The sequence below is a fragment of the Equus przewalskii genome, chromosome 10 (assembly GCF_037783145.1).
Source record: "Equus przewalskii isolate Varuska chromosome 10, EquPr2, whole genome shotgun sequence".
In the NCBI taxonomy this organism is placed as follows: Eukaryota; Metazoa; Chordata; class Mammalia; order Perissodactyla; family Equidae; genus Equus; species Equus przewalskii.
In genome coordinates, this window is record NC_091840.1 from 47,357,020 (window position 1) to 47,595,854 (window position 238,835).

A 238,835-nucleotide genomic window follows, 5' to 3' on the forward strand; every position below is an offset into this window, starting at 1 on the left:
CCAAACCCCTGAAGCCATGGTCGTGGTGCTCTGCCCTATGAGGAGAAAGGCCTCCAGAGCACAGATGGAGGTCCTTGAGCCGCCTGCCCTCTCGCAAGGTGTTAATGGACCCAGTTGGAGACGGATTGCTGCCTGTGGAGCTGTGGGGAAGGAGGCCGGGGCTCCTTCCCTCGCCCTAGAGATGGTGGAATAGTAGAACCCAGGGCACCTGACCTGGAAAGGGTTCTGAGTCATCTCCTCCCCCTCGCACAGGTGGGACACCGAGCCCGGAGAGGCCAAGGGCTTTCCTAAGGTGAAACAGCGAGGCCTCGCAGGGAGGAAAGGAAGAGACAGCGAAGGTCGTCAGCAAGAAGATAAATGGGGGCAAATGGAAGCAATGCACATTTGCGTGATGCTGTCTTCTGCCACAAATGCCGAGAGAACCGCCACAAGGGAACCACACGGGGTGGGGCGCCCGGGCGGCAGCCACACACTCTTACTCATATATTGGCAGTGTTGGGACTTGGCACCAGCTGGACGGGCGCCCGTGGTGGAGGGACAGCCTGTGCCCCAGATGCCCACGAGCAGGTCGTTGCTGGGGACAGTAGAGATTCTCCCTTGCGATAAAAGAAATGTCAACGTATCCAGCCTGGAGGGCCTTACGTGCCTATTAAACTAACAAAAATTAGCCGAGAATAATGCAACCCCGTCCTGTCAGGGCTGCAAGGAGACAGGAGCCCTGGCAGGCTCTTGGATGTGGTCATTAAAACCTGTTCTTGTCCTTCTAGAAAGCGATCTAGCCCTGTGCGACGTGGTCTATACCCTTCCATCTGGTCTTTCTAACCTGAGAAAATGTAAACTCTCCCCCTCCCCCTTCCCCCATCGCCCTCAACTCCCCCCACCTCCGCCCGCCCTGTGCTGCCCAGGAGATGCTTGAACGATTTTCCCAGCCGCGATCCCAGGCTGCGTGTGGCTCCTTTGGCCTCTGGAGCTGAGTCTGCTCTGGATCTTTCCATCTGAGCCAGGGCTCAGCTCAGATCCCAGTAGATTTGCATCATGAAGCCCCAGTGTCAGCCCCAGGGTTGAACAGTAAGGTGCCAGCCTCGGGCCAAGTCAGGACACCATGGGCCCCGCCCGGCCAGTCCAGCCCATGGGCACAGCATGAGGAACCACATCCCGGGGACATGGGCCCCTCGGGATGGGGCAACCCTTGAGGCCTGGAGAGCTGCCAGGTGCGCCTGCTGCCCCTTCAGTAAACTCGGCCATCACGAAACCCAGAGGAGTGCCCAAGCAGACATCCCTGCCTGGGAACTTCTTGTCCTGCCCCCTCCGCTTTGGAGAGAAGGGCCAGTCAGCCCTTCGGAAGGGGAGTCCCCTGCAGACTGCAGGGATGGAGTGTCGCTTCTTGTGGACATGGCCCGGCTGGGATGGGCAGGTGACCGGTTGGGGAAGCCTCTGCCAGTTGCTGGAGAATGTACCCGGCCTTCCCAGGGGCAAACTGTAGTTGTGGCCCTAATCAGGGGCAGGGGCGCCCTTGCCCTAAGCTGACAGTGACATAACCTGCCAGTGTCACGTGTCTGTGTCAGAGCCTTACGTTGGCTTCCTCCTTTGGAGTGAAACCCCCTCCCCCAGGAGAGGTTAAACAAAGTCCCCCCAGGGAACCCAGAAGGACAGGATGAGGGGAAGAGCTGTGGGGGAAGGGAGGAAGCTGGGAAGGGGGACAGACGCCCCCACACCGCTGCCGTCACCTTGACCGAGTTGCTGGGGCTCCCTCAACCACAGCTGCAGGGGCCAGCGGCTCAGGTCTCAGCCCAGCTTCCCATTTGCTGTGTGACCTTTGGCAAGTCCTGCCCGTCTTTGGGCTGCCTTCTTTTCTGAGGCGTCTCCTTCTCCAAGAGGACTGGGAGCATTTGTTACAGAATGCTTGGATCCCTGCCCAACCCAGAGAAAGACACGCAGACACGCGATCAGACCGACAGCCGGCCCTGGCCCACCCTCGGAGCCCCTCCCCCACATGTCCCCAGATGCCTGCCCTTTCCCCCAGGCCTCGGGAGTGGACACTGGCCCTCCTGAGGCAAAGCCTGGCCTGGGAGCCAGGGGACCCCTGTTTTGGTCTGTACCTTGGACCACACCTGCCGTGCAAATTCTGGCAGGTCCCAGCCCCGCTCTGGACCTCAGTTTCCCCTCTGGCTGGGGGGTAGGGATGTATAGATGGGACCAGGTGGACTCCCTCCAGATCCAGGTCCAGGTCCCTGGTGTTGTCACACTCTTTTAGGCAGCACCTTTTGCTCAAAGCCCAAAGAGGCTCGGCGAGCTGCTCTGGCTGAGTCGGCTGCGCTGGGGGGTAGGGACAGCCTCACTTGCTCCCCTGCAATCCCTGAGTGGACAGAGCCCTGCCCGGCTGCGGGGCCCTGCCCAGCCCCTGCCCCTCTGGCCTCGGTCACCTGTCAGCACTGCAGGGGCCGCACAGGATGGTCTCACCAGCCCTTTGAGTCTCACTCACTTCAGGGCCTCACAAAACCTCCCCAGCTGTGCCCTGGGCCTCCTCATGGCCCCTGGGACCAAGGCTGGCCCCCTGCCCCAACCCCCATGCCTCCACCAGCCCTCTCCTGGCTTGCCTCCTCCCGCTCTGGCTCGGCCTCCTCGGTCCCCTCGGCCCCCGAGTGTGTGTGCCTGGAGTGGAGGTCTAAGTGAGGAGAGAGTGACGGAGGCGAGCAGGAAGCCAGCCACATCCCTGGGATCTACCAGAGGAAAGCAAAGGGGCATCCGGAAAGTCCCCACAGGTCCAGCAGCGTCCGAGCTGGACAAGTCAAGTCTTTTTCAATTGCAAGGGAGAGGAGCCCAATTTAAATGGGCTGGAGCACAAATGGGAAATTACTGACTCATTTCACTGAAAAGTCCAGGGGACAAGATGGCTCCAGAAATGGCTGAATCAAGGATTCCTAATTATGCCTTTAGGAGTTTGTCTCTCTGCTTCCAGGCTCTGTTTCCTGGGTGGTGGCTCCATTTTCAGGAGAGTTCTCTCCTCATGGTGGTAAAATGGCTGCCAGCAGCGCCACCGAACATCCCACCTGGGTGGCCACCCCAGAGGAAGAAGATTCTGTTTGCCAACAATTTCATCAAAAGCCCCTGATTTGAGTCTCATAGTAGGCTCCCATGGGACAGGAGTCCTGTGCCCATTTCTGAACCAATTCTTATAATGCTCCAGTTGGCCACCAGGAGTCACACGCTCTGAACAGGGCCGGGGTGAGGTGTGTGGGAGGAGGGGGGAGAAGTCAACATAGGGACTGAGGGGGGGGTCCCCAAAGGACAGTCAAGGTGCTGAAGCTGGAAGAAGGGATGCTGAGCAGGCAGGAACATGGGAGGACACCACCGCTAGCTGGGAGCATGCCAGATGAGGACATCCTCCCACGGGTGCCAACAGGGGCCCAGCTTTGTATGAGCTGCTGTGACAGTCCCAGAGAGGAGAGGAGGAGGCCACAGGCCAGCCCCTGGCTCCAAGGAGCCTCAGCAGCTGCATACTGCCTTGGGAGAAGGCATAAGGGCATAAGGCCAGTGCCGAGCACAGAACAGCCCAGAGCCGCAGCCTCACGGGATGACGGGGGGCTGGGTGAGGGCCTGTGGCCTCGGTGGAGAAGTCCCTCTCCCGGGAGGCCAGGAGACTCTTGAGGGAAATGCCATTTGATCCTTATTCCTAGAAGCAGGAAGTGGTAGCTTCCCGAGAGCAAACTGACCTCATGCCCTGAGATGGCTCGGGGTGCAGCTGCTTCCAAAGGCGCGTGGAAGCATGATTAGTAATCCACAGCTTACCTCTCTTCCCACTTCTATTCTCAAAGTGGCTCACCCTCCATTTAAATAGAGGTGCCCTTGCTTAATTAGGCCCTTAATAAGGGAGCATTGGTAGTGAGTCATAAGTTTTATCCACCCCACTGAGTCTTTCTGATTCTGATACCTCCCGTCTGCTGATACCTCCCATGTGCTAATATCTCCCATGTGTTGATACCTCCCATATGCTAATTCCTCCCATGGGCTCATACCTCCATGCACTCATACATTCTGTGTGCCAATGTCTTCAGGTAGTAACATCTTCCTGGGGATTGTGAAGGGCTTTAACTAAACAGCACAGAGTAGAACTTGGAACTACTCAGTTTCACCTGGGCACTGATGGCCCCATGTCTGGGCGTCAGTGAAGGTCAGGGTCTGGAGGATGAAGGATGAGGGCTGTCCCCACAGCCTCCTCAAAATGACAGCTCAAAGAGAAATTCCTGCTGTTTCTCTGCCCGCCTTCTGGCTGGGAGAGCAGGGAGCAGAGGGGCCAGAGCCGAGAGGCCTGGGAGCTGCCCTTGGCCCTGGCCCTGGCTCGCTGGGTGACCTCGGGGAGCTCCTTGGGCTGCAGACCTCCTCAGGCGACCCCTTAGGCCCTCCAGATCCGTGTGAGCAGATTCCTGGCTCCGAGGGGAGCCTGGGCCTAGCCCCAGCCTCCCTCCACCGGTCTCCACTGCCCCCTCCACCCAGCGGTTCCCATGACGGCGGCCCCGGTCCTCTGTTTACTCGCCTCTCTGTGTGCAATTTTTCCACAACCGGCCGCTGAGAACACAATGCCAGCTTCCCCCCAAGGAGGTGCGGCAGACCCACACCCGCGGCCAAACAGCGGATGTGACTCTCCAGGCCGGGGCAGACCCTGACACCTGGCATCTTGCACTCCTGTGGGCCCTGGGCCTAGGCCTAGGCCTTCGGAGAGGGGTGCAGACAGCCCGGGGCCATATGGGGTTCCACGCCCAGGAACACGCGTGAAACCCTGACCCAGTCGCCTCCCCTCCGAGATGACTCCTGGGCTGGAAAATGGCTCACAGACAGGGCTGGGGGCAGCCACGAGGCTCCAGGAGCCTGTACCTGCCAAGGGTCTGCTCGTGCCTTCAGAGAGGCGGCTGGCTGCCCCTGCCCCCCAGCCCCAGACACACAGAGTCGGGACTCCCGGCAGCAAATGCTTCCTGCAGCAGCCGGCTCGGAGCCAAGCACAGCCGGCCACGCTCAGGTCAAACCAATAGCATGGCCTCTGCCCTCGGCCTCCTGTCCCCAGCTGGGACCAAGACTGGTTCAAACACCAAGACAAAAATCCTAAACTACATTGGGTTTTGTGCTCATAATTGTATACATCCTCGTTACAAAAAACTTGAATAAGGGAACAATTATAAAATAAGTGTCATTAAGCATCTTGGGTACTGGTTCCTAGGTCTTCCTAGGCAGAAGGTATGAACAGATCCTTGGCGTGCAGTATGTACTGGGGACGTTCCAAGCATTTTGCATGACTTCACTCACTTCATCCCTGCTGAGGTTTCCCTCCTTTGATGATTTATCCAGGGCTCAGAGGCTCAGCGAGATTAAGTGACTTGCCCAAGGTCACACAACTTGTTTGTGGGAGATCCAGGAGCTGAACTCTGACAGAGAGGTCCCTGAATTCGTGAGCATGCCCAGTGCACGATGTTGCCTGGAAACACTGCCATCCATTGTTCTGAGGTGAGGGGTGGGACCAATTATTTTTCCAGGAGCTGAGAACAGGCAGCCAGGCACTCTAAACTTATCACCCTCTGAGGATTCTTATCCTCAGGGCCATCCAGGTGGGGCGGGGGAGCCCTCGGCTCCAGGCCTCCTGTTGTCTCCTGTCTCAGCCTCACACCAACCCCAGCCGCTGGGCCCTCGGCTCAGCCGACTTGTCCCCGTTTGATCAGCGGTGGGCTCCCCCTCCTCCCCAGCCAGCCTGCCTATCCTGGTCTCCTCATTTCAGTGCCCTCCCAGCCCCCCAGCTTATTTCCCTTCTTGCTTTGTCTTCTTGTCCTGTTTTTCTCACGATGTTCCTTTCTCCTGGTCTGTTCTTCCCCATCCTCCCAGACTCAAATCATCCTGGCCTGAACTGGGTCTGGCATTGAGTAGATCTGTCCTTTCCAAAATGGTGTGAGTGTGCCCTCTCTTCAAGGTTCTCAGGGGACCTGGGGGATGTCCCCTTGCCCCGGGGTCTGTGTAGCTGGGACATCTGGACATCCACGTGCAAAAGAATAAAGCTGGACCCTTGCCTCACACCAGATACACAAATTAACTCAAAATGGGGCCCCATGGCCTAGTGGTTAAGTTTGGCATGCTCTGCTTCGGCGGCCCAGGTTCAGTTCCTGGGCACAGACCTACACCACTTGTTGGCAGCTGTGCTGTGGTGGTGACCCACATACAAAACAGAGGAAGATTGGCACAGATATTAGCTCAGGGCAAATCTTCCTCAGCAAAAAAAGAAAAAAATTAACTCAAAATGAATCAAACAGCTAAAACTATAAAATTCTTAGAAGAAAACATATGCGTAAATCTTCATAACCTTGAATTTGGCAATGGTTTCTTAGAAATGACACTAAAAGCAGAAACAACAGAGGAAAAAATAGATAAACCGGACTTCACCAAAATTAAAAACTTTCGTGCATCAAAGGAACTATTAAGAGAGCGAAAGGACAGCTTGCAGAATGGGAGGAAATCTTTGCAAGTCATCCATCTAGTCACGCTCTAGTTTCCCAAAGTCACAGGAGAAACAGGCTCTATCTGATTTTACTCAAAATTTTTTGGAGAAAACATTCTTTAAATGTTAAGACCTAATAGTAGACAATGTAAAATTTACACTGCTCTTCTTCCAGTGAGGGGCTTGGGTGGGAGAGCTTCCAAAACCTGCAGGGCCCTGTGTTTCAGAGGACCAAGAGGGTGGCTCGCCGGGCACGCTGGTGGGGAGACCACAGGCGAAGGCAGCCACCAGGAGGAAGCCTGGACCTGACTGGGCTGTAGGCCCTGGGAGGCAGAGACAGGGTCTGCCTGTCATGCCCATGTCCCTGGGTCTAGCACAGTGCCTGGCTCCTCGCTCACTGGATTAGGTCTAAGGATAGAAACCCATCTCACAGGGGTGGTGCAAAATGGCAAACTCTTGGCTTATGCAACTGAAAAGTTCAGGGTAGCTGGCCTGAGTTTGGCTGTACCAGGGACAAAACATCAGCAGACTTTCTCCTTAGGCTCTCAATGGGGCTGCAGAAGGGCCACCAGCAGCTCCAGGGTGCTGTTTGCTTCTCCCAGCAACCCAGTGGGGAGAGAAGTTCTTTCTTCACAGGGGTGGCAAGAGTCCTGGGACAGGGTTTCACTGGACTGGGTTGGGTCACATGCCCAACCCTGGACCAATCACGGTACAAGGGCACAGAAGGCTCTGATTGGCCAGGCCTGGGTCACATGCCTCCTCCTGCTGGGTTCACCACAGGGAGAGAAAATCTATGAGAGGAGGGGAAATGGCAAGAGCAGAGGCTCCCGTTACAGTGCTCACTACACAAGGGTAGAATTAAATATCTAGGCCTGGATGCTTTGCTCGGTGTGGAGGGGGCTTGAGGCCCAGCCGGGCAGCAGGGCGTGCATGGGGGGCTCGGTGTCCAGGGCAGTGTGGTAACCCAGGCCCGAGGGGCTGCCCAGGCTCAGGGCTCCGTGAGAAACGGGCAGCTCCTGTTTGTTTCAAACTCCCAGTGCCTCTCAGGCAACCTGGAAAAACACAATTCCCCAAGCAGGAAACCCGCCGCATATTCCAGCCCGGAGCCCAGAAAGCCAAACCCTGTGACAAATTTCAAAACAAAACTTGAAAAAGCAAACTCTCACAATAGAACGTTTAAAAAAAAAAAAAAAACAACCCTTTATTTTCCGTTTTTATTACATAAGTACTACACATTTATTGTAGAAAAAAATTTCAAAAGAGATAAGCAAGAAGAGAGAAAATTCCCCATAATCTCACCACCAGTGATGACCAATGTGAATATTTTACTGTAAATTTTGTCAGATTCTTCTCTATCGGTAAAAAATATTTTTTCTTACATAATGGAATTGTTGACATTATTGATAACTTGTTTTTTCACTTAGTAATGTGTTGTGAACATTTTTACATGCCAATAAATATACATGTACAATGTTACTTAAAACACCTGCATAGTATTTAATGGCATTTAATAAATTCCCTGATGGGAATGTTTTCAGGGCCTCCTGTGCCTAAAAGATGCATCTCAGTGTGTCGGCCAATTATTCCACGGGCGAATGTTTAGAAAGGGAACAGCAGGTCCAAAGGGCTCGCTCCTTCAAGGCTCTGAGCACATGGCCAAGGCCACTCGGGGCAGTGGACAGGGAGACTCAGGCTGGCTCTCCACCAGCACAGCAGTGCCTGGGGGTCCACACCCACTGCGAGCAGCTTTACCCATCTTTTTAATCCTGCCAATCAGGTAGGTGAATGTTTGTATCTTGTTTGTCTGTCTTTTTTTTTTTTTTTTCCCATTTCTTTGCTTACTGGTACAGATTAACATTTATCATTTGCTTTTTAGGCGTTTGTATTTTTTCTTTGGGGAATAGTAGTTCCTGGCTCTTGCCCATTTTTCTGTTGGCGGGTTGATCTGTGTCTTATTGATTTGTAAGGGTTCCTATGGATTATGGAAAACAACCCTGTATTGTATATGTTGTGGCTATTTTTCCAGTTTTTCATTGATCTATACATCTATCTTTATCCCAGTATCAGGCTGTCTTGAAATTCTGTTGCCTTGTAGTAAATTTCAAAATGCAGAGTGTGACTTCTCTGCTGTTGTTCTTTTTCAAGATGGTTTTGGCTATTTAGGGTCCCTTGTAATTTCATATGAGTTTTAGAATCAGCTTGACAATTCTTCAAAGAAGTAACATGGGAATCTGACAGGGACTGCACTGAATCTATCGATCAGTTTGGGGACTGTTGACATCTTAATAGCAATAGGTCTTCTGATCTATAAATACAGGGTATTTTTCAGTTTATTTAGGTCTTTAATTTATTTCAACATTTTGTCGTTTTCACACTATAAATTTTGCCTCCTTTTAAAAAAATTTACTCCTAAGTATTTTATTACTTTTGATGCTATTGCTACTGGAGTTGTTTTCTTAGTTTCATTTTTGGATCGTTCACTGAAAGTGTATAGAAACACAATTGATTTATACATATATTGATCTTGTATCCTGCAACCTTGCTGAATTATTAGTTCCAGTAATTTTTTAGTAGATTGCTTAGGATTTTTCATATACAAGATCATATGATCTGCACATAGAGAGAGAGTTTTACTTCTTCCTTTCCAATCTGGGAGCTTTTTATTTCCTTTTCTTGCCTAATTGCCCTGGCTAGAACCTCCAGTACCACGTTGAGTAGAAGTGGCAAGAGTGGACATCGTCGTGCTGTTCCTGACCTTAGGAGGAGAGCATCCAGTCTTTCACCAGTAAGTATGATGTTAGTGGGTTTTTCATAGATGCCTTTATCAGGTTGAGGAAGTTCTCTTTTATTCCTAGTTTGTTGAGTGTTTTTATAATGAAAGGGTGTTGGATTTTTTTCAAATGTTTTTTCTGTGTCTTTTGAGATGATTCTGTGGTTTTTGTTGTTTATTCTTTTGATATGGTGTATAACATTAATTGATTTTTGGGTGTTAAACCATCCTTGCATTCTTGCGATAAATTCACTTGCTCATGTGTATAATTCTTGTTATATGATGTGGATTTGGTTTGCTAGCATTTTGTTTAGGATTTCTGTATCCATATTCATAAGAAATTTTGGCCTATAGTTTTCTTGTGATGTCTTCACTGGTTTTGGTGTTGGGTAATACTGGACTCATAGAACGAGTTGGGAAATGTTCCCTCCTCTTCTATTTTTGGAAGAGTTTGTGAAGAACTCTTCAGTATTAATCATTCTTTAAATTTTAGTAGAATTCCCCAGGGGAGCCATCTGGTCCTGGTCCTGTCTTTGTGAGTAGTGTTTTGATTACTTCAATCTCTTTACTTGTTACAAATTTTCTATTTCTTCTTGAGTCAGTTTTGGTAGTTTGTATCTTTATAGGAATTTGTTCATTTCATCTACATTATCTAATTTATTGGCATACAATTGTTCATAGTATTCTTTTATAATTCTTTTTATTTCTGTAAGGTTCGTAGCAATGTTACCTCTTTCATTTCTGATTCTAGTAATTTGAGTAGTCTCTGTTTTTTATTTTCTTGGTCAATCCAGCTAAACGTCTGTCAATTTGGTTGATCTTTTCAAAGAACCAGCATTTGGTTTCATTGATTTTCTCTGTTTTTCACTTATTTTCACTCTAATCTTTATTCTGCTTTCTTGAGTCTTAGTTTGCTCTTATTTTATCATTGTCTTAAGGTGGAAGTTTAGGTTATTGATTTGAGATCCTTCTTCTTTTCATGTAGGTATTTACAGCTTAAAATTCCCTCTAAACACCACTTTAGCTGCTCTTTGATATTTTGTTTCATTTCCATTTATTTTAATTTTCTAACTTTTTTCCCAATTTCATTTCATGATAGTTGGAGAATATATTTTGTATTACTTCTATCCTTTTAAATTTATTGAGGCTTGTTTTATGGCCTAGCATATGGTCTGTTCTGGAGATTGTTCCATGTGCACTTCAGAAAATGTATATCCTGCTGTTGTTGGGTGGAATATTCTATAAATGTTGAGTCAGGTTGGTTTATAATGTTGTTCAAGTCTTCAGTTTCCTTTTTGAACTTCTGCCTGGTTTTTCTATCCATTATTGAAAATGGAGTCAAAGTCTCCAACAATTATTGTTGAATTATCTATTTTTCCCTTCACTTTTGTCAGTTTTTGCTTTACGTATTTCAGTTTTCTATTATAGGTGCATATATGTTTATAATTGTTATATCTTCCTGATGAATTGAGCTTTTAGCATTATAAAATGTCCCTCTTTATCTCTAGTAGCATTTTTTGTTTTAAAGTTCATATTGTCTGATATTAGTATAGCCGCTCCAGCCTTCTTGTGGTTGCTCTTTGCATGATGTATCTTCTTCAATCCCTTTACTATCAATCCATTAGTATCTTTAAATCTAAAATGTTTTTCCTATAGACAGCATATGGTTGGATCTTGTTTTTTATCCAGTCTGACAATCTCTCTTTTGATTGCATTGCTTGATCTGTTCACATTTAATGTTACTATTGATCTAGTTGGATTTATGTCTGCCATTTTACTTTTTGTTTTCCATACGTCTCATGTCTTCTTTGTTCCACTGTTACTCCTTCATTGTTTTCTTTTTCATTAAGTGAATATTTTTTAATAGCATTTAAATTTCTGTAATGATTTTTCACTATATATTGTTTGCATTATTTCCTTAGTTGTTGCTCTAGGCCTCACTACATATATCTTAACTTAGAATGAGTTTCAGATTTATACCAATTTTAATGCCAGTGAAATGTAGGAATATTACTCCTGTATGGCTGTATTCCCTTTCCCCTCTTTTTTTGTGGCATTGTTGTTATACATATTACATCTATAAATGTAACAGATTGTTATAATTATTATTTTACATGATTTTATGACTTTCAAGGAAGCTGGAAGAAGAAAGGAGAGCAAGTATATATTTATGGCTTTTGTTACATTAATCTTTTATTTATAATTTCTGGTTCTCTTCATTAGTTCCTGTGGATTTGAGTTACCATCTGAAGTCATTTCCTAAGCCCAGTACGACTTTGCTCCCACCCACCTCCTTTTCCTGTTACTGGCAATTACATTTCTATATGTCATAGGCTCCACAGTACATTATTACATATTGTTTTATACAATTGATTTTTAAATCAGTTAAGGAGAAAAAAATATTCATTTATATTGTCTTTTGTAATCGCATAGTTACGTTTACCAGTACTCTTTGTCTTTTCATTCAGATTACTGTCTGGGGTCGTTTGCTTTCAGTCTGAAGAACTTCCTTTAGTAAGTTCTTGTAAGGCAGGTCTGCTAGCAACAAAATTCTCTCAATTTTTATTCATCTGGGAATGTCTTTATTTTTGCCTTTATTTTTGCAAACCAGCTTTGTTGTATATAGGATTCTTGGCTGACAGTGTTTTATTCTAGTGCTTTGCATATGTTATCCCACTGCTGTCTGGTCTCTATTGTTTCTGATGAGCAGTCAGCCATTAATCTTCTTGGGGTTACCTTGTAAGTGATGCATCATGTTTCTCTGCTGCTTTCAAGATTCTCTCCCTGTCTTTGACCTTCAGCACTTTTTCTGTGATGTGTCTGTTGTGGATCTCTTTGGGTTCATACTACTTGGACCTCACTGAGCTTCCTGGATGTGCAGATTGTTCTTCAATAAATTTGGGAAGTTTTCAGCCATTCTTTCGTTGAATATTTTTTCTGCCCCTTTCTCTCTCCTCTCCTTCTGGTACTCCCATCTCACGTATTTTAGTGCACTTCATGGTGTCCCACATTTCTCTAAGTCTCTGTTCATTTCCCTTTATTCTTTTTTCTCTCTGTTCTTCAAACTGCATAATCTCTATCAATCTATCTTCAAGTCCACTAATTCTTTCTTCTGCCAGGTCAAATCTGCTGTTCAGCCCTTCAAGTGAATTTTTCCTTTCAGCTCTTGTACTTATCAATTCCAGAATTTCTACTTGGTTCTTTTAAAATAATTTATATTTACTTACTTATTTGAGGAAGAGCAGCCCTGAGCTAACATCTGCTGCCAATCCTCCTCTTTTTTGCTGAGGAAGACTGGCCCAGAGCTAACATCCATCCCCATCTTCCTCTACTTTATATGTGGGATGCCTACCACAGCATGGCTTGATGAGCGGTGCCATGCCCACACCTGGGATCCGAATCGGCAAACCCTGGGCCGCCAAAGCAGAATGTGCACACTTAACTGCTGCACCACCGGGCCGGCCCCTATCTATTTATGGATATTCTCTATCTTTCACTGTTTTAACTGAATTTTAGTAGATTTTCTTGAATAAATGTTTCTGTATTTGCTATATATCCTTAGGATCTTTTCTACTGAGTTAAAATTTTTTTTTAATGATTTTTACCACTTTCACTGGGGAGTGGCTCCGTGGAGCTCCTCATTCTGTCATAACAGGAGAACTCTCCATAGGTATTTATCCGATCCTCCACTGAGGACATTTTTGTCTTTTTGGGTTTTGCCCTCACAAACAAGCTTCAGTGAACATTTTGAGACATATTTTGCGCATGTGCTAAGGCTCCTGGAGGATAAATTCCCGCGTGTGAAACTGCTGGGTTATGGGTGAATGCACACGACATTCGAATGGATCCCGCCAAACAGTCCCCCAGAAAGGTTGCACCAGTTTGCACGCCCACCAGCAATGTGTGAGAGATCTGAGTATGGTAGAATTTTCTAGTTTTTGCCAATCTCATGGATAAAACAATTGTATTGACTTACATTTCAATTACAAATGAGATTGCACACCTTTTCACATGTTTATTGGCCAGTTATATTTCTTTCTCTGGAATTTAGATTGATGCAAAGTGTGAAGTGGGAATCAAACTTTATTGTTTTTCAAACACAATCCAACACGTTTACAAGCTTTCCTCCCCTTTGCCATAGTTCTAACTTGTACTGTCAATGTTGTCCATCTCTCTTTTATGGCTCCTAGTTTTGCTATCATGCTAATTGTCATTGTCCCTGCTGGGCAGAGCTCCTTATGGCTGGCTATCCATGGGCCTCCCTTGGTCAGTTCTTATCAGAGATTGCCCTTGTTTAAGGAGCAGCACAGGGCCAGCTCCCTCAGCAGAGAGACAGGGATGGAATGGCTATTTACAGGGAGGACGGTGAACCTGTCAGTATTGTGACTGACATGTCTAGGATCCACATTTATCCACTTTGCTTTTTCTTTTTTCTAATTCATTGCTTTATTTTTACTTATGTATTTTTTTGGTGAGGGACATTGGCCCTGAGCTAACATTTGTTGCCAATCTTCCTCTTTTTGCTCGAGGAAGACTGGCCCTGAGCTAACATCCGTGCCCATCTTCCTCTTATATGTGGGATGCCTACCACAGCATGGCTTGCCAAGCAGTGCCATGTCCACACCCAAGATCCAAACCAGCAAACCCTGTGTCGCTGAAGCAGAACGTGTGCACTTAACCACTGCGCTACTGGGCCAGCCCCTTGCGTAGGTTTATTTTCATTTCTGACTTCTTGACATGAATATTTAGTTCATTAATTTTGCTTTCTCTATATTAATAAAAATGCACCTATGATTTTCCTTGAATAAAACTTTGACCATCCCCCTACACACAATTTTTATATTTTTTCACTGTAATTAACTTCAAAATAGTGTCTCATTGCAGTTTTGATTCTCTTTTTCACCAAAGAATGACCTAGGATAGTTCCCTTCCCTTCCCTTTCCTTGTTCTGGTGGTTAGATTTCTAAACCTCTTGTTAATAACATCTGGTTTTATGGCATATAATTTCTGCTTAAATTTTTTATCGATTTCATATAACATAAAATTCATCATTTAAAAGTGAAACACAATTCAGTAGTTTTTGGTATATTCACCATATTGTGCAACCATCCCCACTATCTAATTTTAAAATATTTCCATCATTCAATTTCTGTTTCTAAAATATTTATTGAGAAATCCACTCCCATTAAGTCAAGTAAAAAGGGGGACTCTCCCAGAAATGAAGTGAAGAACAATGGCTGGACTTCAAAGGAAAAAGAAAGTACCAGGAAGCGACTCTGGGGTTGTGAATCTCTTACTGTACCTCTCTCTTCTCATCTACTCCCATACCTACTCTCTAGACAGCTTCCTTTCCTTTGCTTGAACATGGCTTAACGTGACCACTAGCCCCAATTTTATATAACTCCGGGGTTTGCCACAGTCTTTGTGTCATAAAATCCAAATCTCCAAAAGGATCTGATTGCTCTAGCTTGGGTCAGGTGTTCACTCCTGGTCCAGTCACCTGGGTGGCCATAAGGGATGGTTACTTGCTCACTCCTCCAGCTGGGCTAGGAACAGAGTCAGGGGCCCTTAAAAAGATTATATGGGGGGCTGGCCCAGTGGTGTAGTAGTTAAGGTTTGTGCCCTCCACTTTCGCAGCCCAGGGTTCACAGGTTTGGATCCCAGGTGCAGACCTAGCACCACTCATCAAGCCAAGTTGTGGAAGCATCTCACAAAAAATAGAGGAAGATTGGCACAGATGTCAGCTCAGCAACAATCTTCCTCAAGCAAATAGAGGGAGATTGGCAACAGATGTTAGTTCAGGGCCAGTCTTACTCACCAAAAAAAAAAAAAAAAAAAAAAGATTATATGGGGAGAAATGCAATGTCCAGTATATCTGATACAATGGCCTGACATAGGATCCATTTTTAGGACTCTTCCACAGGCACTGGAAAAGAAGGCCTTCCTTGTGGGTACAAAGTATGCACATACACTCACAAGCACAGATAATACACCCACACTTGCTTAAGAACAGATTAGATCAGCGTTATTAACTGCTGTAATTATCCCTTGTCGGGATAGATCGTGGGTGATTGTGTCGTGGTTCAGCCAGTCTGTGAGCGCCTGGAGTAGAGTTGTGTGGAGAGCGTCCCTGTAGGAACTGGCCACTCCCACTGCCCATCAGTCTGAGAAGAACTGGACCTGCGAGAGAAGGTGGGGCCTTGAAGCAGCGGCTGATGTGAAGTGCTGTGGATGGTGGGAAAGGCAATTCCTCCCCCTGTGAATCCTGGAGGGCATGCGGGAGCTGGAGGGCACTCCCGCCCAGTGGGCAGTCCCTGGACTGATGACAAGAGCCAGTCAGTCACCTGCGGCAGATTCAGCTGTGCTGTGACTCCTGCCTGTTCTGCCTCGGCCATCTGACAAGCCTTGATGAGCGTCCCAGCCCGGCGGCGGCTGTGTTGCAGGGAGTAAGGGAGAGGTCTACGTCCACACTCAGCTTGAAGGGCAAAGGGAGCACGGGGCCGCCCAGCCAGCGTGACACGGCTGCAGGGACTCCCGAGGTATCCCCACCAGAAGAGGACCCTGAGGGACAGGAGGCGGGCCTGTGAGGGTCCACTGCCCCTCTTCCCAGGAGATTCTCCCTCCACGGCGGGTCTCAGAGAAGAGGAGCTTTGTCCTGAAGGCTTCCTTACAACGCTGCTGTTTGTTTTCTCAAATAACCTGTCGTCACTGAGAAAGATGTCACCTCCCATTACTATTGAGTTTGCCCAATTCTCCACATATTTCTAGCAATTTTTGCTTTATGTAATTTCTTGCGAGATTTGGTACAGAAAGGTATTATCTTTTTAAATTGCAAATTACACCCTTTATCCACAGAAAATGTCGATACATAAAACGACTTTTGGTCCAGTTTAATTTGGTCTTGAATGACATTGCCTAACACGGAATGACCCTGATTTTCTGTTGCATCTGCTTGGTATGCTTGTGCTCATTTTATCCCATTTAACCTTTGTGCTTTTCAATTGCTTGTTTCTGGTGTTTCTCTCCACTTTCGTATGGCAAATTTCTACGCTCGCTAATGGCCAAGCTGCCGGCCACCGTCTGGGGCACCTGGCCTGGCAGGGCAGTGGAGTGGTCGAGTGGAGGTGACTCACAGCAGTGCGTGGGGACCTCCCAGGCACATCTTCCGCCCCGTTGTCACGGACGTTGTGTTGCCCAGCAGTTCTGGGATGTCCACCTGCCGACTCATGGGTCTCCCAAGTAGCTTTTCAAACATTCAGCTAAATCACGGCTGGAAAACATCCGTTAACCACCTGGGAAACTGTCACAGGATGTCACAGTGAGGGGCTCTCTCCACCGGGGAGTCAGCGGTGGCCAGCAGTGGGGGTGAAAAGGAGAAGAGAGCGGTCACCTGGTTCTTCACCTTCACCTTCGAGAAAGCCCGGGAGGGCGGGGGAGGACTGGGGATGGTGGATGGGGACAGACAGACAGACTGACCTGACATCTTGAGCCCCTGGAATCCAGCTTTGCCTGGAGCCACATGCAACTCTTGGGCCTTTCGGGTTTGCACGTCAGTAAACTCTCGTTTTACATTGTTAGTTTGCAGTGGGTTTAACCTGCCTCTGAAGAACGGCGGTGAAGCCGGGGCCGCCCCGTCAAAGTCAGTCTGAAACGTCACGGAGCGCAGGCAAAGCTCGGAAGGCGACAATCCCTGCAAAGAAGGACAACTGGTAATGGCTGCAGCTTCACGCCATCTGCGGCTTGCCTGGACACTGTCGGGGACCTTTTGTATTTATTCCAGGAATTTTTACATATTTACTGTTTCATATTAATGGGAGGAGACGAAGATTTTTCTCAACCTATTGGAGCGAAATTGTTGCCGAAATCTGGGTCAGCAATGCTTTCAGCCGTACGAGGCCACCCAACGACAAACGCATTCTCTCTCGCACACAAATACGCCTGCAGGGTGGTCAGCGCTGGCTGGCTCAGCGCGCTAACGACGCCACTAAGGAGGCGGGCGGCCCTGGGCGCCCACAGCCTCGTGTGTCCCCGACGCTGGCCGGGCGCGCCCTCCGCGCACAGGGCACGAGCAGGGCCGCGAAACCCCTCCCCGGGCCTCCCGGAACGGCGTCCCACGGGCCCCCTGGCCGCAGGAGCGGCGGGCAAAGAGGGCATTCGGCGCGTAGAAGGGACGCGACCGAGAGGTCATGCCCTTCCTCAGCAGGTGGTGGGAGGTCCGACCTTTCTTGACGTGAAAGCATCTCCAGTCCCATCGGCGAGAACTGGGCTCTGCGAGCAGGGAAGGAGCGGGAGGAAGCGGCCGTGGGGAGCGAGCACGTGCCGCGGAGGGCGCCCCGGGCCGGGCCGGCGACGGGAGAGCGGGCCGCCCAGCCCTGCCGCCGCGGCCTGTGCGCGCCCCGCCGGCCCCTCGCGGCCCCTCGCTCCTCAGCAGGCGAGGCGGCTGGGCTGGCGCTCGGCCCCGGCGGGCGCGTGGCGACTCCCGGCAGGCGACCTTCGCCGCTCCGCTCGCGCCTTCGAGCCCGGCGGCCTGTGTGCGCAGGCGCCGCGGGGAAGCGGGGCGGGGGGGCCCGAGGGGGACTTGGGGGCCGCGGGGGCCCTGGGGCCCCGGTGCTGCGGGCCTCACGCTGAAGCGGCCTCTGCCCCGGGTCGTCGGAGGGCAGGCTGGGCGCTCGGGAGGGCGTGTCGGGTGCCGCCAGGCGGGACGCGCGGGCCTGGAAGGCTGGAGGAGCCGGCGCACAGGAGGCAGCCCTCGGCGCCAGGGCCGAGCGGGACGGGCGAACGGAGCCGCGGGCGAGGAGCCGCGAGGAGGAGGCCGACGGCAGGGACAGGCGGGCGTCAGCCCTTCGTTCCGTCGGGAGCAGGGCCCAGAGCAGCAAGGAGGACGCCGGGCCCTGGACGGGGCCCCTGCCGGCCTCCGCCCGCCGGCTGCACGCAGTGTCACCAGAGGCGAAGGCTGGGCGGCGCGGCCGGGGGAGCCGACCCGGGGACAGCAGGGCTGTGTGCGGGCGTCTGAGGGGCTGCGCGGAAGGGACGGGCCGGGGGAGCCCCGAGGCCCGGGGACGGCGGCCAGGGCGCCCCTGCAGGGCCGCAGTGCGGGGCTGGGGCGAGCGGGGGCGCTGGGAACCCTCCTCATTCCTTTCGGCCTAAGGCCTCGAGCTTCTAGAAATCCCAACAGTTGGGGCCTGGTAGAGACTCCAAGTTTAATCCTCACAAGAGAGACAGAAGGAGGGGAAGGAGGGGGAAAAAAGGACACACACAATTGTACTTTTTTATATAGAATTTGTACAATATATTTCTCTTCATTTGCATATTTTACCCACAACTTAACATCCTTTTTACAGGCTGAACTCACTCAGCTAATATAATCAAAATTCTTTCTTTCAACCAAATAAGAAAAAGTCAAAATCGTAAACCCGTAAGAAAACAAATTAAAAACGATGATGAAAATAAGTCACTCCTCTCATTAGGAACAGTGTCTGTCTGTACAATATATATGATTTGAACAGAATTTCTTTAGAGATTAGGCACATGTTTCCACGACACCTTTATTCCGCCAGTTTTATCTCGCTCCAGGCAGTCCTGCCTCCTAGGAAGGAAGAAGCGTGTTGGTCTTGATGGAATCGCTCCTTCGCTGCCGCCGCCCAGCTGGGCACGGGGAGCGCGGCGGCCACCGGCCCGGGAAGGGCTCGGCAGCGCCCCCGGTGGCTGGAAGCAGAGGCGGCGGGAGGCAGGGCCGCCCCGCGCGTGAGGGGAGACTTAGGCTCGTTCTATGCAAACGGAAGTACGGAGAGCCCGGCAGAGCAAGGGCGGCGGGAGAGAAAAGCTATGAGGAGTCCAGCGTTTATTTACAGTTTATCTTCTGATGGGAGCACGGGGAGCAGAGCGGGCGGCGACCGCCGTGAAGGGGCGAGACCTGCTTTACTCAGTCAGCCCGAGGGACGGAGGGTGTGGGTGGCACGTGAGCTGAGCAGTCAGCTGCACCGTCTCGTCTGTCTTCCAGGCAGACGGTGAGAGTCGGAGCCCCGGGTGGGGACTTCTCGAAAACACTGACACGTTCTCTGGTTTCCCTCCTCACTGCCAGACCTGCTTGGTCTGCGTGGTACAGAACACCGGGCCTCCTCTAGGGATGCAGGCAGAGCAAGACATGAGACGGGCTGTCTGCCAAGCCGGCAGCGCAGTTTACTTGCATCCCACACCATGGGAGGCCAGGCCAGGCCCTGGCCTTGCTGACCACGTCGGGGCGATGGGCCTTAGGTCACCCAGTTTCAGGCCCTGCCCCATTTGTTTGCCGCCCTTGAATTCTCCCTTCCATGATGGCTCCACACGCAGCTTGTGGCTTGGCTGAGAGTCTAAATCTAGGGCTGCAGAAGGTCGGAGGGCAAAGTGCTCCAGCAGTCAGATCCTCCTGGGACCTGCAGTCCTGGCCCTTTCAAATCGGACCCCTGCAGACCCCGCAGAGGGGCTTCAAAGGCCATGGCAGTGCTGACCTGCTCAGCTTGGCCTTGACTGTGACTATGAGCCTCCCTCGGGTCTGGCCTTGTGTGGTGGTACATGCTCGGCCAACACCACCCTTCAATGGCAGTGGCCTCAGGCGTTCTTCATGCTGATCAGTCACGCTGAGGTGTGTACACAGCCCAGAGGCCAACCCAGCTTCTCATTCCAAAGCGTGGCTTTGGAAAGAGAATGAGTCAGCACTTCAAGGCAAGACTACAACCAGAAAAAGAAAAATGGAAAACAGCATTGATTACAATGAATGTAGTTATTGCCAGACAAGTGACATTCAGATAGCCAGGCAGAGGTGGATGGGATGGATTACCATGACCATGGAGCAAAAATAAAATCCTCATGTGTTTCTCTGTTTTGTTTTTTTACTCCTCTGATAACACTTCCGGGCCTTAGGTACAGAAGCTAGAGTACTCTTCAGGTTCTGCTACTTTCACACAAACCGGTTTGTCCCCCCGAATCACTGTTCCACTGGTCATTCCTCTCATGGAAGTCAGCGTGGTTGTTCTAAAAATGTGAGGGGGAAACTGAAATATGTTAAAACAACACTAACTAGAAAAACGCGGACGTGCTGGGGTCAGTGCATGCGCAGACACTCCCGGGAGGCCTGCTGGCTGTTCCCAAGGGCACTTGTTCTCATCAGGATTTCTCTGGGACAGCGGTGGCTGTGCAGGGAGCCAGCGCACCACCTGGTCCTATACTGAACGCTTGGGGACCAGGTGGCGGCCAGGAGGGGCTCTCCCCGGTTTTGGTTTGGATTGCCCAGTCTCAAGAAGCAGAAGCGGAAGAGGCGCGCCCAGGCCAGGCTGCTGCTGGAGGTCTCGCTGAGGACGGCAGCTCTGGGCAGACTGTCTTCACCTGAGGGCAAGTGCGGGCGGCTCCAGCTCAACCAAGATGGCACCCTTTCCAGAGAGGCTGCTTCAGGTCTTCCTGGGGCTGTGGCTTCCGCAGGGACAGACCCTGGAGACGGCTGGTCTCTGGACAACCTTCTCAGGCCTCCTGCCTGCCCTTTCTGAATGGGTCTGCACTGCTCTGCTTATTCTCACATGCTCAGTATGTGGGGTCTAGCCTGTGACACAGAAGTTCTTGGAGACATGGCTGCTTGGCATTTTAATTGGAGTGGAAATGGGAGCTCAAGGAGAGCTGGGCACTGACGCCACAGGAATTTTCCAGAATGAGTTTAAATATCTGCCCTAAAATCCCTGTGGGCAGAGTAGCTAGTTCCATGCACGCCATACCAAGGACTAACACTCCACATTCCAGAGGCGGGTTGCCTTGTTTGGGTAGTTGATGGCCAGGCTGATAGCAGCAATGTTCTGCAGAGCCTGTGGAGGAAGAAAGAGTCATTGCTAATGTCAAGAACCGTTCACTTGCTTGTTCATTAAGTGCTGACTCAACGAGACCCTCAGCTGAGCACCTGAAGGGGGCAGGCGGGAGGCAGACATGAGCCAGATGTGGCTCCCCTCACCTGGAGCACCACAGTCTAGAGCGACAGACAAAAGCTGGAGACCACAGGAAAACTCCAAACGGGAGGGAGAAATCATCACCACCCTGAGAGAGGGGTGGGTGCAATGCTGGGGGGCTCTGTGGACGCAGGACACCACTGCCGGGGGTCTGGGAGAGCTCTTCAAGGAAAGGGAACAGCACAAAGGTGCAGAAGGAAAAAACCAGCAGTGCTGGGGAGCCAGGGAGCAATGCTGGGGAGGAGCTGGGAAGGCGGAGGCCCTGAAAGTGGGCTGAGGCTGGCCTTCAAGCTAAGGGCAGGAGGAATGGAGGGCGGCTGGGGAAGTGGTAGGCAGGGAGAAGAGGCAGAGCCCAGGTCCAACAAACTGGACGGGCTGTGGGGAGGCTCAGAATGAGGGTGAGGAGACTGGACACGGGGACGGGCAAGAGGGAGGAGCCCACAGGAATATGTACTGTTGAGCTTTTGGTGCCAAAATGGTCAAATCTCAAAATTCTATTGTTGTCATGAAACCAGGGGTGGTGGACTGCAGTGCTGGTAGCTATCTGTTAGGAGGGGAGGAGTTTTTACTCTGCCTCCAGGTCTTGGGAGAATTCACACAAATCTGCGGCAGCTGAAGGGGGGACTCCCGCCTCTAAGCAGGCACTCCGACCTTTTCTTGCAGGGAGGCTGTATGTTCACTGAGAAAACTTGCCAGGAACAGAGTGCGAGGCTCTGGCTGGGGGTCCCAGCTCGATGCCCACTCGACTGTGACCCTGGGCAAACCTCTTCCTTCTCTGAGCCTCAGGGTCCCCATCTGTCCACTGTGGGGTTGGACCACATGCTCTGTGATATCCAAGGAGCCTGTGAGTCTGAGGTTCTCACAATGTAGTCTGGGGCCTGGGGGCTCCCGAGACCCTTTCAGGGACTCTGCAAGATAACAACTACTTTCACAATGATACTAAGACATTCTTTTGCCCTTTTCACTTTCATCCTCTCTCGAGTGCACAGTGGAGTTTTCCAGAGGCTAATGTATGATAATATAACAACGGAATGCAGAAGCAGACATGCGAATCCAGCTGTCTTCCATTAAGGCAGACAGTAAAGAGATCTGCACAAACAGAACACAACGCCACCCTTCTCAATAATTATTTCATTTTGAAAAATACAGTTGTTTGTCACAAAACATGTTATTGATGTTAACACAGAATGGGTTTATTTTTTAAAATGAATTGAAAAGTAAATGTTTAAAATTTTTGTTTTAATTTCTAAATTTGACATCTAATTTCTAATGGTACATATCACTCTATATAAGGCACATAAACAAAAGCTTTTTGGGATCCTCAGTAATTTAAAAGTATAAAGACAGGTCCTGAGACCAAACAGCTGTCATAAGATGAGTTCTCCTACCAGGGAAGCAAGTTACATCCAAAAATATCTGAAACCTAACTCTGTGGAAACTTCAGGGATCAGCCAAACTGTAAATTTAAGGCATTGGTTGTTTTGGTTTAAAACACACAAATTCTTGCTAGTGTCTTCTGACCCCACAGTTTAATATGAATGACACTGACAAATGGGGCTTGATGGCTCTCAGACACCAGAAGGAAGTGGCTGAATTGGAACAGAGCTCTGTGTAAACCCCGGGTGGATTCTGTACAGAGGCTCTTTGTCCTGGCCACAGTGATGGGGACAGCCAGCCGGCGGGGGGCAGCCGCAGCGGCCAGTTCCTTGGGGGAGAGAGTACCTGTGCTGTGCAGCGGAGAAGGTGGTCGTCGGTGGTCAGGGCCAGCAGGTAGTCCTGCAGCAGGCCGAGCTCCTGTGGGGAGAGTAGTGGCATGCTTTAACAGACCACCAGCCCGAGGACAGTCACCCGCAGCCACAGAAGCCTCCAGGGGCAGTCGGTGCTCGCTCCCCGGAGCACCTCACAGCACCACCTCACCCGAGAGCCATGAAAGGAGCTCTAGGGGGGCTCTGCCCCGACTTACCCACCACGTCAGCAGGCAGGGGACCCCCTCCTTGAGTCAGTTTCCTCACAAACCAAATAAGGGAGATAAACTAAAGAACTCTGAAAGGCCCTTTCATCTCTCCCACTCAATGAGTCTATTGTGCTGAGGGGAGGGAAAAAAGAGGAGGAAGAAGAAAGAACCTACCTGTTTCATTTTCCAAAACTCACTGTGGTCAAGGGCTGACCCAAGGCAGTGTTTTTCCCCCTTTAGCTTTAGGCCTAAATTAGCTATCCCGGTGCTGACCCGAGGGCTTCCCGGGGCTGGGGGACTGAGGACCTCAGACCTGAGGCCGCACCTGCCTCGCTGTGCAGGTCTGCTGAGACCCAACGACACTCCAGCGCTCAGGCTGGGCTGTGGTCTGACCCTGACCTTTGGCCTGTGCCTCCTGCCCGCAACCCCGGGGCGAGGCAGGCAGGGCCCTCACCTGGGCTCGGTTCTCGGTGACGAAGAAGAGCTCGGTAAGGGCACGGTGCAAGGGGAGCAGGATGACAGGCTGCGTCACGTCCTCGGAGAGGCTGTACTCCATGTGGGTGAAGAGCTGCCACAGGGGCTTCAACAGCGCAAGGTCACAGAGGTCGCTGCGGAGGAGGGGCAGGGGTCATTTACTGAGGACCACGCCACTCAGATTGTGAGAAGCCGGCTGATGGGACCTGCCACTCTGACTCTCCCTCCACTATACCTAGTAAAGTCATTACAAGATATCCCACTCACCCGCCCCCAAAGCAGCCCAAATATTCACCAACCGAAAATAAGGAAAGGGGCAGAACCTAAACTTCACCACAGGACTCCGAGGAAACAGGAGATCCAGAAGCATATCCACATAAATCAACTGTGCATCTTTAAAGATGGTTGTTATGAAGAACTTCCGATGACAGCGGAAAAATCTCAAGATAAATGTTAAGTGGAAAAAAGCAAGATATCAAACTGCATATACAAAATAAAATTTAAACGTTAAAAAAACCTGCATATGCAGTATTGTGTAACCATATTAAAAACAACAGTAAACAGGGGCTGGCCCTGTGGCCAAGTGGTTAAGTCCGCGCGCTCTGCTGCAGGCAGCTCAGTGTTTCCTCAGTTCGAATCCTGGGCGCGGACATGGCACCACTCATCAAGCCATGCTGAGGCAGCATCCCACATGCCACAACTAGAAGGACCCACAACTAAGAATATACAACTATGTACTGGGGGGCTTTGGGGAGAAAAAGGAAAAAATTAAAAAATTAAAAAAAAAAAAAAACAACAACAGTAAACAAACATATCAAAAAATGTTTATCAGTAGTTATCCCTGTCAGTTTTCTAGATTTTCTACAATGTTCATTGCTTTAATAATCAGGAAAAAAAAAAGATTTAACAGACAATGATGACAACCATTATTATGATCTTACACTCATAAAACACAAGAAATATGCTTTTATGGTTGCTTAGGCCAGAAATCTTTCTAAGTAAAGCAGAATCCTTTCCAATTAAACAGACCCCTGTTGATTGCACTGAGTTTTTCTTTTCTTTTCTTTTTTTTGTTGAGGAAGATTAGCCCTGAGCTAACACCTGTGCCAATCTTCCTCCACTTTATATGTGGGTCACCACTACCGTATGGCTGATGAGTGGTGCAGGTCCGAGCCCAGAATCTGAACTCGCAAGCCCTGGCCACTGAAGTGGCGTGTGCCAAACTTGACTACTATGCCATGAGGCTGGCCCCAATACTGATGTTTTTTTACTTAGAGGGAGGTTGTGTTTTAATTCCAGTTCAAAATCCTTCAGAGAAAAATTATGAAATAAATAATATTCTGGGATAAATACATGGTTTTTATATATTTATAAACTTAAATTTTGTTTTTTCTCTTTAATATGACCTTAAATCTTGGAGCTAATCACTTTCTCCCAGAGGACTAAGTCTTCATGAAGTAAACCAGTGGGAAAATTTGGTTTGATTTAGAGGCAGCTTCACAGCTGAGTTTCAGGAAAGCACTTAAGAGTGTGGAGTAAAATGCACCTGCATGGCTGGTGCCTGTGGCACTTCTCCCACCTGCCACCCTTCCCCTGGGGCTTGCTTTTCCCCTCTGCTCCCTCCAGTCTGGCCTCTGGGTGAAGTCCACCAACTCGGCACTCTCCAGGCTCTCCACGGTAAGGAAGTGTGGAACAGCCAGAGGCAAGGAATGCTGGGAGCTTCTTCCAGGCTCGGGGACCAAAGGGGTGCAGGAGTGTCCCCACTGGAAGGAAGGCTAGAGATGGCCAGCAGATGGCAGGAGCGCATTCACTTTGCAGCCAGGAAGGGCATTCCAGCCTGAAGACAGCAGAGATGTGACATGTTTCATACACATCACTCAACCAGAAAGTGCTCCCTGGAGGCCACTCTCACAAGAACAGAGCTAAGCCCCGTGGGCTAAGTGATCCCTGATGTTTGTGTATGAGGAGAGGGTAGTAAGAGCAATCACACCCACCTTTCCCTCTCTCTCTCCCTTCCGCCAGCCCATGGACTGACTACACAAACCATCATTTCTTTTCCCTGACTTGGAAAGTCCTTTATTTTTTAAATAACCGCTCCATATTATATGGGAAGACAACCTGTTACTGTACTTTGAATATCATCACTCCACTCTGATGAGCATTCTGTGTGTCAGTGTGCCTTAAAAATGCCAAAAAGAAGGGCAATGACCTCCTAACAGGTGGGGGGGTCTAAGCAAGGAAGGTGGGATGAGCGTATGGATGATTAGTGTGGCACAATCACCAACCATTTCCTTCTGAGATGGGAATAAGACAATTATGTGTGCAATCCCCACATCTATTCAACACTCTATTGGAGGTCCTGGCTAGTGCAAAAAGGCACTAACAGTTTCTAAGGATTGAGAGGAAGAAATGAAAGATTATTTGTAGATGACATGACTGTGTGCTGAATAATCTACAAATATACTTTTAGAACTAACAAATTTAGCAAGGTCACTGGATATAAGCGTAATATACAAAAGCTAATTATATATCAGCAAAAACAATTAAAAATAAAAGTTTTAAAATACCAATTACAGTAGCATCAAAACATTAAATGCCTAGGAATAAATCTAACAAAATGTTGTGTAAGTCCTCCATGTAGAAAACTATAAAACATTACTAAGATCTAAATAATGGGGGATTATGGATTAGAGGAGTCAATATATAACAGTTGTGGATTAGAGGATTCAATGTTCAAAGGACCATGATTCTTCTCAAATTGATCTAAAGAGTCAATAAAAATCTCATCAGGTGAGAGGGGTGTGTGTGTGCACGTGTGTATAGAAATAAACAAACTAACCAGACACAAGATAAGGATGTCCACTCTTGCCACTTCTATTTAACACAGTACTGGAAGTCCTAGCCAGAGCAATCAGGCAAGAAAAAGAAATAAAAGGCAGCTAAACTGGAAAGGAAGAAGTAAATCTGTCTCTGTTTGCAGATGACATGATATTATACATAGAAACTCTAAAGACTCCACCAAAAACTATTAGAATAGAATTCAGCAAAGGGACAGGATACAAAATCAATACAGAAAAATCAGTTGCATTTCTATACACTAATAATCAACTACTGAAAAGAGAAATTAAGAAAACAATTCCATTTATGATAGGATCAAAAAGAATAAAATAGGAATAACTTTAGCAAAGGAGGTGAAAGATCTGTACATTGAAAACTATAAAACACTGAAAAAGAAATTGAAGAAGACACAAATAAATGGAATGATATTCCATGTTCATAGATTGGAAGAATTAATATTGTCAAAATGTTCATACTACCCACAGTGATCTACAGATTCAACGTCATCCCTATCAAAATTCCGATGGCATTCTCCACAGAAATGGAAAAGACAATCCTAAAATTCATATGGAACTACAAAAGACCCTGAATAGCCAAAGCAATCTAGAGAAAGAAGAACAAAGCTGAAGGCAACACACTTCCTGATTTTAAACTACATTACAAAGCTGCAGTAATCAAACAGGACGGCATTGGCATAAAAACGGACATGTAGATCAATGGAACAGAAAAGAGAGCCCAGAAATAAACCCACACATATATAGCCAATTAATTTTCCACAAAGTCTCTAAGAATGTGCAATGAGAAAAGGATAGTCTCTTTAATAAATGGTGCTGGGAAAACTGGATATCCACATGCAAAAGAATGAAACTGAAACCCTAACTTACAGCACTCACAAAAAACCACCTCAAAACGGATGAAAGACTTAAATATAAGACCTGGAACTGTCAAACTCCTAGAAGAAAACATAGAGGGTAAGTTCCTTGACACTGGTCTTGGTAAGGATTCTTTGGATTTGACACCAAAAGCAAAAATAAACAAGTGGGATGACAAACCAAAAAGCTTCTGCACAGCAAAGGAAATCATCAACAAAATGAAAGGGCAACCTGTGGAATGGCAGAAAATATTTGCAACCATATATCTGATAAGAGTTAATATCCAAAACATACAAGAAACTCATAAAACTCAATAGCAAAAAAATAAGCCAATTAAAAAATAGGCAAGCATAAAAAAAGACAAAATCATCCTATTCACAACATGGATGGACCTTGAGGGTATTATGTTAAGTGAAATAAGCCAGACAGAGAAAGACAAACACCGTATGATTTCACTCGTATGTGGAAGGTAAACTATTACATGGACAAAGAGAATAGATTAATGGTTACCAGAGGAGAAGGAGGTTGGGGGGTGGGCATAGGGGTGAAGGCGCACATTTATGTGGTGGCTGACAAATAATAACCTACAGCTGAAATTCCACGATGTTATAAATTATTAGGGCTCAATAAAATAAAATAAAATAAAATGGGCAAAGGACCTGAACAGATATTTTTCCAAAGAAGACATACAAATGGCCAACAGGTATATGAAAAGGTGGTCAACATCGCTAATCATTAGGGAACTGCAAATCAAAACCACAATGAGATATCACCTCACATCTGTTAGGATGGCTATTATCAAAAAGATGAGAAACAACAAATATAGATGGACCTGGGGGTATTATGTCAAGCGAAGTAAGCCAGACTGAGAAAGACAAACACCATATGACTTCACTCATATGTGGAAGATAAACACATGGACAAAGAGAACAGCTCAGTGGTTACCAGGGGAAAGGGGGGTGGGGGGTGGGCACAGGGGGTGAAGGGGAGCACTTATATGGGTACAGACAAGAAATAATGTACAACTAAAACTTCACAATGATGTAAACTATTATGAACTCAACTAAAAAAAAAAGCTTGAAGATAAAAAAAAGACAAGAGATAACAAATGCTGGCAAGGATGTGGAGAAAGGAGAACCCTTGTGCACTGCTGGTGGGAATGTAAATTGGTGCAGCCACTATGGAAAACAGTATGGAAGTTCCTCAAGAAATTAAAAATAGAACTACCATATGACCCAGCTATCTCACTTCTGGGTCTATGTCCAAAAGGAAACTAAATCACTATCTCAAAGAGATATCTGCATTCCCATGTTCATTGCAGGCAAGAAACAGAAACAACCTAAGTGTCAGTCATATACAATGGAATATTATTCAGTCACGAGAAAGAAGGAAATCTTGCCATTTCTGACAACGTGGATGAACCTGGAGGGCATTATGCCAAGTGAAATATGCTAGGAAGAGAAAGACAAATACAGTACGGTATCACTTATATGTGGAATCTAAAAAAACAGTCAAACTCATAGAAATAGAGAGTTGAATGGTGGTTGCCAGGGGCCGGGGAATAGGGGAAATGGGGAGAGGTTGGTAAAGGGTACAAACTTTCATTTATAAGATGAATAAGGTCTGAGGATCTAATACAGAACATGGCGACTACAGCTGATAATACTTCATTGTATAACTGAAATTTGCTTCGAGAGTAGAACTTAAGTGTTGTCATACATGCATAAAAAGTATGTGAGGTAATGGATGTGTTAATTAACTAGATTGTGGGAATCTTCACAATGTATACATTTATCAAATCATCACATTCTACACTTTATGTTACAGTTTTATTTGTCAATCATATCTCAATAAAGCTGGAAAAAATAAACAAATCAATTCTAAAATTTATATGGACAAGCAAAGTCAAAAATAGCCAAGATAACCTTGAAGATAAAGAATTAAGCTGAAGGATTGGTATTAGTAGATATATAAAGCTACAATATTTAAGACAGTGTGGTACTAGTACAAGAATAACCAAAAAGATCAATAGGACAAAAGAGACCAGAAAGAGATCCACGCTTATATACACGGACACCTTCTTTGTGACAAAGACAGCACTGGAGTGTGCTCAACGAAAAAGGGGCCTTTAGAGTCAAGTGGAGACTCGTGTGGCAAGAAACTAATCTTAACCCCTACACTTCCTATCATGCACTAAAATTCGTCCCATGTGGACTGTAGACGTAAATGTGAAAGAAAAAACAATTAAGCTTCTAGCAGATAACAGAGGAAATATCCTCATGACCTCAAAGGCAAGTAAGGCAAAAACTTCCTAAACAGGACAAGAAAAGCACTACCACAAAGGAAATGACCGATGACCTGGCAGACACCAAAATTAGAAACTTCTTTTCATCAAAGACACCACTAAGAGAGTGAAAAGGCAAGCCACAGAGTTGGGGAAGACATTCGCGATACAAATACCCAGCAAAAGACTCGCGTCCAGAAGGCAGCTTACCTGTGGGTGCAGCACCGCACCATCCGCAGAAGCAGGTGGATGGCTTTTAACCGCTGATGACCTGTCTGGCGACAGGCTACGCCTACCAGCCATTCCCAAATTTTGGCCAACGGGAGGTGTGGCACAACTCTTTCTTCTGACAGCATCTGCTTCAAAATCTCGAATCCTGGCCAATCCCCACAAAACACAGATATCTTAAAAATATAATCTGCTCAAGTTTTAATAAATAGGATGAAACAACTGTGATCATTTACATTTTGCCTGAAATTATGCCTTTTGTAAAAGCAACATATGAACATTTTCAGTTCCTCCTTTCTGCAAAATGCCCCAGCAAATTCTAAGAGACAGCATCTTTTTTGGATCCTGACAGATGGCTCTTCTATCTGGCTGTTCAAGTTTACAACTAGCCAACGACAGCATATTTAAGAGTGACATGTGTGGGGTTTGTGAGACAAATTTGTGGAAGTCTTAAAGAAAGTATCAGCTTTGATTTTAACAAAGGTCAGTGACGTAATGGCACCTCCACCCACAGAGTACCCCTGGCAGGGAGGTCATGCGAACGGCAAGACCAGGGCGCGCACCTGTCTGGAAGCGCCCCAGGTGTCCGGCCGTCACAGTGAATCTGTAGCCCCACTCGGTGTTGCTCATGTCGGAGGTGAATCGGTAATACAGAGTGTCTCCTGGGTCACACAAGAATCAGAAACAGGTCAGGACATTGCAGCGAGAGGGAATGGCAAGTTGAGGTGCTTCTGATGAAATACATTAAACCCGGTTTTAAATCCTCCAACGATGTCCCTTCTCAGTATTAGAGTCTACATAACCAAGTACTTATTTGCTACCTGGAAGCTCAAAATCTTTCCATTTCTGCTGAGACCCACTGAAATTGTGCCGATCCTGCTGGAAGTCGCTGCTGCTGGACATGGCTAATTCGTCACAGCCTTCCTCTGTATTGCACTGCGAATCGAATTTGATTGAGAGGTAGATTGCACCCGGAATGTGAACTTTATCCTAGGGAGGGAAGCAGAGGACACTTCTCTCGTTACTGTTCACCGGGTAGTGGCTGAGGGCTTGCCTCACGCCTAGTCCTGCAGTTGAGACTGGGGATGTGAGAACAAGTAAGTGATGGCCCTGACCCCCAGGATCTCCCCCTCCAGCAGGGACGGGGAGCACGCAGACGGGCTGCAAACACGTAGGAAAGACACTGCAGACGGGCACAGTGGGGCAGGCTTCACTTGAGCAGGAGGGGAGGGCGGGAGATTCCCAGTAAAGGGATGCTCAGGTCATTGTGAAGAAAGACAAGGACGGAGCAGCCTGTCAGGGAGGAAGGAACGGTCAGAGGCAAGGTGAGAGGGGCATGGGAGTCATGCAGGGTGCGTTTCAGGTAAAGGGAACAGTAGTGGAAAGTCTGCCACGCTCAGGGAATGGTAAGGAGCTTGATGTGTCTGTGGTAAAGGTGTGCACATATGCTAGGGAGGTGGGGACAGGGGTGATATGTGACCCTGGAGAGGCTGTCAGGGACAGATAGTGAATGCCTCATGTGCTAAAATGAGGTGTTTAGACTTTGGACAGCAGGGGGAGCCCTGGAAAAGCTGTAAGCAGGAGAAAGCCTTGGTTCAGTTTGTGCTGTGCAAGGATCACTCGGACAGCTGGCGGCAGGAGGCCAGGGCTGGGGCAAGGCCAGCAGTGGGGACTAGAAAGGAGCAGCTAGAGGAACCCAGAGAAAGACAGGAGAGTCTGGCGGTGGTGGAGAAGACGAGGTGACCTCCTTTGAGGTAGAACTGGAAGCTCACTAGATGTGTCTATGTGGGGACAGGGGAGTGGCGACAGAGCCCAGGAACATGAGACAAGAGGCTTCACAACAAAATCGCAGCTGAGCAACAACCAAGTTCTAGATTAGTTTCTCTGCCGTCCACCACTGTTGCTGTAGGGTGCTGTCCACTCATAAGCTTATGCCTTGCCAGCTCCAACATTTTGAAAAGGGCTAAAGACATGCAGGTGGCATTAAGTCAGTGAGAATAACTGAGGTCACTGCACTCCTGCCTCATCCAAACTCCTACCTCTCTCTGTCCAGGTACAAAGTTAAGGAGGGAAAAGATGAGGCTTTTCAGTTCTGGGTAATTAAACAAAGGGGCTGGCATCTCCAAGGTGTGGCCAGGTCATTAGGAGATAGAGTGAGGGTTGAACCCAGACCCACACTCAGACTCACTGCTGGAGGATGCCAAGGATTCACTCCAAGGAGCCTGCTGAAGGAAAAGTACACTCTCCTCCAGGGCCAAGCGGCCCACTGCTTTCTATGAAAACCAGGTCAGGAGAAGAGAAGACGTGGTGATACAGAATCCCTGGCTCAGGGAGGCAGACCGGAAGCACGTTCTTGACCAGGGCTGTCCAGAGGGGAAGAGCTGCTGAAGGAGCTGCTGAACTTCTTGCTACTCAGTAACCCCTGAGGGTTCTGCCAGCCATAGACCCTGAGGCTGGGCAAGTCCGGCTGACGCTGGTCTTACCTCAAAGTTGGTGTTGTTATTATATGGGTGTTTCGACTCCCTCACTTGCACCTCCATTCCTGGCTCCTCCATGAACTGGCAGGCAGCCAGGGCCATGGTCCCCAGCATGTTCTCTCGGCAGCCTTGGAGCACTTTCTGCAGGATCTGGTGGGACACAAGGCAGGGAACGTCAGGGGCTGCCAGTGGCAGGGCCATGGAGCTGATCCATCAGGAAGAAGGGAGGGTCTATTTCAACCCAAGACCCACCCAAAGGAGCTGGCATCATCCTGGACACTGACCCCAGCCCCTAAAGCCAACCCTACCAGCCACCTCTCCCTGGAAGGGGCCCTTGCTGTAAACCACAGTCCTTTCAGAAGAATACCACTTCGAGGAGGTCTGAAAGACCAAGAGAACCAATCAGAGACGGTCATGGCCCCTGGAGAGTTCTGAGCCGAGCAGGGGGGTGGAAGTGCAGATCAACAATTACAGCACAATGGGATAAAAGCCCAGAGTGAGTGCAGAATTAGGAGCTCCATGGGGCAAGAAGGGAGGAAGGACATATTCCAGAGAGGGACCAGCAGGGGCAAAAAATGCTCCCTTCTGCCACCTTCAAATGAGAAATATAGCTCTGGCAAATGCGTAGAAATAAGGCTACAGCATCTCCAAGCCTGCGAGGGCTGGGAAATGACCTAGGGTACTTAGAAACTGGTGGTGTTCTTCTACGGGAAAATTAAGTATTAGAGGACAAATTCACTTCCTAACGAACCCTCAGGTGCTGCAGGTTGTATTAAGTGGGTGAGGGTTAGATGGTGTGTGGGGTGATAAGGTTGAGAGGGATGAAAAAGAAGACAGCAAATGTCCTCAAGATTTCTGCACTTGGAAACTGGGAAGATGGTGACAAAACTTTCTGGTTCGGATGGAGAGAGTGCCCAGGGCTTGAGTTCTAGACCAGGACATTTTCTGCCACGTGGGCTCTCCAGTCCTACGCAGCAGGAAATGGAAGAGATGGAAGGTTTGCTCACCAGCACTGCTTTAAAAGACCAAGTTGAAGATTTGATTTGAAAACACAACACAAAATAGCCTCCAACTATCAAACTGAAACTTAAAATTTGAGAATTGGACTTAAGAGAATGCACAGACACTGGTGAGACCCCAAGTTAGCCACCCAGAAGCTAGGAGCCTTAGACAAGCCTCCCAGGCTCGATTTCTTCACCAATAAAACTCTCCCAGGGTCACAACACATCACAAGTGTAAATGCTGGCAGAGTGTCTGACCTGGGGTAGACATTCTAGAAACACTGACTTAAAACAGAAGACACACCTTCCTGGAAGGCCTCCTATATTACGAGAACAGAGTTGTAATTAACCCCGTCCCCTGAATTTTACATTATGTGAGACCGTAGGGGACATGAGAAGGGACAGGCTAGCCAGGAGAGTTAACTTATACGTGTGAAACCAAAAGGAAAATCTTTACAGAGGCAGGTTTCACTGGATCATTATTTCAAACACTCTAAGTACCAAGTGTGTCCTAGGCCATAAGTTTGGCTCCAGGAGGGTCCTAGAGTTCAACATGATCCTACTCAGCCTTTGTTGCATCCACATCTGTCACAGAGGTAAGCTCACTCCAGGAAGGCGCTCACTAGAGGAAGCCTGTTCCAATCCTGGAGCAGGGGGAAGGGACAGAGGAGAACAGTGAGTGCCCAGCTTGGCCTGCTTAATTACCTTCTCCCACTGGTGCTTTTCTTCCAGCTGCATGAACATATCCAAAATGTAGGTCATATGGGCAGGGCCACTTAGCTCCAGGATATCCTCGCTCACTGGCACATGCCCAGGCCACTCAGCAAGCAAGGATGCGAGCACGTGGCGGGCATACAGGACAGCTGTGGCCTCATTCACGCGGAAGAGGTAGTCTCGGACAGCCCTCTTGCTCTTGCAGTTCAGCTCCTTGTGCAGGAGGGCGGCGCTCTTGCTACGCCGCTGCTTGGCATAGCTCTGCTGCAGTTCACTCTCGGTGCTGGAGATGAGCTTCTGGGTAACAGGGTTTGATTCAGCAGTGGCCTGGTCACAGCGTGTGGGCCGGGACTGCAAACCCAAAGACCACCATTACAGAGGCCTGGCTTTCTCACAATGGGGTGGAGGGGGGCAGACATTTTGTTTCCAAGGTGGAGGCAACATACCAGGCATGGTAAGATAATCATGTCTGTATCCACAGCTTTGGCGCTCTGCTCATCCATTCTCAGACTCCTGCTGGGCTGCCACCTCTGAGCCAGGGTCCGTATCCTTTCATCCGTGGTGAGCTCATCTCCATCAAACCTGAAGAGGAGCACAAAGTTGGGTACACATGCAAGAGTTTAACCTGCAATGAAACTTGTCGGAAACATTAATCAGAGTTATTTTCCTGCACTTTGCAATTACATTATTACTTCCCATATTTTGCAAACTAGAAGGTGTTCATTTATTCATGCATGCAGTTGTACACATATGCCCTTGTGGCAGAGAAGGCAAGTTGTCCCTCAGGACCATTCTCCCTTTCTATCTTTTATTTTTATTTACTTATTTTTATTTTATTTATTCTTACTGAGCAAGATTTGCCCTGAGCTAAGATCTGTGCCAATCTTCCTCTATTTTGTACGTGGGTCACTACCACAGCATGGCCGACAAGTGATGTAAGTCCACGCCCAAGAACTGAACCTGGGCCGCCGAAGTAAAATGTGCCAAACTTATCCACTAGGACACAGAGCTGGCCTCCCTTTCTATCTTTTAGAAGTTCCATGAAGTTTTAACAAGAGACACAATCACTCAGCTAGAGACACGGTTCCCAGCTCTCCTTGCAGCTAGATGTAGTGATGCAACAAGGCTCCCGCCGAGGAGAATTGGGTGAGGTAATGTGTGCCACTTCCAGAGCCTACCCTCAAATGACTGGCTTAAGGATATGCTCCTTCCTCCTTTCCTCTAGGCTGGAACAGAGAGGTGAGGTGGGTGAGCCAGCTTTGACTCCACAGATGAGAACAAGACTCTTGGGGCTGCGGGGTCACTTTGTAGAGGAGAGCTGCCCTCTCACCCGGCATGGCTGCCTAGCTCTGCGCTGTTCCATGAGAGAAAAAAAATTCCATCTGCCTCGACTCATGATATTTCTAAATTTCTTAGTTACAACAGCTTAGACTGTCCCCTAACTGATGCAACCCTGCTTCATCTCACAAAGGATTTAAGTCAATATATAAGGAATACATATGGGAAAACAGAAATACGGAGTAAAAAAATAAAGAAAAATTAAGGTGGAATTGGATATAAATTGGAATAGGAAGTCAAAACTAGGATATGGGGGACAGACGAGGAGATTAGTTGAAGATAGGTAAATTTAATGTGGCTCAAGAACTAGCTCAAACTTCCTGGCCACGAGAAAGGGAAGACTGTTAATTTTATAATAATCCTTGAGGAAAAAACATGAAAACAATGTACAGTGGTGAAAAAAACAAAAAAACCAACGCTTTTGACCAGAAAGTCGTGCTCTGCACTGTGTGCTCCCTTGGTGTCTGCCTCACTTTCTGCAGCCACAAGAAGTGGACTCTAAGAGGCAGACTGCAAATGTGAAGTTTCCAAAAGGAACACACAACCCGACTCAAAGACGATCCACGCGGTGTTGCACTGTCAGCCTCCCGATCACTTCATGAAGAACAACCAGTTCCACGTCTGCTTCCTGGTTTTTCAGGAGTTTTTATCCAGATCTCATTGGCAGGAGGCAAACACTGGCCTGCCTTCACTTGTCCTGTCACTCACCACACTTGAGCCACATCTAACTGCCCCTTACCTCTTCTGAACCTCCAGGAAGAAGGAATCGGTCCTTTTCATCTGCAGTTCGTATATGGCCCGGAGAATGTGCAGAGGGGCATTGAGGGCATCGTGGGCCATCTGAAGGTCACAGGGAAGAAGCAAAAGAGGGACAATTTAAAGTGTTTCAACACATTATTGACAATTTGAACTCAAAAGCGATAAAACGATTTTTTCTAAAGTTACCACAGGTTACAATTTAAGAACATCATACGGGTACTTAAAAATTTTAAGCACATAAAATTATAAGCCCTAAAACATGGATTGTAAAATCTGCATTACTGTTATAAATTCAAAGGAAAATATACAACACAGAAACACCGGAAGAAATATCATGCCAAAAAAATGCAATGCTAACAGTCAATAATTGTCCCCCACATTGTATTCACTGCTAGCTTCTCTGCGGCTGCCTTGCACTCAAGTTTGACAACTGGACATAAATGTAAGTATTGTAATTTCTTTTGACTTTTTAAAAACTGTACTGGCTTTCCCGACATCCACCCCATAATCTCTGTTTACTCTTCATATGGTTAGGCCCTTTGAAGTCCAAGCCTTTGCCCATTTTCATATCATTCTGAGGAAGAGTGGATTATTCAGGGAAAGCCAGAGAGCATGTCTGAGAAACTGTGTGGAGGGCCTAACACTTGGGGTTTATTGACGGGCCTGGAAATTACATGCCAACTTTTACACGCATACCTGAATGTGCATTTTATGGGAGAAATGATCTGAAGCTTTTGGGTCCATGACCCCTAAATGTTGAGAACTACTGCTAAAAGGGCTTTTCCATCCTTCTGGATCAATTCTGCACAATACAGACTGAGCCTTCAGGAACTGAATTCTCAGGACATCAGACTGAAGCATTTTCACATGGAGGCTCACACATGGTCTAAGCCGTTCCTTAGAGTCCCTTTCTCAATCCACACCATGATCCAAGAACGTACCAAGAAACATATTCTGGTGGGCTCATCCAGGCTTTCGAGAGGGTCTAGCTTCTTCTGCTCTGGTTCACTGGGGCTGCTGACTGACTGTTCCACCTCCTCTTCTTGGCCCCCTCGCTCATCCAGCTCCAGGTCTCCGTGCTCGGCCAAAGTGCTGATCTCCTTTTTTGAGGAGTACAGCATGATGGACAAAATCTATACAGAAAGAAAATCAGGCCGGGCAGGACTGTGAGTGGTTATGGGTGAGAAGACGACACAGATCTTTACCCCTCAAAGTACAGAAAATATTGACCGAATTTTTCAAAAGACATCAGAATTCACAAAAAGAATGTAAAATTAGAAAAGAAACAGGAAAACATGTTCAATTGTATTTGTAATCATGGAAATGCACTAAAACTATGAGGGACCTTAGTGTTTATTAACTTTGCCAATGATAGTAGAAATTGATATTATCCTTTTAGAATGCATTTTGGTGAAATGCAAAAGCTACAAAAATGTTCATACTCTTTGACCCAGTAACTCATCTTTCAGGAGTAATGTAAAATACATAAAAAGTTGTATCACGATATGGTCAGTGAAGCAATAATAATGGCAAAAAACTGAAGATCACCTTCATGTATCATACACAGCCATTAAAAATGGTGATTGTGAAAACTACATGGCAACAAAAATGGTCACCACATGATCTCAGTTTATTTGATTCAACCATGCTTACTGTGATAAATCTAAATCTATATATGTAATACAGATACAGAGGAAAAAATTAGAGTAAGGAAATACATAAAATGCTGATGGTAGTAGTCGTGCATAGGGGGTGAAATTTGGAGTTTTTCTTTCTTTTCTACTTATCAAATTCTTTGCAATGTGGTTCTATTATTTAAATAATAAAAAAATTTTAATTTAAAATATTTCCTAAGAGCTCAATGCTCTCCAGGTTATCCATTAATATGTTTCAGTATATTTTCCTTAAACCTAACCAAATCCTCTTGGGGCAACTAAGAGCTACTTCTCTGAGCTCAGCCTGCGTGACTGAGAACAGTCGACTCACCCCCCAACTCCCACAGAGCAGCCTTTCCTGGACCTGAATCTGGCGCTTGGCACAGAAGCTCCACAGGGAACCACAGTACTTCCACTAAGAAAAACCCAAGGCCTATGGGGAATAGCAATAAACTGAAAATGATCGAGTAAAATCCCACATAAAATAAACGTAAGTGAGGACAAATTTAGAAACTGATTTTAGCTCACAGGAACTTTAAAGGGAAATAATAATTCAGGGGCACACTTTATTACCATGATATAATGATAAAGAATGTGATCCACAAAATACTTCTCTTCTAATGTTCTGTAAACAAACATCAAATTCATTTTCCCTGGCAGAGGAGGACAGGTGTCATAATCCCTATTTCCAAATGAGAAGACAGATATAAGACACAGATCTGAAAACTGCACACACGGGAGTGTGCAGGGCAGAACGAGTTGTATCTTACTAACTGAGGAGTCTAACTCCCAGGCCAGTAAATCTGCACCGGAAGCAGTAGCAGGAACCACCCTCATCCCTTACTTCCAGGTCCCGGAGCAGCCACGTTTTACTGAAGCCAGTCCCTTTGCTGCACTTTTTCACCAGAAGCTTCAACAAATCAGTCTGAAGGAAGGTAGCATGGGTCTCTTCAAAACTGTGAGCCTGCCAAACAGAAAAAGAATGATTTGCAACTGCCTTAGCGGGAAGAAGGGTCACTCAGGGAGAAGCAAGCCTCTCTCAGAGCCCAGTCTCAGCTGGTGGCTCAAGTGCACCTTCTGGTGAAAATTCCAGAGTCAGCAGGAAGGATAAAACTCTGAACTTTCGCCATAATCCAAGTCTGTTCATTCACTCTTTAATTCATTCACTCAACAAATATTTCCAAAGCCTAGCATATTCTATCTGCTAAGTCCCACGCTAAGAATAAAGGTTTTACGTCCCTCTCCTGCTCTTTACCTTTCAAAAGCTTCCCACTGCTCTTCAGACTAAAATCCAAGTGCCCCATCACAGCTGACAAGGTCCTGCAGGCTCCCGGCCTGCTTCTCATCTCCCTCTTCCACGCTATCCTGAAGCCCTGGAGGTCTCCTTCTGCTCCCGGACAACCATGCCTGCTCCTCGCTCTGGAGCTGGCTACTCTCCCCGCATGCAACGCTCTACCCAGACTCCTCATCTACCACCTCAAATCCGACCTTCTCAGAAAGGCTTTTTCTGACTCAGGGTGGTTTTCCTTGCAGGCTCTCTGTTGTCTCTCTTGTAATTTAGACTGTAAGCTCTATGAGAACAGGGACCTTCTTTTTAGTTCAATACTACCTACTCAGTTCCATGTGGCACCTGGTGCTCAACAGATATGTACCAAACGAAAGATTCAAAGACAGAAATGGCCTCTGCCCTCAGAGAATTTATTTTCTCTTTCTCACTGTAATGCAAACAACTAAAACAAAAGCAGATTGTGATACATGCCATGAAATCAAGAAACAGCCTATGTATGGTCTCAATTCTAAAGCTACAAACTCTCAGGGCAGGCAGAACTGAAATGCCATCTAGTCCAGTCTCCCTGTGGTGCTTAAGTCCCTCCATGGTCTCCTTGCCAGTGTTGCCAAAGTCAAGGAACAAGCAAACTTTTCTTTCTTCTTCTTTTTTTTTTAAAAGATTGGCACCTGGGCTAACAACTGTTGCCAATCTTCTTCTTTTTTTTTTTTAAGGATTGGCACCTGGGCTAACAACTGATGCCAATCTTTTTTTTTTTTTTCTGCTTTATCTCCCCAAACCCCCGCTGTACACAGTTGTATATCTTAGTTGCAGGTCCTCCTAGTTGTGGGATGTGGGACGCCACCTCAATGTGGCCTGACGAGCGGTGCCATGTTCGCACCCAGGATCCGAACCCTGGGCCACCGCAGCAGAGCACGCGAACTTAACCACTCGGCCACGGAGCCGGCCCCGCAAACTTTTCAAATTAATCCTTCTTTCATGGCTAGTTCTGTTGGGAAGATCATCCTAAAAGTGATCCGTTCCTCCCCATCAATGCTCCTCAGGTAGCAGAGGAATCATGTTCCTCGCAAGTTAAGGCTTCTCACCTCCACACCAACAATCACTCAGCTCTTTAACTCGTCTGCCTCCTCCCACCTCAACTGCCAAACCTATTGCTCACATATCCCATGGGATGCTAGCCCCTTTTATTGTTCTCTTCATCTTATCCTATGAAGAAGCAGAAGGAGCTGTGGTTCAGAGGGAAGCGAGAAACTGTTCAGTCCATTTTTCTTCTCATCTTCCAAGGTTACGAGCCCATTAGATAGTAGTACCTGGTTCCAGGAAGCAGTACTGATAAAATACAGAGTACCAACTATTGGGAAAATTCAATGTTTCTTCCTTAAAGTTATCCTTGGCAACGCCCCAACCATTTCTAAAAATAATCAAGATCCCATGGTCAACCATCCATCGAACTCAGATGGCATTTCCTCCAAGTTAATTCTCTGCAGATGTTAAAACACAGCCAGGTTCATTAGGAAATGGAAGAAGGTCACCATTACCTTTAGTGTTTTATATAACCCTTTGAGGGCCAGGGACAGCACCCAAGTTGCTTCCACTGCCTCGGAACAATGGCTGTCCATGCTGGTTTGCAGAAGGTGACTGGCGATAAAGGCAAAGTGCTGTGAGTATTGGCTCAGCTGGGTCTGAGAGCTGCCACATTCCTGTCCTCCTCCTTTCTGGACCAGTTGGTAGTCCTTCACTGAAGGGTGATGTCAGGCAGGAAGAGAAAGGCACAAAAAGTATAGTTAATGCTTCTTGCAGCTAAGTTTCTTCCCCAGAAATGTGCCTTACTGAAGCAAGAACTGCAGACGCCAAAAGACAAATCTCCCTGGTTTCAATCTTAGCCATTAGATGTAAGGCCAGTTTCTCTGTGAGCACAAAAATGATACTGGGCCACCTATCTACCAAGCAACTGAGGGAGGCAATTCCCATTCCTACTAATGTGCACAAGCAGGCTGTCTCTAAAGGTGTTAAAGGAAGTTCTTAGATACAGTGCACAAGAGACTTCCACTTCCAAACAACACTGAGTAAGAGGGATTGGCTTTACTCTCCTACCATAAACAACCACAACACCAAAAAAATACATGAAACCATGATTTGGAGGCATTGAGCAATAGGTAGAACAGGACTAAGATTCCTGAGAGAAAGGACGTAAACCAGGTGAGCCCTCCAATAGCCTTGGCTATCTGGAGATAATTTCCAGGCTGCAGAGCAGGGACTGGAAATCCAAGCAGAGTCCAGCAGTCTCGATGAATTGAGGAGAGAGAGCTCAGAGTTCAAGGGAAGCAAAGGCAGCTAGAGTTTATGGCGCAGACTATCACATACAAGGGAGACGCACAAAGAGAGAGAGGGTATGGGAGACCTCTCTAGATAGTCACAGAGGGTTCCTCATGAGTCTTTGGCTGAGTATTGATCTGCACAAATATGAAAGGAAACTATCTAGACATTAAACTATCTAGTTCTAGGAAATAAATACCAAAAAGCAGGGGACAGAACAGTTCTTGGAGCTCACACAGAGCTGGAACTATTTTGTCTTCCAACCAGTGAGAGTAGAAGTGTCTGGTGGGGGGCAAAATGACTATTTGAAGATGTAACAGTTGAAATTTTTTCCAAATTTGATGAAAACTATAAATCCACATATACAAGGAACTCAATAAACCTCCACGCGGAAGGAACATAAAGAAAACTATGCCAAGGCACATCATAATCAAAATGCTAAAAACCAGTGATTAAGAGAAAAATCTTAAAAGCAGCCAGAAAAAAAAGACACATTATGAAGAGTAACAAAGAATGACAGTAGAGTTTATGGCAGAAACTATGCAAGCCAGAAGAAAACGAATCAATATCTTTAAAGTATTCAAAGAAAAACTCCTCAGCCTAGAATTTTTCTACCCAGCAAAATTATCTCTCAAAAAATGAAATAAAAATAAATATTTCTTCAGTGTGATAGGACAAGCCAAAACAAAGATTTTGTAGCAGCAGAACTACACTACAAGAAATGTTAAGTGAAGTTTTTTTCAGGTCAAATAAAAATGATACCAGATGGAAATCTGAACCTGCACAAGGAATGAAGAGCACCAGAAATGGTAAATATAAAATAGTTTCCTATACTGTGAGGTTTATATGATGTAAAAGTAAAACGTGTGACAACAGCACAAAGGATCAGGGATAGAAATAGAAAATCTACAATGTTTCGTCCCTATATGTGAAGTAGTATAGTATTATTTGAAGACAGACTATGATGAGTAAAGGTGTATATTATAAACCATAAAGCAACCCATAAAAAATTATTTGAAAGTAGACTACTGTAAACCATAGAGCAACCACTAAAAAAATAGATACAGTTAAAAAGCCAATAGTGGAGTTAAAATAGAATCATTAAAAAAATAAAAAATAAAAACTCAATCCAAAAGAAGTCAGGAGAAGAGGGAAAAAGGAACAAACAATAGATGAGACAAACAGGAAACAAGCAAGAAGATAGTAGATTTAAATTCAACCATCTTGCTAAGTGCATTAAATGTAAATGGTTTAAACAACTCAATGAAAAGACAGGGATTTTCAGACTGGATTGAAAAAGAAGACTCCACTATGTGTTACCTACAAGAAATCCACTTTAAATGTAAAGGCACAGGCAGGTTAACGTGAAAAGGACGGAAAAAGATGTATGATGCAAATGTTAGTAATAAAAAAAAAGCTAGAGAGAATACATAAATATTAAAGTAGATTTCAGAACAAGGAACATTATCATGGATAAAATAGGACATTTCATAAGGAAATGAGAAATAAACACATGCACAGTTACAGTTGGAGACCTCAATACTCCTCTCTCAGTAATTGTTAGAAGTAGAGAGAAAATCAGTAAGAGCACAGAAGACTTGAACAACACTATCAACTGACTTGACCTAAACGACATCTATAGGAAACTCCACTAAACAACATAGTATATGCATTCTCTTCAAGCATACACAGAACCTTCATCAAAACAGACCACATTTGGATCATAAAAATAAGTCTCAATAACCTTAATATGATTGAAATAATTCAAAGTATGTTCTCTGACCACAAGAAAATTAAACATGAAATCAATAACAGAAAGATATCTGGAATATCCTCCAAATATTTGGCTACTAAAAAACAAACTTTTGGGGCTGGCCCCGTGGCCGAGCGGTTAAGTTCACACGCTCCGCTGCAGGCGGCCCAGTGCTTCGTTGGTTTGAATCCTGGGTGCGGACATGGCACTGTTCATCAAGCCACGCTCAGGGAGCGTCCCACATGCCACAACTAGAAGGACCCACAACGAAGAATATACAACTATGTACTGGGGAGCTTTGGGGAGAAAAAGGAAAAAAATAAATCTTTAAAAAAAAAAAAACCAAACTTTTAAGAATACACAGAGCAAAGAAGAAATCACAAGATAAAGTAGAAAATATTCTGATGAATGAAAATGATAATACAACATATCAAAAATTATGGATGCAGCTAAAGCCATACCTAGGGGGAAATTCATAGCATTAACATACCACCATTAGCAAAGAAGAAAGTTCTCAAATCAGTAATTTAGACTTCCACCTTAAGGAATCAGAAAAAGAAAAGAGTAAATTAAATAAAAAGCAAGAAGAAATAAGGAAATTAATAATGATAAAGGTAGAAGTCAATGAAACAGAAAACAGAGAAATACAAAGAAAAATCAATGAAAACAAAAGCTGGTCCTTTGAAGAGACAAATAAATTGATAAATCTCTGGCTAGACAGTCTAGGAAACAAAAAAGAGAAGGCACAAATTACCAAAATCAAGAATGAGAGAAGGCAGCTGATACCCAATGCCAAATTGAGAGGAATTAAAGACAAATTTTAGAAGAACTAAATTTATTCCCTAAATAAATGAAGAGATATGCCATACTCATGGGTCAAAAGACTCAATATTGTAAAGCTGTCAGTTCTCCCCAAATGGATCTACAGCTTCAATGCAATCCCAATCAAAATCTCAGCAGGTTCCTTAATAGATACTGACAAGCTGATTCAAAATTTTATACCTTTCTGCAAAGGAAACAGAATAGCCAAAACAATTCTGAAAAACAATAACAAAGCTTAAGGACCTGATTTTAAGATTTAGTATAAATCTATAACAGTTAAGACAGTGTAGTATTTGAGTAAGGACAGATATATAGATTAATGGAACATAACAGAATCCATAAATGGAAACACACATATGTGGGTCAATTTTCAACAAAGGTGCCAAGATAATTCAATGGAGAAAGAATAGTCTGTTCAATAAGTGGTCCTACAACAAGTGGATATTCATATACACATGTAAAAAAAGAACCTTGATCTTTACCAAGCACCACACACAAAAACAGCACAGACAGTGTCTAATGCTGAAGCTGAATGAGAAAGCAGATTGGTTCAGAAGCAGAACGGCGCAAATAACGGTTAGATACTCCTGATTGTTTGGGGTTTGGCAAATTAAGCCAAAAGGGCATTTACAATGTACTTTCACTGTTTTATTAATGAAACAAAATGGAAGGTGACATGAATGCCAACACAATTATTTGAAGTTATTTTACATTCATGTAGCCACCTGACTCCATATGTTTAAATTATCCATTAGAAAACAAATGAAACCAGCAAATGCAGAAATTAAATGTTCAGAACCTAAACATCTGGCCAACCAAAAAATCATATACACAACCATATACAGAACCACACACACAAAATAAAAGCATGGCAAGAGTCTTCAGAATTATCCCAATTCAACCACATCAATTCAGAGATGAGGAAAAAGAAGCTCAGGGAGCTATAAGTTGCTTTTAAAAAAATTATACACAGAGGCAAGAACCAAGGTATCTTCATTGATTTTAGGGTATGCAGAGATTAGGGACCTTTCTTCCATTCTTAGAAAAAACAATTATGCTTGAGACCTGTTTTCCTTTTCCGGGTTTTGACATCGACGACCACAGCCCTGTTCTTCTCAGTGAAGTGCTTCAGGATGATCACATTATGTGGTTCATTGGCATTATCCATATAAACACAGCGGGTCCCCACACAGAGGACCTAGAGCATGACACAGACAGACAGAAAAGGTAAGTCAATAGCACAACGAGACAGGAAAGAGCACCTAATTAGACACAAGCCCCGTCCCTTCTGCTTGTGCCCCAGACTGCAACAAGCACTCAAGGATAGGGTTCTTCTCATCTCTAAGTCCAGGGCCTGGCACGGGCCTGGCACAGACTGGTTTAGGTGCTTGCTAAAGGATGAAGCCATGTTTTCACAGTCCTCCTTGTCCCAATCAGTTGAAAGGCATGGAGATTAGAAACGAGATCAAGATGAATGTCAAAGTGAAAAAGAATTGTACTGTGAAGGTCTTCGTAATTTATTGCAGTTACATATTATTCAAAGCCAACTACCAGCTAATAAAGTAAATTACATGGCTAAACTGTTGAAAATGCAAGTTGAGGGGCCAGCCTGGTGGCATAGTGGTTAAGTTCGTGTGCTCCACTTTGGTGGCCAGGGGTTCACAGGTTCAGATCCCAGGCGCGGACCTACGTACCACTCATCAAGCCATGCTGTGGTGGCATCCCACATACAAGACAGAGGAAGATTGACATAGATGTTAGCTCAGTGACAATCTTCCTCAAGCAAAAGAGAAAGATTGGCAACAGACGTTAGCTCAGGGCCAATCTTCCTCACCAAATTAAAAAAAAAAGCAAGTTGAAGAAACCATCTCATAATCTTGAAAATATATCAATACTGTAAAAGCCAATTATCTAAGTGAAGAAAATAAACTTCCAAAGATATATGCTATAGAGGCTTTCATGTGTGTGAGGAAGATCAGAGGGGGAGGTCAGGCCTTCAGATTGATGTACCTGGGGGAAGCCGACCAGCACCAGCAGGGTGAAGATGTTGGTATGCTTCAGCTGGAAAGGCAGCTGCTTGATGCAGTGGTCTGTGAAGGTGGCAATGACATCACGCCACAGTGGGGCACCGTTGAGTGACCGCAGGATCTCCGCCATGGAGCATGCCCAGTCCAAGCCCACCCGGCTGGAAGGCAAGAGCTCCATTAGGTGGCTGTGCACAGGCTCCAAACTCAACTCATCAGAGCTCGCTACACTCCAAGGCAGACCCAGAGGCATGCCAAAGAGCCGTGCGTTAATTAGCTTAAAAACACTGGAATGAGGCTTTTCATATAACGGTAAGTGGAAAAAAAATCAAGATGTTACTTATATACTCAGTCTACAACTATGTCTTTAAAAATATATACATTTTTAAAATGTTGGTTGACAGCATTTCTAATATAACTAATTCTATTCTCACAAAAAATTCCCTGACAGCAGCACTGAAATCAGTCAATAGTCAGACCTCTGACTTGCAGAAATGAACACCAAGGTGGGGTAGAGTGGGGTGGCTACCTGTCCAGACACACAGCTCCCAGGCTAAAAAGCAGGTGGGTGGTCTTCCAGCCATCTGGCATGATGGAACTGTCCCCTGCCGCAAACAGGTTATGTTTGGCTGAGAGGACCTTGATCACCGCGGCATCCACCTCTGCTGGTGAAAGGCGGATGATTAACTGGCCGAGAAGACCCAGGGTGAGGTGGTAGGTTTCATTCAGGTGGCCTGCGTTTGAGATGACAACCTGAAACATGAGTGGGAGGACGTGCTCCAGGTCTATCAGGGGGACTGTGGGACCCTGCAAGGGAAGGAGAGAAATCTGCTCAATACAAAGTCCATGTGACCACACCAGCTAAAGACTCCACCCCTTCACGTCTAGTTTACAACTAGCCTAGTGCCAGAAGAATTGTGCAGCAGCTTTCATGAAGGGCTTGTGTACAATCAATTGTAAAATAAATATTCTCAGCTATGACCTTACAAGCCTACTTCTAATTTTCCTTCACCATGAGAAATAAACTCAGTTTTTTGTCCTGACATGTCATGGTAAAAGAATTCAACTAATCTGGAAATATACAAGAGTTAAGGCTCCCCGTAATCTACTTCCCCTCAAGACCAGGAGATAACAATTGTGAACAGTTTGATGAACAGTCTTTCAACTTTTTTCTATGCATATTGACATATATGTAAAATAAATTTAAAATTAAACATTTTTGTTTCTTTAAATGCTGTCCTGCAACTTACTTTTTTCTATTAATATGCCATTTCTCAAACCAATAAAAACAGAGCTCCTCAATCATCCAAATGGTTGCACACTATTGCATTTTATAGTTAAGACATAACTGACTTCATGGCTCCCCTATTGCTGGACACTTCCTTTGTTTCTAATTCTTCATTATTATAAACACCTTTTAGATAAACAGCCTGGTACATTCATCTCTATACATTTATACCACTTGTTATTTTCCATAAGCAAGAAATGCCCAAATCTGGAGAGAATATTTAAAAACTTTGTAGTTATCTCAGTGTGATTCCAGAGGTCACTAAATCTATAATACAAAAACAAAGCAATTAAAGAAAAAAAGTTTTTGAAAATAGGGGCTGGCCCCGTGGCCGAGTGGTTAAGTTCGCGCGCTCCGCTGCAGGCGGCCCAGTGTTTCGTTGGTTCGAATCCTGGGTGTGGACATGGCACTGCTCATCAAACCACGCTGAGGCAGCGTCCCACATACCACAACTAGAAGAACCCACAACGAGAAATATACAACTACGTACTGGGGGGCTTTGGGGAGAAAAAGGAAAAAATAAAATCTTTAAAAAAAAAAAAAGTTTTTGAAAATAAAAAATGATTCTCAAGAATGCATCCTCCTGGAGGCGCAGCCTAATGTGGGGTGTCAGAGTCCAAGAAAAATGAGGAGGCTGTCCATGCAGGGGGCTGGTCCTGTGTGGGGTGTGGGAACCCGAGCAGGATGAGAAGTGTTTCCATGGACGGGTGGCCTGGCAGGGGTGTCAGCATGAGTGGGGCAAGGAAGGCATCCATGCAGGGGAATGGTCAGCCATGGGACTCAAGCTTGAGCTCTCAGAGGGGTGAGGAGGGCATCTATAAGGAAGGGCAGCCTGATGTGGGGTGTTGGAGCCGAGGCGGTGAGGTGAGGGCGTCCAGGTAGGGAGTTCAGCCTGGCACAGGGAATCACACAGAGTTCTAGCAGCACAAGGAGATTGCTGCCACAGAGTAGCAGCCTGCAGTGGGTGAGGGTGACTCAAGGCAAGGGGGCAACCTGATACAGGAAGAAACACACAAGTGTAGTGAGGAGGCATCCAAGTTGGGGGAGGCCCAGCAAACAGTGTCAAGAGTCCAAGCAGGGAGAGGAGGTCACCCACAGAAGAAAAAGAAAGGTGGCAGAAATGCAAGATTGATCAAATAAGTATATTAAGGATAATGGGATCCAGGTTTCTCACTGTTAAAGACAGGAGTTATAAATATAAAAAAGGAGAAAACTAGAATAAGCCTGTGGTTCTAGATGGGAATTGGAGGGATTGGTATGAACTCATGATTCACTCACTTTTTCACTCTTTCTAAATCAGGGTTTCTCAACCTCAGCACTACTGACATTTGGTTCTGATAATTCTTGTGTGAGTGTTGTGGTGGGGGGAGTCACATGGGGGCGGTACCTGAGCATTAAAGATGTTTAATGGCATCCTTGGCTTATACACACTAGATGCCAGTAGTATACCCCCAACTGCGACAACTAAAAATGTCTCCAGACATTGCCAAATGTCCCCCTGAGGGGAGGGGAGAGAGCCTCCAGTTTGAGAACCACTGTTCTAAATATTCAAATAAATAGGAAGATGAAGCGTGCACACACAGACAGACACACATACACACACACACCCTAGCTCTGTCCACTGAGAGAGCCTGGTTGGGGGGATACCCTGTTAGTAATGAGCCTATCTAGTGCCCAAACCTCAGTTTCTACTAAAAGGAACAAGTTCAGCTTAGAGAAATGACTGATTCCAGGCCTAGGGAAGGGAGAATGTGAGGAGAGCATGAAATATTTTGTGTCAGAAAAGAGAAAATGTTCAAAAAAACTATGGGAGTATGTCAAAAGGACATAGAAGACAGCCTGAATGGGCTCCCATTGGCCAAATCCAGGTCAACTTAAGCATCAAAATAAGAAGAATAATGGGCTATAAATGATGAATTAAACAGGAAGTCGTGTACCCATAATGATATAACTAAATGAATAAATTGCCAGTTTGATGAAAATTTGCATAGCTTCAAAGACTCTCCCCACTAAATAATTACTAATAACAAAGGGGAAAGATCAACTTTACAGTGGAGAAGGCTAGCTGACACCACTTAATCAAGTGATCAAAGTGAACATGATCAGTAATGAAACAAATCAAAATTGGGTTCCACCTGATAGGCTGCAATGTGAATCTGTGACACTCCTGCAAAAGATACAAAACCTGAATCTACTCCTGAGGATACACCCACCAAACCCAAAGAGGACATTCCACAAAACAGCTGGCCTGTAACCTTCAAAAGTGTCAAGGTCATGAAAGTTAAGAAAGTGCTGATAAACTGCTTAAGACTGGAGGAGAGTAAAGAGACATGATAACAAAACGCTTCATATTAATTCCAATCCTCTTGCTATAAAACATTTTTGGAGCACTCTGGGAATGTAAATTGGTATAATTTTTGTGGAAAAATTGTTTGGCAGGCCAAGCTTGGCTTCATTCATGTGTTTACTTGAAAACAGGTACAAGCATGATCGTGGTACTACTACGACGTGGAATAGCTCCAAACTGGAAATTTCCCAAAGGCCCAATAATCGTAAAATGAATTTTAAAATTAGGCTATATTCACACAATAGAATTCTAGATAACAATGAGAATGAATAAGCAAAACTATTCACAGCAACATGATGCATCTCACAAACACAATGTTGAGTGAAAGCAGCTAGACACAAAAGGAGTACACAGTGACTTACTCCATCTATGAAAAGTTTAAAAACAGGCAAAACTAATCTATGGTGATAGAGGTCTTTTTATTATTGGGTTGTCAGAGTTGTTTATATATTCCAGATACAAGTCAATCTAGGTACTTCTTACACTAAAATAAATCTAATAACTTGCCTTCCAAAGAGTGTTAAAAAAGAAAAGATTGTCAGGGGTCAAACCTCAATAGAGAGAGCAAGAACAGAAGAGACACTGCTAAAAATCAAAGAGGTGATTCAAAAAACTACTTAAGGAATTCTCTCCGAACAAAAGACAAAGATGAAAAGTATGACCAAACTGAAGAGAAGACGGAGGGTATATCTAGGAGAGTCACTATGCACTCCAGAAAATGAAAATGGGGTGGGAAGAAGCAAACAAACAAGAGAAGAGCAATGCCTCAGCTGAAGTAAAAATTGAGTTTTTATCAAAAAAGCAAACAGGATGCAGGGAAGGAACACAGAAAGGGAATTCTATTTTGACATGGTCTGATGAATGTCTGAATTCTAAGGATAAAGGGAAAACTTTTAGATAAAAAAAATCATTCTTAACATTGGACTTTTTCTTTTCTCTCTTTGATTTATTTTTGTGAGAAAGATTGGCCCTGAGCTAACATCTGTTACCAATCTTCCTCCTTTTGCTTGAGGAAGATTGTTGCTGAGCTGACACCTGTGCCAATTTTCCTCTATTTTATGTGGGACGCCATCACAGCATGGCTTGAGGAGCAGCGCTAGGTCCATGCCCAGGATCTGAACCTGTGAACCCCGAGCTGCTGAAGCAGAGCACGTGAACTTAACCACTACACCACGGGGCCGGCCCAATACTGGACTTTTTATCAGTAACTCTAGGTTGCAGAAGCTCATTAAGCAACATTTACAGAGTTCTGAAGGAAAAAGACTGTGTTACTATAATTGTGCTCCCAAAATATCTCCATGGGTGAAAGGAAAAGACAGACATGCAGCCTTTCTTAATATCTGAAGAAGTATTCTAGCACAACAAAAAATGAATTAGAATAAGCAATTCAAGAGGAAAACAGTAATCAACAGACAATAATGTGCAATCAAAACAGTAGCCATCAACAATTAATTACAACGTGGTTCTGACATTCTAAAGAAAGTAATTTTAAGAGAGGTAAAATCTAAACACAATAAAAAAATGCTAAACCAACCAGCCAACCAAACCATCTGGAGCTGAAATTACAGATAATTTGAACACTTGGGATACGCTGAGGGAAAAAGAAGTGTGAGAAAGGTCTCATCTTGTTTGGAAGAAAAAGCAAAGGTTAAATTGTTAGTTGACAGAGAAATACAGATTGAAATAAGTGGACAAAATTTAACTACAACCACAACTATGATCAGACTTAGTAAACCATTAAAAAAAAAAGGAAAAGAACTTGGGAAGGGGGCAGGAAAAAATGTGTACTGGAGCTGGGCTGGGGTGGGGCATGGGGAGAACCACGGTTGACTGGCACAAAGCAATTAATTAGCTCATCTCATAAGAAGTAAGCTAACTGACTACAACACAAATGCTTACAACACAGTGACACCAAGTTAGGAAAAGGTCACTCTTACAGAGAAACTGGTAAAATCAACACAAAAAAGATGAGAGTAGCCAACTGCAGAAGGGCCCCAACTTAAGAGATGGTTTCTCAATGTGCTGCCCAGTAAGATGTGGAAAAGATTAGTGTTGGGGAGGGAAGGCAAAGGCCAAATGGTGACTGCTCTGTGCAAGCCCGCGGGTGCTGATTTCAGAGGCACAATAACAGCTACCCAGACAGACCTGTTGCTGCGTGAGGCCAATTCATCCAGCTTCATGGAAACGCATCTTCGCAATATCCTATTCTCCTAGTTCCAGTTCCACACGCATCAGACAACCTCCTGAACTACAATGTGGTCTTCAGGATGGATTTACACACCAAAAGGGAATACATATTCATTTTCCTGCCAGACACAAACCTCTGCGAGTTGTGACCGATTTATAAATCAGTCCAGAGTCCTATGCAAGAGGTGATTCCCCTGAGACTATGCATCTGTGGTCAAACTGCTAAAAAAAGTCCTTGGATCCAGAGACCTGAGGACCAAATGCTGGGTTCTGGGGACACTTCTCCTTCCCCACAGCCCTGCCAAGTTGGGAAGTCCTGTTTCAGCAGCTGTCTTTGATTACTTTCTGATTGCTCTCTGTTTACTGAAAAAAACAGGAGACTATCAGAAAGATGTCGGCTACTTCTAAATTAATATATAAATTCAACACCAGCCCAGTGAAAATACTGACAACATCTCTTTAACTTGATAAAAACGATTCTCAAGTTTATGTGGAAAAATAAGCATGCAAGAACAGTGCAGGAAATTATAAAAAAGAATAAAGAAGACATAGCCAAACTGTCTAGGGTCTTTAAAAATGTCAATGTTATGAAAGTTAAAAAGAAAAAAAAAGGCAAGGAAAGTAGATTAAAGGAGACTAAAACAGTATGACATCTAAATGCAATGCAACTCTTAAGTGGATCCTGATTTTAAAAACAGAAGCTGAAAAGGACATTTGGGGGATAAATTAGGGAAATTTGTATGTAGGCTATATAGAAGATAAAAGCATTCCATCAAAGTTAAAAATTTTAAGTGTGATGATGACACTGTAGTTATATAGAAGAACACGTTTTAGGAGACAAATGCTGAAATATTGAGGGTGAAGTGTAAATGAGATGGTTTCAATTTATTTTCAAAAGTTCTGCAAAAAAATAGATATACATATGTAAAGAGACAGATAAACCAAAATATTAACTGGTGAATCGAGGTAAAGATAATTGTTCATTGTTCTTTTCTTTCAAGTTTTCTGTAAGCTTAAATATTTTCATTATGAAAAGATAGAAATGCCATTTGTCTCTTACCGACTTTAAGGGAGGTAACATGGCTGCAAGCAATCCCAAAATCCTCTTCTGTGAACATTCAGCAAACACCTGCTCAGGGCTTGGAGTAACCGCCTTTTCCTCAACGGGCTTCTCAGATGATGCCTCTGAATTTTCAGCATCTGAGTTGTAAAACACCAAACTTTCAGATTTTGCCAGGGTCTATATATGTCCGAAGAGGTAAGTAAACCATGCACTGTCCCTGCGCCACTACTAGAATAAAGCTGGGACTTTAAAAATCTACTGCTGGACTCGTCTTGCTCAAGGAGGCCTATGCTCATCACTCCATTTATTTTTATTTTTTAATTTTTTTTAAGATTGGCCCTGAGCTAACATCTGTTCCCAATCTTTTTTTTTTCTCTTCTTCTCCCCAAAGACCTCCAGTATATAGCTGTTTATTCCAGTTGTAGGTCCTTCTGGTTGTGCTATGTGGGACGTGGCCTCAGTGTGGCCTGATGAGCGGTGCCATGTCCGTGCCTGGGATCTGAACCAGTGAAACTCTGGGCCACTGAAGCGGAGCACATGAACCTAACCACTCGGCCACAGGGCCGGCCCCTGATCATTCCATTTAAATGTGGAGCCTTCCCTCCCATCGCTCCCAACCCCTCTGCACTTCCCATTCCCAACCCTGCCCTTCTGTGCTCAGAGCATTTAACCACCTTTTAACAGACTGTATCACTGATATTTATTGTGTTTGTCTGTCTTTCCTTCTAGATTTTTGCTTTTTTTCAGTGAGCTATCTCAAGCACCTAGAAATGCTCCTGGAGCATAGCAGGTACCCAGTAAAAAATTTGATGAATTAATAAACTGCATGTGAACCAGGATGCTAATCCTCAAGGGAATGAACCTAGAGTGGATTTTGATGACCTGGACTGACGTGGAGCAACACTGTTTTCTGGAATGCAGAATTATACGCACTGCAGAGATGACCATCAACCCCTTCCAAGAGCTGGCCCCACCGAGAGGGCAGGATGCCAGGTGTTCACTCTTGTCTCCATCACAGAGTGGGCACATGGGAAAGCTCCTGCCTTCCTGGGCTGCCATAAAGAGGGGGCTCAGGTTTGCTGCCAGTCTCTAGCCCACAGTACTGCGATCTCTGCTCATCAGTCTTCCTAAAACACAGCTCTGACCTTGCCACTGCTATCCCCAGGCAGCAAAGTGCCACAGCGCCCTCCAGTTTCACATTCCAGTGCTCCACTCCATCCCTACACACCTGCCCAAGGGACTAACCCCTGTATTCTGGGGTTTCCCACTCTGAGGCCTTTGCTCATGTGGTTCTTTCTGCCCTGAATGCCCTTCCTCACAGCAGACCCTAGCACATTCAAGGTCCCTGTAGCCCTTCCCTTATCAGGCTTTATGTGGATGCCAATCACTGTCAACACTCACCTACACTTCTCTCTGGACAGAATCATATTCCACCTCAAATTACGGTTATCTGCTCCTTTGTCTTAAATCCTCCCAGACTGTAAGCTCCATGAGTTTACAGGGCAGGAGCTATCTGTCTATCTGTCTCACGTGGTCCCTATTTCAACCCCAGGGTAATCCCTAGCACAGTACTTGGCACATAGAAGGCACCCAGTAAATTAGGGAATAAAAAAGGTAGGAAAGGAGGCAAAGTGGAGGAAAGATGACTCTCAAAGTGTTATCAGCATCATCTGATACAGAACTGAAAAATCATGCACCCTTGGTTGCTAGCCAATTTTAAATTGTGTGCAATAAACAGATCAGCGCTGGGTATGTGTGCATTTTAAGATGAAAGAGGTCAAGGTCATGGTCAAATAGTCTTTACCTGGAAGTCCTGTAGGTGTGCTAGCATCTGCAGGTGAGTCTGAAATTTGAGTCTGGCATGAAGGATCCTTCATTAACAATACACCTTCATCTGCCTTACTTCTCTGCTTGAAATCTAAAGGAACAACTGCCTTATGAACATCTCTCTTTCCCTAAAAACAAAATAGTGAGCGCAAAAGAATTCAGCTTTCTTATAACAAAAGTTTACTCATTAATATTATAATACAATTTTTTAAATCATTGGCAAATTAGTCTTCACAGACTAAAATACTTTTGAATTCCACTAGAAAATGTCCCTCATTTCTGATAAATCTATATTCTAATTAAGACAGTAATCACTGCATCACATCCCCCCAAAAATCTTCCAAATGTCAGAGCCTGCATCACATAAGCAATGGCTCTATTACAAATCTCTAACACATTCTATTTAGCTTTTAGAAGCCAAGTATGGAAAGTTCTTCTCTTGGGAAAAAGGGAAAAAACAAACTTGGGGTTTCTTTCTGGTATACTAAATTGACTTACACTTTTAAGAATTCCATTTTGGCAAGGAGACTTGTTAAGGGGGCCCTCACTGGAGCTGAGAGGGTTTTCTGGGCTCAGGAGGCTGGCGGAGAGCTGCCCAGGCTGGTGGGGTGACAGTCCTCAGCCTGAATTTCCTCAGGAGTGACTCAGAGTCACCCAAAAATCACCTGCACTCCTTAGGCCCTCAGGGTGCTTTTCCCTGTCATCACACAGGCTTATACGTGCAATCTAGGCCACTCAGGATGTCCTCTGTGCATGGTGTCGGCAGCCTAACTCCAAGAAGTCTGGGAAGCCCAGGATGCTTTGGAGCCAAAGATGGAGCGCTGCTCAACACCACCCACTCCCGAGAAGATCCTGACATCTTCCAGTGCAGCAAACTTATCCTCCCCTCTCTGGAAACTGTGACCCTGACATCGCTCCCACCCTCAATCCCCTCAAAAGAAACAAGGGTTTATAAGACTGTACTAGGAAGGGACCAAGACTGAGAGAGTTACTTGCCTTGTTAAAAATGTACCCTCTGAAAAGACTTTCAACACCATACTCTCTGTACCATGTGGCACTTTGTGAGGACAATATAATTCCAACGTTCTGGCTAATAACTTTAGCTTGATCTTCTTTCCTGGTTTAACAGGGCTCCAAAGAGCTACTGCTGTTGCACCACGTGACACCCAGGGGCCTCAGTGCTGGCCTGAGGCTGTTGTACACAGAATCCCCTAGATGATGCCCCTGGCTAAGGTTGGTTTCTCAGTTGTATAAAATGAAAAGTGTCTCTACTCACTGGAGGGAGAGAGGGCAGTTACCCTTAATAGGGCCTGGGATTGCTAGAAGCACGTGAGTTCAAAAACAAGCAATTTGTATTCAGGGCCCAAATGGGATGTGGTCCTTAGGGCCATCATAGTGGGGACAGTGCTGGAAACTGCAGCTTTGCTAGAAGACCAAGAGACTGAGCCAGAGGCAGGATACCCTGGGAGCACCCAGCTGCTGATGACAAGGGGACCCAAAAGGTGGGGACACTTCAGAAATAAAAATAATGCCCTGGGCGCTACTGGAAAAAGGCCAATTCCAGTCCCTAGGCAGGAAAAGCCCAAGACAAGCCTGAAACATCTTTTTGTATCAAAAATTAAGGAAGTACTCAAAGAATAATGGAGACATATCAAAGGACACAAAAGCCACCTGGAAGGAGCTCCCATTGGCCAAACATGGGATGATTTGAGCACCTAAATAAATACTGAAAAGTAATAGATTTTAATCCATTGAACAAAAAAAATCTGAGTCCATTCTGATAAATATAAATGAATAAGTACATAAAAGGGGAGGACAGTGCTTACAGGCAGCATGTTAAAGATTCTAGGAGCTCACGAGAAGATACGAATATTCCTAGGCTCAAAGGTGAAGATTACTGACTTATCCTGTCTCTGCTGATAAGGTTCTCTCTGCCCCACAGAATCCACGGGTGGTTAAAGTGCTGCCTGGAGAAGGGGTCCTGTGATCAACAATGTTGACACCTCAGAGACAGGCTTGAAGATTGCTATGCCACCTGTCTTGTGCTGACTCTGCCTGAATGAAGCTAGTAGAATTTTCAAGTTTTCGCTAGCCATCTTTGCTTTTGTCTTCCTCTAAACGACAGCAGGATCCCGGTGAGCTAGAATCACCAAATAGGGGATCCTTGAACTAGTTAACATGATGGAGATAAAGGACAGAAACACTAGCAGCTCCTGAGGCAGTCAGGGGCACTGACAGTATAAACTCAAGCTTTGGAGGCAGCATCACAGAAGCGATGCTGTGCTCTGCCACAAGACAGTCTTTAATGTCACTATCATGGGGTATGACTGGATCCAGACAGGCTCTTCTACTTATACAAATATATGTTGAGGGGGAGCAGAATACATGACCCCAAAATGTGCCAGTTTGGCACGCAGATTATTTCAAGCTGAAGGTTATCAGGACTCAGCAGACTCAAGACAAACTTCTACCTTTCCCTCAACTGCCTAAAAGAATTTAGATCGGCAGCCTGACCCAGACAGAGCGCTATTACCAGAGACAAGCTCTTATCTGCAAACCCTGTCTGCATGGCAGGACAAACAGCTGATTACCTAACATCTGCTCCTCTGATCACCCTGTGAACTGCCCTCCTCCCCTTGGAAGCCCCAGGCCCCTGTCCCATTCCTCGGCTCAGGCTGGCATGTAAGCCTCAACTGTCTGGCTTATCCTTGGGTCTCATATTTTTATGGGGCTAACCTACTTACATAATTAAATTTGTTTTTCTCATGTTAATCTGTTTTACATTGATTTGATTATTAGATCAGCCAAAGAACCTAGAAGGGTAAAAGGAAAATTCCTCCTCCCCAACAATGTGAACTACTACGTGTACTTGGTAAATAGTAAGCACTTAGTATCACGTATTTGTTGGCTGAATATAACAGCTACTCAGATAGTGTTCACCATGGGCCAGGAACTAATCTCTTCAGGTGCATAATCCTGTTCAATCCTTATAAAAACCACCAGGAGGCAGGTAAAAGGAGTAGTTAACACAGATATGGAACTTGCGACATACAATGTTTTAAGCACTTTACATACATTAATTCAATGTGTGTAATATATGTAACTCCTCACAACAACCCTATGGAACAGGTATTATTATTATCACCCCTATCTTACAGATGAGAAAACTGAAGTGAAGAGACTGTAGTAACACGCCCAAGGCCTGACAGAGCAGGGATGTGAACCCAGGCAACCTGGGTCAAGAGTCTGTGCCCTTAACCTCTCCGCTCTGCTCTCCTGTGTGACGGGCTCTCTGAGTTCAGCCTGGGATTCTGCCCAGTCGAGACTGTTATTTACATTGCAGTGCACAAAACGGTCTGTGTCTGACGGCTCCTCTGCAACCTCGACAGCTTTCTTCTCTAGCTGCTCCTCTGATGTTCCAGTGGGCACAGTGACTGACAGGGCCTGGTTTTCTGGGGTAGAGTCACCATCTGGCAACACACCAAGAAGAGCTAGAGCTTTCAGACCTACATGGGAAGCAAATAAGAGAACGGTGAAAAGTTTTCTAAGAAGGGTTATTTCCTGCAAATTCCATAAATCACTTTGCTACTATGTGGAAATAGACGGCTGAGTCCTCCACAAATCAACCTGAAGATTACTCAATACAAATCCCCTGGCGACCCAAATCTCTCAGTGCGTGATTTCAGACCCCAAAAGTCTGGATAGGAGGGAGACCTACACTTTATGAACAAGAGAAGACAAAAGATACAACAGAACTGTCTAGTCAGAAAATCAGTAACATTAAAATTTGACAGTAGCCCCACACAACTGGATTTCTAAATCCCCACCGACAAACAGATCACAAAATAGCTCTTAAGCACTGGCATCATGCACCTGCTACCTAACACAGGTCTGACTTCCCCAACGCTTACCAGAACGGGGAGGCCCTTATTCTGAAAGAAACGGAAATGTCCCAGACAGTCAGCACACAAGCTCTTTTCTCCTTAGCACCCCTCAGTAAAGTCAAAATCATCTAGGTATTTTATTAGTCAAACTCTTTTAGTTATAAATAGCTCTCACCTAGAATACAGTTGTGTGGGAGTAGATTTGCACCCCAGGTTTAAAAAGGCTGAATTCCTTTGGCAATGTTAAGTCTGTTAGATTCAAATATTACACACTTTATCTACAGACATCAAGAGTTTTAATTATTAATATTTTTTATATCCTCATGTAAATATTTTAGGGAAACTAAAGCTACTTTAATTTCTCTCAAATGCATTTGGGAATTTAACATTAAGTTCCACACTGGGGTGAGCACCTCTTATGGAAAACTGGATTTTGCTGCCTCTAAAGCAAGCACGGTATTTCACTTTTGCTGGGGCTTTTCATTCCCAAGCAGCTGGGGGTCGGTTTGGTTTCTGTGCATGAGGAACAATTACCCTTTCCCTGGTGAGCCTTCATCAGACAGTCCCCGACAAGCTGCATGCACTGGCTCCGCAGGGTGGTGGCACTGCTGCGGGCCTGGGGATCCAGCTTCTCGCCGTCCACGTCCTCTGCGCTGGCCAGGTGGGCACTATAGAGAGCCAGGGCAGCAAAAAGCAGCCAGGCGTAGTTGTGAATGTAGGGCTGGATGAGCCTCTGCCGGTCACTGATCCGGATGGTCACCATCGGATGGGCTGTGATGCTGTGCGTAGGCAAATGGCTGCAAAGGCAAGACATTTTTAAGGCCTACAAGCCTTTCTGAGGCTCCAAAAGGCAGAACAGGGCCTCAGGGGAGTGCATGTATGGTCAGGACCAGGCATTAGTTACCTCTAAGGCTGTGGCTATTGAAAATTTAAAGAGATGTTTGGGCCCTTTCCCCAGAGAAATGAAGAAACACAAACCTTGCTGATACCATTTCAGGATTTCACAACCCCCAGAAGACTGTCTATGGAAACCAGGTGATATGAGAATTCCTTATTGTGAAATTCTGCAGGGTGTGGTAAGAGCACTTTGGTAATATGAGAAAACATCCATGATTTTTAGAGTTGGATATAAAGTATGTAGGAAGGAAATGATTTTAGATCTGTAAGTTGCTTTTTAAAAAAGCAAAACAAAAGAAAAGCACACAGCAAAATCTTCCTAACTGTTGAATCCGGGTAATGGGTATATGTGGAGAGTCACTGCACCAGTCTGTTTACTCGTGGGTGTGTTTGAAATTTTTTATAATAAAAATCCTTTTTAAAAAAAGAAGCCCCCTTTTAAAGCAAAGGAATACATGAAGAAAAGGCTACAGGGCCAGAGGTCATGTGAGACATACCCATAGGAATATTTCTTTGCTGCATAGCATCCATAGCAAAGATCAAAGTCATCGCACACATTGCAATTCATCCTCCGGCCTATGATCAAACCCTGGCAGTGGTCACAGGTAAACTCCATGTTGACCATTTCATGGTCATCTCCGTGGCCCTCAGGCTTCACCCCACCTGGGAGAAAAATAGCAGTGTGAGGTGAACTGGGCGAAGGGCTCACAGAAGGGCTAGTTTCCAAATCCAAACCAACCCCAGAAGCAAGGCTGTTCCCAATTTATTGCTAAGGACATCGGGGGCCACAGCAGAGCAAGCCCAGGGACAGAGGAGCAGAGAAGTGAGCATCTGTAGTATGTTAGACAGACATGCTCAAGTGTCTGTCCAGCTAAGTGATGGGTGGAGAGAGGTGGGGTCCAGATTGTGGGACCGTGAGATACTGGGCTAAGGAACGTGAATGAGTCTACAGACAATGGGGAAGGTTCTTCAAGCAGGGTACTAACACGATGAGAGCTATGCTAGAGGAAGGTGGTTCTCTGTAAGAGTTTCCTTTAGGAAATCAGTCACAGCAGTGACAAGTAGATTAGTACATCTAATCCACATCTTCAGGAGACCAGGGCATTCTGCCCAGTAGTTCTGAGCATATGAACGATATTCTCAGCACAAAACTTCTTAGCAATGGTACCGTGGACTGACACCCCCCCCCCCCAACCCTTTTCCAAGGCACACAGAGTCTGAACAACTAGATCACCAAGTCCCGTCATGACCACCGTTTGGCAAAAGTCCACATGCTAATTTGTGAGCTGGCTCCCATGACCTCTCCTCTGACAAACATTAAGCATCTATTGTGTATTCCTGTTAACAAGCATTGAGGAGTGATCAGGCTTTTGCTCTTACTTTTTCATTCCAGAATCACAGATGAAAACAGACTTCATAACCCCAGACCCAGTGAGTGAGAAAGAATGTTAGTCACAGAAGAGACTGACGCTCTGGTCTCCTCATGCTAAGTCCCGTGGGTCTCAGAGCCCTGTAACGGACTCTGCTAAATGCTCCTCATGTCTGACCCGCTTCTGTTCCCACTGCCATGAACCTAGTCCAGGCACTAATCCACTTGTCACCACTGTGACTGATTTCCTAAGGGAAACTCTTACAGAGAACCACCTTCCTCTAGCATAGCTCTCATCGTGTTAGTACCCTGCTTGAAGAACCTTCCCCATTGTCTGTAGACTCATTCACGTTCCTTAGCCCAGTATCTCACGGTCCCACAATCTGGACCCCACCTCTCTTCACCCATCACTTAGCTGGACAGACACTTGAGCATGTCTGTCTAACATACTACAGATGCTCACTCCTCTGTCTCTGGACTTGCTCTGCTTTGGATGGTGACGCACTCTTCAATGTTTCCTTCAATCATCCTATTCTAATTTTCTTCAAAGACCGACTCACATCCTACCTCCTCCACAAGCCTTCCCTGCAACAGTGATGGCTACTACTTCAGAGCTTTTCTAGAATAATCTGTACTGCTCATCTGTAACTCAGCATGTACACTCTTTACTGGAATATACATTTTGTGGACATGTCCAGTCTCCTGCTAAGACTGTAAATGCTTCAAGGACAGGGGCTGTATCTTTTACAACTGGACCATGCACATGAAGAACAATCAACTGCTCACTACTGTTGATCTGCTTTACCTCAGCACCTACGAGTCAACAGTATTCAAGAATTCTGAAGTTTGCTGTGCGTGTGTGTGTGTATTACTACCTGTAAATACTGCATGATTCACAAGGAAAATAATTTCTTGGAAACTCAAATGAAGGTACATTCATTGGTCCTGAGTGTTTATCAAGTGTCTACACCCAGCACAATGGAAGATGGAAGCATGTCAGATAACAGAGCTCTGGAGCTTATTATCCAGTTGGGGAGACATGGCTCATATTTGCCAACAAATCAGAGAATACCACTGAGCAGTATTTTTATGTAATACAATGGGAGTTTAAAAAATGACAAGATCATAGAAAATAGAAATGATTATTACTTTTGGGTATGGCATACTCAGACCATGAAATTTACCTAAGAAGCAAGTTTTGCAGAGATCCATGTCACTGCACTGCAGACACCGGTAGCGATGCCAGGGGGCAATCTCATCACATCCATCACAAGAGATGTCCACGTTCAACAGGTCACAGTAGCGAGCAATAAACATGTGCATCTGTAAGGTGAAATCGGCACAATTAACCAACAGATTTTCTTTCTTTCTTTTTCTTTTTTTTTTGAGGAAGATTAGCCCTGAGCTAACTACTGCCAATCCTCCTCTTTCTGCTGAGGAAGACTGGCCCTGAGCTAACATCCATGCCCATCTTCCTCTACTTCATACATGGGACACCTACCACAGCATGGCTTTTTGCCAATCAGTGCCACGTTTGCACCCGGGATCCAAACCGGCAAACCCCGGGCCACCGAAAAGTGGGACATGCGAACTTAACCACTGCGCCACTGGGCTGGCCCCCCAACAGATTTTCTGATGTGGCCACTATTCATTAATCAAGCCATCACTCAATGGGTACTTAATTTATTCCAGGCATTGTACTAGGTGCTAGGCTTAGACGATAAAGGAGCTTAGTGGCTAGTTTGGAATTCCCAAGTAAACAGCTGACACCATACAGTATGACAAGGGCTTTAAGAGGCAAATTCAGGAGGCTTAGAGAATACAGAAGAGGGATATCAGTGGGTGTTAGGAAAGTCATGGAGGTTTTCGAAGGGAAATAATTCCTCCCTGAGACCTGAGGGACAAAGAGGTATTAGCTGGGTAGAGGTAAGGGTGTGGGCATGCCAGCTTAAAGCAAAGGCAAGCTGTACAGGAGGCAAAAAGGAGATGATGGTTTGTGAAACTGGCAATAATTCAATATGTAGAACACAGTACGGGGGATAAGCAAATAAAGTTAGAAAGGTTAAACCACAGAGCGTCTAAAATAATCGTCTAAGGAGTCACCAACTGTTTTTAAGCAGAAGAGTAATGTGATCAGATTTGAGCATTCTAAAGCTTCCTCTGGTTACTGAGTGACGAGTGCACTGCAGGGGGCAAGACCAGAGTCAGGAAGCCTAACCAGGAGAGAAGCTGTTAAAGTAACCCGTGACAGATGACGAGGGCTGGAACGAGCAGCACACGAGACGGCGAAAGTCGGGGAGATTTGAGAGGTGTTAGGAGGCACAAGTGAAGAATCTTGGGACTGACTGGGTATGGGGGTCAGTAAAAGCGAAAGGTCAGGAACAACATCCAGATCTCTGGCTTGGGTGCTTGGTTGGACAAAGGTAGCATTCGCGGATACAGGAAACACTGCATAAGAAGCACTGTTTGCTGGCACTTAGAAAAGTTTTCTGGGGAGATAGTCCTCAGGGCACCGCTTCATGAGCAAACCAATTGTTTTACTGAAAAGTACCTGAAGACTTACAGTACAGTTTATGTTTATGGCCTGGAAATAGGGAAATAAATCACTAAGTCATCAAACAGTAGTAGATCAGAGCAAATATGCCCAGTTACTTTAGAACTACAGAATGGCTCCCAGTAAGATATTAAGATACAAGACAGAAAAATCGCAAAGGCCAAGTTGGTATGCTCCATCCAAGCACCACAGAGGCGCTGGAGGAGCAAAGTAACTGGCACATAGTAGGCACACAATACTAAGAAAACAATGAATCTGAGGCAGCAGATGCCTGGCACAATGTGGCGGTGACAGATAAATACCTAACGTGGAGATGGACATGGCAGGCTGGCTGAGCCTGAAGCCTTTACACATTTGAATCACGTAATTGACTCTGTGTACATGTGGCTGCTTCCATGCTCACCAGACAACCTTCTGATTGAAACGTGGCTTCCCATGCTGCTGCTTGCCTACAGGAAAAGAATGTGTTGCACCAAGGACACCAGAGCCCAGGGCCTTCAGCAATTCTATTTCTCACTGTAAATTAATAAAGTGGCATCTAATATTATACTTCAGCCTCATGAGCCAATTTTCTGTGAGTCTAGTTCTATGGGAGGGAGCCATTCTCTGAGTGTGGTCAAGTCAGGATTCAGGACCCCTCAGGTTAAACACCAGACTCAGCAACAGCTGACTCCCTAAGGTGCTGTCTGCCACCTGCAGCCCTCTCGGGAGACAACCTGCTGGCAGCACCCCACCCCAGGCAGCCTGTCCTCTCCAAACTCCTAGCAAATCACTTCCGATTACTCTAGTTGAGAGGTCTTACTTTCCTCTGCTTCTCTGGATCTTCCTGGGCTATTTTTTCATACCAAGCCTCAAACATGCCATCCTGACACTCATCCATCCATTCTGAATTCTGCTTCGCATCAGCAAGCTCATCTTCTTCACTCCATTGGCTGAAAGAAGGACATAAAGAGAGAAAAGCATGCCTCTCCCAATAATCAAGGAAAGCGCCGGTTAGCAGACTCTGTCCTATGGGTCTAATATGTGGGGCATTTTTAAATTTCTGAGAGGAAGAGGTCAATTTGGTTTTCAAAGCCCCAGGACGTTTGATAGATATATACCAGTGAAAAGGGAGAAGCCCTTTCTGGAGCAGACTACGATGGGTGAGGAATTAGAGCTTGAAAGGTTGTACCTACACGGCATAATTCCTCTCGACAACCATTTGCGGTGAACCTACTATGTGCCAGGCACTGGAGCCAAATAAAGTGATTTTCTTTTAAAGTCTGATTTGGACACGCTTAGCATACCCTAGTGGTATCAGCATGAGAAAGGAGAGACCCAGGTGCTTTGGCTCTCCCATTAGCTGCCGTAAGACCTTGACACAGCACTCAGCCTTGGTCCTCAGTTTCCTCATTTCAAAGTTTCATATAGATAATCTCGTGGACTCCTCTTAGATGCAAAATTGTAAATTTCCATAATTGCAGTTTATAGTTTGTTTTAGCAACCAGAATTTTTAAAATGAAAGGATTTGCTTGACAGCAAATGCAAAATATTTACCAACCAACAAATGTAGATATGTTCACTCATAAATCCCAACAAACTGACTTTAGGCCTACTCACACTTAGCTTTGGGCTAGGTGCTCTGAGGGACTGGTAGTGAAGGATGCGGCCCCATCCCCAAGGACTATATCATGCAGGGGCAGGCAAAGCTTCAAACAACAAGCAGACTGACAGCTAAAGAGCTGGCATGTGGATGCCCCACCACACCTTCCCCATTGTTGTCTCCCCTCTCTCTGCAAGACAGCCCTCTGACAGCAGGGCAATGGCTGAGGTTTGGTAAACAAGGAGACAGCCTTAATTCTTCTCTTTTCCCCAGAATATCTCTTCTGAGAGAGTGAAAACTGTCCCAACGTTGACTCATTCATTTATTTCCTCTTAATTCTCTCTCCTCTTGCTTTTCACCTCCCATTCTCTTCTTTCTTTTCTACAGACATGAGTGGACTTGAGTAGGGTGGAGAGACACTCATTAAAAGTGGAAAGAAAAAAAACACTTCACGTACTATTTTTTTCTCATACCTTAATTCCTTATAATGTACATGAGATTATAGTATCTAAAAATCACACATAAATTACAACAAAAAAATAAAGAAAAGAATTCTCCAATTCAACAAAGTACAGTAGGATCTCCAAAAATGTAGGGGGTCTTCACTTTCCCTGTTTACAACACCACCACCACCAACTTACATACACCACCATGCACCAGACTCTGTTTTCAACATTGACAAACAGAACTCATTTGTTCTTCACAACGATCCTGTGAGGTGGGTACCATTATTATCTGCAGCTCTAAAGATGAGGAAACTGAGGCACGGAGGGATTAAATAAACTGCCCAAGGTCACCCAGCTAGTATGTGGCAAAGCCAGGATATTACACATAGAGTCTAGCTCCAGAGCCTGCGCTCTGAACCCCTAGGCCATGATGACTGGATCTCATAATCTACTTTAGGGACTGCAGCATGCAGGACTGTGTTCTTACCTGATCACACTGTCATGGACACTTATATTCTCTTGTGACATTTTCATGAGGAGATCTGGTAACTGAATGTCAACAAAGAAGGCAAGATCACTGGGTTCCCAGCCCATATCCAAAAGATGAAGCAGGGCTGTCTGAACACAGGATAAGGCAGGCAGCAAGGACCTAAAGAGGCCATGAAGGTGAAAATTATCAAAGCTGCCCGTCACCAATGGAGACAAGAGAAACAAGACATGTCAGTCAGAGACCTGGTCTGTTTGTAAGTGGAAAGCAGAAGCAAACTCCAGATGGCTGGTTTGGGTTCCTTATAATCCCTTTCAAATTTCTCATACTCCATACAAACCCTCTTCAAAGGACAGCTTAAGCAAAAGAGTTCTGAAAGAGTAAAGTAAGGTTTCTATCCTGCCAGAACTACCATAGGGCACATCGCCTCCTGATAAATAGCAAGATCAGGGCCGTCCCAAATTAGTCCAGGTCATGAAACTTAGACATAGAACAGAACCATCTGATTCAAGGTTTACGTCTAAACCACCTACTATGGAGGAGACTGGGGAACGGCTTTATACTCTAGTTTTAAAACTGTGCCCAACAGATCAAAAACAGAAAATAAGAGGTTACCAATTCTTAGATAAACCAAGACCCAACCCCTTTAGAAAACTGTACACACCATACAGAAAAAAGGCTGGGAGACAATATACTAATAAATTAACATTAGCAATTAGCTCTAGAAGGTAAGATTAGGAGTTATTTTTATTCTACTCCTTGTACTTTTCTATATTTTCAATATTGAACACGCATTTCTTTTAAAATCAGAAAAAACAGAAATAATTTTTTCTCTAGAAATTATAAAGTTATCCAGTACCTGTCATTTATGCTACTAAATCCTTTAATTGCTTTGACCAAAAACAGAACAAATTGATAGTAAGTGTCTCGAATTTCTTTGTGTAGATCTGCACCACAGGCCTCCAAGTGTCCAAAATAACTAGAAACAGAGGAAATCATCGATCACTTAATTGCTAGAACATCATTAACTTAATCATCATTATTCCTTACATGAAAAAGAGCCAAGAAGCAGCGAGCTGAACGAAGTAGAGCAGAAACTTAAGTAAATACAAATATAATGACTGCAGAAAGCAGTGGATAAAACAGCAAATGAGTCTGTCTGCCTGACAAGAGGGCTGCCCACCAGGAGTATGGAGATGACAATTATTTATCTTTCTTTGTTAATATAAACAAATATAAACCCCTTTGAGCACTACCTGAGTGCCAGATACTGAGTAAAGTATTCTTCCAAAATTACCTCAATTGATCTTCTCCACACAGGCATGCCCACCCCTCTGCTGCCTTTCATTGATGACTTCAGCACCAAGTTGTCTTTTCTACCTTGATAAACTCATCACCTTGGAGACTTCAACATCCATGGGAATGATGCCCCAGTTCCTGTCTCCAGATTCTCTGCTATCCTCACCTCCAGTGATCTTCTCCTGCATCCCCTTAGCCATCCTAGTCTGATAGTTATTTCCTTGACCTTGTCATCACAGTAATGGCATTACCTCTGAAATCCTGACTTCAGAGCATCCTACTCTGACCACGACCTCACACCCTGCTCACCTACTCTCAGACTCCCACAACAGACTTTCAATCCCAATGAGCCCCAACCCACGACGCTGCCTCTTGTTCACTATCTACTACTCTCGCCACACCTTCTCTTTGCTCCATACTCAGCTTAGATTCCATGGCCAAGCACCATAATCACACCTTAGCAAGGACCAACTCCCTTGCTGCTTTCTCCCTCCACATACATGCCTGAGAAATCTTAAACCTGTACCAAAACAGCTAAGTGTTGATGGAGGAAACACCATACGACCAAGCTGACTAGTATCACTTTAAATTCACAACCATAATTCTCAAACAAGCACTCAAAATTCTCAGGCAACCAGATCAGCTTTCTCAATTTTCATTATTATTTAAACCTTCTTGCCTCTCCTTAAACTGCCACTATTTCCTCCTAAACCTTCATTTTTAGCTGATGACTAGTCTTCATATTTCATTTTTAAGAAATAGAAATGATCACACAAGAATTCCCTCATATTTGCACCACCAAACCTACCAACCATCTTGCATCTCTATCCACACTCTTTCCTCTTGCTACCACAGAGAGTCTCCTGGCTCTGTCAAAGGCCACCTTCCCTACTTATCCACCTGCTACTGCAACTGATCACTCTCTTCTGGGATCACATTTTCCTCATTACTATGAGGATACAAATATACTCTAATTATCTCTTAAAAACCCTCAGTTGATCCCACCTCCCCTCTAATTACTGCCCTATTCTTCTGCTCCCCTTTAAGGCCAAATTTCTTAAAATAATTGTTTATAGTCTCTCTCTCCATTTAATTACTACCCCAATTCACTTCTCAATCCAGTCCAATTGGGCTTTTGGCCCCATGGCTCCAGTGAGACTGTCGTCAAATCCAACGTGTTCTTATCTCATACATCCTCTTGCATCAGCATTTGACCCAACTAACCATTCCCATCTGAGATACATTCTTCTCTTGGCTTCTAAGACATCACCATCCTCTGCTTTTCACCCTTGATGGCCACTCTTTCCTGATCTCCTTAGCTGATTCCTCCTCCTCTGCCTGACTTCTAAATAAAGAAATGCCCCTAAGGTTCAGTCCTGAGCCGCCTTCTTGTCCATCTCTGCACTCTTTCTAGGAGGTCTCACAGCTTTAAGCGCCATCTATATACTGACAGCATCCAAATTGTATCCCTCAGGTCCAGCCCTGTGGCCAAGTAGTTAAGTTCATGCGCTCCCTTCGGCAGCCCAGGGTTTCGCTGGTTCGGATCCTGGGTGCGGACATGGCACTGCTCATCAGGCCATGCTGAGGCGGCGTCCTACATGCCACAGCTAGAAGCACCCACAACTAAAAATATACAACTATGTACCGGGGGGCTTTGGGGAGAAAAAGGAAAAATAAAATCTTAAAAAAAAAATTGTATCCCTAGTCTGGCTTCTTTCCAGAACTTTACACTCTTACCTGTTTTCTTGCTATCTTTACTTGGATGTGAAAGAAGCAGTTCAAATTTAATGTGATCAAAACAAAACTTTTGATTTTTGCTCCAATATCTTTCTTCCATACTCTTCCCCTCAGTAAAATGCAGTATTATCCACACGACTGCTTAAGCCAAAATCCTAAGAGCTTCTCTCCCCGTGATTCCTTTCATTCACCTACTACATCTAATCCATCAATAAGTCCTGACAATTCTACCTCCAAAATATGTCCTGAATCTCACCCTTTTCTCTCCATCTCCAGTGCTATTCCCTAGTCCAACCACCACCATCTCTTGCCTGGACTACTGGCACAGTCTCCTAACTGCTTTTCCTACTGTCACTCTTTTTCGTAGTAGCCAGAAGTACCTTTTATAAATATAAATCACTGTGGTCCTCCTGGGCTTAAAGTCCTCCAGGGGCTTCCTGTCTACAACTCAGTATGAAACCCACATAGCTTAACTTGTATCCAACAAAGCTTTCTATGATATGGGCCCTCCCTAGTTTTCTGGCCATGTCTCCTCCCATTCCTCCTCATTCAGGCACACTGGCCTTCCTTCTGTTCCTCGGGCTAGCCTCCCACCCTAGCCTCACAGCTATTCCTTCTGTCTTAGTGCTCTCCCCCCGATCTCGGCTGGTCACTCATTTCTTAGTTTACGTGTCATCTCCTCAGCTGGTCTTCCCTGACCACTCAAACTAGGTCACTCGGTATGAAAATCACCACATAGCAATATCACTATCTGATATATACAATTCTTACTGTCTGTTTCTCCTCAATAGAATACAAGCTCCTTTAGAGCAAGGATCTTGTCTGTCATGTCCATGGCTGTATATACAACACCTAGAACTGTGCCTGGCATAGTCAACACGCTGAAAATACTTATTGAGTGGCTGTCAGAACAACCTTGCGCGGTGCTTAAATTAAGGTCATTACTGTAAATGAGCATTAAATTTAGCTCATAGCTTCCAGGAGCCTAATGATGAGTATGGGCATATGGGGAATACAATCCTTACTGTCTGGGAAGATAAAGCTGATAAACTCATCACGAGCAATGAACAAGTTCCTGGTATTTACTTACTAAAAGGACAGAACCCTTTTTCCCTTAGGATGAAAGAATGAATTGACCAAAAATGTAAATTTGTATCCTATATGGAAATAACAGAGTTATTAATTAGGGAAGACAATTAGGATTTCTTTAAAATGAGCCCTGCTTGTTTTCCTTGCAGGCTTGTATTTGTACTTACTTGGTAAACTCTTTCTGGCAGGTCAGCAGTTCCAACAGGAAAAGTATATAAGGCGGATGGAAGCAGTGAGGCTGTCCTAGGGATTCGGCACAGTACTGAATTATCCTCAGCACTTCGAGGATGCTCCGGGCTTGGGCTTTCCTCAAGGAAAGAACCTTTACAACACTGGAGACAGAACTCAAGTCAGGAACACTCAGAAAACTCTTGAGCTGGGGCAGAAAGAAAACATACACCCACCCAAGTTCTGACGCCATAGTAATAAAAAAAGAAATACTACTGTGAGGTATCAGAAATATCATTCAGGAAGGATATCAATACCTGCTTGCTACTTTTAGTCATTACTCAGCAGCATCACAAATCAGTTCATACCAACTGTTCAGAAGCCAAACAACTCAGATTAAAAAATTAATTAATTAAAAAGGAACTTTAATATCTTTACTCCCCCTTAGAGACAAAGACTTAATTCTTAGGACAGGAAATTAAAACATGCAATCCTTCCAGAGATGTAGGCTCACTGACAAATAATTTTGTCATAAAATATCAAATCCTAAATTTCTCCCTGGGTTAAAATATGATAAACTTATGAGTTGTAGCTACCAAAAGAGATGTTTCTTTCTTTATCCCAACAGTAACTTACTGAGTTATAATTTACAAACAGTATAATGCACAAATCTTAAGTGAAAAAAATCCTTCTTTAAAAGAAAAAAAACAATCACCAAATTTTTTTCTTGAACATTCTAAAACAAATCTTAATATATCCTTCAAGTATTATTTGCTCATTTTTAACATGAACTTCAAGTCTTTGACTAGACTGGGTTCCTACAGCTTGAAAAAAGAAAGTGCCAGGAAGGTAACGCCCGGCTCACCTCTCGTGGGAGAGTGACTGATCTTTAATGAAGTCCATGACATCCTTCAGCACAGGGTATTTCTCTTTCACTGTGGGCACTGGTCTGGCCTCCTCCATCGACCGGAAGGAGAGCAGCCGGAGTCGCCCTCGCGTGAACGGAGGCCTCCGGGTAGGAGTGGAAGGTGACGAGGGCTCTTCGGCTGTGGCAGAGGACACTTCTGCGGCAAGAGGGCCACTACTAGGTGGCAGCTTTGGATGGACATCCAAGCCAGGACTCCTGTCTCCTGCAGCAGGGGTCACTGCTTCAGTGGGAGATGCTGAGGCTTGGAAGTGTTCTTCCACCACGGAGCTTGTCCTCTGGCGCTTATCGAGAGGCTGCAGGTGATCGCTTTCATCTAAAGTCACCAACTTGTCACAGCTTTCTTTCGAACTTACACCCATGGGCAAAAATTTTAGTAAAAGAAGACTCTTCTGAATACACTCTTTTGCTAAATGCAAAAAGCAAGAAGATAATGAAAAAAAGTCAAAATCAAACTTACTGCCTACTTTTGGAGAGAAAATAATCTATTTAAACTATATAATTTAGGATGAGAAATACCTCCATTAATACAATGATATACACATCTACTGACAGAATGGAATCAAATTTTATCTCATTATACAAATCAAAATCTCCCTAGCACCATCAGCACACTTAAAAAGTTTTATTGTGGACACGTTCAAACACATACAGGGAGAACAGTATAAGGACCCCTCCATGTACCCCTGACCCAGCTTCAACAGTTATCAACCCAAGACCAGACTTGTTTCACCCTCACAGTAGTATTTCTTTTTTTATTACTATGGCGTCAGAACTTGGGTGGGTGTATGTTTTCTTTCTGCCCCAGCTCAAGAGTTTTCTGAGTGTTCCTGACTTGAGTTCTGTCTCCAGTGTTGTAAAGGTTCTTTCCTTGAGGAAAGCCCAAGCCCGGAGCATCCTCACCCACTCCCCACTCCCTGCACTATTTCCACGCAGATCACAAGCATCACATTTTTTCAACTGTAAAAACTTCAGTATATTTCTCTAAAAAAATAAGAGTTTTAAAACATAACCATGATATCATTAAAAAATTATAGCAATTCCTAACTTCACTGAATATTCAGTGTGAGCATACTTTGAAAACATAGTAAGATATAGTTAAAAAAAGGACTTGATGTCTCCTAAGAGAAGCAGTTAGAAAGGTGCTCCATTTGGATCATGTTAATAAACAATTGTTCCTCTCTGGCATTTTTCTATTTGTGCTATATCCTTGGAAATACATTTAGCACCTGTGTTACCTTCCTAGGTCAACAGTGTCAATTCAAATAATCTAGAAGATGGGTTGCTGGTTTTCTGTCAAACAGAAACAAGGCACAGTCATGACAGTCATGTCGGCACACTCACCCAGGCTCTCAGGGTTGGCCTCAGCAGCTTCTGACCCGAGTTTTTCTTCTGCCTCGTTCCCCAGGCTCATCAGGGACTTCTGCTTCATCTCTAACTGGGGGGAAGATTTGAGCCACACAGTTACGCTGTCCAGACAGGGCAGCAAGGGCAGCCACAGAAAACTACTTCAAAAGCACACAGCACTGAGATCATGGAGAACTTTATGGTATCGTCCAGCTGTTGCGGACACAAGGTTGAGCTGTTTTTGTTTGTCCTAGGAGTACTCCAGCCTTTGAAGCTGTCTAAAGGTGTACTTGCAAAATTACCTTCTTTTCAACTATGTGTTATTTGGGAAAGTTTTGTACCCATGACCTTATTATTTAAAAAATTCTAGAACACTGGAGCTGGAGGGGCACTTATCTTAAGCCAACCTAGTATAGCTAAAGAAGCGGAGGTCTAGAGAAATGAAAGACCTTGCTAGGTCATACACCCAGTTTGCTACAGAGGTTGGACCAAAATTTGATCTCTATTCTATCCTGAACAAGAGGACACTGCTCAGCGATGCTAAGACTGCCAGGCAGAGGACGATGCTCCCAGTACCAGCACAGGCAATGGTCACAGTGGGGGCCACAGTGCCAAGAGCCCAGGCAGAAGGCCACGTGTGATGTGCAAGAGGCCAAAGTCTTAGAGAGAAGGGTGGCATCTTGTCCAACTGTCGGCAGTCTGTCCTACGCTAAACCAGAAGGATAATCTAAGACGTGCCCTGTCAAGAGCTAAATCCTTTTTACTTGAACTGCCTGTGGCAGGTGACTTTATCAGACACTCTTTTTCTTAAACTGCTAGTAACTGTCATGGTTTCTCTGTCAATGCACTCTCCTGATTCTCCTCCTACCATTCTGATGACAATATCTTTTAGTTTCTTTTGAGAGATCCTGTTCATTTTGGTTTCCATCTACCTATCCAGTATATATTGGGCACCAACTATATTCTAATCATTGTGGAGTCTGTCCAAGGCAGTCCGTTCCTGGAACTCAGACATTTTAAAAAAACTATTATCAATGAACTGAAGTTATTCTTATCTCTGCCCTGACATTTCCATGAAGCATCAGCCATTTAGATTCTTTCACATTTACTAAATTCTCCAGCTGAATGTCTCAGATAACCTAGATGTCCTCGCACTCAACATGTTCCAAACTGAACTTACCTCCCCACTTCCAGATCCAAGACCATTTTTCCTATTCTGGTCAATGCTTCTACCACCAAGTCACCCAAACCAGGAACATGGGAACAGTCCTAAATTCCACCCTCCTGTTCACCACTTACATGGATCACAAAGTCTAGTTAGTTTATCTCCTAAGTATCACAAGCGATCCTTATCTAATTACCACAATTAGTCTCCTGCTTTCAATCTCATTATCTATCCTCTACTCAGTTATTTAAAGATTTTTGCCCCAATTTCTATACAATATATAAGATGATTGTGAATATTAAAAAAATAATAATATATAGGTATTCATCTCCATGCCTAAGAAATAAAAACAATTCTCCTGAATTTGGTGTTTATCCTCTCCACGCATTTGTATAATTTTACTACATATTTATGTATACAACACACAGACTTGATTTGTGTTTAAACTTCATATAAGGAATATCATACTTATGCATTCTTCTACAACTTGCTTTTTTTAGCTCATCACCATGCTTGTGAACACCATCCATGCTGGCACATGCAGCTCTATTTAATTGACTTTCATTATGATATAGTATTATATTTTCATTTTACATTGTAATATAGTTTTACATAGTAACATGTAATCTTTTTGTCCATTCTCCTATTAATAGACATTTGTTCTTCCAGTTTACTGCTGTCACAATCAAGGCTGCAGAGCCACTTTTCTAGAAGGCAGAGAGGCCTCTCCCTTACCTAAAACCGTCACTGGTTGTCCAGTATCTAAAGCAGGGCTTTTCCTCCTGGTCTAAGAGGTTCCAGAGTGGCCTTTGGGGTTAGTGAAGGATGTCAGGGGGCTCAACTGAACCCCCTTCACTCCGAATGTTATCAACACTCACCAAATTATGATTTCAAGGGTTCTAAATTATTTTATATGCATTCACTCACTGAACTTTAGTTTAAAAAACATTCCTAAAGTTATATTCTTGAGAAGAGATCTACTTACCTTAATTTCATGATACCATGATGGGAAAACTCAAAATATATAAAAATCACATGCAAAGGAAAATCTTACCATCCATATTCGAATCCCATCTGCCAAAGAATACACCTGTGCAAACTCCTCACTCAGGGCTGTCTTGCCCCCACTGTGTACTGGGGAAAGGAGAGACCAAGAGATTACATTCAGTTAACACAATTCACCACTGCAACATGCAGCACAAAACAGTTTCCAAAGCTCCTAGTGCACTAGAAAAAGTCCTTGCCCTGACACTCACACAGTGGGGGTGGCAAGAGAGGCTTGGGGGGAAAAATTATCAGTTAAGACACAAATACCTGTAATGGGTTCTGTGTGTTACTTCAAACTAACTTTTTTCAAAGCAACAACATCTGAAATGGATATGCTATTAAAGTGAGTGAAATACTAAAAGTAAAAAATAAAAAATATTAAAATTAAAATAAAAAATATTAAAAGCGAATAAAAGATAAAATTATTGACATGCCAAAAAGTTCATGATATATATTAAGTTAAAAAGACTGGTTATGAAACAATATAAACAAAATTATCTTATCTAAAAAGGGAATATATATTAAAAACATGATGTATATAAACGCATATACACACATATAAATATAACTAGATAAAAGGACAGGTAGATATATAGAAAAATGTTAATAGAGAGGTTCTTGAAGTCTCCTGAACAGACATGTTCTTGAGAATACAGCTGATACTTATTTAAAGCTTTTCTGTACTTTGTAAGTTTCTACATGAATGGGTATTATTTTTATAATTAGAAAAATAATTTAAAAGTTGTGTTTTTTTTTAAAGGAAGACCTGTAAGGCCTGCTCCTTCTCTTCCTCTAAAAACCAAAGGATAATACACTAGAAGAGTGTGAAGCTCTCTGCCGAACCAATGTATAATGCAACAAGTACTCTGTGAATACCTAGAATGGGCCGGGCTCCATACCAGGCACTGGGAATGCAATGTTGAGAAAACAGACATGGTCCCTGCCCTCAAGTAGCTTATAGTCTAGTTGAAAAACTCCTCCTGTACATTTCTAACGCAAAAGAGTGACCAATTTTTAGACAAAGATGAGCAAATTAGCTAGACAAGGACCACTCCCAAAGCAGGTCAGTCTTGAAGCACCCATGAATAGCCCTTAAAGGAAGGAACAGAAAGAAGTGAGACCAACGGTGCCTTCTTCAAAGCCACAGTGGTAGGTATGTACAAACAACCTGTATTCAGTCAAATAGTTCCAGTTCCCATATCTAATTGTGTATTTCTCTACTGCAAGTAGGTAAGTGATATCTGAACATGATTTGAAAAGGAGCTGGGGGAACTCTCCCCCGACTAGAAACCCTCTGTTTCTCAGCTCTTAGCTCACAAGAGTTTTATCCCTCTACTGAAGTTCCCACAAGTAACAAAGATTGTCCAGCTTTCTTACTACAATTTGATTAGAAAACTGTATATTGAGGGGCCAGCCCCGTGGCTAAGTGGTTAAGTTCGCGTGCTCCATTTTGGCAGCCCAGGGTTTCGCCAGTTCAGATCCTGGGCGCAGACATGGTACTGCTCATCAGGCCATGCTGAGGCGGCATCCCACATGCCACAACCAGAAGGACCCACAACTAAAAATATACAACTATGTACTGGGGGGCTTTGGGAGAAAAAGAGAAAAAAAAAATCTTCAAAAAAATAAACAAATAAAATCTTCAAAAACATATACTGAATTTTTTCAAAACCATACAGGTCACCTTGCCCCCAACCCCCCAGCAAAGATATACTCTTACATATGACAACTGTTTCCATAAATCACTCATGCCTCTCTGTAGTTTTATTTATCTGAGCAGCTTCTTACAGGAGATATTAAGATTTGAGGAAGTAATCGAGATGTTTTAGAAATCAGGAAATAAATTCTGCAATGTGAGATCCAAAGGACTCAGCAGTAAAGGTAGTAGTGATAATAAGACCAATAATAATAATAATAATATCAGCAACAGTCAATTCCCTCCTCCAATGGAAGGAAGCATTTGTCCCTGCTTATTTCATCTGCACCATGGAAAGAACCCATATCCTGCCAAAGTGCTTGGGAAACCCAGATCTCATCTTTAGGTAGGGTTAGAAAACTTTTCCCCTCAAAGATTATGAGTAGAGAGAGACTCTCCCTCTTGGTGGGTCCTGTCAGGCCGCAGGCCACATATACAGTTAATGCACAGAGACAACATCGCTTGGGGACAGGAGGAAAAGAAATGGTGAAGAGCAGGCTATCACCAAAGGAAGCTGAGCAGGGCTGATGCTACACAGAAGCTGTAAGTCCAAAGACGAGAGTTAATAACTACATTTTCCCCCTTTGTTATTAGCACATTCAATTACCTAAACATCTCAGGTTTTAACTGGAATTTCTTAGAATGTTAGAGCTAATCAACTCTAAACTTTTACAGATAAAGATACTAAGATGCAGAAATGTAGTCTGATTAACCTGAAGCTGCACAACATCTAGTTTTTGAGCTGGGACTATAATCAAAGTTAAAGTTTTTTCCCATTAAAATTCTTGGCAATTTTCCATGAGAATTTTGGATAAAGACAAATCATCTGCTAATTAGGAAACCCAAGGCTACCCTATATTACAATCTGCTAACTATAAATTGGTCATGAATCTTTGCTGGTAAAGTGGGACTAACAAGATGAAGTCTACAGTTATAGAAATATGTTTATATTTAAAATTTTCACTTAAGATAGGCTTTCTTAAAACTTAGCAATTGGCCTTCAGATCAAAAATATTCCCTGTAATATAAGTTACCATATTTTTGCAGCTTCTCATATAAGTCTGGAGTGCGATACACCAGAGCAGCAAAGGTGGCGTTCACAGCTTGATCAATAGTGGAACCAGCAACTATATCTGTCTTTGGGGCCTGTTTTCTACATGCCTGTATGAATCCTTTGAAAAGTTCTGAATATGGCCCACAGAAGTTCTGGGCAGGATCTGACTGTGCAAAATGAAGAAGAAAATGATGGCAGGGATCATCACGGACGTTCTTAATCTGGAAACAACAAAAAAAAATCCATCATGTTTAACACACTCATTCAAAAAATAACATTTACTGAACACCTACTAGGCCAAAGCCAAAGTATAAAACACAGTACATACTCTCAGGAAGTTTAAATCTATTTTGGGGAGACCAGATAGATATATGGGTTAAAAAAAGGTAAACATAAATAAAACATTAAAAGCATTAAAACTAGCACTACTATAAAGCAAAAGATTATCAAGTGCCAAATGCCTAGAAGGGACACCCAGTGCTGAGAATTCACAGGAGAGAGCTCCCGGCGGGTTAAAGTAATTAAGAAAAGCCTCCTGGAGGATATGGGCTTTGGACTGGACCCTGAAGACTGGGCAGGTGTGGCCCTGAGGAACATAACCATTAGCAGAAGTTAAGAGTCAGTAGAGAGACTGACCTGGCCTGAAGTCTCAGCTGGGGAGTGGTGGGAACTAGAGTCAGATAGGTAAGGTGAAAGGAGACTGTAGAGAGCCTTGACTGTCACACTGAGGAGTTTAGACTTCACCCTGTGGGCAACGGGGAGCCATTAATGGTGCTTGGCAGCGGAATGACAAGAAAATGCAGTGATTAAAAAAAAAACTTGGTAGGTACCAATGTAACAATGCATGTGCAAGATGAGGGCCTGGATAAAGACGGAGACAGAGGAAATGGAAAGAGATGAACATCACAGGGAAGAATCCACAGGGCTTGCAGCTGACTAGATAGAAAAGGTGAGAACAAGGTGGGGATAAAGGTGATGCTAGGGAGCAGTGGCTCCATGCTAGGAAAACAATAATGACGATAACAGGAGTGAGCAGTCAGGGGAGACATCCTGGTTTTACACTTCTGGGTTAAAGGGAGTCAGAACACTGAAATGGAAATACCTAGCAGGAAGATGGAGATACAGGATTGGAGCCTGGGAGAAGAACCAGGGCTCGAAACTGATATTTAGGAATTATTTACACAGGTGTGACAGCAGAAGAGAGAAGAGAGGATAAAGTCTTGGTGGGCTGTGGGAAAGGGGAGAAAGCCTGAACAAAGCCTATTCTTTAGAGAAAGAGGAAGAAGAGAGGTCAATAAAGCAGGCAGATGGAGTGGTTACATGTAAGAGAAGACAGTGGACTACCATGGAATCAAAAGAAGAGAGGGTCTGAAGGAACCAAATTTAACAGAGAGGTAAAGGAGAAGAGAAGCTGAGGAAGAGTCCCTGGATTCTGCCTTTCACTACTGAATAACTTGGCGGTGGGGGAGGAGAGGAGAAGGGAGGCAAAGTAAGAGAGCAGGGACAGGGGAAGGAGAGATGAAAAAGAGACAGCCGGCAAACTTGCTTAGTTTTTTAAGTATTCTAAGCCTAAATAATGTGCTAGCATTCCATGGAGAACAAAAGGTGCAGCATAAATCATTTACTCTAAAGTTTGACTCAGTGGGCACTAGAAATAGACTCGACTTCTTTGTTTAGTAACTCCGTCAAGAGAGGTTTACTGAGCACCTACTACATTTCATGGAAGAGTCATTCATTCAATAGTTTTGAACACCCATAATGCACTGGCTCCTGTGGTACACCATGGGGACATCCAATGAACAAGAGAGAGTTTCTGCCCTCAAGGAGCTAACAGCTTAGTGGGGGTGATAGGATATAAACACAAATGTTTATAATTTAAAGTAATAAATATTAGTAAACATTTTCCATTCCAAATAGAAAGACAAGAGAAGAGTAAATACCTCCTTACTATCCTGGTGTGGGTGAGTGGGCCAGCTTGCTTCTAATCCCAACTCTGGACATATCTGATGCCTGAAGACAGGTTTCCACAAGGGAGAGTTTAGGACTAAAGCCATTTTTGCCTGAGGTACAGCCATGTTACTTCCTAACTCTGGAAAAAGAAGGCTTATGAGAGTTCTGTTTTTTCCTTAATACACCGAGACTGTTTGAACTGATAAAAGGTTAAAAAACAACTTGGACGTTATTAAGACTTAGAGGGAATTCACCCACATTTATTAGAATGTTTAATTGTGATACTTCATAAACACATACCCCAGACGAACCCAAACCATAAGAAGTCCTGAAATGCTGCCATTCTGTGGAACGGCCTCAATTACGAGGTATCTTTGAAATGACTAATCTGTATAGCAAACTGAAAACAGAATGCAAACCACCTCTAGGGTATAACAGGAGACCATCTAGGAATGTGTAATTATGGGGAAATGTTCACAATTTGCAAACTTAAGTTTGTGAAAAAAGATGATAATTAAATACCCACCATTTAGGCATTTATGAATAGACACAGAAAAAACACCAGGTGGAAATCAATTAAAATGTTAATAATAGGTATTTCTGGGTGTTGGGATTAAGAATGGCTTTTCTCCTTGGCTTTTCTCCATTATGCAATTTTTCTATGATATTTTACTTTTATAATCAGAAAAATTCAAGAAACAACATAAAAATAAAATACACTAGAAAGTTTATTCTATAATTCTTGTTTCTTGGATAAATTTAATAAATAAGTTGAAGAAATCACTTTCAGACAAAATCCACGTATATTCACATAGTTAAAGGGTATGCAATTAATCTATTCTATATTTCTGCCTTCTTGTTGGAGTATACCAAAATTCACCTAAAAAAAAAATGACAACAATGCTGCTAAAAATCAGCTCTCCCCCACAATTTGTCCTCCATTGATGGGAAATCCACAGCACTCTTTGTGATGTGTTCCAAAGTCTGAGTTAAGAAACTTTATGAAAACGGTGTCAAGTCAACATTTTATTCTGGTTTGGTTTAAAGGAAACTGAAAGGGAATTTTATCAATCCCTTTGCTCTGCCATTCCATGGACTCAACTCACACGAGGGAGAGCACCACATTGCTCTTCAGCGTGGCTACAGCAAGAAAGGAAGGGGCAGAAATGTGAACTTACGATGCACAGACTTGAGTGCCATGCACTGGGAGGCAAGGCGCCCCATGAGTCGGGAAACAAGGAGCTGTAAATCCAACCCCCAAGACACGGCGACATCAGGCAGCCCATAGGCAGTGACAGTGAACTTGTAGCCCCACTCATTGTTACTGCTGTCAGAGTGAAAGAGAAACTGCAGCCGAGGACCAGCCTTAAAGGTCACTTTCTAGAGACAAACAAAAAAGTCATGTGGTCAAACAGATTTGAGAAGGCAGCATTTCAGTACTAAGTATGTTCTTCAGGACTCAAAAGAAATCTAAATTTAAAACTGGTGTATTTTCTCACCATTATATCTTATCACCCCCACCAAAATAGTAAAGGAGTAATGTACAAGAGTAACTGAAAGAGAAAATTCATGACTGCACCTCATGAAGAAGCAAAGTTGGCAGAAAACTGCTGGTCAGTTGTTCTAAACCTTGGATGCCCATCCACTCACTACCTAGTCAGCCAGAGGTCACACTCGCCCATTCCTTTGCTCCCAACCAAGACCACTGACAGCAGAGAGAAGGTCAGCAGTCTGAAGCAGCACGTAACCTCCCAGCCCCAGAGATCATGCAGACCTAACTGTGAGGTGGACTCCTGGCATTCCCCACCAAGGTCTGGGCCCTCCTGGACCCATCAAGCCCTTTCGTGCTAAGGATTACAACTTCCCATTTACTCTGAACAATGTGCTAGCAACCAGAGGGTGGCAAAGTTTTCCTATGAAGAACCAGACAGTAAAGTGCTAGACTTTCTGGGCCATACAGTCTCTGGAGTGACTACTCAACTCTGCCATGGCAATGCCAAAGCAGCTATGGATGACACACAAACAAATGGGTATGGCTGTGACCCAGAAAAATTTTATTTACCAAATAGGTGATGGGTTGTAGTTTGTGAAACTTGGAGATAAATGCTTCCTTTTACAAAAGTATAATATAAATGCTTTCCTTCAAAGACCATACCTCTATTCCCCCTTGAGGGCTGCCAAAAGGAGAACTGACGCAGAGGAGGCATGTCATCTCTTTCTGGGAATACCACTCACCTTGGGCCATTTATCAGTGCCCACTTTAGTGTCATAACGTGTTTTTCCACCTCTAGCGTCGGTAAATTCCAGATAATCGTACCTGGGAAAGCATAATCTCTATCACTTTCCTTCTCTCACTTTTGATCATTATTGCTTGGGAAAAAAGAACATGTGAGTCTTACCTTTTTTCAGTTTCACATCTCTCATCAAATTCCACCTCAAAATAGGTTGCCCCTGGGCTAACAAAGACAGACACCTCATGGCAATTATTTTCATAGTTGTGGGCAGACTCCTTAGTCCACGTATGTAACACCACAGGCTGCTCCTGCTGCCAAGTCTCGACATCCAGCTATGCACATAAACGAGTCAAGAAAGAGAGGTGTTAATCACTCTACAGGCAGCCACATGCAGTAAACTGTGTTTCTGTATTGGTGCTGCAGACAGATAGCCTTTGACATCCCTATACAAATCATCACACAAGCTAAAAATACACCTGACATTTCCACCTACATATATAGATCAACATACAATTATCATTCAGCAGAGTAGACATGTGGTTTTTATTGCACTGTAATAACTCTGTGCTTAGCTTTTATTTTCTAACTACAATAGAAGTATTTCTTACATTTTTCTACTAGCATGAATTTCCAGTGGGAAAAAACACTGAATTAGGAGTTTAAACAGCTTAAACTCCTATTTGAGACCTTGGCGAATCTGAGCCCATCCCCTCTTCTCCCTCCTTTTTTAAGTCTTTGCTTTTTTACCTTTAAAATTGGCTTTAAATATCAAACCTTCTAAATGGCTTTTCAATATACATTTTCTCTTCTAGACTTCAATCTGGTTATTCACTTACACGGTTTTTATATAACTTCATGTGCTACAAAATGATGAAATTAATCTATGTCCAGCTTCCTCTGTGTCCCCTTTCTAACACTGGCCATGCCAAATCAACTCAGACTGGCATTTATCCTTGTTGGCAAAACCACTACTAAAATATGGTGAGTCTTCTAGAGGCAATTTATTTGTGTAGATCTATATTCAGTGGCATGTTTCATTAAGTGTGGTCACACCACTCCTAAGAGGGGATAGAAAGCAGGTTCCAGTGCCAACTCGAGTTACCTTATCCAGTCCTCCTTCAGGGTCACTGCAAAGCTTCTTCAACAGTTCTGTTAGGGTACTAAACTCTCTCAAGAGTGTGCAGTGTGAAATGTCTAAAGTGCAAAAGTCCAGCAGAAAGATTACCTAAAGGAAGATGAATGAAGCACTCAGTGCCCACCCCAGACTCCGCCTGGGGGGCAAGTCTCCAACCCCCACCCGCCCTTTACAAACAGCTGCCACTTTTTCTTACCAGTTGACGAGCTGCCATTGAAAACACCGAATTACATAATTTTTCTACTACTGTTTTTCCACTATACTGTGACAAAAGGGATTCCAAGATCACTCTCATGCTTGTCAGAAACTGTCCCACATCTACCAAAACATAAAGGAAACAATTAAAATTTATATGGTAGAAATATCACTGGCTTGGTCATCATCAAGAGCAAAGCAGTGACCACAGCTGTGGAGGGAGGTCCACATCTGAAAGACCACGAGGCCATTAAGTGCCATACAAATCCTTTCCTCTGGGAGGGAAAAGCAGTGCAAATCTCAGTAAAAGATTACTTTTAAAGTGGGTGATTTATTCATTTTTTTGACTTTGCTGCTTTTTGACGAGGTGGAGATATCACTTGTATAAGTAAAGTCACATGGCTGGCCAGCCCAGCTGCCCGTGGGCCTTTCCCTTTGTTTACAAAGGGCCCATCATCAGGTGCACCATCCATGGGCCAAGCTTTAGGAGGCAGGGCTCAACAGTGTAAGCATTTTTGTCACAGCTGCTGAGAATAAGTTTAATGGGACTGAATTTTCCACATACGATTTCTCGAAACCTGTTGAGTTTCATATAATTTTCTGTGGGTTTACGGGGCATGAAGCTGAGTATTTTCAGTAATCAGCAAAGATCTCAGCAGTACTCACAAACTTGAGACTTTGACAGTTTAAGACTTTCTTTTTTGGGTGGCTTGAGGAAAACAAGGATGACAGACTCTACTGAAGAGTGCGACAGCATCAAAGAGTGCTGTATGATTACAAAGGCAACGTTTAGGCTGCGAAATGACCCAAACTCCAATAAAATACTTAGGCACACCCCCACATTCAGACAGGAAACTGGACAGAAAGACATGCTACAGAATTCTATTTTAAGAAAAAAAGAAGAAAAAACCCCAAAGACAGATCTGATTTGTATCAAAGAAAAGAAAATCATATGCACACTCTAGGCACGAGGTACGAAAGCAGAGAGGACACACACAGATTCAAAACCCAAACACCTGTCTTCATAGATTTTCCTCTGAAACTCACATTTTTCAAGAAGGTCAACAGCAAGATCTTTGGCTCCAGAGTCCGTGCTCTTCAGCTGCAGGTAGCACCAAGAGAGCAGGCTGCCTTGGACGGACCAGAACAGGGAGAAGAGCACAGAGTGAACCTCCCCTTGGGCCCCATCGAGCATCAACAGCTCACACTACAAGGGAGGAGACAAACAGAAAGTGTTCACAACAAGGCCATTCACAGCCAAGGGCATTCTCTAAGACAGCAGCTGTCACTGGCAAAAAAACTTCTAGAGAAATGGGGAATAGTCAGGAAAGAGCTTTCAACCCAGAAGTGACCAAGAAAGATGGTGTTACGAAAGCTCCTCTCCTGCTCTCAGCTTTTCGGAACCTTTACAAATGGTTTTCGCTCCATATGTCACGTCCTTCTGCCCCTCAGGAACCTTAGCCCACCGCTTATCTCTTTTCTCTCTCACATCTTCAAATCCCTCTTCTCTCTGGCTTCTTCCCCTGAGCCTTCAATCAAACCTATCCCACCTTAAAAAACAATTCGCCATCCCTCTGTGGCTCTCTAACCATCAGCTTTCTTCTCTGGAGTTTCTCTGAAGAGCCACCTGAGCTCCAGGGATAAACTCTCATAAATAAGAACCACGAGATATGTGCACATCATTACTGCTGCATAGTTGCCCCAAACTGGAGACAACCCAACTAACTCTCCAAAGTGAAATGGATGAACAAACTGTGGCACACTCAAAGGGGACACTGTGAGCGAGTGAAAATAAATAAACTATAGCATATACATCAACATGGATGAATCTCAAAACGCTACTGAGCAGAAAAAACATGCCACAGAATCGTCCCCTCACTCATTTGCAGGAGCTGGCTGATTGGGAGCCGAGGCAGCTGGGAAACCTTTGTGCTCCTTTGTAACGGTCACAGGAACAAAGTTACATTCATACTGTAAATGAGGGCTCAAAGGGGAGGCACAGTGACAGCTGTATCTCGTGCTCCTAAAAGCATGAGGCAAGGAAGACAGGGAGCAGCCCCCAGTTACCTCTCGAGCAGCAACAGAGAGGAGAGTGCTCATGACTGCCAGTACTTCGCTGACGTGCAGGTCTGCCAGGTCGCCTTTCTCAGGTAAAAGTAGAAGGCCACCTGGATCCTTATCACTGAAAGGACACAAATGAGTCATGACACCTTGTTTCAGGAAGGGGATTTTCATGCTTTCTATCTTAAAAGACAGAAAAGGTTCCAAAAAAAGAACCTAGCAAGATTTCAATGTGAGTTCTATGGGATGTGAGGAGTTTGGGTCAGGAGAAAGGGCATGGTTCCAGCTGGGTCTGTGCCACTGTCTGTCCACATGGCCTTATGCAAGCACAGGCCCACAAATCCTTAAGTCCTTAGAAGGATTCTGAGGAATAAATCCCCTTGACCACCAATGGGAAAGACACCTAATCTCATGACTGCTATTGACAATCCAGGCTAAACATTCCCTGTGTCTTCAATGTTCTTCACATGACAGCCCCAAGGCTCTTTCATCATCCCTGATACTCAGCTCTGAACACATTTTATAGAGCCCTCTAAGTCTGGCATCCATGCCAGGTATAGTCTGACTCGCAGACAATAGCTTGGGCTATTAGTTGCTTCCCTCCTTCAAGAGTCTGTAGTCAAGGCATGCAAAAACCTCCAACGCATCCCCTCCCAGCACAGTCTTCTGCTAAACTACCATTCTGTGCTTCTGCAGTCAGGTTTTAACGTAATTGGGGTTTTAGACTTGAGTACAGGACCTCAAGCTCCTTTGGCTTCAATTTTTTGTCTTCAAAAAAATCACTTAGAAACCGAAATGTTCCAAGAGATCCTCAATGGGTTCAACTCGAAATTTTCTAATGACTGGGACTCGGATTAAGCTCTGCACAAGATTCTTATTCTACCACTATTTTAGCCACTCCTGTGACTCTAGAAACTTGGCTGAGAAGAAGAAAGTTACTTGGTTACTCCAAAAGCACACGAAAAGGAAGGGATAGCTAAAGAAGACAGCTTTGCAAAGATGGGAATATTGGACAAGTGAAATGAATTATAAACTTACCTAAAATACGTGCACAGTGAGCGGAAAGTGAGCTGCAAGGACTGCTTGTGGTCCTGCTCAGTGACATTCCTCTAGAAAACAAGAACCTGCACATTCAGAAAATCTATTCCATGACATTCCAGACGCCTAGAGCAGCACGAAATGCCACTGCTCACTGTTCTCAGCATGAGGAAAGCCGGGGTCAGCAGACCACCTCACAGCACCCAACTAAGACCTGGCTTGGCTCTAAGAGGGAGCAGAACCACCCATCTAAAGAGAAGATGGCCAGTTTACTGTTGTTGACTGCTGGAGTTCCATCTTCAAGTTTTCCTGCAGGAAAGCTTAATGCAAATGTTTAGGAAGATGAACCCCAACAGATGTGTGCTTTTCATCACTGGCACGCCATCACAAGAGGAGAGGGCAGGGACAGAGTGCATTTCTTGTGAGCTTTCTGTTTGCTTTTAAATAGGATCTAAGCTTTCCCTATATATGCCAGAACAGCCTATGGCAACAGGTAAAGGAATCACACCCCTGATGGGGCACTTTTTTTTCCCCTTAATTCAATACATGTATTGAACAACTGCTGCTACACAAGGCACTGAGGGGGATTTCTAGAGGCCCTGCCTGGCACAGGTGGGTGGGAGAGATAAGCTATGGTCACAAATGACAGCAGTGCTGTTTAATTCACCAGCATGAGAAGGGAAAATATAACCCTTACCACTGCTGTCAGAAGGGATGGACAAAGGGAAAGTGACTGGGTTGCTCTGTTAATAGACAGCACTGTCATTCAAGAGGTCATACGTCCTCTTTCTATTTTTCTATGTGGGACACATGCAACAAAAAAATCATTTGCTTAACTGCCTGGTAAATGCTTCCAGCAAACAAGTAGGACAGAGACCTGCCCACAGTCCAGTGGGTCAGGTCAGCTGATGCTGTCAACGGCTATAACTCACAATGTGAAAACGGGTCTCTCGAGCTGATATGCCGATTTTGCAGACAGCTGAAATGCAACCACAGATCCTTCCTCCTCTCTGAAGCCTTCCTCATGCAGCCTCAGCACGACTCTCCTCTAAACGCCCAGTGCATGTGGGACCAGATTTCCCTTGTGGCAGGTGTTCCCAAGTGGGCCGCAGTCCTTTGACATCAGGGGTCACATTTTACACTTCTTTTGCTCCCTCTCATTTCTACAGGCCTTTACACACCCCACAGAGCACTTTTTTCTTATGTTTGCTAACTAGCTGCTGTACATCTTTTTAAAATGCTCTGTCTAGTTTTCTTTGTCAAACTCTTACAAGTGATTCTATTAGTTGCTTGTCTACACAGACAATAAAAAAGAATCTATAACCATATCATCTATAAATAATTATTATTTGTTTTATTCTTTCCAATTGTTATTTAAAAAATCTCTTTTCCTTGTCCTATAGCACTTGCCAGGCCCTCTAATACATTTAGGAAATTGAAACTGACAAGATACACAGAGAAAACAAAGACTAACAAATTTTATCCCAATAAACTAAAGAAATAGAATCCATACAGTTAACGTAACTAATTACCATCATGGTGAAGAGATGGTTCCGCCGGGTCTGTCGATCAGGAAAGAAGATGGCAGCCCCGTTGAGAAGAGTATTCCTGACTTCTTGTTTCAATATTTCCAGAGGCACAGAGTCTCCATCCACCCTATCCACCACTGACAAAAATAAACAATGGAATCGACTTCAACATATTCCATCTATTCACTTTCAATATATATGGTATCTACTTTAACTAGCCTATAAGCTCACTACTCTCCATTTTGTAGCTAACAACAGAGCAAAGAAATACTTCAGTATATGCCAGGCAGTATAAGGAAATTATTTTTTGTTTGTTTGTTTACATTAAAATAAAGACTATATACACCAGTTTTTATTTATTTCCTTGTTCTTTTGAAACACAACTTGGCAAAGCCTTAAAAATAACTTCAGATGATCACATGCGTTTTATTTTAAATTTATCATTACAATTTCTCCTCTTCAATCTATCAGCCTCATCCCAGTGTCTTAGCTGAAGTAACGACTGCAGAGTGCGATAATAATTGCTCTCAATATAACACATCTGTATATTAGAAAGCAGGAGGAAGATGTTGAGGAGGAAATTTCAAATAATGATTCAAAAGAAGATCAAGAGAAATACTCATTTTCCAAAGAAGCGGTCTCTTCCCTGGGCTTGCATAATCACAGGACCCCCCTGTTCTCCACAGCAAGAGGCCCTGCAGGCTACTAGCACAGAGTCACGTTAAAGAAAAAACCCCAGCTCCTACCACCACATAAGTGTGTGTAGAGCTCCTTGGCAGCCTCCACTCCTCCCGGGCTCGGGCGTCGAGCCTGTGCATCCTCAGAGGCAGCCGGCGCGTCTCTCTGCAGCACTGAGAAACAGCTCTGGAGGAGCTGCAGAAGCAGGGTCTGGGCACAGATGCATTCTTCCCTCGAGCTACAGAAAGATAAAGAACATCAGAGTACAAAAAGGCACGTTGCTTTTACCCTCCGAAGCCAAATAGCTGTCTACAAAGGACTTTCCTCTAGGCATCAGGCTCGGCAAAAAGAATGCCAGTTGAGAGGAAGGAAGGGGGAAAGGAAAGATTTCTGCACTAGGGAGAGTCTGAAGATACAGACCCCATCTGACTTAGCCCACCATGGAGGCGAGGAAATGCACATCTGATCCCGTCTCTTCATCTGTAAAATAGGGATACTACTCTTAACACTTGACCCGTTCACCCCATAAGGTTGCAGCGAAGATCAAAGGAGAAAACATTTGTGAAAACATTGCCCAGCAATAACACGTTTCTATAATACTATTACATTTGTTATTTCTAGGTGCTATTTCCCATAACCAAATCTTTCAAATCAGAACAATATAAACTAGTGGAAAGTAAAGAATCTTAGAAGAAAAAAATTGTCCATTTAGAATAGCAAAATTCAGTGTTTTCAGTTGTGGTTATATGATTATCACCTTGTAACAAATTCTGACCTACTTTTGCTTTAATTTACTGTAAAAATTCCAGAAGATCTGCAAGTCAAGACCCGCGAAGTCCAGAAAAGATTTATATTTTAAGCCACTTTCTTTCTGCTGCACCTAAAAAATTATAGACCAGAAAAAAAAAATTGAAAAATGCACTTAGAGAAATATTGTAATGGCTCATTTACTTCTCATTGTTAAGAGATGAAGTGGCTCCATGTGGGTAAAATTCCCATATAAGTGATGCTTACTCTTAACTGCTAAAAAGTCTATGAACAACTATTTCTCGTGTGAAACTTTCTAAAATATATACGCGCGCGTGGTGTGTGTGGGTATGTGGCTATGTATGTAAATGTACACATACACCTAACACACGCACACACATCCATGAAGGCTCCCACCGCAGCCAGAACACAAGTGAGCCTTTCCTCGATGACGATCACTGTCCAGGACTCTAGCATGTTTCGACCCCTTCCCTGCAGAGTAGGCTGAAAGGTCAATTCCACTGTAAACGCTCCTGCTGTCCCTAAGCACCTCCCTCTCATTTGCTACTTTCTGCTGTGATAGCAGAGCTTGAACAGCAAAGACCAAACAAACCACATATAAACTGAGTCACCCAAATGTGCCCTGAAGCAGAATGAAGGTCAAGAGTGGACACTGCTGCATGCCACACATGAGAGGCCACCACCGGATTCCTGAGGTAGGCCGTGTTCTCTACAGGGATGGCTGCAAGAATATTCCTTTGAGTGAGCTGTCACTATGCTTTTATTAGTGACTGCAGAAGTCAGTATCAAAAACACAAATGACTTCAAGTCCTGACATCATTTTGGTACTTTTAGTAAACAAACAGAATTCACCTACACTTCAGGAATAATTCTCCTAGGACTTAAAAAAGACATAAACCCCATAAACTTGCTTTCTCTCTCCTGTCTACCACCAGCAACTGCAGGTGGGAATCATTAAGATGTGTCTGTAGTTCTATTTCAGGAAACCTCACAGGGATGGCACATGCTACTTAGTCTTTGACTGATGCCATCAATGCCAACACCTTACTCCCTTTGGCCTTCCAACATCATCACAGCAGCACGATGCAGCCATGCTCATTCATACTGCGTGGCTTCAGCAGGACCACATTTCACTGGTTGGTGTGCATTTCCCTGAACACCGTTATTTATTTTTCCCAAAGGAACAAGGTCTAACAACCGAGGAAACAATACCAGGTCGTGGGCGAGCTGCTGGATGAACTGAAGAGTCCTGAGGAGCAGTGTGGCCCCACAGACACGCTCCTCGGTGTCCTTTCTGCAGCGAGCACAGACAACGCTCTGTTCTGCTTCTGTTCTCGCAGGCCGGAGGTACCCACTGACGCTCAAGCCTTGTACTCCCAAGCGCTCTGCCGACTCCTGACGGGTGCAGAGGAACTTCACCATCAAATACTAGAAAGGGTAAGAGAGATTTAAGGAGAAAGACTCAGACGTCCTGGATACTGATGAAAGGGAGATAAAGGCTCTTCTGGGAAGGTCTCCCTGTGACTTTAATAATATGTCAGGTACCACTATGCCTAGCACTAGGGATACAAAATATAAGTCCAGCATCCACAACAAACAGAAAAAAGACAATACAAACGCTGAACGAAATCAGGTTTAGGGAAAGATCACAATAAGAGAAATGGCATCCCTGCCCGTTCAAGGCAAAAACAGGATAAGAGAGGACGAATAAGAGCAGCACGCCGGCTCTGTGGCACAGCCAGTTTTAAACAGAAATCAGACATATGGTGAAAACAGTCAATGCCCTAAGGAATCATCTCAAATCCCCCAAATGACATCTGCAACCCATGCGCTGGGAGTCCAGGACACAGCCTTGTCTGCGCAAAGCTAAAGCCATTCTAAAGCCCAGCTTCTGTGCAAACTATCTGCTCCTTGAGTGAAAGCTCCTTTGTTGAGGGCCTTTCAGAATTCACTACTCAACTGCATAAATATTTACTGAGCACCTACTATGTATAAGCCCTAAAGATAGTTCTTATTTCTCTAATTTAAGCTTCTTACAAAGATTTACACTAGAGGTTAAAAAAAGATTAAGAAGCCAGATAATCACTGTTTCTTTCACAGCTATGGAAACACATCTCTCTTGCATTGATGCCTGTGTACTTGCTGTTGTCTCAGCCTGTGAATCCCTTCCCAAACAGCTCAGCCTGGCTAAGATGGCTTAATCAACTTCCAACACTTGGCATCACACCACCTTTCCTGGGAAGCCTTCCCTAGTGAATTCCAGGTGAGCTCAGTCTCCCCTGGGCTGCAACAGCCTCCTGTATGCCCCTTTCTCACAGCCCACATCACAGTGTCTCACACAACTGGGTCTCCCACTAGATCATGAACTCCCTGAGGGTCACAATCACGTGTGATTCACCTCCAGGGTTCCAGTGCTGACACAGGGCTGAAACCGAATACCCCAAATCAACACTTACAGAATAAAAGGAGGGGAGTGGGCAAATATGTGAGGGCCACAACTCACTAACGCTTACTTTGGCAACTCTGCACTGTTGCAACTTGAATTCTGCTTCATCCCACTCTTCTTCCAGCTCAAACCAGCCAATAGGATCATCCTCTCCAAGGTCATCAGGTGAGCAACCAATCCTGTAAACACAAGGGTAATCACAAAATATTTTCCTATTTCTAAACATCTCAAGGGTCTAACGAATAAGGCACATTCTACATGGAATTTAACTTGTATACGTGGCCTGTTCATTAACAATCAAGGACTGGGTATGGCATGTGGTGCCTCTTTGAACCTATGAGGTAATCGGAGGTAATTTCTTCCCTATTTCTCTGCCTCCTCATCTGTAAAATGGGAACTATGACCAGTCCAAACTACAAGCTGAGAAGGGAGAGAAGTCTGCTTCTTTAGATAACTAACTGGCTTATCTGAAGAATGAGACATGACGTCAAGGCATCTCAGATGAGCTAGTCAGGAGTAAGGCACACTGAACAGCTGGTGTGTGCTTCGGGAAAGATCCAAAGGAGAGGGAGGTTTAGTTTTCTTCCCCTAGGTCAGGCTAACGTACGTACAACCAGCCTGAGGTGTGGGCCACTTGCCACAACTGAAGGGTAAAAGCTGAGAGGGTTCAGACCCTGGAGCTCCAAAAGGAGAATACTTCAGCCTTCACAGGCCTCAGTGTTCTTCCCTATTCCTTAAGAAGTCCCTCCAGGAACACATTTCAGCCTCGAGGCTGAAGAAGCACAACTCTGTGCCACTTCTTTTTAAAAACTGGATACTTGAATGGTACTCCCTTTTCAGGAAGTAGATAACTAAGAAGGAGAAGAGGGCAGTCCTTTCCAGTAACATCGCTAAAACTTTATATGATTTAGTTAGTGTTACAGCTAAGAAGCTAGCAACGCATGAGGATTCTGTATGGATAAGTAAACATGGGGAATAACGGCAAGAAGAGAAAAAAAATAAAAGACCCAGAGTAGGTTCTGTAAGAGGGAAAAAACATTTCTTCTAACCTAAGTCTTTGTTAGCATAAACATTTCATGATATACTTAATCCTAAAATGAATGGGACAGGTGTACTCTGTCTTAGCCCAAAACCACGTCAACGAGTTTTATCAATATTGTGTGTTTAAGAAAATTTTAATTCAATCTTCAGGAGGCCACAAGGAAATCTTTGAGATACAGAGAGCTGGCAGGGTGTCAGAGAGCAGAGACAAGCAATCTTGTTCACTACACCACGTGGCAGGCAAGGTGGAGGAAAGAGAGCTGAATACTAGTCCTCTTAAGTATGCACAGCAAGCAGCTAGCCCCGGAGCATGCTGACTAACCAACGTCTGACCAGAGAGAAAGGAAAAAAAAATGCAGGAAGATAGATGTATGCACATTAACATTTTATTTCCAAAATGGAGAGGGACTGATAATATGTAAGCCAACCAAATCTGGATTTCAGAGTAGTTCAGGCTGAAACCAGGAGCTAAAATCAACAAGGGAGTAGTGAATAGGCTTGCATTTAGGTTTAAAAAATCATCCTATATAAGATGTGAAGGATCTTGTTTGATAGCAGGTTTAGGGAAAAGGACCTATTTTAATATGTCCCAAAAGTGGGCCATAGCTGCTTAAAAATAAATGTAATCTCTAATTAACATTAAAAAAGAAAAGCATCTTTCAAAAGGGCATATATGTGTGATGGGAGGGAGATTTGTTCTAATTCATTTAGAGGGCTGAAATTAAGACCACTGAGACGAAGTCACAAACATAGATTTCAACTGAACATATTCTAATTACTGAAGTGCCTTAATATGCAGTGAGTTCCCCATCATTAAGAGTATTCTAGAGCAGTTGAAAAATCATTTGTCAGGGATGCCACTAAAGGAAGTCCAGCAGAGGTAGGCAGTTATTCTAGATCCTTGCTATTTGAAATGTGGTTCATGGATGAGGAGAATCAGAGTCACGTGAGAGTTTGTTAGAAATGAAAGTCTCAGGCCCCACCCAGAACCACTGAATCAGAATGCATATTTTAACACAATTCTCGGTGGTTCATACGCACATTAAAGTGCAGCACTACAGTACTGGATGACAGTCACAGGCTTCTGTTAACTCCAGTACCCCATTACAAGTGAGATACAGTAGCAAAAACAGCAAGTCTAGGGTTCAGCTCCATGAGTTTTAACGTGCTACTAGTAATAAGGGAGGCAAGACTGTCCAAGGGTCACCAACAACCTCTGAGGCTAAATGCAACAGGTCTGCTCCTAGACTTGATCTTATTGGTTCCAGGTAACATGTAACACCCTGCCCACTCCTTCCTCCTTTAAACATTATTTTTCCTTGGCTTTATGATGACACATTCCTGGTTCTCCTGCTGCTTCTCTGGCTGTTTTTCTCAGTCTTCTCTTCTGTTGCCCCTTAAATGCTGGTGCCTCTCAGCATGTTGACCTAAGGTCTCTTCTCTTCCCAGCCCACACATTTTTCCAGAATGATCTCTTCTACTCCATTTTAAATTATCAGCTAAATATCTCTCATATCTATATCTTTAGCACAAACTTCTCTTCCAGGCTCCTAATCTGTTCACCCAACTAGTTACTGGATATCTCAAAGGCTTCCTAGAACCTCAAACTCAACAAGACCAAAACTGAACTCATCATTGTGGAAGATCTCCACAAACCTGTTTTTCTCAGGCTATTTTCTATCTCAGAGAAAGGCACTACCAATGTCCCCACCTGCGCGAGACAAAAGCCTAGAACTCATTGACACCTAACTTTCTCCTGCTCTACATCCAGTCACTCACCAGGTCCTGTTTCTTCTACTTTCTAGTTATCTCTTACATGGGTCCACGTCTCTCTATCGCTGCTGTTGCTGCTCTTGTTAAGGTCAGCCCTACCTCTGGCTTCCTAGGTGGCAGTGATAGCCTCACCCCATTTTATCCTCCCTCCATGCTTGCTCTGCTCCAATCCATGCTACATACAGCATGATCCAGAGTAGTCTTTCTACATCTGATCTCATTCTTCTTTTCAGCTTTTTTTTTTAAGATTGGCACCTGAGCTAACATCTGTTGCCAATCTTCTTTTTTTTTCCTTCCTCTTCTCCCCAAAGTCCCCCAGTATATAGCTGTATATTCTAGTTGCAGGTTCTTCTGAATGTGCTATGGGAGACACCGCCTCAGCATGGCCTGATGAGCGGTGCCATGTCCACATCCAGGACCTGAACTGGTGAAACCCTGAGCCACCAAAGCGAGCATACGAACTTAACCACTAGGCCTGGGGCAGCCCCAAAGTTCTTTTTCAAACTCCTCAAGAACGCACTCTACCCTATTCCCTGCTCACCCCTCCACTGCTTTAAGGATAAAGTCTAAATGCTGAAACAGAGACAAAAAGACCTTTAATGACCTGGCCCTTTCCTAGCTCTCCAGCTTTCTCTCTCACCCCTGTCTACCTCACAGTACACCTCAGCAACATGGGACTTGCCAGTTCCTTGAATATGTCATACTTCACCTCTGAGTTCTCATACCTGCTCTTCTCTTTGCTCAGGACACTCCTTCCACGTCTTCAAGTGGCTAATTAACTCTAACTCATCCTTTAGTTCTCACCATAAACAATACTTTCTCCAGGAAGCCCTCCCTGATCAGGTCAGGTGCTCTGTCATGTGCTCCCAGAGCACTTTATCTCTCCTACCTAGCATTATAATGCTGTGACACTGCACATTTTATCATCTGTCTTCTGAGCTAAACAGTAAGCTCTACAGAGCAGGGATTGTGCCAATTTGCTCATTATGGTATCTTCAGTGCCCAGTATCAGGCCTAGCACATAGTAGGTGCTTAATAAGTATTTTCAAGCAAAGCATGACTAGAAGGAGGAATGTTGGGGGACAGGTCAATTTCCCAGTGGCTAGGTAAGACTGAAGATGTCAGGTTGCCCATAATTTGGTCGTGTATCATTACCCATCCATGTTGAAGATGTGTGCGCCTAGTCACAGAAGGGACTGAGTAAGAGTCTACGAACAAATTAACAAACATGTCTTCAAATATGCTGTTAGAAAGCAATGAATGCTCATGGCCACTGAGGATGGGTTAGTGGCACCTTTTCTATAAAGACAAGAAAGCATATTTCACCAATAAGAGAATGTATACAATCTTAGTAATTACAAAGATTTTAATTCTTCTTCTTACCTGCTTTTTACAAATTGCCTGAACTCCTGCAGCTTCCATTTATCATATTTTTCAAACCTTTTGAAGTGTTCTTCTGCGTGAAATTTATCAGATGATGAGTTATAGGCAAACACCAACCCACACTGGGCACCAATGCCGCCACGCCGAACCTGGAAACAGAGATCTGGATAAAGCACGCCAAGGGGCAAAAGTTCTGTGACTGCTCCATTTCCACAGAATATGGTTAAAGTCGAAGAGCTTGAAGCAAAATCAAAGGAATGAAACGATATTTTAAATACATTGTCTCGTAAAAGCAAAAAATCTTCTTTCTAAGAAATAATTCCTTACCTTTTGCAATACTCATATTCACACCATTCATACACAACAATTTATTCATCTTTGTGACCCTGTCTTCTGCTACAAGCCTGACACAGAGTAAATAATCATTAAATGTTCAATAAGAAATCAATGATGCGGACCTCTGAAACGTAATCTTAGTAAAAAAAAAAGGTAGTAATATTGCTTAAAGAAGGTAGCTTGAGAATTACCATAATTCTGATCTTTGTAACTTGAAAGGCAGATTCAGTTCCTGTAGAAAAAATAGTACTTGCTCTGGTTTTTCCAGTCTCTGTAAGAAAACCTGAAAAAAGGAAAAACTAAAGTTAGGATGACTGACTCATTTGTTATAACACTAAGAACTAAAATCAACAAAAACAAACCACATCCTTTGAGGCAGGGGGTAACTAGTCTATCCAGTTCTTCTGTGAAAATTTTCAGATAAAAATCTCCCCTCTGGACAGATGCAACCCCACTGACAAACCCCTAGGTAATAGACCACTGACCAGATACAACTGCTTTGGGGCATAATCTTCTCAGCCATATAGGTAGCCCTGCTCTGAGGTAATGATAAAGGAATAAAAAGTTTTAGAAAGATAGTGACTTTAATTCAAAGAGACAAATGACTGAATAATCAATTATATTCCTGAGCCACTTCTAAAACCAGGTGTGATGTTTGGATGGATAAAGTCAAGCACGCTCAGAAGCTGAAACAGGGATTTGACAGCTTCTAGAATATTCTGTCAGGAAAGATTGTGAAAAACTTTGAAATGGGGAAAAAAAGATTACTGGGTGCTCTGTTTAGCACACTCTTTGAGTAATCTCCATCTTTCATTGTCTCTGAGCTATTTTACAACTCTGTAAGTTGTAGAAGAATAACAATGCAAACGATTTTTGTCCACAGGAATAAAAATTGTCTCTAGAAGTGTAGCTGATTATTCCTTATATTGACCAAGTTTGTATCTATTTGTAAATTCGTTTCAGCATTTCTATTGGTCTATGGATATTTTATGAATTCTCCTTTGATCTGTTTGTAACATCTTACTGGTTCCCTCACTTTAATTAATGAGATAAACAAAAAGTGTGATGTTTTCATTTTATATTTTTATAAGAGTCATGATTTATCTTTTTTGTCATTAATTATCCTTTAATAATCAAAAAAATGGTCTTCTGCTAGACCCAAGGCTGCCTTTCTCTCTCAAATCTCAGTAAATGATATAATTCACACATTTGCTCAAGTCACCACTGACTAACCATTCTTCCCGGGACCCTGATCTGCTCTCACCCATTCTGTCTTATCAAGATAAAAAGACTAAAACAAATCTTGTGCTTCATACTTCAATACACTAAGTTCAATAAAATAAAAACTTGCGAAGCTGAATCTCCCTAACACAATATGCAAAATTTGTCACCAAACCAAGAAAATTAAATCCAAAAGAAGCTTTACTAATTCCCAGAGAGAAGCTATTATACAATCTAGTTCTATCAAATAGTAATTCTGTAGACAATTTTAAGAAATCATGTAGCCAGAAATTCACACAACTTCTCTAACAGTAATACTAAAAACTATCCCAATTATTGAACTGTCACCTTTTCCCAGAGGTCTGGATGCCTCTAATTACATCTATTGTAAAGGCTGAAATACTAACTAGAAGTTAAGTTATTAGTCAGCACTTTTAATTAGTCTCAAAGCAGCTGAAACAATAATTTAAGTCAACAGAAACAGACTCTTTTGAAATAGCATTGCTACCAAATACACATTTAAGATATTTTTTAAGGCCAAAATAAATAAAGTTTAAAAAGTAAATAAAACCTTTGTGCTTTCTTTTCTTGATGAGAAACCAGCTCACGTGTCTAAAAGTGCTATTTTAAGCCTACATTTGTTTTGACACCCTGCCCTCCCCTGAAAAATTTATTCTCTTAAAATGACAGGAAAAAATATCAATCACAGATTTAAAGAATTTAATAAATCTATCCCATCAGTTCTATTGGCAACATCCAGGATTCCTTTAAAATACCAGACCAGTAGCCACAGCTCACAGGAACGGTAGCCCCCTGGAGTGTCAATGTTTGGGTTCTCCTGTCCAGAATTGGAACTCCCCCGTAACTGGGGAATTTGAACGGTACCAGCGACCAGAGCCCTTCCCCCTGAAAGGGGAAGAAACAAATTACTCTCGAAATCCAACAGTTCTGCCTGGGGGGACTCTCCCACATCTCATCTATCTCCTCAGGCTCATTTTTTGCAGTGGAGAACGAGAGACTAAAACCTAACCTGAGTTATAAGAAACAGATAGCGATAGTGCTGAAGGGAGTGAGCGGGAGAAACTGAGTCTCCTCCTCATACACGGTCATCATATCCCATTCTCGTGCTTATCAGAAACCCAACAAAATAACAAATCCACAAACTACAACTAGTTTACAAAATCCATTCATCCAAGGGAAGTGGAAGGCAGGGAGGAGAGGTGGGCAGATAAGACATAAGGAGAATAACAAAGTATTCAAATCAGACCAGGCACAAGAGCTGGCAGATGCTTCTAATAGCTGCAGAAAAACCTGTGGTCCTTTCAAACTTAGAACAGCGTTAAAAATCTATACACTCAATTTTTATGACAGTGAAAATACTCTGTATATTATACTGAGGGATTTACGTCATTATACATTTATCTAAACCCACAGAATGTACAATATCAAGAGTGAACCTTAAGGTAACCTATGGACTTTGTTCATTATGATGTGTCAATGTAGATTCATTCTTGGTAAAAAATGACCACTCTAGTCACAGATGTGGATAACGGGGGAGGCTATATTTGTGTGGGGGCAGGAGGCATATGGTAAACCTCTGGACCTTCCTCTCAATTTTGTTGTAAACCTAAAACTGCTCTAAAAAGTTAAGTCTTTAAAAAAAAAGAATAGATACACGATCTGAAATGGCTATAAAAGTAAAAACAATAAGATAAAATAAAAGGGAGGCCTTTCAGTGGATGATAAGAGCGTAAAAAAAAAAATTTCATATATGGTTTCAGGAAGATTCTGCCTTAAATGTGCCAGAGATAAAAATTCCACTTCTTCAGAGAATGAAGGAAAAATGCAGAGTGCCCGTGGCAGAGTAATCTTGCCCTTCCAGTGGGGCAGAGACAAGGAGTTGCCACTGCCTCCTCCTAACCCCATCCATGCACTTTGAATGGCAGGCGACTCAGCAGCCGGCAGTGGCCTTCAGTGTGGCAGGAGATGGATGTGGCAAAGGAAACATCTCTGCAGAGGCTGAGCTGCTCAGGGAGGACTGAAGGAAGATTGCCTTAAGACTACCAAGGAGAGGAGATACAACTGAGAAAAGCACATCTTCCCAGAGGTCTTTACTTCACTGGTGCTAAGAATGAATAGAGGAAACAGGATAGAGGAGAGGTGACCACTGAGAATGTGTGAGGACTGAACTGCTGTGAGGAAGGCCAAGGGGAACCAAATCCAAAGCAGTAAGGCCACTTCCTTTCAGTGTTTGATAACTGCTGGAACATTCCACTTCCTCTACTGAATCAGCAGTATCAAAGCAGTATAGTGAGTAGAAAACGGCCATATGCAGGAGACTGGCTGGCCAACAAGATGGATGAGGAAGAGACTCACGAACACCCCCTGGATGAGGAAAGGAACCTGCTGCATGGGCCGGCCCTGTGGCCGAGTGGTTGAGTTCACGTGTTCCACTTCGGCGGCCCAGGGTTTCACTGGTTCAGATCCTGGGCGCGGATACGGCACCGCTCATCAGCCCATGGTGAGGTGGCGTCCCACATGCCACAACTAGAAGGACCCACAACTAAAAATATACAACTATGTACTGGGGGGCTTTGGGGAGAATAAAGAAAAATAAAATCTTTCAAAGAATCTGCCACAACGTTGAAGAGATTACATCAGCAGTCATCATGCTGACATTAGGGAAGGAGTGCGGCTTCCTCCCAGGCACCTCGCATGCCAGATCAGCCATAGCAACACCCTTCTTTCTCAGCAGTAGAATGCTGCTGATCCACTGTTTCTTAAACTTTAGGATGCAACAGAAAGACAATTTGAACTTAAAGATGGTTAGCTTTCTATACTCCAAGAGGAGGAGTCCTTGCTTTTCAAAACCGAAGGCTCTCAGGGCCTGCCCAGTGGTGCAGCAGTTAAGTTCACATGTTCCGCTTCTCGGCAGCCCAGGGTTTGCTGGTTCAGATCCCGGGTGTAGACATGGCACCTCCTGGAACACCATGCTGTAGTAGGCGTCCCACATATAAGAAGAGGAAGATGGGCATGGATGTTAGCTCAGGGCCAGTCGTCCTCAGCAAAAAGAGGAGGATTGGCAGCGGATGTTAGCTCAGGGCCAGGATTCCTCAGCAAAAAGAGAAGGACTGGCAGTAGTTAGCTCAGGGCTAATCTTCCTCAAAAAACAAAAAACAAAAACCAAAAAAACCCCTGAAGGCTCTCAAGTACTTTTAAGGTGTTACAGGTGATTGACACCTAGTAGATTACAACACTATAATAAGGAAACCATGAAAACGGTTTAGGAACCACTGCCAACTGAAGGACAGACAACCCAAAGTGAAGATTGTATATGCTGAAAATTTCAAAATTCAAAATTTCAAAAGTCACTAGAAACAGACAGATCCACCACTCACCGTCCCTCGTCCACGGTTCAACAAGGAGGTTTTCAGGTCCTGACTTCTCTTCTTTTCCTTTGACATCACAGGCCTGAAGAGTCAACTGGAGAGGTTTACCTGACCAAAGGAAAGACAGAGAGCCTTAAGTTAGTGCTATGAAAAAATAAAAACTAGCATGCACATCAGCAGAAATGGAGTGCCTGTGGCCACCCAGACTGCCGATGAAGAATTTACCTGTCTAAAAGCTAAAACAGAGAAGTGATATTAGACAAAAGTTGACATCATCCTTTTGTGCTTTCCTGAAACAAAGTACAGTGATTCCAAGAAGAGGTCTCTAGAATAACCACTATTTAAAAACAAAGCACATTATAAGATATAGATTAATAAGCTAGATTCAACATATTTGCAGGGGGGGAATTCCTAAAATACTGTTTTTGAGCCAATAATTAATTTTATTGCAATTGCATTTAAATATATAAATAATGTCTTAGAGTTTTGGGTCTTGTTTCTTTAAAATGCCTTCAGGAAATTTTGAAAGTTTCAAGAATTATAAAGATCAACTTTTGCTATAATGACCTGAAAACTTTTCTTTTTTCTTTTGTTTTAACAATATAACGAATACCTATTAACCTACAACCCAACCCAGAACTCGAGCATTACCAATAAGGAACATCCCCCGACACATTCCTCCCCAGCCATCCCGTGCTCCCTGCCAAAATAACTGCTAAGAACTGAAAGCTTTTCAGGAGAATATTTTCCAGACACTACATATCCCTCCCATCCAGTCATGCCTGCTACAACCCCCCTACCCCTCCAAAAAATGACATTTCCAAATTTAGGGGGGAAACTGGATTTACTGACTTCAAAAATTAAACATAAATTATTAAGTCATATTAAGGTAAAGGTACAAATATCATGGCAGAAATATCACAATAATGCCTCTACTACTGAAGAGGATGGGATCTGATACTGTATTTTGTGGACAGAAACTTTAGCACTTGAGGCTGGGATGGCACATCAGCTGTTCCTCATGCCAACTGCTGTCATCTCGGAGTAGCTATATGGGCTACTCCATGTTGAGAAGGATTAGGAGGCCCCATTCTGGGTCAGCAGAAAAGTGCTAAGATGGATTACTGCTGGGCCCAGGAGGGGAAAGCAGCATCAGGCATGTATGTATGTCCACATATGTCCTTCCAACCAACTATCATGGGGATTCAGAGGGATGTGCTCTAAGATAAGGATCCTTTGCACCATGTCTGGGCTAGTTTCCTCCCTCCTCCAGATGAAGGTACTCCAACTTTCCAACCCTCCTGGCCTACACAATGAATGTGACACTACTGTACTTCACCAAAGATGGCTGTGATCAAATGGCCACCAAGCCTAACTGATTAGGTCAGTAAATCCTGGGAGTACAGCCTGGTGGACACTCAGGTCCTCTTCTGCTGATGCTGCCATAAATGAACCAGTATCCCCCTTCTCCCTACCAATCCCAGTCAAAGAGGATATGTTCATCCAGAAATCATGGTATGATCACAACGACACAGTCCAAAAACTACGCGAAAAGATAACAAAATTCCAAAATGTCACATGTTAATGATGGTCTCATGACTTGTCCATTGTGCTTATGTCATTTACCATATTTAAGGAGGAGGTTCTGCCTGACTGATGCCATGGATGAGATGAGGGATGAGGCATCATAGTGTGTGTCCAGGTGGTCAGTGACAGTACACAGAGAGCTCAGCACTTTCGCAACACTTCCTCTAGCTAGTGCAAAAGCCAGAAGAGTCAGCTCCACCTCTGGAGTAGAACAGCAGCTGTAAACAAAGAGCAAAAAAATTTTCACTTCTTAAAAACATGAGAAAATCTAGGTAGTTCAAACCCCATGTACCTAATCACCGTAAGTAAGATCTACCTGCCAGGGGCTTTCTCTATGTTTACCAGAGGTACTTTTTCAAAGTCCTTTGAAAAACTAAATCAACCCAGAGGACCAGGAAATAAAATCCTCACTTTCGTAACCTTAATCTATTATTAAATAATACTAATAATATCAACGTTAACAAGTCAAACTTTATAAACAGACAATAAATAAGCTGCTGCAATAAGCCTCTGCTATTAAGAAGCCTAGTGTAATGATTTGGCTTGGCCAGAGGTAAGGGTTTACTCTTTCAATCACCAAAAACGTATTTGAAATCTACTCCACATCACACTTCTCTGGCTTTTTTAACACATTACACTGAAACTTTTAAAACTGTCTAGACGGCTCAGGGCCTGGTTTGTACTCTAATGCAGTAGGTCCTCAGGGCTTGCTGAGACAGAGCTGAGGGTCCCTACATTAAGCAGCCCTTCTACCAAGCTTTCAAAGAGCCCTTCCCAGGTCAACGGACAATCAGGCCTGTTAGACGTAGTGGTCAGCAGATGCTGAGCAGGGCCACGGCTGAGGACAGAGTGATGTGAGAGGGTCTGCATTTGGGACTTTAAGATATCTGTTCCAGCCGAGACGGAGGATTACTCCCCACTCGCCCCAGTTCCTGAGGTCAGGTGATATTGCTAGATAACACAGTTTAGATGGGTGAACTATTATTTCATTTTCTCTTCACTCTCTAAAAATGAATCATTTTTAGTGCTGATCTTTAAAAGATTAAAAATTAAAAAACAGAAAAAGACTTAGCAAACACATATGCCCTCCATCCCCCACAAACCCCACCTTATCAACCCTGATTTTACCTAGTTATCCTTATGAGGAAGCTGTCCACCTCTTCCAGAACGTTGGGAGACAGGAAAGTGGAGAAATCCGTAGATCCCGGTGAAAGGGACAATGGAGGCATGTGCTGCAGAGCCTTCCTAGAAGTGGAAACGGTAAAATTAGAACAACAAAGGCAAAAACAAATTTGATAATCTAACATTAGACATAAAGTAAATTGCTAGAAGCGTGTTTTGATTAATCCCTTATAAACAAAGAGTGTTCCTACAGAGAACCTGGTAAATAATATAAACCAGACTTTTTCTCCCCCAGGAGTAATGGTGCTAAGTAGTTTAATGGGGTCTCTTTCTTTCTTTTCTCTTTCTTTTGACAGTTCCATTTCCCTCTGTAAAAGCTTATTCAACTCTCCGGAATCAAGTATTCATTTGAAGTAGTGTGAGCAAAATACATACATACTCTACAGAAGAACTCCAGAGTTCTTAGAAAACTTGACCCCAGAGGCAGAGCAGTTTACAGCACAGTTAAAAATTCATCTCACACATGCAATCTTAAGAGCTATGGTATCTAAAGACACGTCACGCATTTTATTTTCTTCAAAACACACTGGCACCCATCACCTTCTCTATTCCTGCCTGTTTCTTGGTCTTCTACCTTCGTTTCTGCTTTAACGTTGCTCTTTCCTTGTCTCCTCTTAAGTTTATCTTTCGGATTCTCCCAACGGCTTTACCTCCTCTGGCCTAGCAGTCATCTAACAAATTTATGCAACAAATAATTACTGAGTCCTACTCTGCACCAGCAACTATGTTAGGTGAGTATACCATGAACAACTTGAAGGTATGCATAAGTGTATCAAAAAAATAACTCAAAATTCTATGTTTGATAGCCACTTTATAACAATAATGACAATTCCTGAAACACTCTTATTTCTACATTTCAAAATAGAGACAATACAGCAAGGCTAACATTGTATCAGCTTCCACTCTCCTCTGATCTCTTTTCCCCTCTATACAACAATCTGTATCAGTATGGCAGCCACAATGAGGTCTAATGCACATGAGCGGCATGCAATAATTTATTGAATTTATTTCCACTGATACAAGTAAATACCTTTGTTCCAAACTATTTTTTTCTTACTTATTTTTCCTCATTGATCTTCTTTCCAATATTTTTTAAATTTTAGACTAGTTTTATATCACTGGTATTTAAAAGGGAGGAGTGAAAATATCACTGCAGATTAACTATTACAACTGTTTAGGGATATAAACTTTAAATATATCCATTCTTCAAACAACGTGGCATATCTTCACAAAAGTAAGGTTGAAAGCTTTTCCTCTTCCCCTTCCTAAAAATTCAGTCCACACAGTGGGGCTGTGCAAGGGAGGCACCAAAGTGTGCTTGGGCGGGTGGCCCAGAGTCGGGTACTGGAGTAGGGCACGAAGCAGGGTGAGAAAGCCATCTGCATGAAGGGACAGCCTGGCATGGAATGTTAGCACCAAGTAGGGTGAGGAGGGGGGCCTGGCACCAGGCAAAGGAACTTAAGGATCACAAAAAGGGCGTCTGTACACAGGCAGCCACAGCAGCAGCCCTGCAAAAGGTACTGGGGTGGGAGTGGGGTGAGGAGCATGTCCAGACCAGGGCAGGGGAGATGGGAGACTGGTTACACAGAGGGGGTTGATTAAATAAGTAAACATATTAGGGATGATGGGAGGTCGGTTTCTCACTGTCAGAGAAAGGAGTTACAAATACAGAAAGCGAGAAAACTAAAATGAACACTGTAGTGCTGGATTAGAATTGGAAGCATTGGTGTAAACTCAGAGTTTTCAGTATTACAGAAATAGAAATAAAAAAAGGTGTAAACGTGTGTACATATACACGTGTGTATTATTTATATACAAACATCTATTTCCTAGCTGTGTCCACTGCGAGTGTCTGAGAGAAGCAACACTCCCAAAGCACTGAGTTTAGTTTCTAAATACCATTTTCTACTAAAAGGGACCAAGACACCTTAGAAAAATGGCTGACTCCAGGATTAAGGTAAGGAGCATTTAAGGCAAGCCTGGAATATCTTGTTGTTCTAGAAAGGAAGGAAGTGTTCCAAGAATGATGAGGACATGTTAAAAGGACACATGAACCAGACTCAAGGGATTCCCATTGGTCAAATCTGGGACAATCCGAACATCAACACTGTGATGGATTATAACCCAGTAAATAAAATAGGAATCCATGAGTCCATACTAATATAAAGTTTGATGAGGAATGGGATATTCACATAGTCTCAAGTACTTCCTTACAAAATACTTATTAATCACAAAGGGAAAAAGAACTCTCTTACAAGTGGAGAAGTCTGGCAGACACTACTTTCATCAAGGGGTCAAAGTTAACACCACCCAGCATTAGTAACAGGGCAATCTGAAGTTGTGTGCCACATGATGGGACACAATGAGAACATATCATCACTTCTATGATATTCCTGCTAAAGATACAACATCTAAATTTAATCACGATGAAACATGAGATAAACCAAAACTAAAGAACATGCTTCAAAATAACTGACCTATCATTTTCAAGTGTAAAAGTCATAAAAGTCAAGGGAGACTGAGCAATTTTTCCATATTGAAGGAAACTAAAGAGACATGATATTGAAATGCAAAGTATGTTTCTGGACTGGATCCTTTTACTATAAAGCACATTACTGGGACAGCTTGAAAACTTGAATGGGATCTGAGGATTAGATGGCAGGAATGTATAGTGATGTTAACTTCCTGATTTTGATGGTTGTAGCGGAATGTTCCTGTTTAGGAAACACACACTAAAGTCATTCAGGGACACTGAGGCAACAGGCTGGCAAATTACTTTCAAATGACTCAGGAAGAAATAAAAGTTCTTTGTATTATATTTGCAATGTTCTTCTAGGTTGGAAATGTTTTTCAAAAACATTTTAAAACAGGAAGGAAGAAAGGAGTATGGTCAAATATTACCCTTCAGACCCAGCACTGCCAGCAGCAATATTTGCTGAAAAGTTTTGTTTAAGAGCAATAAAAAATCTCAAAAGACATTTAGAGAATCAAATATTAGCAATCTTTTTTTTGTCTGATATTTTGATAGCCTACAATGTTATCAGTGTATTATATAACTGGGATATGTAAGTAATATAATTACATATAATACTAATAGAATACATATCAGTGTATTATATAACTGGGATATGTAAGTAATATAATTACATATAATACTAATAGAATACATATAAGACTAATGCTAATACTTCATATAATACTAATACTTCATAGCTACTGAAGCTGGTTGTTTTTACCTTGTATGTTACTACTGAGCCTTTTTGACCTAACAGTTTTTTAAAAGAAAATTTTCAAAGGTGTACATTTAAAAATAAATTATTTTAGTATCCTCAAAAATATTTCATTTATTAGTGAAAAAAGTCCTCAATCTGGGGTCCAAAGACCTGGGTTCAAACTGATCCATCACTCCCTGGTCATTCAACTCAGGGATGGTCATAATTTTCTCGTCTATAAAATAGGGATAATTTCTACATGCACATTTCACAATATAAGTAGGTAAATAATATATAGCATCTGAAGTGCTTTATCTAACATAAAGTGCTGGATAAATGTGAGTATTTTTCCCCAATGGATAAGGAACAGGAATGGCATGTGTGACCCCGTCATAAGACTGGAGCCGATAGCACAAACAGGAAACAACAGGGCACCCGCAACTGAGCTGTTGACAGAATCTGATGATCAAAGACTGCTCAGTGACACACTCTAAAGGGTTAGAGAAGAATGAGTGCACCCTGATAGGACTGGAAAGCAGAGAGAGTGACTTACTGAGTATTGTGGAGCACTGTCTGCACGAAGGCGGGATTTGTCTCCATGGAAGCCGTCACCAGAGATGTGAGCAGAGACCAATACCATATTGCAGAAGCATCTGAGACTGAGACCCCAGGCTTCTTGACTCTCTGAAAGCCAACAGCCCTCAGACCATGAATCCTAGTGTCACATCCATCGCTAAGACAACGCTTTATGTTAATCTGGACATCTGTCAAGCACAAACAACAAATTCAGTATTGGATTAACTTCTTCAGTTCAGCAAGTGCTAGGCTCCCAACTAAAAGCAAAATAGTAATTCACATTTGGAAGAGAAAATTCTGAAGATATACTTTGGTGCTAGAAATAAATAAGGTGTACAATGGAGCTAGTATATAATAAACTTGTCAAAAAAAGCATTGACCAATCTAAGAAGTCATAAGAATAATGTGTAAAATTAAGGGTGACTTAAATCTTGACATTACAAAGTTTCTTAGGAATTTAAAGTCTTAAAAACTTACACAGAAAGTATTTTTTAAACCCTAATTAAATATATGGTCAGAAAATTTCTAGAATTTTTCCTAGAGTTCTGAAATTTGGATTTAGTTATAAAATAGTAGCTGGCTCATAGGAGTTGTAAGATTTTCTTTTTAATAATTAAGTCCAAATAGATGACACTGGCATGACTCACTTTTAAGAGCTGTCACAATTTCATATTTGGGTTGGAGAGGAGGAGGTGAGAAGTTAAAAAGGACACAACTTAGAGAAAAGATCACCACAGTATAAGACAGGAAGCTTCTACTCCACAAGCTTAACTACTTCTTTGCCTAGGGGTGAGACACAAAGACTCTACCTCCCTAGGCCTCAGTTCCTTTGAGCAAAGTAAGAACACTTCTTTTGGCCCAGGAAAGCATTAGAAGAAATGAGACAAAACATGAAGCATTCCGGCTCCCTGAATGAAATAAGCCTGGAAAGAAATCACAGAATTGTGATTATTTCCAAAATGCTATGTGTGAAGCAAGGTTATAATAGTATAAAAATGGAAACAACCTAAATGCCCAAGAATAATGGGCTGGTTAAAATTAAGGCATATTCTTACAACACTGAATAAAAGTGAGCATGAATATATGATAGGACAACATGTTAAAAAATTATAAAAGAGCACATACAGAATATCACCATTTTTGTAAAAAGATATGTATAGAAATATGTAAATATATATACACAATCCTATTATTTATTTTAAAAAATGTGTGTGTATATATATGTGTGTATGAGTAAACATACACACACACACACGTATAAATATGTAAACACCAGAAAAGATCTGGAAGGATCCACATCAACATGTTCAAAGTGACAATCCCTGGGTAGTAGGACTTTGAGTAATTTTTGTTTATCTATATTCTTCTAATTTTCCAATAAGAAAAGAATAAAATATTTTTAATTAAAAAAGCCCTTACTGCTTTTCTCTAACTTTTAAAAACACTGAACAGATGAAATAATGACCACTTTCACGTGTACCATGAGGAGCAAATCAAATCGCCAAAGAAAAACCAACAGCTTCTCCACTTCAGAGGTCTTCCTGCTAACATATATTACTTCCTTCTTCCCCTCCCCATCCCCTTAGTTAGAAGGGCAAGGAGCATCTTGGTTGACTCACAGAGCTGACTGACGTTGGCATTTTCCAGCAGTGTCACGTAGCCGGTGACATTGCTGGGAATGTGCACATCACGAATTTCCTGAAGATCGCCGGCAGTCCTCCCCACAGCTACTGTCACCTGCTGCGGCATGTAGCTCTGGTCAGCGGCAGCCACCGCAATGGACAGGTGCCTAAGCACAACATCTGGCTTCATTTTTAAACTGGAAAACATGGAGAGCAGAAACTACAAATGTTTATATAAGTCGAGAACTGGCAGGGTCCACAAGCCCCATCTCCAAGATCTGGTATTTGATACACCCAAAGACTGATTTTCTTAAAAGCAACTAACTTGAGATACTGGCTATCAGTTTCAAAGTCCTTATGATCTTGCCAAGCCTCTAAAATTCCTCTCAGTTCAAGATTAATCTTATATTTCCTTTTAAGCTATTAGCATAGGAAGGAAAGTACAATATGAACATTCCAACAAAATCCTTTTACCTGGCAAGAAGCAAATTCTAACCTGCATCCAAAGAACTGAGTACATTTTCTCATCTATAAATTAGACGGTTAAAGGTCACATATATCCTCTGTGAGAAAACAGGACAATTAGTTCTGTTTCCACCAACTGAAATTAGCCCATTCTCTGAAGGGACAGGTGAAAATTTAGATAGCAGCTTCAGAACTTGTGGAAATATTACAGTTTACTATCATCAATTCCACCCCATATTCCCTGACCATCCCATGCCCTCCTCCTCTTCTAAACTGGCCAACTTAGTTGCATATAGATTTTTAAATGTATAGAAAGGATCTTAAAAAGTAAAATCAAATCTGCCATCAGAAAAGTACTTGCCCCTTGTGATACTAATTTTCCTGAGAAACTACTGAAAAAGATCTGAAGTCAGTATTAAAAAGACTAGTCAAATGCTATTTTCTCCCTTAAAATACCAGGTAAAGAAATCACTCATGTTTATGAATATATGAACCAGGTTACATGATTTTATGATTCTTTTTACTTGATTCTTAAAGCACCTTCACAGATAGTCACTTACAACAAGAAAAATACTAGGCAGTTAAGTAGAAAATATTCTGAAATCTTAAAAAATAACTTTATTTTTAACACATTGATGGGATAAGAGAAAGAAAGCAGGTAATTTTCTTGGACTTTCACTCAAGACTTGGCATTATACCACCCACCGAATCCAGTGTGAGCGGGCACTGCCATCTGACTGCCAGTAGGAAGACGTTTCTCCATTTGTCATCTTGTCAATGTCTGCAGAGTTGGAGGACGTTTCTATATAAGCGTAGCACTTTGCTACTGACTTGAGTTTATCCATCTCTGGGCTTCTAGTTAGATCTCCAGGGCTTTCTGTGGGGAAAATCAGTTTTAATCATACAACATCTCTTCCACAAAGGAAAAGAAAAAGGAGTCATTTAAAGTATCTAACAGAAATATGCTTGGCACTTTGACCCTAGAAAAATAAATGTTCCTTAAAATCTCCTTCCAAAGAACCCAAATAAAACAGAAATTGGCCAAGGATTGCTCCATGAGCTCATTACAGTATAATAATTAAATGACTTATGTATTTGCAAAATGATGCCAAGAGAAGAAAATGGTGTCTTATGGTCTGCATTTACATTTCTTTAATTATGAGTGAGACTTTTTAAGTACCTGTTTGTAAGTCACTTGTGTTTTTGAGTATGACCTGATCCAACCCTCATCTATTTTCGACTGGGTCACAAGGCTTATCAATTTATATATTTTATGTAGATTATATAATGTATATATAAACACATGTAATAGGTACTATTTACTGAGTTTTTACTGTGAGCCAGGCAATCTTCTATGCATTAATTCACTTTAGAGATAAGGAAACTATGGTGCAGAGAGTTAAGTAACTGCCCAAGGTCAGAGTCAGTTAAAAATGCAATCTGTCATAATACGTTACAAAATGTATTTCTGCTCCCTAGAACGTCATTTGTCTTTTGGCTGTGCTTATGATATTTTTTGCAGTACAGAACCTTAAATGTGCATACAGTCTAATTTATTAATCTTTTATTTTGTAGTTTCTGAGTTTCATGTCTTGCTTAGACAGGTTTTCCTATGTCAGGATTTTTACAAAGTGGAACTCTTTTCTTCTAGTACTCTTACAGTTTTCTTTTCAGTTTAAGTTTTTGATCCATCTGAAATTTATTTTAGTGAATGGAATGGGTTAAGAACCTAGTTTTATTTTTTCTTCAAATGGCTAACTAGTGGCCCTAATCCCATTTGTTGACTAATTCACCTTTCCATCATGATTTGTAGGCTGACTACATCTGGTACTACATTCCCACATGTACTTGGGTCTATTTCTGGACTCTGTGATGGTCCACGGAACTGTCTATTCATTTTATCAACTTCTCTTGCCGTCACTAAGTGAGTCTGTAGTGGCCCTCCTCATTCATTCAACAACTACTCATAGAAGACCTAACATGGCAGGCACAGTTCTAGGGGCTAAGGAGAATGAGTCGAATGAGACAGACAAATGCAAGTAAATAATAACACTATAACTTCAGATAATGGTAAGTGCCATTTAGACCATTAAACCTGCAAAGGTGATAGAGACCAGAAGGTAGGGAGTGGTGGGGTTAATTAGAAAGAGTAATAAGGAAAGGCCTCCCTGAAGCCATATCTGAGCAAAGATCTGAATGATGAGAAACCAGTTGTGTGGGACACTGCCACTGCATGGCTTGACGAGTGATGTATAGGTCCATGCCCCAGATCCGAATCCGCGAACCTGGGGCCACCGAAGCAGAGTGCATGAACTTACCACTTTGCCACCACGCCAGCCTCCCAGATCACATTCTTAGGTTACAAACTGTTCACTATTATATTTTCAGAAGTAAAGGCAGGTAGAAGGGTTGGCCTATCCTATTAGTAAATACTATGTTTGGAAGAAATAATGATAGAGCATTTTCAGGAACCCCCACCAACACACACACACATATACATACCCTTTTCTTTTAGTACCAGTTGATCCAGAGACTCCTTCAGAACAGAAGCCCTCATGGTGCACACGTTATTGCAGTGGTCCAACATGGGGTAGGGGACGACTGCGCTAGGGAGCCGATTGCGATGCAGGAAGCGCAGAATCATTGATGAGTGAACACCCAGGCCCTCCTTGGACTCTGAAAATATGTCTATGAAACCTACGCAGACAAAATCCATTTTTGATGTTTTCAGGAACCCACCACAATAGTTTCCACATCCCCTGCCTGGTGGCCTATCTAAGTTGGCTGAATTAAAAGCAGCCATTAGTAATCTTCATTGATATTTTCAGCTTTACTCATTTAAAAATCTAAACAAGTTTTTAAGATACAAAGCAGAGGTAATCTCAATTTAAAAATTAATTTCATTTTAGTTTAACAGAATTTTGGAAGACTTAGAATAACGATTATCTGTTTCACTCCAAGCTTTAAAAATTTATAAGCACTTAAATACTAACTAGAAGTTTTTAAAGAAGTTTTGCATAAAGAATATGAGCTAGGAATAAAGTTTATTGCATTAGAGAGTGAAAACATAACTGCTTTTATACTAAACTATGTAAGACAATGCTAATGATGATACAACCACTACCCTGACCACAGTTTCCGATGGCATGCTGCAGTTTATGAGATACTTCCAGATGCGTCATCTCATTCGGGCCTCACTATAAGTGGGGGGTGGTGCAGGACAAGCACCAAAGGTGCTGCTATCTTGTTTCATAACTGAGGAAAATGAGGCTCAGGCAACACACCAAGTAACAAAACAGGCGTAGACCGGAAACAGCCCCTTGCACGGCCTCCAAGCGCTCCTTCCACCATGCCAGCTTTTTCTCTCCAGTGTGACTCCTCTGGAGTCTGCCCCATCTGTCCACCCCTCTGGCCACCGCCCAGGCCCTGGCCTCAACATCTCCTGTTCATACACCTACACAGACTTCCTAAGTGGCTCCCCTGGCTACCTTTGTCTGGTATTAACCTGAGTAATCCTACAAAAACACAAAACAGACCACGTCCACCCCTGTTTAAAGTCCTTTCACAGCTCCTCATAACCTACAATAATATGCCTTGAACTGAGGTGCCCATAGCCCAGAGGACTCCCAGGGTTAAGTGAAGAGGCTAAACATAGCAGCTTTTCCTGGGGCTCAGATACACTTGTAGATTTGGGGGGAATTTTTTTTGTTTGTTTTTACTTTCTAATGAGTCATAACATACATAACAAAAAGTACATATATTATAATTGTATCACTTGACCAACTTTCACAAACGGAACACACCCATGAAAGCAGCACCTAGAGCAAGACTCCAGAAGTCCACAGGAGAAATTGTTTGTAAATGTAAACCAAAGAGATTACATTAGAGCAGAATGAAACTTTGCATTAATTTTTAAGAAAAAACATGAGGCTGAGGAGAAATTTTGCACTAAAGCAGCCCATTTTAACTATGCCCCTACACAAACCCTGGAGACACCAGTTTGATTTCCCAAGACTCAAAAGTCTCTGCCACCCCTTGCCCTCCGTTTAGTTTCTCTTCTCTTAGCAGACTCCCGCTGTCATACCCAAACCTCACGTTATGACACTGCTGATGCTGCACTGATTTGCTCACAAAACATGTGAAAAACCAGACTGATTCTTGGAATGGGAAAATGTTTTCCACATGCTGAAAGAAGCAATGAATTTAGTAAAGGGGCTGTTTCTCTTGAAACACTAAGCACCCATACAATGAGATACAAAAGGAACAAGTTTCAGTCTAGGTTAGAAAAAGGGACTAGGAAACTAAAATCCCACTCAGTTTACCAAGGTTCATCCTAAGACTGTGATAAAACAATTCTTTTAGGTTGGCTGTTGATAGAAAATTTTGAGTAGAAAGTCCTAAGTCACAACCCTGCTCTGCAAGTGCCTTGGGATCTGGACCCCGGATGCTTCTAACCTCATCTCTGCCTCTCCCCACAGTTACCCAGGGCAACAGAGCACTAAGTATTCTGTTGGTACATTCCCTGGTCTCCACTCCTTTCCTCTCCTCCCAAAACATCTAAATAAGGCTCCCAAAACATCTCTTTGAGGTGTTAAATAAAGCAATAAAGCTCCTGATGCTAGCCACATGCTGGTAATGCAAAAGTGGGAGTAATACATAAATGTCAAGATATAAGTTAGCTAAACATAATTCAAACCATAATTTTAACTGCCATGAGTAGGAAAATGGTTAACATGTAGAGACTACCTATAATGTTCTATAAAAAATTACATAATTGAAGACAATTTGAGGAAGACTGGAAATATGCATTTTTCATTAATATACAGAAACCACCCTTGTCTAGCTCAATACACCCTCAGCAGTAAGCCAGAGAGGTCAAGGGCAGTGAGACGTACATTTACGTATCCATCAAATCTGTTTTGCTTCCACTGCTGCCCTAGCTAGGCTCTAGGCTGGGCTGTAGGACACCAAATGCACAGAGCAGGAAAAGTTCTTAGATAAGATAAAGTGAGACTGAAAGGATGATATGCAAAGTGTTTTTCCTTTCAAACTCAATTGTTTTCTCACTGGGGAAAAAAAAGGGGGGGTAATTTTATTTGATTCTATCTTCTGAGCCCCCAAAAGAAACCATACAAAAACACAGACAAAGTATCTTCGTCAGTACAATAAAGAAGTATTGCTTAATTTTAATCTATTTTTATCCTTACTTAAATTTCAGAGTGATAACTTCTCTAAAAAAAAACAAACACTGGTTGCCTACAATGTGCCAAAAAATATGCTAAATGTGAGGACACAGCAGAAATAAAAGAGAAGGGCCCCACCCTCAGGGAGCTCACAGCTCACAGAGTGAAGAAGACATGTAGCCTTCAGCACTCAGAGGAGAGCCTCACCTGGAACAAGAGAGCAGGCCTGCAGTTGTCTGATGATGTGGCTCAGCTCCCCCTGGAGGTTAGCTCCACTGGAATTCTTGAGGGCCTCCAACATGTTCTCAGCATCAACTGTACCATCACCCTCGGCATCAAACTGGGCAAAGGCCTACAACACAGGAGATGCAAGAAAATCAGGTCTGTTCTAAATCTTGAATAATTTTTTCTTTTTTCTTACAGTTCTCAAGACCAGTGGATTTGTGTGGGTGTGTGCGGGAAGAGCCCATATATATCATTCAAAGAATAAATAAATTCAATATGGTAACCCAGTGTGCTTTGCAGAACGCATGCATATAAGTACTACCATATGTATACACAATTTTTTCATCTCATCTCTCCTTCAAGAGACTTAACTCCCCTCCGTAATTCCCCTTCCCCAAAACAACTTCAGAAGAAAGCAACCACTGCAAAATTTTTCAACTGGTTACAAAGTGCCAAATAAAACGCTACAATGAGAAGTAACTGGCTTAGAGTAGCCCCTCAGGTTTCGCTGGGTTTTTCCTTTTAAACATTCTTTGGACACAACAGCTAACTTGATTTGTCTGCTCCTCAGTCCTGTTTTCAGTAACCTTTAAACATAATCTAACTTGTTCCCTGCCCAGGGTGGGCATCTGGGGAACTGGGTACAGCATGGGATTTGGTTTAAATCCTGCTCTGTCACTTACTGGCTATGAGACTTTACACACATTTCTTTATCTCCATAAGCCTCAGCTTCTAGATCTGAAAGATGAAGCAAATATTACCAAACTCACAGGCTGCTGCCTGGATGACGTAACATTTGAACAGGGCCCAACCGAGTGAAAGCACATTAGCAGTGCAAAGCACTCCCCTTCTCCTTTCTAACCCACTATGTTACCTCCTCCAGTGTCCCTGACCCCATTCCCTCTCACATCCTACAAGACTTTCCTTGCTTAGCAACTGCCTCCTCTCCCCAGGTCTCAATCCCTCCCTCATCAGTGGCTCCGATACACTCAACTCACAGACATCTCTCACTACGGAACACTTTAGGAGACTTCTATGCTGTTTTCTAAGTAATCCTCTCTCTTCCTTAAAACTCCTGCCCCTTTTCTTTATTTCCCTCCTTCATGAAATATGGAAATGTCCCATTGAGGTTTCATGACTGACACAAATACCCCTATTTCCATCACAGACCTCTGATAGGAACATAGCAAATTCCTGAGTTTGGGTCCAAAACCATAGACATAAATGCAGGATGGGGGACAGAGTTCAGAGGCAACATGTGAGAGATGGACTGCAGCATTCTTCTGGCCTCTACTCAAGCTGACAAGATTATCCAACAAGTTAATAGGATCGAAGGCTACACTAATCAAAGTATCATGTTCAAAAGGAGAGAAGATAGCCTTGTGTTCTTTTCTGATTAGACTCAATCAGGAAAGCTGAGTTTAGTTTGGAAGCTACAAAGGGAAACAAAATAGAAGAGATTAGAGGAAAGAGACCATGAGGGAGGGAAGACTAGAAACCGCCCTGTGAGGAAGAGCTGAAGGGCCATGGAATCTCTAGTGCAGAGAAAAGATGACTGGGAGGAACAGAATCCCTCTGTTCAAATATCTGATGGGCTGTCATGGGAAGGAGCAGTCAAAGTTAAGGTCAGAAGTTAGAGGAAAAGCTCATCATAAACATGGACTTGTCTGTTATCAGCGGGGTATAAAGATGGGTTAGGAAGCTCTGAGAAGGAATGCTCACCCCATCCCTCAGGGCTTCAGAGCAACAGCTGGACAACAAGCCATCAGGAGTGTTCAAAGAAGTCATACTGAACAAATGCATGCACCTCTGCTCCCTCCTGAAACCCCACTAAGACAATATCATAAAGGGATTTATTTTTTTAAAGCACAAGGACAAAGAGAATAGGAAATGATGCAACAGCAACAAAATTCTGAAAGCTGGGAAGCAGACGAACGAGTAGCACCAGGTTGGTCAGCCCAAGAAAGCAGAATCCTAAGCTGGGACAGGGTAAAGTTGAGAAGCAAGCTGCTTCACACTGCAGGACTCCAAAAGACTGAAGAGTGAGTGGCAATAGGTGCTGCTGAGAGTGGATGTAATTGGCAGAAAGACTATTTTAAAAAGCAGTTAGCCATGCTATGGCAGCGTCCCATGTATAAAATAGAGGAGAACTGGCACAGATGTTAGCTCAGGACCAATCTTCCTCACCAAAAAAATTAAAAAACAAAAAACGCAGAACTCACTGGATAAATGCTGATCTTAGAAATCATTGGGGATTTTCGCTTTTTTTTTTTTTTCAGGGGAAGAGGGTGACAGTGGGATTGTGTGATTTTTTTTTTAAAGAGTTCTTATCTTTTAGAGACATATAATGAAATATTTATGGGTGAAACGAAATATTTGTGGATGAAAAAGATCTGCTTCAAAACAATTTGGAGGAGAAAGTAGGTGGGGTTTAGCTGAAATAAAATTGACCTTGAGTTAGTAATTATTGAAACTGGCTAGTAGGTTATATGGGAGTTCTTTCTACTCTTATCTCTATTTTCTTATTTACTTATTTTATTAAGATTTTATTTTTCCTTTTTCTCCAAAATCCCCCTGGTACATACTTGTGTATTTTTAGTTGTGGGTCTTTCTAGCTGTGGCATGCAGGATGCCACCTCAGCATGGCCTGATGAGTGGTGCCATATCCGCGCCCAGGACTTGAACTGGCGAAATCCTGGGCCACCGAAGCAGAGCACGCGAACTTAACCACTTGGCCACAGGGCCGGCCCCTACTTTCTTATGTTTAAAAATTTCCATTGAAAAAAAAACCATACCCAGATACCCAGATCTTCTCCCCAATCTCGGCAGAAGCCTGGGAAGTTGATTCTCTGGAAAGAGTAATACAGAGAAGAGTCTCTGGACTAGGAAATACCAGGCACAGCTGAGAGTGTGAATGCTACACTGAAAACAAGGGGATTAAGATTTACATGCTAAATTTTTTTTTTCTTCCCAAAGCCCCAGTACATTGTTGTATATCCTAGTTGTAAGTCCTTCTAGTTCTTCTGCATGGGATGCTGCCAGAGCATGGCTTGACGAGCGGTGCATAGGTCCATGTCCAGGATCCAAACCAGCAAACCCCAGGCTGCTGAAGACGAGCACGCCAACTTAACCACTACGCCACCTGGCCAGCCCCACACTAAATGTTTAAGACTCACCCTTCCCCTAGAGCTCTCAGAATGCTGGCAGCTAGTCTCACACCCTCCAGGCAAGAGACTGGAAGAGTCTTCTCTGGGGCACCCAACAAGCCCAAGAGAAGGGACCTAGAGATCCTGGCACTGGAGAGCTCCCAATGAAAGGGCCCAGCCAGTTCATCTCACAGTGAGGTTCCCCAGTCAACAAGCCACATGCACTGAGCATCCACCTTTTAGTGCCACACTCTTTGAGATGAGTGGACAGCCCAGGACCACCAGACATTTGAGGAAAGCCTTAACATGAAACAGGAAAAAATGCAACTTGGAGAAAAGAAAGGACTATGCAAGGAAAAGAAAACATCAAAAGGATTATGATTAGTATCTTCAGAGAAATATTTTAAAAGATATTTCTAAAACCAGCTTTACTGAGATATAACTCACAGAACATAAAATTCACCCTTTTCCAGTGTACAATCCAGTGGTTTTCAGCATATTCAGAGTTGTGTAGCCACTACCACCACTATCTAACAAAAAAGGATATTGCAATCATGAGAGAACAGGACACTATTAGTAAAAACAGGCAATTCAGAAAACTTTTACAAGTTCTTGAAAATGAAAATATCATGACAAAATGAAAATCACAATAGATTTTGGAAGATAAATCTCAATAGGCCACAAGATAAAGTTGACTAAAGTGCCCAGAAAGTAGAGCAAAAGTACAAAATGATGGGAACTGAGAAAGAAAAGAGAAGGAAAATCAGGAGACTAGGTCAAGAGGTCCAACATCCAAACAGTATACGTTCCAGAAAAAGGGAACGCAGAAAATGGAGGGGAGAAAAATCACAATCATTACGATTCAAGATAATTTCCCCAAACTGAAGGACATGAGTTTTGATAATGAAGAGGCTGAATACTCTACACAATGGATAAAAGCACATCCTAATGAAATTTCACAACATCGAGAGGAAAGAGAAATTTCTAACTCCAGGGAGACGACAGTTTCCATGTAAGAGGTCAAGAATCAGAATGGGACCGACTCAGCAGTAACACTGGAAGCCAGAAAGCAGTGGGAGCAGTCCTTCAACATTCTGGGGGGGCTCTTTCTAACCCAGAAGTCAACGATCAGCCAAAATACCAGCAAGTGTGAAAGAGTAAAATAAAGACATTCTTATACATGCAAAGTTCTCAAAAAATGAACTACTTAACGCTTCCTTATTCAAAAAGCTACTAGAAGATTTGGCTACCAGAATGAAGAAATATGCCAGAAAGAGGAAGAACAGGATCTGACCAAGAGAGAAAATGAATCCCCAGGACGACGGAGATTCCAAGACAACACCTGCACAGCAGACGTAGAGAACACTAAGTCCAGAGTCAAGTAGGTCGGAAGGCTCTGGGAAACAGAACTTAGAGAAGATGAAACTGAGAGAACACCAGGTGTTTGAACATATCAAATGCTTGTGTTAGAAGAGATTTAGACAACTGGCAGAAAATCTGAGATTAAATTAATGATAAAAGACAAAAATTAAGCAAAAGAAGGGTACCAATTCAATTGTTAATCCAGAGAAAATAAAAAGATGTTTGACAAAGGAAAAGTAATCATGGAATACTACACAACTCAGTTACATATAGAATTTACATAATCATAATGACATAAACATCAAGAACAATTAAACAAAATTGAAACAAGTCCACTGGGAGGACAGAAGATGTGCAGGTTTAGGCAAGGACAGGAAGGTGAAAGACAACTAAAGACGCATCTTCTATGGTGGGAATAAGATGGATAAAGCCTAAAACTGAAAACTGATAAAGGAGTAACATAGGGGCCGGCCCCGTAGCCTAGTGGTTAAGTTCAGTGCACTTCACTTCAGCGGCCCGGGTTTGTGGGTTCAGGAGCAGACTTACACCACTTGTCAGCCATGTTTTGGTGGTGACCCACATATAAAACAGAGGAAGAATGGCAAGGATGTTAGTTTAGGGCTAATCTTCATCAAGAAAAAAGAAGAAGAAGAAGTAATATAAACACGTTATGTGGTGATACAGAGGCAAATACTAAAGAAGCAGAGTTGAAGAGGGATTATTCTCGGGGAGCGAGACACTGGAGTAGGAGAGCAGGGGACCGTTGCTTTCATGCAAGTCTCACGGACTCTACACTGTGTGAGGGATAAAAAGAAAAAACAAAATTTTAAAGAGTACCTACGTCAAGCATGAGATGGACTGGATAAGTAGTTTAAAAATGTTTCTTTAAAGCAGTAGAATACTTCCTCTTACTAAATAAACTTTTACACACACTGGATATATCAGCCAAAAAAGGAGATTTCTGGGACAACTGGATACATCTGAACACGGACCGGGGATTAGATTAAACAGAAATGAACTGACATGGAAAAGTGAAGACCATTAACTAAAAAAAGTAGGCTACAAAAGAATATTAGAGAATGATCTCATGCTAGTTTGAAAAAAAGGCAAATATGCACTTTCCATCTTGGTACAAAAAAAAACTACATAGATATATTTTTAATATATGCATTTATAATAAGATATATAATATGCATAAAAAGAGACCTGAAAGAATAAATATCAAGATGTTAACAGTGGTATTAGGGCAATCTATATATGTTGCTTTTGCAATAATAAAGGGGAATTTTTATTTATTTATTTTTTTAAAAGATTTTATTTTTCCTTTTTCTCCCCAAAGCCCCCTGGTACATAGCTGTATATTCTTCGTTGTGGGTCCTTCTAGTTGTGGCATGTGGGACGCCGCCTCAGCGTGGTCTGATGAGCAGTGCCATGTCCGCGCCCAGGATTTGAACCAACGAAACACTGGGCCGCCTGCAGCAGAGCGCGCGAACTTAACCACTCGGCCACGGGGCCAGCCCCGGGAATTTTTAAATATTAATTTTTTAAAATTATAAGCACAACCCTAATACAAAAAGTGGAACCAATGGGTGAGCAGGGAGGTGGAAAAGAAGCACAGCCTCTGTCTGCCCTGAGGCCTCACAGTGTGAACACTACCGTACCAGATCACAGCTACTTCCCAACTTTTTCACATTATGGCATAGTGAGAAAATAATATTTGTATGACTCAAAGTCTGAGAGAATTAATGCAGCTGTAACCCATTCAGTTGGCAGTAACATACAGTTTGGGAAGCTCTGAATTACGAGCACTTGTTAAATTCCAAGCACTGTGCATAATATCATTTATTCCTCATAAGAGTAACAGGACTTACTACTAACCTCCCCATGTTATAGTTGTACAGAGAGGTCAGACAACTTGCCCGAGGTTCCACAGCTAGAATTTGAATCCAGGTCTCCAGAGCTCATGTTCTTCACCAGGACTCCCTTCTCCTTCGTTTTATGAGATAACCCCTTGGGTTCCTTGCAGTCTGCAGACCAAGTGCTGCAAACCTCTCTTTTAGCCCCATCTCTTTCCTCCATCTATAAAATGTGCTCTCAATGCCTTTTGCCCACGTTAACTCAGTGTCAACCTTAAAACTGAGACTCGCCCTCTCTAAATCCCCAGGTAGCACTCAAGCCCCACTTCCACCAAAACTTCTGCCCTTCAAGTGCTACCTGCAGCTCGAGTGCTGCTGGTTGCCAGCCTCCCACTCAACTCCCGCTGCTTACTGCTGATAAAAATTCTATATGAGCAAGGCTATAAAAATAGGGACATTTTTGCTATTTCTAACAGACTCTGTTGATCTGTCAATAGTCAATGAATACGATAAAAGGAATTTTCAAACAAACAAAAACAAAGACATTTTGGGTGAGAAAGAAAACCAGAACAGTGTTGCTAACAGCTTCACCAAATAAATACGTAATTTCCTAACACTCAGAAATTGTACTTAAAGAAATGCACAGGTTTTAAAATCTAACACTTAACATCTAGTTTGTTTCACGGGACTTCACAGAACCTAATCTACTCATGTACTCATTCCACACTAACTGATAGCAGCCATTACAGACCTGATCCCGGGCTTGGCTCTGTGCACATTAAGGTGAGCCGGGCATAGTCCTTGCCCTCCAAAATCCTCACAGCCTAGGAGAAGACAAATCTGTAAACCAACAGCAGCAATGTAATAAGTATAGCAGAAGTAATAGCACGAACAACTATAACAGCTAATATTCCCCGACCATTTACCAGGTACCAGGCAGAATACTAAGCGCCTCACCTGGATCAACTCATATTTCCCACAACAACCCTAAAGGTCGATACTACCCCTTTACTAGTGAGGGACAGAGAGCTTAAGTATGTTGTTCAAGGCCACATGGTTAGTACCGGTAAATGATGGAGCTGGGATTTGAATCCTGGTACGATTTGAGACCCCACGCATCAACCACGAGCTAACAGACACTCCAGACGCCAGAAACCTAGGAGTGGGAGGGGTGCTCAGGGCAAAGAGCCCTGTGAAAATGAACCTTGAACTGAGCTTTAATGAATAACTAGGAATCTGCAAGCATATGAAGACGGGGAGGCCATCTGGATAAAGGGGACAGAGTGTGAGCATAGATACTAAGTACACAGCAAATTGTGGGGACTACGACATGCTTGGTGTGGCTGGAATGGAGGCAGGGGCAAGAGACGAAGAGATGGACAGAGGTCTGAACAGAGAGGGCCTGGCTAACCAGGCTGAGGGGCTCAGGTCTTACAGTAAGAGCAGCATGAGGCCACCGGAGAATACTAAGGGTGGAGGGGGCTACTCAGCCAAGATCTACGTGAGCTCTCATATTGGAATGGACCTACGAACCTCTTAAAATATATCCCTTTGTACTGCTTGAACCCCTTCTCCAGTGTTTCTGTGACACACTTTGGTGAGGGGAATCTCAAGTCTTCTGGCCAGTTCTGACAGCAACAACCCTCTTCTCTATATAATGAATGGAAGTCTGCCTCCCTGATGTTACCATCCTTTGGGGCCATTCAGAACACCTCTGCTCCCCCTCTGCTCCTCCTCTGCCCCCAAACAGCCCGCAGACCACTGAAAACAGTGATCAGGTCCTCTGAGCTTCCCTGAACGCGCCATTCCTTCAACCAGTTCTCTATCTGGTATGGTTTTAGTCTCATTCCCATCCTGGTTGTCCCCTCCGGGATCCCTCCACTTTGACAATAAACCTCAGAGCAGTGCTTCTCAAGTTTCATTGGCTAATCCACTATAAGAAATACATTTTGTATCATGACTCTGTGTACATATAATTGATATAAAAGTTTCGGGAGACAATGTAATACTTTCTCCTATTAGATATAATGTACTCTGATATTTTCTATTCCATTCTACTCTGTTTTATTTTTTAACATGCAGGGTAACACTCACTAAATATATTTCCAAGCCACTGAAGGGGCAATCTGAAACTCATTGCTCTGGAACATGGGGCTCAAAACTTAACTGGATGCACCAGGTCTAGTCTAACAGTGCAAAGTAAAGCAAGTCAACCTTTGTCTCTCCAAAAACAGAGCAAGCCCCCTGTTTCCAGGGAGCCAACACCCACCTGTGCAGACAGCAACCTGATCTGCTGTATTCTTCCTCCTCCTCTCCTGACTCAGGTCTCTCCCTCTCACTCCTGCTGTGTGCTTTGCCATCCACACAGCAGCAATTCAGGCAGCAGCCGAGTGCAGACACCATGCCAGGCAGCGAGTGGAGGTAAGAAGTCTCACACAGACTAAAGGGAAATCTGGATTTGAGTATGGGGCCAGATTTACTGCGTACTCTCCACAAGACCTGGGACAAGACCCTTGGCCTCTCTAAGTCTCAACTCCTCTTCCTGCCCAAACTTTCTTCATGGGTTGTCGTGAGGATCCAAATGTTTCACGAACAAGACTATCCCTAGTAAACTGCAAAGAACTGGTATTCCAATCTAGTTAGAAGGCTGTTATTGATCCACCTTACAGACAAGAGACAGAAAAGTGAGTTGGCTGACTGCAGATTTCCACCCACTTGCCTTGGCTGAGGGCAGCATGGGACAGGGCTCAGACCATTCCTGTTTAACCTCCTTAACTACTACTGGGATCAAGACCACAGTATATACATAAGACTGTGCCAAAATCATCACAGACTAGAAGTGTGGGCTCAGACCAGCAGAACGCAACGCACCAGGCTGATATAGGTAAAGTTGCATGTGGGTTCAACTTGGGAGGAAAGAAACATCACAAGTCAAAAGATCTAGATCTGGTCCCTGTTCTGCCACTTGTTGGCTGAGAGGGTCACCTATCCATTTAACCTCAGTGTACTCCTCTGTAAGACTATCTATATTCCATGTGTAAGTACTGAAAGGGCTGTCACACCAAAGATGGAGCAATCAATCCTAGTGCAGAGCTGGAACAACAGAGAAAAGTAATACCACCGCTCGTAGCAACATTTATTGAGCATTAAGCATGTGCAGGAACTGTTCTAGATGCTTTACATGAACCAATTCATTTAATCCTCATACCGACTATATAAGGTAGAAACACTTATTACGCTCGTTTCATAGGTGAGGCAACTGAGACACAGAGTGATCACATAAGTCTATCAAGGAGGGTGGAACTAGGATCTGCCCACACAGCCCACACAGGCTGACTCTAGGGCCCAAGGCTCCAGCTCAGTCCAAAGAACAGAGGAACGGGTAGACTCATAAAGCAGCCAACTCACTGATACTGTTAACGGGCTAACTACACATCTGTCCAGGATGTTACACAAGGGATGCCTTCATGGGGAAAGGGAGGGGACAGGTTGTCTGCAATGGTTACTAAGGTCCCAGTCAACTCAGAGTCTAGACTAGGCACCAAAGAAGTACCATTCCCCAAATTTGCCATGCTCTCTCTCACCTCACTACATTTGCACATGCTGTACCTTTCAAGTGGAATATCCTTTTCTTCCTCTGCCTGGAAAATTCTTCCAGCTTCTCAAGCCTTGGTTTGGTGAAGCATTTCCCAAACTCCATGCTACTGTTAAATGTTTCTCTGTGGTCCTTGAAAGTGGAGAGGCTTAGAACAGAGCAAAGGGCTGAAGCGGGGAGAAAGGGAGCAAAAGGACAAAATTCCCACATATATGGGAAAGAGTGAACAGACCCGGTTGGCTAAAGAGCACTGGGAGATAAGAGTGGAAAAGTATAAAGACCTAAATGTTAGACTAACATTTGATTCTGAAGGCAATGGGGAGCCACCGAAGTTTCTAAAGCAAGACAGCACATGATGAAGTGGTATTCTGGAAATCAGGGAAAGACAAAACAGAGCTGTGACCTTTCCTCCATAGCTCTCTTGGGTCATGAATTTCACCCCTCCCCCCTGCAAAGCACACAGGGCCAAAATAACCTCCAATTCACCCAGGAGCTTTCTCTTTTATACTGCCTCACCACCATGAATGGCCATCACATACTGAAAGCTTCCTGTGTGCTGGAGCAGTGCAGGCAGGTGGCTGGGGGGCCTCACAACCTAGCTGCAGAAAAAGACCAGACAATGTGCTCTATGTGCCAAACGATCTGTACAGAACAGGAAACAAGAGCCTCAAGGGTAGGGCTGAAAACACCATTAAACAGACGCCATCTGAATCACGCCACAAGAAAGGCTTGGTCCTGATCAGGTGATGGTGCCAAGGCAGGGAATCTTGAAGAGCTGAGAGAAGCAAGGTTCACACACAGGACAAGGCAGTGTCCCACTGGCTAGGGCGCAGAGCTCGTGCAGGAGGACAGAGGTAGATGAGGTCAGACAGGGGGACAGGCCAGCCTGTGGGCTCCAACCCATTCAGAGGAATGCAGACGTGGTCCCTCAGGCACGGGGGAGCCCCACAGGCTCTGAGCTGAGGGTAAGCAACGCCTGCAGTCTGTTTCATCTTCCTGGTGCAGACATACGTCCCTCACCGTTGGGTCTTGAAAGGGTAGCGAATTACTTCTGGATATTTCTATTTGCATAGTTCTTGGGCTCAGAGATATTCTAAATTAGTGGATTAATACTTTGACTTGATAACCCCAATAAGGTACTCTTCTCCAAATTTCCTCTAACCTAACAGTGACTAAGAACCTTTTTAATTTTCACTAAAACTATATTTGTTTCCTCCAACGTCAAGAAATATCTTATTCTTAAAAGGTTACAGATTGAATATAAAATACGAGGTTGGAGAAGGAGGACTGCACCATGTTCAATCTGTTAAATCAAACTGAGGGCACTATGGGGGAAAACACTTAATTGAGCACTGGCTATGAGCCAGGACTGTGCTAAGAAAATAAATAAATGCATAAAAAAGGTCTTTCCCTCAGAGTTTACAGCCCAATGAATTTCATAAAGTAGGCACCAAAGCTAATTTGGTAAATTAATCAAATAAGACCCATCCATATAAAATCCCACCTTAAAGCCATCTGCCGTCATCCTCTGTTCAGCACTTCTTTCTGCCCTAGAGTCTACCTGATTTTCTGCAGTATTAAGAGCATATTAGGAGCACAAATATCTAATCTCTAAATTCTGATGTCAAATAAGAATTTAATTTTAAATCTCTTCCTCTTCTACATAGGAGTCAATTCAGTGTGGCTCCCTGTGAGCAAACCAAAGAGTCCTTCTCTGTGGACCACGCCCACCATGAAAAAAGGTGTGTTGTACTATAAAATGATAATCTTTCAGACTCTGGTCCATGGTACAACTCCCAAGAACTGCTACAGGACACCACTTCAAGCAACTAAGTTCACAGGAATGTGAAGGCAAGACAGCTGGGTAGACATGGATAGCTATGCAAATCAGGAGCCCAAAGATGGCACATGTGAAACTTGGAAACGCTTAGCATTATAATAATACATAATATACACTGACGACAGCTTGCTAGCTCTCGTAAAGTGAATGAAGGGAACTAACTCACCATTTTAGTTGCTACTATAAAGAAATTTTGTTATTATTTCACAAAAACCCTTCTACTTGTATTAGAATATCACAATGCATTTTCAGAAGCTTAGATGTAGAATTAACTAAGACACAGAAATGTATATTTATCTAAGTCAAAGGACTTAGACTTTACAAAGACTTATTTGTAAAGTACAGAATCAAATGCATGGCTAATACTTATTTTCTCGGATATTACTAACATAATCACTCCTGACCTACAGACAGGACAAGCACTGTGAGATTATCCCAATCAGGCTATCAAGCCTTCACTTTGAGTCAGAATTGCTCTCTTTAATTAATCAGTGCTAACCAGTGGCGGCGGGGAGGGATCACCAAATTTTAGTAGCAACCCAAGCTCTAAATCTAATAAAGGTAAACAGGCTTCAAGAAAAATACATGATGCTTTTTCTCCAATTTGGATTACCCATGCCAGGCCTCCCTTAGCATGAAGGGAAAAGTTAAAGAATTAATTATGTATTCTTGAGACTAAAGAATAACAAATAAAGAGAATCAGTTCCTTAAAGGAAAAAGGGGGCAGGATCTGGAGTCAGAAGACCCACATTTGAGTGTTAGTGCCAAAACTTAATTTCCAATCTTACTTAAGTGAGTCGCTGAACCCTGCAGAGTCCTCGACTTCCTCCTCGGTCCGGTGGCTGTTGTCACTGACCTGCCCCGCGTGGCTGGCCTAAGTTATCAGACACCATATATTTGAACATGCTGTAGAGGGTGCATTAAGATAATTATACAGATGTGAAAGAAGACTTTCGAGCACACCTTTTGTGAGTTCTGTGTTTGGATACTTAATACCCTGTGACACAGCTCTAGATTGTCCCAGGGATTTTTATAAAAATAAAATAAGAACTCAGAACATTTTACAAATCACCAGTTCTTATTGCTGTACTTACGACTCCTTAATGCTTATTTTTGCCACATATGTGACTATCATGATTTTTTGTTTCACAAAAGGAAGGTACAACCATTCACAGCTTTTTCTTCCCATAAATTTCTTTAGTTACAGTGGCTGAATGACCTCCGAATTTAACTATGTTAAACAGTCCATAAAGTACCTCTAAAGGACTTAAATTCTTATACAGCACAATCTTTTCACTCTTGGTCACTGAAAGAAAAAAGAACAACTCTCCTCAGAATAAGAGGAAACGATATAGCTATTGTCTCACGAAACCCCAATGTGCAAATAGATAACTCCATATCTCGTGCAGTCTTCTCTCCTAAGCTCCAGACTCATATACCCAACACCTAAGAGATGTCTCCACTTAGCTGTCTCATGGACACTTTAAATTCAACATGGCCAAATCAAACTCATCTTCCCTCTCCAGGTCTTCCCTTCCTGAAGATGCTTCCTTTCCCAATAAACAGCACTATCATCTTTCCAATTGCTGCAGTCAGTAATGCTGGAGTCATCCTTGATTCCTTTCCCCTTCTAATCCTCTACCCACACCTAAGTCTCAAGAACTGCTTATTCTTATACCTCCTAAACAGCTCTCAAAAATTGTCCACTTCATACCATTTTACCTGCCACCACCCTAGTCCAAGCCACCCAGTCTCTTAACCAGACTGTCGTAACAGCCTCCTAACTGCTTGGGTCCACCCTGCGGCCCTTTGACAACTGGTTCTCACAACTATCACGGCACTTTGCTTAAAACTCCACTGTTTCCAAACTCCTATTTAAGAGGCTGCAAAGGACTCTTACAATCTGCTCCCTGCCTACTCCTCTAGCCTTGCTCTCCTCCTCCTGCATTCTATGATCCAGCCATGTGAGTCAAAGACTGATCATTGTACCCCAATCTCCTGTTCCCCTCTTCCTCAGTAATTGAATCCTAATCCTGATTTTTAGCTGAATAAATGGCCAGGAAATAAGGCTCCTTCCCAGTCTCCCTTGCAGGTAAGTGTGGCCATGTGACTGGGTTTGGGCCAATGGGATGTGAGCCATGCCCCTAAGAGAGGAGGTGTGGCCCTCTCCTTCCCTTTTCCCTCTCCTGCTGGTTGGAAAGTGAAAAGTGACAGCTGAAGGAGCCATTTGGATCACCAAGTGGAAGGTGCCTGCAGAGGATGACAACACAAGATGGATGGAGCCAGATTTCTGATGACTGTGAAACTGCCATATCAACCCTGGACTCTTACATAAGCAGCTTTATTGTGTAAAGCATTGATGCACTGAGTTTTCTGTCCCTTGAAGCAGTTTTGCCTAACCCTAATACATCATACCATCCTTCCAGATTCTCCATTCTCTGGACTCTGGACTTGTGCATGCGATGCCCTCTGCGTGAAACACTAACTCCTCCTGCTCTTTGTGTGCTTGCATCCTTCAAATCTGAATGTTACTTCTCAGGCCAGTCTTCTTCCACTTCCCGGATGAGGTTAAATACTCCTGCTATTTTTTTCCTTACGCTTTCCCTTGGATAATACTCACCACACCGATAATTGCCGGGTTAACGTGAGTCTCTTTCAGTACCACATACTCTTTAGGAGCAAGTCATCCAAGTGCTTGGCACTCAGTATAGGCCCATCAAATATTTGCTTAATGAATGAATGAATAACGTCATAGCCCTTGAGTGATTTCTGGACCACACCTTGAGGACTTCCTGATCTCACATTAGAGGACTCCACTAAACTCCACCTGTAGCTCTATTCCTGTCAGACACTCTCACAATGTAAATAGTGTTTCTCTCCATTCTCTTCTGGACAATTCCAAAATGTGTCAACTCCTTCAGCAGATCTGCAGAACGCTCTCTGCACTGCTTCATTTTCTCACAATACTCCTAGGACTAGAGTGGAAAGTAGTATGTGTTCTCTTAAAATTAAAAAAAAAAAGAATCGAGACCCATCACTAACTAATATGATCATTGTTTTCAACAGCTGAGGTGACTTAAAGGTATTTGTTTAAAGGAAAATATAAGAACCAAATAAACCACATTATTTGGATTCTGGCCAAGTACAGGAAAACATTCTTAAAATATTTTAGAAGCCTCTGGTTTTAGAGTGCACATCACTTTTTAATGGCATTATAGGTACTGTCACTTCACTGCTTTATGTATTCACCCTTCATTGACACTAAAGATTCTACATGGCTTACTCATTTCCACAAATTAAGCACCTGTTTCTTATAACATTGTGGTGTTAATGAAATAGGGTCTCAGGAAGGAGAGAGTGGGACATAAGACAAACAAATATTAAGAGATCTGAATGACAGTCTCAGTTCTGCCAATGACTCACTGGGTGACCCTGGATCGGTTCTCTTCTTAACTCTTAAAATATTCAGTACAGATAATTCCTAAGATCCCTTCCAAGGAAAACATTTTGTTACCATATCAATTTGCTGCTACTGATTTAATAGAGATGACATTAGTGATTATGCCAAAGACTATATAATTACAAGTATTCACAGGAAACCTGGTACTTGCCTATCAGTTCTATGGAGGTTTAAGTAAGTCTAAAATATGGTTCTTCAAGGATCTAAAAACAAACGTGTATTTTGGAAAAGCAAATTTTTGCAGGACGAGAATGGCCTTTAGAATATGAGTTTTTCCAGTATATGTTATTCTCCTCCCACATTTGTCAGGCTCCCACACTGGATTCAGAAGGTGCTGTGCAAAAAGCCACTTGTCGGTAAAACAGAATGGTTTTCACTGCCACTCCCTTGATTGCTACATCCCTTTTCCCTTAAACTGTTCTGGAGCCTGATCAGGAAGCTCCAGAGAGCAGGCGATCCAGCGTCAGGCAAGGGCACAAATGTCTGTACTACAACAAGCAAAGGCATCTGGGCTTGTCCAGTTCTTCACAGCAAGGACGGCCTACTCTAGGCTTTCCACACCTCTAGTAACGATTAGAGAGATTCGTAGCCATCTCCCGGAGTGAACAGGCTGGAAGCGTCCCATGTGGGTCCCGGCACCCCATGCTCCCATTCTTGGAACCTGAGGATCCTATGGGTTCCTGCCCGGCCTCTCCAAAGACACCGCCCACCCCTTCACGCCCTTGGGGGGGACCGCCCTGCCCCCGCCGTCGCCAGCCAGCTCTGACCTCCTCGAACTGCTCGCCCGAGCAGCCAGCGCCGCGAGCCTCCAGCAGCTCCCGGAACTGATCCAGGGTGACGGACTCTTCGCCGCGGCCCAGCCGCTCTTCCAGCCAGCGCAACAGAGCGCCGTGGTGCCTAGACACCAGAGACTCGAAGGGCGGAGCGGGCCGCAGCGCAGCCGCCGCCTCTCGCAGCCGGGCTGGCTCCAGCAGCGCCGCGGCGGGCGGCAGCGCCGGGGCCGCGGGGCCCGGGCCGGGAATCGTGCCCGAATCCGCGACCCAGCCCTGGTGCGGGCCCCAGCCCTCACCCCCGGCGGCTCCCGCTTCGTCTTCACTGCTGTGACTCGAAGCGTTCCCCATGGGGTCTCCGTCTCGGGCGCCCGGCTCTGCAGCCGCCGCCGCCGCCTCCCCGCCTCGACCTGTCAACCTCCCACGGCACCCGGCGGGCGGGGACTGGGAGGGGACGACGGCGGCGGCTGTGGCTTCCGGCTTCCTCGCCGTCAAGTGAGGACTGCTGTCGCAAAGGCGCCGTCAAGCGGACTCTACCAGCTGTCGTGAGAGCTAGCCGAGGACGCCCTCAGCAAAGGGTGGAGCCTTGATTTCCAAGAGGGCGCGTCTGTCATGACGTCCGCATCATCCCGCAGCCTCCTTTGCCACCATCTTTGTTGGGGGCGGACGAACTGCAATCCAAGGAGGCCTTTCGCTGTTCATTTTCGCGGCGTCCCTCCATGTTCAATAGCTATGCTGAAAAAGTAGGAGGACGAGTCGGCGCCAGGGAGTGAACTTTTCACCAAGACTTTTTCCTTTCAATCCTCTGATGTCCCCTTAGTGACAGGAGTACATAGGCGTCGCGGTGGTGACGTCACGGCTGCGTTTCCGCCGTGTTAGTTATGGACAGAGAGGCGGCAACTTCGGAAGAGCGGAGGCCTGCGGCTGGATCGATGCTGAGGCTCGGCCGGCGTGGGCTCCTGCTGGGCCTGGCCGCGGCGGCGGCGGCGGTGATGGCAGCGCGGCTGATGGGCTGGTGGAGTCCCCGCGCTGGCCTTCGCCTTTTCATCCCGGAGGAGCTGGCCCGCTACCGCGGCGGCCCTGGGGACCCGGGCCTCTACTTGGCGTTGCTCGGCCGCGTCTACGATGTGTCCTCTGGCCGGAGGCACTACGAACCTGGGGCCCACTATAGCGGCTTCGCAGGTATCAGTGAGGCGGCTCACGCCTCTTCCAGCTCCGACGCGGGCCTGTAGCCGCCTGCGGGTCGTTGGTTCATTCATTCATCATTCATTCATCTGTATTTTTCCTCCCCACATTCATCAGAGTAGTCTGGGGGCCAGGCTAAGCTGCACCATCCTTCTGGTCTGTTTGACTTGGGCAGACTAAGGCCAACTCTTAGCGGCCTCTACCCTCCCTGTCGTTCCCCACCGCTTTTCGTGACTTAGGTTCGAGAAACACGTCTCCTGCCTCTGTTGATAATTACCCATCGCCCACCAGGAGAAGCCCCCGATACCTGCTTGTGCCAGACTGCATGGGTCTCGGGGCACAGAGATGAATGAGACCCTCTCCCTGCCCTCAGTGTTCTTCTGATTCCAATCAACTCTTGAATATGTCCCCATCCGAAGTCACCTTCCCCCCCGCACACACAGCAAGTTTCCCTAAAAGTAGTGGTTCTTACTTCTAGTACGGTTGCATTTGTCTGCCTTCCTTTAAAAAGAAGAGGAGGCTAGAGCGCAGGGAAGGGCTCTGTTCACTTTTACAGTCCTTCAGTACTTAGAACAAAGCTGTGCGTAGGTTAGGACTCAACATTTGTCAAGTGACGTTTGCTCTGCTGTCCTTATTTTACAACTGAGGGGACTGCTGGATATGCTTAGCCTAAAGCCCTCACAACTAAGTACTGACAGGACTTGGACCGGGACCACGAGCCGGTTACTTTTAGAGATGTTGCCTTACCAGCCCAGAGGAACGACCAAGCCTCAGATTAAAAAAGAAAAAACAAATGCCAAGCAAGCTTAAGAGTAGTGACTGGGCTGATATTAAATAAGCATTTTGCACTGATGAGGGGAATCGGAAAGCTGCCTCTGGTGCTTAAATACAAGTGACTTCCCTGTCTCTAGGGAGAACTTCAGAAATAGAAGCATAGGCAGAGAAGGAATTAAGTTCAGTCAGTGTTGCCGGGCTCCTCAAACAGTCCAGCAGGAGAAGGGACTTACCCAGGGCTACACAGTCAGTCAGCAACGCAGCTGGGACTGGCATCAAGGGTTTTATTTACCTGCCAGGTGAGGGCACTTTTTGGTGTGCTGTCCTGCCACACCCTGATGCAGCTGTCAGTTTTATGCACAAGTATGTGCATAAACTCCATTTCTGATGTGATTTTTCTTTCACAATCTGCTCTACTGTCTGTTCCTTTGTGCCCAATATTCATTCAACATCCATTTCTTGACCACTCCCATGTAGCCTGCCTTGTGCCAGGTGCTGAGGACTCAGATTATAATATGCGCCCCACCGCCCACACAGTCTAGCAGGGAAGCAGATATGTTCATTTATTCATTCGTTCATTCAGTCAATGTTTTTATTATTTTTTATTAAGATATAATTCACATAATATAAAATCCACCCTTTTAAAGTGTACAATTCAGTGGTTTTTAATATAATCAGAAATTTGTGCAAACATCATTATCTAATTCTAGAACATTTTTATCAAACCAAAAAGAAACCCCATATCCATTAGCATCACTCCCCATTCTTTCCTCTCCCCCACCCCTGGCAACCACTATCTACTTTCTATCTTTAAAGATTTGCCTATCCTGGCCATTTCATATAAATGGAATCCTACATGTGGCTGTTTGTGTCTGGCTTCTTTCACTTAGCATAACGTTTTCAAGGTTCATCCATGGTCTACGGGCATATATCACTACTCCATTCCTTTTTATGGCCAAGTAATATTTTATTGTATAGATAACCACATTTTGTTTATTCATCATTTGTTGGACATTTGGCTTGTTTCCACTTTTTCCCTATTATGAATAATGCTACCGTGAACATTTGTGTACAAGTTTTTGTGTGGACATATGTTTTCAGTTCTCTTGGGTATACACTTAATGGAATTGCTGGGTCATATGATAACTCTGTGTTTAACTTTTTGAGAAACTGCCAAATTGTTTTCTAAAGTGGCTGCACCGTTGTACTTCCCCATCATTAATGTATTAGAGTTCCAATTTCTCCACATCCTCACCAAACTTCTTATTGTCTTTGTGTGTGTGTGTTTTTAAGATTGGCACCTGAGCTAACATCTGTTGCCGATCTTTTTTCTTCTTCTTCTTCTTCTTCTTCTCCCCAAAGCCCCCCAGTACATAGTTGTATATTCTAGTTGTGAGCACCTCTGGTGTGCTATGTGGGACGCCGCCTCAGCATGGCCTGACAAACGGTGTCATGTCCGTACCCAGGATCTGAACCCATGAAACCCTGGGCCACTGAAGCATGTGAACTTAACCACTCAGCCATGGGGCCGGCCCTTGTGTGTGTCTTTTTGATTATAGCTATTTCAGTGGGTTTGAAGTGGTGGCTCATTGTAGTTTTGATTATTTGCATTTCTCTAATAACTAATGATGTCGAGCATCTTTTCATGAGCTTGTTGACCATTTATATACCCTCCTTGGAGAAATGTCTATTCAAATCCTTTGTCCATTTTTCAGTTGGGTTGTTTGTCTTTTTATTGTTGAGTTGTGAGAGTTCTTTATATATTCTGTATACTAGACCCTGATCAGATATATGATTTGCAAATATTTTTCTCCTATTCTGTAGGCTCTTTCCACTTTCTTGATAGTGATCGTTAATGCACAAAATCTTAAAATTTTGATCAAGTCCAATTTTTTTTTTGGTTGCTTGTGATTTTGGTGTCCTCAGAAACTACTGCCTAATTCAAGGTCACAAAGATTATACCTATGTTTTCTTCTAAGAGTTTTATAGTTTTAGCTCATACATTCAGGTCATTGATCTATTTTGAGTTAATTTTATCTATGGTGTGAGGTAGGGGTCCAGTTTCGTTCTTTTCCATGTGGCTATTCAGTTGTCCAAGCACCAGTGTTGAAGACTATTCTTTCCCTCACTGAATTGTCTTGGCACCCCTTACTGTAATTGTAATTGTAAATATATGTATTGTAATTGTAAATATATGGGTTTCATTCAGTTGATGTTTATTGAGAATTTACTAAATATCAGGCACCACCAGACACTGGGAAATCAATACTAAAGGAATTTGATGTGTTCTCTTTCCTGATGAAACTTGCAGACTAGTAGAAAAGATAGACATTAGTTATCACATAAACAATCAATGAATTATTTTTGTAACAGGTGTCAAACGGAAAACATATTGGTATTACCAGAGGTCCTAACGTAGTAGGGGAGGAAGGGGGAAAGGAAGGGAGCACAGTGGCAAGGCGAGCTTGGTGGTGGCTGGTGCAGGGCCCTGAATGGCATGTTAGGGAATTTGGACATTATCATAGGGCAAAAGGAAGCCACTGATATTTAAGCAAGGGAATGACATGATCAATTTGTGTTTAAACTATCAGTCTAAGTGTTATATGGAAAATAGATGAGTGGGGAAAGAGTGAATGTAGGGAGACCTCTTATGGGTTTACTGTCATAGTGCAGATGAGAGATGATGGCAGCTTGAGCTTGCTTAGTGGTAGATGGAGAAGGGTAGACTGACACAAAAACTATTTAGGTAGAAATTGTAGGACTTCGGGACTGATTGGATGCGAGGGATGAAGGAGGCATCCAGGACTGCATTTCTGGATTGAGCAACTGGTTGATGCTTACTGAGACAGGGAATACTGGAACAGATGCAGGTTTCTTGGGGCTGGGGGTACTGGTGACCATTAGTTCAGCTGGACATTTTGAACTTGTGATATCTGTAAAACATTTAAGTGATGTTGAGTAGACAATTGGATATACAGGTCTGGAGCTCAAGAGAAGTCTGAGCTAAAGATACAATTTGGCCGTCTTTAGCATGAAGGTAGTATTTGAAACCACAGGAGTGGATAAGGTTGTCAAGTGGAGGGTGTGGATGGACCAGAGAAGGTGGACAAGAACTGATCCCTGAGGCTGACAGAAAATGAACAATCAGAGGTAGGAGGAAAACCAAGAGTGGAGTGTCATGGGGGCCAAGGGATGTGGTCAGCTGTGGGAAATGTTGCTGAAAGTAAGTGAAAGAATGTGATCGATGCCAAAATGTGTGTTCAGGATCCAGGAGCATCTGTCACCGATTAGGGGGCATTAGCTATGCTTGCAGGGAGTGAGGGTTTTCAGGAGATGTTTCTCAGAACATAGATTCTTAAGTTGGCACAGTGTCGGTGGTTTACAAGTTAATCTATCGGAAACATCTCTCCCGCAGGCCGAGACGCATCCAGAGCGTTTGTGACTGGGGACTACTCTGCAGCAGGCCTCGTGGATGATGTATCTGACTTGTCATTTTCTGAGATGCTGACACTTCAGAACTGGCTTTCATTCTATGAGAAGAATTACGAATTCGTTGGTAGGTATTCCACAGGTCGTTCCATAGATTTCATGTAGTTGTCTTGCAATTTTTTTAACGGGCTAGAATTCTTTGGGGATTGGACTCAAGGTTAAAATCTGAAAACTACCCATTAGTTTTTCACCTTAAACTCTGGTTGTTAGTGTGGCAGTGAGCACCAGAAGGAAATGGCTGGGACACTTGTTTCCCTCACTCTTAATCTTGAGATAGGATTGCCTGGCCATTTACGTTGTCCTCTGTTACCCGAGAGCCAGTGGTTGCCTGTGCCACCCTTGAACAACCGGCTCCAGGAGGACAGCTTCCCTGTCTTGCTGTGTTCCAGGCATCAAGCCTCAGCAAACAGTCAGGAAGGCTTGAAGCCTGAGTGTGTGTGCAGTTTTGACAAATACCCTTTTATTTTGTCCTCTAAGGAGAAAAACATTAGCCTGTGTCCTGAATTAGCCTGAATGAATTGTCTCCCAGGTGGAAATTAGCTAATCAAATCTTTGTTAAGGCCAGTTGTGTAGGGCACTGCACTTGCTCTGGTGGGACGTGAGGAAACTCCCCTTTTAAATGAGAAGACACCTAACGGTGTCCTAAAGAAATGTTAGACACTAAGCATCCCACTGGGATGTTTGGGGCCCTCTTTTCCCTCTCCTGCAGCCCTGGCCTCTCACTGAGCCCCACCTGGACACAGCTAACTTCCAGGGGAACATCAGTGTCCCTTCGCCGTTGGAAGAGGTCTAAACTGGAAGAGTTCTTTTTCTGCCCCAATGCCTCTGAATGTCTGCTTCTGTCATTACTACTTGTGTCACCTTTTCTAAGAACTTGGCATTTTTACTAGTTCCTCTGTTCCCTCCACATCCAACTGGCTAATGCTTTTTTCATAACATCTAAAGTTCTTTCTGTTTCCAATCTCCCCTACACCCACCATTGTTGGCCCTTGTCATTCCAACCTGTGGCACCCCCTTCTTTGTTTTCACCTAGTCTGCCCCAGGTCATTCGTGCGACCAGCACCACGACTGCCAGTGAAGGAACTGACCTCTCTCCATCTGCCCTTGAGAAGGCTTGCTTCTCTCTTTTTCCCATGAGGTTGCCAAACCAAGGTTGAGACATTACCGAGTTAATAAGGAAAAGAAAACCCAACACAAAAGAATAAGAATGGAGTCCTGTGAGTGGGCAAAGGATGCCAGACCAAACATGTCTTACTGATATTTGGGGAGCAAACTAGTGTGTTGGGTGAAATGAGTGAACTGGTCTTGTTTGAATAATGCTAATGTATGTGTTTGGGGGTGGGCGGGGGGCAAATGGTTGGAAATGCTCCAGAGGGATTTTAGTTAAAGTCAGGATACATATGAATACAGTAGTCCCCCCTTAGCCATGGGGCATTCCAAGACCCCCCAGTGGGTGCCTGAAACCACGGATAATACCAAACCCTATAAATACTACATTTTCCCCTATACATACATATTTGAAGTGTGACAGCAAAACTAGCATGAATTTCTTTTTCCTTCTTCACAATTCCATGGATAGATCTGTTCCTACAGTCGATCTGAGCAACCTTAGCATACGATTTTTTTTCTTTCCTTATTAAGTCTAGAACTTTTACCTTTTCACTTAAAGGAAGCATTTTATGGCTTCTCTTTGGCATATCTGAATTGCTAGCCTCCCTACTCTTGTACTTTGGGGCCATTATTAAGTAAAACTAAGGTTACTTGAACACAAGCGCTGCGATACCCAACAGTCGATCATGCTAACCGACGCCTACTAAGTGACTAACAGGCAGGTAGCGTGTACAGCGTGGATACCGTGGACAAAGGGGTGATTCACATCAGGGGCGGGATGGAGTGAGACAGTGTGAGGTTTCATCACACTACTCAGAACAGCACGCAATTTAAAACTTATGAATGGTTTATTTCTGGAATTTTCCATGTAGTATTTTCAGAGTGTGGTTGGCCACAAGTAACTGAAACCACGGAAAGAAAAACCATAGATAAAGGGGAACTACTGTGTGTACTATGGGTAAGCTACTGTCTGGTCCTCAAGGGAGCCAGGGATGAGTCGAGCGCAGTTCCTGCCCTGTTAGCTCACTCTGGAGGAGGGGGGCTGTGTTCGTTTCTTTCAGGGCGCCAGAGACCCTCAGGACACGTCAGAGGATTAAGGTTTATTATATGGGTACACACTGAAGTGAAGACAACCAGGAAGCCATCTTGGCAGCCACATGGCCAGGGCTCAAGGGAAAAAGAGATGTCTTTTGTAGTGTTCTGGATACAGCGTTGGCTTGGAGACCCAGCCAACGCTGACCACCATTCTCACCACACAGCTTCTGCAACTCTTTCTCTGTTGCCTGTACTACTACTGCCCTCTCTTTGGTCTCACGTCTACAACCCAGCAAGACAGGCTTGTCACCATGCATACAGGGACCCTCTATAGGAGAAAGTTTTGTGCCAGGCCAACTCATAGACTGTAGGCTTGGGACAGGGGCCCTGAGGCCTTCATTTGTTCTAACGAGCATTTAAAATGAATGCTCTGTACTAAGCTGTTTTGAGCACTGGGCCTCACTGATGGGGGAGATATATCATAACCAAGTAAAGAGATCAGACAGTTCCAGATAGGGCTGTGAATAAAAGGAAACGAATCTGATGCATGTTTGGGGGTGTGCGGCACCTTCGAGCAGGCGGTCAGGGAGGATTCTTGGAGGAGACGACAGTTAAGCTGAGACCTGGAAGGTGAGCAGGAGCCAAGTGTACGGAGATCTGGGAGAAGAGTTTTTCAGGCTGAAGGAACAGTAGTGCTGGGGTGGCGGCAGCTAGGCATGGTCACGGAATAGAAAGGAAGCCCGAGTGCTGGAGCCTAATGAGGGAGGAAGTGGCTCCAGAAGAGCTGAAGAAGCAAACTGAAGTCAGATGCCTGTAGCGTCTTGGAGGCCTTGATAAGAAGTGTGTATTTCATCCATGTGCTTTTGGAAGCCATTGAGGGTTCAAACCAGGCATGGAGGTGACATCATAGAATTCAGGTTTTTAGGGGCCGGCCCGGTGGCGCAGCATTTAAGTGCACATGTTCCGCGTGGGCGGCCCAGGGTTCACAGGTTCAGATCCCAGGTGCGGACATGGCACTGCTTGGCAAGCCATGCTGTGGTAGGTGTCCCACATATAAAGTAGAGGAAGATGGGCACGGAGGTTAGCTCAGGGCAGTCTTCCTCAGAAAAAAGAGGAGGATTGGCAGATGTTAGCTCAGGGCTAATCTTCCTCGGGGGGAAAAAAAGGATTCAGGTTTTTAAAAGACCGCCCCCCCCCAGCTGCTTTGTGGAGACAGAACTGTAGGAAGGCACGAGCTGAAGTAGAGACCAATCGGGAGGCAACTGCTGTAATCCATGGTTTGGGTTAGGGTGGCAGCAGTGGAAATAGAAAGGAGGGGACAGAGTCAGGGTGTCTCAAAGGTCGGACTGACAAGATTTGCTAATGGACTAGACGTGGACACAGGGATGGGTACAGGTGGATGTGAAGGAGTCTGAGAGAGCCCAGGCTCCTGATCCAGGTACCAGAGACCCAAGTGACGTAAAGAGAACTGGAAAAGTCAGCATAGGGCATCGGACTTGAGAGGATGAACTGAATCTTAGACACACCGAATGGAAGCGCCCCTGGAACCTAAGCTAGGTGGTTCTCGGGGCCTGCGCAGGTTGGACAGACCAGCTGGGGCGGGTGTGCACTGCTGCCTCCACCACTTGATCAAACCTGGAAGTGACTGCTGCTGCTTCTTTTGCCCCGGGCCAGGTGCTGCCTGGGAGGGCCATGTGCCCTCGGGACTTGGAGATGAAAGTCCCCGCACCTAAGGTGCACTGATCTGTTTTTGGCTCTGGCCTGTAGGCTTGCTGACCACTTGCGGGCTGCTGCCACATCTTAGACCTTTACAAACTCTGACAGCGATTTTAAACTAAACCCGGTTGCCACTCAGTGTGTCCACCGAAGGACTGAGCCAGAGGAGAGTGGTGGAGAGCATGAGCTTGGGGCCAGACCCACTTAGCAGCTCTGTAGATTTCCCCGAGTTATTAATCTCCAGGCTCTCTCCTGTGAATGTACGGGAGCAGTGATTTCTCTCTCGGAGGATTAACAAAATATTGGTAAAGTGCTAGCGTAGCACCTGACACTGAGTAAACGCTCAATAAGTGACCTATTTATAGTTAATATTAGACAAAATAAGTCATCTTGGGAGGAATTGAGCCACGAAAATGTTACCCAATAAGCCATTCATTCGTCAAACACTTATTGAGCACCTACTGTGTGCCCCAAGCACTGTGGAGCACCATCAATGAATCGCACATGGTTCCCCTCTCAGGGAACTGATTCTACAGGTGAGAAAGATTTTATGATTTCCGTGCTGGAGGACTCTGCACTAGAACAGGGCTGCTTCTCTCTGGAGTCTTGTCCCTCCAGTACGAGTTCTTGCTAAGTCAGCACCAGCAGGCTCCTGTAGAGCCCCGAAGTCAGCAACCCCGGAACCTGAGCTTTACTACAACCGCTTCAGACGCTAAGCATCTGTTCTCTCACTGTTGCTCTGACGTCAGCTTTCCTGTCACCGCAGGACGGGTGATAGGAAGGTTCTACGGAGAGGATGGGCTGCCTACCCCAGAACTGACCCGGGTAGAAGCCATGATCACCAAAGGCTTGGAGGCCCGTCAAGAGGAACTGAAAGAGAAGCAGAAGTTCCCACCATGCAATGCCGAGTGGAGCTCAGCCAAGGGCAGCCGGCTCTGGTGTTCCCCAAACAGGTAAACACTTCTGCCCCTGCCCGCCTCTCTCCCTCAAACTGCTGGGCCGTCCTGTCTGTGTTATGCAGTGAAGCAGTGAATTCACTGTTGACCCAGGGGAACTTTTTCAAAATACCTGTACTCTGAGATAGTGATTCTTAACTTTGGCTACATGTTAGAATTTAAAAAATTACTCCTGGTGGGACCTCACTCCAGACAACGGGATGAGAACATTAGGATTGATATCTGGGCATCTCTCTCGCTCTCTTTGTTTTTTAATTCCCCAAAGACTGCTGGAGAAACCCTGGCCTGGGAACCAGAAGGCACAAGTACCATTTCTTGTTTGCTTTGGCCTGTCCATCCACCCAAGGGCCTCAGTTTCCTATTTGTCAGCACAAAGCCTTCCTGCCTACAGGAGAGGGATGGGGAGGTGCGTGGGGCCTTGCAGTGATGCCCTGAGGTGCTGTCTTAAAAACATTGCATAGTCTGAGTAATTCAGGGAAGTACCGGCTACATGGAGAAGCCCTTCCCCGTAAGAATAAAGTGAGGTGAGCCAGACTAGAACAGGGCTTATTCCAGGTCGCTTTGGGGAAGCTGGAGAAAAATATTTTTTTCCTGCTTTAATCATGCCAGCGTGGACTCAAATGCAGCTCAAGTCCCTCAAATCTCCTTTAGCTCTGGTAAGGGAAAAAAGAAGCCAGACTGGACAAGCCACCTGGGCCTCAAAGTAAGGGCCCAGCTCTCACTGCGGAGGGGCAAGGAAACCTGCTGTCAGTAGCGGAGAAGGGCCACTTCCCTAAGGCTAAGCTCTGAGAACCCACCCTTCTGAAGGGAGAGGCCAGCAAACAGCCAAAGCCACCAGCTGTCTCTAGGCCCGGCCACTGTATCCAGCACACATTTCCTCCGCCTCCATTCAGGGGAGCAGGGGCGAAGGGAGCGGGAAGGAAAGCCCCTTCTCTCCTGGCCATGAGTTTTGAAGAGACACAGCTTCTCCAGTGTCGTCGTGTCTCCAGAAAGAAGGAGGCTATGAGAACCTGGCCTGCCCATTTCAGGGGGTGGAGCTAGGACAAAGGTGGGCCTTGCTGGGACACAAGGCTGAATGCAGGTGGCCTCAGAGAGCACTGGTCCTCCATAGGAGGGTACCTGGAGGCCTGTGTGCCTTTAGATGCTTGACTTCGCTCCCTTGAGAGCCTACCTCTACCCACCCTGCCCCCTACAAGCCACCCCCACCCCCAGTCTTTGTAACCCCTTCTGGCTTTCATGACTGTGTTGCTTAGGCTCTGCTTTCCCCACAGTGCTGTTCCAGACCCACCCAGTGAGTTTGGCCCCGTCTCTATGCCTCAGCCCAATGTGTTGTGTTCTACTCACACACATGGTTCTCCCTTTAGACTCGGAGAAATGAGGAGTCCTGAAGGCAGGGACTGGGTGTGGAGCAAGAATGACTGATCATGGGATGGATGGCTGGAAGGAGGGAGGGAGGCAATTCAGTGCCTGACAGCGTTGTTCTTGGGAAAGCTACAAGTGGGAAGGTTTCTAACTGGGTGGCAGAGTTTCTCTGACAATAAGTGATCCTGGTCCCAGACAATGGAACCTATATGGGGCATCAATTCCAAGAGTCTCATTTTCCTTTTGCAAGGCCTGTGAGTCCATGGGAGACTGAACTCGGTATCCTAAGATGAGTTAGGACCTTCTGCCCAGGATAGGAGCCTGCTCCTCCATCTCTGAAGCCTGGCAACATCAAGTACTGGGCCTGCGCAAGGGAAAGGACAGCTGAAACTACCCCTATGCCAAGGGCCTCCCAGAGCAGGCTGACCCACCGGGCCTTGGCTTGTTGCCTCAGTTGCCCACCCCACCCAAGTGCCCCAGACCCCAACATCAAGTTGCAGCCCTGCACGGGATGTAGTGAGGAAGCGAGAAGAGAATCAGACCCAGACACTGCTTTTGAGAAGCTCACAGGCCAGTGGGGGATAGCCTTTCACAGGTGTTATCACCAATGCAGGGAAGCGGTGCTGCCTCCTAGGAAGGCACAGGGTGTGGGTGAAGGGAGCTGGAGGAAGTCAGGAGAGAGCATGAAGGTTCATGGGTGGAACCCTGCAGACCACCGCCTTAGAAAAACACCAAGAAGGGAAGTGGCATGGCTTCTACTTTTCACAAGCCTTGGCTCACTGCTTCCTCCTCTCCCCTTCCCAGAAAGACTCGTGAGTTCATGTTTTTAAGAAGCCCTCTTTCTTTCTATCCTTAGTGGAGGTGTGAGCAGAGACTGGATTGGCGTCCCCAGGAAGCTGTACAGGCCAGGTGCCAAGGAGCCCCACTGCGTGTGTGTGAGAACAACTGGCCCCCCTAGTGACCAGACAATGGACAACCCTATACATAGAAATCGTGGGGACTTGGACCACCCCAACTTGGGGGAATACACAGGCTGCCCACCCCTAGCCATCACATGCTCCTTCCCACTCTAAGCTGATGCCCTGTATGTTGATAACACACAGAGAACCCTGCCTAGAACCCTCAGAGGCCCTTGACTCACGTGCCCTAGGATGTTCCTGACATGCAACAAGAGGGCCTGGAAACACTCTGATCATGCTCTGCAAATGTGACTCATGCCCCCACCATGGGCTCACCATTCTGTGACTGAGGCTAGAGCCTGGCAACCTGCCTAGTACAGGTCAGCCTGTTTTTGCCACTGTCTGCCTAGATCCACTTGCCGTTCTTCAGAGCCCTCAGATATTAATGGGCACGAATATGACCAACTCGAAACTAACTGGGCAGACAAGCTAAAGGGCTCTGAACTCCCACAGCTTCATTCCCAGACTCCCAGGCTGCCTGGATCACCTGCCTATAACTCCTGACCTGGTCACGGCATCAGGGGCACTGGCAAAAAGGGACTTTGTCCCTTTACAACTCAGAAACAAGAGCTGCATAAATTCACAGCATCAACAGACCTCTGTTCCGTGTTCCTCACTGGCTAAACTTGTGACCCCTAACTTTTATAAGCTTTCTTATATGTAAGACCTCAACCCTAAGGCAAACTTGAATTTACAACCAAAAGTCACACAGAGTTGATTGAACCTGCGCCAAGACAGTGAGAAGTGACGATAAAATAGGAGAGTCTAATTCTGGAAATGGAAATGCTTTTGCTTAGATCCAGCAAATCCAGATACCTCTGAACAAAGCAACAATTTGAAGCTAGGATATTGTTTCTCTTTTAAACACTTAAAATTAGGTGTGGTGTGTTTTCAAAGGGAGAGGTCTGCATTTTGAGCAAAAGGTAGTTTCACAGCTCTCACAAGAGGACTGGCTAATGCAGCGTCCAATCTGGGCAAGCCTGCACACGCCAGCACACACAGCCTTGGCCTAGCGGTGCTGGGCTCGCACCTTTTCCAGTGGATCCTGTGTCCAAGGTCACCTGTAATCTCCTACACTTGACAAACTGCATGCCCATGACCTCTTGGATTCTTAAGTAGTTGGAGGCAGGAGTATTCCTCCTTTACAGATAAGGAGATGCAGACAGTCCATGTCTCTCCTCTGAGCCTTCCCCTCAGCTGCTGTTCCCAGCTCCTCAACTCTTATCCTAAAAATTCTCTATCCTTCTTCCTTTCTCCTTTTTTCTCTCCTTTATCATTCATCTCACTAAATAGCTTTCCAGATTCACTGACTGGAAAATGGAGGCTGCCCCCGCTTCACTTGCAGACTCATAGCTCCCTGCCCTGTGGCCACAGCGTTCCTGACGCCTGGACTTGACTCTTGCCTCCTTTGCCACCCCAAGATCTCCTCACCTGCCCTTCTAGTACGTGTGACCTCTCCCTGCCTCCTGGCTCTTCCCCCTAAGCAAGCATTAAACAGCTCACTTCCCTCACATCATAAATACACTCTCCCTCAATGCCACATTCCTCCGGAGCACCCTATCTACGTCCTGTCACGGCTAAGCTTTTTGAAAATGCTGTGCATACTCACCATCTTTGCTCCTCAGCCCCATTTACTGGGCAGCACAGCTGCCCGGCTTCTGCCCTTCTCTGCTCAACAGCAGGATAAACTCTGTGTTGGCAAAGCCCACGGCCACACTCAGTTATCACCTACCTGGACCTGTCACAGTCGAGGCCTCCACAGAACCCTCCCTTGCCTTTTCTCCCTCAGGCCTTTCCTTCTCAGTCTCCTTGAAAGCCGCCTCTCCTCTGTGAACTCCTTCCCACCAGCTCTCCTCACACCAGCTTAGACCACCAAATCTGTGTCCAGTCCAGGCGGCTTTCCTGGCATTTTGGTGGGCACCTCCAACTCCACACTTCTGGCGTTCAGTCTTCACCTGCTCCCTCGTGATTCTTCTAGTTCCCCTGGTGATGGTTCCGCCTGGCAACATCCTGGCAATCATCCACAACGCCTTCCTCTCCTGTTCCCTTCTCCCGTCCAGTCCCCAAGTTTTGGCCATTCTACCTGCTTATTCTCTCCTCCCCATTCCCTCTTGTCTGTCCCCAGCACTCCTCCTCTGGTTTAGGCTGTCATTTCCCACCCAGATTGTTGCAGGAATGGAACTGCACTCCCTCCTTCCAGTCCACCCCCCCGCCCCCCCGCCAGCTATGTTTGCCATCAGGGCATTCCCCACTTAAGCCTCCTCAGTGGCTCCCCATTTCTGTAAGGAGCAAGTGTTCACTCTTCAGCAGCGCGGCACACGAGGTCCTTCTACGGTCATCTCCTCTCAGCGTCTGTCTCTCCCGCCACAGCCCCAGGCGCTGCTCCCTCCAGCCTCCATCTCACTGCATTATGCCTCCACGGCCCTCAGCCAGGCTGGCCCTTCTGCCTGCAATGACCCCTCTTCCTCCGCTCAACGTGTCCACCTCTCTTCTCTTCAAAACTCAGCCCAATCAGCACCTCTTGGGAACCTTCGTTAATCGCTGGCCCGCCAGTTGGGTTTAGATGCACTTCTCCCTAGGTCCCCGTAACACCCTGTGTTTGCGTCTAAAATAGCAAAGATCACAGTGTTCTGTGACCACGAATTTCCTGTCAGCCTCTTGCACTGGACTGCAGACCCTTTGAGGACAGGAACCAAGAGGCATTGAGCTGTGTACCCCCATATCCACTGTACTAGCATGTGCTAAGTGCGCAGTTAGTTCTTATTTTGGAGATGAGGCAACCAAGGCCCAAAGAACTTAATAAGGACACAAATCAATGGAGCTGAGCCTAGAACTCAAGATTCTTGTCCAGATTCACAGTGCTATTTTCAACTCCTTCATAGTTCAGTGTGTCTCTGCCCTCCCTGGAGCAGGAGCAAACAGAAAGGAGAGCTGAAATGAGGACCTTGTTCCAAGTTCCACCCAGCCCTTGAACTCGGTGCCTTTGGCATCCCTGGTAACTGGCAGCAGCCCTCAGCTCCAGGCTAACTGGGACCTAGTCACTGTCACTGCTCTGGTCCTTAGTCACTCAACAGATATTTACCAAGCACCTGTGTGCCATGGGGCAGGGGCTGGGGGAAGGCGAGGCCGCTGACCTCAAGGAGCTTACAGTATGGCAGAGGAAACCCCTGGTGGGAGCACTCAGAGGCCATTCCTGGGGTAGGAATGCAGGGATAGTGTGGGGCCAGGTCCAGAGATGTTCAGACCTTTCCAAAAACAGGCTGAAAAAGAAAAGGAGCAAAACAAGGCCCACTTACTGTCATCCCAGCCAAGTATGGACTTGGGAGGCTCCTAGAGGGGCCTCATCTGACTGATACGAGACCCCTGAACTGCAGGACACAGTGCAGGACGCACTCAGCCAGCCCCAGCAGGTTGCTCACCGCCTTGCTCAATGAGAATTCATTTCCTCTTTGACGCCAACCACTTACTTCATAGTAAAAAGCCTCTTCACATCGGGGCAGTGGGTGAATCTTCAAAAGGATTCAGCAAGAGTAGGTTTAATGGTCATTTTAATGGTCCGAAGAGGTCAGCCATGAGAAGCTAGTGGTTACTGGAGGAATGCCTCTAGTTTCTCCCTCCAGTAGAAGTGGCTCTGGGCAAAACTATGGAGGAGGAAGGCAGCCCTCTCTGATGGAAGCCACAGAAAGTTCAGCTTGGGCAGTTAAGACTGGCAGTTAAGGCTGGCAGAGGGAAATGAAGCAAACTAGTATGTGTTGGGCAATTATGCTGGGCAGGACCTTCACCTCTTCTCATTTAACCTCTATGCCAGCCTTGAGAGGGACTCATTTTATGGTCCAGAAAAGGGCATAAATCTCCTCCCCCACATCTTCTACTGGTTACAACAGACATCGCACAACAGAGCTGAGCTTTTATCCCACGTCTGCTCTCTCTGCCGTACATACCAGAGTTCAGTGTTAAAGCTAAGGCCGGGCAGCTGCCCTCCATCATGCCGAAGGAAACTGTAACATCTGCCTTTTCATTCTGAGATTCCTGTTTTCTATAAACACAGAACTAAGAGCAAAGAGCCTGGGAGTTTTTGCTCACAGCTCAACTGTACAGCAAATGGAGCCGTATCAGACCACCACACCCATCCCTTGCTGCTTGGCCCCAGGACAAGCTGTGATCTGAAAGACATACCCTATGAACAGGCTGGAGATGTGTCTGTTCACAATCTGTGGGAGGCTGGCCCGGTGGTGCAGTGGTTAAGTTTGCACGTTCCGCTTCTCGGCAGCCTGGGGTTTGCTGGTTCGGATCCTGGGTGCGGACATAGCACCGCTTGGCAAGCCGTGCTGTGGTAGGCGTCCCACATAGAAAGTAGTAGAGGAAGATGGGCATGGATGTTAGCTCAGAGCCAGGCTTCCTCAGCAAAAAGAGGAGGACTGGCAGTAGTTAGCTCAGGGCTAATCTTCCTCAAAAGGAAAAAAAAATCTGTGGTGCCCCTCAGAGGAGGAGGATGACCTTGGGCTGACCCCCCGCCCTTGAGAGTACTTCCTACTACCAAAGCCCCCAGATTCCTGCAAGGAGGCAGCAGACATTGCCCCCGTGAGCCCTCATGGGAGGGGACTCTTGGTGTGCACATGAGGATCTGTGTACTTGCGTGAGAGGAAGGACATATTACTGAGCAGCTTCCTCAAGGCAACCCTGTGAGCTAGGAAGGACCACGGTCACTTCCATCTTACAGATATAGAAACGAAGGCACAGAAATTATGAACCTTGCCCAGTACTGTCACCTGATCAATGACGGAGCAGAGCTAAAACCCAGTGCTGTTCTCTGGCTGGGCAAAAACATGTGAGTCGATGCATGCCTGGTTCCTGTTTGTACTCACATTACGACGTATGATGACCTGTGTTCACCTCAAGGACGGCTATTAGGATTACTTGGGATTATGATGTGGAAGCACTTAACGGTGCCTATTATTTGTGAGAAAAGCCACCAGCGAATGAGATCTGTCACCACAGTCAGTCTGAACTGGGGGTAAGCGAAGTGGAAGACAGGTAAAGAAAGGGAAGGTTAGTTGAAGGGTGTGCGGCCAGGTGAGCTACTAGACTGTACGATTTGTCCAGGGCCTTCATGGGCCCCCATTTGCAAGCCCTGAAAACCTGCCTTAGTCTCCACTGCCACCCGCAATGCCAGTCCTCCCTTCAGACTGCGGCCAGCAGAACACTCCCCAGGGGCGGATCCTCTTGAGTTGTTCCTTAATAATGGAGTCCAGGAGGGAATTTCCAGCGTCCGCTGGAGAGCTTCTGTGGGATCGGGTGACTGGGACTGTGCAGCTGTGGTCACAGGCATTGCCATGAGCTGAAGTCTGGGCCAAGAGCACAGTCAATCCAGGCAGCTGGTCATTATGCCCCAAGAGCTACTTTTTGACTACTGTCAACAATATGTTTCTGAAAAGTGTTGGAAATTCAAACTTTCCTAGAAGGTAGCTGTTAAAGAAATTTATTCACATATTGGAAGTTTAAAATATTTGCTTGTTTGTTTTTAATGCTTATTGGTACTTCTGCATTAAAAGTAACTACAAATGTCTTATTAAAGTTTCCACTTTAAATGCACAATTTTACCTCATTTTATTATAAGGAATTGTTACAGAAAATGCAAATATCAATATTTGAAAAATACATTCCATTACATGGACTCCAAAGAAACAATGCTGATAAGCGCCATGGTCCTGTATGATGCCATCATCCCACCCTGAGATCACCCTGAACGGCTTGGAAGCCAAGGTGATCAACTCAAATGTGTGCTTGAGTTTCTGCCCGGCTGCTGCCCTTCCCCTTGGTATCACACAAGTATGTCATGGTAACAGCCAACTCCACACATTTGCCAAAAAAGGACAAGTCAGTAAGTTGAATAGTCTGCCAACTCAAGACTCCTTAGCTACAGAAAACCAATGTTGTCAGTTGTAACAGGTTAATATATTATTTATGCCACACAAGAAATGAACTGTACAGGCAATGATCTTCCAAAGGAAGTCTTTAAGGCATCTGTAACTTCTGGGAATTTAGTAAGTGTTTAGTTTATATCTTGTGAAACAGTCAGCTCTTCACTAAAGTACTTCCACCCAATGAGAATGTGGCTTCCAAACCCCTTTAGAAAGTTGTTTCCCCTCTGCTCCCTCCTCCCCCCGGCTAGGGGTGGGGAGCTTTGGTCCTTCAGATGAGGAGGGGCTGGGCTTGCCAATGCCACGTCCAGTTCTTCTGGGGCTCGTCCTGGGGGGTGCAATCCCAGGACCTGAAGAAAGCGTGTTTCAGGAGCTCTTCCCCAGTCTCAACCTGCGAGCTCCAGGTGAATCTGTCATGGAGGCATTACATTTCCTTGCTCATGCTACTGTCACCTGGGGACTTAGTTTGCCTTTCAGGTCTAAGCATTCCATAGTTCAATAGTGTTTTTTTTCTCCAGCTAAAAGAATTCTAGGTAGAAATCAAGGCTCTCCCTGCTCCTAAGACTTTCCCTCCACTTCATGCCTACAGACAAGATTAACACAATACCATCTAGTACGACAGGTGGGGGACACGAATCGGGAGTGGTGGTGAACCCACAAGCACGCTGAGCTCCAAGCAGGGACCCCATTCAGGGAGAAGAGTGAGGAAGCTGAACAGGGCAGTCAGAAATGACTCAGGGCTCTGAGGTAGAGGACTAACGGTCACATGGACCCCACTCCTGGAGAGAATGTGGCAGGTGAACTGAGCAATCTAACCCAGCCTCGACTGAACTGGTAGTTGGGCTTGACAGTGCACAGGCAGCAAACTCCAAATGGAACACATGTTCTAACACGTCATCCAGTGAGACACCACTAAAAAGATAACTGAAAGGTAAAAAGTCCTAAGAGTAGGCACTTACGTTTGTGGGAAATTCCTGTTCGAGGATCACAGCCAGTTAGTTTTAGCCATTCGATTTACATGTAGCACATGGTTTGTACCTTCATCTTTAAAAAAAGGATTGTTAAGAATATGCTGTATAATAAATACAGTGATGAGCAAGAGGCAGTTAAAAAGCTAATTCAGCGTAACAATGTTGACTGATAACAGCAAATTATATTGCAGTAAAATTTATTCTTCCTGCTCTACTCATTCACAATTGGCAACTTTCTGAATGAAGAAAATTGAGTTTCTGCTACTTAGTATTTAAGCTATGGATTAAAATTTAACAGGAGCAGCAGTTCTGTCGTCAAGTCTTGGCGGCTTGGAGAGGTGCGTGAAGTCCCAGCCAGGGCAGGTATGAGGGAGTCTCACCCGGCAGGGCAGCCGCTGCTCAAGGGGCCTGCTGAGTGCAGCTGGCGGCGGCAGGGAGGGCCTAGGCCTGGGGAAAGGCGCTTCCTCGAGGTCTGCAGGAGCGCCCCTGACGCCAGCGCAGAAGCCACAAACGCTCCCCAGTCCACGGCCGCTCAGAACCAGAGCTGGCCCGGACGCTGGAGAAAGAGAAGCTCCACTCAACATACGTGAAACACGATTTTAAGATTTAAGTGCAATTAGAGGCAAGATTGTTACTGAAATTGGTGTGGCAGGGCAGGGGCAGGACAACCAGCCTCATCCCTGATTGGATTCCCGTCCTCCTCCCTCCACCATGAACGTTAAGAGAACAAGAATAAAAGTACCGAGCACTTCACTTCATATCTGAAGCAGAATCATCTTACTTTCCAATTAAAGAAGCAAGCCACCTAACTAAAGCCTGACTTCCTCGGGGCCGTGTTCGGGCAACAGAAAATGGAAACTGACCACATGCCTCACCGCTCCAAGACTAGCTGTTTTTCTATAAAAATTCTATATGAAATATGTCACAGACTTTGGAGGACAGGGGAACTCTTCTAATTAATTTTTTCTTTTAAACATTGTACACAAGCTCATATTAACATAGAAAGCATATATATCTTATAAATCACAGAAATATTTTTAAAAAAAGTAGCACTCTGGTTTATCAGCTCATTTTACACACATATTTAGGCAATAGAATGTATAAATCTACAGCAACATAAAGGACATACCACTATCCAAAAAAACAAACAAAAAAACAAGCTCTTGGAAAAAAATATTTAGTCCCTTTTATACATGTATCCGTACTTCATTAATGCAAAAAAAACAATGTAGTGGTTATTAAATGTCTGAAAAAATCAGTATGTATGATTGAGATTGTTAATCTCCGAGTATAACTGTACAACACATATTGTTCATCTCAGAGTTTTGTTTGTTTTTTCTTTAAAGCAGTGGTAGAAATTTCTCTTTAAATGTGCATTTTTAAAAAACTGGCCAAACCTTCAAAAGAAAAGAAGTTTAACACCTCAGGGTTAATATATATACTAGCAGCGACTAAGGCCAGTAAGCTCTGGGGGCCTCGTTCAGTACACAAGCCAGAGCCTTCCAAAATGGGGCCACTCACGCTTGGCCGGGGCCTTTGGCTGTTGGCTCTAAAGGGGCAGGGCAAGCTACACAGAACGGGGACCTGGGACAACAGCACTCACAGCACAACCAGGGAAGGTTCCAGCAAGAAGCATTCACGTCAAGGAAATGGGACAGACTGAGGCTGGAGACTTCCCCTCTCATCTCTGGGCCTGTGTGATTCACTCTCTTCCTCCAAATGACACTCGACAGGGGTTTTTCTTTCAAGACTTAGTGTATGGGGAGGCCCAGTCAAAGCTGACCATTAGAATCACTGATGCATGGACATGTGGGGATATTTTTGAATATGGATTTTTAAATTGGAATTACCAATAATGCAGCTATATAAAAAGTGCAGCACAAGGTGCATTTCCTCCACCACTCCCTAGTGGCAGAGGGACCGAGGACTCCACAGACAGGACACAGCAAGATGAGAGAATGAGATGGCTGCTGGGAGGTGTCAAGCTGCCAAACTGCACCTCTGACACCCGAGGAGCATGAATACTGGTAAAGCTTTCAGTTGTTAAGGCCACGATTTTTTAGCTCTCATCTTTGAACCCTGTTTAGAAAGATTTCACCTTTTTTAAAGGGGTAGCTCACTAAAAATACAGCTTAGCTTTTCAAAAAAAAAAGAAAAAAAGACTTCAGGGCTAGAGGATCCTATGATCTTTATGAAAACACTGTGCAGAAAAGTCCACAGCCACTTACTCTAGAGCAAAGCGAGCTCTCCTGGAGCAGCCAGACGCCAGCTTCCTCCTGTTAGGTTCTTCCTAGTAAGTCCGCGCAGGCAGGAAGACTTCATGAATGCTCTGAGATGGACATTAAGCTACTGGAAGGGAAAATGGTTTTCAAGGTGTCCTTATATGCTGCTAGCAGAATGGGGTTTAATTCCTAATACATTTACCACTTAGGCTAAATGGCCTGGTCCAATGAGTGAGATTTCTAATGAACTCTGTCACAGTCTGACACACCAACAATCATACAGAATCATTTGAAACGGGATCTGTCACACCATGGTCCTTAATTGTTCCAGTCTATTGCCGCAGGAAGACAACTGCCAGCTCCTGCTCTGGGTGGGTCAGGCTGGTGAGCAGAGCAGCTGCTGGGGAGATGACCGGAGATATGGCCTGGACCCTCCTGGGGGCTCACTAAGAGACCCCACCCAAAGTCAGTACATCAAAGCAAATGTTGCAAACTCGCACAGGCTTGTTCAGATCAAACTTTATAATAGGAATCTCCTTGGTCGAGCATTTATGGCAAAGAAGACGTCCGCAGTGACGACTGTGGAAGCAAAGAAAGGAAATATGAGAGTGGTACTAAGGAGCAGACTGCTTCCCAGAACGTGAGGATGGCCACAGCAGCACCCTCGGCAGACAGGCAAGCCCATGGCCGGAACTCTGGGGTCAGCTCTGCCCCCTGCCAGCCAAGTTCTACCAATACATGTATAATTAGTCCATGAAAACAAAATCCCAGCCAATACTTAAAATGATACTGGAGAAGGCTTTTTGTTTCAGGATCAAGAGGGGCTCAGCAGTAGCCAAGGAACTGTCTCGTTTTAATGGGAACAGCTCCTCAGTTCTCTGCGGAGCGGCCGTGCTCAGGTTAGAAGCACACTTCCTCTGAGGGAAGTAATTCAGTCAGCTCTGCCGCAGGCAGGAAACCTGGCGTCGATGACACAAGGCCTGACAGGCTGCCTGGGGCCTGAGACCCCAAAATTCAGCAGGAAAGTCCCCAGTCTGAATGCCCTCTGCCCTCCCTACATCACCACCGGTGTGCAGAGTCGTGTCACCTCATCACTCCATTTGGTCAGGTTTTACCCAGGAGAGTGCGGGGCCCTGGCAAGTTCATGACTTATCATGGAAAAAGGTAGACACAATGACATCAGCAGAAGTCCCCTCACTCCTCTGGTAAGTGTGTTGCAGGGTCTTACCAATGATGTTTGCGAGTTGTGACTCCAAACTTGGCAGTGCACTCGTAGCAGTTGGAGCCGTCACACCACGGAGGCTCCTTGGACAGCATATCTGTAACACAGGCAGGAGAAGACTAGTTCCTGTCAGACAGTGACTGTGCCAGGCAAGACTCGGAGCTCACAGGCAGCAGGGAAACAGACCAGTAAACAGAGCAGCATGTCGCAGAGTGACAGCAGGGATGAAGGAGGAATATATCCTAACTGGATCAGGGACAGTGTCACAGAGGAGAAATCTGGAGAGCCAGCGTTTGCCAGGCCGACTGGGGAGAGGGAAGCAGTGTCCAAGGCAGTGAAACAGCACAGTGTCTGGGGGAATGCACGCAGTCAGGGATGGCTGGAGCATAAGGCATGACAGGGAGAGTGCAGAAACCAACAGCTATAAAGAATGGCAGGGCCAAATGGCAAGGTGGGGGGGGACGGACGACCAAGACAGGAGGAAGTGAGGAGGCAGGATCTGTGAGATCTGGTGGCTGAACAGAAGTGGGGGGTGTGACGGGAGGTAGGGAGCAGGAGGAAGACAAAGGTGATTCCCAGGTTTCTGGATGGAATGATTGAGTCTGTGGTGGCACCACCGTCAGACAAAAGACGTAAGAGAAAGAACCAGAGCAGATGAGGAGTTCAGTTTTCAGTTTCCGGAAGCTGTGGGGCATTCAGGTTAGGATTTATCAGGGTAGATAACCGCAACAGTCACTAGTACTTATTTACTAAATGCTCAACTCTATGCCAAGCATAGTTCTTAACACTTTCTACACAGAAGGAGCCTGAGCTCACAGGGAGGAAGCAGCACGTGAGTCAATCATTATCCAGCAACCACACAACGGCACTGTGATAGGCTCCTGTTCTGAGCTCTGAAAAGGCTGACCAACTGCACGGCCAACAGTAGACTGGGTATGGCAGAAACACTGTGCTTTAGCACTAGTTTGCTACAAACTGGCTCTGCGACATGGGCAAGTCACCTACATCAAGACCTCATAGCTACTAAGTACTTCTGAGCTTGTTTCTCTGCCCTTACCATGGGGCTAATAACCCCCATCTGTCTCCACTGCGGGTGATGACAACACAGTGACATGCAGGCACTTGAAGCATTCTGATTCTTTCTGCCACCTCAACAGGGACAAGTAAACACTTGCTAATATGAAATCTTCAAGAGTGACGCTCTCCTCTTCATAAAAGGAACACAGAGAAGGAAGAGTCAGTGGGGGCTGAAGCAGAAGGCCATTCTGAAGGATGCAGAGAATCTGAATCAGCTGAAGGACAAGGGTGTACAGGATGACCTGCCTGGAGCTTATGGATTTCTGGTAGCATCAGGAGACATGGGAAACTGACAGGGGCCCCAACGGGGAGCACTCTGAAAAGAGACTGCCAACAGTGACCTTCCCAACATTGCTCAAGGGCCTTTGCAGCCTTCATAGAAAAAGTCCTATATGGTGCCTGGAAAACTACTGGTTCAGCTCTTGGAGCAAGTCACTATGAGATTTCAAGATCACTAATACATCCAGATAATCAAGGTTATAACTGTGCATGCACTGAAAGAGCAGAAAGTGAGCCACTCACCTAACAGTCTAAACAGAAGTTGCTTGGTGGCAACCTGATAGTTGAAAATGTTGACTCCTTGGTTATTGTTCACCCCAAGGCGAGCCCCGGATCGGACGATGGCACGGCACAAGTTGGCATTCCCTTTCATGTATGCTAAGAGCAGCACTGGAAAACAAAACCACAGGCAGGGCTAGTTCCCACCCGGGCCCAGCCTGGCACTGCCAAAGGGTTGGTAGAGGATAGCTGAGCGCAGGACAGACACCTGGCAGGACATTTGTTAGGAAAGTCGCCACTGACAAATAGAGGCCCTGTAGCCTTGGTGAGACCTCCGCAGAGGGTCTGCAGCATTTTCCAGTTAAGGACCCGGCCACGAGCCAGGGGACTCCAGGCAGCTCCAGCTCCAGTGACGTATTCTTACCCACTTAGAGCTTCAGCTACAAGAGAACTGAGGAGGGATCAGACACTGAAGGAAAAATATACCAGTCTCAGGTGCCTTCCTCGGGCATGAAACACTGGGAGGACAAAGCTCTTTTTACACAATGTAACTAAATCTAAAGATCCGTGAAGTGTGTACACATGGAGAAAAAAATTAGTTTGGGGAACATGCTCCAGAAAGTTCTTCTACCCCAGTCTCAGGTGCCTTCCTCAGGCATGAAACACTGGGAGGACAAAGCTCTTTTTACACAATGTAACTAAATCTAAAGATCCGTGAAGTGTGTACACATGGAGAAAAAAATTAGTTTGGGGAACATGCTCCAGAAAGTTCTTCTACCCCATGAAGCCTCTCTTTGGTGTAGGTACAGGCCCAGAGGGAACCAGGCTCTGGCCAGGCCATCCTGCTGGCCCTCCCCGCTAACAATTACAGCTAACAGCAGCTCCCCTTTGCTTACCTTGACCAGACACTTGATTTAAATTCTTTCATCTAATTCCTTAAATGATCCAGTAAGATGAGGGTTATTATTTCAAATGAAGAACAGGCATAGAGAGGGTACAGAATTTCCCCAGAGTCATCCCACTAGAACATGACAGAGCTCGGTACTTGAAACCAGGTCTACGTACTTCAGAAGCCTGGGCAGGAAGCACCTGCCTGCCTTCCTGTTTACCTGCTCCTGGACACTGGGGCGCACTGGAGTGGGTGCTGGGTCCAGCAGCTCACTCCCAGGGCTGACTCTTCTGAAGCTCAGGCTCATCACTGCTGGCTTAAAAACATGTTCATGTATCAAGGCCAAGGCCTAATGACAAAATATTTGGTCCCATGCTAACCTTCAGGACACCTTGGTGGCTGCATTTCTGCTAAAGGCCGTGGAGGCCCTGTCTGGCATGAGGGCAAATGAGTGGGACTACAGCAGCAGCAAAGTGCTCAGACAGCTCTGGTTTCACCCTTGTTTCTTATTTAAAAAAGGGGTTACACCATCTACGCTGCACACCTTACAGGGCTGTTGTGAGTATTACAAAAAGTACATCTAAAAAACTATGAAAGCTACACAAATTAACATAGTGACCATGTAGCCACAGCAACACCATCAGAGAGGCCTATTTATTAACCCCCTCAATAAGACATCAGCCCTTATCTGTATACAAACATGTAGCGCTTAATGACAGGGACACGTTCGGAGAAATGTGTTGTTAAGCAATTCTGTCATTGTGCAAACATCAGAGTGTACTTACACAAGACAGTATAGCCTACTACACACCTAGGCTATACAGCACTAATCTTAAGGGACCACCATCCTACCTGCCGTCTGTCGTTAACCAAAACGTCGTTATCTGGCACATGACTGTATAACTTGCCACTCTTTCAAAGCATGTTTACACAGACTGCAGCACATTTCTTCCTTCTGAAGCATCTGTGAGGTGGTTATAGCCTTTCTCTCTCTTGGCATGTGGGAGCTTGGGCAGGGCCCTAGCTGACCCGGTAAGAGGTAGACGAGGGCAATAAGAACAGGTGGGCAGGCCTGTTTGGACATGGGCACGGCTTTGCAGCACTAGATACACTTCAGATGTGCTTGTGCCTAAAAGCAGACACTGCCAAATTCCACGGCAGGGATCTGTGACAGATGCAGTGATGCAGCCGAAATGCATTGGGCTGAATGCCCACAAATAAAGACATGTGTGCCTGGGCTCTTGTTTCTCTAGGAAGCAAGGAATGCAAATGAGACAGGACATACGAACACCTCATTACATACCCGTGTTGCCTTCTGCATCTGGTTTATCTAGAGGATACTCAGGCATGCACTCTAAGAAGAGATCAAAGATGGCTGCTGCGTTCTCTTTGCCATATTGTCCCAAAATGTGCAGTGGTGACTGGCCTCTGATAAAACAAGTTGAAAAAGTTAGGTATATATCTGCCACACCGTCATGCACAAAAGAAATGGAATTTTCTGAACTCTGTGATGCTGGATAAATCTAAAGCACACATAAAAGGTCGTAAAAGTTTTTTCAAAAAAGTATTTTTCAAAATGAAAAATTTCAGGGTTCCAAAGGCTGATCAAGTGCCCTATGGCCAGTTCTGCAGTGTGTACTTGGGGCTAATGCAAGGCAGCAGTGACCACCAGCTCTGAGGGGCAGCCAGGTGACGTGGAGCCCTGGCCTCTGCTCTGGACCACACACACTCACCTCAGATTAAAGGCTTCAGCATCCACAGTGCACTCTGTCAGGAGGACCCGGATGTTGTTGAGCCGACCGTGCATGACAGCGAGATGAAGAGCTGGGGAGTAAATCCTCTTACTGTGCAAGAAGCACATGCAGAAAATCCCAACTCCTCCTCACCCTTACAAACCTCCCTCTAAATGGGCCTTAGCCAGAGCAGCCACTGTCCAATCACAGAGCCATCCTTTCTCGTCTTCACCACCCCCCAAGAATGAGTGATAAACGCAACCTTGTAAGACTTTGCTTCCCGCTTCTACAGTTATCCAAAGATGAGATTTAATGGTTTCACAAGAAGCCACTTCAGGCCTCTAGGGTTACCATTCAGATTGGGAAGCTGCCCAGGGCCTGGTCAGTGACAGACTGGATGCCCCACTCAGAGCATTTCCTGTCACAGCTCTGCCCTTGTAAAAGCCACCCTCCTTGAAGGGGGAGCAGACTCAAGGGTGCAGTGCACCTCCTGCCCTAGAACGGAGGGACTGCTTAAGGCGATCAGTACCGGACACAGGGAGTGCCTGGGAATTACCATTATTTCCATTCTCATCCACAGCAGCAAAGTCCACGCCATTCTCCAAGAGGACTGAGCAGATGGTGGGCAGGTCCTGCTGGGCAGCGAGATGGAGGGCGGTCTGGCGGTGCTTGGTTAATTCATTCACTTTGGCTCCTGCAAGAAGCTGTTGAAGTTGATCACATGAGCAGCCTCTCTACCACAACCAACCAAGGTCCCACTTAAGGGAGCCAAGCCTGTCTGTCTTCTGACATCCATGGAGTCTGCCCTGCTGCCAAAGCTGGGAGCATAAGGGCCTCACACACACTCCTGGTGAGGCATAAGCCAGCAAAACCTGAACCAAGGACAAACAGGCAATTATCAAAATGTTACTAAGCCATTCCTTAGGACACAGAAATTCTACTTCTAAGACTTTGGTATATAAAACTACACAGGAGGGGGCTGGCCCCATGGCCGAGTGGTTAAGTTCGCTCGCTCTGCTTCTAGCGGCCGAGGGTTTCGCCAGTTCAAATCCTGGGTGTGGATATGGCACCGCTCATCAAGCCATGCTGAGGCGGCATCCCACATGCCACAACTAGAAGGACCCACAACTAAAAATACACAACTATGTACTAGGGAGCTTTGGAGAGAAAAAGGAAAAATAAAATCTTTAAAAAAAAAAAAACTACACAGGACTGCAATGATGTCCACTGCACTATATAAGGACGCCCACTGCTTATCAAAGTTAGACCAGACTGCAAAAAGGATTTAGTTATGAAAATTATAATATATACAAACAATAGAATAGGTAGCCATTAAGACGATAAAAATTTATGGTTTAACATGGAAGAATATCTATGTTACAGTAAGTTAGAAAAAGGCAAGTTAGAAGACAGTATGATAGTATGATTCCATTTGGAGAGAGAGAGAAAGAGAAATGTATACACACACACAAATATATACAAACTTTGAAGGTGTACAGGATATACCATAGAGGGGTATTCACGGTCACGAGTGCTGTACTGGGGATCACAGCTGACCCCAAGGTTGGTTAACTGGGCAGAGGGGGAGAGGTCTGCGTAAAGGTACTGTTTCAATATGAGCAGGTTCCCACATTAAGCTGCACCAATTCACAGAGGAAGGACTGGGTGGCCATTGGAAGACCAGCTGTTTGTAGGGCCTCCTATCACCTCCAGGGTCCTTAGGAAGGCGGAGGCATGACCGTGGTGAAGGGGCCATGGTCTTCAAACCTCCCTAGGCTCTCAGGGTGGCAGGCAAATTAATGAACACATGGCCCGATTCCCTACTACTTCAAGGCCCATCTCTGCCTCCTGAGCTGTTTGCCCCATGTCCAGTCTGTGCCCGGAGTCCATCCACCTCCTCCATCATTCTCCAGTCCATCCTTCACTGCCATTGCCTCCCACAGGCCTCGTCACTGGTGACCCCACCTCCTCCATCATTCTCCAGTCCATCCCTCACTGCCATTGCCTCCCATTGACCTCTTCACTGGTGACCCCACCTCCTCATACCCCACCCCCAAGGTAAATGTCTCTCACCTCTAACACCTATCAAGCCATAAAGGTTTTTCTAAAAAGTATTTTTCAAAAACAAAAATGGCAGGGGACCAAAGGCTGGTCAAGTGTCCCAGTGTCCAGTTCTGCAACATGCACCTGGGGCTGATGAGAGGTACCAGCAATTGCCAGCTCTTAGGGGGTGGCCAGGTGACATGGAGCCCTGGTCTTGGCTCTGGACCATGGTCTTAGCTCGAACGCTTACAATGGTTTCTCCACTCCCAAAAGGATCAAGGCTGCTCACAGTTCTTGGTCTGAAACATGACACCCCACAATCTGGTCTCTACCTCCCGTTCCAACCAGGTCTCCTTCTACTCTCCACCCAAATTTCAACCACACTTTTCTACTGAAACACGCCCCATGCACTTTGCAGTCTCCACATCTTTGCTCAGATCCTTTTCCTGCCTGGGTAGCATCATGTTGTACTGGAAAAGGCAGGCTTTGAAGTCAAATAGAAATGGCTAAAATCTCAGCTACACTACTGACTAGCTGATAATCTTAGGGGAAAAAAAATTCTTTCTGAGCTTAAATGTCTTCCTTTGTAAAATATAAAAAATTCCCTACACCCCTCCAGCTGGTTTTGAGAGTCAGAGGGTCGGTAAGCTCCCTGACATCAGGCTTGGTGATGATTTTCTGGATCTGACTCCAAAAGCAAAGGAAACAAAAGCAAAAATAAACAAGTGGAACTACAAACTGAAAAGCTTCTGCAGGGCAAAGGAAACCACCAACAAAATGAAAAGAGAACTTATGGAATGGGAGAAAAAATCTGCAAATTATATATCTGATAAGGGGTTAATATCAAAATATATAAAGAACTCATACAACTCAATAGCAAAAAATCAAACAATCTGATGAAAATTGAGCCGAGGATCTAACAGACATTTTTCCAAAGAAAACATACAGATGGCCAATAGGTACATGAAAAAGGGCTCAACATCACTAATCATCAGGGAAATGCAAATCAAAATCACAATGAGATATCACCTCACGCTTGTTAGAATGGCTATTATCAAAAACACAAGAGGGGCCGGCTCCGTGGCCGAGTGGTTGAGTTCGCGCGCTCCGCTACGGCAGCCCAGGGTTCGGATGCTGGGTGCGGATATGGCACCGCTTGTCAGGCCACGATGAGGCGGCGTCCCACATCCCACAACTAGAAGGGGGTGCAACTAGGGTATACAGCTGTGTACAGGGGGGGTTTGGGGAGATAAAGCAGAAAAAAAAAAAAAAGATTGGCAACAGTTGTTAGCCTAGGTTAAAAAAAAACAAAACACAAGAGATAACAAGTGTTGGCAGGGATGTGGGGAAAAGGGAACCCTTGTGCACTGTTGGTCGGAATGTAATTTGGTGCAGCCACTAGGGAAACAGTATGGAGGTTCCTCAAGAAATTAAAAATAGAACTACCATATGATACAGCAATCCCACTTCCGGGTATTTACCCCCCAAAAAACTAATTTGAAAAGATATATGCACCCCCATGTTCACTGCAGCATCATTTACAATAGCCAAGATACGGAAACAACCTAAATGTCTATTGATAGAAGAATAGATAAAGAAGATGGGGTATATATAAATGGAATCCTATTCAGCCCATGAAAGAGACAGAAATCTTGCCATTTGAGACAACCTGCATGGTTATGCTAAGTGAAATAAGTCACAGAAAGACAAATACTGTATGATCTTACTTTTATGTGGAATTTAAAAAACAAACAAAAACCAAGCTCACAGATACAGAGAACAGATTGCTGGTTGCCAGATAGGGGGAGTTTGGAGGGGGTGAAATGGGTGAAGGGGTTCTAAAGGTACAAACTTCCAGGTATAAAATAAATAAGCAAATAAGTCATGGGGATGTAATGTACAGCATGGTGACTATAGTTCAAATATGGTATTGTATGTATATTTCAAAGTTGCTAAGAGACTAAATCTTAAAAGTCGTCATCACAAGAAAATTTTTTTGTAACTATGTATGGTGACAGATGTTAACTAGATTTACTGTGGCAATCATTTCACAATATATGCAGATATCAAATCAATATGTTGTACACTTGAAAACTAATATAATATATGTCAATTATACTTCAGTAAAAAAAGACTAACAAAAAACAGGAGAGAGACAGCTCCCTGGAAAGCACTGGCTGAACTCCTGACACAGAGCAGGCAGACAATAGAAGCGGGTCTCCCTTTCCTTCCTGCTCCCACTTGCCTCTGCCGTCGAGTCCTGCTCTCCCTCAAGGCCTCACTCCAGCAGCTGCCTGCTCAAGCAGCCCCCTGGGCACTTAGGACATGCTGCCGATTGACACCCTGCTTTCCTGAGCTTGCTGGCTTAGCCCCCAAATTCGTGCTGGCCTTTCACAATACCTGGCAAAACACCTGTGACGAGAGACTCTGCACACACGCTACACAACATGCTTTGCCTACAAGTTACATGCAATAACATTTCAGCGACACTTACCAAATTGCGGACAATAATCTCTGAGCCTGCTTGGACCGCAAGGTGCAAAGGGGTCAGCTTGGAGGCATCCTGGACTCTGGAATTCACATTAGCCTGGACACTGATCAGGAACAGGACACTTTCAATATCAGAGTTCTGGACTGCCACATGAAGAAAATTTCGGCCCTTGTTATCCACCTAAGGCAACAAGTAGGAACCAATTAGTGGGCTCTCCCTTGCAAGAGTGCCTCATGAGCACCTGTAAGCTGTGCTAACCACTGCAGAGGTCATGGTCTAGTCCTTTCCTCAGTTCCAGGAGGCTCCCTTCCAAGAACCAACACTAAATGTGCCTCCCCCCCCCACACACCCATTCTACATATTTGTGCACATGACCACGTGTGCATGGTCACATTCATGTGGTGAGGGAAAGGGACCCACTACACTGATCCAAGCTGCCCCGGCATCCTCCTGCTACAGGAGCTGGACTTGGAAAGCCAAGAAAGAGACAACCCGAGGGACAGGGAAAGGAAGGCACCAAGATCCTGGGATGCTCAGGGAAAGGCAAAGCTGGAGACTAGCCTTGGGAGTCTTGCTTTGGCTTAAACAAGCACCCAGCCTACCATGCCAGCCTGACCCTGAGCAGTCAAACAAATCTTCAGAAATTTTCCTCTTTTGCCGAGCCACAGGATAATAGCACATGTTAAGGGAGGCAGCCAACAGTACGTCACAGACGCTGCTCCACTGACGTAAGGCATACAAAAGCTCACTCAAAATCAAACCACGGATGAAAATGGAGTTACAAGAGCTGTCATGTCAGCATGAGTGCTCAGTGAGAAGTGAGGGAGACACCAACATGGCACACACACATCACATTCCCTCACACACACACACACGTCCACAGCATGTACTGCTATCACAGGCAATCAAAGGACTTTGATCAACAGAACCAGTTTCATACTAGATGGAGAGGAAATGTGAGACGACTGTCTCCATCCACGAAAATTTTATGCTACCTGAGCAAGGGTGAGGTTAACATGTGCACAATTACACAAATGCTGAAGGAAAGTGATGTACCGAAGACTGAAATAACAAGCAATGGTCTTCAACCATGTTAGGATTCCATTTTGTTCAGGCCCCAAGTTTCCATCTTACCTTCATAAATGGCTATTCACAAATCTTGGCAGTATTCTAAGTGCTGGATGGAGATTCAAGTGTCTGTAGGACTGACTTAAACCCATCCCTGCTCCCACCTCACATCAGCTACTACTGTCCTTTCCCACCCAATCTGCTGTTGCAGGCCAACAGTTCACCAACCAGATTTAGCAGCTGGTAAAGAACCACAAATAAGGACAACTAAACATGCTGAGCTGAATGATAACAACTGAACTCTAAAACACTGAGAAAGTTGCCCCAACATCACACCAAAAGCTCCTCAACTTCAGTTTAAATTTTCTTAAGACATTCACTACCAGGGCAGTTAAACAACCAAGCAAAAGCAAAGAATGACTTCAGCTGTACATGCCACAGAATTCCTACTACTGGGCCCAGCCACCCCCAGCTTCCTTCTACATGGGGTACCATCAGGTGGCTGACATACAGGGCAGAGCAGTTAAATCTCATCCAGCACTGACAAGACATCTGAATGGCCAAATTTTAAGAAAAGGGGATATAATTGCAAAACAAATGTCTTTATATAGAAGAGACCTGTTTAGCTGGTGACATCTGTTTAGTCTCCATTACAGGTTCTGCTGTGTTCAGCAACATGGAGAGTGCTGGGTGTTGGTCACTCACCTGCTCAGCAGCCCCAGATTCTCGTTTCAGGATGGCCTCGGCTGCCTTGTTGTTCTTGTAAGTCATGGCGCAGGCAAAAGGGGTCAGCCCTTGTCTGTCTCGTACATTCAAGTGGATATCAGGGTGAGAAATCAACAACTGAATGATGACGCTATGTTGGTTGCTGATGGCCACATGAACAGGTGTTCTTCCTTCTGCATCCTATGGGGACAAGGCACAGATTTCAATGTCCAAATGAAAGATAAAACTCAGGAAAAATATGAAGGGGGATAACTTTTAAATCAAAGTCGGTTCTGAGAATCAACACTGCCATCCTGTGTTTGAGATCAGCTTGTGAAGAGGCCAGAGATGTCCGAGAGCCACTCATCATCCCTCCTGCTCCAGTGGCCCAGGCAAAGACACATTTGGGTTAGAAGGTATGCAGGCAACCTCACCTCTAAGTTATACTACTCAGATCTTATCTGACTATAGGGCTGCGTACATGGATCTTCACAGGCTGGAACATTGAAAAGCATCAAGGAACATAACTCAGGGGTGCTCAGTTGAGCTATGAGGACATCTTCCTAAACACAGTGCTCAGCTTGGGACTAGAATAAACTTTCAGTGGAAATCTATAACAGGGATAGGAGGCAAAGAAAAGTCGACTGGACAAACCTTCCTCACGCTGTCAAAAGGACAAAGAAGAAAAGTCTTAACTGAAATCATTAAAATTACTAGGCAGGCTGTATGACCCAGAGAAAGTCACTTCATCTGTCTGTATCTTATCCCCATTCACAGTAAATCATAGGCCCAGGACCAGAAAATCTGCAAGGTCCTTTGCCATAAGAGGAGATTTCCCTAATTCTGAGGTTACCATCTATCTCTCTGGAAAAGAGAAACTCTCCATACCTGTGCGTTTACATTGGCACCAAACTCCAGAAGACACTGTACTGTCTCTTCCAGTCCCCAGGAGGCTGCCAAATGCAAGGGGGTCTGCCCATCTCTGGCCTCTTCCTCTCCTTCTCCATTAGCACCGGGTTGTCTGGGACTATTCAGATCGCAGCCACTAAAAGGAAGGGGGCAATAAAAGGAAGGCTTCGAGAGCCATGCTTCCACCTAGTCTAAAGGCATGCTGACAAATGTACAGCAGCAGCTCATCTAATCCAACAGGAAAGCTGCTGCCGCCAGGACTGCTGGCCTGGGCCTGGGCCTCAAATACTGGTATCTAGCTCCCACTCCCATAGATTCTTCTGCAGTTGGTCTTGGGGGCAATCTGAGTATCAAAATTCTTAAAAGCTCCCCCAGGAGATTTGCATGCATTTAAAGTCTGAGAACCACTGTTCTAAAGGTTTCCTGAATAACCTTGCCTCCCACACATCCTGACTCTAAGAGGCCATGGAGCCTGTTATGGCTCATACATGTTGCTGGGGCCCTGCAGAGGCCGCCCCAGCCTCCTGGCTTCACTGTGTGAACTGGTCTGATTTGATTACGGGAGTCTATATGACTCCCAAAGCAGGAAGCTGGCTTAGCTTTTAGATTCTTTGATCTGGGCACACGAACCCCTCTCCTCACAAGTGAGTCAAGCCCCTTGACTGACTTGACTTGACAGAAGAGTGACTCTCTGATAGCCTTAATTATGAAAGTAAATTACACAGGCATGTCAAGACTGTAGTTGGATTAAATGAGAAAAGAGCCAGTTTGCAACAAGTTGAATAAGATCTGAAGAGATACTTAGGGTTCTCGGACCTGCGAATAAGAAAGCAGGCAGTGGATTCATTGTTTTCATCAATGGCTCTGTGAAGGAGTGTCTGAAGGCACCCACTAGGTCCTGGACCCCAGAATGTGGCATCACAACCATGTCTGACCTGCAGAAAAAAACAGTTTACTCATAAATGCTACTTAGCAAAGGTGAAAATTTTTATCATCATCTCTGAGCTCTATGCACATTATTAGATCCATTTTTTCAGGCAAGATACAGTTGATAATTAACTGATAATTATTTTAATCTCTTTCATTCATTAGTTTTACAAACACTGATTAGAATCTGCTTCTGTGCGGGCCAACCCTGGTGGCCTCGGGTTTAAGTTCAGTGCACTCTGCTTTGGTGGCCTGGGTTTGGTTCCTGTGCGTGGAGCTACACCACTCTGTTAGCAGCCATGCTGTGCTGGCGGTCCACATACTAAAAAATAGAGGTAGATTGGCATGGATGTTAGCTCAGGGCGAATGTTCCTCAGCAAAAAATAATTAAAATCTGCTTCTGCGTAAGTTCTTGCACTAGGTTCTGTGGGATGGGTTTGGGAAATACAGGAAAGACATGTTTAATTAATGCCTTCTAGAACTGTGTTCTAGAAGGGACAGAAAACACACGGAAGTGCATGCACACACACGCATAAGCCCCCAGTAATACATACCTGTAATTAACAGGCAATTTCTTTTTTTTTTTTTAAAGATTTTATTTTTTTCCTTTTTCTCTCCAACGCCCCCAGGTAGATAGTTGTATATTCTTAATTGTGGGTCCTTCTAGTTGTGATATGTGGGATGCCGCCTCAGCGTGGCTTGATGAGCGGTACCATGTCTGCGCCCAGGATTCGAACTGACGAAACCCTGGGCCGCCTGCAGCAGAGCACATGAACTTAACCACTCAGCCATGGGGCCAGCCCTTGCTCATCCTTGACCCAATTTGTTCCTTGGCAGATCTCTTGCTCTTGTGATTGCAATGTAGGCACTAAATCCATCTCTGACACAAAATATCCCCATGCATAAACAGAGGCTAAAGCTGAGCTTCTCTCACCAGCGTGGATGCGATGTCCTCTAGATTATTTGCCAATGCGAGCCACAGAGGAGGGTTCCCCTTCTCATCTGGCACCGACATGTCAGCTCCTCGGGTGCATATGGCATCCACCACCAGGGGAAGCTGATTTCTGATGGCCAGCTGAAGGGCTGTCTCCCCATCCTGGGTCCTGCTAGGACATGAACGCCAAAACCAACATTCGTAGCTGAAGCCAAATGACAAAGGGTGCCCTTCTGGGCACTCCAGAGGCCAGAATCCACTGTATCCCTCAAACACACTTCACTCACATTCATTAATATTCTTTCAGAGAAATTTAACCTGTCAATAGCATCTGTCCCTTCTACCTTTTAAAAAAAACATAGCCATGCCATCCTATTGCACCCAGAAAATTAACTGACCAACATCCAAGTGTTGAAATCCTACAAGTATACAGCTGCTTTAGTAGCATCTTAATAAAATGACAACTACCCACTTGACAAAACACTTCTTTCACCCACAGTCATTCAGGGTCTCTTGCCATTGGAGACAAAGATAAATTCCTTTGAAAATATAAAAACAATAAAAATTTAACTCTATACTTTTTTCTCCTCAAGTTTTTTTGATAGCCCATTTGTTGGAATGTTCTTCACTATAACTGAAATTCCTACTCAAATAATTGATTTAGGATTATCCTGTTTAATGAGACGTGCAATATTGTGCACTAGTTTTGAAAGGTTCAAACAAGCGCAAAGTATAGTTCCCCTTCTCCATCTCGTGAGTCCACAATTATATTCAGTTACAACATTGTATTTGTACTTCTTGAGGGTCATTGTTTCCCTTCCTTTATTTAAAAAGGAACAAAAACATTGTCTACAGGCAATGCTATGCTTTTGAACCATCTCAATTAAATGTGACCTAGTGTTCAGTGGAGAGCTGTGCCGGCCCACCTGACGTTTATATCCGCCTGGTGCTCCAGGAGAAAGAGCGCGCTCTTGCTGTCCTGGCGCTGCATGGCCATGTGCAGCAAGGTCTGCCCATCCGACATGGTGTCATTGATGCAAGCCCCAGAGCCCAGCAGCTGGGCTGCGATGGTGTGCATGCCTGGGAAATAAACAATGCAGGCTTAGCTTTGCCCACTGCCTCAACATCTTACTACAACATACACTCCCTCTCAACTTCTCAAAGCCAGCAGTTTTCTGCTGGATATGACAGTCTTAACCCAAACAGAAAGGTTTACAACCAAATGATTAGCTCCAACCCTCCACACCTCCCTCCCTCCCTCTCTCTCTCATCTAATCTTCTGCCATCTGTCTGTCTGCAGGCGTCTAACCCCTCTGGCATCGCCTTACCAGTCCATAATGCCAGGCCCAGCACAGTCTGGTCTCGGGAATCCTTGAGGCTGAAGTCCGGAATAATTTGCAAGTTGTTGGTGGCATGAAGAGCATTAGCTAAATTTTTTAAAAGGAAAAGAACACTTGATTTCACCATCCCATGGATCACACTTAAAGTATTCAAGAGAATAAGAGCTCAGTGTCAAACTGACTAAGTGGCTATAATTCGATCATTTCTATACAAACAGAACTGATAAATTTTATGGGGAGTGGAAGCCCAGAAATCTGATATTTTGGACCCAAGTTTATGGGGGAAAATGAATGTTTTTAAAGCTTAAAACACTGAATCTTCACAAAAGGAAACCAGATTCCACTATGGAAATACACATTAATTACTAGATTACTGAAAAGAGGATCAGAACAGTGCCCTGGTGATGTTTTCCTAACACCTACTTCCTACCATCTTACAACTCCTGTGACGACCAAGAACAAGGCACTCTACTTAAAACCCCACTTCCTTCCACAAGCACAGTGCTAAAAATGCAGGCCTTAACAAGGATGCAGGCAAGAGTAAAAGAAATAGCAGGACAGAACAAAGAAAAATCTGAGGATGACTTTCTGAGGGGAATGGGCCTGCCCTACTGCGCGGGCTTCCCTTGGCCCCTCTTTGCAGCTCCTCTCTCATGGTTCACCTGCCAGGGAGGCTCAGAGGCAGAGGAGAGGACTGACAAGCTCGTGGAGGACTGCCGCAGCAGAGTTCTCCAAGACAGTGCTCATGTCAGGGCAAAGCTTTGCCTGACCTACACCAAAACAGCCTAGGGAAACACTCCAAAGTAAGAGAGAAGTAGTCAAAGGTTCTAACACCTTAACCCAACAGGTGAGATGGGCAGGCCCTGTTCTGAAAATGTACACAGGGAAACACAGTAGTCAGGAGCCAGACTATAAGCTTATCTGGTTTGAACTGAAAGGACTTTTTGGGTAAGAAAACTCACCAATGGAAGAAACATCAGCTCTGTAACTACTCAAAACCACTGTCTGAAGCTCCAAGTGATGGGCAGTAATTCCCAACTACCTACCTTTTTGCTCCAGAATGACGGAGACCACGTCTGGATGATTATAGGCAATTGCCATGTGCAGCGGCGTCTGCAGAGAGACCCTGTCCACGGAGCTGGTCAGAGAGGCAGGCTCCTTTGGCAAAGGCGGAGCCTCCTCTGTCTGCAGGTTTGGGTTGGCACCTTGCTGCAGGAGCTCTGCAGTGAGGCTGGCCAGGCCATGCCGACAGGCTGTGTGCAATGGGGTTTCTCCCTGAACAGAAACAAGGGGCCCAAATCAAAGCACTTTCAGAGGCAGGGAGTTCCCTTCACAAAGGGATAATGACAACCCAAGTGTTGAAACCCAGCTCCCTAGCTATCTGTCACAGCCCTTGGCTCACCCCGTCACCAGCTGGCCTCCAGGACTTTTGTCCCACTCTGCCCGGCCTCTCCTTCCCTTTCCCCTGTGCCATCATCCTGTTTCTTTAACGTCTTCCCAAGCACCCTCCAAACGCCCCTGGCTCCTCATCTTTTGCATTTCCAATGACCTTCTTAACCACCTTTCACTTTGTTTTTATAATTATTTTGCTAATTATAAAAATGACCTATGATTAAACAACAACAACAACAGATGACCTCCAAGTGGCATTAAAATCAGCACTGTAGAAAGTGGCAGAGCCTCACGCTCACGGCCCCGGAGGGAAGCAGGGCCGTCAGTGTAGCCATCACTGCTCTTTAACCCCCACCAGCACATCTCGGCCTTGTTTCTTTGACCTGCTCATAGCAACCTCACCTTGAACTCTGGTCAAGGCTTCCTTCCCCTACTTTTTAAAATTAAAAACATTTTAAATTGGTATTACAGGTACTTGATTTAATATTCAAAAGGTACAAGAATATACAGTGAAAGTAAGTTTCCTCTCACACCTTGCCCCTACCACCCGATTATCCTCCCCTAAAGAAACCATTATTACCAGTTTCATGTGACAGAATATTCACAGAAAGGCATATACACAAGTGTATGTATGTGTATGCGTGTACGTGTACACACGCACCCTTCCCATCCCACCCTGCATGGAGCTGTTTCACAGTCACGGTGAGAGCCCTCACAAGGATGTCCTCCTCCTCCTCAGGGCTCCCTTCTGCTCCTGCACATTCTCCACATTCTCACTGGGTGTGCTTATCTACTCCCATGACTTCCCCCACTATCTACTAACAGGAGACTCTCAAACCCAGATCTCCAGCCCTACTTTTGCATCCAGTTTTCCCACTGCCTGCTAGATATCCTTGCCCAAGTGTTTTAAAAGGAGTATAACAATCACGACATCGAATTCACTCTCTCCACAGCCGTCCTCCCTCCTGGCCAGTTCTCTCTCTCTTCATGGGTACACTACAACAGTTTTAACACCTCTCTCGCTCTTGCTTCTGAGAGCCACAAGCAGGTATGTCCCATTGACTGTAATTTTGTAATTCCTCTAAAACCTGTCCCTTTGGATCCAAATCCAGTATCAGAGGTCAAGACAAGCCACTCCTTGTCTAGATGACTCCCACCTGGCTCCTGCTTGGGCCTCAATGGTGCATCCATGCCAGCTATCCCAGGAAGCTTTCTCAATTGTAGAATGATCGTACTGCTTATCTACTCAAAACCCTCCTATGCATCTTCTCTTCCCATAGGATAAAGTCCAAAAACCCTAAACCAGCATTCCAGACCCTTCTCCAGTGTCGCTCTTACTTGCTTTCAAGTCAGGTTTCCTCTGCGCCTCAACATCTTAGGTTTCACCCAGTTTTTCTATGAAGGGTATCACAGAAGGAACAGCTGGTAGACAATGACAATGTAGGTTCAAGGGAGGAATTTTTTTTTCTTTTTTGTGAGAAAGATTGTCATTGAGCTAACATCCATACCAATCTTCCTCTACTTTTTTTATGTGGGAGGCCACCTCAGCATGGCTTGACGAGAGGTGCTAGGTCTGTGCCCAGGATCCGAACCTGTGAACCCTGGGCTGCTGAAACGGAGTGCACAAACTTAACCACTCAGCCACCGGTCTGGCCCCAGGAGGGATTTTTTAAGTTGGGAGATAGAAAAGCATGTCTGTAAGCTAACAGAGATGAATAGTGGGCAAAATTGATGATACAGGAGAGACAGACAGACAGACAGAAGCAGAGACACGTAACAGTAGGAGCCACATCAAGAAACCAGCTCCTAGTGTATACAGGGACATGCCATCATTCCAAGTGGAGAGCGGGCCATGTGTGGGTCTAAGTGCAGATAAACAAGCAGATTTAATGGTGCAAAGAATGGCAATGCCCTCTCCGCTGAGTTTCCCAGACACTTTGCGTATCTCCTATCCCAAGCTCACTGTTTCCTGCCTTGTCCAGAATTGTTGAGAGTGTCCAACTACGCATTCTAGTATCCGAGTTTTAATACTGGCTCCATTATTTATGAGCCACTTAACCTCTTGGAACCTCAAGGTTCTCTACCCTGAAATGAGGGTTTTATAGATGTCGACAATGTCTCTTCACCACGTGCTACTTCTAGGTCCATTATGAGGATTAAATGGGATAATATCCTTAAAGTTCCTAGCACAAAGTAGTTGTAAAATAAATGTGATCTTAAAGATAAGTACATCCCCCCGTCTGAAAATAATAAAGTAAAATAACTATCATTTAGAAGTTAATGTTCCAGATATTATACTATACGCACTTAAATATATCGTTTCTTTTTATCTTAACCAGACCCTATGAAATCAACATTAACCTAAGTTTATAGATAAGCTAACTGAAGCTCAGGAAGGTTAAGTAATGCGCCTAAGACCACATATGGTGGGCTGGGAAATGGAAAATCTCGTAAAACCAGGAATGTCCGACCCCAAAGGCCATGTTTTACCCCTAACACTATACAGTCTACCTTGCTAGCTTGAGATACAGATTTAAAAGGCACTCACATAGGAAAAGCTCAGCAAATGAGAAATGTTATAGACACTAAGACGCTGTTAGGTAGGTTTTTGTGTACACGTTTGCGAATCTCTACTAGACCATCAGTCCACAATATGCTTTAGGAAACAGTGGCCGAATGAATCGATCGCCCAATATTTGAGGATAAAAGCATCTGTTTCACTCTCGTTTTTTAATCATGTGCATGTATTATTTTGAAAAAAACTGAAAAATGAGTCCGTTCTTCTTTTTTCCTTACACATCCACCACCGCCATTTCTTCCATAGACCAAAGCTGCTGCTGGGCTGCCCTGTCACACTTACCCACTTGTTTCTGTGGTTGACGTGGGCACCATTGGTTGCCAGAAAAAGAGCTGCTGCCTCATTTCCTGCTTCAGCTGCCCGCTGTAGTAAGCAATTTCCTAGGAGAAAATGGGCATACTCATTCTTCCATTTGCATAAAAATGAGGGCAAGTTCCACAGTGCACCACACCCTGCCCTTCCCCACCATCTTTCACAGTTGACAAGCCCACAGCAGAAGCAGGTACCATTTAAGTCCACACAGTCCTTGTATGTGGACAGAGAGACTAGGATGAGCCTGGGCGGAGCAACAACTTGGTCTGGAAGTCGGGAGACAGCCATTCTTCCCTGGGTTTGCCACCAGGCACCACCCAGGACCAGAGGTAAGTTATGTCTCCTTAGCGGGGTTGGGTTAGAACACTGTGCCTCAACAGCAGTGCTACTGACATTTGGGGCCAGATGATTCTTTGTTGTGAGGGGTCTGTCCTGTACACTGTACGATATTTAGCAGTACACCTGGCTTCTGCCTGCTAGATGCCAAGAGCACCCCTGACCTTGTTGTGACAATCAAAAATGTCTAGATGTTGCCAAATATCCAGCGGGGAAGTAGGGAAGGTGGCTCCTGTCTGAGAACCTCTGGGCTAATGACCATTTTGAAGACATCGTGAGCTGAAGTTCTACCAGAAAACACCCCTTAACACTTCGGTTTTATTCCTAGGACCTTAAATACGTTTGTTCTTGGCTTAGAAATGTTTTCCTTAGCAGTATCACTCTTTTCTAAATAAAAATCTTGGAAAGAAAAAAACAAAATTTGTTTCTTCTTTTCCTCTAGAAATGGTTTTAGCCCTGGAGCAGTGTTTCTCTTTCTGTTAAAATCCATTTCCTTTTTGGATAAACACAAAATCTCATGTGCTACAGCCATTCTACTTGAAACTCAAATTAAACTAAATACCAGGACTAAAAACATGGTAAAGAAACGGGACAAAGCACTGCTTTGCTTTCATAGCATTTTTTCCTTTTCTCTCCAAGGAAGTGATTCCACCCCTAGCTGAGTCATTCTAATTGAGAGACTCCTAATGAGAGGCCCATTTTCACTTCAGTAGTCATCAAGGGTACACACGACCTAAATCATATACCTCCCTATAGAACAAAGGTAACCCGTGACTGCTAAAATGTGACTGAAATGTTGAAAAACAGGGGACTAAGGTTATTACAGGTATAATGAAAGATGGAACAAGGAAAAAAAAAATCCTGAACTTGTATTAAAACAAACTATAGAAAGTAAAACTGGCAGAGTTAGAAAGAAAAAATGGACAAATCCATAACTACAGTGAAAAATTTTAATATACATCCCAGAAACTGACAGATCAAGCAGTCGAACAGTTAATAAGAAAGTTAATGAGTAAGATTTGAACAGCATAATGAAGAAGCTCGAATTAATGGACATAGAGCGTTCTGCGTTCTACAATTGAAGAATGCACATTCTTTTCAAGTACATGTCAAGCTTTTATAAAAACTGGATCTGTTAGAGTCTAATATTCAAGTCCTAAATATCAAAGAACCAATCTCTCACATGCCACACTCTTATACAACGCTATTAAATTAGAAATCAGTAAAATTATGGCCAATAATTAACACACATTATCAAATTAAAAGCAATTTAGTAACCATCTCATTTCCAGAAGGTCTTTAGTCTAAAACACAGTTCTTCCTGTACTTCCCTTCCCATAGTACCACTACTTTTAGTTTTATGTCACCCAGAGGGGTGATTTCATTTGACTTTTGTTTTAAAGAAGTTAATTATTGGGGCTGGCCCCGTGGCCGAGCAGTTAAGTTTGCACGCTCGGCTTCAGCGGCCCAGGCTTTTGCCCGTTCGGAACCTGGACGCAGACATGGCACCACTTATCATGCCATGCCGAGGCAGCGTCCCACATGCCGCAACTGAAAGGACCCACAACTAAAAATATACAACTATGTACCAGGGGTCTTTGGGGAGAAAAAGGAAAAAAATAAAGTCTTTAAAAAAAAAAAGAAATTAATTATTAACTTCTTTTAGGGAAAGGGCTGTTTAACATCCATCTTTTTTTGGTTAATTCCCCTCATAAGTGGCAGCCACCCATGCTTTATACATTGCTAGTAATCAATACTGAATTATATGGGATCTCTTCCTTAAAATATCCCCAGGTTTTACTTAGTCAGATCAAGGAAACATTCACATTATTAAAACAGTGATTCTCAGGGTGTGGTCTGTGGATTTCCGTGGGATCCTGAGAGTCTTTCAGGCGGGTCCATGAGGTCAAAACTATTTTCATAATAGTAATACTTGATGTTATTTGCTTTTCCCCACTGTGCTGACATTTGCACTGATGGTGCAAAAGCAAAGGTGGATCAAACTGGAGAGCCTTAACACAAATCAAAGCACGGGCCCCAAAGTGTACTAGGAGCTACTGTATTCTTCACCACCATGCACCCAGTCAAAAAAAGAGCCAGTTTCACTTAAGGCAGGCCTTGATAAAGCAGTAAAAATTACTAACTTCATTAAATCTAAACATTGAATACATGTCTTTTTAAAAGTCTATGTGACAAAATAAGTATGCATAAAGCCACATTTGCTGTGTACCAAAGTACAATAGCTGTCTTGGGGGGAAAAGCAGTTGTGTCATTGTTTACGCTGTAAGGTGAACTGCAGCTTTTTTCACAGAACATCAAATTTTTACTTGAAAGAATGACTGATTAATAAACTATGATTATTCAAACACGAGTACTTGGCAGATATTTTTTTTTGAAAATGAGCAAAGTAAGCCTGTCTCTTTAAGACAAACAACTGGCAATATTTGTACCGAATGATAAAACTTGATCTTGCAAGTGAAAATTAGAATTTTGGAAAAATTTTATCAGCAAGTGTGACTTTAACAGCTTCTCAAGACCGAACGACTTTTCTGATGAGATCAGCGGTGATATTAACAAATGCGATTCTCACATAAATGAACATTCTGAAGATCTGCAGAACTCAGTGAACCAACATTTTCCAAACGACTAAGGCACGCTGTTACAAAATCACGCACGGAGCAGAGATCCATTCAAAGCACAAACAGACCACAGATGTTCATATCAGAGAGCAAAAAAGTTCACTGTTATGGTTTCAGATTCCACACTGCAACTAACCTCAAAGAAACTATCACTTGATGAATTTTGCTTGCTGTGGTATCAAAGAAATATATCCGCAATTATCTGAAAAGGCTCTTAAAATCCACCTCCCTTTTCCAGCTACATAACTGTGCGAGGGTCTATTTTCCTCATATACTTTAACCAAAACAACATATCTCAAAAGACTGAATACAGATGCAGACAGAAGAAACCAGTCACTCTCCCAACTCAATTTATTTTGAAAGTCATTCTTTATAAGAAATGTTATATGTTAACATATAAGGGCTTGTTATTACTAAATTAATACATCTCTTAAATTTCTCAGTTTTAATTTTTCATATGGTAAATATCAAACACACAACCCACCTAAACAAAAAGCTCTTTGGGATATAATTTCTAAGAGAGTAAAAGGAGCTCAGAGACCAAAACGTCTGAAACTCACTACACTAAACAAATGGCAGTGTTTTAGCTTTATTAAAGGATTCAACTCAGAGTCTGGCTAAATTTTGTGAAGCACAAGATCAAAAAAAATAAACTCAGGCTTTTACCACAGTTAACATTAAGTACAAAATCACTCTCACAACAGTATGCCATTCAGTCTAAATTTTTGGGAAAAAACACGGACACGATATTTCACGGAACCTCCAGACTCGAGCATTAGTTCTTAGGGATCTGTGCTTTACCTGTTACTGTATCAGCTGCGTTGGTGTTGCTGCCACGCTGAATGAGTCTGGCTGCAAAGCTGTTTTCGTCAAATGAAGTTCCATTTACCACGGGGAGGTCTTCGAAGGGGTTTACGGACTGGTCGGAGGACACGGTGATGTACTGCACTGCAAGCCACAGGGCGGTGCTGCCCTCATGATCTTTCAGTTCTAAATCTAACCTGAAATAACAAAGCCACGTGAACTGCCAACAGTCCTCTTCAGACACTGTACTGCCAATACTCTCACTCGTTCTCTTTATACTTTTTGAATGACAACTTTTTGTTTTAATTTTACGTATTAAAATTTATAACACTAAAAGACATTTCGAAAGAATTATTTTTCCCTCACAAGCCCACCCTCACAACTGCTCTTTCATTTCTCCATGTATCCCTACGTACTGTTTACACTGCAGCAACTGATTGAACACGTATTCATTCCTGGCCGTGATGGACAAGTGTAAGGGAGTCCTGCAGGATGAAAAGGAAGAGGGGTCAATTCAGGACAGGCCCAGGCCAGTACTGCTCCTAGTGGGAGGCGACTAGAATCCTAGGCAGGATCACCATCCGCAAGAAACTCCACCCTTCTGCAACAGTGTCTTTTTCTACTCTGGCAAGCAGTTTTCCAAAACCATGACCACGTATTAAAGAATGAAGATGGATTTGCTTATATATAGTTACCATTTACTCAGTGGCCAAAAGGACAAGAATTGATAAAAGGAAGGGATATAAAATGCTCTCCAACCAAATTCTGACCCTTCCTGAGTGTGTATAAACTCATGTTTTTAAAACAGCAGTTTCTGCCATAGGTATGCATATTTTCCCTTACCTATCCTACACAATTCTGAAAAGAAATTTTTTCTCCCCATAATTCTCTGCTATACTCAAACACCTTCAGGGTGGCAAGAGATAGGCAGTGATTACAGTGGCATTTAACTGCTCTTCACTGCTTTTATTCAGCCTTTGAGTGCCGTGAAGGAGACTGCCACTGCAGAGCACAGGGACCCCAGCGGCATCTGTCTGAGAGGTACAGACTTCCAGAGTTTACTGCAGTTGGGGGAAAAAATAAAAGAATCAACAGAAGAAAAAAAATGGATGCAATTAGGTAGGGAAATAAAGTAATTATCACATGATATTGAGAGTTCACGGAGATCCATCTTATTTAAGTAATTTATCCTTCACATAAATCTATTTTCCTATTCTGACAACTTCACAGAACTCTTTTCTTATTTTTTGAGAGGGTTTTCAAAGGTATAAAATACTGAGCTGCTTTGATGAAAAGTGGGTCCCGTTTGTTGGTGATTCAGGAGGCTTAACCCCCCTTCAGTGCTTCCCACGCTGCTGTCCCAAAGACAAGAAGCCCTTTCTTAGATTCTAAACCACAAGGAATCCTCAACTAAATATTTCTGGGAAAGGGCAAAAGGAACAGGACAGCTACTGTCAAATATGCAGAGGGCTGTGCTGTAGGAGACGGCAGGCTGTGCAGACAGAGTCGTCTGAAGTGGGAGTACTTACAAGAAGGTAGAATTGGGTTTAATACAGAGAATTTCCCAACAATAAGACCTCATGGAAATAGAACAGGTTGCCTTGAGATAGTGTAACCCTCTTCAAAGCATCCAAGCAACGCTAACAAAGCTGCTGGAAGAAGGTTCCCTGGGAAGAGTTGGACCAGATGACCACTCTGAAGATGCTTAAAAATCCAAGGACCTCAGTTACCCAGGATGGAAATAGTTTCTTCAAATGCTTCTGGCCTTAGCTGTGCCTCTCATTTGCATAACAAATCAATGTTTGTGTCTTCAATAAAACTCAGATTGAATAATGCTGAACTAAAAGACATGAAGAAGTCCCTGTCCACCAGTCACATGCCACTATAAAATAACATTCTGAGATTAGTGCTAAGAGCAGCCTATCTGTTCCCCAACTTACCTGCCCTTGTTGTCCTGCATGTTGGGGTTGGCACCAGCCTGCAGGAGGGCCTCTGCAATCTGTGCCATCTCAGACATCACATCTGCTGAGTGTTTCTTTGAACTGTACAATGCCACAAGGTGCAATGGTGTCTCCTGGGCACCCAATGTAGCAGCATTGACATGGGCCCCACTCTTAATGAGGAAAGTGGCAGTGAAGAGATCTCCTTGAAAAGAAACAATAGAAGAAATGGTCACATATGAGACCACCCAGGGCAAGCTATTCTGGCCAATGCTTCCTCAAAAAGGCACCAGTAGGGGCCGGCCCTGTAGCCTAGTGGTTAAGTTCAGTGTGCTTCACTTCAGTAGCCCGGGTTTGTGGGTTCAGATCCCAGGAACAGACCTACACCACTCATCAGCCATCCTGTGGCAGTGACCCACATATAAAACAGAGGAAGACTGGCACAGATATTAGCTCAGGGCTAAACTTCCTCAGCCAAAAAAAAAAGGCACCAGTAACTACAGACAAAGAAGAGAGACAACAGGCATGTCTAAAGTGGAACCTCTTGGGACACCTGTTAATGGTAATTCATCATCAAGATCATGAAGTTATAATTTAAATTCAAAAAGGGCTTTTTCTGACAATCAACCCTCAAAAAGGGTTCCAAGATTCCTCCCCAACACAACTTATCTCCCTCTCTCATTTCCTGACCACATCTGTACCTAAGCTACACTTACCCCCAACCTGCTGTACTTGCACACAGGTTCCTGTTCAGAGCAAGACCATGTCTAATTGATTTATTATCATTACAAAGATTCTCTGAGTTTCTCAATCTCATTACATACAAATATAACAGTCTTAAAAAGAAGTTTGTAATTGAGTATTTAATAAAGAATCTGTACACATTACCATTTACAGAAAATTCACATTAAATTAACTGGTTGTAAAAACAAAACTTCTTTCTGAGTCCCTTCCATTGCCTTAACTCTTGGAGCAGTACAGGCAGAAGAGTCTATCTAGGACTACTTACAAATACCAAATTAAGACTGAATAACTTACATAAAATCCCATAATTTCAACAGCTCAAACTACCATCTTTGACTATTCCATGTTCTGTATGAGGGGAAAAAAACTACCCTGACACCTTGAGAAAAGGTCAAGAATTAACTTTTTGCAAAGATATTAAAGGTATACAATTCTGAAAATACTCTGTCAGATACGAGCAAAGAAAAGCTGACTCTAGATTGATTCTGTGAATATGTGGTTAAATTCAGAACCAACCAACCTAACAGGTGGCAATTCCATGTTAAAAATACTATGGAAAACCAGTTAAAGTATATTTGTCAAGTTAACTTGGAGGATGATAGGGATTAAGCAATTAAGTTTGTTGTAAAATTACTTAAAATTCAATATTCCTTGGATTTAGTTCCATTTACAATTTAAAACATGCAAAAAAACTCACTATACATAAAATTAATGTTTCCTAAGAAAATAAGGCACGATAACAATGCATCACAAGATAATGAACTATTAACAAAGAAATCATCCAGTTATAAACGCACAACGCCTACTCTAAGGCATTCCATCTAGTTGGGTGAAAGCAATTGTTTCTTTCAGTGGCCTCCAGGTGGCACCACTGAGCTCATGGCCTGGAAGTCTTTCAAATCAAATTTATCCTTTCCTGGTCAGTCCACATGTCTCATTTTGATAAGTGTGTCAGAGTACACATCTAAGTCTTCCCAAAAGCTCATCTGGGATTCAGAGGTACTTTCTGTAGATTCTGTCCCTTTCACCAAGATCTACGGAATGAATTTCTTGCAAATTACTTCCTTCTTCAGGTGGAAGATCCCAAAGATGCAGAGCAATCTCCCAGGTTGATTTGCTGGCCCCACGGTCCTTGACCCCACTTCTTAAATTTGCTGGAGGTCTTGGGATGAATTCCAGGCTGTTGAAGGTGCCGTGGAACTTCTTTACTATATCGATCATAGGCAACGGTGTTGTCTCTATAGCTGGTCTGTCTTTGTCTTTGCATCAGCACACTTTTGTCTATGTCTAATTCTGTTAGCATTGCAGATGCACAATCCTTTGAATCACAACTTCCAGATGATGATTTTCTCTTACAAAGTCACTTATAAGTTTTCTTTTATATCTTGCAATAGCATTTCATCTTCTTCAACTATACTTCTGCAGTATAAACATCTAGAATTTCAGGAGTGATGGAGCTCTCAAGTCTGTTATCAGTACAGTCATGTGCCGCATAATGACGTTTTGATGTGGACGTCAATGATGGACCACATATATGATGGTCGTCCCTTAAGATTAGTACCATATAGCCTAGGTATGTAGTGGGCTACACCATCTAGATTTAGGTAAGTACACTCTGTGATGTTTGCACGATGACGAAATCATCTAATGATGCCATTCTTAGAATGTATTACTGTTGTTAAGCAACACATGAGTGTATTCCTATGCTCATTTTCATCTGAATATGTGGGTTTCCTCAGGTCTTCTGTGGACATGGAATTTCAAAATCACCTAGTTTTCAACAATTCCCACCTGCTCTAACTTTTGTCCAAGGGACTATCTTGCTAGAGAATGTGAGCTCTGGCATTAAGGTGGCTAGGCCACCACAGGCCCCTCAGATGTTGATTGGTCCATGTCTGATTTATTTTTGTATCCACTACTGTCTTGTACAAAATAGGCACCAGGGAAATGTTTGGGAAGGAAATGGATTCACTGGTTAAGGCTGTTAGGTTACACTTTAACACACTGGTTCTAATTCCAGTCAGTTAGAACTTTAGATAACTTAAGACTTCTCTAGCCCCTCCCGAAATATTTTCATTCTTCTGCCCCCAATCTTTTCTTAGGGGGTGGGGGAAGGTGCAATCTTTACACACATCATGTGCAAAGGATCAAAGCTTAGATTTCTTTACAATAGGATGTTGGATGAGCTCTGAAAGCAACAGGTAACATGCATACCAGGGGCCTAGGCTGCGTCAGGCTTTTGCTATCTGTATATACATACACATAGTAGGGTTCTCAGTAGAGCCTTAATGAGTAGTAGGAACAAACCCCACAGAGATTCAGTCTAGGAGAAAATATGGAAAAACAACACATTAGTAATAGAATAAGATATCCTAGAGAAAAGTCACTTACATTCTGGAAGTGGAAAGAAAATTTAGAATTATTAGGACAGAGTGCCTTAAAATGAAAACTCTGATATATAAGATACTGGGAGAGAGGTGGAATATGGTTTCATTACCCTTAAGCTTGGCATATATTCCACACTAAGAGATAAACAGATAGCAAAACAAGATAGGTCAACGAAAACTTATAATATAGTATACATGCGGAAGATAAACCGGGCAATACTGCACAGAGAAATAAGAGCACAGGAAAACCTACCAATGGCTGGATTCAGATGGAAGGAATAAAAAAATTTTCTATCTTAAGCCCTCTTAAAAGGATTATAGCTTTTAGATTAGATTTCCTTTATTAATACAAGCCAATTTTTTTTTTTACTTATACATACATACACATATGCACCTCACACAAAAAATTATTTAGGAATTATTGGAAATTGAAAATTGATAATGTTTTACATTAAAAGAAAGTCAGATGGGTACACAATCTAGAGGAATAAGATAACTGACATGAAAGGTGCTGAACAAAAGTGGGGAACAGAGGACACCAAGAGCACCACGTATAAAGTTTGTCATGAAGAAAATTTCTAATACATTTAGAAAGATTTCCACCAAAAACAGTTAAAAACTGTTTGGTGCTTCAAACTTTCAGTTACTTCATCACTTCATTCATTGAGACTGACAGGTAAATGAGGCATTACTATAATGACTTGTCCACATCAAAACATTCCTAACAAGAGAGGGGGCAGAGCAAAATGGCGGGGTGAGCTGACCCGGGATTCTCTCCCCTCCAAAATACAGCAAAAGATTGGAAGAACTGAATTTCAGAGAATAAACATAATGCCAGCTCATTAGAGACCTACAATACCAAGAAGGCAGAGATCATAAACCTTGCAGACAGCCTTGGAGGCGCTGGAACGATAGGAGAGAACATCGCTCCCTCCCCTAGAGTCTGCGATCGCTGCGGCGAGGGTCGGGAAGGAGCAGGGGAAGGGCTGTGCGACCAGGGGATCATCCAGGACTCCTGCCGCTGATTCAGTGGAGACCCGCTGATGGGGGAAAGCTTCCATCCGTGGGGATCCCATAAATCAAGGGCTTTGGGAGATCAGAGAACAGAACTGATCTGAACCCAGACCGGTGCGTGTGAGTAACAGCCCCCCCCCACCCCCGCGCAAAGCCAGTGGGCGCAGCCATCTTGCCCCAAGGCGGAGAGCTCATAACACACCGCTCTCGACCCCCATCTAGTGGCGACAGGCTGTAACTGCCACTGAATTCTACCACCATGAGAAAAAACCGCTCCTCTACCATCCAGCAATTTATAAAAGCCCCAGACCAGAAGGAAAACAATAAAAACATAGAATTAAGTCCTCAGGACTTGGAAGTAGGTAAACTAAGTGACAATGAGTTCAGAGCAGCTATAATCAAAAAACTCAATGAGGTAGACAGAAAGATAGAGAAACAAGGTGAGTTCTGGAGTTACTTCACAAAAGAGATTGAAATCATAAAGAAGAATCAAACAGAATTACTTGAGATGAAAAACACAATGGACCAGATAAAACAGAATACGGATTCCCTGAATGCCCGTGTAGACAACACAGAGGAGCAAATTAGCATAATCGAAGATAGACAGGCTAAATGGCACCAGACAGAGGAAGAAAGAGAACTAAGAATTAAAAAAAAATGAGGAAAATCTCCGAGAGATAATGGATTCAATGAGGAGTAAGAACATAAGGATCATAGGAATTCCAGAGAATATGGAAAAGGAAAATGGAGCAGAAAGTGTGCTTAACGAAATTATTGAAGAGAACTTCCCAAATCTAGGGATCGACGGAGAAATGTGTGTAGAGGAGGGTTTTAGATCTCCTAGATTTGTCAATGTAAAAAGACCTACAGCAAGGCACATAGTAGTAAAGTTGGCAAAAAGGGAATATAAGGAAAGAATACTCAGGGAAGTAAGAAAAAAAAAGAGAATAACCTATAAAGGAGCCCCTATCAGACTGTCAGCGGATTTCTCTACAGAAACCCTACAAGCTAGGAGACAATGGAGTGACATATTCAAAGCTTTAAAGGATAAAAATCTTCAGCCAAGAATACTCTATCCAGCAAGAATTTCCTTCAGATATGAGGGAGAAATTAAATCTTTTCCAGACAAACAAAAGTTAAGGGAATTTGTAACCAAAAACCCTCCATTACAAGAAATCCTCAAGAAGGCTCTCATACCTGAAAAAAGAAAAAAGGGAGCAAGGGGACACAATCCACAGACTAGGGAGAGCGATGGATAGAACCAGAACAGGATAGCAAATATTCAATTATAGCATTAGGGTAAAGGTAAGGAAACTACCAAAACAAGGGCGATCTTAGCACTCTAACTACCAATTAATAACATGAGTTGGAATAAAAAATGAAAATAATTATTTAGGAGGGGAAGAGCAAAGGGTCTTAATCAGTATTGGTCAAGTAAGTAAGAGACCACCAGAGAATAGACTATATTATACACGAGATTCTAAATACAAACTTCAAGGTAGACACTAAAATAAAGTACAGAACAGGGTCACAAATCATAAATAAGGAAAAATCTAAGAAACCCAGCATAAGAAATCGCAGTATTAAATGGGTAGTCTAAAGCAAACTGGAAAAGAAATGCAGGAAAACAAGATAATGAGCGACAGATTAACAGCACTAAGTCCACATGCATCAATAATCACTCTCAATGTGAACAGATTGAACTCTCCAATAAAAAGACACAGAGTGGCAAAATGGATTAAAGAACAAGATCCAACAATTTGTTGCCTCCAGGAAACACACCTCAGCCCCAAGGACAAACACAGACTCAGGGTGAAGGGGTGGAGGACAATACTTCAAGCAAATATCAAGGAAAAAAAGGCAGGTGTTGCAATTCTCATATCACACCAAGTGGATTTCAAAATAAGACAGGTAAAGAGAGACACAGAGGGACAATATATAAAGATCAAAGGGACACTTCATCAAAAAGAAATAACGCTTATAAATATCTATGCACCCAACACAGGAGCACCAAGATTCATAAAGCAACTATTAACCGACCTAAAGGAAGATGTTAAAAACAACACAATAATAGTAGGGGACCTCAACACCCCACTCACATCAATGGACAGATCATCCAGACAGAAAATCAACAAGGAAATAGTGGAGCTAAATGAAAAACTAAAACAATTGGACTTAATAGACATATACAGATCACTTCACCCTAAAAGAGCTGAATACACATTCTTCTCAAGTGCACATGGAACATTCTCTAGGATAGACCATATGTTGGGAAACAAGGCAAGCCTCTACAAATTTTTAAAAATTGAAATAATAACAAGCATCTTCTCAGATTATAGTGCTATAAGGCTAGAAATTAATTACAAGAAAAAAGCTGAGAAAGGCACAAAGATGTGGAGACTAAACAACACACTACTGAACAAGCAATGGATCATTGAAGAAATTAAAGAAGAAATAAAAAAATACCTGGAAACAAATGAAAATGATAGCATGCCATACCAACTCATATGGGATACAGCAAAAGCTGTATTAAGAGGAAAATTCATCGCAATACAGGCACATCTTAACAAACAAGAAAAATCCCAAATAAGCAACCTTAAAGCACACCTAACTGAACTAGAGAAAAAAGAACAAATGAAGCCCAAAGTCAGCAGAAGGAGAGAAATAATAAAAATCAGAGCAGAAATAAATACTATTGAAACGAAAAAGGCAGTAGAAAGGATCAATGAGACAAAGAGCTGGTTCTTTGAGAAGATAAATAAAATTGACAAACCACTAGCCAGACTTACAAAGAAAAAAAGGGAGAAAGCTCAAATAAACAAAATCAGAAATGAGCGAGGAGAAATAACAACAGACTCTGCAGAAATACAACAGATTATAAGAGAATACTACAAAAAACTATATGCCAACAGAATGGATAACCTAGAGGAAATGGATAAATTCTTAGACTCCTACAATCTCCCAAAGCTCACTCAAGAAGAGGCAGACAATTTGAACAGACCAATCACAAGGAAAGAGATTGAAACAGCAATCAAAAACATCCCAAAGAATAAAACCCCAGGACCAGATGGCTTTCCTGGGGAATTCTACCAAACTTTCAAAGAGGATTTAATACTTATCCTTTTCAAGCTATTCCAAAAAATTAGGGAAGATGGAACACTTCCTAACACATTCTATGAGGCCAACATCACACTGATACCAAAACCTGACAAGGACACCACGAAAAAAGAGAACTACAGGCCAATATCACTGATGAACATAGATGCAAAAATTCTAAACAAAATTTTGGCAACCAGAATTCAGCAATTCATCAAAAGAATCATACATCAGGATCAGGTGGGATTCATACCAGGGACACAGGGATGGTTCAACATCCGCAAATCAATCAACGTGATACACCACATCAACAAACTGAGGAATAAAAACCACATGATCATCTCAATAGATGCAGAGAAGGCATTTGATAAGATCCAACAGCCATTTATGATAAAAACTCTGAACAAAATGGGCATAGAAGGAAACTACCTCAACGTAATAAAGACCATATACGACAAACCCATAGCCAACATCATACTCAATGGGCAAAAAGTGAACGCCATCCCCCTGGAAACAGGAACGAGACAAGGATGTCCTCTATCACCACTCTTATTTAACATAGTACTGGAGGTCCTGGCCAGAGCAATCAGGCAAGAAAAAGGAATAAAAGGAATCCAAATAGGGAGGGAAGAAGTGAAACTCTCGCTGTTTGCAGACGACATGATCTTATATACAGAAAACCCCAAAGAATCCATTGGAAAACTGTTAGAAGTAATCAACAACTACAGCAAAGTTGCAGGGTATAAAATCAATTTGCATAAATCTGTAGCATTTCTATACTCCAGTAGTGAACCAACAGAAAAAGAACTCAAGAATACAATACCATTCACAATCACAACAAAAAGAATAAAATACCTTGGGGTAAATTTAACTAAGGAAGTGAAGGACCTATATAATAAAAATTACAAGGCCTTTCTGAGAGAATTGGATGACGACATAAGGAGATGGAAAGACATTCCACGTACATGGAGTGGAAGAATAAACATAGTTAAAATGTCCATTCTACCTAAAGCCATCTACAGATTCAACGCCATCCCAATCAGAATCCCAATGACATTCTTTACAGAATTACAACAAAGAATCCTAAAATTCATATGGGGCAACAAAAGACCCCGAATTTCTAAAGCAATCCTGAGAAAAAAGAACAAAACGGGAGGCATCACAATCCCTGACTTCAAAACATACTACAAAGCTACAGTAATCAAAACAGCATGGTACTGGTACAAAAACAGGTGCACAGATCAATGGAACAGAATTGAAAGTCCAGAAATAAAACCACACATCTATGGACAGCTTATCTTTGACAAAGGAGCTGAGGGCATACAATGGAGAAAAGAAAGTCTTTTCAACAAATGGTGCTGGGAAAACTGGAAAGCCACATGTAAAAGAATGAAAATTGACCATTCTTTTTCACCATTCACCAAAATAAACTCAAAATGGATCAAAGACCTAAAGGTGAGACCTGAAACCATAAGGCTTCTGGAAGAAAACGTAGGCAGTAAACTCTTTGACATCAGTATTAAAAGGATCTTTTCGGACACCATGCCTTCTCAGAGAAGGGAAACAATAGAAAGAATAAACAAATGGGACTTCATCAGATTAAAGAGCTTCTTCAAGGCAAATGAAAACAGGATTGAAACAAAAAAACAACCCACTAACTGGGAAAAAATATTTGCAAGTCATATATCTGACAAAGGCTTAATATCCATAATATATAAAGAACTCTCGCAACTCAACAACAAAACATCAAACAACCCAATCAAAAAATGGGCTGGAGACATGAACAGACATTTCTCCAAAGAAGATATACTGATGGCCAATAGGCACATGAAAAGATGCTCATCATCGCTGATCATCAGGGAAATGCAAATCAAAACTACACTAAGATATCACCTTACACCCGTTAGAATGACAAAAATATCTAAAACTAATAGCAACAAATGTTGGAGAGGTTGTGGAGAAAAAGGACCCTCATACACTGCTGGTGGGAATGCAAACTGGTGCAGCCACTATGGAAAACAGTATGGAGATTCCTCAAAAAATTAAAAATAGAACTACCATACGATCCAGCCATCCCACTACTGGGTATTTATCCAAAGAGCTTGAAGTCAGCAATCCCAAAAGTCCTATGCACCCCAATGTTTATTGCAGCACTGTTTACAATAGCCAAGACGTGGAAGCAACCTAAGTGTCCAGCAACAGACGAACTGATAAAGAAGATGTGGTACATATACACAATGGAATACTACTCAGCTGCAAAACAGAACAAAATCATTCCATTTGCAATAACATGGATGGACCTTGAGAGAATTATGTTAAGTGAAATAAGCCAGCGAGAGAAGGATAATCTGTGTATGACTCCACTCATATGAGGAATTTAAAATTATGGACTAAGAACAGTTTAGTGGATACCAGGGGAAAGGTGGGGTGGGGGGTGGGCACAAAGGGTGAAGTGGTGCACCTACAACATGGCTGACAAACATTAATGTACAACTGAAATTTCACAAGATTGTAACCTATCAATAACTCAATAAAAAGAAAAATTCCTAACAAGATAGTGAACAGAAAAAAAAAGGAACTCGAACAAGACAAGGGTGCCCACTCTCATCACTCTTACTCAAGATTGTACTGGAGGTTTTGGCCAGAGCAATTAGGCAAGAAAAAGGAATAAAAGGAATCTAAATAGGAAATGAAGAAGTGAAACTCTCACTGTTTGCAGACAACATGATCTTATATATAGAAAACCCTAAAGAATCCATCAGAAAACTATTAGAAATAATCAACAACTACAGTAAAGTTGCAGGGTACAAAATCAACTTACAAAAATCAGTTGCATTTTTATACTCTAAGAACTAACAGAGAACTCAAGAATACAATCCCATTTACATTCGCAACAAAAATAATAAAATATCTACGAATAAATTTAACAAAGGAGGTGAAAAGATCTATACAATGAAAACTATAAGACATTATTGAACGAAATCGATGATAACATAAAGGAAAGATATTCCACGTACATGGATTGGAGGAATACACACAGCTAAAAAGTCCATACTGTCCAAAGCAATCTACATATTCCATGCAATCCCAATCAGAATCCCGATGACATTCTTCACGGAAATAGAACAAAGAATCCTAAAATTCATATGGGGCAACAGAAGATTCTGAATAGCTAAAGCAATCCTGAGAAAAAAGAACAAAGCTGGAGGCATCACAATCACTGACTTCAAAATATTCTATAAAGCCATAGTGATCAAAACATCATGGTAATGGTACAAAAACAGACACACAGATCAATGGAACAGAAATGAAAGCCCAGAAATAAAACCACACATCTATGGACAGCTAATCTTTGACAAAGTGGCTAAGAACATACAATGGAGAAAAGACAGTCTCTTCAATAAATGGTGTTGGGAAAACTGGGCAGACACATGCAAAAGAATGAAAGTAGACCATTATCTTATGCCATACACAAAAATAAACTCAAAATGGATCAAAAGGTAAGACTTGAAACCATAAAACTTCTGGAAGATTATAGGTAGTACACTCTTTGACATTGATCTTAAAAGGATCTTTTCGAATGTCTGTCTTCTCAGACAAGGGAAATAAAAGAAAAAATAAACAAGTGGGAATCAGACTAAAGAGTTTCTGCAAGACAAAGGAAACCAGGATCAAAACAAATAGACAACCCACCAAGTGGGAGAAAATATTTGCAAATCATATATCTGACAAGGGGTTAATCTCCATAATACATAAAGAACTCACACAACTAAACAACAACAAAAAACAAACAACCTGATCAAAAAATGGGCAGAGGATATGAACAGATATTTCCCCAAAGATGATATACAGATGACCAATAGGCACATGAAAAGATGTTCAACATCACTAATCGTCAGGGAAATGCAAATCAAAACTACACTAAGATATCACCTTACACCTGTTAAAATGGCTATAATCACTAAGATAAAAAATAACAAATGTTGGAGAGGGTGTAGAGAAAAGGGAACCCTCATACAACTGCTGGTGGGAATGCAAACTGGTGCAGCCACTACGGAAAACAGTATGGAGATTCCTCAAAAAACTAAAAATAGAACTACCATATGATCCAGCTATCCCACTACTAGGTATCTAGCCAAAGAACTTGAAATCAACGTTTCAAAGTGACTTATGCACCCCTATGTTCATTGCAGCATTATTCACAATAGCCAAGACATGGGAGCAACCCAAGTGCCCATCGACGAATAATTAGATAAAGAAGATGTGGTACATACATACAATGGAATAATATTCAGCCATTAAAAAAAAGGACAAAATTCACAACAACATGGATGGACCTGGAGGGTATTATGTTAAGTGAAATAAGCCAGACAAAGACAAACACCAGATGATTTCATTGTGGAAGATAAACAAACATATGGACAAAGAGAACAGTTCAGTGGTTACCAGGGGAAAGAGGCTGGGTGGTAGGCACAGGGGGTGAAGGGCAGCACTCATATGGTGATGGATAAGTAATAATGTACAACTGAAATTTCACAATGATGAACTATTATGAACTCAATAAAATAAATTAATTAAATTAAAATTTTTAAAAAACCCACATACAATTTTTCTTTCAACATAGCTTCCTGACAGAAATTTATTCAGGGAACAGCCTGAATAACTTTTGTTATTTAACTAATACAAACTGTTATCTCATGCTGCTCTAGCTGGTGGCTTTGTCTGCAAATCTACTACAAATGAATAGACAGGAGTATCCTATTTAAGAGACCCATTGACTGATGTTAATTATTAAGTAAAATAAGCACAAGAGGAACTAGATTTTTTTTTAAAAGGAAGGATTCATCTTCTTGCCCAGATCAAGCTCATCAGAGGAGATGGCATCCCTCTGGTCACATGTATGTCTCCTGTGGACTCTCAGACACTGGCTGCCTGTTTCGTTCTTCATACAAACTGAATGGTATACTTGGTTCTTAGGAGGATCACTTACTATTTCATTTATGGATTCTAACCTGTCCAGAACCAGACCTAAATCTCAGATATTAAAGATGTTCACTCATCTTATAACAAAATTTAAGTAAGGTTAACAGGTAAATTTAAGTATATTACTCATTTTAATCATTTGGACAGGTCAACAGACTGACAGCTCAAGTTGAAGAAGGAAAAGTGAAAAAATTTCTACAGGAAATGGAGCTGGGTATGGCAATCCAAAACGGGAGCAAGGTAAGACCCACAGGCTGACCCTACCACATGGCAGCCATTGTGCTACGTATGCTACTAACTGTCTCTCACTCTCCCAACCACCAGTAAAGCAGAAATGAGTCCCGCTTTACAGACGAAGAAAAGGAGACTCAAGCGTGGTTAAGTGACTTGTCCAAGGCCACAGAGTGAGTGGATGAGCCAGGACTCAAACCCCGGTACACCCAAGCTCCAACGCCAGTGCTCTGTCTGCCACACCGCGCCACACTCTCCTAAGTTAGCAACGATCAAGTTTATCACACCCACACTGTAATCCACAGGCTTGCAGACAACTGATAAATTCTGAGTGGAAGATTAAATTGTCTGAAAACAAGCATCAAAATGCATCACCAATTCTTGGCAATTCTCGTAGCTAAGCAATCACCAAAATATTTAATAACTCGTCAAACATGTTTTTTCATCACACATAAGAATTTAGCTCCGTAAGAGGAAAGAAACATAATTCTGAGATTGTTTTTTTAGTAACAAGTGTATTTGTTTCCAAAATAAACATCTCAGACACTAAACAGTATGGGAAAGAAGAATTCCCTATGTGGTGGAAACTCTCCCCACTGAACACCCCCCCAGCGCTGAGCACCGGATGGTGTTACACAGTGCAGAGCAGCGCCTGGGAAAAATGCATCTGCTCTTGACACTGACACACTCTAAGGATTTCCTTCCCAACGATGAACAAAATTTTCCTCTTCAGCAGCCAGCAAGCTTAACACTCTAACACGTGGCTCCGAGGGACATTTATATTCAAACCTATGCCCAAAAAGGGCAGAGCTACAGCTGCAACAGGACCATATTTGAAGTAACTACATTCCACCAATTAGGAACAACTTGTGATGCTAAAAGTACAACAGAGACAATAATAGTAAAATAATGCCTAATTGGAGGAGTAAATATACATGATTAAGATGTGGGGAAACCAATATATTGTTGCTGTTGCTGTTTTGCTGAGGAAGATTCACCCTGAGCTAACACGTGTTGCCAATTTTCCTCTTTAAAAAAATTTTAACAAATTTTTTATGTGAGCTGCCGCCACAGTATGGTCACTGACAGACAAGCAGTGTGGTTCCACGTCCGGGAACTGAACCAGGGCCACAGAAGCACAGCATGCCAAACTTTAATCACTAGCCCATCGGGGCTGGCCCTAATATATTCTGCTTATGATGTCGACATGTAAACAAAAAAGTAGTCATGGCTAAGTATTTCAATCAAATCATCTATCCCTCTACAAAATAAGGCTTTCACTTTGAATACTAGAACTCTACACCTAACAGAGCTTCCCACTCTGTCTAAAAATGACTAATGCAAAGTAGAATCAGGCAGGATCCATTTGGGACTTAGGAATTAATAAGACCATGGGGAAAACAAAACAAAACAAAACTAGCACATTTTTCCCTTGAAGAGTTAATTCATTAAGATTAAAATGTTTTGATCTTAATTCTATCACTTCCATATTCTTCCCACTACTCATGGCAATATACTCAAAATATAGCTACAATTTCAAATAACTTTCCTGCAACAAAATGAAATTTTATCACTTTGCCATGACAGAAGGGAAGTCTAGTCTGTAAAACTGAAAAATCTGAAACCAAGAATATATCTAAACATTCATGGTTTTGACACTTTCCCTCTCTTACAGTAACCAATACAAGTACAGTCTTTCTAACACAATTCCTGGAGAAAGCGATGTATTGAATGAGCAAACACATCAACTGTTTACAAGTAAAAGGTATTTCTTCTGAAAGTACCATCTTTCCAGCCCTTCTTCTGGGGGCCCTACTGACACTATGAAGAGCCTAACCAGCAAGGCATAGGCAATAGCTCTTCAGTCCTTCCTCTGACCCACTGATCACAAATTCTAAATCATGCAGCTTGTGAGCACACATGCAAGAAGCCTTTGAGAAGCTGTGGAACAGGGTCAGAGGGTCATCAAAAATCACTTGGATAAAAGTAAAATTGCCCACAGAGAAAAATACCCACTTCTTCCTACCTCTCTGGATTCCTTTATGTAACAGGCTCCAGCCATTCTTGTCTACCATGTCCACATCAGCTTTGTGACTAACCAGCGTGGAGGCAATACTCTCTAGTCGGCGGGAAAGCGCGAGATCTAAAGCAAGATCTCCATTATGATCCACTTCATTCAGCTTCCCAGGGAGCTGCACAGATAAATTTGTAAATTAGCACCCGGCCAGTAGAGAATACAAGTGATTTTAATCTCTCCCACCTTGACTCTTAAATATCATCTCTTATAAAAATGTCAAATTTTAGCGCTCTAACACAGCTTACTCCCCAAATTCAACTCAATTCACAAACTTCCCTAAGGCTTTCTCAGGGCACATGCCTTTTGGGGAGCACAGAATTAATGGGGATCACAGAGCAGACCAAGCGCCATGGAAGACAATATAAGGACTAAAGGAGAAGGCAAACAGTGCTGTAGGAACACGAGTGCCAGCGCAGAGGTTCAGAGAGCCTGATGGAAAACAGCTAACATTTTTACAAAAGACTGCAGCTTAGCTATCTAATTCCTCCCAGCAGTTTCATGTCTTCCCCACACAGTGGACAGCCAAGATAAAACACACTACACTCCCATCTGGCAAGAGCAAGTGCCTTTCTTCTAAAGCAACGTGGTAGAGAGAATAATAGCTCCCAAAGACGTCCATGTCCTAACCCCCGGAACCTGTGAGTATGTCACCTCACGTGATGAAAGGCACTTTGCAGATACTATTAAGGTTAAGGACCTTGAGGTGGGGACAGTGTCCTGGATTATCCAGGAGGGCCCAATCTGTCTAATCACATAAGTCCCTAAAAGGGAAAGGGGGAAGTAGAAGAGTAGGTCAGAGAGATGTGACATGAGAAGGACCTGATTCACCACCATAGGCTTTGAAAATAGCGAGCGGGGGCCATGAGCTGGGGAACGTGGTGGTCTCTAGAAGCTGAAAATGGCCCTCCACGAACAGCCAGCAGGAAACAGGGACGTTGGTCCCATAACCACAAGGAACTGCATTCTGCCAACAACCCACACGAGCGGGAAACGGATTCTCCCCTAGAGGCTCCAGAACGGAGCACAGCTGCCGACACCCTGGCTTTAGACGGACGATGTCTGTACCAGACCTTCAACCTACAAAACCGGAAGGTAATAAACTGATGTTGTTTTCAGCCACTATGTTTGTGGTCATTTCTCACAGCGGCAAAAGGAAACTACAACAGATTTTAGTACTGGAAATTGGGTAGTGCTGTAACAACAACCTAAACATGCAGACGTGGCTTTGGAATTGGGCAATGGGCAGAAGATGGAAGAATTCTGAGGAGCATGATAAAAAAACTCAGATTTCCTTGAACAAACTACTAGCAAAAATATATACATTAAAGATTATGCCAGTGATGGCTCAGGAAGAAGTGAGGAGCATTACAAATGAAGTATAGTTTTGGGAAAAGGTAAGAAAAATGGCAAAAACAGCTACAGTACCTGTGAATCCATTTCGATTAGATAAAGGAAGACCACATCTTCTCTCTCTACTTTGATAGCTTTATGTAATGGGTACTCAGTCTTGGATTTGATCATTTTGTACAACAACTGGGCACTCATGCTGCTGAAGTCCTCCTTTCGTAAGTCATCCTAAGGATTAAAAAATAGTGAGAAGCAGAACAGATTCAACATAACAATAACAACAACTGACATCTACTAAGAAGCCCTTAGAATGTGTCTGGCCTTACTTTAAAGGGCTTAACGTTTCCCAACTCATTTAATTCTCAAGGAACCCTTAGGAGGTAGGTACTGCTATCACCCTCACTTTACAGACGAAGAAAGTAAAGCATCAAGAGGCTCAATCACTCGCCCAGGCTCACACAGTGAGTCAATGGCCGCGCCAGGATCTGGAGCCCAGAGGGCCCCCTCCCGAGCCTGCTGTCTTTCCCACAGCACTGCGGTGCCTCTCAGTGAGACGGCAAAGCACAAGCAACGCTGACGCCCACGAAGGATGCAGTCAGGAGGAGCCCTCCACAGGGGAGAGAATACAGTCTCCCCCACCCCACCCTACAAAGATGGCAATTACAGAACTAACCGGAACTTCCACAAACAATTCACTCCACCTAGTCACAGCTGGTCTCTACTATGGCAGATCCCTAAGTTTCTACTATTTTAGCAGAAAGGTTACCATTTCTGTTTCAAATTTTAAATCCAGTTCTCTTAGACACTTTTCCTCACAATGTTACTGAATACCAAACAATTTGCAGAAACTAGGTTATAAAACATAGCACTAGCCACGACTTTTTTAAAAATGCAAAATAGACAACATATCAAAGAAATGCAAAAGCTGTTCTTTATGATGAAAGCTACCTAAGAAGGGCAAATCTACATTTAACAATGCTCTCTTCACGATGGAGAAAGCCAGGGAAAGCCCCAAAATGGCGCTGCACCTCCGGCCTGCTGCCCCGCCTTTTCCCAGCTCAGGCACAGCTGCAGCTTCTGCAGATGGAGGGTGAAGGCAGGTGTGCCCTCATTCCAAGCCTGTTTCTTGACCTGAGCTATCTTCTGCCCCTCTACTCTGGAATCAGAACTACGAGACTTCTATAGCCAAAAAGAATCTCACAGATCATCAGATGCAACTACTTAGCCTTCAATTTTGTAATAAGAGGAGATTAGGAGATTAGGTCTTTTGACTTGCAGTGAGGGTGCTTTGTCCACACGCCTCCATCTCTCACTCACCCAATGACTGGCAATAATCTCCGCACAGTAGTTCATCAGTGTGCTGGCGTTCAGCTCCTCTGCAGTCTGGTAGAAGCGAATACAGTTCCTGACGTTCACCAGAGACATAACACCCTTCTCACATCTACAAGAGAACATTAATAATGAACAGTATTATTAGGACAAATACACTCATAAATGAGCAAACCAAATCATCTGTGTACTGGCTGGCTATGTCCAATAACACTAAAATGTAAGGTTAAGCAAAGAAGTTAAGAATAAATTATAGCTGAGCTACCATATTTTAAAAGTATTAGAATTTCATTATGATATTATATTGTTCATTCTGGTCAGAATCAAAATAACCTGTAAATAAACACGCTAAGCACAACCCCACAACTGCCTTAAAAGTAATCACATGAAACTCGCTGATCATATACACAGGAAATTATAAAATCAAACACACAATGGATCAAATCCAGAACTTTGGTATTTAATTGTATAGGACGTGTTTGTAGTTCCCACTAGCACAACTCCATTATGCAACCACTGTGGCGTAGAAATAGCTTCAAACACAAGGCTCTATGTCTCAATACATTAACACCTCCTTAAAAGTCCTCCCGAAAGGTGAACTGGGTGGTATGTGATTATAACTCAATAAAGCTGTTTTTTCAAAAGCCCCCTTAAATACCCTACCATGTATAGAAACAACTGAGTTAAGAGAGTCAAACCATACTAGACCAAGACAGAGAAAAACTGGCTACACCGGATGTCCCACAAAGCTTGGTAACAACAACAATGGGACTCTCACAATCCTTAATAAGAAAGCACCAACCATGTCAGGCAAGAGAGGGCTGCACGCAGGCGAGGAGGCCTCTCTCCGGTAGCACAAAGCTGGCACACATCTTAGCGTAGAGGATGCAGCACTGGCAGACAGACCCAGGCCTCTACCGCCCTAGAATCCCCGGGAACCCTAGTGAGCCTCCACGGACCAGGCCTGCGGGGAAGGAGGCCGGCGGCAGCTCCCTCCTCCCCCCTTACCTGCACATCTCCCTGCAAATCAAGTTCCCCTCCAAGCGCAGCACAGAGGTATTCCCCGACACCCCACCATTGCTTCCTCTGTCCCAGAGGCCCCACGAAAACCTTTTTCTGATCACATAGGGTGGAATGTAGTGATGAGAGCAAAATGAACTGTGAGGTAAGAAAACCTGAGCTGAGATCCACTGAATTCTACAGGTCAAATTATATGTGCTCTCATGCCCCATCTCCCCCTCTGTAAAATGAGGATAATACTCTATTTCAGAGGCTTAGAAGATCTTTGTGTGTCCTGCAAGATAAAGGAAAACCATATAAACTGCACAGCATGAGGTGCACAACAGGCGTGCTCGTAAGTTTGAGGTCTTTCTCAAGGAAGTTGCATAATGTAATAACTAATATGAATGGGTTTTACTACTACTATAAATAAGAATGACTGGCTAGCAGATAATTCCCAATTTTAACAGATGAAGTTTAGTTAACAGAAGCTGAAAAAACCATGGGAGTGGGAGATGGGGGGAGAAAGGAGGCGAGTCATGAGAAAGACCTAGGAAGAACGAGGAACAAACTCCAAAACCCTGTGAGACCATTGGTTAGAAGCAAGAATAATCCTGGAGTCATCTGTCCAGCTAGCAGTAAATGTAGGCACCTATTTTATTACAAGACCTATGCTTAAGTGCTTTGTTTTTAAGTAACACAGCTGACTTGGTGGAAAGAAGCATCTCCCTCAGGGCACTTTTAACCATATTGTTAAAGATCTAAAGAAGTTACTATAATAATGAGTAACAATGTTCTATTTCCAGGCCTCCACTGTACCACTAGTTTCCCTAAACTCACAGCCGATGAAGTCATTCTGACCTCGCCTATGAAGTCAGAGCATTCCAGGCGAAAAGTCTTCTTTTCAGATATACCAAACTTTTACCACTTTTAGAATGACAAATATCCACGGTCTTGCCATTGTAACGTCCTAACATGTGGTATAACCTCGGGGAGCATGGACTCACATTCGTAGAGCACTTTACAAAGCACATTTACAGACAGATGCTAAACTCCATTCTCTTCCTTCCTACTGCCAAATGACACTGCATCAAGACACTCAACTATGCTTCCCGAGGACAGATGTTTTGTTACAACTGGCAGACAAGTCATTCTCACTAAACTCTGGGATCCCCAGAGTGCCATTCACTATGTGGACAGCCTATTAATAGTAACTGACATGATTTACACAACTGAAGAACATGTAATCTTATTTAGAAATTCAGATTTTTACTTCATATCTTCTCTTTGAAAAGTAGCCAGACAGACTAACTTTGCTCTGAAGGGATTTTAGTGTTGTTGATACATCTTTTTCATTGTAGAGGACAAAAACGATACTCTGGATGCACGAAAACAATAAACCTAATTTTTAAAGTATAAAATCAAGCATATATTTAAGCATCTCACAAATTCCTGTCTACTTTTGCTATCAACCCCATGTGCATGAATATGAGAGACATGGAAAAATCATTGAAAAGCTAAACAACAAATGGTTAACAGTGGTTTAATTACAGATGGCAGTGTTTTTCTTTATATCGTTCTATATTTTCCAAACACCATACACTGAACATGTACTTTATAATCAGGAAAAAAATTATATTAACTGTCAATTTTTAGCATATACTATTAATTCTTCTTTTTTTAAAGAGTATTTTCCTGATAATAGTTACTAAAAAACTTCCTTTTCATCAAACTGGTGATAGTATTCCCAAACCGAGATCCCTACATTACAAAAATGAGGGACACCTGCCTCATATGTAACTGCACACATTTGTGTGGGAGCGCTTTTACTGTCTCAAATGTGTAATTTCTTCTGCAGGCGGCAGTGGGCACTCTACGCCCTTTTAAAAGCCTACACTTGAATCCACTCCTGGGTCTCTTCCATCCCAGCTCTTAACAAAGCCACAACAGATAACTTAATGCCCACATCCAATAATACAAAATTGAGCATCTGGCAATGTTGATAGTTATGAAGTCTAATCAGCCAATAAACAACAAACATTTTAATTAAAGAATCCATTACACAGATTACAATTAACTAAACTAGTCCAACCCCAGGGCATTTTTATCAAAGCAATTTAATTTATAAGTAAGTTTGACAAGGTCAATGGGAGAAAGCTCAGGAAACCTGAGGAGGAAAAAGATATAAATCACACTCTAATTAAAATTATTCTCATTTCACTCTCAGATGGTTCAAAAACTCACCCAAACAAAAAAACAAAAGAGTTCAGTGCAAGGCCTTGACAGTAAAGTTAGCTCTGCTAACCTAATGCTGTATGTGCCTACCAATCGTAGACCTGTTCGATTGTTTCTTAGTCATTGGATTTAGGTATTAAAATGCCTCAAGCCCGCATCAGTCACAGGTACTTAGGAGAAACCCGTGCACTGACTCACGTGGGCATAGTGGGCCATCCCCTGGGAAACATCAGCCCCACAGTGAAAACAGAGCAGGCAGTCTCGGCAGCAAGGTCTCTCCTGGCTCTCTGAGGGCAACACAACAACAGGCAGAGTGCGTCTTGATGGCTGAAACTATTCCTTCACACACCCAGGAGAATACAAAGATCACTAAATGAGGTAAAGAGACCCTCCATCAACCAAGCTGACCTCCAAGGGCCACATCTCCAACAGAAACAAAAGGGCATTCCGCCTGACACTATTTGGTGAACGTTTTGTTTTCCGCTGTTCTAAAAGGCCAACTTGGGAGAGCAACTGAGAAAATGAAATATAAAAAACATAGCAGGCTATCTCCTTGGGAACCTAAAAAGCAGTAACAAACGAAGTGAGATCTCAGAAACACCGGCTATAAAACTTATTAAGCCATACTCTCACATATTAATTTAGGCATTAATGTGCTTCCAACAAAGAGGATATGACCAGGGACTCCATCCAAGCAGATATATCAAAAGGCAGAATAAAATGTCAAAGGAAAAGGTAGAGGAGGGAAAGTTGAGAGTTTGGACACAGGATTACATTATTTCATATTCAGTTTATCAGTTCACACAATTATGAAATCTCAGCTAATAAACCAGTAAAGAAAAGAGAATACCTAAAAGCTTTGGCAAAATTTAGCTTACAAGATAACACAAAGCAAGGGAGATAAAATTCTCTCCCCACTATCGCCTTTAAAAGAACACCTTGCAAAAGTTATTTACATTAGCAGAAGAAGCTGTTTTCCCAGAGCTTGGCATAATTAAAGCTCAGCCACCACCATCTGAGGTGCTTGAATATATCTGCTGTGACTTGCCTCTCCCTAAGGAGCTGGAGCTGAAACCGATTGGCTAGTTTCATCAACTCAGTCAGGAACACATCATCTTCTTTGAACTCCAACTCGTCCGTATAGATCCAGCGAAGCATTGTCATTGTCACCTCAGGGTTCGCATCTGGTTAAAGAAAGTAGAAAAGCTGAAAACTAAGCACCGATGACACACTTAGGCCCTCTTGAGGCACCTAAAAACTGAGGATAATAAAGTAAATTCTGATACGCAGCATCTAACTCCAGAAAAGTGTTAAAGTTTTACAAGGGGCAGGAGGTGGGGGAAATGAACCCACTAAAGACGTAAGTCAAACAAACTGTGGGAAAATATTTTAAACATATGACAAAGGATTTACATTCTAACAAAAAGATATTACAAATAAAAAATGAAAAGATGGACAGCCAACAGAAAAACGAGCAACAGATATAAACAGGTAATTCATAAAAATGGCCAATAAACCTTACTAATAACTAAATACAAATTTAAACTAGAATACATTTTTTTGTCTCTCAGACTAGCAAAGATTCTTAAAAGTGCATAACCTTTCACAAAGCAATTATATATGTAGATTATTATCCTAAGAAAATAAGAGTAAATATAGAGAAATATATGTACTAAGCCAAGACAGTACTATTTTTAATAACAAAGAATTGGAACAAAAATCTTTAGAGTCAAATAGAGAACTAAATAAATTATAGCATATACACACATTAGAAAATTTTGCATCAATTAAATTTATATCTATATTCAACATAAAAAGATATTTACTATATAGCAGGTAAAAAAAGTAGGCTAAAAATATATGTATTAAATGATCTCATTTTTTGTTAGCCATATTTGTGTGTGTATATACATACATAAATAAATACATACACATAGAGTGTTGTTTCTGTCTCCCACCCAAGTACTAACCAGGTCCAACCCTGCTTAGCTCCACAAGATCAGACAAGATTGAGGACATTCAAGGTGATATGGCCATAGACAGACTGACTGTTCGCCTGTCTACCTACCTATCAATTGAACGATTGCAAGGATATACACTAAAATACCAACCCTGGTAGAATTTGTAACTAATGCTTTTTTCAGCTTATTTTTTTCCTGATTTTTATTTAATGAGCATGCATTACTTACGTAATTTTTAAGTTAAAATAAAGACTATGGCAACTTGGGGAAATGCTTGAGATGAAAATTGTAGCATAAAATATCTAAACTATTATTCCAACTAGAGTGAACTCTTGATTAGTGAGAATAAGGACAGTGATAGTCAGAGGATCACTTAAAATAATGGTCTACAACCAGTGGTTCTCAAAGTGTGGTCCTGGGCTAGCAAAGTCAGCACCATCTGGGAACCTGTAAGAAATTCTTATCCCTAGGCCCACCCCAGATCTACGGAATCAGAAACTCTGCGGGTGAGGCCCAGCATTTGTGTTTTCACAAGTCTTCCATGTGATTTCGATGCTTGCTAAGGTTTAAGAAACTATACTCAATTCTTGAGTATCTAGAAAAGGTGTAACGTTGACCAGGAACATCTTAGTAACTTAGTAATTAGGCAACAACTGACTAGCTCTTATTAACCCTTTCTCTTCCATTATAGTAGGGAGGAGAGGGTTGGAGGGAGTAATGTTAAATGAGTGGAAATTGAAGGCCCCTGATTTACTTGCAACCACATCAATTCACCATCATCCCCTAAAACAGCCAGATATTAAAAGAAAAAAAAGGCATAATGGAAAGAAAATACACCAAAATGCTAACAGTGATTATGTTAAGGTTCATTTTTTTTCTCTCTTACCTGTTAATGTAGTAACAGCACTTTTTAAATGTTTTAAGAAAGAGAAAAACACTCTAAAATCAGACAAAAACCTAAATCGATTTATTTAAACAATCTACCTGAAGAAGGACTTCAACTAAGCTGTGAAAGGTATACAGAGCGGATCCTGGAAGTAGGGTAAATTTCTTTCATTTTTTTTCAAAGATTGGCACCGAGCTAACATCTGCTGCCAATCTTTTTCTTCTTCTTCTCCCCGAAGACCCCCAGTACACAGTTGTATATTGTAGTTGAAGGTTCTTCTGGCTCTGCTATGTGGGACTTCACCTCAGCATGGCTTGGTGAGCGATGCTAGGTCAGTGCCCAGGATCCAAACTGGCGAAACCCTGGGCCGCTGCAGGGGAGCACGTGAACTTAACCACTCAGCCATGCAGCCGGCCCCAGTAGGGTGAATTTCTAAGCTAGCTCTGTAAATTGGGTTTAATACCTTGGTAGTCATATAATGAAAAGAAAAAACATATAGGCCATGTGATTTGTCCAGAGTCGCCCAAAATGCCAAAACCTGTATACAACTCTTCTCATACAGCCCTATCTTGGAAAGATAGCTCATTCCTAACAATGACAGCATCCCCAACAACAACACCCTCACTTCTTCTCTGTGCTAGTTTCTTTAATTCTGTTTCAAAATTTGGCTAATTTCCTTTAACAACTCTCCCTCAATTGTCCAAACCAATAAACTTGACCTGTACAATTGATAAAACAAAATCTAAATAATTTTCTTAAAAACTACCATCAACACGGATTTCCTGGGAGCCCTCCAAATTTCAAATAAAATAAGATTCAAGTAATCCCCAAGCTTTCCCACTCCTGCCTTGACTCTTCCCTTAATCTCCAAAATATACTGAGAATAAATCTATTTTGAGACTCGACTAAGCAGCCAGTGGTGTAAGGTGGGCAGAGAACACTAAACAAGAAGCAAGGTGTGTGTGCTTCCAACTGTGTACTTTCAGGCAAATCATGCAGTCTGTCTGCTTCCATTCTACTTAAATAAGTGGCTGTAGAAGTCAGAGGACCACACAGACCAGGAGTTACCTTTACAAGAAGACTCAGAAGTGAATCCAGTTGGCCTCCATGACCTGCACGGTGTACCTGCCGCTGGAGGCAGTCACCGAGTGGGCCCAGCACACAAGCTGGTAAAAATCTGTGACTGCAAGGATGAAAAGAAAAATAACACCGACTTCTGACTTCACTGTAGTCCAGGATACATATAGTCCCAGTTTGAAGAAACTGAGATTTTCTATGTGGCCTAGTCTTGTTTTTGTTTTGATTTGATTTTAAATGTTTTACAAGACATTTGAAAAGAATGGGAATAAACTTGGGGCTGGCCCAGTGGCATAGTGGTTAAGTTCACACACTCTGCTTCGGTGGCCCAGAGTTTGCTGGTTTGGATCCAGGGTGCAGACCTATGCACCGCTTATCAAGCCATGCTGTGGCAGGCATCCCACAGATAAAACAGAGGAAGATGGGCACAGAAGTGAGCTCAGGGCCAAGCTTCCTCAGCAAAAAGAGGAGGATTGGCGGTAGATGTTAGCTCAGGGCTAATCGTCCTCAAAAAAAAAAAAAAAAGAATGGGAATAAAATTTATCATCATATGAATTAACCATTAAATGATCCATCCTGAGGAAATTAATTTTGTTATGTAAATCCTGTATTTAATCCATCAAAAGCTGAGAAAAGTGTTTTGAATCTCCTACTATGACTCTGGTTTAATTAAATTGTCTTTAAGTTTCCAACTATTTTTTCTTCATCTACTTTACATAAAAGTTTTTGATTCATAAAATTAAAAAATAGTGATAGACTGCATCTTTCATCAGTAAAAACATGGTCTTTGGTCAGTTTAAGGATGCACCCTTAAATATAATTTCTTGGAAATTATAAAACCCCAAACCAACCTCTAAATAATCCCTGTGTCAAAAAGAAATAAAAGGATAGAGGTTCTAGTTTTGTTACGGCAGTGTGGCAACCCATCCTATTTTAACTGATTATAGCTAAAAACTCTAGACAGAGTACAAAAAAAGCAACTACCTGAGGATTCTGAAAAGTAAACAAAAGCAGCTGAATTGCAGGGAGCAGCAAAACTTGAAGCAGCAGCTGCGCTGGATGAGTTTCCCAATTTTGCTTTTCTCTCTACAGCTTTGCCCTGAGGGGGACCCCAGTCAAGGAGCAACACTGCTGCACTGACCACGGAGATGCCTAAAACTTCATCCTCTGGCCAGATGAACCAGGAAAAGGAGCCCCAGCGGGGGCTGAAGAGGAAGGGGAGAAGCCCAGGGTAAAGAGAGCCAGAGAAGGAGGGCTCCTACTTCTGTGTGTGAACCGACACAGGCCTCAGCTCACTTGTAAGCTACTCATGCATGGAATAGTCCCAACCCAGCCTTAAGAACTGAAGTGATATTTGGTCCACAACCCACAGAAAGTGAAATAATACCCCTAATACATATATAAGCCCCTACCCTTTAGAGTATATTTAAAATCTATGTACAGTCTATAGCCTATTTGTACTATATCATGTAAAAACTTGGCCAACCATATAGGTCCCTTTAAATCCTCCACCATTGACCTCCATGCTATAGTTGTCATTTACGTTACATGTGCATACATTAAAAATCTCACCAGTGTTTAAATTTTCCTCTTAACAGTCATATATACTTTAGCAAATTTAAGAGAATAAAAAGTCATTTATATTTACTCAGATATTTCCATTTCTGTTCTCCTTCATTCTTCAAGATCCAGATTTCCTTCTGGTATCATTTCCCTTCAGCCTGAAGAACTTCCTTTAGCACTTCTTATAGACAGTATCTGCTAATGACAAATTTTCTTCCCTCCTCTGAGAACGTCTTTATTTTCCCTTTATTTCTAAAGGATATTGAAACCTGAGTTGACAGTTCCTTTTTTTTTTTTTCACTTTAAAGATGTTATTCCACTGTATTCTGGCCTCTGTAGTTTTTAATAAGAAATCTGTAGTCATTGGAATCTTTCCCCTGTATGTAATTGTTGCTTTCAAGATTTTTTCTTTTTTTTTAATTGTGGTAAAATACATGTAACATAAAATTTACCATCTTAAACATTTTTAAGTGTTCTGTTCAGTCATGTTAAGTATATTCACATTGTTGTGCAACCAATCTCCAGAACTTTTTCATTTTGCCAAACTGAAACTCTATACCCATTAAACAACAACTTCTCATTTCTCTCTGTCCCTAGCCCCCAGCAACTACCATTCTACTATCTGTTTCTATGGATCTGACAACTTCAATTACCTCATATAAGTGGAATTATGCAGTATTTGTCTTTTTGTGACTGGCTTATTTAACATAACGTTCTCAAGATTCATCCATGTTGTGGTATGTGTCAGAATTTCCTTCCTTTTTGAGGTCAAATAATATCCATTGTATGTACATACCACATTGTGTTTATTCATTCATCCACTGATGGACATTTGGGTTGCTTCCATCTCCTGACATTGTGAATAAATGCTGGTGTGAACGTAAGGGTACAAATATTTCTTCAAGATCCTGCTTTGAACTCTTTTGGATCTATACCCAGAAATGGAATTGCTGGACCATATAGTAATTCAATTCTTAAATTTTTGAGGAACTGCCATACTGTTTTCCACAGCAGTTGCACATATTACATTTCCACCAACAGTGCACAAGGGTTCCAATTTCTCTACCTCCCCACCAACACTTTTTTTTTTCTCAAAAAACCAGGAATACTCAAATTGATAAACTACATCTACAAAAAACATTTATACATAATGATTAAAGATCTCATTGTTTCTCCCTGAGATCAGGAATAAGGCAAAAATGTGTGCTCTCAAACAACCTGTAATGAGAACTTTTAAAATTCAAAATTGAGGCGACAACCCAATTTTCAAAAGGGTAAATATGTGAACAGACACTTCACAAAAGAAGATATACAAATGGTCGGTCATGTTCAACATTATTAGCCATCAGAGGAATGCAAAATAAAAGAACAATGCACTCCACATCTACATAATGGATAAAATTATAAACAAAAACCAACCTGACGTGGGGCCAGCCCCGTGGCCCAGTGCTTAAGTTCAGTGTGCTCTGCTTCAGCGGCCCAGGTTTGGTTCCCAAGCACTGACCTACACCACTCATCAGGGGCCATGCTGTGGCAGCAACCCACATACAAAATAGAGGAAGACAGGCACAGATGCTAGCTCAGGGACAATCTTCCTCAGCAAAAAAACCCCAAAACCAAAGCAACCACCTGACCATACCAAGTGTTGGTGAGGAGTGGAGCTATGGGAACTCCTCTACACACCGTGATGGGCATGCAAAATGGAATATCTATTTTGGAAAACAGTTTGGTAGTTTCTTAATATTAAACAGTCACTCCTATATATTTACCCAAGAGAAACAACAACATACACCTACACAAAGATATACACAATTGAGTACAGTAATTTTATTAGTAATAGCCAAAGACTGGAAAGAACACAAACATCTACCAATAGGTAAATGAAAACAAAATTGTGGTAAATTAATGCATGGAATACCACTCAGCAAAAATAAGGAACGAACAATTAAAACCACAACAACATGCCGATATTTTAGATGAATCTCAAAATCTTTATGCTGAGTGAACGAAGCCAAACAAGAGACTATATGTTCTATGATTCCATTCTTATAAAAGTCTAGAAAATGCAAACTTATCTACAATTAGTGAAGGCAGATCAGTGGTTGCCTGGGGACTTGGAGGGAAAAAGAGATGAGGAAAATTTACGGAGATGAAAATGTTTGTTATTCCATGTGGTGATAATGGTTTCCAAGTTATGTCTAAACTAAGCAAATTGTACACTTTTAATGTAGGCAGTTTATTTCACCTCCTTTATATTTCAATAAAGTTGGAAGAAAAAAACCCCAAAGTGAGAGGCAGCGTGCATTGTGGTAAATGGATTCTGCAGCCAAACCAACTAGGTTCAAACCCCAGCTTGGACACTTACTACTGTGTGACCTTGGGGGAGTTATTTACTACTGCTGTGCATCACGGTTTCCTCATCTATAAAACGGAAATAAACAATAGCACTTACCTCAAAGTGTTGTTCTAAAGACAAATGACTTCATACATATGAAGCACTCGGAATACTACTACCACATACTACTTGCTATAAAAAATTTGCTATTATTATTAAAACAAACTATTTTAAACCAACACACAGACAAACTTAGCATTACCAAAGACTGGGGAGAAAAACACAAAAGTAACATTAGGATTGAGTAAGGGGATACAACCACAGATAAAATAGATTTTTTGAAGCTCTAAGAGGTTCTTTGGGAGGGGGTCTCAGCTGTTGGTAGGAAGCCACAAGGTGTTCTGTCCTCATGACAAAGGAGCTAACTTCTCCCAAAATGAGCAATCCAAAAGACAGAGCAAGGAAGAAGTCACAACACCCTCTACGAACCTATCTCTGAAGTAACATATTGTCACTTCTACCATGATCTATTCATTAGAGCTCAGTCAGTTATACTCAAGGGGGGGAATTAGGACCCACCTTGTTTTTTCTTTTTGCCGAGGAAGATTAGCCCTGAGCTAACATCTGTTGCCAATCTTCCTCTTTTTTTTGGCATGAGGAAGATTAGCCCTGAGCTAATATCTGTGTCAATCTTTCTCCACTTTGTATGTTGGTCATGGCCATGGCATGGCTGATGAGTGGTGTAGGTCCACGCCTAGGATCTGAACCCAGGCTGCTGAAGCAGAGGGTGGCAAATTTAACCACTACGCCAGAGGGCAGGCCCCTAGGACCCACTTTTGAAGGAAGGATTATCAAATAATTTATGAACACATTTTAAAACTACGGCAGATATCATTAAAAGGAATATAGCATGATCTGATATTGAAACTGAACAACCGTGAGCTAGTAGTTCACATGGAATCCAGCAGACATCTAATATTGCTGTATTTCTCTTGAAAACTTAAAGATCCCCTGTGAGTTTGACGTAGCATCTTAGTGTGCCTCAGCACAGTTTGGGAACCTATGCTCTTTCCACTGCACAGCGCAAACCTCCCAGGTGGTGTTTTAGTGCACAGCTTTCCAAACCAAACTGAAAAGGGGGGAAGGAGGATGGTTTCTATTTTTTCAAATGGCTTGACAGGACCCAGGACACATTCCAGGAAAGCTGAATGACTCACCATAAAACGCTTATGCCAGAACAGTAAGATCTTCGCTGGAGAAAGCATGCAAGAAATTCTAGCTTCAAAACAGCCATTCTAAGGCATTGGAACCTCTCCGAGTGTTAGCTGCTGTTGCTAAAGTGCTACAGAGAGGCTATAAACAAGACATTTTGCCTGAAGCAAACTGCTTTCCTTCACAAAGAACCAAACACAGTGCTCTCCTCCTGGCCTCAAGATTTGTTATCTGGCGTTGAGCTAATGATTATATTCTTACTCTTCCCAGTTATCGATCAGCATCCTTACAAACTTATATTTTTATACTTAAAATAATCAGTAAAAAATAAAAAGCAAACTTATACCTTTTTTATCTTTATATTATATTTGAAATAATTTCAGACTTAGGGAAAAGTTGTAGAGTTCCCATATGCCCTTCACTGATATTCCCCTAATATTAACATCTTACATAACCATAGTACAATTATCAAAACCAGGTCATTAGGACCACTACAATACTATTAACCAATTATAGACCTTCACAAATTTTGCCAATTTTCCCAACAATGCCCTTTAAATGGGCCAGAATCCAATTGAGGACACCACATTGCACTTAGCTGTCATGTCTACTTAGTCTCCAATCCGTAACAGTTCCTAAGTCTTATCTTGTCTTTCACGACCTCAACATATGTGAGTAACACTGGCCAGTTATTCTGTGGCACGTTCCTCAATCCGGGTTTGTCCGATGCTTCCGCACAGTTAGACAGAGGCTATGTGTTTACAGTAAGGACTCTACAGAAGTGACTGTGCCTTTGTCAGCGCATCCTATCGGGCACAACACATTTTAGTTTTCTGAACAAGGTCTATATTAAGAAAACTTTCATATATCCAAATATGTTTTAAATGCTTAGTATATAATTCCTATTGTATCTTCATCCATGTGTGCTAAATTCTTATAATAATTAACATCATTAAAGTTGTGTTTGTTTTGAATTTTAAGAAATACCGATTACACGAGAACTTCAAAAGGAAATGTGGAGCTCAGAAAGTCAGTCTCTCTAAGGACACAAGTTCCACACAAACAGGAATTTACTTTTGTTCACCGCTGTATCCCTAGCACCTCGAAAAGTGCCTGCCACTCAACACTGTGATACAAATGGAATAATTCTGAAGAAACAAAACACAGTTAAATTCATAAAAGGATTTTATTAAGTCCATTAGTGTGGAAAAAGTTCAACCATTTAAAGATTTTATTTTATTTTTTTCCTTTTTCTCCCTATAAGCCCCCTGGTACATAGTTGTATATTTTAGTTGTGGGTCCTTCTAGTTGTGACATGTGGGAACGTGGCCTCAGCATGGCTTGATGAGCAGTGCCATGTCCTCGCCCAGGATCTGAACCGGCGAAACCTTGGGCCGCCACAGCAGAGCACGCGAACTTAACCCCTCGGCCACGGGGCCGGCCCCAAGTTCAACCATTTAACATAGCTCTTACACTATTTATATACTTGTTTACCAGAGCCTCTTTCCAATCTCCCTCCAACTGCTGGCCAGCCATGCAGGTTAGTGCTCCCAGGTATCGCATAACACACAGGCCTCTGAGGCAGTTTCAGCCGCTGCAACCCAAGATTTAGGCAATCACACCTACACCCACCAGGCAATTCAGCAGGACGGCTGGGCAAAACATACAATTAAGTACGAACAGGTCCACAACTGCTACCACCTCCCTGGAAACCCCCCTCCCCAGGACACACTTCCAAGATAAATTTATAAAGAAAAGCAAACACGCCATAGGCTCTACTATCAGCTATCTTGGTAGGTGCCTCATCTACCAGAGCCACAAAAACGTTTGCTCTGCAGCAGACCACTCCTGAGAGCAAAGCTTACAGCAGGACAAACCATGCTTCTTATTTACAACAGGAGAAGAGGCCAGGGATATTTAAAGGCATTAACATTCCACTTTCCTAAAACTCTAGAAAATCTCCTGATTCACAGTGATGCAATCTTGTGAACAGTTACTGAGCTAAAGCTGCTCTTAAATGTTATGATGTACTAAAAAATCAAAAGCAAAATTCTAAAAATCAATGTTTAAATTAAGCTTTTTACACCTTAATGCGATATTCTGTGTTCTGAAGTAATTTTGTTTGTTCCAGGGAGCAGTCACATTGCCTTTCTCCCACTCTTATTCCTTTTGGTTGCATTCAATATTTCCCAATTACACAGAAAACTAAGGTGAACGTCTACACTGTCTGAATTACCTATGACACAATCCATCTGACAGAAGTCAGAGGATGAGGTAAAAAAAGTAAGACTATTTCACAGCTCAGCTGCCTAACTGCTTTCTAAAACTGTCTTACCCAGTTATAACGCGACTGGCAAGGGTATATAAAATGTGCAAGGGTGCCAGTTTCATTAGCCTCACAACTACTGGGATTATCTATTTTTGAAATGTAGATATCAAAAGATGGTACCAAACTTTTTTCTAACAAAGTTGGACATTTTCCATATTTTACTATCTCTTTTAATCTTTGTAAACTGTTCATGTAATCAAGATCCTATCATGCATTTTGTGAAGAACACTTCATGATCTAATGGGTTGTAAAAGTGATCCAGAGTTCTGTCGTATATAGAGTCAAAGATAAACGGTTTCAGAAGATTATACTTCTGAAAAAGAAAAGCTCTGCTCAGAGATTTCAATCATGTAGACTGGTGCCCTTCCAGTAAAGAGGGTTTCCCAAGCAGACGTCTGAGCTACAGGCATGAATGCATATGTATGTGTGTATATTTATGTGTTTACAACTCTGAATTATGGACCTTAGGTTAAACCCCTAGAAATAATCACAAAGAGACAGAGTTCACTCACCCTGGGGAAGGATGAGACATCTGCTCCCCTAAATCCTTGCAATAAATGCCTACTTAACTTCGGCAACACTACTCAGGTGTTGGCCACCTCTGATACCACAGCAACCCAAGTTAATCTCTTTGGGACCTTAGACATAAAGCAATTATATTGATGTACACATAGCCCTGGCCTGAGATGATTTGTTATTAGCCCATTTCCTCAAACAGAGTATGAGCTCTTCATGGCAAGGACCGTGTTATAATCATCTCAGTGTTCCTAGCACTGCACATGGAAAACAGCACCTTCTGAATTGGCAAGCCCTTTGAACAAAGACATAATTCAGCAGAATTTTCACAGCCGATCACTTCTGCAAGTTTTTTAATGCCTGGCTAGTCTCCTTACCATATGTTATAACTCTCACGACTATTTTTTTTTTTTGAGGAAGACCAGCCCTCAGCTAACTGCTGCCAATCCTCCTCTTTTTGCTGAGGAAGACCAACCCTGAGCTAACATCCGTGCCCATCTGCCTCCACTTTATATGTGGGACGCCTACCACAGCATGGCTTGCCAAGCGGTGCCATGTCCGCAGCCAGGATCCGAACTGGCGAACCCCAGGCCGCTGAAGCGGAACCTGCACACTTAGCTGCTGAGCTACCGGGCCGGCCCCATCTCACGACTATTAAGAGCAGAATTAAACTTAAAATTTTCTTTTTTGTTTAACAGCAGTTAGGCAACTACTAAATGAAAATGCAATTTTGAAAATGTTTTTAAGTCTACTTACCACGTTTACCCAACTTCTACACAACATAATGTTGCATAAGACAATTAAATAAAAACACTAAACAGCTCAATGCACGTATTCAAATTCTGAAGAATACTCTTATTCTTTGGAGTCACTGTGACTTCTGAATTCAGTTCTTGTAGGCCAGGAGAAGTACTTTGGCAGCTACGATTAATATTTAAGCAACAAACAGCAGGACTTTCTTGGAGTGGAAGAAAAATTATTTTCTACACATGCCCCCATATTTATAACATACTATTATACAAAAAGAGTTTCAGGGCAGATTTTATATTTTATAAATTATAAGAATATTGTAGATATTCAAATATTTATGATTTATTAGCCAGGTATTAAACAGAAGTATCCACAAAGTACAACCTACTGATTTACTATTTAACTAGTTCATGGTCACCATCAACTGATAAGAAAAGTATTCCACTTTCATTAAACCACAAATATTTCAAAATGACACACCATAACCTTCTGCCACGAGTTCTTGTGCTGGCAGGTTTGAGTCCCCAGCCAGTCAGAGGCTCACCTGACAGGTCCAGCTCCTCGATGGAAGACAAATTGGCCAGACTCCAGCTGTCACTGCGGGCCGCCAGAACAAACTTGTGAGCATTGATGTGCCTGCCTCCAACCTTTATCTTCAGATCACTGATGAAAAAAAAATCCAGATATAAAAAGAAAAATGCCATCATAACTAGATATAGCTAGGATTCACAGCTAATACATATATGGGTATTGACTGATCAACATGCATCTGAAAAAGAAAAAGAAAAATCACAGCACTGAATTCTGATGGGGCACGTTTATAAGATGTTGCTCTAGACGTGTTTTCTATTTCTAACTTCTGGCTTTAGTTCACATGGGGTGTTCTGCTTTCAAAGACATCCCCTAATGAGATTCTTATGGTGGTGAACCTACAAGTTAAATAGGATGATTAATATCCATATAAAAAGTTGAAGAAGTTTTATGCAGAATAAATCAAGATAAACCACCAGGGAGAGAAAGACAGAAGCTTAAAGATTGTGATTACAGCTCTGAAAGTACAGCGCTCCTGTGCTGCACACCATATTAAGGCTCAAGCAAGTTTAAACAGAAAAATTATGAACAAATAAGCGTTGACAAAGCAGTCAAGAATATGAAACTCAATATCCGGACTCCTGTTCTCACCAGAAACATTCAGACTTACTATTGGCCACTTTTTACTCAACCATTTATTAAGAAATGGGAGAAATCTTCTTTTCAAACATTTCCATATTTATGACATATTTTATGAAAGGAGCTTTCCAAATAGTTATTTACGTTTAACTCTGAAACATCAAATGCTAAGGGAAGAAAGCATATGGGCAGTTAACAAAAACCTAAGGATGACCCTCTGGACTGACACAAGCATGTATGTGCCATATGGCTATGGTGGCAGCGATCCAAAGTCATTAATTAGCATCATCCTGCTTGTATTTTTGTTTTCTTATTTGCATACTTCCCTTTAAAACAATTTAAGTTGGAAAGCCTTTAGAAACTAAACACACAAAAACTATTACACGAAAAAAAAATAACTGTTACATGAATTAACTCATCCACTTAAAAGGAGACCCAAACAGAATACTGTTTCTTTATATAATGCTTGATGCAGTCACATTTTACCCCACAAAAGCATTGTCCGGAACACACTTTATAATACGTAAGCATATCAACAATTGTAGTTCTATTAAAGACCAAGTTGCAACTAATTATGTTAAATCAGAAGAGTAATAAGGTACTTATTATTTCAAATTATTACAAACTACTGTTAACAAAGTAGAACATTATTAATCAATTAATAAAGAAGAAATAAAATTGATATTCTTTTTAAAACAACATAAAACTCTGTCTCAAATTATATTGTATGATAAAAAAATTTAACGAAAACAGGAAGCTGGCTATTTACAAAGCACAAATAATTTCTAAACTCTAAATTTATTTATAAACTATTCTAATAACTTAAATGAATATTCAGTGTTTACTGTCTCAGCTACAAGTGTGACTTTTAGCCACAAAATTATAAAAATGAAGTTTTATATAAAATTCCTACTATTCATAGATGTCAGGTGAAAATTTTTTTTCTTTTGTAGTCTATCATACCAAAGGGTAAAAAGATAAGGACTTCATGAATAATTTCTAATAATAATAATTTTTAAAAACACAACTCGGGGCCAGCCCCATGGAGCTTAGTGGTTAAATCCGGTGCGTCTGCTTCAGCAGCCCGGGTTCACAGGTTCAGATCCCAGGCGCAGACCTACACCACTCATCAAGCCATGTTGTGGTGGCGACCCATATACAAAATAGAGGAAGACAGGCACAGATGTTAGCTTAGGCTAATCTTCCTTAAGTAAAAAAAAGAGGAAGATTGGCAACAGACGTTAGCTCAGAGTGAAGCTTCCTCACCAAAAAAAACAATTTCAAAAATGGACAAATCAATTCTATGAAGACTCTGTGTAAAAACAATTAGGAGGCTAGTAATTTTTTTAAAACTTCATTTGAGTCAATTAAAGAGTATTTACTTTTTATTTTTGGTGAGGAAGATTGACCCTGAGCTAACATCTGTTGCCAATCTCCCTCTTTTTGTTTGAGGAAGATTGTCCCTGAGCTAACATCTGTGCCAGTCTTCCTCACCACAGAATGGCTTAATGAGTGGTGTATAGGTTTATGCCCAGGATCCGAACCTGTGAACCCCAGGCTGCCAAAGCAGAGCACGAGTACTTAACCACTACACCACTGGGTCAGCCCCAACATTTCCTTTTAAAATATGAATACTAGGATGTTGTTACTGGAGAGGAGGCATAAATAAAGAGCTTCTTACTAGAGTTTCTCAATCAAACATTTTAAGAGGAAAAATTATAAGCTTGGTTGCTAAAAGAATGAATGCAGTAACTAACTACATATAACAATCATTTTTAACTATCGTATGGGACAACACCTTCTCTTGAACTTAAGTAAAAATAAATGTATCAATGTCTTCAACATTTCTCAGTTTAAACATTTTAACACCGACTCTTTAGTTACTCCAGTTACTGAGATACTCATAAAAATTCTATTTAAAAAAATTTTTTTTTAAAGATTTTATTTTTCCTTTTTCTCCCAAATCCCCCCAGTACATAGTTGTGCATTTTTAGTTGTGAGTCCTTCTAGTTGCAGCATGTGGGACGCCACCTCAGCATGGCCTGATGAGTGGTACCATATCTGCACCCAGGATTTGAACTGGCGAAACCCTGGGCCGCCGCAGCAGAGTGTGTGAACTTAACCATTTGGCCATGGGGCCGGCCCCCAGTCTGATCTATTTTAAACGTCGTAATTTATTTTGAAATTTTACTAAGTCTTATCTAGTCCAATTATCCATCTCTGTAGTAGCCAAATCCTTCCTCTGATGCACATTCACACCCATGTTTCTTTTCTATATCCACTGCCATCATCCAATTCAGTCCTCCATCATTCTGGTCTGGACTATTTGCAACATCACAGCTGCTCCCCTGCTCTCTTGTCTGTATAACTTTGCCCATATAATGTTAGCAGGTTAATCTTCCTAAAACACCACTTCGATTATGACAGTCCTACAACTCAAAAACACTCTGTTCCACACTTCCTAGAGGGTCACGTCCCAGTTCTTCACCCTGGCATCCCAGTGCAATCCACCCTATCTTTCTCACCTCTCCCAGTGCTCCCCTACATGAACTTGTACCCTAAAATAGGCCCCTCACTGTCCTCTAAATCCTCTGCACATTCCCACGTTTCAGTCTATTCTCGGTCACTCCCTACTCACAATAGCATTGTCTTTATCTATTAAACCCTACCCAGCTTTTAACATTTTACCTCAAAACTCACTTAATAACAACAGCTAACAACTGGGTACTTATACTTACTATGTGCCAACCTCTGTTCCAAGTACTTAAGACACGTTTTAATTTAATCCTCACAACAACCTTGAGGTAAGTAGTAGTACTATTGTCCCCATTTTACAGATGAGGAACCTGAGGCACGTCACATAATTGCAGGTCCCTTAGCCAGTAAGTGGCCAGCTGAGCTTCTAACACAGGCTATGTGGCTCCAGAGTCCACCCTCAGCCATCATATGATACTGTCCACTAGTTCCAAGACTCCTTCCTTGACTATCCCAAGAGAAAGTGGCCTCTCCCTCCGAAGCCCTGGCCATGTAAGCTAATTCCCATCTGCATTAGCGATCCTATAACCATGACTCCTACATTCTGTGCTAAAGATAAGCAGGGAACAAGTGACAAAAATCTTCCCTCCAGGAGCTTATATTCTAGAGACTAAAGGTTTGCTAATATCCTGATAAGAAAGAAAGAAGCTTGGGAAGAAAGTCAGTAAGAGAGGAGAAGGTGCAATGTGGCCTGGGAATAAGGAAAAGGGCTTGCTTCCCCAAACTGGCCCTGTGTGGAGCTCACCTGTACTGCTCCTGCTCATAGAGGTCGGCCACGATCATCAGCAGGCGGCTGATGAAGGACTCACTGCTGCTTTCCTTGTTTGTTTGCGCGGCCAAAAGAGAGCATCTCTTCTCTGTCTCTGCCAATTTCTTCTGCAGCTTGACATACTCTTGTCGGAGAAGCATCAAGTGCTTCTCCAACTTGGCCACCTCCTCTGCAAGGGAAAAAAAGACTCAAATTTACCATGGCAGGTGTAACGCAGATGGCATTCACGAATCTCTCCTCCTCACAAAATGGCTATGAAAATGACCAGACACATGACATTTCCACTATTTCTTAGTGATAGTCCCATGGGACTAAAAATGGCTTTGTTTCAGGATGCCACTGGGTCACTGGGTCAAAAAGACCATCATAGTCCAGGGATTTCTCTTCTGAGTTTCCCTGAAGATCAATATTCAATAAATAACAATGAGCAGATACACATAAGATGCTAGTTTTTTCAAAAGTAATAACTTTTACATGTCACATGCTATTCTAAAAGCTTTCTGTGAATTTTCTCATGCAAGTTTCATGACAACCCTATGAAGTAGGCACTAGCCACACTTTACAGAGGAGGACACTGGGGCACAGAGAATTTGCCCAAGGTCGCGATGCTGGTGAGAGGTGGCGTTGGCATACGAGCCCAGGCATTCTCATTCCGGGGCCTGTGATCTATTAACCACTACCTCACACTACCTGACACCTGCTCTCCTCCAGGAAAGGGTCAGACGGAAGCAAGTCATGTCCCACAGGTGTGCTGGGGCAGATTAAAATGGTTGACAACCACTGTATTTGATTGATTAAATTCAACAAACACTTAGCCAGTGTCTACTAGGTGCCAGACACTACACAATGGTAAGCACAATCAGACATATCTTTCCTCAGAGCTTTTAGTTACTAGGGAAAGCAAACTTTTTTAATAACAGTTCCAACAGTCAAATGCAAAGCTACAACTCTAATGAGTACTAGAAGGAAATAACAGAGCTATGAGAAGCCAGAATAAATTTAACTTAGGACGTCAAGGAAGGCTTCCCTGAGGAAGTAAATAGTCAAGAAACTTCTCTCCTCCTTTACCTGGGCTCTAGAAGCTTGGTGAGGATTCCGGCAACCATGCAAATTAGTACCTCTGTAAGTCAAGGTCTCTAATTACAGAACCACAGTGCCTCTATAGTCATCCTATGGGCCTGGGTCCCTTCACCCTTCCACTCCCCAGTATAGATGGTCCAAATCCAGACACTGTCCTCAAGCCCATCTCCCACCCAATCTGCCTCATTCTCAGCCAATGTTTGGAGAAAACTGAGCTACTGCCAACAATTCCCACTGTACCAGCAAACACTCCTACCGACCTCATGCTTTCTCAGAGAAAGTATCCCCCTCCTGTCCAAGTTTAATCCCTCCAACCATGCTCCAAACAAACCACTCTCCTCAGGTGTCTTGCTTTATCACCAACCATCCCTTCTCCAGCAACTTCAATCTCGTTCAACTAGGTCCTTTTGGTCAGCACATAAGCCTGTTCAAGTCTCTATTAAAACAAAATCTCCTGCCACACCACATCTGACAACCTCTGCCCTTCCATCTTTAGCTACCACACACCAGTTCCTCACCCACTGTTCCCCTGTCATTCTCTCCTTCTGTCCCCAGCACTGCCTTGAAACTCTTCTCACCAATGACCTTCTAACTGTCAAATGCAACAGACACTTGCCAGAGGTTCTCCTCATGGATACAGGTGTCCATCCCTCTTTTCTTCCCTTCTTTCAGCAACCACAATGCCACCCTCTCAGATTCTGGGTCTCTGTCTCTTTCACATGCCTCTCTGCATCCCTCCCAAGCCTTGACCACCGACAATTCCCACAGTGCTATCCTTCACCCTCTTCTCAACTGTATGACCTCCCAAGGCAGCTCCACTAGGTCTTTGGTCTGTGTTTGATACCACAATCTAGGTGCAAATGATCCATAGATCCATCTCTTTAGTCCAGGTCTCTCTTTTTAGCTTCATCTATGCATCTGCTCAACAGACATTGCTCCCCAGTGGCCCACAGGCACCTCAAATTCACTATGCCCAAAACCAAACTTCAAGCAAATCTGCTCTTCCCTTGTATGGTCCCTATACTAATAAAATGACACTACCATCTATCCATTTACCCGAAAAGGACATGTAGGGATAATCTCAGATGTCTCCCACCCACTCACATGGCCCCAACCCTACCCCAGCTCAAAAACTCACTTTCCCACTTAAACATCTCTGGGAATCCTTTCTATCTTCTGTAACCCCCTCTCCATTATGACTTTACTTCAGACCCTCACTCGTCATATCTGATCTCCAGTGATGCACATCTGCGTCTGAGAGCCCATCACAGGGCCTGACACGCAGACGCTCACTAAACATTTGATCAATTCAATTCAACAAGATCGAGTTTTATCCAAGAGGATTTCTTTCCTCTCCTCAACTTCACGCCTCCTCCACCCACTGCCCAGTAGCTAATTCTTTATAAACATGGAGACAATCAAAACTGGTTCAAAAACACAGGAACGGTTAAATAAACTAAGTGATACATGAGTTTGAAGTTATTATGCAACTATTAATGTTTGCAAAGAAATATGTAATACTAAATATGCATATTCAAGGAATAAACTTTAACAGAAAAAAGCAGACTATGAAACTAAATATACTTTACAATTTCAATTTTATTATAAATATTCAAATTTATTATAAATATATGAGTAAAAAGACAGAGTAAATACCACAAAATATCAGCAGGTCTCACTGAGAGGGGGGATTATGGAAATTTTTCATCATTGCACTTTTCTGCACATTTCTGGTATTCTATAACAAATCTGTTCTGCTTTCATAATTAGAAAAAGTATTTTAGGAGAAATTTGTTTAAATACTAATAGATTATCTTCTTCATACATGTAGTAGGAAACTTTTTTCTCCTCTTCCAGAGGATTCACGTTAAATAACTACCTGGAGTCAAAAAAACTGGGTGTGTCTCAGGTGTAAACCAGTACTCCCAGGAAAACAGAGTGGGAGGCACTTGCAAGACGGAAATCTGCTCACCGCTGCTAAACTGACACTGTGTCCATGAGTTACATATCAGATGAGAATTCCCATAACACTTTTTTCAAAATATTCCAATTATTTGGCCTACTAATATTTAAACCAAATATTGCTTTTAAAAACACTGGCTACAGGAAAAGAGAATTTACAACAATCCTATTATAATGTTTTTTAAATCTCAGCAAGTAGCATTTACAATTACACAAAACCCCTTAGGTAGGACCCAGCTCTATGCTTTTATTCTGGTGTGAAAATGTACAGAGGTCACTGGTTTTAAAGAGCTCTTCACAGTGACTCAGACTAAAAATCAAAGAAATTGCGATTATTCACCTTAAAGAGGAAGCATTTAACACAAAACGATAAGTTCATATGAAGGTACAAAATTGATACTCTTTTTCTCCTGTAAAGAAAGAAATGGAAGCGATTGGCTTCTTTAAAGAAAAATGGCGCTGAATTTCTAGGTATAGTAACAAAATGTAAAAGGACATACAATTAAGAGTAACATCAAATTTTGTTCAAAAACTGCTATCACCTGGAGCAGAATGAATCTGCAGTGTCAGAGATGACAACAACGGTTATCTCTGGAGGAACGGCAGGGAGTGGTAACTGGGAGGGAACAGGAGGGAGCCCTCTGGGGTGCTGCTAACATCCTTTTTTGTTGTTTAACTTAGGAGTGGTTACAGGCATGCTTCATTTTGATAATTCACTGAGCTCTACACTTAGGGTTTTCTCTTTTCTGCACAGATCTTATGCTTCAATTAAAAAGTTTTTAAAAAAACAATATATATCTGTAGTGGGTTCTTCAGGCAAACTGATGGAGATCTAAACCCTTTTGGTAACTAGCCTTGGGACGATGGGCAAGTTTGTCTCTCTGAGCTTCAGATTCCTTATTTGTAAAGTAAGGGGGAAAATCTACTTCTCAGTGCTGCTGTGAGAATTAAATGACAGAAAGCGTCACTGTATATGCACTCAAAATTGTATTTCCTCCACCCTCCTTGCATTCCACAATCACATAATTACTGGATAAACAGTTTAAACTATTATAACAATTTACACAACATTTTTTATGGAGTCATGGAAAGGAGAATGGGATTCAAATGTTTTACTGACCTGGGAACTAAGATTGATCAATTAAAGTCACGGTAAATTAACAGGACATTATCAGAAGTATGAGGCGAAGAACAAAAGTAAAACCAGAATGGAGACACTGGTAAACGCTGAACTAGCTACTTTAAAACATTGTGTCACCTCATACAGCTAGTCTGCACTGACAATTCCCAAACCAAAATGCGAAGCCTAACATGCTTTAAAAACCCTATTATTCATTTGGAAGAGGTGCAAGTTAGGCGGTCCTTTAAAAAACTCTCAGGGGCTGGCCCTGTGGCCAAGTGGTTAAGTTTGGCACGCTCCACTTCAACAGCCTGGGGTCGGTTCCTGGGCGCAGACCTATGCCACTCGTTGGCGGCCATGCTGTGGTGGCAATCCAAATACAAAATAGAGGAAGACTGGCACAGATGTCAGCTCAGGGTGAATCTTCCTCAGGCAAAAACAAAAACAAACTCAAAGAAGCAACTCCTAATCTACTACAGCAAAAAGTCAGTCAACATCTACAGTTGATCAATCTAGAAACGGTATTATAAGCGTTATCACTCAGAGGTAAACAGAGAAGAGTGGAAAGTAGTCTGAGGACTGAGAGGCGGCAAATTTATCCTTTGTTATAAGTCTTACAATATTACTTGAATTTTAATCTATGTGCACTAATAAAGCAAATATATTGTCTAAATACAAGTTTTAAAGATTATGAAAAATAATCACAATTATGAGGAAAAATAAATACTTTTCTAATACCCACATGTAAGGACTTTTATATATCACAAGATGTTAGGAGGGAAGGAGCCCAAAGACTATCTCCTTTAGTTCAAGCCTCAGACGATGAATCTGAAGGCAGACAGGGGACAAGCCGACGACCAAGCAGCCTACCCACCTCTTGCCTCTCAGCCCCCGCTCGACGACATTACTCCCAGGCTGACTGCGGAAGAATCACTTAGGCAGTTTGAACTAGAGAGCATGCATCCAGATTCAGCAGATCTGGGGTGAGGTTGGTAAAAGTATATTTTTAAAACAGCAAATTTAAAGATTTGCCCTGGAGAAAAGTTCAGCCCCCAGCGCACACCTCCCCCAGTCACACACAGTTAGACTGCGCTGGGAAGGCCACTGTTCGGATAGAAGACCAACTGAACTGCAATTCTTTTTGTGCATTCGTTGACTTGTTCAAAGATTTTCATCCCTTAAGAAGACAACTGCAGGGGCCGGCCCGGTGGCACAGCACTTAAGTGCACACGTTCTGCTTCAGTGGCCCGGGGTTTGCCGGTTCGGATCCCAGGTGCAGACATGGCACCGCTTGGCAAGCCATGCTGTGGTAGGCGTCCCACATATAAAGTAGAGGAAGATGGGCATAGATGTGAGCTCAGGGCCAGTCTTCCTCAGCAAAAAGAGGAGGATTGGCAGCAGATGTTAACTCAGGGCTAATCTTCCTCAAAAAAAAAAAAAAAGAAGACAACCGTATAACCTGGTCATTGACTAAAAGTTTATTAAGCACCTATGCAGTGCCAGTGTCAAAGTAAAGAACAGCATCTTGGCACATGTTTTTTACAAAGTTACAGGGCCATGGAGAAGATAGGCAAATAAACAAGACAATTCACTAAAATCTGACAGCACTCTGACAAGGGACACAAACAGAGCATGAAGCAAGATCACCTGGCCTAAGCCAGTGCAAGGAAAGACGTGCTGGAAAAGTGGTGTTTTACTTCAAAAGATGTAAATAAAGCCTGTAAGTGTTTGTAGCATATTGGGCCCAGAACAGGCAAGGAAAAGGCTTCAGTCTTTTACTTTCTTGGTCAGATTCTCCTTTTAAACTAGTATCAGTGAACAGGTTTGTGCAACAGACATAACACTTGGCTCTATGAGAAATACAACCAATTAGAAGACAAGGCCTAGCTTAGTCCTTCGAGAGCTCACTGGCAAAAATGCCGGCCACTCCACTGCCTCTGCCCAAGTCGACTGAAAAGGACGGCCAGAGGCTGCCTCGTCCTGCTAGTTCACCCTGGTGGTTACGGTTACATCCCACTTGCCCAAGAGACAGCTTCCAGGTTTTCCAAGGCCTATGGCTATGGGTTGCAGATTTTTCTTCCGCAAAGCAAACTGAAACCTTTAACCTAGGTTTCAATTACACTATTTTCCAGCCAACCTAAGAATTTTGCTCCTCAAGAGCTCCCTCCCATCAAGACCATAGCATCAGCAAATAACTGCATTTTCATTTCACTTAAACTATCAATCTGCAAGTATTTACGAAGCACCCACTATGCACTAAGAACTATAATAGATTAGGAGCTGCCTCTTTGGGTTTCTTAAAAGGGCCGTCTAACTTGCACCTTTTCTAAACAAATAATGTAGCACCAAACAGCATCGAACGTAGAAGCAAAGTAGAATCCACGAGGAATGCACAAACAGAAGGGGCCACAATAAAACTAACAGTCATAAAGAATCTGGACACTGATTTATGTGGGGGAATTACGAGGACACTTGCCTTCAAGAGCAGAAAGTTGTTGACTCCTTTATCTACCCCATAAAATGAGATCCTAAAAGTTCGGTTTCAATCATCCTCTCAAGGAATCCCCATAAATTTCTTTGGACATCAGTTATACACATATAATTCCAAAATCTACAGCAATAGCTCTAGTCTCTCCTCAGAATTCCTGACTCAAATTTTTAGCTGCAGCCTGAACATTGACACAAGATGTATACTACAAAGGTTATGACTGGGGAAGAAGCCATCAGGAGAAGAGGCAATTGGGATGATTTAGGGCTCTTGTTCTGGGAATCACAGATGCTCCCCTGCCCAGTATCTTTTGTAGGGGGAAACCTGCATCACAAGTGTGCCTACCAGGGGTCCTGCAATTACCACAGCACTTCACGGTGTAATGGAAACAGCACCCACCCGGGATGTTATTCTATGGGGAATACTGCCTGCTTGAAACAGCAATGCAAGTGTGTCCTGAAGCCTACCAAGCTGTAGAGTTCCTACAGGAAAAAGTATGAAATGGCCATTTTGAGCAATAATGGAGGGCCAATCTACAGCACAGTGCAGTGGTGAAGTGGGCAGGCTCTGGAGCTGGACTGACTGGGATAGAATCCCGGCCCACATTTTCTAGCTTTGACACGTTAGGCAAGTGCCTCAGTCGCCTCATCTGGAAGGATGCTGTAAACATTAAATGTGTAATACAGACAATGGCCTTAGGAGAGTACCTGCCCTGCAGTAAGCGGTCGATAAATGTTAGCTATTATGACAATTCTTAGAAAGGCCACACAGCATAGTCCTTAACAGCGTGCACTCTGGAGCCTCACTTGACTGGACTGGAATCCCAGCTCGCCCACTCACTAGCTGCGTGACCTTGGGCAAGTTACCTACTCCTCTGCGCTTTGCTTTCCTCACGTGGAAAGTGGCAATAATAACAGCATCTCAGAGTGTTATGGAGGAGTAATTGAGTCAAGATAGGTTAAATCATCTAGAACAGTGTCTGGTTTAAAGGTTTACTACTGCTAGTACTTTTTACCAAGTGGCTAGTTTTCACCTGTGGTTCTTCTTTCTTTTCCTCCAACTTTACTTTTGAAAAATAAGCCTAGAAATCTAACAGATAAAACCTATAGTTTCACCAAAAGAGCTATGCAAAGTATCAGTGAAGAATGTCAGCAGCTTGCATTCTAATTTTCATGTTTCTTCCCAAATAACACCCATTTGCTCTTCACCACTGTGGTCTCAGGTCAGACATTCTGATGAGCCTTCTCACAGTTCATTAGTCTTGACTTAACTAAGGATGCTTGAGACAAGAAGAAATCTGCATTCACTATGAATAGCCTAAAACAGAGAGACCAATAGCTACTGAAAAAAAAGAAACAACCAGAAAACTTCTTCAGCAAGTCATGGGACTCAGAAAAGGAATCAACTCTGATCCTTGTAAGACTATTCCATCTGGGCCAGGAGTTGGCCGACTTCTTCTGTGAAGGGCCAGATGGTAAGTGTTTCAGGCTTTGTGGGCCACAGAGTCTCTACGGCAACTATTCACCTCTGCTCTGACAATAAATAAATGAGAGGGGCTGTTCCCCTCAAAAATCTACTTATGGGCACTGAAAATTGTATGAAATATAATTTTCACATAATCTTCCTTATATTTTTTTTAAATGGTTGAAGAAAAAATATATATATATAATTCTTAGCTCAAGGGCTGTACAAGAACAAATCTCTGGTCAGATTTACCAACAGACCATAGTTTATCAAACCCCTGTTCTAGGTGATTTTTTTTTTCAGTGAGGAAGAGTGGCCCTGAGCTAACATCTGTGCCAATCTTCCTCTGTTTTGTATGTGGGATGCCACCACAGCACAGTTTGACCAGTGGTACGTAGGTCCATACCCGGGATCCAAACCTGCAAACCCCAGGCCGCGGAAGCAGAGTGTTACATCACCGGCCAGCCCCTGAACCAGGTAATTTTTAAAGACGCAGTATACTGAAATGATGGCAAGGGCCAAGTGAAAAGGGAAGAAAGCAGTTAATTCATCCCAAATGCCTCAAACTCCATATCCTCTCCCTTCCCCTTACCAAATTCGGCGCCACTAAGCCCTCACATCTTGAAGACATCCTTCTCTCCAAGCTCACCAGCTGACCCTTGTAAACATGCTCACAGCATCCCCCTCCCAAACAAATATTTCCATATTGTTACACTCTTGATGCCTAGTCTATCACGCTCTTTTCCTTCTCCACCAATTTCTGAAGACAGTCTCTGCTCACCGCTTCCTTCCTTACCTCCCGAATCTTTTGAAACTTGGCTTCTACGCACACCACTCTACTAGAGCGACCTCAGCCACAATGATCCAATCACCCAATTGAAGTGGGTGATCATCTTTCCTTACCCTTCAAGGTCCTCAACCTCTGTGCAGTGTCCACTTCTCAATTAGCCCATTCTTCTTGAAATTCTTTTGTCTTCAGCTTCCTAACTCTGTACTCTAGGGTTTCTCCTCCCTTTCTTACAGATAACTTTAAGGTCTACTCTGACTACCCACTCTCTAAAAGGAAAGCATCGCACAAGCTTCAGACCTAGAAGTAAACTTTTCCTAGACTTTCTTTCTGGGCAGTCTCATGCACACCCATACTTTACCGTCACCTCTATGCAAATGGCTCCAAATCTCTCTCAACAGCTCCTGCTGGCAGGATAACCCACTGCTACTACAAACTCAACACGTCCAAAATCAAACTCCACTTCCTACTTCCATTTCAACTGTTGTCCTGATTTGAAAGCTCTGGGTTATCTATGTATATAGGCTGTGATAATCCACTTATAACAGCATAGCGAAGACATAAAATACTTAGAGATAAATTTAAGAACAATGCGCAAGACTTGCACACTGAAAACTCTGAAACATTGCTGACAGAAATTAAAGACAACCTAAACAGATGGAGAGTTATACCACGCTCATGGACTGGAAGGCTCAATATTGTCGTCAGTTCTCTCCAAATTGATCTACAATTCCAAACCATTAGAACAAAATTTTCAGATTTTTTTTGTAAACTTAACAAGACGATTCTAAAATGTATATGGAAATGCAAAGTACCTAGAAGCCAAAACAATTTTGGGGAAAAATATAAGAAAGGTGTAGCACTTACATGACTTGATTTTAAGACTTGTTATAAAGCTATAGTAAATGAGAAAATATCACACTGTGATCAAGACAGACATTCAGAGCAAAGGCACATAATGGAATCCAGAAATAGACCTATACATATATAGCCAAATGGTTTGACAACAGTGCCAAGGCACTTCAATGAGGAAAGGATGGGGGACTGGACAAATGAGTATCCACACGGAAGGAAGTGAACCCCAACTCTTACACTACACTATATACAAATGTTAATTCAAAATGGATCGCAGACCAAAATGTAAGAGTTAACACTATAAAACTTCTAGACTAAAACAGAAAAAAATATTAGTGGTCTCAGATGAGGCAAAGATTTCTTAAACTGGGCAAAAAAAAAAAATTATAAAAGAAAAAATAGAGATGGGGCCAGCCCCATGGCATAGTGGTTAAGTTCAGCATGATCTGCTTTGGCAGCTCAGGTTCACAGGTTTGGATCCTGGGCACAAACCTACACCACTCACCATGCTGTGGCGGTGACCCACATATAAAGCGGAGGAAGATTGGCATGGATGTTAGCTTAGGGCTAGTCTTCCTCAGCAAAAAAAAAAAAAAAAAAGGCTAAATTGGACATTATCAAATTTTAAAAATTGTTCTTCAAAACACACAGAAAATGAATAGGCAAGCCACAAACAAGGAGAAAATATTTGCAAAACATATGCCCAACAAAGGACTTGTATCCAGGCTATATTAAGAACTCTTACAACTCAATAATAATCAGACAACCCAATAAAAAAAGGACCAAAAATTTGAACAGTTCACCAAAGAAGATAAATGCATGGCAAATAAGCACATAAAAAGGTGCACATCATTAATTATTAAGTAAATGCAAATTAGAACCACAATGAGATACTACTACACTCACTAGAATAGCTAAAATTAAAATGTTGGCAAAGGTGTAGAGAACTGGAACCCTCATACATTGCTAGTGGGAACGCAAAATGGGACAGCCACTGTGGAAAACAGTTTGACAGTTTCTTAGTTACACATTCGCTTTATGACTCAATGATTCCATTTTCATGTACCAAGAGAAATGAAAACATATGTCCATAAAAATTGGAAACAACCCAAATGTTCAACTGGTGAATGGACACAAATTATAGTGTGTGTGTATATATATATATATATATATATGTATGTATAATAGAATACTACTTGGCCATGAAAAGGAACAGACTACTGATACAGGCAACATAGTATCTCAAAAGCAATAAGCTAAGGCAAAGAAGCCAGACACAAAAGACCAATACTGTATAACTCCATGAGAAACTGTAGAGAAGGCAAACCACAGTGATGGAAAGCAGATCAGTGGTCTTCAATCCCAGAAGAATGGGACTGACTGCAAAGGAGTTCAAGGGAACTTTTTAAGATTACAGAAATGTTCCATATCATGATTGTGGTGATGGTTACACTACTGCAAATATCTCTCAACTGACAAGTCAAAATTGAATTTTATTGTTTGTCAATTATGCCTCAATAAAGCTAAAGACAAACTCCCTCTGGGATGCACCTTGGTATCTTTTGTTTTCTGAACACCATCACACTAACGTATCTCCAAGGCCTTAGCATCATTCACACACATGTAACCAGTCACCCTTCTCATCCTTCCACTCCCCATTCTATTCTATGCACACCATCATTAATCTTCCTAAAACTCAGCTCAATTAACCAAACAACTTCAGCCGGGTCCCCACTGTCTGCAAAAGTACAAGTTTCTGACTGAGGCATTCTGGCTCCTCTAAGAAGTTTCTTGAGGGCAGGAGATGTCTTATTTATTCCTGTATTTCATCAGCAGTACTTTGAACTGTGTAGCATGCTTTTTGAGCATTCAGAAACTGCAAACAAATGCAGAAATTTTGGAAATATTATGACTTAATAGGTCAAATTACATAATACTGCCTACTGTGGCAGGCTGAAAAATGCCCATCATAATATCCATGTCCTAATCCCTGGAACCTGTGAAAGTTACATTATGGGGGTAACTTTCTGCAGATGTGATTAAGGATTTTTTTATTTTTTATTTTTATTTTTTGCTGAGGAAGATTGGCCCTGAGCTAACATCTATTGCCAATCTTCCTCTATTTTATATGTGGGTGACCACCCCAGCATGGTTGAAGGTGTGCGCCAGGGATCCAAACCTGTCAACCCAGGCCGCCAAAGCAGGGAACACCAAACTTATCCACTATGCCACGGGATTGGACCCAAGGGTTTTTTAATTGAGGTAACATCGGTTTATAACATTATATAAATTTCAGGTGTACATCATTATATTTCAATTTCTGTGTAGGTTACATCATGATCACCACCCAAAGACTAATTACCATCCATCATCATACACGTGCCCAGTCACCCCTTTCACCGTCTTCCCTCCCCGCTTCCCCTCCGGTAACCATCAATCTAATCTCTGTATCTATGTGTTTGTTCTTGTTGTCGTTTTAACCTTCTATTTATCAGTGAGGTCATACGGTATTTGACTTTCTCCCTTTGACTTATTTCACTTAGCATAATACCCTCAGAGTCCATCCATGTTGTTGCAAATGGCAAGACTTCATCTTTTTATGTCTGAGTAATATTACACTGTGTATATATACCATATCTTCATTATCCATTCATTCCTTGAGGGGCACTTATGTTGTTTCCAAGTCTTAGCTATTGTGAATAATGCTGCAATGAACACAGGGGTTTGTGTTTTCATGTTCTTTGGATAAATATTCAGCAGTGGAATAGCTGGATCACACAGTAGTTCTATTCTTAATTTTTTGAGAAATCCCCATACTGTTTCCACAGTGGCCGCACCAGTTTCCATTCCCACCAGCAGTGTATGAGAGCTCCCTTTTCTCCATATCCTCTCCAACACTTGCTATTTCTTGTTTTGTTAATTATAGCCATTCAGATGGGCATGATGTGATATCTCATTGTGGTTTTGATTTGTATTTCCCTAATAAATTAGTGATGTTGAGCATCTTTTCATGTGCCTGTTGGCCATCTGTATATCTTCTTTGGAGAAATGTCTGTTCAGATCTTTCGCCCATTTTTTAATTGGGTTGTTAGTTTTTTGTTGCTGACATGTATGAGTTCTTTATATATTTTGGATATTAACCCTTTATCATATATATGGTTTGCAAATATCTTCTCCCAATTGTTAGGTTGTCTTTTCACTTTGTTGATGGTTTCCTTTGCTGTGCAGCCTTTTAGTTTGATGTAGTCCCATTTGCCTATTTTGTCCATTGTTTCCCTTGCCTGGTCAGACGTGGTATTTGAAAAAACACTGCTAAGGCCGATGTTGAAGAGTGTACTGCCTATGTTTTCTTCTGGAAATTTTATGGTTTCAGGTCTTATGTTCAAGTCTTTAATTCACTTTTAGTTAATTTCTGTATATGGTTTAAGATAATGGTCTATTTTCACTCTTTTGCATTGGCCTGTCAGTTTTCCTAATACCACTTATTGAGGAGACTTTCCTTTCTCCACTGTGTGTTCTTGGCTCCCTTGTTGAAAATTAGCTGTGCATAGATGTGTGGGTTTCTTTCTGGGCTTTTTTTTTTTTTTGAGGAAGATTAGCCCTGAGCTAACATCTGCTGTCAATCCTCCTCTTTTTGCTGAGGAAGACTGGCCCTGAGCTCACATCTGTGCCCATCTTCATCTACTTTATATGTGGGACACCTATCACAGCATGGCTTGCCAAGCGGTGCCATGTCTGCACCCGGGATCCGAACCGGTGAACCCCAGGTCACCAAAGCAGAATGTGTGCACTTAACCGCTGTGCCACCGGGCCGGTCCTCTATTTCTGGGCTCTTGATTCTGTTCCACTGACCTATGTGTCTGTTTTTCTGCCAGTACCATGCTGTTTTGGTTACTATAGCTTTGTAGTATATTTTGAAATGAGGGAGTGATGTCTCCAGCTTTGTCCTTTTTTCCTCAGGATTCCTTTGGCTATTCAAGGTCTTTTGTTGTTCTATACAAATTTTAGGATTCTTTGCTCTATTTCTGTGAAAAATGTCATTGGAACTTTGATAGGGATTCATTGAATCTGTAGATTGCTTTAGGAAGTATGGACATTTTAACCACATTTATTCTTCCAATCCATGAGCACGGAATATCTTTCCATTTCTTGTGTCTTCTATTTCTTTCAACAATGTTTTATAATTTTCAGTGTACAGGTCTTTCACCTCTTCGGTTAAATTTATTCCTAGGTATTTTATTATTTTTGTTGCAATTGTAGATGGGATTGTAATCTTAATTTTTCTTTCTGCTACTTTGGTTAATATATAGATAGCGTATAGTTAGTGTATAGTGTTACTGTATTTTTGTATGTTGATTTTATATCCTGCAACTGTACTGTATTCATTTACTACTTCTAAAGGTTTTTTGGTGTATTCTTTAGGGTTTTCTATATAACACCATCTGCAGATAGTGACAGTTACACTTCTTCCTTTCCAATTTGGATACTTTTTATTTCTTTTTCTTGCCTAATTGCTCTGGCTAAGACTTCCAATGTTATGTTAAATAAGAAGGGCAAAAGAGGGCATCCTTGTCTGGTTCCTATTCTTAATGAGTTAGCTTTCAGGTTTTCTCCAGAGTGTGATATTAGCTGAGGGTATGTCATATATGGCTTTTATTATGTCGAGGTATTGTCCTTCTATACCCATTTTATTCAGAGTTTTTATCATAAATGGATGCTGTATCTTGTCAAATGCTTTCTCTGCATCTACTGAGATGATCAAGTGATTTTTATTCTTCATTTTTTTAATGTGGTGTGTCACACTGATTGATGTGTGGATTTTGAACCATCCCTGCATCCGTGGAATAAATCCCACTTGATCATGGTGTTTGATCTTTTTAATGTATTATTGTATTTGACTTGCTAGTATTTGGTTGAGGATTTTTGCATTGATGCTCATCAGTGATATTAGCCTATAATTTTCCTTTTTTGTGTTGTCCTTGTCTGGTTTTGGTATTAATAAGGGTAATGTTGGCTTCATAGAACGAGTTAGGAAGCTTCCCCTCTCTTCAATTTTTTGGAAGAGTTTGAGAAGGGTAGATATTAAGTCTTCTTTGAATGTTTGGTAGAATTCACCAGGGAAGCTGTCTAGTCTAAATTAAGGATTTGAAGATGGGAGATTATCCTGCATTCGATGGGTAGGCCCTAAATGCATTTACATGTATCCTTATAAGAGGAAGCAGAGGGAGATGTGACACACACAGAGGAAAGGACCATATGAAGACCGAACAGAGAGAGACTTCAAGATGCTTGCCTTGAAGATTGCAGTGATGCAGCCACAAGCCAAGGAATACCAGCGGGCACCAGAAGCTGTAAGAAGCAAGGGAGAGGTTCTCTCCTAGAAGCAGAGTACGGCCCTAGCAACATGTTCATTTCAGCCCAGTGATACTGATTTTAGACTTCTGGCCTCCAAAACCACAAGCAAATACATTTCTGTTGTTTTAAGCCACCCAATTTTTGAAAATTTGTCACACCAGCCATAGAAAACTAATACATCTACCCTTATGACCAAAAAATTCTGCATAGTAAAAGATTTTAAAGTCCTAGCAGCTTCTTGCTGGATTAGTGTCAATTACAAAGTTTTATAGAGTAAATAAAATGTACAGTTTCTTGTAATATTTTGCAATAAAAAAGAATCAATATTTTTAATGTGTCGTAATTAACAGCAGTTAATTCTTCATCATCTTAAATTCTAAGCAACATACTCAAAGTAGTACAGTACTTAACAAATAGAATTCACTTAGGTTAAGTGGATGGCCCAAAATTACACAATTAGCAGGAGCCGAGTCAACATTTAAGATCTTAAGCCAAAGTCCATGCTCATCCCATTGTACCATGCTGTGTAATTTCATCTCCAATGTCAAGACACCAAACAAATTTTAATTATTAATTAATTCATTAATCCAGGAACTAAATGTGTTCTTTCCATTCCCCATCTTAAATGCAATTTCTACTGCCCTCTGCCTACTCCAATTCTAACCCACACTGTATTGTTGTTTTAGATTAACAAAACCCTGATATTTCCTTTCTCCACACTTCTATAGTTCTTACATTCCAGCTCCAATTTTAGCAGTGAATTAACGTTCTTTTTTTTTTTTTAAAGATTTTATTTTTCCTTTTTCTCCCCAAAACCCCCTGGTACATAGTTGTATATTTTTAGTTGTGGGTCCTTCTAGTTGTAGTACGTGGAACGCCGCCTCAACGTGGCCTGATGAGCGGTGCCATATCCGCACCCAGGATCCGAACTGGCAAAACCCTCGGCCTCTGTAGCAGAGGGCACGAACTTAACCACTAGGCCAAAGGCTGGCCCCAAATTAATGTTCTTTGTGTAATTCTTTAATGACTAAATGATTTTATCCATACTCTGCTTTAATTATGTCCATTAGATAAAATAAAAATGATTGTGAAAGCTGTGATATCCTATTTTGAGAATTACAAGAATAATTTTTGTTTCAAGCACATATTAGGCTTTTCTGAATAAGAGTATTTCATTAAAGTATCATCTCCCTAGAAAATAGTAACTTCCTGTTGGCATCAGAATAGATAGGCTTCTCACTGGTGATGAATTACTACCACTACTACTTTCCTAAACCTGTCCTGGTGCAGATGGAATTTTTCTTCACTGGGGTTACCGAATATTCATTAATCAAGAGCGCTAAATATAGGAAAACTGCTTAATGGGGAATAAGAAATAAGTGGATATATTTACCGCTGAGAACTCAAGTCCACACATACCCTAATGAAAAGAGGAGGGGAAGGGGAAAGAAAAGACGATAGCAATACCATCTGGAGGAGAGTGCAAACGAATAGTGAGGGTCATAGACACCCCTGACGGTCTGCTTCACTCACTCTCTCTCTCTCACACACACACACACACACCCCGTTTGGATATTATTAAAAACATGATGTGCTAAAAGAGATTTCATATTTTGACTTTTCACCCTTTTAAAAATCTAGCAATTGTAACTGTCATAACTTGAATGCTTTGACAAAGTCCAAAATCCATTATTTAAGCAAAGTTTGCTTTAAAAAACCCTTTTACTCCAGTTACAGATAAAACTCACTATCCATGACTTCTTAGATAGGAAAGATGATCTTATTTTATATATATAAACAATTACATTTGTTTTTAAAAATGGATTCAGTAAAACCATGTTTTATTCAATATTAACTCAATTTGAAAAAAAAGTTTTACGGGAGATGTTGATCTTCACTGAAGCTGAGTGATGCCTAAATTTGGGGTTTTAAAGGCTCCCCAAGTGATTCTCATGTGCAGGGTCCTCCGGGTTGAGAACAACTAGTCTAAACTAATGGAATGACAGCAGAGAGGAAAGAACACATGTGAGAGCTTTATAGGATCCACAGGATTTGGTGACTGACTACAGAGGTAGGGGGAGGTCAGGGATGACTTCTGGGTTACTGACTTGAGGCTGCACTGGACAGTTGTGCCACTAATTATCAATTCAAAAGATAAAACTGAGTAAACTGAAAAGCACTATATGCATGCCTTTTTGAGAAACTTTGCCTTTCTCTCTCTGTTCCACAAGTTCCACTACAGGTGAGACTGTCTTGCTCACTCTGCCATCTCTAGCACAGCAGCTTGCACCTAATAGAAATGAAATACATTTTTCCTGAATGTAATTCAACTCTGTTAAATCTTCTCTGCAAGTCAGTGGTGTGACTTATACATCTTTCAAAACCTCACTCTGTCTAGCACTGATTACAGAGCCGGCTTCACGGGAGACACTCAACAAATATAGCTCACTAGCAAATTTTCACCCTAACAGCAGTCTAACTAGAAATGCTTCCAACTGACTGCTAAGAAAAACCACCTAAAGGTATACTGGGCATGGCAAAGTCATGGTCAAGATATTTGTTCTCAAATCTGTTCCTCCTCTTCCTGTTAACAGCCCAGCCATTAACTGAGTCATCCAGCCCTAGAACCCTTGAGTCATCTTTGATCTCTCTCTTGTCAATATGCAAACAGGTTTCTAAAGTCCTGACTTTTATACCTTCTCTAGTCTCTCTCACACCAGTCCTCACCAGGCCCAATGCCCCTTACCAAAGGACTCATCAGTTGCTACAGTCTCCGCTCCAGCCTCCCTTCCTCCCAAATCCATCCTCTACACTGCAGCCATTTCAACACACCGCAGACAATTTCAGTCACAGCCCTTCCTTGGCTGATATCTTTCAGTAGCCTCACACCATGGCCCAGAGTACACAATCCCTTCATAATCTGGCCCTTAACATACTTTTCCAACTCTCTATCTCACTACTCCTTCCACTGAGAATAATGACCTCTTCCCACTTCCATCTCTCAACATCCAAAAGAGGCCTATTTTGCAAACCTCAGCTAAAACACCATCTCCTGCGGCAAAGGCCACCCCTGACCACCCAAAACACACTCCCCATCGCTTCCCTAAAACATCTCTTCCTATTCTGAGTTTTCAGAACTGCTAAGCATCTTTCACCTTCCACCTTACAAAAGTTTTTTTATTTTTATTTTTTTTCCAAAGATTGGCAGCTGAGCTAACATCTGTTGCCAATCTTCCTTTTTTGTCGTCGTCGTCTTCTTCTCCCCAAATCCCCCCAGTACATAGTTGTAGGTCAGTCTGGCTCTGCTATGTGGGACACCACCTCAGTATGGCCTGACGAGCAGTGCTAGGTCCACACCCAGGATCCGAACCTGTGAAACCCTGGGCTACCAAAGCAGAGTGGGCAAACCTGACCACTCAGCCATGGGGCCAGCCTCTAACAATTGTTTTTTTGTTTGTGGGATTTTTTTGCTTGAAGAAGATTAGCCCTGAGCTAACATCTGTGCCAATTTTCCTCCACTTTACACGTGGGTCACTGCTGCAGCATGGCTGACAAGTGGTGTAGGTCTGCACCTGGGATCCAAACCTGCAAACCCCAGCTGCCAAAGCAGAGCATGTCAAACTTAAACACTACGCCACCAGGCTGGTACAATAGTTTTTTATACACATGCTTTTCATCTCACCACCTAGACTGGAGTTCCCTGTGAACAGGCTCTAGGTCTGGCTATTCTTTTTTAACCACTCACTATTTCTCCCTCCACTCCTACTCCATGGTCATCCCATCCTCCACCCCACAGGGCCTTACTAGGCGGAGTTCAAGAAATACCATAGGTCCTTGGCCTACTCAGATTCAACAAAAGAGAATGAGGACACAGCAGTTTCTCATTTTGTTGAGCAAGGCTGTAAATCAGAATATCTCAACTACAGCAACTCACCTTGCCAGTGACTGAACTCTGCATATCTAAACAGGATTCACTATCTCTACTCTGACACATCCACAGTCACTGCAATGAAGAGATAAACTTCTTTTGAATAAAATCCTCAAGGAGAAAACAAACAGCTACTGCTGGTGACAAGTGAAAGAAAGGAAAGGAAGAGAAAAGAAATGAATGGCGTAGAAAGGGATAGTGCTGGAGAGGTCTCCAGACTATACATAATTATCAACAGCCTGGGACATTTGTTAAATGACTAAAATAATAAATGAAAAAATAAATTTCAAAACTGCAAAGAGAGCAAAGACTGAGCTCTTAAGCATTACACTTTAATTGCAAAGACTAAAATGGCCTAGAGAAAAAGTAGGCTTGGCAGCTCCCAGCAGACCGATCTTATTCAGAGCACATTAAGAGCTGGACCAGCCAGCTTACTTGACAAGAGACTAAGGGTGTATCCAGGCAACCTTTCCTGATGTCTGGTAACTGATGCTCAATATACTCATCCGTTCCTTCAACCACAGGCATGAGTCTAAGTTGGGAGGTACAGCAGTAAACAAAACAGAGAAACTCTCTGCCCTCATGGGGTTTATATTTTGATAAGGGAGTAAAAAAAATTAGGGAAGATTTCTGAAGAGGTAAGAACTGAACAGATACCTGAACAAAAGTTGGTTAGTTGTGCGGAGAAGCTGAGGAAGACTGTTCCAGACCAAAGGAACTGCAAGGACAAAGACGTAGAGGTAGAAGCAAGTTGGGAATGTACAAATAACAGCAAGGAAGTCAGTGTGGCAAGAGCACGGTGAATGAGGAGGGAAGTAGGCAGCAGGCTGCAATGCTAACCGGGGGCCCAACCCTACTGGGACCTGAAAGTCGCTGGAAGGCTTTGAAATATATCTCAAGACCATGCAGAGCCATGGGAGTGGGGAAGGGGGTGCGGAGGGGTAAGTGTATTAAGAGTGGGAGAGACATGATCTGATTTATATTTTAAAGGGAACACTGGAAACTGTAAAAATAGACTGTGGGAAGCAAAATCAAGGAGAAAAAGTAAAAAGCAGGAAGACCACGTGGGAGGGACTTTTTTGAGCAATGAAGGAAGCTTAGATTAGGATAGCTGCAGAGATGCAGAGAAGAAACGGAAATTAATTTTAGGACAGACTTTAGCTAAATATATACGGTCAAACCAATCCATGGATGGATGGAAAGAAAGAAAGTTGGTTTCTAAAGAAGTCACGTTAAGAAGTCGTCATACACTCAGTCTCTCCAGGTTCTGTTTACTATTCCTAGAGGCTATTTCCCACATGCTCACACGCTTATACCACCAAAAACCAGTATCAGGGAAGTTCCCACAGAGTGTGCTTACAGATCATGGAATTGTTACACGACACAGATTTTTGCTATTTGTTTTACATTTAAATGAATATCTCAGAAGTGTAGCCAGCTCTGACGAAGTCTGATTAAAGTATAAGCGGCACTAAAGTGGACACCCCCTGCAAAACGTTTTCTTGTTAATCTGACCTTCCTTCGCTTAACAAACAGCTTCAGTTTAATGAGCTAACTAGACTAGAAGCCTTCCCTCAATTCTTCCTAGTCAAGGTTGCAACACTGTTTCCAAAAAGCTTAAAGCAGAACATAGGCTAGGAAATTGGGACACAAAAAAGGTAAAAGAAAAACTGTCAAGTCACAACCTCAAGACTGCGCCTCCCTAGCTATCCTCCCTTGCCAATTGAACCCTGAAAGGATGTTTTGTTTGCTCAAGGTGCATACTCCACTGGCTAGATGTCTCTCAAGGCTACCCTAAGACATGTTTCAAAGCACTTGCAGGACAACAATCGACACACTCAGCAGGAGACACTCCAGAGAGAGCTCCTCATGGCTGGAATCTGACTGCAAAGCACAGCAGGTGCTCAGGAAAACTGCTGAAAGAAAAAGCAGTTGCCCTCCACAATTTCAACCCTGGTAACGCTTTCCCAAAACACTCCTCAACCTCTCCACCTAGCGTGAAAGCGCCGGACTACCCCATTACCCCACATAGGGCCTTTCTGAACCTTTCCACCTCACTGTTCTGAGCAACAAGCTCCATTCGCTGGCTACCTGCTGTGTTAGGCAATATTCTGTGATTTGTCCAAAAACTAGCTTCATGGGATGCCTTAGCTTTCTTTCTGTTCTTTTTATTCCCCCTCTGCTTTCATACAATATTTAGCTGATGGTCTAGCGTGGTAGAAAGAGCAAAGACAAAAACTGGGTGCCAGTCCCAGCTACCCTTATAACTGTGGCCTCAATTCCTTTGTCTATAAGGTGCAAATAACACGACGCCAGGCTTCCTTCACAAGGTTGTTCCGAAGTCTAATTCAAATGAGAAAAGCCTGCAAACTGTCGTGTGCCGCCCAAATCTAAGATCCCAGTAAAGATGGGTTCAAAGCTTAGTTCTAAAGCAATAGGACGGGCTGTGACCAGCACAAGGCAGTCACTCAAAAAACATTAATAAGTATTTTCCTCCGATAACGGGGTGAATAGGAGACGGACGCCGGCCAAGTCCGACAGTGTCACTATAGAGTCCCTGGCAGGTAACTCCCCATCTCTGGGCCTTCTTTCCCCCTACCTGTACAGTAAGTCTTTGACAATGAAGGATTCTGATATTGCTGCGTTAAGGGAGGCAGACCCTGAGATGCCAAATTGCCTTTACCTGCAGTGCCATAAGGAAAGCCCCAGAAGAGAGGGTAATGACTGGACTGAGAGGCAGAGGAGCAGATGTCTGGTTTACGAGGAGAGTGACCTTGGCCAACTCCCTTACCGAGCAAACCCCCTCCTCCCCTGCACATCTGGAACCTGCGGAAGGAATCCCAGCCGGCCCAAATCCCGGGATGCTGGGAAGCCCGATCACAGGCCCGGCTTTCCCGCACCCCTCACCCCAAGAGCAGTCCCAGGCGAGGAAGGTACCCCTTCCGGATGCGAGACGTGCCAGGACAGCAGTTTCGATTTCCTAAGAAGGGTTACTTCCCCCGCCGCCTCAGAGCTGCCGGCAATCAAAGGAGCGTGCCCGCCGCCCTCGCGATCCCCGCGGCGCGCTCGGCCCGGACACGGGACCTCCCCGCCCCGCTCCGCAGCCCGCCGCGGTCCCGCGGGGTTGGGCGGCCGGAGGGGCGTTGCCATAGGAATAGCGCTCAAGACCCCGGCCCGAGGCGCCCGGGAGAGGCTGGAGAGGAAGGCTCGCGAGACCCGCTGTGCCCCATGCGACCACGCCCGGCCAAACCCTCTCACGGCTACTTCGCCCAGCCAGCAGCGCCCCCACAGCTCCACGACTTCCCGCGCGGCTCCACAAAACCCCTACCTTCCGCCATGTCGGGCCCGGCCCTGCCTGCAGCCTCGCGAGAAGTGCGCCGCTCAACTGGGGCGGCGCGTAACGGAGGTCTCAAGTCTCGCGAGAGTCACGGGAACCTAGGCAAAGAGAGGAGTCGAGGTTAGCAAAGAGCGGTGAATGAAAGTGGAGGGAGTAGCTGGGCAGAACCGAGAGCCTGTCGCTCTCCACCTAGTACTTTCGAGGCTCGGGACTTCTCAAGCACGGACTGGGCTCTATCATATTCCACGCCCTAGGGAGGGCACTGAGAAGGATGGACACAGCGAGCATAGACTCCTGTATTCTTTGGAAACACCAGACTATAAGAGGGTCGAGAGAGGGATTTTGTTGGTTTTTAGGTTTTTTGTAAAGATGTGAGAGGCTGAGAGAAAAGAGCCAAAGGAGAGGGAAAGGCTAATGACGTTTCAAGGTCCCTGAGGAGGCAGAGAGCCCTCCAAGCGAAGGCAGAAGGACTTCAAAAGGGATTAACTTTAGACTAGAGGCAGCTCTCTGTTATGCTACTAAAACATTTGGAAACAAGAACACGCATGCAGAGAGATGTGAAAGGGAAAAGAGATGCCAGGGAGATCGCTTGATGACATCAGTTTTATGGTGGAAGTCCGTAGGCAAGGGGAACAGAAGAGAGTGAAGAAAAT

General features: G+C 43.4%; 3 protein-coding genes and 1 pseudogene across 11 annotated transcripts; 1 reads left to right on the plus strand and 3 right to left on the minus strand.

Moving 5' to 3' along the window:
* Positions 1–18,504: 18,504 nt before the first annotated feature.
* On the minus strand, positions 18,505–131,219 carry ZZEF1 (zinc finger ZZ-type and EF-hand domain containing 1). Of its 3 annotated transcripts, none has more exons than XM_070560963.1 (55): positions 130,722–131,219; positions 114,678–114,822; positions 111,790–111,984; positions 109,993–110,164; positions 108,820–109,019; positions 107,178–107,388; positions 103,359–103,475; positions 102,270–102,448; positions 100,653–100,751; positions 96,225–96,316; positions 95,698–95,846; positions 91,568–91,679; positions 90,267–90,482; positions 89,066–89,166; positions 88,355–88,524; positions 87,612–87,745; positions 86,080–86,150; positions 85,048–85,162; positions 84,028–84,187; positions 82,982–83,103; positions 82,753–82,875; positions 81,816–81,982; positions 81,652–81,733; positions 80,595–80,796; positions 79,407–79,555; positions 77,447–77,687; positions 74,724–74,803; positions 72,502–72,595; positions 71,098–71,566; positions 70,232–70,396; positions 66,799–66,918; positions 65,940–66,101; positions 64,227–64,356; positions 62,055–62,193; positions 59,999–60,164; positions 59,139–59,401; positions 57,877–58,226; positions 54,698–54,848; positions 52,891–53,030; positions 46,538–46,815; positions 45,995–46,169; positions 45,050–45,182; positions 40,632–40,831; positions 38,650–38,769; positions 37,092–37,283; positions 36,131–36,231; positions 34,500–34,635; positions 34,045–34,404; positions 32,345–32,488; positions 30,683–30,851; positions 30,425–30,523; positions 29,844–30,009; positions 23,620–23,773; positions 22,934–23,005; positions 18,505–21,073 (listed from the first exon to the last, which is right to left on the minus strand). In XM_070560963.1, exons 1-55 carry the CDS (start codon positions 131,073–131,075, stop codon positions 20,993–20,995), a joined length of 9,087 nt encoding a protein of 3,028 aa, XP_070417064.1. In that variant the 5' UTR covers positions 131,076–131,219; the 3' UTR covers positions 18,505–20,992. The 3 variants fall into 3 exon arrangements, with proteins under 3 accessions (XP_070417064.1, XP_070417061.1, XP_070417062.1); XM_070560960.1 differs by having other exon boundaries at positions 58,057–58,226; positions 130,722–131,218; XM_070560961.1 differs by lacking the exon at positions 130,722–131,219 and adding an exon at positions 121,811–121,878.
* Positions 131,220–131,278: 59 nt separating this feature from the next.
* On the plus strand, positions 131,279–148,902 carry CYB5D2 (cytochrome b5 domain containing 2). Its single transcript, XM_008531230.2, has 4 exons — positions 131,279–131,906; positions 136,099–136,239; positions 140,800–140,986; positions 143,208–148,902. The coding sequence occupies exons 1-4, from the start codon at positions 131,606–131,608 to the stop codon at positions 143,422–143,424; spliced, it is 846 nt and encodes a 281-aa protein (XP_008529452.1). The 5' UTR covers positions 131,279–131,605; the 3' UTR covers positions 143,425–148,902.
* On the minus strand, positions 148,801–238,300 carry ANKFY1 (ankyrin repeat and FYVE domain containing 1). Of its 7 annotated transcripts, none has more exons than XR_011523183.1 (26): positions 238,174–238,300; positions 215,783–215,975; positions 211,877–211,995; positions 199,752–199,887; positions 195,458–195,581; positions 194,219–194,368; positions 192,743–192,908; positions 178,262–178,466; positions 176,738–176,806; positions 176,319–176,518; positions 172,513–172,610; positions 169,307–169,535; positions 168,249–168,347; positions 167,847–168,000; positions 166,921–167,089; positions 165,876–165,994; positions 165,039–165,195; positions 164,151–164,351; positions 162,381–162,557; positions 158,400–158,547; positions 157,844–157,934; positions 157,414–157,538; positions 155,246–155,392; positions 153,653–153,743; positions 152,431–153,003; positions 148,801–150,758 (listed from the first exon to the last, which is right to left on the minus strand). XR_011523183.1 is itself a non-coding variant. In XM_070560966.1 (26 exons), exons 3-26 carry the CDS (start codon positions 215,944–215,946, stop codon positions 152,871–152,873), a joined length of 3,471 nt encoding a protein of 1,156 aa, XP_070417067.1. In that variant the 5' UTR covers positions 215,947–215,975; positions 219,189–219,258; positions 238,104–238,183; the 3' UTR covers positions 148,801–152,870. The 7 variants fall into 7 exon arrangements, 4 of the variants coding, with proteins under 4 accessions (XP_070417067.1, XP_070417066.1, XP_070417065.1 ...); XR_011523185.1 differs by having other exon boundaries at positions 199,660–199,887; positions 238,174–238,221; XM_070560966.1 differs by adding an exon at positions 219,189–219,258 and having other exon boundaries at positions 148,801–153,003; positions 238,104–238,183.
* On the minus strand, positions 179,704–180,403 carry LOC103558313 (histone RNA hairpin-binding protein pseudogene; annotated as a pseudogene).
* Positions 238,301–238,835: the final 535 nt, after the last annotated feature.

What these genes read in the sequence shown, in the direction of transcription:
- ZZEF1 (XM_070560963.1), bottom strand. Translation starts at nt 131,075, where the DNA reads ATGGGGAACGCTTCGAGTCACAGCAGTGAAGACGAAGCGGGAGCCGCC. An exon ending in TGAGAAGCTGCAAAAATATG is followed by an intron (nt 74,804 to 77,446) that starts GTAACTTATATT and finishes TCCTTTCCCCAG; the next exon opens with TACACAGTGGGGGCAAGACA. An exon ending in GAAGGCTCACCAGGGAAAGG is followed by an intron (nt 58,227 to 59,138) that starts GTAATTGTTCCT and finishes CTTCCCATGTAG; the next exon opens with GTCTGAAAGCTCTAGCTCTT.
- ANKFY1 (XM_070560964.1), bottom strand. An exon ending in TCAACCACAGAAACAAGTGG is followed by an intron (nt 169,536 to 172,512) that starts GTAAGTGTGACA and finishes GTTTCTGTTCAG; the next exon opens with GGAGAAACCCCATTGCACAC. An exon ending in AGGACATCGCATCCACGCTG is followed by an intron (nt 165,995 to 166,920) that starts GTGAGAGAAGCT and finishes TTTTTTCTGCAG; the next exon opens with GTCAGACATGGTTGTGATGC.
- CYB5D2 (XM_008531230.2), top strand. Translation starts at nt 131,606, where the DNA reads ATGGACAGAGAGGCGGCAACTTCGGAAGAGCGGAGGCCTGCGGCTGGA. An exon ending in CCACTATAGCGGCTTCGCAG is followed by an intron (nt 131,907 to 136,098) that starts GTATCAGTGAGG and finishes TCTCTCCCGCAG; the next exon opens with GCCGAGACGCATCCAGAGCG. An exon ending in GAAGAATTACGAATTCGTTG is followed by an intron (nt 136,240 to 140,799) that starts GTAGGTATTCCA and finishes CTGTCACCGCAG; the next exon opens with GACGGGTGATAGGAAGGTTC.